The sequence below is a fragment of the Canis lupus genome, chromosome 5 (genome assembly GCF_011100685.1).
Source record: "Canis lupus familiaris isolate Mischka breed German Shepherd chromosome 5, alternate assembly UU_Cfam_GSD_1.0, whole genome shotgun sequence".
NCBI classification, from domain to species: domain Eukaryota; kingdom Metazoa; phylum Chordata; class Mammalia; order Carnivora; family Canidae; genus Canis; species Canis lupus.
The window spans coordinates 11,524,096-11,812,453 of NC_049226.1; the positions used below are offsets into that span (position 1 = coordinate 11,524,096).

General features: G+C 44.8%; 1 protein-coding gene, 1 long non-coding RNA gene and 1 pseudogene across 5 annotated transcripts; 1 reads left to right on the forward strand and 2 right to left on the reverse strand.

The window, feature by feature from the left end:
• Positions 1 to 3,093: 3,093 nt before the first annotated feature.
• UBASH3B (ubiquitin associated and SH3 domain containing B) lies at positions 3,094 to 142,660 on the reverse strand. Of its 4 annotated transcripts, none has more exons than XM_038535858.1 (14): positions 142,419 to 142,660; positions 36,979 to 37,032; positions 36,040 to 36,226; positions 34,571 to 34,769; positions 31,311 to 31,480; positions 26,850 to 27,058; positions 22,461 to 22,590; positions 21,007 to 21,127; positions 20,254 to 20,376; positions 18,683 to 18,775; positions 17,359 to 17,503; positions 10,517 to 10,605; positions 8,890 to 8,999; positions 3,094 to 7,646 (listed from the first exon to the last, which is right to left on the reverse strand). In XM_038535858.1, the coding sequence occupies exons 1-14, from the start codon at positions 142,577 to 142,579 to the stop codon at positions 7,509 to 7,511; spliced, it is 1,929 nt and encodes a 642-aa protein (XP_038391786.1). In that variant the 5' UTR covers positions 142,580 to 142,660; the 3' UTR covers positions 3,094 to 7,508. The 4 variants fall into 4 exon arrangements, with proteins under 4 accessions (XP_038391786.1, XP_038391785.1, XP_038391787.1 ...); XM_038535857.1 differs by having other exon boundaries at positions 10,499 to 10,605; XM_038535859.1 differs by lacking the exon at positions 142,419 to 142,660 and adding an exon at positions 121,576 to 121,801 and having other exon boundaries at positions 10,499 to 10,605.
• Positions 135,079 to 138,880, forward strand: LOC119871793. Its single transcript, XR_005359122.1, has 2 exons — positions 135,079 to 136,115; positions 138,615 to 138,880. It is a non-coding gene; the product is annotated as an uncharacterized LOC119871793 (long non-coding RNA).
• Positions 142,661 to 149,171: 6,511 nt separating the features above from the next.
• Positions 149,172 to 149,953, reverse strand: LOC100684228 (annotated as a pseudogene).
• Between the last annotated feature and the right edge of the window lie 138,405 nt (positions 149,954 to 288,358).

Below are 288,358 nucleotides of genomic sequence, written 5' to 3' on the forward strand. Positions count from 1 at the left end.
CACCATGACCAGCTTCTACTCAACCTTAGCTGGCAGCTTCCTTGCCAGATGCTTGGGGACACCACACCTGACCTTATGTAAAGTACACCCTGCCCCACATCCCTCCCAGAGTTACTATCGGGTAACCCAGTTTTCTTCCTAGACAACATTGATCAACCTCTGTAATTATCTTGTTTATGTATTCAGTGTCTCTCTCTTTCTACTCCATGAGAACAAGGACCTTGCTTTATTTGCTCCTGGAGCACCAGCCTGCCACCCTGCCAAGAACATCATGTTCAATCAATATTGTAGAATGATAAATGAGTCCACGCCCTCAGTCTTTTTTTTTTCTTTTGTATATTGAGTTTATAATACCTGCCCTCCTTACCTCGTAGAATGAGGATCAAAGAAAAATGTGTTTTTAAAAGGAAGGTAGTAAATCATTAAGGCAGCCTCTTAGGTAAACCCCAGAATTGGACCAACACGTTCTCTTACTGCGGACGCTAACCTAGGGAGATAATAGTAAAGTAATGCCAGTATGAATGAGGCTACTTTCATTCCTTGTCCCTGATATTTTCCACAGATAAGAAAATGGCTACATGTGTGATATTTTTACTTTGGCCTTAGCAAAAGCAATTCTTTATTTATTAGCAGGTAGTATCTTATTAGCATGTTCTATTAGGCATTTTATTTTTTTGTTTTTAAGAGAAGGAGCAAGAGAGGGTGGGGGGGCAGAGCAGAGAAAATCATTTTTTTTAAAGATTTTATTTTTTCATTCACTTTAGAGATAGAACGTGCATGAACAGGGTGGGGAGCAGACAGAAAGGGAGAGAGAGAGAATCCCAAGCAGATTCCCATGCTGAGCACAGAGTCCAACACTGGGCTTGATCCCAGGACCCTGAGATCATGACCTGAGTGGAAACCAAGAGTGGGACGCTTCACTGGCTGAGCCACCCAGACTTCCCAATTAGGCATCTTATAGTCGTTGCCCCGTATCATACAACCATGCTATTAAGACCCATGTACCCATTTTATGGGTGAAAACAGTTTAAGGCATCTACTAAGCAACTGAGCCGGGATAATAACCCAGCTCTGTCTGATGCCAGAAGTAGGGCTGCCTCTCTGGTACAGCATGAAGTTCTTCTCGAGTGACACACAGATCTTCTGGACTGCCCCATCAACGCAGTGGTACCCAGTAGCTATCTACACCTGCAGCTTCTCATGGCCAGAAGCAAGCCATCTGGGTTTATTTCTGGCAAAATGAAGTATTCCGTTTCTTCAGAAGGAAGACTGTGGTTTTTTTTTTTTTTTTTTGGTTCTCAACTTATTTAAAAAAAAAAAAAAAAAGACATTTTGCTGATTTCAGCTTAAACAAATCCAAAGCACATGAGTTCATTTTCTCTGGATGTGCAGGCCGACTTTACATACAGCACAAGAGGGCAAAAGGAGTTTGGGAATCTGTCAAGCAGAGAACTGAGTTATTCAGAATAACCGAGAACCAGCCACAAGGCTAAACGTAGCTTGGTCTTTTGTCAGATATGAGCATTAGCTGCTGTTTCCACAGGAAGTAAACTGTGCCCAGAGCTGGCTCTGTCCATGGAAACCTGTATTCGTTGGGACACGTGGGTTGCTCAGTGATGGAGCACCTGCCTTCGGCCTAGGTTGTGATCCTGGAGACCCGGGATCGGGTCCCACATCGGGCTCCCTGCATGGAGCCTGCTTCTCCCTCTGCCTGTGTCTCTGCCTCTCTCTGTGTCTCTCATGAGTAAGCAAGTAAAATCTTTTTTAAAAAAAGCCCAAAACCTGCATTCGTGTCCTGAGTATAAATTTGCATACATGGCTTATTCTAACTTCTATTAGCCTCACATACCTTACTTCAAAAATGGGATCGGGGGCACCTGGGTGCCTCAGTTGAATGTCCAACTCTTTTTTTTTTTTTACATTAAAGGTATACCTTATTAAATGTTACATGAATAGATTTATAGAGCAACTGTGTATTCAATTTCATATACAACTTTTATATACAGTGACATTTTCCTCAGGAATGGAAATTGATCTGTAAGTAATTTGTATTAAAAATGTAATTATTTACCACAGATATAGAACAGTGACTTAAATTTGTTTGAAGATTATTGTGAGGTCATTCAAAATTTACTGAGCATCAAGGGTCCACTTGCCAGTCAGCTAACCCAGAGAATTGTAGACAGTTTTTAAGGCAGTTTGAGAAGTGAGAATCTTCAGTAGTGGTTTTGAGGTGTGGAATGTTTTATTGTAATATACCAGTTGTACAACAGCGTGCAGTGTTGCTCATAGTTGAAGAAAAAATTTCCCCTTGACATCATCTATTCCTTTGAGTATAGTTTGTCTATTGATGTGTGGCTTTTCAGCTTAGGTCATGATCTCAGGGTTGTGGGATTGAGCCCTGCATCAGGCTCTGCACTCAGCAGGGAATCTGCTTGAGATGCTCTCTGCCCCTCCCCCTGCTCACACACTCTCTCTTAAAAAGAAAAAAAAAAAAAGAGGAGGTCTATTATGGCTTTTTGGTAATGTAGAACGTAGGTTGAGCTGGATTTCCCTTCTTACCCAAATTCTTTTTTTTTTTTTTTAAGATTTTTGTTTATTCATGAGAGACACAGAGAGAGAGAGGCAGAGATACAGAGGGAGAAGCAGGCTCCCTGCAGGGACCCTGATGCAGGATTCGATCCCAGGACCCCAGGATCATAGCCTAAGCCGAAGGCAGATGCTCAACCACTGAGCCACCCAGGGATCCTCCCCAAATTCTTAATCTATGAATTGTTCTTGGTACGCCTACCTCCTCCAGGTGAGCAGTGGTGAGGGATGAAGGCTCGCACATGGGCAGTGGGAGCATTTTGGAGCTTGTTTTCTCACTCCTGGGTGAGTGTCTCCTCTCCAGCCTGGGTGACTGAGAGAGAGATGCCTCATCAGAGGGGACCAGAGACCCACAGTGCTGCAGGACCATCCTTCCATTTCCATCAGCAACAAATGCCCCTCTGGCCCTCTGAGAGAGGAATCGCACTCTTAATGGACATTTATGAAATAATAATGACCACAGTAACATCTAAAAACATGATAGGAATAGAGACCACTCAGAAGTTAAGAGGAGATTGCTCTGGATTGACTGAGGACACAGTTCCTCTTTATTAAATCATCTGTGAACCACTTAAACGGAGATGCTCATGGAATGGAATGATCTAATTACAATGGTGCTAGAGCTGTATCCAGAGGAAGAGCACACAGCCAGGAAAGCGCAAATGCCACAGGTAGTTTACAAGGAATTTGGCAATACAATTCGGTGTGGTTTTCCTTTTTTATAATTACAGACCTTTTTCTTCAAATAAATACAGCTGAATCACATAGAATAAACAAAAAAGATACAATAACCTTATAAATGAGAAAGAAACCAATAATACCTCTCAAAACAGCAGGTTGAGAATGGTCTATGCATAACCAAAATGCTTTGGGATGGTGTTCCCATCTTGAGTGGCAATCAGAGAAAGAACCAGCACACATTTCCTGTTATACATATGTATCCTGTACAGAGTCCAAGAATAGTTAAACATCTGCAAAATCCTGATTTTTGTGTGGGTAATGGCAGCTAAGTGGTACTGTGTAAAACACTCCTAAGAGCTGATTGTATATTAAGTTTGACTACTCCTCACTATAATTTTAAACTTACATACACTGAACATAATATTATACGTATTTAAAGATCAAGTTATTTCCTCTGTCTTTAGCGGCATTTTCCCCCTTCCCTTGAATTTTCATTAGAGCTGGTTACTTTCCTAGGAAAATTCATTACACTGAAGTGTTAAAGAGAAGCAAATCCAATTTGAATCCTATGTTTAAACATGAAAAGCATCTGCCGTCACTGAACAAAATATCCCCCCCCACCACCACCATTACCTTTGTAAAGTGAATATTAACCTAAGTAGATGTTAAAATGCTCTTTTCTCTGCACTCCAAGGCCAGTGTCATCCCTCCTGGCAAGGCACCCCAACCTGACTAGCGCCTCTCAGTTCTCAAATGTGCTGGGACTACAATTTAAATGCAAATGACCCCGAGCCTCATTATCTGAGGAGTTCGTACAGACACAGTAGAGTTGTGACTCTGCCTGTGAAAATTAAGGGGAGGTTCATCTGTATTCGAACACACGCATTACTCAGTGTCGATTCAAGAGAGCAATTCATCACTGCTTTCAAATTTAAACACTGGAGTTGCAGAGTGCCTAGGTTACGGAGGAATGCCTCCCTTTTTGTTACTAGGGCTGCTTTTCTAGCAAGACCATGAGATAGGAACTTCTCTTCCTGTAGATCTTCAATTAGTTCCCGATGACACTAGGTAATTCAAATAGAAGACCTCCTTTAACACGAACACAGCTAGTTGAGTGGAAAAGATACATTTATGGTAATGCTAAGCACAGTTGGATGACAGTGTATATGCATCCAAATACCACTGACAGGGAAATGACATCAGCCTAAAATGCAAGAAAATTATCCACAGTGATTTACCAAACTGACATGACTCCAGGAAGTAGTATTTTTTTTTATTTTTTATTTTTTGCAAAATCATCTTTTAAATATAAGGTTATTTTAAAATAATTCTTTGGTTAAAGTATAATTCAAATAAAAAGTAGAAACTCCTTCAAGCCTTTCACTACAGGGTGAAAAATACCCCCCTCTTTCAGCCATCAGATGGCCATTTAATCAGCCATTCAGATTCTGTGAATCTAAATGTAATGGAAAACACTGTATTCTAACTCCACACTGGGGCAAAGCAATGAGCTCCTAGCTACCGATGCAGTGATGGAGAAGAGGGCCTGGGAAAGCGAGACCCCAGCTTGTGCATTAAAATGTGCCAATTATTCTAGTCCACAAGGAATAGATGTGGCATGTTAAAATCACCAAAACCAAAGTCCTACCTATGAATAATACAGGGACATTAATGGATTGATGGGGCACACTTGTACGAGCAGCAAACTGTTTCAGAGTTTCAATCCCAGATTAAGTCCTTTACTTAATTTCATCTCCGTTTCACATAATTTTCTACATTAAAAAAAAAAATCCTCTCTGCAAGAAACATTTGGTTCTTCTTATCTTGATGTCCTTCCTTCCTTCCTTTTCTGTCTTCCCCGCCCCCAACATTTGTTCTTAATAAGCATCAGCCTCAGATCAGAAAGAACCAAGCTGAACTTCAGGTTGTGATATCAACCTAGAATTTTTGGATGAAAATGAAATCATGTAATACACTTGTGCATTCCTTTTACTACACATAGATTCAACATGATTTTCAAAGAACTCAGTTGGAGTCTTAGTTTTTTAAATAGGTATACGTGAAAAGAGAGTTTAATGTGAATTCAGATCATTCAGGCCAATTTGATAAGCAAAAGCAGAGGAATAAACCCTTTAATTCAGGGTTTTCCACCTAAATTATCCAGAAAATGATTTCAGATCTCTGCCTCCTGCTCGCATAGATGACAGCCTAAGGCTCTGACCTATTGTGCTAAGGACATGGGCCGACATCAGGGAAGGAGAGGATAACCTATCCTGAACTTTGTTCTGTTCAGGTAGAGATGCTGCCCAGAACACACTGCTACAGTTTTCAAGGAAATCAGAGGTAAGGCGTTCAAGCATTATTCTGAACATTGGAAGTCCATGAAAACTTGTGGAGAATCTAATAAACATTACAGATCTGATTAAACAGTAGATTCATTTCATTACAGATAAAAGAATGAATAGTAGTGACATTACATCAGCCTTAATGTGATTTTTCTTTTAGAATCTTTTAATGGGAATATTTCCCCCATTTTAAGGTTAAAGCATTTCTATTACTCAATAGTATCAGCACAGAGTATTTTTATACCCAGTAGCTGGATGAACGTTTGTGCAATGCTAGAATAAATCGTGCTGGTGTCTTAAAATCTAAAATTCATGATCTATTTGTCTAACTGGCCTGAAAAACCCCCAACTGTAACCCTCTTGTTAACATACATAACCAGCATCCTTTCACTTCCCCTTCTTTTTAGAGATCCTCAAATTCCAGTTTCAAATAGCATAAATCTCTTTTGATATACCAGGTTTTATATGTTTTTGGGTTTTGAAGCTTAGTCAGTGCTACCACGTATATTGATTTGTTTTACACTGTTTAAGTGTCTGGGATTTTATTTGCACATACATAGTGAACTATACCGCACCAGGCCATTGTCTGCTGCCAACAGTCAGCTAGTCACACAATTAAATACACATTGATAACTGATGTTTTAGTTTGATTGTCATTTATTTTTCTTTTAAATAAACTCCCTCTGAATTTGGGAAGCAGGTGTGCTGAGAAACCACAGGATACGGCTCTCCCACCTTTTCTTAAGTAGCCCTACCTACATATTTTAAGTTATAGAAAAACAAACAAACAAAAACGACAGCACAGACAGCAAACGTGGCTGTCATCCTTTAAATTAGTTCCCTGACTTCTTTATACATCCCTGGTATAACTGATGCATTGGTGGATGTTCTGATTGACAGGTACTCTAAGTGTACAATGACCTGACCCTTGGTATGGTTTGTAAAGATGTCCATATTGCACAGGAATGAGCTTTTTGCTGACTCAAATAATGGAGCGAACGTACATGCTTTCAAATTCCCAACATCCTTAACCAGTTACCACAGGCTAGACTCTAGGGGCAAAGACAAGCAAATCATGGTGATTTGGAAGTGCTGTAAAACACGGATAATTCCAGGTCACTTTATATTTTGCAAGTCCTTTGCTCCTGCAATTGAATACTTCACACATTTATCTTCCTCCTGAGTATCCAAAAGTGCTTCGTCTCCCCGTTTCACAGATAGAAGCAAAGGGGAAGGGTCGTAGCAAAAAGCTGTAGCCAGCTGCTCTAGAGAAAATGTGGCAGTAACGGGGTAGCTGTGGGTCCTCAAGCAGGCATCTTGAGCCAGCAGCACTGGTGTGTGGGTCATATGGAGGGTAGAGTTTGATGTGTAATCTAAGAACAACTCTCGGCAGGGGCATGTTCTCTAATAACCTTAAAAGAATTCCTCAGCTTGGCTTTGCCTAACTGGAACATGGAGATAAAAAGAAAATCCCATCAGCAAACTGGCAGCTCAGTGTCTCTCCAGCTGCATTCTGGACACACTCCCTCCTCTTGCATTCTTCCTTAGAGCAGGCTGTGCTCCCTTTGAGAGCACTCCGACTCCTTAGCCATGCACTGAAGGAAGAATACGTCCTCTGCTGTAGCAGGTGCCTTGATTTATGAAGACAATTCTCGAAAGCCTTGTTAGCTAGGTAAGCATCCAGAGACAATGAATTTTATCCCTGAATCAAGTCCTTGTCTCATTGACACAGTCTCACCATCAGAGCTTTAAAGCACGAAAGGAAATCTGCTAAATTATTCTGAGCTGTCCACTTAGAAGGTGGTGTAGACTTTGCCACGGTTACTAAACACACAGAAACACACTGCTCCCGAAGGCTTTCTAGAGCCTTTTCTTCCCGTTCACTGGTGTGGTTTATTCTTGTAGCAAGGTTTCTCTCCAGTTGAAGCCCCCAGTTGGTCCATGGGTAAGAGGAAGGATAGGTGGGTCTGTCAGCTGCCATATTCCAGTTTCTCCTAGTTCTTCACAGGAACAAAACCCCAAATATGGGATCTGAAGTCAGAGTAGTACAAAAAGGGGAAATAGAAAACAAAAACAAAAACAAAAAAAAACAGGTTTAGTGCTTTCACTTTGACCTACCCACAAAGATCTTCGGGTAGCCCTTGGGAATAAGGAAGAGTCCTAGGAATTGATAGGGGCTTCGTAGATCTGCATCTCTTCCAAAAATCGATAAAGAAAAATGAAATGGATAAAATTGACAAATTAGAGGGAAGCGTATTTATATTGCAAGGGGATTCATCAGAAAGATTCATTAAACAGCACCTCTAGTGTAAATAAGTAATTGTTTATAGCTTGCTTCTTGATAGTGTGGGAAGAGAGAGGACAATCCTATAGAAAGCTAAAATGCTCAGAGTTAATTCCTAATTGCGAATTGAGTTAAAAATGCAGCTCAGACATTTCAGAAATTCTATTTGGACAATGGGAGAGATTATTCTATTTTAAAAAATGTTTCATCCAGTTTCGTCTTTTTTTTTCCCCCTTTTTGGCATGGGTCTTGGTAACATTTGATGCTGAAGGTGTGCCCTTTCCTGAGGTCAGTAGCCTTGGCATCTCTAAACATATTTTTGTGCATGGGACTGGAGCTGCAGTTATAGACAAGACAAAAGTCTCTGCCCTCAAGCAGCTTATAGAGTAATGGGTAGGCACAGATGCATAAATAAGCTTTAAAAAACAACGAGAAGAGTATCCTAATCGCATTTGAATCAGGTTCTCTGGGGGCAGATACAGGAAGCATGTAAGTCAGCCTGGAGGGAAGTGTGTGGGAGGGCTGATGGGAAAGTCTCTTCCCACAGGCATGAAAAGGAAGAAACCAGATGTGTTGGTCAATCTCATGGGTTTTGTCTTATGGCCTTGTTCCTGGTTTGCCTTTTAGCCTGATCGTTTTAAACCACCGCCTCCTTTGGCTTACCAGCCAGGCCCTCATTTCTAGATGCTCTGTGTGGGTCCACTCAGCCCTCTTCATCTAATCCATGGCCCCTCAGGGAAATCCAGGCAATTTGCTTACAGTTCTTAGCTACTTCCTAAATTTGTGCTCTTAGAAACCAAAACTAGCTCAAACACATCTTCTTCTCTTACACAAGGCCTACTAAAGTGCCTTACACAGAGCACCACTCAGTACAGCTTGGTTGAGTGAATCAATAAATGCATCTTCTCAGCTCAGAGAAAACACATACTTCAAGCAACTGGTCTAAAATTGCTTGGCACCACGGGACTCTGAGATATAAATATGAATTACCTTTCGGACCATTTGTACAAAGTCCTTGGAGTTCTGGGGTGACAGACCTTGAAGTTGGCAGGTACACGCTTCTAGGGAAGACGCATGAGCCACAATCAGGATGTTATTTCCTGGGGGGAGAAGAGCAAGGATTGGGAAGACCTTTTTTTAAGATGCATTTATTTGTTTGAGAGAGGTAGTGGTGAGGGGCAGAGGAAGAGAATCTTCAAGCAGACTCCCCACTGATTGCAGAGCCCAACATGGGATGCTTTACCGACTACGTCACCCAGGTGCTCCTGGTAAGACCATTTCTATAAAGACGTGTGTGAACTTTGTAAACACTGGAGGCCAAATGTTCCAGAGAGGGACAAACATTCTCAAGAATGAGACAATTTGTCTAAGTAATATTTTGAAATGCTTTGTGTTGTTAAGGCAGCCTAATATCATTAAAAAAAAAACCCTTTTAATATTAAAATAATTATAGATGCGTATATAATATGTGACTATATACAATGTGTAAAATTATGTATCTGTACACAATTATAGATTTATGACCTATATATTGTGTAATTTGTATACACACATATAGATGCACATATTATGTGTGTGTGTATAGCATATAGCATATGTATAGTTTAGTATATAGTATATATACGCATATGAACATGAGGGAGGTCCCACATACCAGGCTGGATCTCTAGCCTCCTCCAGTGGGCGCACCTTGCCTAGCTATGGGACCCTAGCAAAATCAGGAAATGGGTGCTGGTGCAACCCACAGTTTATTTAGATTCCACCAGGTTCATCTAACTATTGCATGTGTAACTCTTCGTAAACACCACAATCAAGATACAACACTATTCTATGCCTACAGGGCTTCCTGCAACTTCTAGAGTTTTCAATGTTGCCACTGTAGACTGTGAGCACTTGATACCTTCTGGTGGATAGAATATGCTGATGAGTATCTTTACAGTGGGGAGAATAATGAAATGAGTGGTTCATGGATACTGAGAGGTGGGAATCAACCACGACACTGCTGACCAGGGCTATCCACTGTTAACATTTTGGTGCATAGAATTCCAGTTTTTGCTCTATGATGATAACTTAAAAAGCCATGGAAAGGTGCATATACTTTTGTAATCTCTCCTCTAAAAATTGATAATGAATAATCTTATGTATCATTAAATATTTGAGTTCAGTGTCTATCAAATTCAGTAACAGGACTTGAGTCTTCCAGAACCCTGCCCTTGGTTCATGGTAGCAGTTGACAGTGTGTTGGTGAAGGTGTGCTTGTGTGTGGGTGTCCATGCTTCTGGATCAAATCATAGGCAACCATAGTGTTATGCTAAAAAACTTCTGGAAGTTGTCATAGAGTGCAAGATAAATAGGTGTAATGCAGAGTTCGAAGTTATTTCATGTAGTAACTAGGTCTGGAATATTCCCATGGCATTTTAGGTACTTGAGAGAATATTATAAATTCAACATGAACATGTCTATAAGAAAGTTGGGAAAGACTTTTCTTTCTTACTAAGCAGGTCTGCTAAAGCAAGTTGAAATATCTTGAATAGCTTATAGACCATGATGGAGGAATGATCACATATTTAAATATAGAGTCCAAAATGATATCACCTACCTTTACTTTTACACTCACTTATTATTTCTTTTGTTACTTGGAAACTTCTACTAATGTAAGTGTCATAGGATTCTGAAACCACTAATTTGCTGACTGGAATGTGAGGTCTGTAAGAGAAAAAATGAACAAAGGAAATGAAAACATTTTGATCCCAAGACAAAGCAATTGATAGGATTCTAAATGTATATTTCAAGACCTTCCTAGAGCTTCCCATGTTTCTGTTTATCCATTTCCCTAGAAAGGATGGAGGTAGAGGAAGAGGGTTTCATTTGATGGAAGTGGGGTCGAAATGCACAGAATGTGCAGAAATAAAGGCTGTGCATGCCAGGTGTCAGAGTGACCAGTGGAAATGTGAAACATTCAGTGCCTGCACCACCTGCAGGATGACTCATAAGTAGTTTGACTACTATCACTGACCATCAGTGCAAGGGCACACAGCAAACAGGAAGCAAAGCGGAGGTTAGATCTCTTTCTCTCTGTAGATCACTGGAGATTTCCCAACCCCCTCTTTTATAGCCTTATATACAATAAACTGTAAGGATTGGTTTTATTTAAAGATTTTTTCTCCAGTTTTATTGGGATAGAATTGGCACTTAACATTGTTTAAGTTTAAGGTGTAAAGGTGTTCATTGGCTGCATCTATACGTTACAGAATGATTTCCACCAGACTGTTAGCCAACACCTCCATCGCGTCACATAATCACCATTTCCTTTTTGTGGTGAGAACATTTAAGATCGACCCTCTTGGCAACTTTCAAGTATATAATACCATATTATCAAGTGTAATCACCACACTGTGCATTAGATCCCCAGAATTTGGAACTAGAAGTTTGTATCCTTTGACCAACATCTCCCCATCTTGCCCATCCCCTGGGTCACTGGAAATCACCATTCTGCTGTTTCTCGGAGTTTGGCGTTTTAGATTTCACATATATCATGTACAGGTATCTCTTTGAGCTCCTATATTTGTTTTCTTTGACTATATACCCAGAAGTGGCATTGCTGGATCCTATGGTAGCTCTATTTTTAATTTTTAAAGGAATCTCCATATTGATTTCCATAGTGGCTGCACCAGTATACACCCTCACCAACGCTGGATAGCTCTTGTCTTTTTGATGACAGCCATTGTAACAGGTGCGAGGTCGTATCTCATTGTGGTTTTAAATTGCATTTCCCTGATGACTAGTAATGTTGACATCTTTTCTTGTACTTGTTGGCCATTTATATGTTATCTTTGGAAAAATACCCATTAAGTTCTTCTGCCTATTTTTAAATCAGATTGGTTTTTTACTATCGAGTTGTGGGAGTGCTTCATGTTTAGGTATTAACCCCTTGCCAGATATATGATTTGCAAATATGCTCTCCTGTTTTATAGGTTGCTTTTTATTTTTATTCTCTTGTTTCATTTTTGCCTTGCAGCTTTTTAGTTTGATGGAGTCTCACTTATTAATTTTGGCTGTTAGTTGGGCTTTGGTCACATCTAAAAAATTGTTGCCAAGATCAACACCCAAGGAGCTTTGTCCCTGTGTTTTTTCTGGGGGTTTTATGATTTCAGTTCTTATATTTAAGTCTTTAATCCATTTTTTAGTTAATTTTTGTGACTGGTATATCTGCATGCTATTATCCAATTTTCCTACCACCATTTATTATCCTTTCCCCACTGAGTATTCTCAGCAACCTTGTCAAATGTTAGTTGAATGTATATTTGGTGGTTTATTTTTGGGCTGTCAATTCTGTTCCATTGGTCTGTAACTATTTTTATGCTAGTACCATACTGTTTCGATTAGTATAGATTTGTAGTATAGTTTGAAGTCAGGAAGTGTGATATTTCCAGCTTTGTTGTTCTTTGCTGGGTTTACTTTGGCAATTTAAGGATCATTTATAGTGCTATACAAATTTTAGGATTGTTTTTCTATTTATATGGAAAACACCAGTGGGGGTTTGATAGGAACTGCATTTAATCTCTAGATAGTTTTGAGGTAGTATGGACACTTTAATCCATGACCATGGGATATCTTTCCATTTGTGTCTTTTTCCATTTTTTTAATCAGTCTTGTATATTTCAGTGTATAGATCTTTCACCTCTTTTGTTAATTTTATTCCTAATTATTTTATTATGTTTAATGCTATTGAGAATAGGATTGCTTTATTTCTCCTTCAGATGTGTTGTTAGATTATTTCTGTATGTTGATTTTTAATATCCTGCAACTTTACTGAGTTTGTTTAGTTCTCACAGTCCTATGGCAGAGTCTAGGATTTTCTATGTATAAAATCGTATTACCTACAAAGACATTTATACTTCTTTCTTTCCAATTTGGATGCCTTTTATTTCTTTTTCTTGCCTAATTGCTCTGGATAGCCCTCTCAGTACTTTGTTGAAGGTGAGTGGTAAGATTGGGCCTTCTTCCTGATGTTAGAGGAAATGTTTTCAATCTTTCACCACAAATTTGATGTTAGCTGTGGGCTTGTCATATATGGCCTTTATTATCTTGTGGTATATTCCTTTTATACCCAATTTGTTGAGCATTTTTATTGTTAAAATATGGGATATTCCATCAAATGATTTCTCTTCATGAGTTGAGCATATGACTTTTAACTTTCATTCTACAAATGCAGTACATCATATATTGATTTGTGTATGTTGAACCATCCTGGCATCTGAGAGATAAATCCCATTTGATCATGATGTAGGATTCTTTTAATGTGCTGTTAAATTTGGTTCACTAATATTTTGTTGACAATTCTTACATCTATATTTATTAGAAATATTGGACTGTAGTTCTCTTTGCTTACAGTATCGTTTTCTGGCTTTGCTATCAGGATAATGCTGCCCTTGTGAAAGGAGTGGGGGAATTGTAAGGATAGATTTTAAAAGCAGATAATATGTCTGTTGGATCTGTGAACTTATAGAATCTTCATCAGTCTTTACCCTTTTCTTTCTTATTTTGAACACAGACCATACACCTGGAAATAGGAAAAGCTCAGGGAACATAGAGATGAAGAGAACCCAGCTTCTGTGCTTGAAAGGAGCTCTCAGTGTGTGATTGGAGCATATAGGCTATTGATGCAAATGATAATTATGCACATCATACAAAGGAGTATAAGAGGATGATCTATTCAGGGCCCTCTCATCTTGGTGACCCTTGCATTTATTCAAAGATTTTTTTTTTTTTTTCATTTGAATGGGAGAAAGCATGCACGAACAAGAGCAGAAGGGAGGGTTAGAGAGAGAGAGAGTGAGAAGCAGACTCCCCACTGAGCAGGGAGCCCGATGCGGGGTTGGATCCCAAGACCCCGGGATCATGACCTGAGCCAAAGGCAGATGCTTAACTGACTGAGCCACCCAGGCACCCCACCCATCTCAGCCACTTCTGTCTGCTTGCATCTCCCTTTACTACTTAGAGTTACTAATCTAGGAGATGTGGATCTTGTTTTTGAGTACAACTATGTCATTTTCTGTATTTTGTCTTTCCTTGTTGATGTTTAGTGGATGGTCAATGGAGGTGGTAGTGAGTTCTCAAAGTGAATTCACGGGGCATCTTGATCACATTACTGCTGCTGCTACTACTACTACAAAGATTTACTGAGAGGTTCCCATGTGCCAGGCCCTGTGCAAAGTGCCTTACTTGCATTCTCTGAATGTAGCCCTTCTAACAACCCTTTTGCAAATGCTGTTCATGGTTGACAAACTGAGGCTCAGGAAGGCTAGAGATGATATGCCTATACTTATACCGTTAGCAACTCTTCGGCCCTGGATTTGAATCTGGGTCTAAGATCGCTACCTGGAAACCTGGAGGCATTGTGGATGGCTTTTGACAGCATGTCCCCTCAAGGATGCCATTCTGTGTACTTGGGTTTACAGTCTAGAAAAGAAGAATGGCATTCTCAAAGCCATCGTCATCCATCTGAAGGAAACCCACCCTCATCAAAATCACATCCCCTCAGCAAGCATACTTCTCCTAGGAAACAACCTTCTGAGTCTCAGAACACCCTGGCGGAGAGAGGGAGGCATGAATCACCACTTTTAGGGACATCCTTCATTGTTCTGGAGCAAACTCTTCTATCCCCACCTCTCATCTAGTTCCATTACCCCTTACATCACTTGGTCTCCCAGGAGCTCTACACGGTGACAAAAGGCGACTTTGTATGGCTCAGGGAGTCATTTCCATGGTGAGACCACATCATATTGTCTGAGATGCAGGTAGATGCTGGGGTCCAGTCTCTCTTGGTTAGCTCTTGCCTTTGGCAGTTCTTGTCTTGAAGTCCAACCTATGAAAGGTTTCCATGGTTGAACTAGTTCTGACAGTGGGAGGACAGAGTCTAGGCTTCCTAGACTCCCTAGGCTTCTTTCCAGCATGAACCATGTTTCTAGCCATAGCTGTAGGACTCATGTACTGTACTCAGAGTCAGGTAGGCCTCCAACCACCAACTAGACCTGGAATCCAGAGCACTGGGTGCTCAGATCGCATTCCTGGAATAGTATCCTCCCTAGGTACATGCTCTACTCCCTATTCTTCTTTGATCTAAGCTATAGTGCAGGCTTCTGCCTTGAGACCTACACCAAAGTATGATTCGTTGCCCCTCTGACATTCTGGACTCATGCCCCATCTGCATGCCATTCCCCTATCACCCTTAGAGCTTGTTCTGAAGCCCTATCCAGCTGGTGTATGTTTTATTTTTTTCTATCTTAATCCTTCTGGCCCAGCTCCCAAAGACTGGGACTGCTTTTTACACCCAGCCCCCAGGCTGGGTCTTGGTGCCTGTGGATGACGCTTGGGTATTAGTCACCAGGCTCATTTTCCTTAACCGGCTTCCATCCCACCTCCTTCTTGTTCCAAGGTCACAGGGCTCTTCAAGCGGTGCTTGCTTGACTTCTAATACTGCCAGTCCTTGTCCCTCTGCTCACCATATTTATTCAATCACTTGGGCATCACTACTTGCTTCAAAAGGTCTGCTCATTTGGCATAATTAATTTCAGAGGGGCTGTGCCTCTCACGTGCTTTATTGTCGATGTTCACAATTGATTTATAGAATTAGGCTTTATCCTTTTCTCCTCCTCGGGTGCAAAGTGGTTGAAATGAATTTTGATTTTCTGTAGAAGAAAATCTGGAATAAGAACCATGTCCTGGCCCTCGAGTTCCTGATGTTCATTCTTCTGCTTGTATGACCGTTGGTGCGTGTGTCTGCATATGCATTGAAAGGCCCAGACAGAATGATTCTAGATAATCTTGTAAATGAGCTTGGGAAGACTTGCAGGATGCAAACTGAAGACGTGGTTGGCCCAGGTTGGCTGGGAGGGGCTGAGTGGCGAGTGAGGAAAGTCATTTTGCCAATGTTGGCAATAACTCATCGTCTTTCCAGTCCAGAGGAATGAGAGCTGTTGGCATGGGGACAATTTATTGCCATTTTCCCCAAAGGGCAGAAAAAACAATTGCCATCGGGTAGATCGGGCAAAATGTGAAGTATGGTTGAGCCTTGAGCAACATGGGTTTGAACTGTGTGGGCCCATTTATATGTGGAATTAAAAAATAAATAAATATAGTACTGTAAGTTTATTTTATGGTTTTCTTAACATTTTCTTTTGTCTAGCTTACTTTATTGTAAGACTACAGTAGAATACATAAAACATACAAAATACGTATTAATTGACTATTCATTGGTAATAATTCTGGTCAACAGTAGGCAATTAGTAGTTGAGGTTTTGGGAAATATAAAGTTATATGTGAATTTGACTGTGTGTGGGTCAGCACCCTTTATCCCCTGAGTTGTTCAAGGGTCAACTGAATTATTAGTAGGGGATCTGATTGATTGGTTTGATTTTATTTTTGAAGAATGCTAATTCCTTTAAGCAAGTAGCACACATTTGGATATGGAGTTATCCGAAGTTTTATTTATAGAAGAGGAAAAGGAATATGGAAGAAAGATATTTTCTCCTATCTTGGCCAGAAGCTCACATTCCTTCATTTATGGTTTGGGTAGGTATTTGAAATGAAAGGTCACAGGATATCATAAAGAGGAAATTGCTGTTTATATTGGTCACTTGGTTCATATTCTGCCTTGAGAAATATGAACTTAATTCCCCGCTATAATGGGCATGAATATCCCTTCTCAGGGACATTTTATAAACACCTGAGTGGAGTCTTGATAGGTTAAGAATTAACCAATAATAATATAGTTACGTTAATTGCTTACATGTGGATTATTCATTTACAGTCTGTCTACAAACACTTCCTTTTACTCCCAGTACAGTCTAGTCTAATGGAAAAAGCAAAGGACTAGGGATGTGGAGACAGTAAAGCAGATTACAGAGTGCAACCTGACATGCAGAAAATGATCAATAGGGGTTAGTGGTTGTTGCCATCATTGTTTTGTGTGGTCACTAAATGTATGACTTTAATATACGAGAGAGTACAAGTGGCTTTCCCAAAGTGGCTTGCCTATATTCTGGGGTTACAGCCAATAACAAATGAAGATAAAGATAATTAAAAATGCTTTGAAAAATGACAGTCCAAGGCAAGGCCTTGTCATTTCCCTTATTCCCCAACAAGCTTCTGGAACAGCACTATCCTTAGCTGGTACATAATCCTGGAATGCAAAGTGGTTTTATCATTCACTGAAAGAGATATAATAAAGTCAAGAAAGCCCAATGTGTGTGCAGGGAGATATAACCCACACTCACACTAAATACAAGGGAATGCTGGCTTTCTCCGGTTGTGGTTTTTCAGATCATAACTTGACGCCCACCAATATGGACAACTGCCCATGGCCTAGGTCTGGTCCTTCATCTCCTTAGTCAGCCTGACCTGGTGTAGAAAAGTACTTCCACATTGACTCTGGGAGACAGCAGCTCAGACGGTTACCTGTAGGTTGTATCAACACTCAGGTTGGCGGCAGCTAACTCTGATGGAGGTATCCACGCAGGTAATGTGTTCCCAGCAACCCATTTTGTCCACTCAAATAAGCCAGGCTCGACACGGATCTTCAAGTGATTTTCTTGTTGTAAACCTTAGAGGTAAAATAAAACAAAGATGAAGGAATGGGCACTGTGTTTCAGAGGCCAAACTGTTATAAAAATTCTATTCTCTTTTCTACCAGTCGCTATAGATGGTTAAAGGAAAGTGGAAGAATGTGGGTTTGGTCAAGGGGTTTTAATTTCCGTGTGTGACAAACATACAAGTTTAATACTCTGGCCACACCAACAGGATGTATGCTGGCTCTAAGTGGTCTCTGACTTTGAGAAAAAACCACAAGTCATTACCCATATAATGTATACACTTCTGTGACTGCTAGATTTTCTTTTTCTAAGGTTAAGTCCCAAGACTGCCTCACCAAGAGACTTCAGAAATTCTCTCAGCATCCACTACTCCAGAATAGCTTATACTGTTTTTGAGTTATCACGTAAATTATTCATTTTCTCCAGCAGAAAATCCAATTTTGAATATTTGCAAGTGCCAGTGCACAAGTCTGGTGTTTTATGGAAGTGTAATCACACTCGACTAGTCCCTGTTTGGCTTTCTTTATATTGCTTTAGCCCAGTTTTTTAATACATAAATGCATTCTGGTTTACTTAAGAAATAGAAGCCTCCAAGGTAGTATAAATTCTTCATTGGCTTGGCTATTTCTGGCTCATTCATTTGTTTTGTACAAGCGAACAGTTCTACTCTGTTTCTATTAGTTTTCCTTCCTGTGAAATGAGGATGGAGATCCCTATAGGGTGAAAGTTGAGGATCTTTATAGCAACGGTGCTTTTAAAGTCATCCAATTAACTAAAGAAACAGGGATGATTAAGATTTGTAGATACTTAGGAGCACCGTTGCTACTGTAAACAAGAAGCAAACAGAGCAGAGTGGGAGGAAATGATTTCACTGTTTCACTGCAAAAAAAGGATCACACTCTGTAGGCTCCAAATTATTGCCAGACAACGATATTTCACAAGCTTACCATTCATCCAAGAGGGCTTTACATTTTCAAGAGAAAAATTCTCTCTCTACCTCCTTTTGTCTCATTTATGCCACCAGAGTATGATTTGGGGACTCTTGCACAGACGCCTTCCAAAAGAATCATTGCTAAAAATTCCAAATGTGAAGCTTTCAATTGGTGCATGTTCCCCAAGTCTAGGATAATCTAGGCGTAGTGCTGTCTAGAGGCAGAAGGATAGTCCCGTGGGCCTTTATCAAGTCTAACCTTTCAAGATGTTGTATGCGGTCTGAACGCAGCGCAGCGATGGGGAGCAGTAGACATGGTCAATAATAGTGTTGCTCTCCAATAAGGCTTCCCCTGCAAAGGAAGGCAGAGGAGAATCAGCTTGCTGGATTTATGCAGCCTCTGCTGGAGCTTAACGTGGGAGCGGGTGGCAGGCAGACCCTGCACACCTCTTTTTTTCAATGGAGGCTCACAGACTCCAACAGTTTGAGCCTTGTTTCCAGCCCATCCCCTCATCAGCATTTCTGTGAAAGAGTCCAAAGGGAAGACCCCTCTTGTCTTTTTCTTTCCTTCTCTCTGAAGCTAACAAGCAGGAAAATATCCATCTAGGAGAGATCCAGAAACATGAGAATGCTCTGATTTCACACTTGTGATATAAACGAGATGGTTCATATTGTGACAGTTAGATCTTGTTTTACTTTTATCCTGCGCTAAACAAGATCTCAACCTGTCATCTTCTTAGATAACAGAGGTAAATCCCAACACCCGATACTTCAACACTTTCTTCACGGAACATGCTTCTTTTCTCTACTGGATAACCATGCGGGGCAAGGTCTTCTGTGAACTTGTTCTTTATCCAGCTCACCAGCCTTATCTCGTGTGGCTCACAAGCCATGGTCTAGAAGGAAAGAGCTTTTCTCTAACTACTTTCGATGTTACTTCCCACGTCTATGACTTTTTATGGTTCTCCCCACCAGACACACACTTCCCACCCTGCTGCTCCTTCTCTGTCCAGGTGACTTCTCTTCCCCTCTTCTGTGTGTGTGTGTGTTTTATGTTCCCATAATACTCTGCACACAGTTCTATTCAAGATGTATGATATTTATTCACTTTTAAGCTGTTTCTCTGAGGGTAGGGGCTCTCACTTGGATCCCCAACACCTAGCATGGGACCTTGCACAAAGTAAACGATCAGTGAATGTGTTAGAGGATTGAACAGGACAGGGCTGCTGTCTCCACCTGGTATGTATGGAATAGACCTGCAAGAACTGACCATTTTCTTTCTTTTCCTCATCTTTTGAAGATTTTATTTATTCATTTGAGAGACAGAGAGTGAGCAAGCAAGCATGGGGAAGGGCAGAGGCAGAAGGAGAAGCAGACTCTCCCCTCTGAGCAGGGAGCCTAATGCAGAGCTCAATTCCAGGACCCTGTGATCATGACCTGAGCCGAAGACAGACACCCAACCAACTGGGCCACCCAGGCACCCCAGAACTGACTATTTTCAAAGGATCAATTGGCTTCCCTACATCTAGCCGTTCCAGGCTTCTCTCCTCTCCTCCTCACCCCTGCACTAGAAGCTGACCTTGCCCCATCACTGGGCCATACAGCCCTCAAGGGATCATACCTCATTCACTGTGGTAAACTAGCCCAGTGCCAAGCACAGTGTTCGGAACTTCATGGTTGTGTAATAAATAAATCGCTTTTGAATCGGGGAAATAAACTACTTGTAGGAAACTTGTAGAGAGCTGTAGAAAGTGTCCTGGCATACCCACTGGAACCAGTCTTTTGTAGACGTAGCCAGGAAAGGCTGTGCAATCACTCCAGGACACTTACCCACCAGTCTTGCTTGCATACATCCAAACACGGTGATCGGAGCATCTTTCTCATAATCCCGGAAACCACCACTCCGCTGAGGTAAGCTATGAGGCATGTTCAGGTTGGTGCGTATGTAGCGGCCTGGAAAAAAAAAAAAAAAAGTAAAAGGATGACTTTGTTTTCCTTAGGACTTCTGTTGTTGATCCTGATGGCCCTCCGTTTTCCATTCCTTTTTGGCCAAAGAAAGGGAACTGAACTTTTCTAGAAAATATTGAAGCTGACACGTTTCCTTTGGTAGAGTCTGGGAATCCACTCCTGCATTCTGGTTGACAAAAGTGATAAGAGATAGTTTTTAGGTGAAAGTAACAACCACACATCCTAAAGCAGGAAGATTCTGAGAGATGAAAACCTCCCAGTCTTAAGACATGCCACTCAAATGAAATTGGAACCAAAATTATCCAGGGTGACTTAATGGAGGAAATTCTGGCCACAGAATCAGGACACCTGTCTAGGCCTCTGCCAAATGACCATGGGCAAGACATTTGCCTTCTTTGGTCCCCGGTGTCCCAGTTAATAGAATGGGGACAAGGACACTTTCCCCTTCAGGTAACATTCAAGACCATTAGGAAGGACTTACATTGTGGCAGATTATAGGCATTTCCTATAGCTCAGAGACCATAAAGGACTCCATCTAGACAAATGTAGCTGGACTGTGCCCCCCAGAGGCCATAATAGGTATGCCAATGCTAAGCAGGTCAACTAACCACTCACCTTTGGCATCAAAGCACTGGGATAGCCAGTACTTCCCGAACACAACATCCATCCTCTCACCATGCCGACACACAAAGAGGCATCTCTTTTGAGGGCCGGGCTGGCTACTGACCCTCAGAGGCTGCAGGGAAAGAAAGGCTATTAGTGGGGGAAGCACATAAGAAAGTGAACATGTCCTGGAGCCAGGTGCCAGATGAACAGAGCTGAGCTCTAGAACAAATTCTACCAGTGTAGAACAAGGGCAAATCCCATAACTACCTCGGATTTAGGTTGGCCTGTCTGTAAAATGGGGGCAGTAAGACTCATCCTACAGACCTCACAAGTTATTCTGAGGCTCGAATGAGATGAATTGCAGCTGTTTTGCAAAACCAGAGGGTTGCAAAGACCGTCTCACCCTTGCTGTTGCTGTGGTGGTTAGAAGGAGTAGCATTTGGCCAGTACTAAAACGTGAAGACCACTTGAGTTATGGCCCAGAGGGAAAACTAGCCAGTATGTACAGCCAGCCATCTAGTCCTCCCCTAAAGGGATACTTCATCAACAACTTCAGGGAGCAAGGACTTTTATCACAAAACGGTCTGCCTCACCTCTAACACATGGTGGTTAGACCATCTGGCCCCATGGTCTCCCCGAGCTTTGAGTATCCTGATCTCACTTTTGGCGCTGTCGTCTGACTACATGCGTTGTTGGTGTTCCCAGAAATGGTTCAGGAGGACAGTTGCTCCCTCTGAGTGATGAAATAGGCCTGTCTAGTCAAAGGCATGTCCAAATGACTTTGGATTCTATCACTGCTGGGTGGATCCTTATAGATGTTTCTATGTTCCTTCTTTCCGATAGTTGGCTATTCCCAGTCTCGCTAGTGTGGCCAGCACTTTACATTTGTGGCCGGTTAGTTGCCCTGACAGGGTTAATATGTGGGATAGAGGGATGATCTTTCCTGCTTCTTTTCCCATTCTCCTCTGATTCAAGCCCTGGGCTCCAAGCCAACGTGATCTAGTCTCTTGATCCTTAACTTTCCTTTGTCTTGGTTGTTCAGAACGATCCCCACCCCCACTCCTCCCTTCTGTAATGCTCCTGGCATATATCGAGCCCTCAGACATACGTGAGCACTCACCATGTGCCAGGCACTGTGCAAAGGGCCTTTTTTTTTTTTTTTTTTAATCTCACACTGACCTCTGAGATAGAACCATTATGACTTTACAGATAACACATCCTCCTCTTTGCAGAGCCACCTTCTCTACCAGCCTAGACCCACACGTGGTAGATGCTGCCAGGACCACCTACATGGCTCTTCCTAGCCTTGAATTCCTATGTATCTTTTATGATTTTGTGCCCCTTTCTCCCCCAAGAGATCGGGGACCCTTTGGGGCAGCCAGGGCAAGCCCTCCTGCTTAGCAAGTAAGTGCCCAGTGAATCCTGAGTAGAGTTGAGGATGTGACCCCGCTGGTCAGTGTTACCTGCGTGGGCTGGCAGATGATAGTCAGGGGCGCCGTCTCCCCCAGAACCTGGTCCTCATACTGCCGCCTCTCCAACATGCCATCACCAAATGAGAGAGCGTTAGATGCTGTGTTTAAGATCGAGTAAGAACTGCAGGAGAAGATAAGAAAGATGGTGTCTGTTTTAGGTGGAAGTCATCAGCAAGTCACCCTCGAGGTCCATGGGACTGCAGGCGGTAGCAGGACCCAGGCCCTGGGCAGGGCAGCTGAGCAGAGGACACCCCGTTTCTGGAGAGGAACATCTTGTTTCATACTGCAGCCTTGCACTCACTAAATGAGGGGTGGATGGATTTCTGTACTTGGAACAGATGTGTTCGTCTCTCTGGGCGGGGAAGGGACCCTGATTTTGTGCCAATCAGCATGCCACAGGCGTGCCTGGCGCCGAGGCATGTTAAAGAATAATGAGTTATCAATTTTGTACCATTGTTTCCAGCTACTCCTCTGGCTCAAAAGAAAAAAAAAACAACAACCACCCAATCCCTGTTGCCTTTAATTTGTCCATGGTGACTTCCATCGGAACTGACAAATTAGAGGATTTTTACTATCGCTACCACTTGGCCTGCGGGTCCTAATGATCAGGGAAGCCTTGTGGCCACTCTCCCCCATTCCTCTGTCTTCACTCGCCCTGCCCTTCTCCCCATCGTAATAATACCTCCAACCAGACGATTAAGTACAGAATTATTTCAGAGGAGGCCATTCTCACCAGATGTAGAGAGCTGTGAGCCAAGAACTCTCATCTCTGGGTGTAACACTAACTACAGAAGCCCCAAAGAGGTCTCGCTGACAGGCAGCAAATTATGCCATGTTTAAATTACTTTGATTAACAGGGCCTCCAAAAGGCTTTATCTAATAAACACTGCAATTTAAATATGGTCATGAGGCAAATCCAATGAACATCTCCTTCTGCATCACCGAGCAGTGTTCAAAGGAGAGCATTTACATTTTAGATTTCCTGCTTCTTTAGAACTAGGGGAGCCATTCATTCCAGTTGGCTCAGCCCAGTCCTGGCTTGTACCTGTTGACCTCATCTGTTCAGGTATATTTAATTTTAACACGGTAGTAGTCCTTGAAATTCAGCTTGGAAAACAACTTTTTATATTCAATATAATAAAGCTAAGTGGTTGTCAGGAAAACATCTTTTTAAATGCTATGATTTTTAATAACTTGGGGACTCTGAAGTGTCCCCCTCTGTAACTGTATACAGACTCATCCTACTTAGACACGAAGGTTTCAGAAGCCTCCTGCCCTGAAAACGAGACATTTCAGCCCTTGCGCGCATCAGAGTCACCGGGGAAGCCTGGGCCCGACTTGTCACAGATTGTGATTCAGCAGATCTGGGGTGGGACCTGGGAAGCAGCAGCCTAACAAAGCTGCGTCAGCAAGTGTGATGTGCAGCCCAGGAGACCTGCTGAAAAAATTAAGCAACTGTAGACCAAGAAAATCTAGTGCCATTTGCACAGTCTGATAGACAGGCGTTCTCTTTGCAAACATCACCATTAAGGAAAATTCAGTTTCACTGTCTGATTCATCAAAGCCTCAGGACCTGAAATGTCTGGATAGATGGAGTAGTCTTGACATCTTGCTTGTACACGTCCCTTAATTTCATTGCTTTGTTATAGCTGTGAAGACACTGAAGAATCCCTTCTGTCTCTCTCCCTCTCCCTCTTCTTCCACTCGGTTGGCAAGGAGAATGCCAACCTCCTTCTCGACTGTCATCGTAATCAAAGGACCTGACTCACTCTGAGACAGTTGGGTGCTGTCAGTTCCAATAAGACAATAGTCAGAGGCTTTATGTTGAGAGTAGCATAGGGAGGAAGCCGATGCCTGATACCCAGAATATCTCAAGTACAAGGGGGGACGCTGGCACCTCCCTAGGACACATCAGTCCTGTATAGATAGCCCAGAAGGGTGGCCAGCCGCCCACACCTGCACTTCAAAGGACATGATGGGGCTTCACCAACTGACAAGTACCTAGAGACACTTGGAACTGGGCAAGATGCCCTAATAAGGGTGGTAGGAAAAACTTTCCTTAGGAGGGACTTAGAAGAAGAACAGGGCAGAAAGAAAGGGTTGTGAAGGGCAACTGACCCTACGTCCCTACTTGTTGCTTGGATCCCCTCGGCAACTTCCCATCAAGGCAGCCAGGTGATTTGAGCATCTCGTGGGGCTCTACCCCCACCCCCCTCAAGGCTAACTTTGGTTAGGGGAGAGAGAAGATCTTAGAGGGAGCCTCCTTAAGTCATTTCTGCTTCTGGGGTTATATAGGAAAGTGCAGTTCTTCTGTAGGGTCACCTCTGTAGAAGAGATGTTTGATTCGACAAGCATGTAGGAGAGGACTGGAAAACACAAGTTGGAGAGAAAAGAAAAGCTGACGGCTCTTTAGACTCAGTGCTGTTGCACCTGTGGCACTGATCAATGTAAAGTCCTTTCTTGCAGTCTTCATAACACCCCTGTGAGGCAAATGCAATTGTTATCGCCATCTGATAATAATGAACAGGAGCTCAGACGGGTGATGTAACTTGGCCAACGTCACACAGCTTTTAAGTAGGAGTGTTAGGAATTGAACCCGAAACTACTGGAATAAACACTCAAAGTCTTAATTAAGGTGTCCTAAAGCCTAGTTAGTACTTCCCCACTCTGACCAGCACTGAATGTGACAGCTGAGAGTTTAATTTCAGACATGGTGGGGCATCTGGGAGGCTCAGTGGTTGGGCACCTGCCTTCAGCTCTGGTCATGATCCTGGGGTCCTGGGATCGAGTCCCACATCTGGTTCCCCGCGGGGAGCCTGCTTCTCCCTCTGCCTGTGTCTCTGCCTCTCTCTGTGTGTCTCTCACGAATAAATAAAATCTTAAAAAAATAATTTCAGACATGGTTCCCAGGTCAATATCATCGCTAGTAATCTCTTCAACTAAAAGGAGAGGACATGAGAACCTCCCTGTGGTCCATGAACCAGTGTTCCCATGTTTTGGCCTGAGCTCCAGTTTGGATGGGAGTGGATCTGGAAACACTGACCTGATAGGGGTCAGGAGGGCTTCTATCCCTTTTCTCCCACTTAGAAGCTGACTATAAAAAGTGATGTGAGAGCTGTGCATCACCAGACAAATCATCTTCCTCGTCTTGTATTCACGTATTACGCTTCACTTGTTTTCATGGGGATAAAATGTTGACCTTGGAAAACCAACTTAGATGTTCAGAAACCTTTCCAAACAACCAACGTTTAGGGGAACATGAAGCAGCTTTGACCTCCCAATGGTGCCACAGAATGCTCCTGGGCGGGGATGGGGGAGGGCTGGAAGGAAGAGGCAGGGATTGAGGGGCAGGAGATCATTAAGGAAGATGTTCTTTCCCATCTCTGGGTTTGTGGTTTGTCTGCTTGCCACTAACTGGGGTAGAGAACCTCTTTTTCTTTTCTCCCTCCAGGCAAAACACTCACGAAAATTGCCCCTCTCTGCTTCTCTTTTATGGCAGTAATAACAATGTTCGACACACCACGCAGCTGGTGCTCAGAGCTTCCGGCTCTCAGCCGCGTTGGCACATGGCAAGAACAAGAGGGAGGAAAAACAAACCAGCGTGCACGCCCTGGCCAGATGCCCGAGTATGCCAGGGAAGGGCTGGCTTTGCGCTGCTCCGATGAAGAATGAGAAGGTGCCTCTCGTTCCTGATTTATCTATCCAGACAAAGCTGGCCATATGACACAGGCCGCTCTGAACATGGGACTAGTTTGGTTTGGCGGGTAAAACAGTAGTGAGAGGTGGGTGCAAAGTTATGACTCTAAAGAGGACTAGGGCCACCGTGTGTCACCTTAAGGTTCTGGCAGTTGCCCATTTCCTTAGACGGTCCCTCTCATCTCGGCATTTATGTGCCAAGTCTGGGGACTTGCTCAGGGTTGCCCAACAGGCGAGGGGCAGGTAGGTCCCCTGAGCCTTGCAAACCCTCTCACTACTGGTCCGGCTGGCATCATGGGAACCTGCCCAGCTGTTCTGGGGAGTCAGACCACTCTTGAGCAATAACCCAGGACGAAGGATCCAGAAGCCCAACAGCCATGAAGTCTCAGCACTGGGATGCCCCACAGTTCAGCCAGAGAGATGGACCCTAACGAGCAGCTTCTAGGTAGTCTCTGATCAGGAACTCAGCAGACAGCAGGAGAGTGGATCCATCCATCATTTTTCCCATGCCCCCCCACCAGCCCTATCCCGAATGCCCTGAACCTACAGCTTTCTTCCCCATGAACTTCTGTTTCCTGTTCCTGCTGCCACGTGTGGCCAGACTCACGTCTGCTTCCCCACCACCTCCTCCCAGGCTGCAGTGTTCTTCCCAAAGCAGCGGGCAAAGACCTTGAGTCTGCTCACCCATGAAATATCCAGGTGCTGCACTCGTCAGCCTTGGTGATGTAATTCTCGGGCAGGAGCCCGGAGCAGCCTGTGGTTAAGGAGGTGCCATAGATCCAGCCCTCGCTGGTGCTGGTCTGCTCCATGGGAGACATAAAGATGAAGTCCCCCGGGGTCAGCTCCAGCTCATCATCATTTTGTGGGGTGTAGGGGTAGATCACCTGTAATGTCTGAAAGAGGAAGAGAGGGAAGAGTAAGGCCCACATCCCACCCAGTGTGAGTGCCTTCAGGGCACATCTGTGTGTCCCACTTTAACGGCGCGCACATCCAGATGCTGACATTTACAGGCGCCCCGGGGGTCTGCAGACTTGGAATAGATTTGGACTCAGATCAGAAAACATGTCTTTTTTTTTTTTTTTTCACCCTTTTTTTCCCAGGGTATGATGGGCATGTGCCTGGTGCTACTAGATGGCTCCAGACTTTCCTTCGGGCATGTCTTTCTTCCTGTCAGGATTCACATACAGTTTTGGGGAGTTCATCTGCAAGCCCGTAGGCGCTCTATTAAGCTGCTGTACATATGGGGTTGGACCTGGTCTCCCCTTCTCCATGTGCTGGGGTCGGCACCATAATAGACACTTGAAATTCTGCTTATGGAAAGTCAGTCTTCCATCTGGGGGTTACAGATGGGCTGGGTGGGGACACTCTTCTGTAGGCAGGCGTGGGGACCGATGCATTTCCCTTTATGTGTATCTCAGAGGCTTCAACAAGACAGTCTCTGCCTTCAAGGAGCTTTCTTTAAACCTACATTTCTCACAAAGACCTTGAAAGAAAAATATCTTTCACAGCCATCGGTGTGTTTGTCCATGTAACCAGCTTTCACCAGCGAACAGATGGAGACCACGTGTTTCCTTCTTTGGGCTCCAAAAGAGCCTTCAGAGCCAACCATTGGCCACGCTGTTTGGCTGCCTTATTTGATTTTTTGCCTCCTTTCTCGATATATATATAAATGGCATCAGCATGAAGATGCTTTAGAAAACATTTTCCTGTTTTTTCATTTATAGCAAGGGCCCTCCATAGTAAGGAAAATACTTCCTTTCCTATTTATTTCACAATGAACACAATGACGGAGGGAGATGCTTGAACAGTCTTTCCCACAGTCCTGAAGTCCTTAGTGGCAGGCTAACTCTTCTGGTTCCACCTTCAGGTTTTTAACCCTGTTTGGCTTCCCTTTTCTCATCTGGAAAATAATGCCTGGACTATAAAAGTTAATAAGACAATCTAAGGAAAAACTCTATAGGTCAGAGCCTGTACACAGAAGGTGCATAATTATGTCTATTGAACCATGACGCCTGATTTTTCCTTCTAGCCTGACCCCTGGACTCTGTGCTTGTGGGCTAACCAGCTCGCCGGTATCTGTCAAGGAGACACATCAGAACATGTTATAACGGATTTCCTTCTGGAATTCTCTAAGGAGGGCATTGGCAAAAAGAGGTGATCTTTTTTTTTTTTTTTTTCCCCTCGGAGAATGGAAGTGAAAACACACAGATCTTTCAGCTCCAGATCTTTGTCCCTGTTCCCCTCCCACTACTTCCCTTGTTTTTCCGACACATTCGTGCTCAAACCGCCGTTCCGAACTAGCCAGGGAGGTTTTCTGCTGGGCTGTGAAAACAGCTTAGGAAAGAAAAAAACCCAACTCTCTAAGCTAGGTATGTGATGATGCACCCAAAGGAACCCTCCCTTTCCTGGAACAGGGTGGAGAGGGGTACCAAGTCATAGGGGGAACAAGTCGAAACTCATGTCTCTTAGATACTCAAGAACAGCATAGTTTTGACTAATTATGCCTTTGGCCAAGAACTTTCTTTTCCATTGAGAAACTCAAAGTGACTTCGGATGAGAACACCTTCCTCCTATCGCTTGGTGGGGGTGAGTTTTCTATCTCTAGGTTGCATCCCGGGAAACAGAGGCACAACAAAGGAGCGTTAGGGGGCCGTGTGTCCTAAGCAGAGGGTAGCTCTAATTTACTGGATAAACAATAAAATAAGACATAGCAGCAAATCTCAAATTATAACTGGTGCCCGTGTCCCCGCAGCCCATTCCGCTCACCAGAAGCACATGCGAAAAGTCAACCTACGTTCGAGAGTTGGCAGGACACAGGCCGCGTTCTGCACCGCATTATACCTCTTTATGTTTAGTGTTTACCTGTAAGAATGGTTGACTCTAGTTTTTCTCCCTTTGTACGGGCAGCAGCAGCCCTTTGTGATTGTAGGAACCTAACCTCCTTGACTTCGAAGCTTCTCGTAGCAACGGCAATTCTGTTGCTGCAGCCACGCTGTGCTGCCTCTACCAGGACCCTTCCGTCATCTTCTCGTGGAGCCCACACGACAGCAACAGTCCAGCAAAATACTCTCGCCACTGTACCGTGACACAACAACCAAGGATGGGAGTGTTCTAGGAGCTGCAGAAGCGAGCCTAACGACCGCCACACGGATGGAGCCGGGATCTGGAGCCATGGGTGCTTTTTGTGTATTGCTGTCCTCCTTCAGATTTCTATCACTTGGCATAGAAAACCGGCGTGGCCTCACGTCATCACGAACAGGGAAGACTACACAACGTACAGAGAGACATTTGCGAGCCCAAAACCAAAGTGGGCGGCGGCAGAGGGCTGAGCCCTGGATGCGCTCCTAAGCGTGGCCTGCTGAGTGCCCTTGTCCAAACCGCTGTCCGTCTCTGGACGTCTGCTGGCCTCCCTGGCACGATCCATCCAACCTCCCTCCCGGGGGACAGAAGAAGGCAGACAAGGGGAAGGTTTTTATATGCAAGGGGGGCTCAGGTAGAGCCAGATGACCTCGGAGAGCCAGCCGTATCAGGAAGGAAGGGTAATAAATGAGCTTTTACAAATACGAGATAAAAGAGGCCAAGTTATTTTTAGAAAATACTTCGCGTGGGCGCCTGCTGCCTCTTTACCTCCATGCCAATTGAGCGGAATGTGGGTCAGGCTGAAAAGCAATTACCCTCTGAGTTAACTGGAGGGCAGTGTTGATTAGAAGATACTCCTGGAAAATTCCATTGCCACCTTCCTTCTCCTAGAAAGGTGACTTCCCTCCGTCCATCTACACCCAACCCTTGACTTTTCCCCCACCCCCGCTCTGTCCTTGTAAGGAACCTAGTCAGCCACACCTCCCCTGTTATATTTAGGACTCCTCCTAAGCAATTCCGGGAGCTGTCACAATTCTTAAGTCAGATCCAGCCCGTCTCCTTGTTGTGTCTTTCCAGAAACTTCCGTCAAATGAACTTGGAAGGAGGACACGACATTCCCGTCAGCAGGGTCTGACAGAGCTGCATGTCCCTGACACTCACAGGCCCTTGGTTCATGGGTTGGCTCCTTTCAACACTCCCACTCTCTAGACCCTGAGACCCTGAGACTCCAACTGTTTTTCATATATTTTTAATGTCTAACAGAGATTTTTTTTTTTTAAAAGCTAGGTAAACTAACAACGTCAGTCCTTTTGCTGTTGAAAAATTGGGAAGCAAATCAAATACTGTTTCATAAATGTAATTAAATTGGATGACAAATTTTTCATCAAACTGTGGGTTTTTTGTTTTTTGTTTTTTGTTTTTTTAAAGATGTGTTGCTTGTCTTTATTGCTCAGGATCCCTGGGTTCTGGCTTCAGCTCTGGCCCTAAATTGCTAGTTTGCTATGGACCAGCCAGTTATTCTCTTTGGATCTCAGCTTCTCCTTCAGAAAAATAAAGGGCAATATTACTGTTCAGAGTGGCACGTGGGCTTGTTTTGGAAATCAATACCGATTCTCTCCAAAGGAGGATGCTGGGGTTATGCCAACCTTTCCACATGCACTGGGAGCCAGTGGTCCCACTCTTGGCTCCCACGAGGGAAGCACACAGACTGTCACAACATGTGGTCTCTGTTTTTATTTTGTGTGTCTCTTCCCTCTCCCCTACTAGACTCAAACTCCTTGAGGACAAGACCATGTTTTAAAAATCTCGTATGTTCCATGGTAACTTACATGCCATCGATACTTAGCAAGTATCTGTTAATTATGTGATCACAGATTCCCCCCCCCCCCCCCCCCGGTATTTCTGCATTCTCCTCACCTAAAATCTGGCTGAGGTCTTTCATGGACCCCATGAATTTATAGAATTAAAATTTTTCCTACATACTTTTCTATCCTCCCATTTCATTTCTGCATCAGCCCAGTGAGGTTGGCAGGGCAGACAAAGCAATGGGAGCAGTACACCGAGGAGTCACTTGGGACCCAGGGAGGAAGGGTGCCAGCTCCAAGCTTCCCGGGGGAGGCAGGGAGATCCCGGAGAAAATTGTGGGCCGACTGACTCCTGGTCTGGTGCTCACTTCGCTGCTTTCCTTTGGCACCAATCTCTCTACAGCAGTGAGCTGCAAGTGCTTTTGATTGTGTCTGCGCCCCTGCACCTCCAGTGGCGTCAGAAGCCACGGTGAGACGTTACCTCATGGTTAGCGAACCGGATATCTCGTGAGAATATGGTGGCCACCCAGTCGCAGCCAAGTTTGACATCAATGTTCTGAGCTAGTTTCTCCAGGGTGGGTAGGTGGCTAGCTTGGAAGTGGTAAGCGAGGGTTACATGAAGCTGCTTCTTATGAGGTTCCACATGGACTTCTAGAAGGAAGGAAGGAAACGGTTATTAGAAGGTGGTCATCATAGCGATGGCGGAGACTCAAGGAGCACAGAAGGGTGCCCTTGTAAATTCTCCCAAGTGACAAAGGAGGGAGTCCCTTGGCCAGACAAAACCCATTTCCCTCCTTCACAGCAGCAGAATAAGGGGAGAGGAGGGGGTAAAGGATCCTGAATGAACCTACAATCTGAGAGGTTAAGAGCTATACAACCTGGCTCTTCCGTAGGAGCTGCGGATCAGCAGAAGGCTCATCGTTTGGGTTGGCTTTTCCTCCCAACACACTATCACCAGCCCACCATTCAGATGAGGAAACCAAGACATGGAAGGGTGAGCTAATTTATGTAGAAATAAAGAAGTTTTGTCATTATGTGAGTGCCAAAGCTATATTGCCTTCACTTTGAGACCAGGTCTCTTAGCGTCTGGGTGACTCTGATGGAGGAACCAGGGAATAAGATGGAATATTTTCAAAATTCACAACAGGGTTTCCCAGCAGCACTTGGGTAGATAATTCTTCATTGGGGGGGTGGGGTGGGGTGTGTCTTTACCCACATCCCTGGTCCCTCCCTACTAGATTCGGGTAGCACCCACCCTGAGCTGTGGCAACCAAAAATGACTCCAGACATTGCCACATGTCCCCTGGGAGGTATCACCTCCCTGATTGAAAACCACTGGTTTAGGGGCAGCCCGGGGGGCTCAATGGTTTAGCGCCACCTTTGGCCCAGGGCCTGATCCTGGAGACCCAGGATCGAGTCCCAAGTTGGGCTCCCTGCAAGGAGCCTGCTTCTCCCTCTGCCTGTGTCTCTGCCTCTCTGTGTGTCTCTCATGAATAGATAAATAAAATCTTTAAACCAGTGGTTTCCTCCCCCCCCCCTTTTTTTTTTTAAGTATACAGACTATTCCTCTAAGACCCTGTAAGTAGTAAAAAAAGAAACCAATCTCCCTACATAGACAATTGGATTTTATTTCTCTTTTGTACATTCTTGCACGGGGGAGATCCATCTACTGTCCAAGAAGATACAACCAGAGGGAAGATAGGGAACTTGAGAAATTAAGCGGCTTGCTCATGTCACAGGGAGATAGAAGTAGCAGCTGGCTCTCTTTCTGTTATACTGGAGTGTATTTCTGTGGTGTGAGTCCCCATGAGGCAAGGGCTTTCTGGGTCCTGTTAGCAACATATCAGGGTTCCGAACATTATAGGCTTTTAGTATTCGGTAGATGATTGAATACACATGCATGAATCTCCCTAAACCACCTATGATGGGCACTGAATCTACTTGCAGAAGGAATCGGATCTGCCCAAAACTCTAGAATAACAAGGCTTGAGTTCTAGGGCCAAGATGGGATGGCCAGCTCTGCACACAAGAAGGCAAGGAGCTGCAGCAGCCACCCAGTTGTCCCAGTCACCACCAGGGGGCCGCACAGGGGCAGGGAACCCAGCTGGCTGGGCTCCTCAAGAGAGTGGCCCCAGGTCTTGGAGAGGACTGGCCCTACCTCTCCCTGCAAGGAAAGGAAGCAAGGGCCTCTGGCCTCTCGCTCATCATGGGCCATCAGAATTGGCCATAGTCCTGGCTGAGACCTGCTCTATGCATTTGTGAGGGATTTGGGTTTTGTGGCTAGACACCAGATTTGGGTCTTGTGGGAGTTTTCGTGGTTTTAGTAATAGCTACTGTGGGATGAAAAAGAGCCATTTCCCTGAGTTAGAGGGATAGGAACAGGAAATAATTTGCCTATTATGTTATTTCTCTGAATTATTAAGCTAAGAAATGGTGGGCTCCAGGGCCGTCAGAGAGCAGAGCCTGGTCCCTGGGGAAGAAGGCGTGCCTGGGCAGGGGCTCTGAGGAGGCCCCGCTCCCCCACATAGAACAGGTACCTTCAGGGCTGGAGCCCCTCTGAGAGTGGAGCCCTCCCTGCCCTCCTGCTTGGTGATGCTGAGCCTTCATCACGCTCTTTCTAGAATCCTGAGCCCTGTTGGGGGCTTTTCTGGTAAAGAGCCCTGAGCAAAATAGCAGGTGCCACCCGCAGGGCCCTTCCTCCATGGTAGGGACCCCCGTCATCCAGTGTGCATTTCCTTTTTTTCCCTGACGGTGGAACCACTCTGCTCTGGGGTGGCCTTTCTCATCTCAGAGCTCCGTTATCACCTGTACTTGAACCTGCACCTCTGGCCAGGAGAAACCACTTCTTCTGTTGCACGCTTCACGGATAAACACATAGTGGATCCCTAATAAATACCCACCACTTGTGATTTCTCTCTGTGGGGGTCACCCAAACCTCCCCCTGCCAACTCTTCCCTCCCTCCACCGCCACTTTCTGCCCCCCTGCAGGAGGCAAGGCTCTCCTTGACCTTCGTGAGCCCGTCTGAACCGGGAGGCAGACAGGAAAGCCCTAGCAACTTCTCCCATTTGTTCCCTTTCTGTGCTTCCCGCCTACGTCAACATACATCCTGAGTTTCTCTCTACGCTAATTCCTTTGCTGGGAAATCTCAGTTGGCTTGAACTAAGATCTGCCATGGAAGGAGCAAGGAACATCTTGAAAGAGTGACATTTTTGTACTGTTGAGGCTTTAGGGACCCATCTGATGGGTTTCAGTGAGTGTGGGACGTTGGCTCAATGGATGTATGATTTGATACTAAGCGGTTCCACTCTACTCTGTGTTGGATCACCACCCCGGGCACAGCCCTGGGTCCTCACAGAGTGAGCTGTGAGACCCAGACCAATGCCTGCACGGCGGGGAAGTGGTGGGGGAAGCAAGATTCTTTAACTCTGCATCGGAAAGACGGCAGAGCTACAAAGGATGCTCTCATGGTTCAGTGTGGAACAGCCATGTGCGTGCCTTCAGCTCGGGCCTGGGGGCAGGCAACGGATGTTCTCGCAGGAGGCTGAGCAAAATGGCAGTTGCCGTGTTAAAAAGGGAGCAAAGGGGTGAAGGAAAGGGTGGGATCCCTTGTCATGTTCTGTGTGTTCCTGCAGGACCTCCTGCCCCATCCCTCCACCTGGCCCCAGCCCACTCCTCCATACCCGCTTACCCCTTCCCTCCCCAGATTTTTGATTAACGGGGCCCAGTAGCCATCAGCTCACCTGTTTTGGATGCAGCCTCTGCAGCAAAGTCGGCGGCAAACTTCTTGAGGACCTCGGCGCTGTCTTCCTTCACGAAGAGGCCAATGAAGTTGGAGGATGTGTAGAGCTCCAGGGGCAGCGGGGCTGAGAACTTGCATTTCCAGCGACTGACGGTGGTCTGCAGGGCTTCCCCCAGGGCGTCCACCTTGCTGTCCTCACACTGGCGGGGAAAGCAAATGCTTCATTCAGAGGGGGGTGGGGGTGGAGGTCTACCTACTGGGGCTGAGCATGTGGCATCCTCCACGGTCAGAGCTGGAGGCTGACGATGCCATTACTAAACCATCACGTCTGCTCGTGAGGAGGGAGAGGACCTGCAGGCTCCAGTGATCTGGAAGTGGCTTAACTAACTGGTAGATCAAACGAGGGCCAGGGACCAACTCTTCTGTCCCACCCTGCCCTGCTGTGCTTCTGAGCCCAGCCAGGAGGCGGGACTGGTCCAGTGGAAGGGAGGAGTGGAGGAATGAATGTTCCCGAAGAGCACAGCATCCAGGGTGACGGGCGTGCTCTCCATCTCCTCCCACCATCTGTGCCGTGCCTATTCCCCTTAGATGATCAGAAGTTGACTTGACTGCCAGTCCCATGATAGTTGGGAAGAATGGGGCTCAGCTGTGATGTCATCCTCCCACCCTCTTTGGAGCACTGGAGAGAGAGAGAAAAAAAAAAAAGAGTGTCTCTAGAACTCTGAATGCTTTTGAGAAAGATCCTGGGATGACTAAGAGGAAGTGGTAATCATTTTAATTTTCCAAGTGAACGGTAGAAAGAAAGTGTTAGCAACACATTTTTACCTTAAAGAGACAGAGAAAATCTGGAAAAAAATATCTCAAAATAATCTTAAAGTCTGCTTCTTCTTGAATATGCCTGGATAAGCCACCTCTGCTCCTCCTCCACAGAGGACTGAAGTAGATGAGATGTATTGATATTTATTATAGGAGGGGAATTAATTTGGTCATTAAGGAAGCTCTGTGATGGCTAGGATGATGGATTAGGTAACCAGGGCAGGTCACAGGTCATCTTTGTTGTCTCCAGAAAGACCTGGTGAGACAGACCTGCGGACAATGTCCATGAGGCAAAGGTCACCTCCTCCCACCTATGGGCCACATTTCTTGGTCCCAGCCAATTTCCCCCCCTACAACAGACAAGTTCAGACACTGCATTAGTTTCACTGCTGCGGCTGCCCGTGCAGATCCTCACTCAGGGGGTCAGGCTTGTCCCTAGAGTCCTGAGGAACAGCCGTCATCATGATGGCACGTCACACCTGTGTGCTCTGGGCCTTACTCATTCCTCGAAGGCCCATCCAAGCCTAGGAGCCTGTGGCTCTTTCTGCCAGCTGCCTGGGAGGCTCTGCACTGTGATTCCAGGTCACAAGGACCTGGCTGGCGTATGGCAGCCAGGCTCCCCTGGGCAGGGGCTGGGGAGGGTCCGTGGCTCACCATGAAGAACTGGCAGAGGGTGATGTGGGGGAAGATGTTGTGTGCCTTGTTCTTCCCACAGATCTGCTTCGACTGCTGCCAAAAGTCGGAGAGCTTCTGTGCTAAGGGGCCAGTGGGTCGGAGGTAGAGGACGTACTCCCGGGGCAGGGGGTCATCCAGGAAAGGGTCGCCGACGTGAGAGAACAACCTGCCAGAGACAAGGGAGCCAAGCAGGCCTCGCTGGAGACCAATGGAAAGGAAGGAAGACCCGAAAGAGACAGATCCACCCTCCAAATGCTCCATACCCCAGGCCTTGCCAAGGGATGGGTTTTCATTTTTGTGCTTTAAAGAAGTCCATCCCTCAAAGCTCATACTGCATAACCAGCTCTCAGAAGCACCAACTTCTCTTGTCTATCATGCTGCATACCCACATCCCACAACTCCATAAAAAATCCTAAAGCCACTCCGGATAAACTCCAGATATCCTCAGATAAACCCCAAATCCCTTTCCAGCCCATCAGCACTGTTCCAACCCTGCCTGTCCCTACAGTTCAGCCTATAGTTAAACCCACATGCCCCCAAACATCAGGAGAGCTTCAGGAGCATAGCCTTGTGGGGTCTGCTCTGGGGAGTGATGTCATGCAAAGCAGATAGGATTTTTTTTTTTTTTTAAAGCTGATTCACCTAGCACTCACATACCTAAGGTGTATCTTTAAGTGATGAACAGGGACAGATATTGTGATAAGGGCTCTACCTTGGACACACTTTGAATTTTTTCAAACAGCTAGGGCCCGGACAGAGGAGGCAACTGGCTTGATACATGGGCTTCTGGCTCATACCACCAGCACCCCCCCCCCACCCCGCCCAGCCCATTAGAGAAAGGCTGCACATCCCTGCTCATCCACATACACTCAGAGTTAATTATATGCTATTTTCTCTATTTATTTATTTCATACCAACCAGTCACATGCTGCCTGAACACTTCTTCCTCCTGTGGATGCCAAGGCCTTTTGTCTGGAAGAAGAAATCAAATTTCTATTGTTAGTATTTTTAGCCTCCTATCAGCTTTTTTTCACTATCGTGGCAGGAGTGTGAAGTAGGCGACATCACAGCCGCCTCGCCTCGGTGGTGTGGGGGAGACACCTGCGGCAGGATCCCCACCCCCACCCCAGCCCCTAGGGTCATAGCAAGGCATATGGAAATTAGGACTTTGTAATTAATTTCCATGTAATTAGCACTCGATTTGCATGCAGCCTGACAGCCATGCAATCTATTTTGAGCAGTTTCCACATTAGAATTTTATTTTTGCTTCCCTAAAGGTTGTCATGTCTTGGTCTGTCCTCTTTCCTTTTCACCCACTCCTACTGACCCAGATCCCCTGCTGAGCAGTTTTTAAAATTTGCAGCCCCTTTGGCAAAGCACGTTAGAAAGTGGGGCTAATGCCCACAAGGACATTTACTTTGGTGCAATTCAGTGACTCCTCCCACCCACCGCCAACCGCCACCAACAGCCTCAGGCCTGGATCCATAGTCTTCCCAACTATTTTAGACCTCCCTGGGGACAAGTAGCACAGGTTGTTTAGGGCCAGAGTTGGGCCGCCATCACTCCCCCTGCTGGGGAAACGAATCAAAGCCCTATATTTACAGGAGGGGCTTTGTCATAGGAAGGTGACAGCAGTGAGGCCCTGTGCACAAGCATGCAAGTAGAGCATCTGAAATCTGGTGTCCCAGATCCAGACAGTTCTGGGTTTGCATGCAGCTCTGCTATTCATCCACTGGTTCTGCATTCATGCTTACGTTTGCTCAACGACTACTTACTGAACTACTATTTTGTCAGCACTGTGCTAGGCTCTAGGAATATAGTAGAAAATGAGACTTCTATGGTCCTGGCCCTTCTGAAATTTTTGCTCGAGCTGACATGAAAGCATTGATTATACGGATAATGACATTGGTGGCGAGTGCAATGAAGAGAAAGCAGAGGGAACCATAAGAACATAGGACAGAGACATCGAGCTTGGGTTGAGGGGTCAGGGAAGGTTTCACTGGGGGGTGACATTTTGAGTGAGATCTGAGGAGTGTAGACTCCCCTGGGCAGGGGTGGGCAGGGTGGTGGTTGTGGTGTCAGACACTCAGTATGTCTACTCCGTAGTGAGGGGTGGGCATAAGGAGCCTTGAACTCTTGCCTGACACCATGGAGGTGACCAACAAATGGCCATTCTCATCCCTTCCACCCTACAGCTTCAGGCTCCTTGGAAGAGAGGGGCGAGGGGGATGGAATTCTTTCAGTTGCTGTTGACACTCTCCGAGCACCCTTTTTTCAATGGGCTGCTGAACCCAGCTCCCCTATCTTCTGGGCCCTCTATGGAGCAACAAGAAGGGCTGGCTGGGAATCCTAGGGGTCAGATGGGCAGGACCGTCAGATCATCTGTGAGCTCAGCTTCTTCACTTTGCACAGGGGGATCTCAGGTGAAGGAAGCAAACTAACGTGCTCTAAACAGCCTGGCCGCGGTCATGGCTCTGTGACTCTGTTCCACGGCCCAAGACCAGTTAAATACCCTTTCCCCCATGAAACTCTGAGCACAAACACCAAACGATCAGGATCAAGAAATCTACACAGCATTACAGAACTAGTAAAACAGCATTACGGAAGCAAGGCTGCTGGCAGTAAGCTGACGTTATGGAGAAGCAAGACAGACGCATCTAAGCCACTCAGAACAAAAGCTGGTACAGAGGGACGGACACCTGGGTGGCTCAGTGGTTGAGCGTCTGCCTTTGACTCAGGGTGTGATCCCAGGGTCCTGGGATGGAGCCCTGTGGGGAGCCTGCTTCTCCCCCTGCCTGTGTCTCTGCCTCTCTCTGTGTCTCTCATTAATAAATAAATACAATCTTAAAAAAGAAAAAAAAAAAAAAAGCTGGTACAGAAAAGACTGGAAATCCAGGGACATCTTCCCCCAACCACTACACGCAAGCACGCACACACACACATTGATCCCACACCTGAATAAGATGTTTAATTGCTGCCACGTTGCCAGCAGTGTTTCCTTTACCACTTACTAGACAGAGGCACACATCTTAACGCTCTTTTTGAATCCAGAAGCCACCTACCCACAAAAGAATGCAAATTATGGCCTTTTAGATTAGGATCTCTGTGGAATTAAATTCAGCCCCCCCCCCCTCCAAAGGATCCATTGTTTCAAAAATTGGGAAAAGAAAAACTCATTTGTGATATAATGGGCTATTTATATATAGGATCCAATTTCTTTCTTTTTTTCCTAGGCCCTTCCTCCAGTGAAATATATCTGACTGAAATTTAATTCATTTTTTTTCCTTAAGCACTAGGAGTATCCTCTGGAAATGAAAGATCTAATTAAGTTATGGTTCCTGTAACTCAAAAGACAGGTTCTGGAGAGGGTTCAAAGATATAATTGAGAAAGATAATGAAAGGTTTGGGTGATAAGGCTCTGGTGAAAGATTAAGAAAACCCAAATTCTTCTTCCTGAAGAAGACAAGTCTGAGAAAGCTTCGATTTTACAGAAGGTTCTCGTATCTGATGTATGAGGTACGAGAGGGTCAGCCAAAGTAAAATAAGCTTTGGCTATAGCACAAAGGGCTCAAGGTAGGTACCAGAAAGAACTTTCCCACAGGAAGGTACTATAAAAATTATAGGGTATTCTTTTCTTTTCCTCTTTTAGGGGAGAAAGTTTCTAGAAAGCCATTAGTGACCTGCCTCGGAGGTATGGGATTCTCTAGGCAGGCTGGTGGGAGGAGGAATAAAATCACCACTTCTCCAGGGTCACAAGCCACAGGCAGAGCTCTGCTGCTCCTCCCCGCACCGCCAGGCTGACAGTGATTTGGGGGGAGTTTGTTCCCAGAACTCTGCCCACAGAACAGACTGAACAGGGGCAGCCGCAGAACACATCTCCCCCCTCCACCCCGTGGAAGGAAGACTGTTGCCATAGTGCTCCCACCTCCACGGGCCCATCGATGGGGCCAATGCCAAGAACAGCGGGGTTGGGGGAGTGGACCCCAAACACCAGGCTGAGCCTGAGCATCTGCTACCCTCAGAGTGACTCAGAAGTCGGCCGACCTCTAGCAAATAAAGGCAGAGTGTCCCTTTAAGCTCAAAGGCCAGTGGTCCAGCCACCATAGCAGCTGATTAGTCAGATGGGACCTTCGTGGCTAGAGACCCTGGGGCACCTGGGCTGCTACAGCTGTTACTAGGGGACCCACATTTAATCTCTGACCTTGCTCCTGACCTTCCCAATTACGTCTAGGGTTCATTCTTGACAGAAGGTGGGAGAAGAAGAAGAAGAAGAAAAAAAAAAACAATGCAAAATCTGATGTCCTGCTAATGGTGGGGAAAGAACAGCACCAGTGAGATCAAAGCAACAGCTCCTTGAAAACTCAGGCAAGCAGCTGGGTGACATTAGCCCAGGTGGGAGAAACCAGCAGCACCCACCGATGGCTTTGCTTCCCTCGCTCTGCCTGGGTTCCCTCCCACTGGCTGCTCTTAGCTCTGCTGAATTTTAGGTTCCAGGTTGCTCTGGCCCATCACGAGGGTCACAGAGATGCCCTCAAGTCTGAACAAGGGCTGGAAAGGAAAAATCTCATCCCCATTTGCCTAAGACAGAGGGCATTCTTTCCTCCCTCCTTCACTTCCACCCCAGGAACTCTTACTGGGAAACCAAATGAAAACCATAAACACAACCAAGGATTGAGATCAGAAAGCTACAGTCAATGAAGTTTGACTGGTGGGTGTCCTTTTGGAGACCATCACCTCTGGGGTCCCATGGTTGGGTTTGGCCCCATACCGAGCCCAGCAGGATCCCTGCTCCCTCCCAGATTCACAGGTTTTGAGCTTGACTGGGATGTTCTGTTTAATTGTCATGCAGGCTGGTTTTCTCTGCAACCCCTCTGGCTCTCTGGGGGTTCCACTGTGCCCTCTGACCCCCTGGGTAGTTCGGGTTCCTCTCAGCCAAACACCAGCTGTATATCAGGCACTGTATTGGCACTGGACATATGAAGAAGAGGAAAGGGGGTTTCCGGGGCTGAGGTTCTTAAATTGTATCCCGAGCTACCCTAGGTTGGGACCCTACAGCAAACTGCAAGAGGTGCCATGGAATATTCTCAATTTTTGAGGGAAATCTAGCAAACTTCATCATCTGTCATCCCATAAGCTTGAGAGTTAGTTTCACTATTAGCTTGTGTTGCATTCTTTCCTAGTAAAACTGGGATTTTGCAAACCGCCAGAATAAAAAGTGCCCAGAGAAAACCAAGGTGGAACAGGAGAGGAGAGTGCAGTGCCCAACCTGATTCTAGGGTTTGAACAGTTGTACAGTACCCGACAGACACACACATCCCATTAATAAGTAGTTGTGGTTATTTAAGAGTGAAATAAAAAATTATTTTTCTTTCAATGTTGTGTATTTTTCACATGCCCTTAAGCTAGAAAGGGGTAAATACTCATTAAGTTGTTTGGATCTAACTGCTAAATAAACCGAACTTTTAGGTATTTATGTTGCCTACGTGCTCAATATAAAAATGACCGAGCTGCTGAAGGTGTTGTAAACTGAGAAAATGTGGGAATCTGTCCTAGAAGAAATGACGTTGGCCAGGATCTTAAAAGCGCTCTAATGCTCTAAGGCGGGGGGGGGGGGGGGGGGGAGGGAGAAGGTGCTCTAAGAGCTGGCTAGAGGGGAAAAAAGGGCAGTGGAAGTGGAGCAAATAGCAGGAGCTAAGACAAGAAGACAGGGAACTCAGGGAAATTAATTTGGTGATGCTAGAAAAAAATGGTAGACCTAGAAGAAGTTTAAAGAAGCTTAAAAAGTAGGTAGGGGAACAGCTCACAGGCATCTGTGCTGCTTGAAAGAGCCTGGATCTACCCATTGGGAAATGATGGGAGGGCAGTTGAAGAGGCAAGATCAGATCTGCATGTGAGGGGTGGCTCTAAGGGAGGTGAAAGTATACCCCTAAGGCTGTGTGGAAGGCCTTGGCAAGGATCGGAAGGGGGACGTTGAGAGGTTGAACCAGAATGATTAACGGGAATAGTAGGAAAATGTTTGGATCGCTGATTGAACAAAGCTTGAATGTCTGTGTGGGATGAGTGAGCGTACAGTACAGACAGGTCTGGGCTGGGGTGAGCATCAGCAATTTCCGTTACCATTCTATGCTGATAGCTAGACCCCGTATCATTGCCAGACACCGCTTCTAGTTGTGGGAACCAGGCTCCAGAAGCTTCTTCTGTTACCTAACCTATGATTCCTCGTCTCTTTCTGTTTGTAAGCCAGACATTTCTTTTAGGCTATGCAGTGAGTCCCTATTTGCTGTCTAAGGAGTACCTTCAGCTCCCAAATCACCCAGTACTGACATCAGTAAATACTCAAGGCATGCCTGGCTCAGATAGACCAGTTGGCCCAGACTCCCAGGTTCTCCAGGGTGGCTCATCTCTATGTGCCTTCGGAAGACAGTCCTCCCCCTATTTTCTTACACTTGACAGAACTCAAATATCTGACACCTGAATCAAAAAACAACAAGCAACATATATACTAAGAGAAAAGGAAACATACTCCATCAAAGCAATAAGACCTTGATTCAGTTAAGTCGAGCATGCCAATCACTTGAAGTTGTTCTGTCCTTGACTTTGGATTGTTGACCAGCACATACCTGTGGCCTCCAGAGTGTGTTTGCCCTATGCTTTGGTTCTCTGTGACCAAAAACTTAATTGTATCAGAAAAGAGAAGATGAGAGGTCAAGTCTGCAATCCTTCAAGTGGATGAAACTCCCCATGCAATGAAAATTAGATCTTTCATGTAGCTAAGACGATCGCAAATATTAGCGACATTTAATGCTCACTGTAGGACTTTAAAAAAAAAAATGTTCTCAACCTCCAGGATACCAGTTGTTAAATTTTCTACATCTAATACTTTGAATTCAATTAAAAGATGACCTAATTAATCAGATTCCTCATTCTCTTTCCTCAGAGTTAGTTTAATGATCTACACCAGACTGGGGAGTGCACATAACTTAGGTAGAACCCAACTTCTATTTTTCTTGGTTGGAGAGTCCAGTCATATCAAGGGGCCACCGGTCCCATTAAACGGAGTTGAGGGATTCTTCTAGGGTGTTGAGAAATAGACATCGTTTTGTGACGTGGTTTTAGGTAGAAATATCAGAGGCTTTTATTGTGTTCTATGGAGAATTGCCGGCTCAGCACAGACCTTCTTCACAGGAGGATTTGAGGTGGGTTAACGGCCTGCCTGAGGCTGACAGCTCTCCTGAGAACACAGGCAAGCAGGTGATCCTGTATCTCTTTCTCCAGTAGAAAGGAGAAATTCATTAAGTCAATAATGATTGGAGGCCTTCCATGCACCAGGTACTTCACAGACTTAAACCTTCATGAAAAACGGTGAAACTGGTATCGGTAAGAAGCCTCCCTGGCCTGGGCAGCTCTTGCCTGATGGGTCAGCTGTCTGGTCATCTCTGCAGTTGTCCCAATCCAGGGGCTGGTTCTGGAGGCTGTGGCTAAGTTCTGAATCAGTGAAAGGAGTATACTAAATAGTTAAAGCTTTGAGCCTATAGCCCTGGGAAGCATTTCTGCCAACTGCCTCCAAGCTTCTTTTCTCTAGAAACCCAGGATGAAGTGGCCCCTACCCCTCTTGTTGGATATGATCATGGAGATCTGTTCCCACCTATGGGTACCTTCCAGGTTGGAATGGGCTTTCTTGGCAGAAAAGGGAGTTGGAGATGTTGAGAATATTAGCGTCTGCCTTCCTGTGCATTTACCTCAGGTCAATCAGCAGAGACCTTCCTTCTTTTCCTTCAAATAAAAGTGAGTAAAACGGAATCCATTCTCTGAAGAAGAAAATCTAGACAGGAAGAAAACTTTAATGACTAAAAAACAAAATCCAAAAAATCCCTGCTAATTTAAAAAGGAGAAGCTCCCCCTATTATCATTCCTCTATGTATCAGAAATGATTTGCTTCTTGGGCTTTTGCTTAATACCCATTCCTCTTGGATTCTAACTTTCTCCTCTGGTGAAGGTTTGGTCAACTGTAACCAGCCTGCTTCCTCTTTCTCTCCTGTTGGGTTGGGTTGTTCCAGGGATGGAGTGTCGCCTATGCGCAGGGCAGTAGGATGTGAGGATGGAATGGACACAGAATACGGAGCTGACATGAGTTGAGGCCAAGGACGGGAGATGCTTACAGACCACCCAACTTGATCCCCTGAATTCACATACAGCTCTTTTCATCCATCACTGACCATTAATCAAGACTTCACTTTCTGCCATAGTTACCCTCTCAGCTACTAGTGGCCTATAAGATCCATATAGATCTAGTCCCACCTTTAACTGATGGTCAGAAGAAAAATGAATATTGGGGAACATTTGAGGAATAGCTAAGAGCCACACAAGCTAAGGTACAACAGAGGTGGTATTTTAGCCAAACCTTCTTGGCAGAAGTAAAATCAAGGACTGGTCAAATGCTGTGGCCCTAGTGGGTCCCTGCAGGAGCTGAGACATGGGCATGGGTTTTCAGGTGCTCTTTCCTCAAAGGAAGTGATTTCCCAATTTGATGTTTTAGTTTTTCGTCTTCAAAGAGAAAGTGATGAGCGCCCATGCAGGGAGGTTAGAAAAGAAAGATGGGACATCTATAGAGTGTTGTGAGGTCCTTGGCAGCAACCATAAGTAATAAACAGGGGTTCTGTGCTTGCAAAGGATCTAGATTCCTCCTTATGACCAGATAAGGCTGTACTACTTTGAGGATGTACCCTTGAAGGAATCTTAGAGACCTTACAGACCGTAAGGGGAATCCTACTGTGTTTCTGGATGACCTAATGGACCATGTGCTCCAAAATTTCTTCCATGTATCTGGATTTTTTCCAACTGGGCCCAAATTCATGCCACCTTTTCTGTACTTGGTAGAGTTGGCCACTCTTTCCTACACAGCAAAATAACATATTCCATCACTTTCACACAAGCAATCCCAGTTCCTTTTTTTTTTAATTTAAAAAATTTTTTTTAGTCACCGAGGCCAGCGAGATAGGTTTGCAAGAGGCCAGGTGGTTCAGTTTAACCTCATCTCTGAGGTCTCTGCCTCCTGTGGCCTCCTCCCCATGAAGCTGAGAAGGCCAGTGGAGAGGCCCGTCAATAAACATAAACCATAATGGCCCTCCCCATTTCCTTTGGAGGAAATGAACCTAATGGAGAAAGATATATTGATCATAAAGACCGAATTTCAGAACCAGTCTCCTGGCGGTGAACCCTTTCAGCGAGCAGGGGCTAATGGCCTATGCTTTCAGCTGCTGGGGCCTGTTGCAGAGCTGCACATCTAACAATCAATGGCATATCAAGCCTACCAGGGGGGCTGGGGACGCTACCACCAAAAGGCTGGCCAACAGGAAGGAAAATGCTGTGGGCTTTTTTTTTTTTTTTTTTTTTTTAATAAAGCTAATCAGAGAAGGGGGGAAAAAGTGCTTGAGCTATTTGGGGGCTTTGAGAAGGCTTTCCAGTTGAAGAAATCCAACCTGTGGTGACGCCCGTCTCTCTCTTCTCTCAACAAGACTATGTTCCAACCCATAAAGAGCCTATTAAGCAGCCCTCCTCGGGGGGTGGTTAGCAGGGAAAATGCTGTGTAGGTTCCCCGATGTTTTTATGTGGCAGGGCCCAGCAGCCCATATGGAGAGACCTTGTTTTGTTCTTTCTAAAAAGGGGCTGGAGCTCTGGCCTCTGCTGCAGGGAGGCAGCAGTTTGTAATTGGGAAACCAGCCATTAGACCATGGGTGGTGACATAATAAAACACATTTCTTTCTGCTTCTGTTATAAGTCTCCCTAGGATCTAGACAATATCTTTCCACCCCCCTCCCCCACCAAAATCAATGAGCTTTTGCACAGAGACACATGTAGAGTGTGTGTAGTGTAAAAGGCATACATTTTTGGGAGCCAAACCCTTACTAGTTATGAGACTATGGACAAGTTAATTATCTTAAGACTCATTTTCCCAGTCTCTTAAATGCAGGTAACAGTACCTAATTCATAAGGTAAGATGGTTCTGATTAACATCCCTATCAGATAATTTGAAGAGCTCTGTGCAGCATACGGCATATAGTAGGCACTTAAAAATTACACTGCACACATGCCTATGTGTGTTATCTAACGATCTTTGCAATTTTCCTAGAACAGACAGATGTATGTTCCATGCTAATAGGTATATCCCAAGACTGGGCATCAGAAAACCCAGATTCGTTCTCTGCTAAAACCATCGAAAACCACACAGCACGGTCTTGAGGAGTGTATGGGATTTGCAGCAGGAGGGAAGATTTCCTCCAGATAAAAACACAAGAAAAGGCGCAGAGGGGAAATCAGCTAGTGACGTGTGACTATTGTAAAGGAAGTATGCAGGAGAGAGGGACACCACCCAGATGGTCAGGAGGTGGCCAGGGGAGTTCAGGTTAGATCAGGAGGGAAGGTGGAAGCACCTGGGTGGCTCAGTGCATGATCCGGGTCCCTGGGATCAAGTCCCACATCGGGCTCCCCACAAGGAGCCTGCTTCTCCCTCTGCCTATGTCTCTGCCTCTGTGTGTCTCTCATGAATAAATACAAATCTTAAAAAAAAAAAAAAAAAAAAAAAAAAAGATCAGGAGGGAAGGTGAGAGTCAGCTCTGAGCACCAGAGGGACAGCCCAGAGCAGGGGGTCAACAGTTGTCATGCCATGCACTGTGGGGAGGCTGGCCAGGGTTCCCCGTTTTCCTCGAAGATCCTAAGTTACCAGTGCTGTCCTTGGGGTTGCTGAGTGGTACTCATCCCTCCCTGCCTAAAGTACTTCCCAAGGGAATAGAATAACAGTTCCAAAAGTTCAATCCCTCATACCTGCTGAACTAGGGCTATTCCCCAAGAGACAGGCTCAGAAGAAGTTACCTTTGTTTTGCCCAAGGACAACACAGTAAGCCAGGGACACGAGGCTCCCAGACCCAGAGCAAATGAAAATATGAATGTTATAGTAAACAGTTGGCACAGTCCACTGACATAATAGGTGCTCAGTAAATATGGCCAGGATTCATATTTTTAGGACTATCTCCCTCTCCAGGAACTTTACCATTTTTGCCTGATTTCACACACTTTTCCTCCCCTAAGAGATACCTGACAATGGAGCGTGGGTTGGTGCCTCACCTAGCCACTTGGTTCAGCTCCACAGTTAAGGCAGCAAGGCTCAGGCTGTGCTCAGCCCAGAAGATTCTGTTTTTAGATTATGGGTTCTATAGAAAACCATGGAAATCAGGCACCCCTGGCAGGCAGTGTCTGTTGTGCAGAGTCTCTGAGTCCCTGCAGAGGAAAGTCCAGCTGGTTGAGGGCAAAGATGTCACCAGATAAAAGAGGGTGTGTCCCCATGGGGCACTGGAGAAGGCGGGGGGGTTAATACAGAACCACAGTGAGCCCCCAGATGCCTTTCTGGCTGGCAGGTGGGTGCAGAAGTGTTTCAACATGCACGGAAGGCAGGAAAGCTTTTGCAGGAAGGTCCAGAGCAGCAAGAAGGCAGTGACTGCCCTCAGGGAGGCAGGACATGCCCAGGAAAAGGATGGAGCTCACTGATAAAAATGGTGTGTAGTACCAGCATCACCATAGTGAAGAAGCTTTTAAGACTTCTATGTAATCACTCCTGGATCCTCCTAACAGCCCTGAGAGGCAGGCAGATTATTGTTGTTGTTTTTCTGTCATAGAAGAGGAAAAGGAGACAACAGAGGGGTGAAGAGATACATTCAGCTGTGTAGGGCGGAACTGGGACTGCGGCTCGGGCCTACTGCTCCTGGTCTGGAGCTCTGAGGTATACCCGGGCCTCAGGGGGCAGAGGAGTGGGAAGGGTCTGTGCTCTACCAATGAGCAGGTGGGATTTCAAACAGAGAGGGTGTAGCCCCGCTCCCCACCTCCCACCAAAGGGATCTGGGAAAAATAGATGAACATGAGGAGTCAGGGCACCTGGGTGGCTCAGTGGTTAAGCATCTGCCTTCGGCTCAGGGCGTGATCCTGGGATCCCAGGATTGAGTCCCGCAGGGAGTCTGCTTCTCCCTCTGCCTATGTCTCTGCCTCTCTCTCTGTGTCTCTCATGAATAAATAAATAAAATCTTTAATAAAAAAAAAGAAAGAAAATGAGGAGTAATTTCAGGTGTAAAAGTCATTTGTTTTCTTCTCCTATTTCCACTTCCCTCCTCTTTAAAGTACTAGAATTGCCTACAAATACTTAAACATGGATGATTTTTAGTGCTTCAAAATTGTTTCAGCTCGAAGCTGCAGAAGAGGCTCTGACTCAACACTGGTGGATCAGAGGAAAGAGCACAGACCAAACAGAGCCATTGTCATCATTTTGAACCTCTTCCCGTAAGTGCTGTACTTGCTAACAGGTACTGAGTTTACTAGGAAGCAAGTGCTGCACTAAATATTTTAAATATAAATGATCTCATTGGCTCCTTACTCAACCCTGTGAGGCTGGAGCCATTATTTCCCTCACTGAACAAGGCTTAGCGAGATTGTAGAACTTGGTCCAGGTCCATCAGCTGAAAAGAGTAAGGTGTGTTGTTCAAGTGTGTGCTCAGGCCACTGGGTCACATGTCCTCCCAAGCGGATGGAGGTTGGCACCAGTGGTGGCTGCTGTTTCTGGATCATGGTAAGGTGAAACACGGTGACATTTCTGTAAAACCCAACACCTAGGGTGCCTGCGTGGCTCAGTCAGTTTAAGCATCTGACTCTTGATTTCGGCTCAGGTCTTAATCTCAGGGTCATGGGATTGCCATGGGATTGCCACACTCAGCAAGGAGTCTGCTTGAAGATTCTCTCCCTCTCTTTCTCTCTGTGCCCCCCAAAATAAACAAATCTTTTTTTTTTTTTTAATAAATCTTAAAAGTACCTATTATGTGCTGTGCAATTTACAGGGATCTTATTTCATCCTTAAACCAGTTTGGTGAGGTCAGTATTATTGTCTCCATGTTATACATGATGAAACACTGATGTAAAAAGATTAAGAACATCGTTCAAGGCATACAGTTAGTGACAGTCCTGGGATCAAAACAGATCTTATTTAATTTTTTATGAGAACATGATATTTAATTTCTTTTGTAGACTAGCTTCCTTGTACGTACTTAGGCTAACACTAAGTGAATTGCTATTCTCTACACATTCACATTTCCTGGAAGAAAGAAGCCATAAATGTTGTCACTTAGTGGCAGAGGCAGGGCTAAGAATAAATAGCCTAGACAGAAAATCCAGAATATAATATAGTTATCAAGAATAGAGACTCTGGTTTTCTGTTTCTGAGATTTTTTTCCCCCTAAAGGCCTTAGCTGAATCCACAGGGTTTGATATTGACAGATGTTCATGAAATAAATGATTATACATATGATTACAATTGCCAGTTGGCACAGCCACATATGCAAAACTGATGCCCAGTAAGTTTCATCAACTATTAAGTTATTTCACAATGATGTGATCAAACCTCTTTATGGCAGGTTCTGATCAATATGTGGTTCACGGTCGCTCAGCACATCAGTGACAAAGCCCAAACTGAACTCCCTCTTCTGACTTCATGTGAGCTTTGTTTCCAACAAATTGTACTGAAATAAGGTCAGAACAGGCCCTATTTTCAAACTCATATGCTAGTCCCCCCCACCCCCTAACTGCCCCTCATCTCTCCCTCCATCGAATGAGGTCAGTTTCAAAAGGAGTCTATGTGGGTAAACAACACTGAGCCCTGAATTTGAAGAACACGAGGGTTTCCTACCAGGAGGGTGAGTTATTATCATGGGATTCTTGGGTAGACTTTGAAGCAGAATATAAGGCAGAGGGGCACCACTGAGTCTTACAAGTGTCCCAAACTCCACCAGAGCAAATCTCTCCCAGATCAGATCCCATTTTGCTGACTGCTTCTTTCAAGAGATTCGTGGAGATTAAAATGCAAACTAGAAAAAGAAGTGGACAGTCTCAGAGTTTGCCGAATGAAGTGATGGCCAATATAGTTATATATGTGACGTAAAGGGGCAAAAAGAGGAGTCAGTAAGGGTTATAGGGATTTAGAGCAAAGGCGATTGGCTACTGTAGACACCTGCTGCCATCCAGGGTCCAATATAGAACATCCCCATCTGATTTGTAAAGATCTTCATCTCCAAGAACACGTATAAACTCCCTACCATGCATGCCAAGCCCTCCATGGACTCCGCTTCACTCTCAAGTACTTTATTCTCTGACTCCTGTCTCACACTTAAACCTTTTTTTTTTAAATTTTTTAAAATTTATTTATGATAGTCACAGAGAGAGAGAGAGAGAGAGAGAGAGAGAGAGAGAGAGGCAGAGACACAGGCAGAGGGAGAAGCAGGCTCCATGTACCGGGAGCCCAACGTGGGATTCGATCCCGGGTCTCCAGGACCGTGCCCTGGGCCAAAGGCAGGCGCTAAACTGCTGTGCCACCCAGGGATCCCACACTTAAACCTTTCTCCTGTTTGTTCCTTTTTCTACAAGGCCCATTCTACCGTCAGTTATCTGGCGCCTGCCTCCTATCCTTCACCTACTCCATGTATGGTTTATATCCTCCGGGAAGTGGCCCTCAGACTGGTCTGGCCCCAAACACTCTGTATGCAACTGTATCATTGCACATTCCACATTTGATTTAAGTGATTCCACATTTGATTTAAGCGATTCCACACTTAAGTCTTCCACAATAGACTGTGAGCTACTTGAAGAAGAGACCATTACTTGTTTTCCTTGTAGCCCCAATAGTTGACATGGAATTTGGCATATAGTAGGTTTTATTAAAAAAAGATTTATTTATTTATTTGAGAGAGAGAAAGAGAGAGCACGTAAGAGCGTGGGGGGTGGGGGGAGCAGAGGGAGAGGAACAAGCAGATTCCAAGTGTAGCATGGAACCAGGCGTGGGGCTCGATCCCAGGACCCTGAGATCATGACTTGAGCTGAAATCAAGAATCTGACGCCTGACTGAGCCACCCAGGTGCCCCACAGAGTGGGTCCTAAATAAATTTTTTAAAAAGCGTGAACTTCATGAAGACGTTGAAGGCAGAGGGGCTCTAAGGTGACACCCTAGTAATAATCCTGCCTTCTACTATTCACTCTTTTGTGCACTCGTGTGCAGATGAGACCCAAGACTTAGAACAGGCAAAGGGGATGGTGCCACTCCCGTGATTGCACCATGATACTCATAGAAGACTCTACGTGACTTGCTCCCTGGCCTTGACGAAGCAGCGTGCTATGAACCACTTATGGAGGGAGGAAGGTGGTCCCTAAGACCGGAGAGCACCTTCCAGCCAATATCCAGCAAAAAAAAAAAGCTGGGACACTCAGTCCTACAACCAAAAAGAAACAAACTCTGTCAGCAACCTGAGTGAAGGGGGAGGAGCATCCTGGTGAAGCTTCCCAAGGAGGACCCGGCCTGCCCAACAGCTTAATTGCAACCAGACTCTGAACAGAGAACTCAGCCAAGCCCGGGCTCCTGGTGGAGAGAACCGGTGAGAAAGATAAATGTGTGTGTTTCAAGCCACTAAGTTGCTAGTGCAGAGTAATAGAAAACTCCTGGATGCCCAGCTTTTCAGGAAAGGGGAAATAGGAAGCAAAGCAACACCCACCCCTGGAGCCTCTGCCCTGGATCTAAGTTTTTAGCGACACCCGTTTCCTTGGCCTCTTTATGCAGGAATCACTCCTGGACAAAAGAAGACCGGGCACCTATTTGGAAGTGTGGCTTCGAGTGCCTGGCCTCTCAAAGGTGTGTGGGTGTCCAACTGAGTCTTGGTGTCTTGGCCTAAGAACACCGATTGAGCGCTGGCTGCTGCGAGCTGGTGAGAGCAGCCTCAGCATCCGGGAGCGATGCAGGCATCCAACCAATGCAGGAGGGAGGGCTCAATCCCAGAACTAACTGACCTGATTCCTTCCCCTTAAATACTCCTCATCTCATTCCTGCCACCGCTTACACCTGATTTAGATCATTACATGGTCTTGTCTGTGATAAGAGTCACAGACTGGTACATAAGGGAGACGGTAAACTGAATTGGCCTGGACACAGACTCGGAGTTAGACAGAGTGGGGGTGGGACCTGCAGCCGCTGCTCGACGGATGTGAGACTCTGGGGGAAACGACCTAACGTCTCCCTCAGCTCAGCCCCCTAAGGTCCCCAGAGACTCAATATCGAGCCATTATGGTCATGGGAATGGCAGAAAGTGGCTAGCTCGAGGTCTGTGTTCCCTGGCACTGGCTCCCCTGTGACCCCGCTGACTGCCTTCTCCAGCTTTCCATGCTAAGAGGGTAAGCGGGCTTTGGGATTCTCCTGGATGGTGTCCTTCCCTAAGACGAGAGTCCCTGGCTGGTGCCTCAGAGGTTTGTACTGTGGCTAAGATCCTAGGAAATTCCACCTGCCTGTGTCAACACTGCTGAAAAATTAGGCTGAATTTCCTCAATGACTTAGTCCTCCCCCTTCCATGCGGGTGCTCTCTAGGGCCCAAACGGGACTTTACCAAACTCTCCAGCCACCCATCTCTGTCCCCCCGCTCTACCCCAGGCCCCAGGCCCCCTTGCCACTCGGTCCTGCCTCCTGGGCCTCAGCTCTGGGAGCTCAGAGAACCTAGTATCACAACGAGCTTTGGAGAGCAGTAAACACCCTGCCACCTTTGCTTGTCCGGGGACCCTGAGAAGTCTCATTCAAAGGAGTGGCTGAGTATGGTTTTTGGGGGTGGTTTTTTTTTTTTTTTTTTTTTAAATAAGATCTCAGGGCACCTGCATGGCTCAGTTGGTTAAGCATCTGCCTTCGGCTTAGGTCATGATCTCAGGGTTCTGGGATAGAGCCCCTCATCGGGCTCCCTGCTCAGCTGGGACTCTGCTTCTCTCTCTCCTCCCTGCTCCTGCTTTGTCTCGCGCTATCTCTGTCGCTGTCTTCTTTCTCTCAAATAAATAAAATCTCTTTCAAAAATCTAAAAAATAAAAGTAAGATCTCTTACTTCCCATGGGGCTTCTGAGAGCTTAGAGCCCTTATGCCTCCTGAGCCTTTGGAGAGAAGGAAAGAGGGACCTAAAGGCAATTGTTAATTTTACATCATGGATAGAGACCATGCAGCGAATTCATCGAGTATCCCACAGCTTGGACTATCCAGATTCACCAGATGTCCACTCACGCTCAGGGGGACTGACACGACCCTGAGCATGACCACGCATGTGTGTATCAGCGACTTTGCGATACGCTAATAGCTTATGCGTTAAGATACAATATTTAAGGGGGCACCTGGGTGGCTCAGGGGATGAGCGTCTGCCTTCAGCTCAGGTCATGATCCCAGGGTCCAGGGATCGAGTCCCATGTCAGGCTCCCTGCAGGGAGGCTGCTTCTCCTTCTTCCTACATCTCTGCCTGCCTCTCTCTCTCTCTCTCTCTCTCTCCCTCTCTCTGTCTCTCATGAATAAATAAATAAAATCTTAGAACAAATATACAACATTTAGGCTGGTCAGAGAATTTCAGGGTTTTAAGATTGGATCACTTCTTCCAACCATCTCGTGTTACAGAGAAGGAATGAGGGTCCCTCGAAGTAAGTGACTTGATAGGCACAGGAAGCTGGGTTTCCTAAGGCCCCACATTGTGCTCTTTGCACCTTACACTGCTGTGTCTTTGCCTTTTTTTGCATAGATTGTGATGATTAATTTCCTTTGATCTAGTGCCACTTCCTGAGCAGGTGCTAATTTGTCGAGAGCCTTCCCCGCCCCCCCCCCCCACCCCTTCACAGGGAGCTGGGTCAAGAGACCACCTGTTGGCCTGCCTTGGGCTCCACAGCAGGTCGCTGCCCGGACCTCCTGACCTCTTGACTTCTGCACCCTGGTCACCCCAGGCCCTACCCCGGCCCTCCACACTGGGGCACTGCAGCCTTGGAGAACCACCGTTGATGTGAAGGCCGGAGTGTGCAAAGAGCTAGCTGAACATGCCCCCTTCCGTGGGCTCGGGGGACGAGATGCGGGAGATAAATGGTGTGCCGTGGGGATGAGGCAGGAGAAGGAAGCACTGCAAGGCCTTGTCTGACACTGGCCTCGGCACCTTTGCTCACATTAACAGCACCTTCCTTAGCTTCAGGGAAGGTCTTCCAGGTAGGCTTTAAAGCTAAGGATGCTGAAAAGCTTGGTGAGGGAGGCAGATAAACACTAGGGTTTAGGGTTATGGACATGCAAGAATCCAGTTCAGGGGTGCCTGGGTGGCTCAGTGGTTGAGCACCTGCCTTTGGCTCAGGCCGTGATCCTGGGGTCCTGGGATCGAGTCCCACATTGGGCTTCCTGCAGGGAGCCTGTGTCTCTGCCTCTCTCTCTCTCTCTGTGTCTCTCATGAATAAATAAAATATAAAAAAAAAAATCCAGTCCAGTCCCAAGCTCCAATTGAGACATCGTCCTGTGACGATATAGACCTGACTCATCTCTGGGTAACTGCATGGGTGTTTCAAGGCCAACTGTGTGAATTTTTCACACAGTTCATTCTTCCTGCCACCTTCAAATGTCACCCCTGACTGCAGCCAGCCTTGAGCTTTCTTACGCCGACATGTGGTAGCGCTCCTGCCTAAATGTCAGGCTTGATTCCTTCTGTCTGAATTAAGCAACTCTCTTCCCTTCACCAACTCATGAATCACCCAGGGACACCTGTATCCTATGTCCAGCGTCCTCCGTGGTGACAGGGAGAGGCTCTCTGCACTGTTGGGCTACAGTGGGTTCCTGCAATTAGCTCCAAACCCAGGGAAATGACAATCAAATTAACCAATGAGCAAAAAACCAAAAGCAGTTTATAATTAACTACCTGTGTTTAGACCAGTTTTGTCTGTAACCATAGATTTACAAAAGTGCTTTTTGGTCCTTGTCCTTTTTTCTAAATATAAATCCAGTCTTAAAATCCTACTTCCTTGAGCCTAACGGCTGAATTGACCATCCCCAGCTCAGAAGAGGATCCTCAATGACTCATTTCCCCCTCCTGCCTGATAAGCCTTCCCTCCGAGTGGGAGGGAATGGTCAGGAGCTCAGGGTTGAGAACCACTTTGGCATTATTCAGCAGCAGAGGGCATGTCTTTCTCGGCAGAGAACACTAGACACTGTAAGCACTTCTGGCAAAGCCCCTGGTGCCAGACCGTCACTGCGAATGGCCACACTCTGTAACCCTAATTGCTTCCCCTCGACCCATAGCTTGATCCTCACTTTCCTTTAAAATAACAAAACGTTCAGGCCCTTTCCACAGAAGGCCAAACGTGAAAGGGTCAACTGCTATCTGAGCTTATCTGAGTGTTTTAATGGGCAATGTGTGACATCAAGAAGCTGGGAGGGGATGGGGTGCCTGGGTGGTGCAGTTAGTTGAGGAGCTGACTCTGGGTTTTGGCTCAGGTCGTGATCCTGGGGTCTTGGGATGGAGCCGGAGTCGGGCTCCCAGCTCAGCATTGAGTCAGCTTGAGATTCTCTCCCTCTCCTTCTGCCCCTACCACTGGTGCTGTCTCTTTCTCAAATAAATAAATCAATCTAAAACAAACAAGCAAAAAGCTGGAAAGGGAAGAAGCTACATGTTCTTTGTGCTTATGTATTAAACTGAACTCACAGGGTTGCAAAGAAACAGGCCTCAAATGGGGTCCCTTCCCCTAAAGCCCACCAAGACTTTCCTAATTGCAGTTCCAGCCTCTCCCGGGAGAGAAGATTTACACCCATGGTCTAGAGTACCCTGACCAGCACTAGCGAGGTAATCCGTCTGATAAAACAAGACAAACCAACCCTCTGCCTTCCCCTAAGGGAAGGTGACCTTGCCTTGAACAATCCTTTCTTGTCTTTCACTAATAAACCCCGTCCTGTTTCTGCCTAGAAAATCTTTCCACTTTTCACTTCCTTGGTGCTCCTCCCTCCTTGTCGGATGAGATGCTGCTTGGCTCACAAACTGTTGAACAAAGCCAATTAGATCTTTAAATTGACTCAGCTGGGGGTGCCTGGGTGGCTCCGTCCGTGATGCACCTGCCCTTGGCTCAGGTCATGATCTCGATTCCAGGGCCCCACATCAGGCTCCCTGCTCAGTGGAGAGTCTGGTTCTCCACCCCCGCCCACTCATGCTTCTGTGTGTGCACTTTCTCACTCTCATAAATAAAATCCTTAAAAAAATAAGTATACTGCACTGAATTTTCTTTTCTCAACAAGAGTGATGTGCAGTTTAAGGTGGCTGTGGGTATTAACTTCATTAAATGTGCTTATGAGCTTTGGGGCTCCACTCAAATATTTATCTCCACATACATTCGCTGCTGGACTGTGAAGGGGAGACGTGCAGTCTTCGTTTCCTCATTTTATAGAGCAGGGAACAGAGGCGGGGAGAGGAAATACGACTTCTTGATGGCCATGGAGAATTGGTGCAGAGCTTCTTCTTCCACCACAACCTAGACCTTCTTCCCCTACCTCTGGATTGTGTGCAGTGCCGCCCTGGGGGAAGGACCGAGCTGGTGGCAGCAGCCAGGCTTGGAGTCCTGGCTCTGTCACTGTGTGCCCCAGAGCCAGTCCTCCTCACCCTCCAAGGACTATGGGAAAATGGTGAGGGACTCTGATGGATCGCGAAGGCCCTTCCAGTTCTAACGGCTTGAGGATGCTCTTCCTCTACCCACAGGGGGAGGCAGCTGGGCTGGTTCCTTAACCTTAGAAGGAATAAGAGATGAGGCCGAGGGGCCAGGTGCAGGCTGACCATGACCAGCGATCTGCAAGGGAGGGACAGTGGGGGGTCCTGAGAGTCCTCGGTGGGAAGGGACACCAGATACCATAGCCGGAGCCACACTCATGACACCCAATACAACAAAAACTGCCATTTCAAGGTGCCTTCCTCTCTTGAGGTGGCTGCTTGGAGCCCCATTCTGCTTCATCCTCCCTCACAGGGACCATCTCCTCTGTCCAAGCCATCCTTGCTCTGTCTCACCCCTGCGCTGACTTGCCCTCCCACCTCTGGAGCTGCAGTGATGTGCTAGAAGGGCAGGCCCCATTATTCCAAGAAGAAGACTCCTTCCCCCTCTTCCCCCACCCCCAGTACTTTGGTCTTTCTTAGCAGTTGAGTGCACCACGTGGAATCCCACCCTGCCTCACGATGCTCCGCAGAACCATCCCACGCACAACCGTGCTAGTCACTAGCCAGGGCTAACTACACCTAAAAACTCGGTTCGTCACCCTCGCTGCATTTCAAGTGCCGGCAGCTACCATGTTGGCAGTGCAGGTGTGAACATTCTCATCACCCCAGGACGTTTGGCCAGACAGCGCTGCTCCAGGATGTTCTCTCCCCAAGGGCAGGGGCTTGGCCTTGTTTGCTCCTGGATCTCCAGTACCTAGGGAGTGCCTGGCACATGGTTGGCCCTCAGTTTCTCAAACGCATATACCGAATTCATGGACATGCAGGTCGGACAAGTGCAGAGAATAGGATATAGCGTCTGTACGGTTGGGCTAGTAATTCAACATTGCACAGCAGACTTCTAAGAAATGCTAGCGTTCATTCTCTAAGAGGTTTCTGGGTCCCCCCGGTGATCCCCAATGAAGGATATGCAAACCACCACCACTAAGAGAAGAGGGTGTTAAATGTAATAGAAGGAACAGAGCGTTGGGAAAGTCAAGGGCTGGGCTCCAGTCCAGACTGTGTTCAGAAGGGCAAGTGGGGGCGAGTCAGCTGTCTCTGCTGCTGTAAAATGGGCCTAACAATACTACCTCCAAGCACTGGTTTGTATGAACCAAATGAGATAACAGAGAATACTATGGAAACTGTAATAAAGAGTTGGATGTTTGTGTTATTGACCTTGCCATCAGGTTGTCTCCGAGTCCTGCTGCCTTTCACTTAATGGGATGAGCCCTGGGTGTTATACTATATGTTGGCAAATTGAATCCCCAATAAAAAAATATACAAAAAAAAATTTGCCTTCTCCAAATGCTGCCTCCCCAAGGGATCATTACTTCGATCCCTCATGCACATCTGCAAGGAAATATTTCTGCTAAAATACCATGCCTCCCAATACAAAATGGCCCCTTAGTGTCCATAAGATCAAGACCAATCTCCATCTTCTAATATTTGATACCGTCACACACTCCATTTGCTTAGGGAGCTCCTATTTCACAATTCTCAGGACTTTCCCGAAGCAGGAAAACCTTATTCCTATTACAAATGTGCTTCTGCGTCACCCATGTCTTTCCTCTTTCTACCTTTCCAAATAGCACCTGCTCCCTTCAGGTCACCCTGTCTATAACTCTGGCCCCCGGTAACTCCAGCATTCTCAGCAAGGCTCTCATTTTGCACATTATATAATATGTTCCCCCACAGGGGGTTGTTCTCTGCTTGATTCATGCGTGGCATCTCCTCCGCAACCCTGGACAATACTCAAAGAAGCAGTGTTTGGGTACCTCAGGATGGGGACAGGGTGGTTAACACTGGAGGCCTGGGTTTAGATGAGGCCAGAGGGATAGGGAACGAGGTAAGCCAAGAAGAAAATCAGGTTTGAAAAGACAGGCTTTGTACAGATGAACTCTGCCTTTCCTTATGTGGATTCCATGTTTAGTTAAACAATTCAAGTACCTTATGTTTATTAATAATTAATTCTTTCCCCCAATTGTTATACTGTAGCAATTGATGTAGTTTCAGCCCAATCAAAAGAACATAAAATTTTAGTTAGTTGAGGCTTTACTTTGGAGACCAGACTGGGGGCACCTGGGTGGCTCAGCAGTTGAGCATCTGCCGTAAGCTTAGGTCTTGATCCCGGGGTCCTGGGATCCAGTGCTGCATCAGGCCCCCTGCAGGGAGCCTCCTTCTCCCTCTGCCTATATCTCTGCCTCTCTCTGTGTGTCTCTCATGAGTAAATACATAAAATCTTTTAAAAAAGATTTTAGAGACTGGACTATTTTGGTTATAGTTATGACCTCACGCTGGATCAAACCTCTAGGACACCCACTATTCATCTAGAGACCTCTCATGTATAGCAATGACAGCTGTGATGAGGGGCTTGGTGACCTAAGATGGTATTCTAGGGAGAAGCGGAGTACGGTTATTAGCCAAGATCATCCCAGAAGAAGATTTCAGCCTCCCAATCTATTGCAGAAGGCCCAAGTGTGTGACCCCACACTTCATCCCCTTTGTAATAAATGCCTCTCCCCAGGGCAGAGCAGGATTATAGCCAGGCAGCCGCCGCCTGTGTGAGGCCTAAGCCAGCACAACAGTTCTGGCTGAGTATAAACAGAGGGCCCAATTAAAACACCTAATTACAGGGCAGGCTGGCTAGAACCAGGAGGGGGACTTTGTTGGTGGCCCTGGAGCCTGATGACAGACAGGCTGCCAGCATCTCCCAGATCAGCCACTGCTGGCCTCAGACTGGAATGAGCTTCCGCGTGGACAGATGAATAAGGCATTTTGTAGCTCCTAGGCCTGTGGAGAGAGCATTCTCCCCAGGAAACATCTAGGCAGCTTCCTGGATGATGCTCCTTGGTGCAAGACAATTAGGATTTCATATTTTTGGGACCCTGTTGTCTCATCTGTAAAATGGAATCTCTGATTCATAGAATGACTAAGAAATAAATGCTATCAGGAGTAACTTTAAAGCTCCTTGCTCTTGGCGAAAGGCTGCAAAAGATTATATGCTTTTCCCAAAAGGCCCAAAACACAGTTCTCCTCCTCCTGGCAGCAGGTGCTCATCCTCTTGCCAGGCACTGAGATACTCACTCAGCTCTACCTCGATCACGGTGCACTGTTGGTGTTTAATATGCTTTTCTCGGTGCTACTGACATACGATGAGTTTCTTTAGCATCCTAGGAACATCGGTCCGACATTCGTACGAGGCTGACAAGAGGGATAGACGTCTGTAACTTACTGGTGGAGAATGGAGGCTCTGTGTTCAGGTGACATGGCCCAGATCCCCTAGAGCTTGGAAGGGGACCGTAAAACACAAGCCTCAGGATCATCTTCTCGAAGCTGACTATGGGAACACTCTGCACATGGACCACTGAGTAATAAGCACTGGGCTGAATCCAGATGGAGCCTGGCTTCGCAGCTTCTCTGGAATCATTTCACTGGGCTCTCTGCAGGGGGTGGAGATGCTGCTTCTGGTTCTCTGCACTAGCAAAAGATGGATGGATTTGATCCCCCACTTCATGTTGGGTGATATAATCAGTCACATACCACTGGCTGAGTGCCGATCTTCGTAGCTTTTGGGGTTTAGGCCAAAACCACAGCAACAGTGTTAGGTGGGTGTAACTGAGGGTACTTTTGTGCCCGGTGAGTGGAGAAAAAATACTTTGCCCCTCCCATCCAGCCTGAGCAGTAGCCCAGAAGGGGGGGTGGTGCCTGCAAATGAACCCCATCTCAACCAGGGGCAACCACACTGGCAAGCCCGTTTCATCAGCAGCTCAGCCATTCTGATGGAGAGACGGGAGTCACGCTAATGAATATACTGAGCACGAGGTCATCAGAGGATCTGGCTTTGAGCCTTGGCTCTGTTAGTGACCAATTTAGGGGAAACCTCTTTGGGCATTGAGAGCTCAGCCAGAAAAGTGGAATGGTAATGATTACTTCACAAAGCTCCTGTTAGAGGTAAGAGACCGTGTTGCATAGTGGTCAGACCCATGGCTTCAGGAGAGAAACTTGGATTTGAATCCCGGCCCCCTACTCATGTGCTCAAATCTACTGACTGTAGCTGACCGCAGGTCTCGCCTGACACCAGAGAATGGTAATGAAACTCAGGGTGTTGTTTGGCGGCTTTCGCTGGCAGTGCCTGCTGCACAGCGGGCCCTCGGTAACCCTCCCGGTTAACGCGGCAGGCAGGAGAGGTGAAGCACAATGAGCGTGCAAACAGTTGTGATGCTTTTCTAGGCTTTGGGCAAGGGTGGCCAGTATGTGCAGCGCTTGGCATATAGTAAATGCATAATGAGTATCTGCTTCGTGTAATTACAGCATCCTCAGCAGCAGCTTCGCTCTGGAATTCGGCTCAGAGATTAGGGTCATTTGCAGTAACTACATTCCCGGCTGCCAGCCCTACCAATTAGGCCGACTAAAGACCCGCAGCCCATGATTGGGCCGTGTCTCAGGGGAGGGTTTCTGGTGACAGCGAGAGCCACAAGGGATCGGACCTCGGGACTGCCATGATGTGTCAGCAGAGGCCTTTCCTCCCACGGAGAGGGGAACACACTGCCATGTGGGGCTGGGGCACCACCCGGGGCCAGGAGAACCCGCACCTGCCCGGCTGCAAAGACTTTGTCCATTTAAGCGGGGCCGAAGCTGAGGGCTCTCCCCCCATCCCGCACTGACAGCCAAGAATTGGTAGGTGGCAAACGAGCATGAAGCTCTGGTGCGTGCCAGTGACCCCGGGACTAGGGCATGGGGGGGGCGCTGTGCAGAAGGCAGCGGCGTCTCACCTCCAAGTGCCCTCCGACCTGCAGGATGGGAGTTCGGAGCTGCCCATGGCCCCGAGAAATGAGGGTTTCTGCAGTTTCCAACCCCCGATTGAGGGTGCTCTACCTCCCCTTACTCGCCGCACGCATTCTCCCAGAGGGATCTCCAGGATCTGGGGACTCTGGGCTCAGCTACCCTCTTCCCAGTTAACGGGAAGGCTGATAGAAGCGTTTATCAGGTGTCCCTCTTCGCATGAAGCGCTTCGCCTTCCTGTGGCATTGGGTCCTCACAATGATCAGCTTGGGGCCGTCACCTCCTAGACGAATGAGGAAGCAGAGGCTCAGAGATGCTGAGTGGCTGGGCCAACAGGAGGACTTTAAATTGCAGAGTCAGGAATCGAACCCAGGAAGTTGGCCCGAGGCCCTGTCTGCCCCGGCACTGCTCCTGAGCCTGGCAGGCTCCCTTTGTTCTTCCAGACCGGGGAGCTCCAATATTTTCATCACGTCTCCAGAAAGGAACCTTTCCAACCCCTTAGTCAGCCCAGTGCCTTCTCTTGGACCTTCTCCAGCACTGGGTTTTGTTTGGTTTTGTTTTCTCTCTGAACGTGCAGGCGCCTAAACCACCCAGCAGCTGCCCCTGCTGTTTACACAGACCTCAGGCTACATCATTTCATCCTCCCAGTAGCGCTGGTGGGGGCTCAGGCTGGCCAGGTCACAGAGCCAGGGGCAGCCCAGGCCCTACGCCTCCGGTGCCCCCTCCGCCGTCCCAGCCTGGCTGCTTCTAGGTACCGGTCTCAGGACGGTCCCTGCCACAGGGTGCCCTGCGGGTCCAGAGAGAGAATAACGTTCCCTCAAGGCTACTGGCTGATGTCCAGGCCAGTTTCACCCCCAAAGTCACTCTGAGTGCATTCATTCCATTCTCGGTGGATACGCTCTCGCTTGGATGATTTATGATTTTAGAGGTTCTCTTGGCTGCTGGTTTTGCACCCCACGTCCACCTCCCAATTCCCAGCCCACCCCCACAGGGGCCAGAACAATCTTCCTAGAATATTAACCTGGATCATGTCACGGTCTTGCTGACCTCAAGCCCCCTGTGCTGGCTCCCATCAGCTTAGCTGCCTCTCCTGCCACCACCCCGCACCTGTTACCCTTCTACCACACAGCCCTGCTTCAGCCACACGACCCCCCGTAGTTGCCTGAAATATACCCTGAAGCTCCCCTGAACCGTTGCCCCCTTGGCTTTTTCTACTGGAATTGTCCATACCTCCTCTTTTCTGTCTAAAGAACTTAAAGGGGATGCCTGGGTGGCTCAGCAGTTGGGTGTCTGCCTTCGCCTCAGTGCGTGATCCTAGAGTCAGCGGATCGAGTCCCGCATCGGGCTCCCCGCATGGAGCCTGCTTCTCCCTCTGCCTGTGTCTCTGCCTCTCTCTCTCTGCCTCTCTCTCTGTGTCTCTCATGAATAAATAAATAAAATCTTAAAAAAAAAAAGAACTTAAATGATGACTTTAAGACTAAGCCAAGACTTCACTTCCTTAGAGGAATCTTTCCAGAACTTCCTTCTGAATCACACCTCTCCTTCATTGTCTCTCCCACCCTTTACTTCTCTATATCCCTCCACCGGACTGTAAGCTCCTTGGAGATAAGGCTCTACCTACATCTGTTTAACTTTGTACCTTTGAAATACAGACCGTAGTAAAAGCCTTGAAACCGAGGAATGAATGAATGAGTCCTCCCCTGCTGCCCCCAACTCCAGCAACGTAGCGATCTTCTGAGGTCTCATAGCAGTTTATAATATTCTTTTATTAGTACTTGCTGGTCCTCAACTATTTCCCTTTCTGTGTCTGTTTTCCTCACTATATTGGAAATACTCTTCATTAGACTCAGATCTTTCAAGGGTGGGAGGAATGGTCTTGAGCAAAAAGCCCAGCGCATAGTAGGTGTTTAATTAATTGAATGGCGTGACTCCCAGGTCTTTGCTCTTTCTTGCCAGTGCTAATCACAGCGAAGCATCATCTTATACCTCAGATTACCTCTGCCTCAATGCAGGGGGGCTTAAATTTGTCACACTGAAGCCCCCTTCCACTTGTCTGTCAACTCCTAGCTCAGGAGCTCCTCCGACGGTCTACCCCACTGGCATGGAGCTCTGAGTCATCCACAGATATGCAACTTTCGCTCTGAATTTCCTTTTCCAGATCATTCACAAATATGTCAGACAAGCCCAGTCATGGGAATGAAAAGTACAGCAGAGGCAACACAGTAATAATGCAGTGATAATGTCATGTGGTGACAGATGGAAACGACTACACTTACGTGGTGAGCATAATGTATAGAATTGTCAAATCATTACATTGTACGCCTGAAACCAACCTAACGCTGGATGTCGACTATACTTCAATTTTTAAAAAGGATAACTTTTCAACACCCTTAAAAAAACACAAAACAAGCTCAGTCAGCATCAGCCACTGTTCAAACTCCATCTCTTGCAAGGTCCTTAGTCTGCCCATCTCATCGTAGGCCAACGTCTCTATAGGGCCCTTCACTACATAAAGAGAGGGAATGTCATTGATCTATCCGTTCATCTATCCCACACGTGTTGAGCATCCGAGGACCGGGCTTTGTGCCAGGCCCTGGGAAATTCCACGACAGAGAAAACATAATTCCTGGCCTCAAGGAGCTTGGCCGAGATAGAAGACAATCACAATGCCCAGTGATGTGCGTCTGTGGTCATTTACAGGGTGCTGGTGGGCGACCAAGAGGGAGAGATTCACTTTGCCCACAGAGAGGGCAGGATCTGAGCTGGGTGGGCCTTGATGCATGAGTGGAATTTGCCGTCCAGACAAGAAGGGAGAAGGAACAGCAGGTGCAATGTAGGCAAGGGGAGGGGGCATGGCAGGAGAGAGAACGCTTACCCAGGTACATGTTCTCTCTGTGAGAACATTTTTGTTTCCAAAAGACTGTGAGTCAATCATATCATCTTAGTGATAACATCGACTATGAAAACGCATATTAATTATGGCCTTCCTTCTGCCACTTGCCAGAAAAAGCCAGAAGCCCAACTAAAAAGCTCAGGAAAGAAAAGGAATTTATTCTTTCACCCTACACTAGCAGCAATAACCTATTTATGTTTTCGTGGGATTGCAATGGTCTCCCCCTGGTGACCGTAAGCTACCTGAGGGCAGACACTTTGTGATGATCTGCGTGGAATCTCAGGAGCCTGCGGTTGCTCGGTACAGAGTGAGCACCCCATAAATACTTAAAGAACTCACTGGACTCCTGCCACCTGCCAGGAGCTATAGTAGGTACTTGGGGTAGAGAAATGGACCAGACACGCTGCCTGCCTTTCAAATGAGGAGGCTTGGAGTCTCACTCTCCTGTGCTCTAGAGTTCCTTAAGGAGCCAGTTTTGGACTGGAAAGAAATTATTTCTGTTTTACAGCTTAGGGGAAAAAAAGAAAAAAGATCTTCCTGCAAGCCGAGAGAGGAGTTTTTTTCCAGTTGACAGGAAAGGCCTCAGCCACCTTCCCGGGGTGCTTGCAGTCACTCCTCTTGGTGCTCCCCCCTCTTCTGCTCAGGCAGATGGGTCTGCGGGGAGGGTAAGAGCTCCCTGCAGCCTGCTCCTCGCTGGCGTCCCCTGTGACAGGGAGCCCCCCCACCTCAGGCCGTGCGGTGCAGTCATGCTCACACACAGAGACACACGTGGTCACATATACTTCACGCTCACACGCACCAACACTCACACATTTGCCCCCTTGCACATTCTCATGCACCCTCCTACTCTCACAACAAACTAGCATGCATTTACATGGTGCTCGCATGCGCATGTGCGTGTACACACACACACACACACACACACACACACACACACACTCCCAGCCGGAGCTGTTAAAGTGACAGCACTCACAGTTTCCACTTATTGGTGATTTCAAAACAGGAAGCCTCAGCGGGCAGGGGAGGTGCTGGTGTAGTGAGAGCTGCTGAAAAGGGGCCCAGGTGCCTGGGGGGACCCAGGAGGGTCATCTCGCTGACCCCCGGTCCTCCAGGGGCAGGAGAGCCCCCCAGCCCGGTCCAGCCCCTAAGTGGCATCAGTCCAGGGCCAGGCCGCAGCAGTAACGCAGCCATGCAGACCACCCAGACCAAATGGCATCTCTCCTGGGAGCTCCAGGGAGCTCCTGGGGGGGAAGGAGGGAGCCCCTGAGGCCTTCCTGGCTGCCACGGGGAGCCCCTCTCTCCTTTGGAAATCACCTCTTCTGGGAGCCCTCCAGGACTAACTCCGGGGAGCTTCTCACACCCCTCAGGCCTCTGCTACTTACTCAGCCAGGCCCCTCTGCAATGGAATAGCCTGCCCTGGGCCCTGCGCCCCCACCCCCCATTCTAACATGGAATTTACCAGGGGCCTGTTTTCTTTTACCAAATCCTTGCAGCACCTCTTATGTCCCAAAGTTTTTTCACAATGAGCATGTCCTTCAATCTTCAGGGCCACAACCCCCCCACCCCCTGCCCCGCGCTGTGAACCGTGGGCCCACTTTACAGATGCAGAGACTGACAGCGGAGAGGTGAAGCCCCATGTGCCCGCCTTCCACGAGCAGACCTTCTGACCTTGACTCTTCGTCTTCCAGAAAGTCACAGCTCCTACATCCTTCCTGGCTCTGAACCCCAGGGGTGTCTAGGAGGGCCAGGTGCGTTGGCGCAGCCGGGGCAAAACCCGGAGTAGGAAGGGCTGAGAGGCAAGAAAGCATAAGGTGCGCCCACGGGCTGGCGAGCAGCCCGGCACGGCCTGGGCGTGGACGCACCGGCTTTCCCCGTCTCTCCTACGTCTACACATGCACACACACACACACACAACACACAAAGCAAACCACACACACACGGGCACACACAAACCACACACACAGGTTTACATCCACACACACAGAGCAAACCACGCACACACGCGCACACGGACACACAGCAAACCAGACACATGCTTACACACACACACAGAGCAGACCACAGACACACACATGCACACACCCACAGCAAACCACACACACGCATACACACACACACACAGAGAAATAAATCCTAGCTGGCTTGGCACCAGGAGGGGGGCAGGTTCGTTTATACAGTTTAATTGCCCGAGGCAGTTGGGGCTGATTTCCACAGCCTAAGAAGACTGAAGGGAAGCCCTAGTGAGAGGGCCTTTCTGGGGGCCAAGGACAATTCTAGAGCTTTGCTTTCTCTTGCTGGCTGAGAGAAGGGGTTAAAGACAGTGTCTCCCCCCCCCCAGCAGTGACCTTGCAGAGGAGACTGTACCTCCTGCCGGGCGGGGGGGCGGGGTGCTGGGGTGCAGAGCGGGGCCATGTCTGCGCCCGCCCTCCCGGCCAGGCCCAGGGGAGTAAAATCTGGCGAGAGCACGCATGCGGCTGGAAGGAGACAGGAGGGCACCAAAAAACCCCAAACCCCAAAAACCAAAAACCGAGACCAGGCTGGATTTTTCCGCCAGGCTAGCAGTTCCGTCAGACCATGGCCTGCTTTCCTTGTTGCCCTTCCTTCCAGGTTTCACAGATTGCACAGCCGGGACCTATAAAACGGGACATTGGAGGTCACAGGAAAAAGGATGGGTTAGACTCAGGGGAAGCCCTGGAATTTCCTTTCCTGGAGATCTTCAGGACTGGAAGGAGAGGCTCCTGTACTCGGGAGGGTTTCTTGCTCTCTCCTTGGCTTCTCTCCCTTCCCCCGTCTGGAAAGCTGTCCAAAGCTCTCTTTCTCCATCCAAGTCCCATCCTCTTCTTAGAAGCCTCTCCTGACCCTTCCAGGCCTTGGTGCTCCCTGAGGCCAGAGACCATGACCCCAGAGTCCTGCTGACTGACAGTGAGTAAGTGGATGCCCAGAGGACCCAGCACCCCACCCAACTCTGAGCCTCCGATGTCACTGATGTCACTGTACTGTCCTTGGCAGGTCTGGGATGGGGGAGAGACGTGAGATGTTGTGCTCCAGCATCTGACAGGAGCGGTTGCGCTCCAGCCTGTGTGGGTGGTGAGTGTGGTCTGGGGTTCCAGAAGAGATCGGGGCAGGGGCGGGGAAGAGTAGTCCTAGGGAAGCTGGACAGACCAGCTCGGGTTGGGTCACACACCAAGCAATTGCTCAAGGCTGGTTTCATTGGTCAGCAAAAGGGCCCAGGAAGCAGAACCCGTGGGAGGGGAACTGGGCCGCTCACTCCAGAAACCTGGCCACCCAAGTTCAGCAAGTTCATGTTCGTGGGGCCTGGTGGGAGGAAGAGGAACAGCTGGGCTCCTCGCTATGGGTCTGTGCTTTTCCAAGCAAAGTTCACTGAGCTTCACCATCCAAGGAGGTCAGCACACCTACCAGGAGATTGACTGAGATTGCAAATCTGGAGTATTCGACTGTTGCATTAGGTCCTGGGAACTGGGAAACAGAATAGCCACTGTATGAACGGAGATAGATCCAAAAGGGAGGGACTTGAAACGAGACATATATGATCTCTAGCTACACGGGTCAGCTCCATTGTGCCGCGAACCCAATGTTTGTTTATTAGTAAACAGCCAACACGACTGTGCTACTTTTGTGGTCGATTGATAGTTTTGTTTGTTCAGGTTCATTTCTTTTTTGATGTAGGTCATGAATATATTTGTACCACGATCAAATTCATGATTCTGAAAATTCACTATGAGGAAAAACCAACCAAACACACCCAGAACATGAAAATATTCTATGAACTAGGAGTAAATTGAACAGATATTCTTTTTTTGTGCAAGTTCTTGTAGAAATCTCAATCACACCACAATGTCAGTCCTTAAACTAACTGGAGGCTAAAGTCATCTTCGTTCCTTGAATTTTTTTTTGATTGATTGATTGATTGATTGATTTTAGAGAAAGTGAGCAAGTAGGGGAAGGGCAGAGAGAGAGAGAGAGAGAGAGAATCTCAAGCAGACTCGCTGCTGAGTGTGGAGCCCAACACAGGGCTCAATCTCATGACCCTGAGGATCATGACCTGAGCTGAAACCAAGACTTGGACGTTCAACCAACTGAGCCACCCAGGTGCCCCTTTTTGTTGATTTTTTTAATTAAAAAAAAAAAAAAAACTCCATCATTTTTAAGATGAAGAGAATGAACAACTTAGAAGTACTTTTACCTTATAGGGGTTTACCTTGAAAATGAAGTGTGTCCATATGTACTTTTCAAAAAGGAGGAATCAAAATCACTAAGAACAACCGGCTCTTAAGTTAGCGATCTCATCCCAAAACTCTTATCACATTGACACAATTAACTCCCACCAAAGCAGGACTTCTGCTATAAATGGTGTCTAAATGATGGGTCCTGCTTCATTTAAAAAGTAATACAGGTACATTTAAAAAAAAAAAAAACATGCAAAGGTATATCTACGAGCCCCACTAAGTGTTCAGTACCTCAAAGCTGGCCTCATCCCCCCTCTGCCTTCTGCTTGCCGCCCCACCCCACGGGGTGACCAGCACCCAGCTCGCATGCCATGGTGCTTCAGAGTCCAGAGACCCTAGAGTAGGGTGGCTTCTGTTTGGATCCTAGCTGTGTCACTATATGATTGTGGGTACGTTACTCAACCTCTCTGAGCATCACTTAGTTCCTGTCTAAGATGGGAACAATACTGGGACCTGCCTCTTATGGTTGTTCCGTGAATCAAGTGAAACCAAAAAAACCCCCCAAAAACTCAGCACCCAGCCTGGCACATGATGAACTCTCTGTGAACATTTGCAGGCATTCAAATCCTGTGACAACAAATGATTCAAGCTTCTCAGGGCCAAACGTCCTCTTTCAAATCACATGCTGTTTCATCAGGAAACATGTCAGGAAAGCCCATCCCTATTTCTTCACCTGGGAAAACCAAGCTCACACTTCCAGAGTCAGTTCAAATACCAGCTTTGCTAAAACCCTTTCCTGCAGCTGCCTCTCCCCCACCCACTTTAAAGCTGCTTGGAAGCTCCTACATAACCTAGCCATAATCTACTGAAATTATGTTGTCGGGTCTTGCTTTTCCACAAAATCTGGGAACATTCAGAGCACAGAACTGAATATTACTCCTCTTTGCACTGCATATGCACTGCCAGGCACCTAAGCAGACACTCAATAAATATTTATTGAATGAATAAAACAAAATGGAATCAAATGGCATCTGCGTGGATGCCAGGATGTATAGAGCATATGGCTTTAGAGAAATATAATCCATATTAGATCTCTTCCAGAAATCAGTTATTTCTGGTTGGAAACGAACTTAACCAAATCAGATGTCATGAAACACAGGAGAAAAAGAGAAATTGGAGGAAAAATTAGGGAAATGGCTTCATGGTTTTGCTATCTTTCCAGGAAGGCTTGTTATCCATCTGTAGGTAAAGACCTCAGGAGTTTAATGGGAAGGGGCTATTTTTGAGTCACTGCCTAGCCCCAAACACAAACACTCTTGCATCAAGACAGCTTGGGACAAAGCAAATCAAGGATCCCCATTTGTCAAATCAGGGAGGGAGCAGGGATGACAAGTTAGTCATATTCTTGAAAGGAAACTTTTTGGAAGACAAGATTATTGTTTTATTTCAGTAAAGCACAGAATTGAGGAAAGCAAAGTGAGGTCTCTTAAAAATCAGGTGAGAGCAAGACCCGCAGGTATCTATGTTGGGGGTGGGGGGTGCAGATAGGAAGGACACCAACTCAAGAGTTCATTGCATGCCAACCACCATCCTTGATCCTTGACACAAAATATAACGCTTAAAAGAATCTCAGAGGTAAACTGTATCATTGCCACTTTACTGATGGGGAAATGGGGTCTCGGCATGGTTAAGTGACCAAGGCAAGGTCAAATGCTCACAAGTGTTTTTTTTTTTTTGCTCTGTCTTAAAGTTCGTCCATCACCAATCATAGTGTGGAGAGCTTTTATCTAAATCTTCCTCTGCTGTAATCTATCCTCCTCCCTCCTGTTAATTTTCCTAAAATAAGGTATGCTATGCGCCATCCTCCTTTAAAATGGTCAGCGGTTCCCTTAGGTTCATAGAATAAAAAAATTCTAAAACTTGTTAATGTAACATTCTCTATAGGCTCATCCTCCCTCCTGTGGCTCATCCTGCCTCTTCGCAACCATCACACTCGACCACGTTCCCTTTTCATACTGCATCAGTCCATGCCTCAGCTTCCTTGGCTTATGCCTGTCCTGCATTGTTTGCCTCATTCCCACTGAAAGCCAACGCATCTTCTGTATCTTCACCTTCTTCCTCCCTGGGAACTCCTCCTTTACATCTCGGCGATCCTTCCCAATCCTCAATCTCACTTTCCCTAGTAGCTAAAAGCTTTAGTAATCTGGTACCTCACCACTAAAAGTACTCAAGAGGTGCCTGGGTGGCTCTGTCGGTCAAAGGTCCAACTCTTGACTTTGGCTTAGGTTGTGTGATCTCAGGGTCATGAGATCAAGCCCCGTGTTGAGCTCCACACTGGGCATGAAGCCTGCTTCTCAAAATTCTTTCTTTACTTCTCCTTCCGTGCTCCCCCCACCCCAGGTCGAGGCCAACAGGTGTGTGCTCTCTCTCTCTCTCAAAAAAAAATAAAATAAAAACGAAAGTGCTCTAAGGCTCTTCATGCCAAAAATAATGTGAAAAATAATGGCCACTATTTATTGAACATTTAGATGCTGATCTGAATATGAAATAATCACTCCAATCACTCCAATTCACGGGTGTGGCTTAGTGCAAAATTCAGTGACTTGTCTCAGGTCACTTGGTAAACATATCTTAGCAGATCTGTTCCTTCCAGTTTTGCCCTTTGCAATTTATTCTTCACATATAAACAATCACACCTGCTTTAAACCTTTAAACCTCAATAGCTCCCTATATCCTTTAGGATAAAATTTCAGAACCTTAATACAGCCAGCGAGACCATATGATCTGTATTCTGGCCCCTCCCACCTTCCTTTAGGCCACTCCCCTGCTCTTACACACCAGTCACCTTAGATTTCTTTCAGTTCCTTGAACATGCTTCATTTTCCCACAACTGAGCAAGTGAACATGTGCTTCTCTCTTCAGGAACACGTCCCTCTGTCCATGACTCTCTTCACCTTCCTTATCTCAGCTTAAATCTTCTGGGTTGCTTTCCCAGATAGCTTAGACTAATTTCACAGTTATTCATTCTCACGACACGGTAAATTTCTCTTTTCCATTATTCATCCTGCTTATAATAATTTATCTGTAATATTTGACCATATATATATATATGGTAATATATATATGGTCAAATATTTTATATATATATATAAATAATTATTATTCTCAGTGCCAAGAGACATACATGACACGTGGCAGATGCTCCATAAAAATAACAGCCTAGTGCAAATCACCTATGTGAAATCCTCCTGAATTTCCCCCTGGCTTTACTCTGTGCTCCCATAGCCCTTCGGTTTTCATTCTGCCTTGGTTAATGTTTATTGTTTTACTGGCCTTTCTCCTTTTTGAGTTTATAAGCTTCTTGAGGAAGAAGACCAGGTCTCTGTCCTGCACGGTGCCAAGGATGTTACTGAATTAACAAGGGAAGAGCTAAAAGTCTAAGCCCTGTAACGTTACAAGCCCTGTGCCTTACAAAGAAGTCAGAGACCTGGAATAAGAAAGATTGTTTCCCAAAATCTCTAGAGCTGAGTTCTCCATTTCACAAAGGAGATGGAAGAGCAGAGAGAAGCAGAAGCTGTGCTTTGGCAGTAGACATCTGTAACTGCACTTTAAAGGCTGGCCATACTGGGACGCCTGGGTGGCCAGTGGTTGAGCGTCTGCCTTTGGCTCAGGTCGTGATTCCTGGGTCCCGGGGTCAAGTCCCACATTGGACTCCCTGCAGGGAGCCTGCTTCTCCCTCTGCCTATGTCTCTGCCTCTCTCGGAGTTACTCATGAATAAATAAATTAAATCTTAAAAAAGAAAAAACTGACCATACCATTGAAATAAACAGAAATTGGGAACCATCCAGGACTTTCCCATCATTCCCATGCCCACTCCTCAAATAGGTACCAGAACATCCTGAGTGTGGCTGACTGTCCGTCCTCTGCTCCGTCAGCACCTGCTCTGTCTTGGGCCAGAGTATCTTCAGCTCTTACCTGTCAAGTCCACTCTGGTTTTCCCTAGCCTTTTCTCTCTCGCATATACCATCCTCATTGCTTGCAGAGTCATTATTCTAGAACATAGATTTGACTGTATTACCTCTGCTTAATCCTTTAGACACCCTGTTAGCTACAGGATATAATCTTTTCCACATGGCATCCAAGGTGTTCCATGATGGTGCCCAAATCTACCCTTCTAGCCTCAACCATGCCCTTTCCCTTCCATACCCCTTACATTTCATCAACCCTGAACTCTCTCTCCCTCTCAATACATCATTCCTGTCCTTGTCTTTGCACATGCTGGGACACTGCTCCCCCATTTCCACATGGCAGGTCTTCCACACGATTCTCTATACCCAGACCATGTATTTCTCTGCAGTTTAGTGGAGTTAGCTGTCCTCACCAGGGGCTCACAGATCTGTCTGGGCATCTGTGAAGTTGTGTTTTCCTTTACTGAACCCAAAGAAGATAGAACAGTGTCTTTTACTTCTTTGACTCTCTGGCACCTATCATATACTGGGTGCTCAATAAAAGTCTAGGTCTTTGTGAGTCAGGTTAGTGGAAAGAGTGCTCCCTATCTGTCTAGGCTTTTTGTTTCTTAGAAAATTAGGTATTTAGCTTCTCTTCATGACAAACAGATTTTCTTTCTTTCTTTCTTTCTTTCTTTCTTTCTTTCTTTCTTTCTTTCTTTCTTTCTTTATTTATTCATGAAAGACACAGAGAGAGAGAGAGAGAGACAGAGACATAGGCAGAGGGAGCAGCAGGCTCCGTGCAGGGAACTCGATGTGGTACTTGATCCCAGGACTCTGGGATCACAACATTAAACCAAGGGCAGATGCTCAACTACTAAGCCACCCAGGGGCCCCAACAAACAGTTCTTGTTAGAGAAGACTTCTACTATTCTAGCTTTCTGATACCCATACACTGATGGGCAATCCACTGTAAATTCTGTTGCCCATCTACTATATGTTTAAGAATTGCAGATGAAAGCAGCCTCATGTTCTGAAACAAGATCTGAAGTGCATTGCAAGGGCAAATAAACAAATGAGGAATATATGCCCTTGGTATCATCTATGTGAGTGATTGCTCTAATGTCATTTTGCTGATCATTTATGCAGTTCCCCCTTCTCTACTCAACTTCTTAAGTGCAAATAATTGAGGGCTGTCAAAACATTTTAAATAGCTGCGACCTTTGTGCATACAGTGAGTAAGGAGGTGAAGAAAAAGTACTGGCCTCCAAAAAGGGGAAAAGTTCACTCCTAAATAGCTTAAGAAATGATAAAATGAGTTTATATAAAGCTTGATAGGAAACAGGAAGTTAAAAAAAAAGTGATAAGGACAGAGAAATGCTGACCCAAAAAGACTATCTGAAAATGCAGAGGGAAACTTTTTGACACAGATGCAAGATCATTCATTTCTCTGAGGTTTTGTTTTTTTGTTTGTTTCTGTTTTTTAAGATAGGGCTAAAAAAGTGAGAATTGAACTCCTCATAATTCTGTAAGACAAGCATGTCTGATGAGAGGGGAAAAAGGATTATTCACCCTACTGGAATTGCTTTAATGGAAACTTCTTGATGAGAGTTGCATCTTAAAATACTCATTCAGTGATGAGGAGTTATTTCAAGATGTGAAGTCAAGGAGGTGGCTGTAGTGAGGTTCGTATGTGAAGCACGCCATGTCTGTAGGATGTCGAATTGAGCCAGATGAGCAGCTTGCTGACAACTGTTCCCACTGGCCTTTCTGGACAGCTGGTTCCCATCCCAGTGGCATACTGGAAGCCATCAACAGCCAGTCAACCTATGAATGCTGCCCAAGCAAAAGGGTGGGGTCAGGCCTTGAACTCCTTCCTTTCTCCTTGGTAATCCCCATCTGCCAGGCAGAGTCCTTCCCTGTGGCTCAGCCAGTCCTAAACTCTTCTCAGCTCGTTCGCTCTCTCTGTCTTGCCTACAATTGATGACAAGGCCCTAGTGGACCTCCAGGCTTCCAAAGCTTTCTTTCTGTGCTCATGAAACCGAAGGCTTTTGAAATATAAATTTCAAGAGAGGAGAGGTTAAATTTTGACTCCCCCATTCAGCTGTCTCTGTTCTTGTGTATCATTCAAGACCCAAGTCAATGCTGCCTCCTCTCATACGTCATCCAGTTCTCCTAGGCAGCAAGCCACTACTCCTCCTGAGTTAATAGGTTACTATACATACCTCTATTTTTGTGTACTCCTCTATCATTACTATGATCAGCTGGTTGCATACTTTGGTGCCTTCAAGTCAAGGACTGGAAGTCTCTCTTCCGCCAATCCTCCCACAAAGCTATTCAATACATGTTTGTGGAATCAAAGTATGAATGAATGCACTTCTGAATGAAGGGCGATTGTGGGAAGTAGATTTTGTCTGTTATATACCCTTTTAAAGATTATTTATTTATTTATTTATTTATTTATTTATTTATTTGAGAGAGAGAGAGAGAACACTTAAGTGGTGGGGAGGATGACAGGGGGAGAGAGAAGCAGACTCCCCCCTTGAGCAGGAAGCCTGACGTGGGGCTCAGTCCCAGGATCCAGAGATCATGACCTGAGCAGAAGGCAGAAGCTTTATCAACTAAGCCACCCAGGTGCCCCTGTTGACACCCTTTTAGACACACAAGAGCCAAACAAGTTGAATGGCAGCTATTTCCCATGTGAGACTTGGATTTGGGCTGAGCTTTGGTGTAAGACACCCAAGCCACATAAACAAGCAGACTAGAGGGCTGGGATTTGCTTCCAGTGACTTATCAGTGACATACTTGAGGATGTTAACACTCCCCTTTCCAAAGTCAATTCTCAGTCACCACCAGACCTCTTCTCCTGAAGCACTTATTAAACTGGGCATCAGGGAGCTCCAGAAATAAAGGAGCTTGAAGAAAGCACTTTGCATCTGTGACAATTCGGATTAAAATTTAATTGGGTTTGAGATGGAGTGACTGGGAAGAAAAGGTAGGTTTTCTTGTGCAAAGGAGAGCTCATTTTCTGTGTGAAGTCACCTTTTTTATTCACCCACCCCTAAACTCACTCCCCATATCCACAGTCCTTTCTCAATTCCTATTTAGCACAAGGCTTTGGGTCCCTAAATAGAGGAAAGCCCATTAAAATAACCAATATGGGTGAGAGACATTGACCCTGATATCCCAAAGGTCTTTAAAACCTTCTGTTTGGGAGCACCTGGATGGCTCCGTGGTTGAGCGTCTGCCTTTGGCTCATGTTGTGATCCCAGGGTCCTGGGACTGAGCCCTGCATCGGGCTCCCCACAGGGATCCTGCTCCTCCCTCTGCCTATGTCTCTGCCTGTCTCTGTGTGTCTCTCATGAATAAATAAAATCTTACAAACAAACATACAAAAAAAAAAAAAAAACACTTCTGTTTGATATTATGTAAGTTAAGTGATGGGTGTACCATAGTAAGTCTGGAATTTCAATACAACTTATTGGAAGAGCTGAAAATGTTTCATTGGAGGGAGAGAGGGAGGAAAGGTGGAGTTCTAGTACTATTTGAAGAGAAAGAGTCATTTGGGGAAACTAGAATTTTAAAAATAGCTCAACTTTTTAGGCCTTATGGTTAATACCTATTGAATGGAGTCCAGAACACTGTCAGTTCCTTTGAAGGGGCATAGGAAATTTCAGGGGAAGCCTTTTATGCTAAAGTTGTTGGCATACTCAGGCAACCCTCACTCTAAGGCAATTTTAAAGTGGCTTGTTAGCTTACATAATTGAGGCTTCCTGGGAGTGGGAAGAGGGGCGGTGGGCAGACAAACCATGATTTCACCTCCATTATAAACACAGGAAATGAGTGGCGCTACAAGAGGACTTCCCCGGTTGTATTTTACAAGCTGCAGGAAATACCACGGGAGAACATAAGCCTACCTTAAGGCGAGATGAAGTCCAGCCAGGAGCAAAATTCCTGAGTCTCAGTTAGAACTTAGATACCTGAAATGTGCAGGGCCTGAGCAGGAGGAAGAAGGGAGGCCCAGCTACCCGCTGACTAAATGTTTGGAAGTAATAAATCAAGTGAACAAACTGGTAAGTTAAATAGGTCTTAGCCTCCTACTTGACAAATATCCCTTCAAAATGGCCCGGTGAGATTTCTCAGACTCCTTGGCATTCTATTCTGTGCCAGAGACCGCAGCTGACACTCCCTGATTCCTCCACCTGTGATGTGCCCCCACCCACTTTATAGTCTGCCCCTCGCTTCTTTGGCTTCCAGGAAGGGCTCCACATGCATGCGCATGGACACCCCAGGGGATGTCAAAGTTTTGTCTCTACATCCATGAATAGCTGGTCATTCTCAGGGCTGGACGTGTCTGTCCTTGGGAGGCTGGACGTGGGGAAGAAACCCCAGACACAGATTCTCAATCACTTGGGTGCCCAAAAACCCTATATGTAGTGTGTGTGTTGGGCGAGGGTGGGTGTGAGAGGGGACCTGTGGGGCACAGGCTCCAGGTAGGCAAATCTCCATGAACGTAAGGAGTCTTCACTCTGTACTCAAGGGCAAGGCCATAGGAAGCCCGGAATGGAGCCTTCTGGCCAAGAGCAGAACTAGGTACAAAAGCCTCATGAGTTACAGGAAAAAGGTGAAATTAATGAGTAATAGTGAAATCCCTACCCTGTAGAGGCTTATGGGTGACTGCAGATCCTTCTGTCGAACCATCAGGAGGTAGATGGGGTGACAGCGTCACCGTTGGGGGAGGCCGGAGAAGAAAGGGGCAGACGCGGACAAGACAGGTGAATAAGGAGTCAGAGAAGGTGTCACAGTGGACTAAGGAGGTAGGCTCTGGCGTCAGTGATGCGGTGTGTGACAGCCCAGCAAGGGAACTGCCTCAGGATGGGCCTCTCTCTAGGTGGGTCTGAGGGGCTGGCCTGCAGCAGGAATGGAAACCACCAAGGGTGGCACTGTCTTCCCCCAGCAGGCAGAGGAGCAGCTTCCAGAGTCAGGGGTGAGCTACGGGGCGCTGGGGACATGGCGCAGGACCTGGAACAAACGTGCTCAAAAGGAAGTGTTCCAGGCCTTTCCTATATCCTCTGAGATAACTGGGGACTCAGGCCACTTCCCCTGGGGCCTCTGAAGTCTCATCTTCATCTGCTCGCCACTGCAGTGCCAGCCTCCATTCTATCAGGAGTTTCACTGGTAGGCAGGGACTGCCAGGTGTAGACATCCAGACCCTAACTTTTTGTTTTGTTTTAATCCTGGAATTTTCCAGATGCATACAAAAGCAGAGAGTATGGTAATAACATCCCCCCCATCCCCACCCCGCATCCATCAACCGGCTTCAATAATTACAACGATCACCCAGCTCCAATAGCTACAATGATCAATGTTTTGCCAAACCGTTCATCTATTCCTCAACTTCTCTCGCCCTGGAATATTTTAAAGCAAACTCCAGACATCATACCATTTCACCCCAAAACACTTATTAGAAGACTTCTCCCCACCCCACCCCCAGAATATTTGAAAACAACACAAGCATCAGTATGCCTCTCTAATAACTGTTTTTTTTCTTTAACATAAATACCGTGCTGTTATCATATTTAACATTTTCTATCATTCCTTAATATCACTGAATACCAAGCCCATGTTCTTTTCCCCCGATGGCCTCAAAAAGGTCTTTTTGCATTTTGTTTGACTAAATCAGGGTCAGACAAGGTCCGGCCTTATGTTAGCCGGATGGAAAGCCCTTTTGTGTGGTTTAAGAACCATCACCTCTCCCATACCTCATCCTGAAAACCACTCAGCATCTCAGTGGAACTGAGCCACAAGGTCAAAACCAAGGAGCCTTCATTTTGGGGGTTCTGGCCTCTCCAGAACCATGTCCCGGTGGGAGCTGCAGGTGGCTGAGCCTCCACTGCCCATGAGTAGCTAGATCTGCAGTCCCAGGGTGAGAACCAATGTCCAGAGCCTCCAAATACCTACAAGGTTTGGGTCACTGAGTAACAGCAGATGTTCAGTGAAACTGGGCTCCTACGTGCTCTGGGCACTGCCTCTACTTTTCAGGATTTGATCTTTCTAGTAAAAGGCCAAAAGCAAACTGCACGGGGTGCTACAAAGAACGGAAAGCAGGGACTGTGGACAATGTGTCTCTCTACCCCATGGGACTGGACTCCGTGACCCCAAGCCTCTCACTCACCTGTTCCTTCATTCCTGAAGTGAGAGGGAGGGGCTCCGTAATCCCCAAGACCCTCCAGCTTTATCACTCTACAATTCCAAGCTAAAAAGCCACCAAGTAACCCCTACATTTCCGGCCCTGTGATAGATGTGGGGGTATGCAGATGCCTCCCCTCCTAGACTCTCAACTCTTTATGGGCAGGGGCTGTGCCTTGTTCTGGCTGCACCAGACCCCAGCACGGTGCCAAACGCAGAGTCAGCACTCAATCGATGATGTTGTTGAGTGAAAAACGATCCGACAACCAGTTATTGAATATTCATGATGAACTAGACCCTGTGTTGGGTTAGGGTTCACAAATATCTCTGATATTTCAAGACAGAGCTGTTTGGCGGAGAAGGAAAGTTCTCTAGCAGAAGTGGTTGTGGGTCTGAATAGCTCAGACCTACAATATACACATTGCCCTGGGGGCCGCAATATACGGGTTTCCTGCTTCTCACACTGAAACCCACGGAATCCAACAGGAACCCAACAGGAGTGGTCCTAGCAAACTTAAAGTGCAGAAAGCTGCCTGTGCCAATCTACAAAGGGGGACATCCCCCAAGCAGCACCCAGAGCCCTTTTAAGGGTCAGCCTTCCCAGAGGGAGGCCCATGGGAATGATGCAGATTGCTCAAAGTTCCAAAGCTCCACAAACCCAAGGACTCTCGAATCCTCCTGAAAATTGAGTACAGATTGACCCAGGACAACTGCATAGTGCCTACCATGGGCTAAAACGACAGGGCAGGAGAGGGTCCCAAGTGCGCAGATTTCCAGTGAGGCCTCAGCATCGGGAACATGTCACTGGTGGCTGTCCTGCCTGGGGGGGGAGCGTGAAGTGACTGTGCCAAGTCCCTCTGGTCCTTGGGTAGGACAAGAATTTCCTGAATTCACAAAGCTGGCACCGGCAAGGTTTTGAATCATGACCCAGAAGTAAAGCCCCTAATACCAAGTCCTCATCTGAGAGACAGTGGCTTATGCTTCACCTGAGAGCCAACATAAACATACTACTGAGAAAGGACTTCCAGGAAGCTTTCCAGGAAAACAAAACCCAAATCCCTCTCAAAACGTTAACTGGGTTCTGTGGATTCCACACAACAGCATCCACGTCCTTTCTCTCCCATCCCACCGTCCAGTAAACGTGTACTGTGCGTAACGGTTCACTCCTGGTGTTGGCACTGGCAGCCTCCAGACCATGTCATTAAAGCACAATTTTAGAACTACAGAACTCTTAGAGATCATCGAGGCTAGCCCCTCCACCACTTCACAGACAACTTCCTTTCTCTGGGTCTCCCCGGCAACCCTCGAGGATGCGAGAAATTCTCCCCAGCAAGTGAGGTGCCGTGTCTTTCTGACCAGAAGGAGTTTAAGATCCTAGCCGGTGGCTGCCAGTGCTGGCTCACTGCTGCACTGTGCTTTGTGTAACTCAGCACATGTGGTGGGGAAAATCAAGAACTTTGCAACAGATACCATGGGAAGCCCTTGAAGCTGTGTGTGTGTGTGTGTGTGTGTGTGTGTGTGCAGGCAGGACGATCCAGCAGGATGTAGCTGAAAATCAGACACACATGGTCCCAGCAGAGACCAAGGATGCCAATTAAGGCTCAGAAGTTTTGAGAGGAAGAGCTGGAGGGGAGGAAAAAAACCCTAACGACTTGTTAACAATTAGCAGTCTAAATTTAAAAAAAAAAAAAAAAAAAAAAAAAAAGGAAGGTCCTGAGACCAGAGGATGAGAGGAACTATTTCACTGAGAAATCATCAAAAGAGCACCAAGTGTAAGAATCCCTTCCACCAAAAAGCTCAAAGCCATTTATGAATGTGAAAATGCTTCTAACTTTCCCACATGGGAATCAACGCAGAATATTGTCTCTATTTTGCACAGCGGGGAGACAAAGTCACAGCAAAGCTTCCAGTCTCCTTTATTCTATTCTAGAAGGAATAATTGGAATGGTCAGAAATTCCTTAACAAGGACCATTTTTATTTTTTCAAAGAGCTTGTTGATAATTCTGCCTGAAGAGAGGGCATGTATTCTAAAAGGGCCCATATTTCCATAAGAAGAGGGGTAGAGTAAGAATCTAAATTTGGATTTGCATAAATAAATTCTAGAAGGGTACCCAAGAAAATGAGTAACAGTGGCTCGTTGGGGATGGGGATGGGGACAAAAGCGTGGATGGGTATAAGAGTAGGAGCAAGACTGTCACTTTGCTTTTTGAATCATGATGCTGCTTTCCTATTAAGTAATAAAGTCAAATGAAAATTTATTCTACATAAAGATAAAACAAGCAAGGGACCCCCAGTTTTCCTTCTGAGTAGGCTACACTTGGGGTGACCAGAGTACAGTGCACTGCCCCCACATTATCTAAAGATGAGGGGAGGACAGGAGGTAGGACCTTCTCAAGGTCACCCTGAAAGTCACAGGAGAAGGAAATCCTCCACAGCCTTGCCTGCTGGCCACAGATGGTGTTGGGCCCTCTCGGAAATGGTGGACAACCTTCAACTCACGTTTAAAGAGCGTGAGAAACTCAAGTCATCCAGATGGTTGGTTTCCTTTTGTCTTGTTCTGCGCTCCTCACAGCAACCAGAAAGATTTTGTTACAATACAAACTTGATCGTGTTGCTCAAAGGCACCAATGACTCGCTTCATCCTTTGGATGAAGTGCAAAATCCCTTGGCATTGAAGGTTCTTGCCATCAAGCCCACTGGCTCCTCCCATCTCACCTCCCACCTCCTGTTGGTGTTTCCCATTCTCTACCTCACTTCATTGCCTCACACAGCAAGAGTCATCAAGGCTCTGTGGCCCTGCTCATGTGCTCCCTCTTACTGTAATGCTTTTCCCCTTTCCTCCACCTGGTGAATTTCTCCAGACACTTTATTCGTTTTTTTAAAGTTTTTTTTTTTTTTTTTTTTTTTTAAAGTAATCTCTATACCCATCATGGGGCTTGAACTTACAACCCTTAGCCTCCTCTACTGGCTAAGGCAGCCAGGTATTGCCCTGCTGATAAATTAATTAAATAAAATTTAAAAAACAAAGTATTTATTTGAGAGACAGAGACAGAGCATGAGGGGGGGGGGGGGAGGGAGAGGGAGAGGGAGAAAGGGAGAAACAGGAAGCTGAGCAGGGAGCCCAATGCAGGGCTTGATCCCAGGACATTGAGATCACGACCTGAGCCAAAGGCAGATGCTTCACCAACTGAGCCACCCAGGTGCCCTCCTCCTGAGACTTTAAAACCAAATGCTGGCTCTGCTGAGAAGCAGCCTCTAGCTCAGCCCCTTTGTGACACACCTCTCTGAACGACCCCTATCACAGGACTTCCATCCAACTGGGCCATTTAACATGGTAATAATCCATGTCTGGGTCAGCCTCCCAATGAACTGGGAATTCCCAGTGAATTCCTGCAAGGTGGGAGTCGATGGTGGTTGTCCTTTAGGCCACACCGGTGGACACAGAATGTGACGTTTGTTGAACAGCGGAGAACCTAGCACAAGGCACCCTCTTCCCTGTGCCCACTTCCATTCCAAGCACTCCATCAACCTCCCCATTTTTACCCTTGGTGGTGGGTACTCTTGTTAGTGCAACCTTAGAGATGAGGAAACTGAGGCACAGCAACATAAATTATAAGCCCAGGAAGTGGCACAGACAGATTTTGAGTCCAGGTAATCTGCCTCGAGAGTTCTACTCTCTCCCCCCATTCCCAAGAGCCCTACTTTTAACAACGATGTCATAATACCTGTAAATAAAGAAATGAATAAAGTAGCTACAAGTCAAACACCTATTCCTAAGGCAAAGGTCCTATAGGTTCCAATCTGTGAAGTCCCAAGAACAGCAGCATATGGGGGATCTGGGCAAGGAGGACACCCGCAAAGTCAACACAAGACTTGCAACTGCAGGAGCTCAGAATGGTACGGGGCCGGCTGGAGCCTAAGAGCCCAGCTCTCTGGTTACTTTTCCACGCTGACATCTCCTTATCCACAAGCACCAGAAAACCTACTCAAAGTTTCCCATATCCACCCCCAGGGCCACCCTGCATCCTTCCCATCGTAAAGAATCTTGAGATTCTGAGGTTTCCTCCTGATGATCTAGCTCCAAATACAATGCACATGGAAAGAGGAAAGATTTACCGCCAACTCTCCATGCCAGTGGTCAGTGGTTTCTGCTCATGCACTTCAGAATTCTTTCTTGGAACTGGGCTGCAGGATCTATTTGGGCATGAAGGCCTGTCTGGGGCCCCCGCACCACTCAACTGCTGACAGGGCACCTCCCTCAGGCTGAGACTGGCCTGCCTGCCATTGCTGCCCATCCACTACTGTTGTCTCAAGTCCCAGATAATGGAGATGGGTGGAAGCCCCAAAATGCTTCCTCCGGGGCCTGTACTTCCATGGTCTTCTCCAAACCTGCTCAGAGCTGCCCTCAAGGAAGAAGAGTTGGATCTTGTGAGTGAGACTGCTAGTGAGCAGAGTAAGTGGCAAAACCAGCACCCCCCAGGGTAATGGAGAAATGGGGGAATGAGCTTCCCAAGGCAAAATGCAGTACAAGGAGACTGGGGGTCGGAGACAGAGACCTTAGGCTGCAGGCTGGGCCCCACCATTCCCTAGCGGAGAGAGGCTCGTGATAGGTTATTTACCATATTTAGGCCACATCTGCAAAAGAGGTTAACAGCTTCCTCATGTGTTGTGAGGAACAAATGAAATATTATATACAAAAGGCCTTTGTAATCTAAACAGTGGTTTCCAAGCCTCATTAATTGTCAGGATCGCCAAGGATTTTTTTTTTTCTCTCTTAAATTATAGATTTCTGGATTCTTCTCAAACCTACTGAATTAGGATCTCCAGAGGAAGCATTCAGGAATCTATATTTTCAAAGACCGCCTGGGTGCTTCTAAAGCACAGCCACAATCCTAAAGCATCATATAATGGTTAGTGTTTGTAAGTCTGTGGAGAGATACCTGGTCTGAGTACCATGCTCCCAGGGAGCCTCCTAGAGCCACCCAACTTACAAGTGGAGGATTCCTAAGGACAGGTGACTTCATGATGGATGTTCAGAGAAGTCCAACCCTCTGCTGAGCTGGAGCTCAGGAAACCTGTGAATTTGGGGAGGGCAGCTCTCCATGGAGGTATAGAGGGTTCCTCCTATCTCTGAGCAGTCTCGTATGAAAGAATAGTCTCCTGATACACAGAGAAACACAGACATCACCCCTCTGGTCTCAGAACCCGGCATGAGTCATCCATTAGGTATCCAAAGGGACTCTGACAGAAGGCAATCATCAAGTGTTTGAGGCCTCATGGCCCAGAGAACTATATGGGCAGACATACCCCAGGGGGACACCTATCCATATTGAGGAGCAGAAGCCCTGGGACTGGAGCCCACTGGGCCACCAACGAAGAGCAGCCATGAGCAAACCACTACCTTCCCTGTGCCTCTGCTTCTGTCTGTAAAACGTGGATACAGGGGCACCTGGGTGGCTCAGTGGTTGAGCATCTGCCTTTGGCTCAGAGAGTGATCCCAGGGGTCCTGGGATCGGTCCCGCATCAGGTTCCCTGCAGGGATCCTTCTACTCCCTCTCCCTGTGTCTCTGACCCTCTGTGTCGCTCAGGAGTAAACAAATAAAATCTAAGAAGAAAGAGAAGGAAAAAAAGAGAAGAAGAAAGAAGAAAAAATAAAGAAAGAAGAAGAAGAAGAAAGAAACGTGGATACAACTCGTCTGCTACAGGAAGTTGGGTGAATGAGCATCAAATGAAAAGACAGGTGGGAAGGGTTGCAGAGGATTATGAAAAGCCATGCAAATACCGTGCAACGTTTCTGTTCTTTGGAAGTATGACAACTACCGCACCCTACCACCAACATGGAACTTTCTCCAAAGAATTAAAGGTCTACGCAAAGGATTCATTCAATAAAAAAGCATCCTCTGTGTAGGTCATGCGTCGCCTCCTGAGGGGAAATAAACCTAACTGTCCTGAGAGACATCTCCCCAGGAGGGCCCGGCTGGGCCCTGGCTCTCAGTCGCTGCGGGGCGGATGCGCAAGGGAAGCACATCAAGAGATTTGCGGAGGCTCTGCGAGGTCTAAGGGGTTACGTTAGGTGACTCCAAAAAGAAGGGTTAAAAGTGAAAGAGATCCTGGAAGGCTTTTCAAAACCACTAAGTAACAAATGTAGCTCCCACCTCCCACCCACGCACCCCTGGAAATAACTTTAAATAATGCATCTGAGAATGTCTCCAGAACAGGCAGTCTGGATTAAGGACTTTTAAAGGGATGGTGTTCCAACTCGGATCCTCGCAGGGAAATCATCTTGAGAGTCACTGAATTCTCAGGCAAGTTCGTCCTGACAAGTATCTCTAGGCAAGCTTGCAGCTGGAGCTAAAGTCTTGGAATGCTAGAGCCCATCCCCCAGAAAAGGAATTTAGAGCCAGAGAGGCCTGGTGGCCCTCCCCACCACCCTGCTCCCGCCCCTACCCCAACAGCGCTGTGCACAGAATCCCATAATGAGCTTGGCTAGTCATTAGGATGTTGTAACTGAGCCACATAGTCATTTATTCTTTTAACAAATACTAACTGAGGGATGCCTGCCTGGGTGGCTCAACGGTTGAGCCTCTGCCTTTGGCTCAGGGCATGATCCCGGGGTCCTGTTATCGAGTCCCACATCAGGCCCCTGCAAGGAGCCTGCTTCTCCCTCTGCCTGTGTCTCTGCCTCTCTCTGTGTCTCAAATAAATAAATAAATAAATAAATAAATAAATAAATAAATCCTCCACAACCAAGTATTAACTGAACATCTACCTTGTGCCAGGCATCGTTCTGGCCTTGGAGATACAGCAGTAAACAAAACAGACAAAAAGTCTTCACCCTCAAACAGTTTACACTGTTGGAGAGGGACAGACAAATAAATATACACATGTGTGCATCCTAACAGCAAGTATTGGACCACAGTAAGTGGAGAAAGCGGAGGGGATCTTACGCAGGGTGGGCAAGGAAAATCCTAACTGAACCAGGGAGGGCGTGAACCACGTGGCCATCTATGTGAAGAGCATTCCCGGCAGAGGGACAGCAGGTACCAAAGGCCTGGCAGAGGCAGTGGCGAGTTCCATGCATTCGAGCCACGACAAGGAGGACCTGTGGCTCCAGCTGGATGAGCAGGGACAGTGATGGGAGACATAAGCCGCGCAGGCAGCAAAGGGCACACGGACGGTGGGGACCTGCAGGCCTCAGAACTCACTCTGATCGTGACCAAGAAAACACGGGGGCGTTTTGAGCGGTGGCTAGTACCACCTCTCCTACCTCCTGGAAGGTTCTCTGGTGGTTGTGAGGAGGTCTGACTGGCGGGGAAGCGGAAACAAAGGCAGGGGGGCCAGCTGTATGGAGGCAAATCGGAGAGAAGGGCAGTGGGAGGACAGGCTTGCGTTGAGGGCACACCTGGAGGACTGGGTGGACACACCTGGAAGACTGGGGCGGGCACACCTGGAGGACTGGGGTGGCCACACCTGGAGGACTGGGGCGGCCACACCTGGAGGACTGGGGCGGCCACACCTGGAGCGAGAATGGTGTGGGCAGAGTCGTGACTGAAAGGCCTAAGGACACCCACCAAGAGGACAGGAAACAGAGGGACCTGGGCTGGGGACCAGGAGGGGTTGGAGGGGTCGTCAGCACAGGGCTGATGTTTGAAGCTTGGAGGCTGATGAGACAGAAGAGAAGAGGTGCGTGTCTCAGCTGGAGGGCTGGGGGGGGGACCTGCGAGCTGGAGGGCTGGTGGGGACCCGTGAGCTGGAGGGCTGGGGGGGGGACCGGAGAGCTGGAGGGCTGGGGGGGACCCGCGAGCTGGAGGGCTGGGGGGGACCCGCGAGCTGGAGGGCTGGGGGGGACCCGCGAGCTGGAGGGCTGGGGGGGACCCGCGAGCTGGAGGGCTGGGGGGGACCCGCGAGCTGGAGGGCTGGGGGGACCCGCGAGCTGGAGGGCTGGGGGGACCTGTGAGCTGGAGGGCTGGAGGGGCCACGAGCTAGAGGGCTGGTGGGGGGCGAGCTGAGGGCCGCAAGCTGGGGGGCCCTCCAACTATGATAGGGAGCAGGCAGGAACCGGCACACGGCTCAGAGCCGAAGCAGCTGGGGTAGGGCCAGTAAGCGAGGATGGACCCCGGCAGCCCGGGGCTTCAGCAGGGGGAGAAGGAAGCAGGGGTCAGGTGCATCAAAGGCCACGGGCGGACTGGGGGAGGATGGAGGCTCGACCGGGGGGAGTGGGGGGGTTGGGGGGGTTGGGGGATAAGGCGCTGGCCCGGGCCGTCTGGCAGGAGGAAGGGCAGGTGCCTGAGTGCAAGGAGCGTAGGAGAGAAGAGGAGGGCAGGAAGTGGAAAGAGCCAGGGCCTATAACGCTTCGAGAAGTTTTACTCTTCAAGAAATCTGTCCTTAATGCTTTAGGTTTTGCAAGAAGAGAAACCGCGACGGTGATCCCCCTCGAGCTGCTAAGCCTGACCTAGTGGCTCTGCCCGGAGACTCCCTGGCCTACATGGCGGGACAGAGGCCCGGTTCTGCTGAGCCTCCGCTGCCACAGGTCTTTCCCTCTCGGAGGCTTACCTTGAGGAGGAGGAGGAAGGGATAAAACCCTCTTAAAGACTTGCAGGTCATTTAAAGCTCCTTTACGTGGTTTCTTTTCCATCACTAACAGACTAAAGTGACTCTAAAATGCTTACAAACTCCAGGAGGTTCCCCGGGTCAGCTTAGCACAGACGTAGAATTTTGGACACTTGTGCATATCTGAACCAAGCCCCTGATAAGGAAAATGAAGCTGAGAGAGAGAGGAAGCGACTTTCTGTCTCTCCCAATTATTAGCTGTATGGTCTCAGGCAGTTACTTTTTTAAGATTTCTTTTTTTAAAGTAATCTCTACACCCTGTGTGGGACTCAAACCCATAACCCCCAGATCAAGAATCTTATGCTCCACTGACTAAGCCAGCCAGGTGCCCCGTGGGCAGTTACTTTTAACCTCAGTGTGTTAACCCATCTGTAAAATGGGCAATTATAATAACACCCACCATCTTGGGTTATAATGAGGATTAAGAGAATCATTATAGGCAAGATTCTCAAAACAGTGGCTGGCACATGGTAAATGCTCAATAAAGTGTTATTTTATTTTTAAAGAGTTTATTTATTTATTCATGAGACAGACAGAAACACAGCAGAGGGAGAGGCAGGCTTCCTGCGGGGATAGCCCGATGTGAGACTCGATCCCAAGACCCCAGGATCATGACCTGAACCAAAGGCAGACACTCAACCACTGAGCCACCCAGGCACCCCCCAAAAAAAGCATTATTTTTAATTTCTATTGTATAAGTCACTCAGATTTGTGACAAAGTAGCAAGAAAAGATAAGACCATCCTCTTTCTACTCCAATAGGACACGAATCCTGACATTGAACATTATCCTTCCCTCCACAAAAGACACCCATGAATGAGCTTTTAATCTCTGGGCCTGTTATCCCTTTATTAGCTCTAGCCAAAAAGATTTTCTTTATTCCATGCTATTAAGAATAATTAAAAAGGACTATTACCAAGGGTCTGATGAGCGTTTTGTTAATTTGCTTCTATATATATGTATCCTATTTAATCCTCACACGATCCTCTGAGGCAACTTAACTAGCCCATTTTACAGGTCAAGAAGCTGGTGCTCAAAGGCTAAATAACGTGCCCAAGGTCATAGGGTTGAAGGTGGCAACTGATTTCAAACAAGTCCCTCGGACTCCAGAGCCTCGCTCTTTCTATGAGCCTGCCCAGCACTGAGTGGGGACACCGGTCCCAAGGTCCCAGCGATCTGCCAGCAATCTGAGGCCTCTAGGGCTTTGCTAGGTCATTTTGGAATGGGAAACATTTTTATTTTTATTTTATTCTTTTAATTTTTATTTTAAAAACTATATTTATTCATGAGAGATGCAGAGACACTGGCACATGGTAAATGCTCAACAAAGTATTAAATTGCCTGTGGCAGAGGGAGAAGCTCTCCTGCGGGGACCCCGATGCGGGACTCGATCCCAGACCCCAGGATCACGCCCTGAGCCAAAGGCAGACACTCAACCACTGAGCCACCCATATAGTTCAGGCACCCCTGAACTATATTTTAAGCATCTGACTAAGTAAGTGTGCATCTACTTTCTTGGAGAGGTTGAAGACCTAGGTGTGAAATCCTCACTTGCAGCTGAATACATTCTCACAGAACAGTTCGTGGGGGCTGGGCTGTTGGGGGGCAGGAGGGGTAGGAACAGGAAATCATTTTCTGGTGGTTGACCAGGGCCCCTATGACTTCTCAGAGGTACAGAACTGCCACCAACAGCCACAGCAGTCCTGAGAACCACCAGAATCTTGGGGTAAGCCAGAAGGCACCTGCGGTGACATCATGGGGTGTGGCAGTGGAAAATGTACGGATCTCCAAGGGGCTGTTTCCCCCTCTGTGAGCACATGAGCACTAGAGAAGCTAATTATAACCACCAGGTCCCCAGCCCCCTCCGAGGGCAATTGACATTTCTAAGTGCCTTTTCTGTTCGCAGTGCTTCTCCCTCTACTGATCTGTAGCCACAGCCGTGCCTAATACATGTATGTGGTGGAGGCCACAGGGTCCAGACGGCCTGGGTGGGGGTGAGGACACCTCACCACCCCCCAACCTTCGCTCCTGCCAAGACCTCTCTTACACTGCTGCAGGTCCTCTAGGTCCTGATGGGATTATCTTGCTGGACTCTAGGGTATGGTCACTTCTCTAGGGATAAAGGGGGTGGGGAACCTGATAGTCCCACTGTCAGCCAGTCTGGGGTACAGCAGCTTCAGGGACAGTGGTATTTGGAAGGTAGGCCCTATAAGGAAGAGGAAGAGAGAAGCTCCCTGTCTCTGGAGCTCCCCACCTTATGCTTGAGACTTCAAGGAGTCTGGCTGTATTTAAAGATTATTCTGGAACTTAGGAGACCTGGGGGACAGGGTCTCTGCCATGTGGAGGCAGCCAGGCCCAGGCCAAGAAGGAGCCACAAGGGAAGTCTGGAAGATGGGGCTGATCCTAAGAATAGCCCTGATCCCGAGCTGCTCGTGTGGTCTTGTATCACTGTGATCCTGGAGCCTTGGCTGCACTAAGGAGACTGAAGCAGGAGGGAAGGAGGAGATGAAGCTGTAAGGGCAGGACTCACAACCACACAGCTTTTTTGCCTCTGCAGAGGGCCACTGTGACAGCATCAGACCATCCCACCTCCGAGTCCCCTCTGTATGGTCCCCTTGCCTCCAAACCCAATGCCAGAAGGTGAGCGCTAGTGTGGATGAGAGGGAAGACAAACCCTTGAATCTCCTCCATCCTTGGCACATTTTCAAAAGAGAAGAAAATGTCATTTTGACTCCAATTCAAGGGGTTGAACTCCATGACTCCTAGTCTTTGAGGGAGGGGTGCCGTCTCGGTTGCAAATGGGTCCTCCAACTGGGAGGCCGTGGTGGAAGCTGAGGACCTGGCTTTGTGGTTTGCAGAACCTGGCAAGGACTAGGATGCCATATGTTGTGTTCTGAGACTCAAGCATAAACTTCTGCTGGATGTTTGGATTTGGGTTGTTTAATTATTCCCTGTTTTGGGAGAGACCGAAAAAGGGGTTGTGTGTCCACGTGTGTGCTCTGAAGGGGGCAGGGAGAGTAGACACAAGAGCAGTGGCCATTATCACTGTGGGCTTCCTGAGCAGGGTTTCTCCAGCAAGGTCTGCTGTCCCTTTTCATGACAAATGGGGTAAATGGCCCTAAAAGACAAATAGCTCAGCTGATGCTACACCACTCATGGGGGTCTACTGAATCAGACTTTCTGGATGGCCTCTGTGGAAGCATAATAAAGCAGCCCATGCCCTATGTCCTTTCTAACAGACCCTGACAGCAGGGCCATGACTGTTCCCAAACTGGCAAGGAATCAGCAAGCCTGGGTTCAGTCCTGTGCTTTCTCCACTTTATCACATTGTCTCTGGACCAAATGGCTGGAGGAAAGGGGTCTGCCTCTCAAACACATTACATATTAAAGACAGAAAAGGAAGCTCAGATTTTATTAAATGTTGCATAAATGGGTTTAGCTGGGATCTTAGAAAAGATGTGAACCTGAGGCCTGTGAGTAGCAATTTCAGGGAAGCAGATTCATGAAGAACTTTCTATTCACCAAATATGGCCCAAAAGGGCGGGGGGGTTGCCTTGTAAGGTGGACAGTTCCCCAATGATGAACAAGTTCAGGCACAACCTTGGTAAACATCTGGTGATTCTGGAGAGGAAATCTGTAGGGAACAACTGTTGTTTTGGCTCTCCAATATCTGAAAACTTTCATATGTAGGGGACATCCCAATATAAGTGAGAGAGGAGCCCCAGTAAGGAAGCTGACGGGGCAGATGTTCTCTTTCAGCTTCCTGCCAGATAACACCCAGGGGTTATGACCTAGACTTAGCCACTCAACTGCTCCCATCAAGGACATAGAATCTTAAGAGCACAGAAATGAGCACAACCGAAATGCAGTGTGGCAAGTGTCCTTGGTTCCTGTTTTCAGAGACTGGCTATCCAAGTTCCAGATCAGTTATCTGAGCTACCTAAAATCTTCTAAGTTAGCCAGAGGGGGATATAAGCATTTAATTCAAAACTGGATTAGATCAGGTCACCAAGTTGGCCACCAACCAGCAACGGGCACAGTTCAGTGAAAATACAGATTCTAAGTTCCCAAGTTCAATAGAACCTACTGAAGCAGAGCCTGCAGAGGTGTACTCAGAAAAAAATCTATGTATTTTAAAGCTCCCCAGATGATTCTGACATGTAGCCAGATTTGGAAGAGGCTGGAATAAATAATCTCTACAGTTCCCCAAATAAAATACTATGATTCTTGAAAAAACTCTTACCAAGAGCTTGGGCATGGCGCTCAGGCAAATGCAAGATGTCTATCCAGCTGATCTTTGAACGATGCAAGGGTTAGAGGCACTGACCTATGCAGTGTGGAAATTCCACATGTAACTCGGGACTCCCCCAAGCCTAACTACTATCAACTTCCTGTGGACCGGAAGCCTTACCAATAACAAACACACGTTGTGTTTATGTGTTTATGATTAACATGTGTTTTGTATGTAATGTGTATTCTATCTTGTGTTCTTACAATAAACTAAGCTAGAGAAAAGAAAACATTATTAAGACAATTGTAAGATACATCTATAGTACGGTGTCAAAAAAAATCTGTGTCTAAGAGGACCCAGAGGTGCATTGTTCAAGGGTCAACTGCGGTTACATTTGCTAACAAGAAGGCAAGCTCCTCGGACGAATGACATATACTCTCCAAAGGCTAAAGTTCTGAGATACCTACTGTTTCCACAGGATATTCCTTTCCAAGGGTTTTTGCATCTACAGATCTTTACCACAGCCTACAATAATCCTAGGCCCTCCTCAGGTAGGTGAGATCCGTGTTTTTGTGCACATTTATTTAATGCCACAATGCCAGACTAGCACAAGGCCTTTTACTTCTCAAACCAAGGAACCCCCTTCATCATGGGGTGCTGCTCTTAAGATTTCCCTTCTCTGTGCTCAAAGGAAAGCCTCAGCCCCATTCTGAGCCTTCTTTCCTGAGACAAGGAACACCAACGCCAAGCTACCTTGTGTGGTCCTACAGCACAGGAGCACAAAGGGAGGCTGAAAGGTGGACTCGTCACTACCTCTCAATTCTGGTGATGAAGGCCCAGAAAGGAGGCATCCTAGAGAAGGAAGGTGAATGTCCAACCATCTAGGGCTCACCACTGCTCATCCACTCTCAAGCAAAATCCCCATTTCTCCTGGAAACAACTGCTTTTAAGCAGCTAGGCTGGAGGCTACTAAAGCTTTATGTGTTTCATGGGTTTCTTTTGCATAGGTTTTTTGTTGGTTTCTTTAAACATCATAGGTAGGAAGGGACCCACAAAGCCCATCTACCCCTCCCCTTCCACCCCAGCACTTAGATCTAGTCAAGGTATTCCCTGGCACAGGAAATCCCCTAGCCTCCTTTGGGAGCCCTTGTGGTACTCAACAGGGCTGGAGAGTGCAAGAGACTAGCACCAAGCGCAGCACTGACCCATCACTCAGAGGCACGATGGAGGGAGACATGGGAACCTCTGAGACCATCTGGCCTGCTGAGAAAGCCCATCTCGTGGGACACCCCTGCCCCCCACCCTCTAGAGGAAGCTTCCAGGTCCATGTTGGCATGTATCTACCAAGGCAGCTCCCCAGCAAAGTTAATTAACCTCCTGCCTCCTCAACCCTAGAGCTTTAGATCAGCCACCCTCCTCGACAGGACCTTGAGGACACCTCGGCCATCTGGTTTCTGTACAATCTGCATTCATACAGCGCACATAAATTTATCTCCCAATGCCTTCAAAATGTACACAGCTGAATTCTACTGCTGACTTTGGCACTTGCTCCTGGTATCTGAGAAGAACAGATTCAATTAAAAAGGAAGTAACAGATGCTGCAAATCACTCCCTCATTTTGAGAGAAGCTTTTTTATTTTTTATTTTTTTTCCAAATGGCCTGAATTACTTGATGATGAACAGCAATGCCACAAAAAAAAAGCTGGCATGACAACTTCCAACTTGGCTTCAAGCCAAGGGGAAGCTGTGGGTTCTTCCTCCTAGGTGGTCTTTATGCCCTGGCACATTTTTTTTGGGGGGGGGGGGTGTGGTTTGGGTACTGTTGTGGAGAGAACTTGGCTGGAGGTAGAGAATGGACAAAATGAACCCAGGGCAGTTTTCAGCCTTGGCATTCTTTGCTTTTACACTCACTTGTCCTCACAGTGTCCTGGTGAGGGGTATCTGTGTTCAGCAGAGACAAAATCAGTATCCCCATTTTAGAGGTGAAAGAAGAAAGGCCCCAGGAAAGTAGAGTATTTCCCCAAACTTAAACACAGGAAATTAGTTCTGTCAGGAAACCTCCATCCTCTTTCCCACAATGCATCTGTTGCCCAGTACGCAGAATGAGGTAGTAATTGAGGCCAAGGCCAGGCTGGAGGGCCCCGGAGCATGTTCAAGAGAATCACAGACATATGGATTCCTGGCATGTATCCTCAAAAGGCACTTGAGGGTTCCTGGCGCCCAGCCTTCCTTGCCTACCCCTCAGACCTGCTCAACAATTCCACATCCTGGCCTGAGCTCAGCTCCATCCTGTGTCCTGTGAGACCACCTGGGACTCCAGGGGCCATCCTGTCATTGAGGACTTGGGCTGAGACCCATCTAGCAGGAGAGTAAGGCAAGGGAAAAGGAAAGAGGAGTTGGATTTTTGCTATTGCCTCTCTTCTCTTTTCCCTAAGTATTAAAAAACTAGAAAGATGAAGAATCCCAGGGCTTAGACAGAGGATGGGGTCCCCCACGCCCAAAACAAAAACAAAACAAAATGTCTGCCGCAGAAATTTTTGGAGCCTGGAACAGCAAGCCGGAGAAGTTTCCTTGCCAGAGATTTTTTTTTTTTTTTTTTTAAAGAGAAGCAATGGGGATCCTGCCTGGATACAGAGGCACAAAGTCAGGAGTGCTCACACTTTCCTTTCCATGAGTCTTGCTTCCAACAGTCCTCAAGTGACAGGATTCCTACACGCCCTAACCCCATGAGTTTACCGGTGACCTTATTTTCTGAGACAAGTGTCCATCAACCAGCTGGACAAGGATTTCATTTCCAGCTCTACCACTTTTCAGATGTAGGACATCAAATATAGCCTTCAACGTCTCTGGGCTGCCTTCTTGCAAAATGGGAGGAGATTGGACCCACCTAGTAGATTGATAGTGATGCAGTGACATAATGTATGCAGGGACAGCAGTGTGCCTGGTGTGGAATAAGGCTATGCAATCATCACAGCCTCCCCTCCACAGCAATCAGCACACTCTCAAACTTGCTCTTCCTCCTTTGCCTGAGTGTCTGCCCTCAACCACATTTACCTGCGTCTTCTAACTTTATTTCCGTTGGTTTCACCTTCCACCTGTGAAAGAGAGCTGGACAGCCATGCCAGGCCATTTATTATCCATTATCTTATATCCATGACTGAGAATGCACTTTCAATCCCAGGAAAATAAGGGAGTGAGTGAATGAACACAAACAAAAAAATGGCTTAGAGCGCTAGCTTCTGAGATGTTGTGATAAACTCCTCCCAGTCTCTGGCAGAACAGTGGGGACTCAAGTGCCCCATTTGCAAAAGCCTTGGACTGGACAAGTCTACCAAAGATGTCAGGTGCTTGATGATTTGAAATATTTCTGCTGATCACAGGCCCACACCTGGAAAGAGTTAACCGTCAGCTGCTGGGGATAGTTTCATGGTCTTTAATAAGGGATCAACGTAGCAGGACACACATGCACTGAATCTCTGATCCCTCCAACACCTACACATGTTCCCCTTCCTCTTCTGATTTACTGAGGTTAAAGCTCACTCATCAGGGAATACACTTGGCTTCCACTGGGGCCTTCCCATAAGTGATAAAATCCTAGTTCTTCCCCCCAAGCCATATTCTTTTACCCAAACCTTCCCTCCTGAAATTCCATCATTACCAAATTCTTCCCCTGGGATAGGTATTGGGTTTGCTTGCTTTCTGAAATCCCTTCTACAAAGAGCCTACTTTTTCCAAAGTACACATAAAGGGTTCAGTTGGCTGGTTCTTGGATGGTCATGAGAAGCGTTAAGGAGGGTGACGGGAAAGGACCATGTGTTGAACACTTATACACCAGGGACCATGCTAGATGTGTTATATACATTTGCTCCTTTCATATCTGACAATTATTACAGAGGGATTATTACAAACATTCTGCTCATTCAGGCCCAGAGTGGACTTGCCCTGTGTCACATGACTCCTGAAACATAAAGCCAGGACTCAAACATCAAACTTGAAGATGTTCTCAAACATAAGGACTCCTAACTCTGGGAAACGAACTAGGGGGATGGAAGGGATGGAGGGCGGGGGGTGGGGATGAATGGGTGACGGGCACTGAGGGGGGGCACTTGATAGGATGAGCACTGGGTGTTATTCTGTATGTTGGCAAATTGAACACCAATAAAAAAATAAATTTATTATTTAAAAAAAAAGATGTTCTCATTCTCAAACCTGTGTAGGTCTTTTGAGAGACACAAGCAAAAAAAACTGGCAATTAAAGTTGACAACAAAAAAAAATAAAATAAAATAAAGTTGACAACAAAATTTGTTGGAAGAATGAACATCTAGCTTACCAAAAATCAAAGTAAAATGATGCTTAAAATAATTTAGTGAAATCCTGCATCTCACATCTGTGGCCCTCTCTCCTCTAGAGGATGGTGAGAACCTTTAAGATAATCGCTCCCACTCCCTTTTCCTTTACAGAGAGGACAGAATTTCCAAAGGGTCCAGAGACAGAATTAGAGCCCAGGGTTTCAGATTCCTGGTCCCACCGCTTCTCCACTAGTATTATTTTATGCCCACAGAAGAGATGACCAAAAGGGGGAATCCATTACAGTAGTTCTGCTTCATAAGGATTATTATATGGGATATTAGCTCTTTATGTCTACTGAGGGAGACAAAGGAGATGATAAGTTTGAACTGCAACATGCAATTCAGGGTGCTTATTCACTCAACAAATGCATATTTAGCAGGTGTTTTGCTTAGAAATCACCAAAACAACAAAAAAAGATAAAAAGGTAAACTATCAGAGACCACATAGCTTAGTGAGAAACAGGTCCATTCAAATAACTATTGTTTATCATGGTAAGGGTTATAACAAAGTACAGACAAGGCACTTGGGCAGCCCAGAGGAGGAAGATGCAAATTAGCTCTCTTGCAAGGGATTTCTAGATGGTTTCACTGAGAGAAGGAATGAAAGCATCAGGCAGAGAAGGCATGGGCTAGCAAAAGTATACTGCTCCCAACAGGGGCAAGAAAGTATTGGAAAATGCTACAGAGGTAAGTCTTCTCTCAGGGCAGGGAGTAGAAAAGTCTTATCTGCCTGGTGGCTTACAAGAACGTGGGTAGAGCACTTGGTCCCAGATAGTGTATTATCCCTCTCCCCTTTGAGAGCAGGGGCCAGTGGGATGCAGGTGGATCGAATGGAGTTAACTTTTGATTTTCTCAATTAACAGCTTATTCTAAAATCCCCAACACCAATCATCCCCGTTAGTTCACAAAAGAAAGGATGTTTAAATACAAAAAAAAAAAAAAAAAAAAATTAGGAAGGATACAATCACAGGATAAAGGGCTCTTCTTCCTGAGGAAGACCATCTGGAAACTTTCCAGCAGTATTCTTTTTACTATACTCATTTCACTTTGGACTGATGACAAGATGGACAGGAATCGGGACCCAAGTCATGACTGAAGAATATCACCCATGAGCCCTGCTAGATTTCCATAGATTCAAGTAGAGGCAAACCAATCTACAGGTACGTGCAGTTATTTTTGTGTACGTGATTTTTGGTACCCCTTTTAGCCAAGGATCTCTAGAACCATCCATCTACATAGTGCTTCTGAAAGAACTCCACTCCTTTTAAGTTCTAGCATCAGGAGAGCAACAAGCCTAAAACTCATTATTCTGAAGACTATACTCAAACTAGCCCCTCCTCAACCCACTCAAGAGGATCAGTAACTCCTATGGGAAGCTTGTATCCAGGGTACCGGAGTAAAATGCAAAATGTACACTCTGGCCTAACAACACAAGTTGTTGGCAACAAAGCCATTCCTCCAGACCTTTATGGGAGAAACTTTCCCACAGCCAGCCAGATGTACAAACAAGACCTTTGAATGCCTTTGAGTGCAGAGACTACAGAAGCTACCAGAAGGTTGTAGCTGAGGAGAAGGTTCTCCAATCTCTTTTTTCAACTTTGTTGAGAAGGGGATGGATTCTTTCAAACACAACCCACTTTCTCAAGTCCCAAGCCCTAGATCTGAATCTGAGGATGGCATTAAGAACTAAAGCTTTTGACAAATAAGGAGGAATGTTCGTATTTTCTTCCTTCACAATGAACATTTGGCCTCCTCAGGTATGACCCCTAGGACATTTGTGCAGACTGAGGTCCAGACCCAGGTAGGTGAAGCATGTGCACTAGTGCCTCAGTGTGACTTGTGGAGACTGCCGCCATATCCGAGGTCACAGGATTCCAGCTCTTTAACAGCTTCCCTCATAAAAGGAGATTAGCCCCTGAGGGGTGAAAGGGGAGCAAGGGAAGTACAAAGTCCTGTGACCCAGCTGAGTGGAAACGATGGGAGGTCAGAGAGAACCCCTTTGCAGTTGTGTTCTTTCTCACCTCACCCACTCATAAGGCTGCTCAGCCTCCCTGCTAACTAACCACATGAGGTGGTTGGAGGTGGGGATACCCCACTGGGTTGGTGAGATTCAATGTCATTGGTGAAGAAGCCCAAGAGCACAAGCACATTTAGGGATGTTAGCTCTTTGAAAACAATCCATCTTCATTAGGAATGGAAGGCAGGCTTCACTTTCTATAGTTTCCATGAGAAATGACCATAGTACAAAAAGGGAAGGGAGGTCAATGGCCCTCAGGCAGTGGGCTGTGGGTTCTTAGACTGATTGTCATGAGTTAAGAGGATTTTAGGTTGGGCCAGCTGCAAACTCAAAGCCACTTCCCTTTGGAATTCATGAATTTGGCCAGCAGCTAGCAGGGTAGCCTGTGTCCATGGGAGCGGTTCCTCTCCCTGCAGGGCCAACGGGCTAGGATATGGCCAAACAGATCATTTTGGCCAGGTTAGTACCTGTTCTCTCTGATTATTTAAGTAACTAGGTTTGGAGCCCTGACATAAATCCTTCTTTAACCATAGATCTGGGTGATTTTTCCTTTCTCCTAACCTCCACAATGAAGAAAACAGAAGAGGGCTGATTGTTTCTACCCACCGTGCCACCTCTAGCAAGTATAGCCCTTAAAGAAACCCTGGAGTAAAGTGCTCGATTTAAAAACAAACAATTTCACCAACTCTCTTCAGAGATATCAGCCCATAATCCCCCTGGAGAAGGTGGCCTCTGAAAATCAGGTACCAGCCTTCTAATTGGACAGTGCTCTTATGATCAGCTACAACCAAAGCCTCCTCATCCCCTGTGCTCAGGTCCCCATGGAAACTATTCTCATACCCACTGGCCTGTGTGACCTTTCACAAGGTCACAAAACAATCTTCCACCAAGGCAAAGAGCAGCAGTTGTTTTCAAAGCTGAAAACTGTAAACTTCTTCCAGCCACCATCTCAAAGGAAGACACTGGGAAGTTGTGATTCAGAGGCTCCGTATTTGGCCAGATTAGAATGTTCAAGTCTCAGGTTTCAGGCTCCCCAGGACAAGGACTCAGCCTCTGTGTAAAAGGTCCACCAGCTCTGGTCTCTCTTGAGTTCACACACAGCCTACGAAGCACTTGCCACTGTTGGCAAAACTTTGCTTTGGTCTCTATGGGACGTTAAAGCCGCAGGCTCTTTGAGCAAACCAGACTGGTTTCTGGGTCCAAGTGAGTCATTCTTGAGACCATGACTGTTGGCCTGTAGGGGATGGTGGCCCCCGAGAGATCTTGTCCACCAAGATAGGGAGGAATGACCACTCAGAAGCCAGTAGGGCACATGCCAAGGATGCCAGGTTTCTAAAGTGTACCCATCAGGGCCCATGTCATTGCTAACATCTCGTCTACCCTAAAAAAATGCGCTTTTCCATCAACCTCTAAACCAGTACCAGGTCCAAGTCCTTGTTTTCACAGAACCTTAGTCACTTCCTGTGTCCTGGGAGGCAGGATGCTTGCCCTCACAAAAAGAAGGGCTCAAACCTACAATAAGATAATACATTATACTTATGCCAAAAATCCCAGAGTCTCACATGGCCCTACCTATGCACAGTGTCTAAATGTTTCTATTTAGCCATCGTCTAGACTTTTTGAGATCAATAAACCACCCAAGTTTCAAAACTTTGCCTATGACCCGCAGTGGGGCAGATTTTTCCATCTTTTTCAAGAGGATTAGCACCATTTGATGAGTGTTTTTGAAAAGGAGAAGGAAGAAATTTTGAAGTAGTAGGTGGCATGTCTGCAACCAACTCAACTCAACAACTGTATGTAGGGACCTGCTCTGGGCCAAGCTCAGGAAAAGGAGGATGAAGAAGACATTCCAAACATGAACCAGACACAGTACTCATCTTCAGGGAGTGCGGGAGGTTTTTAAAGAAGGATGGGATCCCTGGGTGGCGCAGCGGTTTGGCGCCTGCCTTTGGCCCAGGGTGTGATCCTGGAGACCTGGGATCGAATCCCACGTCGGGCTCCTGGTGCATGGAGCCTGCTTCTCTCTCTGCCTCTCTCTCTCTGTGTGACTATCATAAATAAATAAAAATTTATTTAAAATAAAAATAAAGAAGGAGTAAATGACCAAATGAATGATGAAGGAATGCAAAGTCAGGGTTAACAATAAGTTTTATAGCAATTTTTCTCCTTTATTTAATTGGATTAATACGGTCCAAAGAAGAGGAAGGAGAATATACATTTTTCCAGAGTTAAAATCTGATGGCTCTTCTTCGTAATGTTTTTTCTCTTCCCCCTCAAACCCCAAACACATCTTTCTTTGGCTTCTAGAATCTTCAGCAATTTGAGTTTCTCTGAAGTCTTAAAATCTGACCTTGAATAATGAAAGCAAGGAGTCTTCATGCCTTTGGGGGATAAAGTCCTATATTTTGTTTTATGTGATAATATTCTCTGCCTTTTTAAAAGTACTTTCAACAGATCTTTATTTTAGACTCTCCGTCTCTCTCTGTGCTGAGGTCATTAATGTTTTGGATGAAAGGTTTCCATGCACATAAATGCGTTGCGCTTGGATTCATTATTCTAGCAAACAATTCCATTTTCTAAGGAACAAGCGCCACTTCTCACAGGGTGTTTGCTGATCCCTCTGCCCAGCATACACTATAGCATTGGCAGGCCACAGGTTAGAGCAAAAGGAGACATGGCTTCTGCCCTCAAGGAGGCTGTAGTCTCCACTGGGCATCAAGGCCTCGTAAGGGAGGCCAACTTCTCTACTTACACCCTAGGATTCAGGGGAGATGGTTTACTGTTGGCAAAAGCTGCCGGGACAGGTTTTGAGACGGAGGCAGGGACCCCTCCAGTGCAAAAGGAAAGAACTGGTCCTATTCTCTGCCCTCCATCCATTCTACCCGGAACACCCTTAGTTCCTCATGAGAAGCAGTGAGCTGGCACATGGGTGCCACAGTGGTGCGTACAGATGCACCCCTGCACCTTTGGGTAAACTTCTCCCCTCTGCGTAGCTCAGGGCCTTGAGATGGGTGTCAGAGGGAAGAACACGCTTCCTCCTAAAAAGCCCACAGATGTCGGAAACTGTGAGTGTTACCCAAAAAGCAGCTTGCAAAGGCTCCCAGCCCATCGGGCGACCAGCAGAACTTGCCACTGCAAGTGCGTCGCTCCCATTAATAAGACCTCATTTTATTATTTCCATGCTATGCAATTTCTACTGCCTTTTAGACTGGAACATTTTACTTTTTGCACTTCGCGTTAATTACTCTGGGGGACTTCAGCCTACAGCACACAAGAAAAAAAGACCAATTAGAACACTTCCCACTGTCTTTTTGTTTCTTTGCAACCCAAAGATCAATCAATACTGTCCCTAGACCCTCCCAACAAACAGCCAGATTTGTGAATGCCCTCGGACAAAGAAGCCAAGAAATTCAAAGCAGATGGGGAATCGCACAACCATGTAAATTAGTACAGGCCCATGGGCTGGACAGGATTATGATGCGGGGGGCTGGGAATTAATTTTTAATATAAAACAGAGATAATCACAGCACTAGTGTTCTTTTTGTGATGAAACAAGATGGTTCTGTTTAAATGTGGAACAGAGTGCCTTTTTCTGAGCTCTGAACACACACAGACCCCGAATTTCCCAGGGCTTGCTCCCGTGGCACAAAGCTCATCCTCCGGGGCAGCGCACCGTTTACCCCGGGGATGAAGCTCTCCCTCGCCATCAGCTCTACGCTTCCAAATTACATCCCCAGCTGCTGACGTCAACATCAGAATTCAATTAAGAGAGCAAATAAGATGAACACACAAAAATCAAAATGGAAAAATGGGGAAAAAAATCAAAGAGAGAAATGTTAAGTTTATCCGCTTAACTGTAAAAGTTTAACCAGAAATCCTCACTTTGGAGAAGGATAGAAAGAAAAAAAAGTACTCACCATCCGGAACTCTGGTCAGGGCCCAAACCAAGGAAGGGACAAGGCTTCTGATGCTAAACCATCGGAAAACCACCACCCAGCACTGGGGGCTTTGCACTTAAATAAAAGCCTAGACGAGGAACGCCTGGGTGGCTCAGCGGTTGAGCGTCTGCCTTTGGCTCAGGTCGTGATCCTGGGGTCCTAGGATCGAGTCCCACATTAGGCTCCCTGATGGGAGCCTGCTTCTCCCTATGTCTCTGCCTCTCTCTCATGAATAAATAAAATCTTAAAAAAAAAAAATAAAAAGCCTAGTGGAATCGGATCTCAAACCAGATCTGTAAAGAATAACTTCTAGGCCTACCACCAAATCACCAGCGTGCTGGGCTTCCTCTAATACCCACACCTGACTGCTCATACCACACACCTGGGGCCAGGTGACTAAAGGCCCTGATTGGCCCCACCACTGGCCTGTAGGTACCAGTCAATTCATTCCTTGACTGAGTTTGAAAATTAAACAATACTGTTGATGGAGAGCTTAAGAGATCACACATCATGGAAAAACCTGTCCTCTCACAATAATCCTGGAAGGTAGACACTATTATTTACAGATCTTTCACAGAAGGAAGGCAAGGACACGCTAATCACATGCAGTCAGGAATGGGCTGGGCCAAGACTCAGACCCAGCTCTGGGACCCCACGTGCCACTCTCTTGTGGGTTGTGAGTTCTCTGAGGTCGGAGGTCATATTGTTTTCCTCTCTGTAAGATGTTGGAGGTAGGCTCTCTGCTACATCTGATGCTGGCAAAGTGGAAAGAGTATGGGCCCTGGAGGGGGAGCTGGGTCTCGATCCTGGCTCTGCCGCTTGCTAGCTGGGAAACCTTGAGCAAATTCCCTACCACTGTCAGCTCCTCGGTCTGCTCCTCTGTTAAATGGGACGAAAACCCACCTCACAGTGTTGTTGTGAGACTTGAGTGAAATAACTTGCATACAGCAGGCACCTAATAGATACCAGTTCCCTTCCAGGCAACCCCTTCACTGCCCCTGCCCAGGACCAAGAGATTGAGAACCAATCCCAGTGCCTGGTTTGCCTACATTATGTATTTATTGCACAGCTTCAGGTTAGGAGGAGCACCAACAACAGCACTGAAGCAAGGTGATTTCCAAAGGGGGTGGGTGTGGCAGGTGTAACATGAGTAGAGCACGGAGGACTGTGGGACTGGGGATGGAGTGGGTCAGCTTTAGGTTCTGGCCTTCGTAGCCTCTCCATATGGCTCCCATGGTGCCCCAGGGCCTTGTTTCTGGTGTCCTCAAAGCTGGTGCCTTCTTCACAGTGGACTCTCTCATACTGTGGGCGCTACCTATGTTGCCTTTATGCTTTCCTATTTTTCCGTAGTCTCCTAGCGGGTGGCAAGGTACGAAGAAAATGGACAAATCAAATGGTCAAATGGGGTTACTTGTGAACAACTTTTGTCAAGGCCTAGATGAGGAATGTGGAAAATTCTGGAAGGTAGAGAGCAACAGGAGGTGAAAAAAAGAATTAATGGCTGGTGTGAACTGCAAAAAAAAAAAAAAAGCTCTCATGACTCCAGGGCAGGGCACAGGTGGGGGTAGGGGAGGTCATCTGTGATGCTGATAACGTTTCATCTGATGGGACAGAGGGGAATCCCAACCCTCAGAGAGGAGGTCGCCAACTGACCTGAGCTGGGAAGAGGACCGGGATCACGTCGGAGACACCCAGCTCCGTGATTGCTGAGAGATCACAGCAGCGGCTCCACCACTCCCATTTCCTCAGAGATGGAGTGTGGGGGTTGGACTGGGCTGGCTTTGGAATCAGACCAACCTAGTCTCGAATTCAGGCCCCACCACTTACTTTGGGCAAGTATCTTTGTGTCTCTAGGCTCTAGTGCTCTCATCTGTCAGATGGGGACGAGAGGCCCTGTCTCCAGAAGCTGGCAGGAGGATCAAGGGAGAGGGTATTTCAATATATACCCTCTTGACATGACAGGTCCAGGAAGCTCACAGTCCAGCAGCTGGTTGCTCCTCAGTAAATATTAATCTCCGTCCTTACTTCTATCTCTAAATAGCTGTAAACTTATGGATTCTGGATCTGTGGCTCAATGCACTGAGTCAATTCCCAATTATCTTGCCTGGCTACCTTGCCCTCCCGGATCCTCAATCCTCAGGGCGCTGAAGTGTCTAAAGGACAGCTCAGTCTGGACAAGATGGAACCAGATGTGGGCAGCCAGGTGGAGGACAAAGGACCCACAACTGGAGGCCAGAGGGCCTGGATTTGATTTCTACCCGACCCAGTCACTAGCTATAGAACATAGGACTGTGGTCAAAATCTCCTTAACGTTTCTGAGCTTCAGTGTTGTCATCCCAACCGTATGTAAAAGTGCTCTGTGGATTGCAAAGTGCAACTGGAATCCCAGCGGTCAGTGGCATTTTAGGACTCCCGGAGACTGATGTGATGATTTGGGGTGGAAATTGTAGCTCAAGTGTTTTGGGCCCTGTACCTAGTGCCCCTGAGCAGCCAAACAAACCCTAACCTCCAACACAGAATGACTATCACGTAGATGGTGGACGTGTTCCCCAAAAGAGCTGAGTCGGTTTTTCTTTGCAATCCCCAAATCCCCCCTCCCCCCTTGCCCCATCGGAATCACCAATTCCTGGCGGCCTGAAAACTTGAAAAACAGTACGATAAACCACTCTCTTGTTTTAACAGCCAGCACAGGGCCGGGCAGGAGGAGCCCCCACCCACGCTTGTTCTGAACACACATCATGCTGCAACCGATGTGAAAACAAGATAAGGAGCAGTGTCTGTCAACAGACTCGGGCCTTCCCTAGAGCGGGGCTGCCTTCCGTGTGCTCTGCACAGAGGGGGGCCCAGAGGCCACACCTGCAGTGCTGCCCTCAGACAGGACGTGGTGGCCCAACCTGGCCTGGCCCAGGGAAGGTCAGACAGACACACACACACACACACACACACACACACACACACACACACACACGGCCAGCTCGCTCATCCTCGCCTCTCACTGCCTTTAAGCATATTCGTAGTGGCCTAGTGCCCCCAGGAGAAATAATCACATCAAGGCTCAAATCCTACCTGTAGCTCAGAACTGAGGAATTAAAAACTGTGTGGTCATCAGGCCGAGAACTGTAAGCTCAGTGTGTGTGTTCAGTAACTTCCCGAAGGCTCTACACTACGGGAAGCCCCAGGTGATGTCTTTGAAAACTTTATTTAACTTATTTAGTTTTTAATATATGCAGTGAAACCTTTTTCATATGTTCTGAACAGCTGGTCGTGCAATTAGCTTCATTCCATTATAGAAACCGAACCGTGCTCTCTTTCCTTTTCCTTTCCTTGCCAGCTTAGAAACTTCGTTTTAAACCCCTTTGACCTGGCAGGGCTGCAGGAACCGAGGCGCTAGGACAAAAGTGCTGCAAGGCAGTTCTTTTCTGTTTTTCCTGAGCATCGTGGGACCTCCAGGGAGAGAGGCACAGCGCAGATAAGGGTCCAAACAACATAGCCAAGGGCGAAGAGGACCATGATGCATAAAACATGACATGCTTACATAAAGGCTTCTAAGTCGTGAAAAAAAAATTTTTTTTTTAAAGGAACAAAAAAGAAACCCCACAAGGTCTCTTAGAGCTACTGGAATGGCAACAATATTAGTTGCTTATCAGCACCACCATCTCTGGGTGTCATGTCTCTGAAAACAATGGAGAGACCACCATGGGCTCCAAGGAGACAGTTCCCAGGAGTCATCACCACACAGTCTGGAGGACTTGACATGTTTGCAGAGGAGACCAGAGTGCACCTGCTTTCTGGCCTGCTGGTCCTCGTTCAAGAACTCCTGTCCTGCCATCGTCAGAGCTTCCAGCTCCTTCCAAGCACCCATGCAACAGAGTGATGATCAGAGTGGAAGGAATAAATGCAAGTGTTCTATTTGAATGCAGATCATTTGGGAGTGTCACGCCCTAGGATACCCCAAACTGAGCCCACGCAAAGTGCCAAGCTCTATGCTAGGAGCTGAGACCTCAACACCAATGACACACTTAACTTTGGCATCCAAGGAGCTCCCACCCAGACAAGTCTCTCTTAGCAAATCTTCCTCCCCTGTGCTTACTTACAGTGGTTTCCCGTTGGCCACAGCAGTGCCTGCTAGGCTTCAGCCATTCCCCTATCAGCTTATTAGTTTGGCTACATCTGCATCTATACTCTACTGTATTTATGTAATTTCCCTCTAAAATAACTCATTTACTTTAACTCAAATACAATTTTTATTTTATTTTATTTTATTTATTTTATTTTAGTGTTATATCTTTTTTTGATTATAAGCATTTTTAAAGATTTTATTTAAGTTCAATTAACATATAATGTATTATTATTGATTTCAGAGGTAGAAGTCAGTGATTCCTCAGTTGCATATAACGCCCAGTGCTCATTCCATCACATGCCCTCCTTAATGCCTGTTACCCAGTTACCCTGTCCCTCCACCATCCAGAGACCCTCAGTTTGTTTCCTATGATTAGGAGTCTCTTATGGGGGCACCTGGGTGGCAGCAGTTGAGTGTCTCTGCCTTTGGCTCAGGGCATGATCCCAGGGTCCTGGGATCGAGTCCTGCATTGGGCTCCCTGAAGGGAGCCTGCTTCTCCCTCTGCCTATGTCTCTGTCTCTCTCTGTGTCTCTCATGAAGAAATAATTAAAATCTTTTTAAAAAAGTCTCTTATAGTTTATCTCCCTCTCTGATTTTGTCTTGTTTTATTTTTCCCTCCCCTCCTCTATGCTCCTCCGTTTTGTTTCTGTTTTTTTTTTTTAATTTTTTATTTTTTATTTATGATAGGCACACAGTGAGAGAGAGAGAGAGAGGCAGAGACACAGGCAGAGGGAGAAGCAGGCTCCATGCACCGGGAGCCCGACGTGGGATTCGATCCCGGGTCTCCAGGATCATGCCCTGGGCCAAAGGCAGGCGCTAAACCGCTGCGCCACCCAGGGATCCCCGTTTTGTTTCTTAAATTGACATACGAGTGAGATCATAGGATAATGGTCTTTCTCTGATTGACTTGACTCAAAATACTTGTACAGAAAATTTCATAGAACCTCCAGGAAGAGAAAACAAGCACCACTTGCCAGAAACAAAAAATATCCACTAATTAAAAAACGAAAACAAAGCCCAGGAAACACAATATTTTTACTAAATTCCGGTTGCACACTCTTGCCTGCCAGTGCTCTGAGCGTAAGGCCGAGGGCTCCCTGTTAGAAAGATGGATAAGTATTCGAAAATGAATATTCAACTGACTGGCTCCGAACGGAGACTCTCCCTGCAACCTTGTAATCAGAAAAGGAGTCATTGCTCACCATGTGATTCATTGTTTCTTAATGTTATGCCTGCATATCACCCAAATCAGACCCCGTGGTCCACACATACCATCTGTGCTTCCTCCTGCACTTCAGGATTGGGTCTCTATAGCTGCATCCCCGGAGCCTCGGGAGTGATGCAGGAGCACGGAGGGCCCTGCACACATATTTGCCAAATGAATCAGGGCATGCATCTCAGCCCTCTTTCTTCCAGCCATACCTATTGGCCTGTGTGCCCTCCGGTGACCCACACCCACTCACAAACCTCCACGTCCCTTTCCATTTTGTGCCCTTTATGGAATGTTTCTCCTTCTCCCCCACTCCACCAACTGATGAACTCTACTTTCCTAGTCTTTCAGCTGTGTCATCATCCCTTCATGGTTTTTCCTTACAACTTTGGGTGGAGAGACTAGGAATCTTTTTCAGTCTCTTGATTATTGGGATTATCACATGGTAATAGGATAATCCTTGTCTATCAGTCCCTAAACTCGAGGGGAGGAAATGTTGCCTCCTATCTCTGGTGCTGAATCAAAGCCTATCAAGCTGTTTCCCTGGATGCTCTTGCTGTACCAGACAAACGCTGTCTTGCCCTTCTCTGAGCCTTTGTGCAGGCTCTGTCTTTGCCTGGAATATCTTCCATAACACGCAAACTCCCTTCCACGTTCCTGCTCTGAGGAGGCCCGTCGCCAGAGCCAGCTGTGACCTTCCTTCCTTCCCCACTGTACCACAATGCCTCCTGGTATCCCTTGTACTGTACGATTAACCCCTGGTCAGTGCAATTCTGTGTTTCTGTACAATTTGGTAAGCTCGGAGCTTCTTGATTTTGCATCCCCAAGGCCTAGAGAGTGCCTGGCATGGAGTGAGTAATCACTACATAGCTTCTGAAGGGATTAATGTCTAGTACAAAAATATTTTTCTATTTACCTCTCCTCCTATCAATTCCAAAACTCCCTAAAGTCACAGTCAGTAAAAGCATCACAATATTAAATGTATTGCTGACATTCTAGGGTGCTTCCTATTTGCCAGGTTCTTTATAAGCATTCTCTCATTTAATTATCCCAACCTTGCAAGGTTGGCATTTCTGTTGATGCCAATTTGCAGGTGAGGAAATCTGAGCTTGGGGAGATGAAGTCACTTGTCCCCGGTTATATAAGTAGCAGAGCCAAGGAATGGACCCAGGCTGGAAAGTCTCCAATGTTCTTTAACTCCCTGTCTGGCCCAGTCTGTGACCCTACTCTGTCCGACCCACTGCCCTCCTTTATGGTCAGAAGCCAAATCCTGGGCAGATGAGCCTGGGCCCATGGAGGGTAGCTTTGACTGTGTCCTTTGGGAGTACAATTGCGCCACCAAGCAGGCCCTGCCTCAAAACAGCCACCATGGCCTCTTGCCTGAGCCGTGGGACTTTGCAAAATTGCCAGCTCCACACCTACCCAGCAGAAGGCCAATCAAGGCAGCCTTTATCACTGATTCCAGAGGTGTCTCTTTTTCATTTGTAAAACAACCCACAAGTTGACATTTAGGGATTTTCCTGCAAATGGCAGTGGCTACCACAATAAGAGATGAACTGCTATATTTTAAATCTCAGTAAAACACTTCTTTTTTTTTTTTAATAGAAAGAGAGAGAGAGAGAGAGAGCAGGGTGAGGGGGACAAAAGGAGAGGGAGAGAAAGAATGTTAGGCAGGCTCCATGCCCAGCGCAGAGGCCAATGCAGGGCTCGATCTCATGACCCTGAGATCATGACCTAAGCCAAAACCAAGAGTTGGACACTCAACCAACTGAACCACCCAGGCACCCCCAAAAATACTCCCTGAAGATTGTAAACTTTAAGTTGACCAAAGAGCTAAGTGGCAGTCCAGCAGCACCCAAGGGGAAGGACGAGTCTTGGCACTGTTTCTATAACTGCATTCTCTCGGCACGAGAAGGCCAAAGCTGGTCTTCACAGTCCTGTGTCGACAACCATCTGAGGTAACAAAGGCCGGTTTCCTCCAGTTTGAGAAACGCTGCTCGGCTGCAGAAGTTTCTGTGCACAACACAGTGGCTTTATCTTAGAAAAACCAGCCTCAAACGTGGTATGAAATTTAGGAAGGGGGGAAAAGAGAGGCATCTTATAAAAGCTCCTTCCTGCTTCTTGATGATGTTAACAGATTCTTTATAGGAAAGGTCCAGCACAGGGAGAGGGCAGGACAACACAGCCATGTGGTTTCGTTTTTCTAGTGATGAACCTCTCAGGAGAAACACTCACTTTGGAAAGAGGCACACATATCTGGACGACAAGTTAACCGTGACCTCTAATCCTGGGTTTCTTTCCTTTTGTTGGAAATAAGCATGGTCCAGGGAGAAAAATCCTGGCTGGGGAGGGCTCCGGAAGACCTGGGGTTTGGTTCTGGCTTTGCCACTTATTTGTTTTATGACTTGAACAAATCATTTAAGCGCTCTGGGCTACAGTCTTTCCCAGAAGGGACGAGATCAGGCCCAATTATCAAGAAGTTTCTTTTCAGCTCTGGATGTCTCTGCTAGTAGGTAGAATGTCATACGGAGTAAGAGGACATGTGTGGCCCACTCTTAGGGCTCCCACCCTAAGGTGAGTCCTCTTCCAGTAGCAGCGATGATAATTGGTGGGCTAGTACACCATCCTGAGCCATCATTCCTCATACTTAAGGCACAAAGATGTGAAATAAGGGGACAAGGATGAGTTTTAGAGGGAGGGATGGCTTTGGGTGGCTCTCACTGGCTCTCATGGGCATATATTTAAACTTTAGCAGCCGCTGGGCCATGTAAAATATCTGTGGATTAGGAGTCCAGGTCTCAGCCAGGGATGCCGGGGACAGTGGCAGTCTGGCTGCCATGACCCCATTTGTGGGCCAATGGGTGCCTTACCTAATTGGCTTAAGCAATGGCCGAGCGGATATGACACACTGGCTTCCTGTTTCACCTGCTCTTCTTCCCAAGGACCTTCAGATAGGCTAACACAATGAAACCACATAGCCCTCAAAAACCTTGAGAGTGTAAGCCTACTTTTTTTGGCACCTACAGAAATAATAGGGTGGAAAGTAAACTAGTCTTGAGAGCTACCATTTATGGGTAGCTAACGGTGTGCAAGGCACTCTGCTAAGTACTTTATATGTGTTATTCTATATAACCTTTGTGACAGTACTTTGAAATGGTGTTATATACCTCCATTTTGCAAAAGATAAAACTAATGCCCCTAATCTCACTCCGCTATTCAGGACACAAAGATGTATGCGTGAGAATGTTCACTGCCACAAAATGGCCCAGATTTCTAAAAATAGGGGATTGATTAAATAGCTTTTCCATCTAATGGCATACTAGAAATGCATGAGAAATCATGTTAGAATAATTAGCGACAGAAAAATATGTCACAACAAATTGCTAGGTACGAGTCTCAACAGTTCATATGTAATTACATATAATATATAGAATATAGCACTTCTTCTTCTTTGTAATTTTCTCTAGTTTCCAAAATGTGCACAACACACATGTATCACTTTTTTAAATTGTGGGGCTTTTTAAAGGCCCATCAGATGTAACCAAGAGCCCATCCCCCTCCCACTTAGTGTCTGCATCCTGGAGAAGGTCCTCTCTAATGGATTCAGTTCTAGACAATAGACATTTCCTCAACCAGAACCAAGAGGCCTCCTCAGCTGCTCCCCTTATTCCAGAGATGTACAGTGCATGAGTGAGGGATTGAGTGGGAACTGAAGGCAGACGGACTGTTCTCTGTCTACGGCTGTGGCTTCTACCATACCAACCGGCCCCCATGGCTACACCCTAAAGAAGTCAAGCAGAGAATCCAAAATGAAGCCACCCAATAAAACAAAACAAAATTCACAAACACTGTCTCTGCTCAATTATTATTGTGATCATCATCATCATCATCAGTAGTAGCAGTTACTTAAATGAGGCATTAGTGTCTAGATAGGGAGATGAGACAGTACAGAGTTAGTTTAGCTTCGTGACTTGGAAAATTCTCTCAGCCTGGAGTCCTGGGAGCACCAGGAAAGTGGACATGGAGAAGTGACAAGGCTCTGATTGTGGGTAAAAGAATGTGGGCCTTGGCTTCAGGCCGACAGGAGTCGGAACCTTGATCCCATTTATCAAGTGGGTGACACTGGGCGAATTGTTAACTTTCTCATCTGTAAGATGGGCTTAAAGGGGCCATCCAAAGGAATAGAGATAGTGTGCAGAATGTACAGCGTAGCAGGAGACATGCAATTGGCTTGATCCCCCTCTCCCAGCCCTTCCTCAACCATCCTTTCCCCAGGACAACACACTTGTTCTCCACCATCTTCAAGTTCTAAACTCTTCCCCCTTGTGGGAACGTAGCACAAAGCCTCCCATTTGAAACCCGGTGTTATGAGGGGCTATCTCAAATAGAAGGTTTGAGTCGAAGGGCCAAGTCATGTAAAGTCATGTAATTAGCCATCCCTACCAGATGGGACTCAGGCAGGATCCCACAAATGGCCACTGCCATCTTATGCATACCTGGAGATGTCACAGTTTTATCCCATTTATTAGATCCTCCTAAAGCATCTAAAGTGATGGTAACAAAATCATCTACTGTTTGGGGCATCTGGGTGGCTCAGTCGGTTGGGCGTCTGCCTCTGGCTCAGGCCATGATCCCAGAGTCCCAGAATGGGGCCCAGTGTTCAGGCCCCCTGCTCTGTGGGGAGCCTCCTTCACCCTCTGCCCCTCTCCCTGCTCATGCTCTCTCTAGCATGCCTTCTCTCTCTCTCAAATAAATAAACCTTTAAAAAAAAATTAACAACTGTTTGTGTGGCTGAGGATAAACTTTCAACTTTTCATATTGTACTTCACCTCCCTGGAGGTGCAGAAAAACAGGAAACATCTTCATTTTGGGAAAACATAGAGCTCACTCAGAGATCAGTTGACTTGCCTGCAATCAGCTGGCACAGGAGAGTGGAGCTGGGTAAAGAAGGGGATCCAGGGGAAAGGTGCAAGTTAATGCCTGGGCTACTTATTCCACTGAGGACAAGGAGGGGAGATGGAATAGTCTGCCCTCTACTCTCCCCCTCAAGTCCACCACCCTGAGCTCTATTCACGTGCCCAGATGGCCTTTCCTCCAAGGCCACATTCTTTCCCTGTGCCTCACGGCCAACAGCCTACTCAGCCTGCAGAGATCTAGCCCTTAAATATGCTTTATAGTCACTTTCCCAACTTTTAAGACCACGTCAGCACCCTTTCAATGTTTCTGGTAAATCTGCCACCGCACAGCCCACAGCACCCCAAAGTGCCAGCTAAAAGCAACAGTTGCTTGCAGCTGGGAGCCCCACAGCAGGGCTCTCGGAGCTCCCTCATAGAACTGTGTGTGAGTCTCGCTGTTTCTACACCAGGACACATGGTGACCAGTTTTTTACAGACTCTTCTTCTGTGGGCATTTGTCTCTGACCTGACCTCACTCAGTCTAATGGAGAAAAAAGTCTGCTCCTCCCAGATCCACTTAGGCTTTATCTGGCAGACTTTCTGCCGGGCACTTAGGTAGCCCCGAATATTGTGTTCCCCTAAACACGCCAAACCACTTAATGCTGAAGATGGGTTCAGATTTCCCCAGAGGGCTTTCTGAGTGGCCTGGGATGAAACCTGCTTTATGTCGGTCTGTGTTTTCCATGAGCAGAGAAAGGAGCTGCGCCCACTGGTCTGGCAGCCTGGTACTGGAGAGCGTGCCCTGGCTTAGGAGTTGTCAGGCAGGCCTGGTTTCTGATGCTGCCTCACCCCTCACTGCCTCTGGATCCTTGTGCACCGCAGCCCCTCGGAGCCTTGGTTTTCTCATCCGTTAATTGCAGTGATAGTATCTGTTCAGCCATCACCTTAACACAGCTGCTGTGTACGACAATAAAATGCTGGGGATCCCTGGGTGGCTCAGCGGTTTAGCGCCTGCCTTCGGCCCAGGGCATGATCGAGTCCTGCATCGGACTCCCTACATGGAGCCTGCTTCTCCCTCTGCCTGTGTCTCTGCCTCTATCTCTCTCTCTCTCTCTCTCTCTGTATCTCTCATGAATGAATTAAAAAATCTTAAAAAAAAAAAAAAACAGAAATGCTTCATAAACTGTAATGTGCTAGAACAAGGAGAGGTGTCATCATGATCATGGAGATGTTTCTGCTTCTAACACTTTACATGTAAGAAGTCTGTTTCCACCTACACATGGGAGCACTCCCACCAGGAAACATCCAGAGGGCAAGACCACCCCTGGAAGAAGCACAGGGAGCGGACAAGGATGGACACGTTGATGAACTGTACAATATTCCAGAGCACGTGCTGTGGCAGACTGTTCTGGCAGACAGTAGGGTCAGGGTGAGAAGGGAGATAGTCAAGGACTTAGCTCTCAGGAAGCTACATTCTAGCGGGAGAGGAAGCAGAGAATAAGCAAGCAAGCAGACAAGATTAAGGTAAGTTTTCCTCCCATTACAGGTGCAAGGGGGCTTTCACCCTGCCCATCTTCTCATCCTGAGGCTGCAGGAGCGCTGGCCGCAAACTCTGCGTTAATCCCTGCCCTTGCCAGGACAAGATGCGCAGTTTCAGATCTGGGGCACATGAGGACATGTTGGTTGTCTATATTTTTGGCCCAGTGACATGATAAAACATTGATGAGCCAGAAAAGTTAAGGCATGAGAGAGCCAGACAAATGATTTCCCAGTTACGTGAGGATTTCTAACCTCAGCTTGGAATCCTTGTTGAAATCTTTATTTATTTATTTATTTCTGTTTTGTTTTTGTTTTTTTCATTGAAATCTTTAAAAAGGAATATAGGCCTACATCCTTTCACTTCTTGTTTTTCCACATCCAGGAAACTGCACAAAATACTTTCAGTTCTAAAATTGTTTGTCTCTTATCCTTCATAATGTCACCTCCTCGGGGAAGCTTCGTGTCAGCCCATGAGACTAACATCCCCCTTCTCCGCAGCTCTGGCGTCTCTAACTCCACCCAGCACTTTCATGATATGCCATCATCCCTGACTTGTCAGATTGTCCTTGGCTCGAGGAAAAGCATCCTCGGCCAGGGCTGTGCTCCATTCGATTTTGAAGCCCCAACATCTACTGTCAGATAGTAGGCACTCAATAAATGCTTGTTCACAAGATCGCTTCTCATTGGTCAATCTTGTGTCTACAGTCAACTTAGTAGATGAGCTAAACATGAACACAGACTATAGGACATACTTTGCCAGTTGGTTTAACAGGACAAATACCCTATTTTAGCTTATTCTTCAAAGACTTTCCGTTTTCTCCTGTAAGGACTTGTTCTGTACCTGGTGTCTTACCAAGAGTTCCTGGTCAGGTGAGGTTTTGATCCAAATGAAATCTACGTTAAAAACTGATAATTCTCTGATCATGATGAGTTCTGTAATGTACACCCAAAAAAAATATTTTTAAAAAACGACAACTATAAGGCAGGGTGCCTGGGTGATTCAATTGGTTGAGCATCCTACTCTTGGTTTCAGCCCAGGTTATGATCTCGGGGTTGTGGGATCAAGCTGCACGTAGGGCTCTGTGCTCAGTGCTGTCTGCTTGTCCCTCTCTCTCTGCTTCCCTCCACTTTCCCCCCTCTCTATTTCTGGAATAAATAAAGAAAAATCTTAAAAAAAAAACAAAACAAAACTATAAGGCCATAGAGGGTATGTGATCACTGACTACATACTTGACGCAATTATTTTTCAGGTATGATAATGAACCTGTGATTGTATTTTAAAAAGTTATAATCTTCAAGAGGTACATACAGGAATATTTACAGGCAAAATGATATGCTGTCTAGGATTTACTTTTCAAAAATTAGAACAGAAAAGTGGGTAGGGGAGTGCATGGTACAGATGCCCAAAGATCAAGCAGCAAGAACTCGATACACTTGTTTCCCCTATACCGTTCTTATTACTTTTATACAAGTTTGAATATTTCCATTAATAAAATAATTGGTAGTTTACAAAAGTTGTTTGTTTTTTTAGTTCATGAAAGTTTTGATCCCTATGGGGTGACTCTGATGAATTCGATGGGGCAGGGTACTCTTGTACCATGCCAATGCTGCAGGTACTCGGTGGCCACCCTCCCTGGGGGTGGGGGGGCACCTGCAGTGGCCAGAGCGGGGTTATTTCTTTAGCCCTGCTGGATACAGTGAGAGGACAGCTGGTCTCTGGAGACCTGACTACACATCTACCTCAGAGAAGCTCCCAGTTAGATAGAGATGTGTATCTCAGGCTCTGGGAACCCATGGAGGGAGAAAGAAATGTTTCTCAATTTCTCATATGGAAAAAGAAATGCTCAGGAAAGGCAGACTGGAAAGAAGACGGACTTTGGAATCAGAAGTTTTGGGTTCCCTCCTTTCCCCATGACTGGAACCAATGAACTTCTCAGTGCTTCAGTGATCTCATCCAGAAAACGGGAACCTGGCTGCCATCTGTATCCGAGATACTGGTGTGAAGATGGGATGTCACATGGGGTGGCGAGAGGCAGCGTGACACGGTGGGTCGGATACTTGGGTCTGAACTGTGGCTCCGCTGCACCATCCACACAGTCAAGTACTAAATAATGAACACCGTTACAATTAATTATTTAAGGAAAAGCAATTGGTTCGAGGCCTCAAACTGAGTCAGCAGGGTACTACTGGGGAGGAGGATTTGCACTGGGCTGTCCTCACCACTAACCTTTGAGCTTCTCTTACAGCTCAATGCAGGCAGCTGATCCACCACCAGTCGCTTTTTGCAGAGTGCAGGGAGATGGGCCATTCCTGTTCTGACAGCTGGGCCACCCCGGGTGGCAGGGATGAATCAGCCCTGCTGCCGCCACGCTCAGCACATAAGGCTTCTCAAGCGGAAGCAGAGCAGCTAGGATGCCCTGACCAAGTGGTGGTTGTATGATGGCAACAGATGACTGTCTCTTTGTGTCCCTGTGCCCCGCAGCACTCAGCCACCTCACCGGTTTCTCCAGGTTCTGAGTAGCAGCATCATGTTTTTTCCCAACCGCAGGGACCAAGCTAGGAAGAGGGACATGCGTGCATATGCGTGCATGGGTGTGTATGCATATGTGTGTGTACATACTGGAGGATGCATGTAAACCCACACCCATTAACCTCAGCGGGGCCAGGCACTATCTCAGTGCCAGAGTGGAAGAACAGGAAACAGGACACCCGAAAGACAGCTGGCAAGACCCCCACTTTCCTGGGCCCCACTTTACTTTGAGGTGTGCTCAGTCATGTTCCTGGAGGACCTCTCTGCATATGAGGTTTCAGAGTGGAGTATATTCAGCTTGAGTGATCCAGGACCATACTCTGAATGTCATCACTGTCTGAAGCACAAGAGGTTCAAGGAGGCAAGAGCTCCATTTCCTTTGTGAGTGACTGTTCCTGTTTGAGGAGTCGGGCTGGGCAGAGAGGGGTGACAGCTGGGAATGTGTATTTATGGATGTGGAATTTAGTGGTGGACTCTTAAAAAACAATTTACAACGCCTTGGATTTTGCAATAAGAATCCTTTAGGCTTGCTCCAGTGTTGTGCAAGAAAACAAGTGGGACACTCCTTTCATTCATTCTATTATGCTTGTAAATAAGGACTGTAAAGAACAAGGTAAAAATAATAGCAAATAGGTATCCATGAAATAATTTCTAGCCAAACTTCACTTCTTACGGAATAACACCTACACTGACTTTTATTTGGCTAAAAAAAAAAAAGAAAGAAAGAAAGAAAAGAAAAGAAAAGAAAAGAAAAGAAAAGAAAAGAAAAGAAAAGAAAAGAAAAGAAAAAGAGGCTTGATATCTTATTTTGGGTATGGAAAAGCCTTGGGTCTTGCCCTGCAGCATACATTTTCCCAGGATGGGCTGCTCACAGCATTTGGTTTTGACATTAAAAAGCCTGTAACTAATTGTTTGTAATTTATCAGAAAGAAAAAGGTAATTTGCCTTTTAAGCATTGCTTATTCTGCTAATGCCATGGAAAAAATAGATAAGGCTCTAGTTCTCCTTTCAAATTGGTTATACTTGGTGTAAAGAATGAACATTTGCTTGGAAGGAAGCAGGTCTGTGTTTGAGTCCTAACCAGTAAGTAGCTGTGTTACTGTGAGAAAGTCAATTTCCCAGTTGGGCCTCCATTTCCTCATCTGAAAATGAGGGTTTGCATGTCATTCCCAGTTCACTGGGTTTTCACAATACGGCATAAAGGTCAGGAGCCATCATATGAAAGCCGAAGGTCTGAATCCTACAGTCAGGAGCAAGCAAACTACAGCCTGTGGTCAAATCCAATCTCCTGCCTACAACCCACAAGAGAAGAATGAGTTTTACATTTTTAAATGGTTGAAAGAAAAAAAAAAAAAAAAACACAAGCCAAAAGAATATTGTTGTCACAGGTGAAAATAACATGAAGTTCAAATTTCATTGTCCATAAATAAACTTTTATTGGAACACAGCCATGCTCATCTGTTTACATATCATCTGCCTGCTTTTGCACGACAACGACAGTGAAGTTAAATAGTTGCCACAGAGACCATGAGGCCTGTAGAACTGAAAATATTTATTATCTGGTCCTTTATCAAGTTTACTGACCCTTATCACAGACAGTAGGTCTCCAGCATTAATGTCACACTGATTACCTAAGGATCTTATTACAATGTAGTGGGGGTACACCTGGGTGGCTCAGTGGTTGAGCGTCTGCCTTTGGTTCAGGACATGATCCTGGGGTCCTGGGATTGAATCCCCCCATCAAGCTCCCCTCAGGGAGCCTGCTTCTCCCTCTGCCTGTGTCTCTGCCTCTCTCTCTCTGTGTCTCTCATGAATAAATAAATAAAATCTAAAAAAAAAAAAAAAAAAAAGTAGTGGGTTTGGGGTGGAGCTGAGGTTCTGCATTTCTGCCAAGCTCTAGAGTGGGCCGGAGCCACTGGTCCAGGGACCACATTCTGAGTGGCAAGGCTAGGTTCTAATCAGCCAAATCTGGTTATGCCATGATTTGTTCAACATCCTCTGGTGCCTTTGCAGAGCCTTCAAATAAACTCAGACTCCTTACTACCAGGCAATTCTGTCCGGTTTCATTTGTCCCCCTGTGCATCTCACACACACATCCAGAAACACGTTCCCACACATCCACACACATGCCTTCTGCTCCCCAATGCACCGGGCTTTCACATTCACATGCCTGTGCACTCACGGGCCTTTTTGCCTAGAACATTCTCTCGTCTCCCCATCCCTCCACCCTGGACGTGTCCAACTGTCCAGCTTCTTGTCCTTTATGTTTCAGCTTAAGGGGCACCTCTTTTGAAAGGAGCCTCCCCACGGTGCCCGGGTGGCTCAGTGGTTGAGCATCTGCCTTCGGCTCAGGTCGTGATCCTGGGATCCTGGGATTGAGTCCCACATCGGGCTCCCCGCAGGGAGCCTGCTTCTCCCTCTGCCTGTGTCTCTGCCTCTCTCTGTGTCTCTCGTTTATAAATAAATAAAAGAAAAAAAGAAAGAAAGAAAGAAAGAAAGAAAGAAAGAAAGAAAGAAAGAAAGAAAGAAAGAAAGAAAGAAAGAAAGAAAGAAAGAAAGAAAGAAAGAAAAAAAGAGAGAAAGAAAAGGAAGGAGCCCTCCTGGATTCCCTGAGGCTGAGTTGAGTGGCCCTTTAGCGAGGTCCCTTAGTGCCTCCTGACCCTCTTCATGGCCTGAATCACACGCCCCAGGACCTGTGTCCTTCAAGCAGAGGCCGTGGCATGTACTCCTGCACGGCCACTAAGCAAGCAGAGCGCTCGGCACATAGCAGGGGTACAACACGCATTATTTGGAATGGAACCACAGAAATGCCCACAGACACCATGAGGCCTGTAGAACCGAGGAACCTGTAGAACCAGCACATCCAGTGAAAAGCTGGGGCCGCAGCCTGCACTGTCTGAATCCTGGTGCGTGTCTGCTTTTCCCCAAGCCAGGCCTCCGAGGTCGATGCTCTCCGTTGCAACTGACGGAGGAATTAGTTGTATCAGTGTTTCAAGGAGACGGAGAGTCAGCCTGTGCTCTGAGACTCAGAGAGCTTGGGGCTAGCAGCCTCCTCCCGGGGCTGGCCCCTTTGCGGAGTCAGAGGACTCCTGAACCGGGAGCGGCTCCTGCAAACACACCCCTGGAACTCGGAGCCTGTGGGGCCCGGTACCGGCAGCTCCGCCTGCGGCAGGGAGACCCTGGGCCTGGGCCTGACTCGGGGAGGTGCTCCCGAGAAGTGCTCCGGGAGCAGATGCCTGAGGCCGAAGGCATTTTCCTTCTCATTTCTTGTGGTTCCTCTTTCCTTGCTGGTTACCTGAAGCCAGAGGAATGTGGATCAGCCGGCCAGACGGAGGCAGAGCGCAGGCCCAGTGGACAGAAGGGCAGGCGCCACGATCCCGGCAGCCCAGCCAGTGGAGAGGGCTGGGGAAGGAGGATGGGTGCTGGGGGGGGGGGGTTGGGAGGAGTCTGTGTGGAGGGTGCTGGATGCCTGGTGTGGCATCTTCCCCACCTTTCCTCCACCTGGCCGAAAGTTCCATCCTTAACTTCCCAGAGCTGCTCTCTCCAGAAGGCCGTTGAGAGCTGCTATGGATTGGACTGAATTGTGTCCCCTCCAATCTCACACATTGAAGCCCTACCCTCCAACGTGAGCATCTGATGGTATTTGAAAATGAGGCCTCTGCGAGGCCACGAGGGTTAGATAAGCTCATGATCGGGGAGCACAGATCTGATAGGATTCGGGGTCCTTGTAAGATGAGGAACTTCTCTCCACAGGCACCTGCCCAGGGCAAGGCCATGTGAAGATGCGGGGAGGAGGGAGCCATCTGCAAGCCAGGAAGAGGGCCCTTGCCAGAACCCTAACCCTGCCAGGCCTTGATCTTGGATTTCCAGCCTGCACACCTATGAGAGAGTAACTGACGGTGGTTTAACTGCCCAGTCCGGGGGATCCCTGGGTGGCGCAGCGGTTTGGCGCCTGCCTTTGGCCCAGGGCGCGATCCTGGAGACCCGGGATCGAGTCCCACGTCGGGCTCCCGGTGCATGGAGCCTGCTTCTCCCTCTGCCTGTGTCTCTGCCTCTCTCTCTCTCTCTGTGTGATGACTATCATAAAAAAAAAAAAATTTAACTGCCCAGTCCGTGGCACTTTATCCGGGCAGCCCGGGGTGACTACACCGCAGCCTCCCTTCACAGATAATCTGATCAAGCTCCATTTCCTTTAATGAACCTTCATCATTAAGCTCATGAAGGAAGCAGGGACCAGCCCAGTTCTGCTTGCCATCGTCCCCCTGGCATGTAGTATAGAGCACACAAATAATAAATGTTGGGGCGCCTGGATGGTTTAGTCGGTTAAGCATCTAGCTCTTAGTTTGGGCTCAGGTCATGGTCTCAGGGTCATTAGATTGAGCCTGGTAAAGGGCTACACACTAAGTGGAATCTGTTTAAAGGCTCTCCCTCTGCCCCCACCCTGGTGCTCTTGATGCTTGCTCTCTCTCAAATGAATAAATATATAAAGAGAAGAAATAATAAATGTTAATAAAGGAATGAGCATACTGAGTGCTCACTAAGTACTAAGCACCATGCAAAGTACTAGGGAAACAAGAAAAACTAAGGCACCATCACTTCAAGGAGACACAGTCCAGTCTGGAGGAGACGTGTAAACCAACCATGATGATGTGACAGGCAAAGCGCTCCAAAGAGGCATGGGATGGGGCGCATCTAGCGTGCTGGGGCAGGACACACAGATGTGCATGCCCACACATATACCCACCACCTCTGTGCGCCCTCGTCCTGCCCCAGGATGGCAGTGGGGACAGCCTGACCCAGAAGTGAGAAACGAGTACTGCAATCTGAGAAACGTTCTCAAAGGGTGGCCCGTGTGAAAAGGACGTTTATGATTTCACTTGAGAAAAAAGCACACCCAGGAAGAAGGCTCCTGTTGATTCATCGATTAACACTGTGTTCAAATTGTGGGAACTTGAGCAAAGACAGCTGAGCTCTACAGAGTACGGGGGGCGGGGTGTGGGGTGCAGGGGTAGGTGAGGATGAGGGGGCTGGAAGGACAGGCAACCACCAAGTGGTCATCACCTCCTAAATGATACCTGGAAACACAGACAAGGGAGCCAAAGGGAAAGTAGCAGAAGGCCTTTCAGCAGCAGCTCAACATGGGCCTGCTGGGTACTCTTGAACCCTTAAAATGAAATCTTCAAAGAATCTTTAGGAGGTGGGAAGGGAAAGGCTCCAAAACCAGCCTGACCTGGCCATGTTGGTGTAGTCATTCACAAGTTACAAAAAGTTTTTGATTGATCTGCCTGGCATTTCTCATTTGTAAAATGGAAACACTACCTACTGGTCCCCTCAGGATGAAGAAAAGAGTAACACACACACACACAGTAGGTTCACAACAAAAGTAAGATCTTACTAGCTATCTCTAATTAAGAAGCTCCAAGAAAAAAAAAAAAAAAACAACCTGCAGTCTCAAGACGGCCCTTTGACAGCTTGGAGGAAAGCTGGCTCCCCTTGCAGCGCGTCCTACCTCCTTGTTTGGTGATTATCCACTGCTTCTGTATCTGTCTGCCCCTCTCCTAATCTCAGGGATCCACGGGGGCCAGGAATGCATCCTGTTTGTCTGCGGCTCGTCGATCTACATGACCCTGGGCGCATCCGAGGCGCTCCTGGAAACTCTGGATAATTAATTGCACAGATGGGCAAAGCAGACGTAAACCGTCTTACCCAAAGTCACAGGAAAGATCAGCCGAGGAGCACGTTCTAGAACTTTGACCTCACAGTCCATTGACTTCTTGAGACCACATGGTTACAGACCAAACAGAACAAAGCCTCTGATCTCATCCGGGGACAGACGCATTCCTCTCCAAGTCCCCACCACATGGGAACTGCCACCCAACACTGAGCAGCCCATGTCATCTTCCTCCCTCTCAGAGGTGGCATCCACACTTTCACAAGGAGAAGCAGACACAACACTCGAAACAACTCTTAAGACACCTTCCTGCGATGTGGGCTATAAACACAGGAAGCAGCAGCTGGCTGAGCTGCCAGTAACGTTTATTTGCCAGTCAGAGTGCTAGAGCTCTGTGTGTGAGCTTAAAGCTGTCATCCAGGAACAAAAATAAACCAGTAAAGCAGCAATTGAGGCACCCTGACTGAGGTCTAACGGAAAGGGCTTTGGCGTCAGAAACCCTAGGGTTAGGGATGCCTGGGGAGCTCAGTGGTTGAGCATCTGCCTTTGGCTCAGGGCATGATTCTAGAGTCCCAGGATCGAGTCCCAGGATGGGATCCCCACAGGGAACCTGCTTCTCCATCTGCCTGTGTCTCTGCCTCTCTCTGTGTGTCTCTCATAATACATAAATAAAATCTTAAAAAAAAAAAAAAAAAAAAAGAACGAAAGAAAATAAACCCCAGGGTTAGAGACCCAGCTCTGTCACATATTCATGAGGCATGGTAAATCACCTTTTGAGGCCCTATTTGCTCATTTGCAAATGGGTCTATTAATACTAACTGCATGGGTTTTCAGTGAAGAGTAACCGACATAGTGTTTGTAAGGCGCTGAGGCTAGTGACTGGCACATACGAGATGATTATAAATGGCATTTACCATCATGGTCCTTGATGTTTCCCCAAAGGAGTTGAATATACTTATGTCCACACCAAAACCTGCATGCAGATGTGTATGGCAGCTTTATTCATAACTGCCAAAACTTGAAAGCGACCAAGTTGTCCTTTATTTGGTGAATAGATAAATAAACTGTGGTCATCCAGACACTGGAATATTAATCAGTGCTCAAAAGAAATGGACTATCAAGCCATGAAGACATGGAGTGACATCAAATTATATTATCAAGTAAGAGAAGCCTATCTGGAAAGGCTGCATGGTGTAGGGTTCCAACTATATGATATATTGGAAAAGGCAAAACTATGGAGTGGCTGCAGGAGGAGGAATGCCCGGGATTGTGGGGGTAGGGGTGGGGGGATGCATAGGCAATAGGTAGGATACAGAGGCTTTTTCAGGGCAATGAAAATACTCTGTATGACACTATTAGGATGGATACGTGTCCATTTTACATTTGTCCTAACTCATAAAATATATGATGCCAACAGTGAACCCCAAGGTAAACTACAGGCTTTGGGTGATTGTCATGTGTCACTATAGATTCGTTCATTGTAACAAAGATACCACTCTGGTGAGTGGTGTTGAGGATGGGAGAGGCTGGGGCATGTGTGGGGGCAAGGGGTAATGGGAAATCTCTATATTTTGTTATTAACCTAAAACACCTTTAAAAAATAGTCTTTATTTTTTTTAAGATTTTATTTATTTATTCATGAGAGACAGAGAGAGAGAGAGACAGAGACACAGGCAGAAGGAGAAGCAGGCTCTATGCAGGGAGCCCGATGTGGGACTCGATCCTCGGACCTTGGGATCACGCCCTGTGCCAAAGGCAGGCGCTAAACTGCTGAGCCACCCAGGGATCCCCTAAAAAATAGTATTTAAAATGCACTTCACACTGTCCAGATCTTCGGAAGAACCATGGGCCTCCAGGCAGAGTGATTTGCTAGCTCCTGGGCCATTCCACAGCACAGTCTATATCTCTCTGTTTCTTGGCACATAGCAGTGTGCAATGCACTTATTTGATCACGTCTCGGTCCTCCCTAGTAGACTGAGGGCACCAAGGCAGCAGGGGCCATTCCTTATGCATCATTTTTTCTTTTGATCCTGGCAGGGTGCAAGCCTGATAATTGTGTGTTGAAAAAACAAACAAACAAAACCATCCCATGAACAGGAAATCGGTGCACGGGGGAGAAGGAGGCACCCTGGACCCTGACATACAACTCTCTGATGGTACTCCCAACATTTTGGCAGGAGTCCAGCAGTGAGCAGAGAAAGGCTAAAAAAACATGGTAGTACTTCCTCCTTCATGGTGACCTTCTTCCTTTTCGTTTAAAGGAGAAAACTCCCTTTGTAGAAAGGCAATCCCAGAGCAAAGAAAACCAAACAAGGAAATAACCTTGGATTCTTTAGCAAAACGTGTTGCCACATACGTTCTCTCCATCATCAGAAACTGCACTGACAATGGAAAGGACATCAGCCCTTCTAGAATTTTCTGTTGCAAAGAGTTCAAGGCTGACTTAAGGCTAATTCTTTTACGGCTGAAATCTCCAGCCTCCTTAATGTGTTATAAAACTCAAAGCCACCCTCCTGCCCATTCTGTCCAACTTACAAGTTCTTTCTCAGAGCCGATTCTTAGGGCGGCTGTTTTACCCTGACTTGGTTACACTGGACTTGTACATCTCCTCTGCATGCGGCTCACTGCTGCTGCTTCTCTGACCCTCTGCCCACTCCCTCCATCCCAAAGTGATCACATGCCTGGAGCTGATTCCACATCAGTGAGTACTGCCCAACAAGTGAGTGCTTGAGGCTCACCCTTCAGAGCCCCTCGTCTGACTCCCTGAGTTCAGCACTACGCATCCCTTCAACCCTTGCGTGTGAATGATCCATTTCTAACCAACCCCGCTGGGGCTGCTCCAGAAAGGATGCCTGGGAAGGGGGTGATCAGAGAATCCAGAGACTTGGCACCAAGACATTTTAAAGGGAGCAGGCTTGGAGGTCAGATCCACCCCCTCACTAGCTCTCCCTACCTCTTGGCTATCCAATATCTGTATGCTCATGATCCTGGGATTGCCTAGTTGCACCCCTTAATTGTTTTGGGTGCATTTCACTTCTGTAGGCCTTTTTTCCTATTTTATTTTATTTATTTTATTTTATTATTATTATTTAGTTTCAGAGGTGGAATTCAGTCATTCATCAAATGCATATAACACCCAGTGCTCATTCCATCAAGTCTCCTCCTTAATGCCTATCACCCAGGTACCCCATCCCTTCACCCATCCATATTTTAAATAGAGGAAATGATCAGCTATACAGTCAGAGCTGTAGAATCATGCATGTGAAAGCACCTATCCAGAAGCTTCCTCATAAAGGACACCCTCAGATTTCATATCCTTCCACACAGACCTCAGATCTCAGGCTGGCCCAGCCTACTCCCTGCAGGGACTTCAGATATGCTCTCCAACCTAGAACTCCAATCCTTCTGAGGAGGCTGAAAAGGAAGCTCAGTCACAGTCATAACTGGCAGAGAAAATACTACCTCGGGACGCAGAGTACAGCACAGTTGGGCCACTGGTTTCCAAACTGTTTTTCTGGTGAACTAGAGTCTGCCCCCACCAAACCACTCCTCTCACCCCCAGCAATGTAACTAACCCACTGAGGTCCACAAAATAAGCATCCTCTTTTCTTACGGTAGCCCTCAAGACATCAGAAGAGAGAACCTTCCTCCCTCTCTATCTTATCACATGATATTGCAGGCTTCTGCTTGCATCTATCTTACCCAAGAGCTTGAGAGCTCCTTGTGGTCAGGGACGGGGTCTTACTCATATCAGTACCTCCAACGCTCGGCACAAATCCTAGGTGCCTGGCATCAAATCGTTGCTCAGTAACTTTTTGTTGAATTATAGGATCTTCTTTCAGACTAGGGATGCTTGGGGGCTCAGTGGTTGAGCGTCTGCCTTCAGCTCAGGGTGTAATCCCGGGGCCCTGGGATCAAGTCCCACATGGGGCTCCCCGCAGGGAGCCTGCTTCTCCCTCTGCCTAGGTCTCTACCTCTCTCTCTGTGTCTTTCTTGAATCAATAAAATCTTTAAAAACAAAAAATCTTCAGACTAAACACAGTTAGCCCCACACTATCTGTTTCCTGGGTCAACTGAAAAGAGCATTGGCTAGTTCCCCACCATGCCTAAGATGGAAAGGAGAAATTAAGAAAGAAATTCAAATGAGACTCACCCCTTTATCTCTCATATCTTTCAGAGCCAGCTGTCTAGCAAGCATCAACCTTCTTTGTTTATTCAAGGTCCCCTGAGAGTCATTCGATTTGAAAGCCTCCACCAATTATGCTATGTTGCTGAAGTGGTTTCCCTGGCATCCAGCCCCTCTTCCCCCCGCTGGCCCACCTCCCCACCCTGCAGGCCCGCAGGCTGGCAGCCACAGGCCATGACAGGACAGGCGCCCTTGCCTCCTCCTTGCCATGGTTTGATGGATGAAGTGACACCCAGAGGTCTGCGGTGCCTAAAGCAGTCAGACAGCAGAGGGGTAGGCCCGTCTGTTCAGCCTTACAGTTGAGAGCCCTGTGATCTTACAGTTGGAGGAAGATAAGAACTTCAAACGTGCTCCTCCATCCTGATGCACAGAGTTGCTGAAGGTCTCGGGGAGGCTGGAGGTCCCTAAAGGCTCATCTTGATGATCTGTTGATCTATAAGCACCACCTAAAAGCTGACTCCCCGGGGTCCCCTGCCATCATCACCGCACTGCTGACGTGTCGGGAATTCTTCCTGAGAAGGAGAGTAGCTCTGTGTACTTGTGAGCCAGGAGTGGTGTGGCTGTGCGTGGAGTTCTGCACCAGGGCAAAGAGCCGTTCCATAGGCCTGGACCAACTCCTCTCATCCCCTTGCCCCTCCCCAGAACGCTTATCCAATCAATCGAATGCGACGCAAATCATCCCTAGGCCCCAGGTCTTAAGGATGTTGGGAAGAGAACTTAGGAATGCACAGATTTACAGTGGCTCGTTAACTTATACCCAGAGTCCAACTGACTGCGTCCCACATAACCCTGTGATTCCAAAGCTAGTGATCTGAACCACCATATATCTACTATTTATTGTGCACTGAAGAGTCGGCTCTGCACTATTTTGTGTGTATTATTTCATAGGCAAACCACCACATACTCTGTCCAAGGAGCCCCTCATGCAGGCCACACAACAGGAGGACGTTTCCTATTTCTACTGTGGAGGGTTCAATTTGCAACACAGGTAGCAGCCAGGAGAGGTTCTGTAAACTCCCTGAGTATAATCCTGTGCCTGTCTTCTCAAAGTCTGGAGGTGAGATGGGTAGTGTGTACACACACATACACACACACAGACACACACACGCTTTCAGAAAGGATGATATCACTGTAACTCTATAGGAAATCAGTAGACAGCCAACCACATTGCAACTATTTGGGCCCAGTAAGGGATTAAACCAATGAGCAAATCAGGTTGCCTTCCTGACCCCAGTTCTACGAATCTAAGGACACCACATTATTTCTCTGGACCTCAAGTTTGCTTCCTCCTGCTACTCTCAAACTTAACTAAACACCAGCTACACATCAACACAGTGGGTGCTGGTTAAGAACTCAGACCTGAGAATCCGACCACCTGAGGTTTGCCCCTTGGGTCTACCACTTACTAGCTGTGTGGTCTTGGGCAACTCAAAAATTTCTGTGCCTCAGTTCACTCACCTGTAAAATGGGTATGATGACAGTTCCCATCTCATGAGGTTGTTATGAAGAATCGACAAAATAATGCCCATGCAAAGCTTTAAGATCCTGCCTGGCACACAGTAGGCACTCAGCGAGGATTAGCGATGTATACTCGGTGCTGGGGTTGTAGTGATGAGGGCAACGAGACAACCAGTCAGGAGTTAGGAATAGGAAAGGCGAATGAAGAGACTTGGTGGATCTCTGTTGTGTATGAAACATCACGCACTAAGAGGACATGCAGATTGAGAGTGTCACACACACATGCTGTGTAGAACAATGGCCCCCAAAGATAGCCTCGTCCTAATCCCCAGAACCTATGAATATGTTCCCTTCTGGGGCGAAAGGGACTTTGCAGACATGGCCAAGTTCAGCATCTTGAGTTAGGGTGTTGCAGTTGTTAGGGTCTTTCTGAGGGAGACGGTGAGGCAGGAGAGGCAGAGACAGGTGGAAGCAGAAATGGGAGTGGTGCATTCTGCGGGTGGAGGAAGGGGCGATGAGCCAAGGAATGCAGATGCACTCCGGAAGCTGGCAAAGTCAAGGAAACAGGCTCCCTCCTAGAGCCTCCAGCAAGAGCACAGCTCTGTTGCCATCTTGATTTTAGGCCATGATGTCCATTTTGGATTTCTGATGTCCTGACGTTAAGAGGACAAATGTGTGTTGTTTTAAGTTAGTAAATTTTTTGCGTAGCAATAGGAAACTATACTACAGATGCTTTTGGTCACATGTACTGTATTTCACAAAACCTCTTGTTGTTCACAAAAGCCACTTGCTAACTCATTATGACTCACGTCCCTACTTCCTAAAAGGGGTGAAGTGAAAATTTAAGCTTCCAGAAGGAAGCGTTCACTTTGATGGAACTAGCCTGTCAAGTGGCTCCTCATGTTCCTCGTTCACAAAATTAGCTTCTCCGAAGCAACAGAGCTTGGTTAGGGAGGACTAGAGCAATTCACCAAATGTCACACAAAACCAACAGTTCACAGACTCTGCAAGAGCCTCAAGGTACCAGGACCCAATCACTGACAAGTAGTATCACTTTACATGTACATGACTTTTGTGATTTTTATTATACGTATATACATCACCTCATTTTGATTCATCCAACTATCGAAATGCTTGATCAAAACCGCATCCTGAAAAAGTGACAGATCCAGAATTTGAAGCCAGTCTTTTGTCTCTAAAGTCAGTCTTCTTTCGGCCATAGCAGAAGGCAACATTTGTTCTTACCCTCCTAGGCAGATGACCGAGACAACTATGGGTCCCCTCCAACACCGCCCCTACCTCTGGTGTGACACTCCCTCACCCACTCAGCCCACCCTCCTTCTCAGAGGTGACCACTCCAACTGGCCATAGACAAGTTAGCTGCCTCTTCCACAGGCTGAGATCTAAACACATGGCAGGTAAAAGGAGGGGAGCCAAAGAGAAAGAAAAGACAGAGGAACCGTGCGACAGGGTTAATCAAGATAATAGTCCAGACCATTCCTCTGGAAAACAGAGCCAAAAAGCCTTGTTAGCAATCTCCTTCTTGGAGGCAGAGCCTGGACTCAGGGAAGTAGCCTGGTGTATATAAAAAAGAAACCATGTTCTGGCCTGGGAGTCGGGAGGCCTAAGGTCTGCTTCTGTCACAGACCAGCTGTTGGTCTTGAAAAAGTCACTTCATTTGTTTGTTTCATTTTATTTCTATGTAAAAAGAGGAAGTTGGACTGGATAAGCTCCGCAGGCAATTCTAGCTATACACTTCTGAGATTTTACCTCTACTGGTCTTTTCTATGCAGGAATATTCTATTTCAAGAGAGATACTGGAACCTTCTATGAGCTTCTTATTCTAGGGCAGGACCCTTCTATGGGCTTCTTCACCCTGAAGGAAATCTTCTCGTCTGTCATTCGTAACTCTCAAGCCAGGGGCCAGTGATCTCTATCCTGCAGTTAAATACGAGGCACAGTCTGAGATGTGAATAACTAACATTTCTTAAACACCCTTATCTACTCACACTTTCTGTGATCTAGAGCTTTCACAAAGTACTGTGTTCAAGACACTGTTCATCTTCACAACCTTTGGCAACCCGTGAAGAGTCCTCACTCGCCAAATCACCCAAAGCGAAAACCAGATCTTCTGTGTCTGCATTGCCCATGTCCATCAGCTCTCAGCAATTCAATTCCCACAAACATAAAACCTACCACGTAAAGTACAACTTCCCTTTCTTTGGGGTAGATGTACCTTCTCCAGCCTTGATTCAGGTATGCTCATTTCAAGGTCTTCTGCTTGTTTCCTTCTCCCTCCGCTTTCCTCTAGCATTTCCTTCCAGAGCACCCAATAAAGCCACCGCCCATTCATATTCCACATATCCCCACTCATCTCCAGGCTGTAGGTGAGCACAGGAGACCCACGTGTGCAGGACAACTTGCAGTGACTTAGAACTAAGACTGGACAACACCTTCCCCTGGGACACAGAAGTTGCTCTGGTCCCTGGCCACTGGCCACCTTCATGAATCCTGATGTCTTACAAACAGAGCATAGATCCCGGGCATTCCTTGATGAGCTATTTCTGATGGCGAGGTGCTGGTGGTGGGAGCTTACTAAAGAGAAGAAATTGGAGAAAATGAGCTTAGAACATGGCAGGCTGAGTTGTCAGCAGCTGGGGAACCAAAGAAAGGAGGAGCTGAGAAGGTTTCTCAATGCTTGAGCCACAGCACCTAATACCTGGACTGGTATGCAGTGATCATCGGGAGAGGTTTATTGAATAAAGAAGTGAAGGAAGGGGCGCTCCAGTGAGGATGATCAGGTGATCTCAGCATGGGTTCCAGTGAGGGCAGGTAAGTTCAGATATGGCTGGGTGGAGGGGGGGGTACTGAGATACAGGAGGGGGGGCATGTAAAATCTCTAGCAGGGAGGGCATTCTAAAGGGAAGATGATTATTCCGTCAGAGATTCCAGACAATAGGTCCATTTACAGTCAGATCTCAGCTGCCTGTTTCAGAAAGAAGATTCCAGCTGTCCAAGGAGGGAGCTATGAGAGAGTGGGGCAGGATCCCAGGGTCCTGATCCTCAGGAGCTTGGGCGTGCCCAAAAGGATTACCAGAAATCCTACAGAGAGGCTTTGGAATCTTCATCTGGGAACACCTCATTCACAACCAACAACTTCACTCACTTTGGAATCGCAAAGGGAACAGAAGGTTTTGTTGACCTCAGTCTTGTTCATGAAACTCTCTTCTCCCTTGTCTTCTTCCACAACACCTGTCATTTTGTCCTTTCCCTGCCTCTTGAACCATCCCTCTTAGCTTCCTTCACCTTCTTTCTTCTCTACCCACCAGCTGGTCCCCTACAATGCTATCCTGGGGGGGTTGGCTCCTTTCCTTTTCTTTTCACTCCATTCTTTACACCTACTGCCATGCCTTCTGCTGCCATCGGTTCCTGGCCCGACCTCCCCTCTGAGCTCCGGAGCCCTATTTCCTGATCTGTGTACTCACAGAACCTATAACATGTCTCAGAGCACACTCATCACCTCATCCTCTACATCACCCAACCTCCTGGGTGTCCTAACTTGGTTAGTAACGTCTCCACCTCCACCTTTCTAGTCTCCGAGGCTTGAAACCTTGGGCTACCACTCTGCTGTCCTCTTCTTCCCACTTAGTGGCTCATAAATCCCATCAATTCAATGTCAAAAATATCTCTAGAATCTGGTCCTTGTTCCCCTTAATCCAAGTACTACTCATCTTCCACCTGAACATTCTCACCGGCTTCCATGTATGGTGGTGTTCTGCTCTGCCTCATCCTTTTTTTTTTTTTTTTTTTTTAAGATTTTATGTATTTATTCATGAGAGAGAGAGAAAGGCAGAGACACAGGCAGAGGGAGAAGCAGGCTCCCTGCGGGACCCCAAGATCACACCCTGAGCTGAAGGCAGACGCTCAACCACTGAGCCACCCAGGCATCCCTGCTCTGGCCCACTCTTTACAGACTTCTCTCTTTAAGATGTTATTTCCCACAACCTCCAGGAAGCAGTCTGGTCCTAACTAATCTCACCACCTCACCTCTCACTACTTCTCGGTCTCCTTCCCACCAACCCCAGCCCCCTGGACAGCTTGCTCTGAAGTCAAGCTCTTCCCTCGACTGGAATCCCTCCCCCTCCTCTCCTCTCCATCCAGGAAAATCCCTACTCATTACTTAAGGTCTGCCTTAATTATCACCTCCTCTTCTTTCCTCAACTCTCTCAAGTTACACTAATTGTTTTTTCTGTGATCCCACAGGGTTTTTTCCAAACCTCAACTACAGCAATAATCCTATTGTTATATCACATTTAAGATTTCTATGTCCTTCTCTCTTGAGGAAGGCTGAGCTCTCGGAGAAGAAAGATACCCTTCGCATCCCTAACAAGCTCCTGGCACAGAGGAGGCCAGGACACTCAGTAAATGTCCAGGGGAAGAGCGAACAAAGTAACGTCAATAAAGTCAGGCCCAACTATGGGCCAGCTATGTCTTTTAGTAGCCACCATGTTTCCTCTTCTTTCTAAGCTAGATGGTAACAGAAGGAGAATGTGAAGAGTGATGAGTAGAGTGAGTCAAGAGACCCAAGTTTATTTATTTATTTTTAAGATTTTATTTATTTATTCATGAGAGACACAGAGAGAGGCAGAAACACACGCAGAGGGAGAAGCAGGCTCCCTGTGGGGAGCCCGATGTGGGACTCAATCCCAGGACCCCAGGATCAAGACCTGAGCCAAGGGCAAACGCTCAACCACTGAACCACCTAGGCACCCCAAGATACCCAAGTTTAAATTGAAATCTGCTCTGTCTTCACATGTGGTATAATATGAAATCATTCAACTGGTCCACTGATCTTCCCAAACTCCCACCTCTCAAACTGCTGCCAATCTTGTTCACACCTTGAATTTCCCACAGGGCTCCCTGGTCTGCCTACAGCCCCCTCCTCCTCTCCTCACACACACACGCCCTGCTTCTATCTCTTGGAGCACACGATCACATGTTATCATAATTTTCTGCCTTCTACACTAGATTGCCAGCTTCTGAGGGCAGAGACCATATATAAGGATACTTTGTCCTCCTTCTCGCTCCCGTTGCAACAGGCTATCATAGTTGCCCATAAATATGTGGTGAAGTACGTACATATTTTTAAAAAAAATTGGCATTGTCAAGGAAACGTTTGATGGAGACATATGCCATATTGGGTTGCTGTTTTTTAAATTTTGTTGAAGTCTCGTTGACAGACAATGTTATATTAGTTCCAGGCGTACGACATAGTGATTTGGCAAGACTGTACGTGATGCTGTGCAAGTGCGGCCACCGTCAGTTATCATACAACACTACTATGTATGGTACCATTGCCTATATTCCCTGTGCTGTGCCTTTTACCCCGGTGACTTATTCATTCCCTAACTGGAGGCCTGTGCCTGTATCTCCCACTCCCCTCCACCCATTTGGCCCATCCCCTCACTTTTGGCAACCATCAATGTTGTTCTCTGTATTTATGGGCCTGTTTCTGCTTTTTGTTTGTTTGTTGATTTTCTGGTTTTGTCTTTTAGGTTCTACATATATGTAAAACCATATGGTATCCCCCTAGTTTTTTTTTTCCTTCTTCTTGTCTCATTCTTTGGATTTCATTTGTCAAGATATATCAGAAGAGGCCCCGAAGACAAAAAAAAAAAAAAAATTCACACTGGGTTGAAGTGGCTACAGACCTTGGACAAAGTATTTGGTATCCTTGCAGGCAATAGAGGGATGACTCTCTCTCTTTTCCTGCTTGCTTCATAGGGTGAAGCCTAATAAGGTTTGGGTAAGAAAGGACTAGGAAAAAAAAAAAGAGAGGAAAAAGAGGAAGGGAGGCAGGGAGGGAAACACAGGGAAAGAGAAGGCAAATGCATTGTGATTGAACTGGTTTCCCCAGGGTGGGCGAATCTGCTTAGGCAGAAAGCAGACAAATGCTGGGTCCCCCAGTCAATTGAAGGACAGGCTGGTTAAGAGATGACGTAGGGGATGCTTCTGGCTCAGGACTCCAGCAACTCTGTGCCGTTCTGAGTGCGTGGGTCCGTGTTTCAATGGACTGCACACAAAAGCAGCCGTCAGAGGCAGACTCCTTCCTTGCTCGGTGAGTGCCTCCTAGCCAAGATCAGAGAGTAAACGCTTAGAGAGTGAATGCTCACCGCAAATGTTTTTGAGTGGGGCGCAGGCCACACGGAAGCAGGATCCTAAACAAGCCTGCTACCTGATTCACAGAGAAGGTTGATCCCACAAAACCTAAAAAGAAATCTGAAATGTTCGGCTGCCTCTGGCCATCTGTGCTATCAGCTTCCCCTTGGCATTTTCCAGACTGCTGCTCGCTGCCGGTGTTTCCTCCAGCGTCCCACCGTGTGTGGCAACAGCCCTAGTCCTGGTGGAGTTCACTGCCACTGTTGCTTCATGTGCGAGAATGTTCACACTTCCACTGGGGCAACGGAACACAATGTGAATTGTTACACAAACAGCTGGTGGCTTCCAGGAGGGAAGGTGGCCCTTTCATTAAAAAGGTGTCCCTGAGGGAACCCTGGGTGGCGCAGTGGTTTAGTGCCTGCCTTTGGCCCAGGGCGCGATCCTGGAGACCCAGGATCGAATCCCATGTCGCGCTCCCGGGGAATGGAGCCTGCGTCTCCCTCTGCCTATGTCTCTGCCTCTCTCTCTCTCTCTCTCTCTGTGTGACTATCATAAATTTAAAAAAAAAAATTAAAAAAAAAAAAAAAAAAAAGGTGTCCCTGAGAGGGGCGCCTGGGGGGCTCAGTGGTGGAGGGTCTGCCTTCGGCTCAAGGCGTGATCCTGGGGTCCTGGGATCGAGTCCCGCATCCCCCGCAGGGAGCCTGCTTCTCCCTCTGCCTGTGTCTCTGCCTCTCTCTCTGGGTCTCTCACGAATAAATATATAAAATCTTCAAAAAAAAAAAAAGAAAAACAAAAATGGTGCCCATGAGCAATTTATGTCCCCCCAGGGGTGGGGCTCAAGGCACTAACCTCTTCTTTCATTTAACTAGCACTTTGGTTGTTTTATTTCAAGAAAGCACATTATGTACCAATTTGAAAATTATACTATTGTATACTACTTAAATGACCCCCCCATTGTAATTGGCTCCTATCGTTCTTTCTGTTTATTTACTCTCTAGAGTAAATAATAATAAATAATCAGTCCTGAAGAGTTCTCTTTAAAGGGAGGAGAAAAGAATTTGACGGTAAAGCACTTGGGGAAAATAAAACAAAAACTGAAAAGCTAAATGCTCTGGAACTGAAAAACCTACGAGAAGCAGTGGAAACCTCCTGTGCTGTCCAAAAACACTTGTCCGTGTCACCTCAAGTCCCCAGAATGCCTGGGATGCGATTGACTTCGATCCCTTTTAGAGTTGGGAAGACTGAGGCCTGGGGAAGGGCAAAGATGGGGGTAAACCCACTTTCAGAGTTGGGAAGACTGAGGCCTGGGGAAGGACAAAGATGGGGGTAAACCTGCTTTTAGAGTTGGGAAGACTGAGGCCTGGGGAAGGGCAAAGACGGGGGTAAACCCAAACAGCCAGTAAGGGAGGGCAGAGCAAGAACGCAAAGCCGGGGTCTGAAAGAAAGGCAAACTAAATTTGCTTTCCGTTACCACTGGGCTGCTGGTGGGGTGTGAGCTGAGTGCAGAGGCTTCACACTATCGGTAAAGTGTTGTTCACCCAGGCCTAGAGAAAGCACACCTGCTCCTCAAGGGTCACTGTGGGGGATGCGCAGCCAGCTAGAGAGAGTGCCAGGCTGCCTCTGACAGCTGACTTCAGAGCGCCAGGTGGTGAAACTTGGCACTCATCTTTTCCTCCTGAGAAGCACACAGAATTTAGTAGGATACCGGGCACATAGTAAGAGCTCGGGCAATTTCCGGATGTTCATCTGAGGCAGTCACAAGAGGCCGCATCCCCATAGACAGTAGGTGGCAAAGAGCATGCGGGCAAAGCATCATCAGGAAAATGGGGATGTTGGCGAGAGGGGCCAACAAGAAAGGTCTCCTATCCCAAAACCCTGAGCACCTGACGGAAGGCCTGGAGGCCTGAGGCCAGCGCTCCATCTGTCCATCCCTCCTCCAGGGACTTCTTCCATAAGCCTCTGAGGGACACCCAGAGGTGGCCCCTGAGAAAATCCTCCAAAGAAGAAGACAAGAGCTTCCAGCCCTGATGGGGACCACAAGCATCTTCACTCTCCAGCAGCCACTCGGTCCTGCTGGGACTGTGCCCATCACAGTGCAGGGAAGCCATTCTTGAATGAGATTTTTTTTTTTTTTCCCCTCCCTCTCCAGGGCTGGAGTCTGATTCCATTTGAGACTAATCAGAAGACGACCAGATGGCACTCCCGCAAATCCCCAACCCAGGCCATTTATTATAATCAGCAGCTTGGGCGGCACTGACTGTGCCGTGGGCCTGCTTCTACTCAGCCTAGCACCCCTCAGGGGCGCTCTGCAGACCTGGGTGCAGGGAAACCGAACCCAAGTACCGAGGGAAGGCGCAGCCCCACCTCCTCCTCACTACCTTACGCCCACTGTGCAGTGAGGACCAGGGAGAGGACCCGCGGAGCCATCCCCAGGGACCAGATGACAAAGGAGCCTTGTCCCCGGAGTAGCAGGTACATCCAGGTGGACGTGACCGTCAGACAGTCTGTGAAAGCCACAGACTCTGGGGCTGTTTGCAGGGAATGGCATCGCTGGCCTTGACAACCATCCCTCAAGGTAAGTACTGTTATCATCAACATTTCACAGGCCAGGAAATTCAAGCACTGGCCCTGCCAGCAACTGGCCCAAAGTGTCCCCGGCTGTCAGACCAGCCACAGTCTAGACTTCTGTGTCTCAGGCAGAGAGTGGGGGGGCCTCCTCGGTTCCCCGCCGCCCAGGCAGAGGGACGCCCGGTCACACACGCAGACGCACGCGCGTAGCAGGTGCCTGCTGGGATTCCCGGTGACACTGACACCTCTGCCATGACTGTCACCGGCCGGAGGAGAGCTGGCAGGAGATGCAGATTCCCTAGGTTGGTTGCTTTTCTGAAAAGCCAAGCCGTTAGCTCTGAGAACTAATTATTGCGCACTCGGTGGAAAGCAGCTGGAGTTTGAGGCAGCTGAGGCCAGGGGCGGGGTGGTGACAAAAACCACAGGGCAGAGTCACGAAGCCCGATGCTCTTCACTGTGGCGCATAACTCTTCTGAACCTTAGTTTTCTCATGATACTATCAATGTCTGAGCCTTGATAGTAGTGATGCATACAAATCTGCTTTGTCATCTCTAAAGTGGCCTAAAAACCTAGGGTAATATTATTAGGGCATTGTGGAATTTCCATAGAAGCTCTGTGCAAGGGGTTACAATGACATTACCAACAAGTTCAGATACATAGAGATCTACTATCAATAAAAGGAGGTGAACTACCGATTCAGGCAACATCATGGAATAATCTCAAAAATACTAAGCTGAAGAGGGACACCTGAGTGGCTGGTGGCTGAGTGTCTGCCTTCGGCTCAGGGCATGATCCCGGGGTCCTGGGATCGAGTCCCGCATCGGGCTCCCCGCAAGGAGCCTGCTTCTCTCCCTGCCTGTATCTCTGCCTCTCACTCTGTGTCTCTCATGAAAAAATAAAATCTTAAAAAAAAAAAAAAAAAACTAAGCTGAAGGAAAGAGGCCAGGTGGGCATAAGAGTATGCATGGTAGGATTCCACTTACATGCAGGGCTAGAAAATGCAAATACTAATATATAGTTCCCCAGGAAGAGGGTGCAGGAGTGAAGGACTGCAAAGGGGCACAAGGAAAGTTCTAGGGGTGACAGGCAGGTGCTGGGTCTGGCGGTGGTGATTCCACAGGTGTATGCATTTGTCAACCAGGGTCAATCTGTAAATAGATTTAGTTTACGGTACATAAATGATAACTCAATAAAGCTAAAAATAAAAATGCACGTCAAAGTCTCCCCTTGTGAACCAAGGCCTCTGTACAGGCTGGGAAGTGCACTGGGCTTGCAGTTTTAGTTCAGGACTCTCATGGTGACCAGGCCCCTTGCAGGGCAAGTTCCCAAGCTCCTCCAAGCCTTAAGCCTCTTCATTTTTAAAATGAGGCTCGCAGCCAGGGTGGCTCAGCGGCTTAGGGCCGCCTTCAGCCCAGGGCCTGATCCTGGAGACCCGGGATCGAGTCCCACACCTCGGGCTCCCTGCATGGAGCCTGCTTTTCCCTCTGCCTGGGTCTCTGCCTCTCTCTCTCTCTCTCTCTCTCTCCTCTCTGTATATTCTCATGAATAAATAAATAAATAAAATATTTTTTAAAAAATGAGGCTCGCAGGATGCCTGGGTGGCTCAGCCGGTTAAGCTCTGCCTCCTTCAGTTCAGGTCATGATCCGAGGGTCCTGGGATCGAGCCCCACATTGGACTCCTACTCAGGGGGAGCCTGCTCCTCCCTCTCCCTCTGCTCCTGCTTGTGCTCTTGCTCTCTCTCAAATAAATAAATCTTAAAAAAAATAAAATAAAACAAGGCTTTCATCCTGTGCTTTACCTCACAGGACTGCAGTGCCAACAGAATGGGCTATTTGGTGCAGGTGAGAGCCATTTTCCAACTGCAAAATAACACACAGACGTAGAGGGCTATTGTGTGGGTGCATGGTGAGGCCGGGTAGCTGAGAGTTCTTTGCCCTGTCCACCTGTAAGGTCCCTTCGGCTCCAGGTGGACCACAGGTTTGCCTTCTCTCGCTACTCAAGGCCCTGGGGGAAAGTGGCTAGGCCCCAACCCAGAACCGGCCACCCCTCAGACACTGAGTGGACCAAGTACTTTGAGAGGATCCATTGTCAACCTAGCAGGTAAGCTGGAGAAGGCCTGAGAAACTGGATACTTTCATTCATGGGCCCTGCAAGGTGCCTGTCGGTTCCTCGTCCCGCCAGCTCTGAGGATGTTTCTATCTCTGGGCAGCGAGGCATAGCTAACGCCACTACTGTTCAAAGCAGTCAGTGGTGCTTGTTCCAGCACTTTCCTTCTTCCACCGTCCTGCTCTTGAACCAGGCATTGTTCAAATATTCTCCATAGGAAAGAAGGACGGCCTAATAGCACATGTAAATATTTGCTGGAGCCTACAGCCAGCAACCACCCCACCTCCTTTTCTTCCCATCCAACACAATGATACCATAATCCTATCTGTCCAGTGTCCGCATTATATTTTTAAGTATTCTAAGTCCTTTCCTGCCCATGACTCATTTTTGTCTTCACAGAGCCTCGTTGAGTTACACAGGACAGGTGTCACCGTGCACAGAAGCTGATCAGAATATTGAGGAAAACAGAAGTCCTACAAGCTTCCTCTGTCAGGAGCTGGACTAGCACTTGGGCCATGGAATCCCTGCCACCGTGTACTCTTGCAAGACTGTATCTCTCGATCATTAGCAAACCTTAGAGTCATTTGCTAGAGACAGAGTTCTAGCGTCACAGGCAGCCTCAAACAAACCCAACCAAAACAAAATAAAAGGTCAGAGGTGTATCAGCAAAGACTCCTCAAATTCACTGGTTAAGTGATGCTCCCACAGTTGGCCTCAAGCTGCAGAAGAGATCAGAGATAAGAGTCTCACTCCCCCACAAACCACAGAGGCCAGTAGGGGAAGGTGTGGAAACAGGTAGCAAAGCAACAATCCCCATGACAGTTCCCCTCCTGCCTCCTCTCCTGACCCCCGGGCATCCTCCTCCCTGAGGCCTTTGCTCTGCACACGGTTCCTTTTCCTTCCGACCAATCTCCCTCCGGTCTTGACCAAGCTAGATCTTTATTTTTAGAACTTTCGGAACAGGAACTTTTAGAAGAGCTGATAGGTATAGAAAAAAAAGGGGGGGGGGGGAGAGGGACAGATCATGTTGGTCCCTTGAAGGTTTCCTCCCTGAGGCTTCCCTAACACCTCCTCACCTTATGCTCACATTCACACCCTGAAAAAACCGCCACTTCTCAATCCTCCAAATGGCAGGTCTTTCTACAGCAGTGTTTTTGAACCGAAGGTAATAGGGTGGGATGGAAAAAACCTAACACAGCTCGGGGGAGTGATGAGCTAGAAGGAACATACCCTGAGGTCACCCTGCTGGCTCAGCACTCCTCTCCCTTAGCTCTGTTGAGCAGTTAATAAGCATGTACTAATTAATTCCGTTCCCCTCAGAGGGAGCCAGTGAGGCCTAGAAAGGGTAGGTGACTTATCCAAGACCACAGCCCGGGCTGGAATGGGACCTGGGCCTGGCTGGCCGGAGCTCTCTGCCCACCCCTCAGAGCCCCGTGGAAGGTCCCTTCCTGCTGCTGCAGGACACCAGACCTGGTCACACCCAAAGGGAAACCAGAGCTGTAGCCTTGGCTACTGCATCAGCCTCTCCAAAGGGCCATGTTCCAGACATCGCTCTCATCCCTTCTCAAGGCATCCCAGCCAGATCTCCCAGAACCCAGCAAACTGTCTCTGCTCCCTGCTGCTTGCAAATTTCTTCATGTGCCTTCCTCCAGGCTTAAGGCCTAAGAAAGAGGCTTCTCAGAAGCTCAGCCTGATGCCCTGGCTGTCTGTCTTTTCAAGTTGGCAGCCCTGGTGAGAGGAGAACTAGATCAGGTGACAGCCAAGGGCTCCGCCCCCTCCCAGGCAGGGGCTCTGATGGAGACCGAACAGCAAAGCCAACTTCCCTCCCGCTCAGACTGTTCCATCAGGACCCACTCGGTCACCCCTTCAGTAAAGGGAGGCAGTGCTAGTCAGAATGCTCAGAGCTGTGATAGGCTGAAAAGAGCTCCCCAAAAGTTCTCCAAGTCCTAATCCCTGGAACCGTGAACATCCCCATATGGTAAAAATAAAAAAGAGGAAAAAAAAAAAAAAAAAAAACGTTTTGTAGATGTGATAAAGGATCCTGAGATGGGAGGGCTAACCTGAATTATCTGGAGAAGCCCTAAGAGCAGTCACTCTTACAGTAAAAAGGCAGAAGGAGATCTGACGCAGACAGCTCGGCAATGGGACCGGGCGGGCAGAGATCGGAGTGAGTGATGCCACCACGAGCCAAGCAATGCCAGCCGCCGCCAAGACTTAGATGAGGCAAGGAGTGGATCTCCCCTGGAACCTCCAGAGGCAGCACAGCCATGCTGACATCTGATTTCAGCCCAGTGACCCTGATTTAGGGCTTCTCGCCTCCAGAACCAGGAGAAAATAAATCTCTGTTGTTTTAAGCCAGCCAATTTGTGGTCATTTGTTCTAGCAGCCACAGAAACGAATGCGGTAACAACTAAGGCTTAATAATCTTTCACAATGTGCCAGGCATTGCAACTAAGCATTTCGCTTACATTAACTCATTACATACTGGCTCTGGATGTGAGGTTAAGCAGACACACCGTGGATCCAAATCTCAGCCTTATTGCTTGGTGTTGTGACTCTGGGCAAGTTATATAACCTTACTAAACCTCTGTTTCCAAATGCGTAAGATGGGCATGTGTGTTAGCTTTCTCACTGTGTTGCTAGGGCACAATGGTTAATAAAGGTAAAGCACTTAGGATAGTACATCATAAATATTCAATAAATGCTAGCCATTAGGAGATCTCAGGGGTTGAGCCAGTCAAAATTAGACCATCATGCTAATCTGTGGGGACATGGACAAGGCCTCCCGGACCCAGTGCAGGAAAAAAGATGCCCCTTGAAAGCAGGTCTGAATAGCAAACATGACAGTCTGAGGAGTTCACTTAAGTATTTCTTCCCTACATTGAGCAACTTAGGTCCTTAATGTTGGCCTAGATGCCAGGGACTGTGCTAATTCTGCAGCATTACCCTGCAGACTCCCCAGGCCCCACCTCCCGTGCTTAAGGAGAGGTGTGCACGTCCATCAGCCAGAATCAGGGCATACCTTGCAGCATCCACACCTGACACAGCCCTGCAGAGCCCACCGAATTTTCCCTCCTTAATGGAAAACGAGCCCCACTGCTTGGAAGTCAACCCAAGTCAAAAGCATCGGCCTATTTCCTGACTTCCCAAGGGCCCACTTTCCTGACTGTCCCAGCCGGCTGGGTGGAAAGGTAAAACCAGGGGTGTGCTTTTGGCTCTGGGTTCACAGCCAAGTTTGCAAAGAATAGAGTAAGCGAGATTTGCCCAGAGGCTGGGGAAGGGTAACCTAGACTTACTACCTGAGAAAAAGAGGGAGAAAAAAAAAATTTTTTTTTTTTTTTCATTAACTTGGCCCTTCCTGATAAAGTTTGCCCAACTCTGCCGTTCAGGTGATGTCATTCAAAGAAGCAGCGCCCCCACCGGATCGCAGGCCTGGTGTCCCCTACCTAAGAAATCCGCACGGAGAAATTAACCAAGGGAGGAGGGCCCGGCCACCCGGCCACCGGGCCACCGGGCCACCGGGCCACCCGGCCACGGCTTCCTCCTCGGCAGGGTTCCAGCCCCACGGTCTCGGCTGACCAGCTTCGGAAGCTGGAGAAGCCTCCTGCTGCCGCTGCCTTGCGCGGGCGGCCAGGCCTCTTCCCAGCGGGCTGCAGGGACAGCCACCTGCGCTCCGGGCCCTGCCCCTCCCCACTCTCCAGGGGCAGAAGGATGCGGGACCCCAGCTCCCTTCCCTACTCTCAGGCACCCACAGATTTCCGCGCTGCCGTCACCACTGACGAGCACCCAGGTCCCCAGGAGGGATCGCGTCTCCTTCTCGTTGCATCCTCCCCATCAATGAACACGCAGCAACACCCACGCTCCCGCTCCTCCTACTCCGGAGGGGGCCCGAACCCGAGCGACATCCGGAGCTGGAAGCCGCTGCACGGAGAGCGCCGGCCCCTCCGCGCCCCTTCCCAGCCCTCGGAGGACCCTAAGGCGGCCCAGCGTCCCGCACCGGGGGGGAGGGGGGGTGCCGCCTCCCCCGGGGCGCCGGGGACCTCGGGGAGCCCGCGAGCCGCACCTGGGGACGCGCCCCGCCCCGGCAGGTGGGGGCAGCGGGGAGCGCGCCGCCCGTGCGGCGGGCGCGGGGAGGCGAGCCGGGGCGAAGCCGGGGGCCGGGGGCCGGGGGCCGGGCGCGCGGGGCGCGAGGAGGCCACTTACGCGCGGGCTCTGGGGAAGCCCATGGAGAGCAGCACGTCCAGCGCCGACCCGTGCTTGATGGTGCCCGCGCGCTGCTGGCGGCTCCTGCGCGGGGTGACTTTGCTGTACAGCTCCTCTCTCGCAGCCATGCCGAGCGGCCCGGGGGCGCCGTACTGAGCCATGGCTCAGCGGCCAGCCATGCCGGGGCCGCGCGAGCCCGAGCGTCCGGGAGGGAGCCGCGGAGGGCTCGGGGGCCGGGCGCCAGGCGGCGGCGGCGGCGGCGGGAGGCGGGAGGCGGGAGGCGGGAGGCGGGAGGCGGGAGGCGGGAGGCGGCGCTCGGAGCTTCCCCGGGGCCGAGGCGGACGCTTCCTGGTGAGGCCCCCGGCTGCACGGGCCGGGCCGGCCGTCAGCTGCTCGCGCCCCCCGGGGCCCCCGCGCGGCGCCCGCAGCAGCCCTCGGCCCGCCGCCCCTTCCCTCTCCGCTCCCGGCGGTCCGGGAATTTGCAATGAGTAATTTTTGAATGGATCAAAAAGGAAAAGGAGCCCGGTGGGCCGGCCCTGCCTCGCCGTCCCGGGCCCCGCCCCTCTCTTAAAGCGACCGCGCGGCCGAGCGCGCCCCGGGGCCGGGCAGGGCGGGCGCGGCGGGGCTGCGGCGCGGAGGGTCCCCACCGCCGGGGCCGGGGAGCCGCGCCCGGGCCCCGCCTTCGCCGCCGCCCGCGCCTTCAGCCCGCGGGGCCCCCGGACGCCGCCTCCAGCCGCGCCAAGTTTCGTGTGGTTCCTGCGGTTCCAGACGGGTTAATCATGGAAATTGGGCGAACTGACGGATGGCATTAATGAACCAGAAGGCCGAGCCCAGATAAAAGGTTTTGCTTCCGAAAGACCCTGCGACCTCCGGACCGCGGTCGTGGCCGTGGGCGCCAGAGCTCGGGTCAGCGGGCCAGCGGGCCGCCCCAGAGACCTCCCAGGCTGTCCCGGGCTGGGATAGCGACTTCGGGACAAAGATAGGGAACTCTCGGGCTCTCTGGCCTGGGAGGGGGAAGGAAGGAGAGAGAGAGGGCAGGGTGGAAAAAAAAAAAAAAGAGAAGAGAAAGGGGAAGATGCAAGGAGGAAGGAGGAGGACAGGGAAAGTGGGAAGTGGAAGGAGGGGGCGGAAGAAGGAACAGAGAAAGAACACTTTCTAATTTTAAAAGGTGTTCAAAAGGGAAGGGGTTGGTTTTCGTTAGGGAGTGAGCACCCCGTCAATGAAGGATTCAAGGAAAGACTAGATCGTCTTTGCTCCGTGGTGACGTCAGTGAATTTGCATCGTAGGTTGAACAAAACTACTCCCACCCCAAAGAAGGCGGGAGTCTGAACCACACTCACCCCCCCACACCCCCCATAACCACACACCATGAACTGGGCTTAGGGGTCTTTATGCTCTTTCATTTGGAGACAAACTTAATTGTCCTCAGTCAAGGACAAGGGCTTGGTTTCATGGAAAAGAGGAAGAGTAAACCTTCGCTGCTCTTTTTCAGGTAATAATAATAATGCTACCTAACGTTTATTGGACTCTGGTGCCAGTCATGGTGCTAAGCATAGTAAATGAATTGACTCATTGAAAGTTTATGACTCTTATGGGGTGTGCACAATTACCCCGGTTTACAGATGGCAAAACTCAGCTCAGAAAGGTTGAGGAAGATCATAGAGAGCTGGTAAGTGTACGTAAGGAAAGATTTTATCCACTGTGGTGCCCCGATAAGTTGCTTCTCTGTCCTCTACAGCCCCATGCCCTCAACTGTGTGCAGCATAGTAACTAGCTCACGCACGTGGGGTTCTCCAAAAGAGTCAACTCCTTTCCCTGCCTGGAGCGTGGGGAAGGGATGGTGACCAGAACTCACAGAACAGTTTTGGGTTTTTTTTGTTTTTTTTTTTTGATGCTGGTTTGTAAGGCATCTAAAAGGTTTTACCAGGGGAAATGACACAGCTTAAATCTCTTGGGCTAGCATCGCTTTTCTAAAGAACGTCCAGTGATGTTAAAAATGGGGAGATAAGGGCTACCAGGGATTAAGCAACAATGTGCATAATTTTCCCTTCTGCTTGTATAAGGGATGAGGGAAAGTTCATGCTTCCTGGGTGAGGGCTTCTGCCAGAGTTGAGGAAGCTGCCTGGAGCCTTGCAGAGTGCTTTTCCAGATCATGAAGCAGAAACACAGTACTGGGCTGAGGAAACCATACCTAGTAGACTGGCCTCCGGGGAGCGTGTTCAGTAAAGGATGCTGGACCTTTCCCAATATTCTGAATTTCTTCCAAATGCCTGGGCTGAGAGTCAAACGATCTGGAGGCTAGTCAGGAGGTAATAATGTCTGTGGAAGCATTTTGTGGAAGTACAAAACAAATAATATCGAGGACTTACTATATGCTGGTGGTGTTCTTAGCTTCTTATATATATATAACTCATTTAATCCCTTGACAAGACACTGAAGTAGGTACTGCCATTTTGTCACTTGGCCACTTTACCAGCGAGGATATTGAAGAAGACAGAGGTCAAGCATCTTGTCCAAGGTCAAAGTGCTAGTAAATGGTAGAGCCAGGTTTTGAACTCTTAAAATGTGTCCAAACAACCACTTACCGCCACTGTTAGGATGGCGAAGAGATGTCAACCATTAAAAGAACTTGGTTACCTTTTGGACTCGTCCTACGCCCCTGGACACAAAATTGCTGAATCTCTGTTTCTCCAGAAAAATTGAATTAATGGTCTTTCTCCCTGCCTTGAGGCAAACTGTGAGAGGAAGTGATGGATATAAAAATAGTTTTAGGTAGCCTGGAAAAATCACCATGGAAAACCAGACTCCTTCAATGGGAACTGTTTGGTCTGGAGCACTTTTACAGAAATCCCAGCCTGGCTTCCTTACCTTGCTTCAGCTTGGTGTTGGCACTCCTTAGATTTAGGACTGCTGCCGTTTGTTCTGCACGGGATGGAGGGCTGGCAATTAGGATGACTTGTATTTCAATTGTACTAACTTTGAAAAGCTAGGGGAAGTTTTATACATGTCCACATCATTATATCACACAGGAAAGAGGGGTGACTGTTCACAAGACAGGATGTCTGACAGCAGTGGGGAGGAGGGAGGCAGGACAGGGGTCCCAACACATCAGCACCAAGGGAAAGCACACCGTCATGTCCCCCGGCACCAACAGGTCCTATCAGAGTCCACCCTGGCCCGTGAACTTCTTTTTTGCTCTTGTGAGCACTGTATAAGTCCACTCTGCTGTCCCCAGACACTTTCTTGGAGTGGTGCCCTCCTGGACACAGGGATGCCGAGGATGAGTCCAGTGAACCATGCTCCTAAGTTCTGAAGCCTGTCTCATGCCTTTTTCTTCTCTCTGTCTTTGAGAAAAGGTCAAGTGACTGCAAAATGTTCCCAGTCCCAAGGGTTGGGATGTTGCTTTGGCAATTGAAGGCAGTTATTGAGTCACTGGGCATGGATTTAGCCCCCAAACTTCAAGGGGATTCCTCATGACCAGAAGATTTTGAAAGTGTGTGGGAAGGAAAAGAAAGGACAGGCATGAGAAGACTCCAGAACTAGGAATTGGGATGTCGAGGTGTTGGCTGTGACTTGGTTATGTTCTCTGCCCATTTCTGGGCTTCCACTTCCTCACCTGCCAAATGAGGGTGTTGGTTTAGGATGGGGAGCCCGTGGACTGTGCCAATGGATGCTCAGGGACCCTTCATAGACAGGGGTTGTTGGGGCCGGGACACCTGCACCCCGATGTTTAGCAGCAATGTCCACAATAGCCAAACTGTGGAAGGAGCCTCGGTGTCCATCGAAAGATGAATGGATAAAGAAGATGTGGTTTATGTATACAATGGAATATTCCTCAGCCATTAGAAACGACAAATACCCACCATTTGCTTCCACGTGGATGGAACTGGAAGGTATTATGCTGAGTGAAGTAAGTCAATCGGAGAAGGACAAACATTATCTGGTCTCATTCATTTGGGGAATATAAATAATAGTGAAAGGGAAAAGCAGAAAAAATGAGTGGAAATATCAGAAAGGCAGACAGGATCCTAACAGATCCAAGGACCCAGAGATTGGTGACTATTTCAGTGTTATATTCGTCCTTAGGACTTAGTACAGGCACATAGTAAGTCTGCAGTAGTGTTTCTACAATTACCGATGAGTCGTTTAATCTGTGAAGCCATGTCACACAGTTGGAAAAACTAAGACAGAAACACAGTTTGGAGCATCACTCCAAACCAACAAAAACCTATATTTTTCTCACACATTGGAAAAATTAAGATCCCTCCTTCCATTGCAAAAGGAAGCGGGGTGGGGGATGAGGAAGGGAGCATAATTAATTAATCAATTAATTTACTTTTGCCCATCTCTGAGCAAAAATCCCAGTGTGTCATTCTGGAATCCTTGTAGGGGACACTCCATTGTCCCTGTTTTCTCTTGGCAAAGGCCTCATCCCAAATGTCATTGCCCTAGGGTTTGTGTTTCTGACTTGCTGCAGAACAATAGAAGTATTGTGAAATATGGTACAAGCACAAAAAAAAAAAAAAAAAAAAAAAGGTTTTCCCTCTTCTCACACAACTTCCTTTCTGTAAAAGCAGCAAAAGGGAAATTTTATTTCTAAGAAATAGAATAAAATTAAATAGCGAGGTATGCGGCAAACAAACAGACAAACCTTCCCCTTGATTTAAAAGAATGGAGAAGCTTCTGGCTGGCTCCGTAGATAGAGCATGCCACTTTTTTCCACTGGTTGTAGGTTCCACCCCCTGTTGGTTTAGAGACTACTTAAAAAGAAAATATTACAAAAGTAAAAAAAAAATAATAATAAAAGAGTGGAAACAATAGTCATGGACCAAGATAGTTGGAAAAATAATTTTCAACCTTTAAAAATTCAGTGCCTAGGTGCCTAGGTGGCTTAGTCAGTTCAGTGCCAGACTCTTGATTTCAGCCCAGGTCTTGATCTCAGGGTCATGAGTTCAAGACCTGAGTTGGGCTCCATCCTGGGTATGGACCCTACTTAAGAAAATAAAAAATAAATGAATAAAATGAAAAATAAAAATGCAGTGATCTCAGGGGTTGCAAGATATAATTTTTGAATATTTGTTTTTAAAAATGTAAGTTTATTTTAAAATTCTGTAAAAGACATTTTAGTGAATCTTTGTGGGCTTGTGTACATTGCTTTAGATATGTTTCATATCTAATTCATGCATAATATATTGTTAAAAAGAAACAACGGGCCTCAGATGGAGTCACTTTTGCTAAACCCCACCAAGATTAACGTAACTGCAATTTCAGCCTCTCTCAGGAGTGGAATTTTAAACCAATCAGTCCAGAATATGCTGATCAGCACTAGTGAAGTAATCTACCTAAGACCCCTGCCTTCCCCCTAAGGGAAGGTGACCTTGCCTTGAACAATCCTTGCTTTTCTTTTGCTAATTAACCCCCTGGTCGCTTCCTGGTTCTGCCTAGAAAAATCCATCCATTTAGCACAGCTTCTGGGTGTCCCTCTCTCCGTGCTAAATGGGATGCTGCCCAATTCATAAATTGTTGAATAAACCCAATCTGACCTTCACTTTTACTCAGTTTAATTTTGTTTCTAAATAATATAAACATAAATAACTTACGAGCTATACAAATAGGGAAAATTTTGTTTAAGCCAAACCATAGGTAGAATGACACTCTGGCTAGTGATATCGATGAGGTTTTGGAATATAGATGAGGCTTGGTGGGGTGAGGTCCAGAGCCGACGACCAAGAAAGAATTCTTGAGATGTTTTTGGTGTAAAATGGTGGTTTTATTAAAGCATGGAGACAGGATCCGTGGGCAGGAAGAGATGCTGCCCAGGGCCGGTGAGGGGTAGCTGATTATATACCTGGGAGTTGGGAGGAGCCTGGGGATTGCATACTCTCTAAGGAATTTTGGAAACAAGGTTTCCAGGACCTTGAGGGGGCTAACTAATGTTGGGAAAAGGTCATTTATTACCATCTAATAAGACGTTAGTCATGAGACCCTTCAGATGTCTATTGGTGGGCCATGTGCTTGGGGGATGATTGTCAACATGTATCTTGGGGGCTTTAGAGATAAAGGAAATTTCTAAAGGAATTTTTATATGTTAAAGTAGACTTCCAGAATCTTGGGGGTTGAGCTAAGATTGCCTTTTGCCCTTAGCAAAGTATGGCAAGGCAGCTGAGTCCCTAGAGGAATGTCACTCTGCGTATTTCAAGGATTTGTAAGTGTGTTTTGTCCTCAACTAGTCCTCTGTTCCCCCATCAACATATCTTACATCTTCATTCTAGGGATGAAAATATTAAAAACACCTCCCTCACAATGAAACTGTTTTCTCCCTATGTACGACTCCCCCTTCCCATTCTCATGACATGTAGTTTCTTTGTTTAATTAGATTTTAGGACTGCAGAATTAAATTAATCCCAATCCATGGCCCATAGGGCTCAACTTTAGCTGTTTAGCTAGTTTCTGTTATCAGTTCATTTTTATTTTTATTTTATTTTATTTTTTTCAAATCCTGTGTCTTTATTAAAGAGAGTTAGAAGGAGACTATACCTGGCAACTAAGGAGTAAGGTATTAGGCAGAAAGGTGGGGTGGGCTCAGGCCCTGGGAGTTCAAGGGCAAACCAATGGCCCCTGGAGGGGCCCAGGAGACCAGTTCCTGGCAGCACCTGAAGAGATACCCAAAGGTGAGCTTTCAGGCACCCAGGCAACCAGCTGGTTTTGCAGGGGGTGCAGGGTGAGCTGGGCTCGGCCACTTGCCTTGTCTACCTAGATCATCCACTGGTCCTAATCCTGTTCATTGCCTCCCTTGTCCACCTCACTGACCTCTCCAACTTTGGGTGACTCCATGTAGTCATTCATCTCATCCCTGTCCTGCATATCCTCATTGTCTTCTGAGTCCTCTTTATTATCCTCATCATCCTCTTCCTCCTCCTCCTTCTGGTCGTGATAGTGCTCTTAGGCCAGCTTGCCAATAGATACCAGGTTGTGGTCTCTGTGATATTCTAGAGCCAGGCCCAATGGACTTGTTCTTGCTTTTGCTGTGGCTCCATCTCATCCACACAGAGTTGATCCAGATTAAACCACAGTGTCTCAGTCATACAGGGGAAGGGTGAGGGAAAAAAAGTGGGCATGGCTTCTAAATGGAGGTAAAGGGTCAGGTGAATCCAGTTTTCAGATGTATTTAGTTTGGGTTTTTATTTGGTTACAGTATGATTTGGGGATGGGGTGGAGTTGAAGGTAGCAGAGAAGTAACTCTTCCCTGTGGGCGTCAGACAGACCTGGGTTTGAGTCCTAGCTCCACCACAACCAGCTGGTAGCTGGTTGACCTTGGCCAAGTCACTGAACTCCTCTGAACCTCGGTTTCCTTATGCAGAAGGGCAACAGCCAGCTATCAGTTTATTCTTAAAAAGACAATAATCACCTGCAAACCCTTCGTCTAAGCAAAGGTTAGGACCTTGACAATAATCTACATGTTACCAGATACCACTCTCTCCCCCAAGGAGCCCATCCCCTGCCTTCCTTATGCCCCAGGATCTTTATCCTGTGTTTCATAGTCATCATTTTCTTGTTTTCCTTTTCATTTAACTTTAGTGAATCTGTAAGTATTCTTAAAAAGGATATTTAAAATTTTTTAGATATTTTTAATATCACAGAAAGATATAATGCTGTTTGAAGTCTTTTGGGGTTTCCTGTCTTTTGTTCAGTAGCGTATGGCCAAAGTGTAGCCAGACTGGTGAATGTGGGGTAGTTCATTGACACGGTTGCTGTATGATTGTCCACTCTCCTTCTCATTCATGTTTGGATTATTTATAAATTTTTGCTTGCTTGATTCTGCCATAATGAACACTGTTCACTGCCTCCAGCCATATGCGTATAAGAATTACTCTTGGGTATATTCCTAGAAGAAGTCATCTTCAACTTAGAAGGTAGGCAAAATGTTCTCCAAAGTTGTTATAAAATGAAATTGCAGGAGTCCATAAAAATCTGCACTTTATTCCTTTTCTTGTTTCTATTCTTGCTGGGACCTGCACCCCCTACTTTATACATGTGTCATAATGCAAATAATGTTGTCCTCCTTGTAAGGGACAAGGAGTGAATGAGTTCTCTAGAACAGATAACATCTAAGGAAGGACCAGGTGAGAATGACAAGGTGAAGCCATCATATGCATCTTCCAGACCACCAGCATGGACATCTTCATGCCAAGGACTCTCTAGCTCCAAGGAATAACACTTGTGCCCTCATCTTTGTTCTATTTCTGAATGCCAGAGAGGACACATATTCTAGACTGTCATCCTCAGTAAAAACCCCAGACCCTGAACATAGGCAAGACCCCCTGCTTTCCTTTCTGAGTCTCCTGGACACTCATTACTGGCACTCTCTCCAGACCTTCAGTAAAGTCTGCTTTCGCCTCCTGCTGGCTCCCATTTGATTTCTATCCTGTGCACAGCCAGAGACCTTCTCAGCTGGTCCTGCAGGACCCCTGTTCAGTCCTTGGACTGCTCTGCCAGCATCAGTTACACCGATTTACATTCCCACCAGCAGCACGTAAGAGATCTCTTTGCACTGTAGTTTCCTGTAGCTAGGTAATTATTCTATGTTCTAGACTGTTCTACAAGCCACTTGAGGATGAGGTAATATTGTTAGAGAGACCAAGAATATGGGGTCTAGGGGCACCTAGGGTTGAGTGTCTGCCTTTGGCTCAGGTCATGATCCCGTGGTCCTGGGATTGAGTCCCGTATCAGGCTCCCTGCGAGGAGCTTGCTTCTCCCTCTGCTTATGTCTCTGCCTCTCTCTCTGTGTCTCTCATGATTAAACAAACAAAATTTTTTAAAGAAAAAAAAGAAGAAGAATATGGGGCCTATGTTTGACTTCTGTTTTCTTCCTTATTAGCCATGTGACCCTTGAACAAATTCATCCATTCAACAATTATTCACTGAACATCTACTGTGTGCTAGAGACACAGAAATAAACAAGATAAGGTCCCTGTTCCCCTGGAGTCTCCATTGCTAGGCAGGGGAAGACAATAATGAGTAAATAGACATTCCATACAGTGGTATGTGCTATGAAGAAAGGAAAGCCATGATGTGCTAAAGAGTGACTGAGGGTGGAGCTACTTTAGCCCATTTAGGTAGGGAGGGTCACTTGTGTGGAGGGAACCTCAGAGCTCAGATCTGAATGATAAGAAGGAGAGGTCAACGAAGATGTGGATGGTGGGAGCTGGAGGCAGAGGGCACAGCAAATGTGGAAGCTCTCAGGTGAGACTGTTCAAAGGCAAGGATGCAGAGAAAGGGGTATCTTCTTACACTGTTGGTGAGAACACAAACTGATGCAGCCACTCTAGAAAATGGTGTGGAGCGTCCTCAAAAAGTTAAAAATAGAGCAACCCTATGAACCAGTAATTGCACTAGTAGGTTCTTACCCAAAAGATATAAACATAGTGATCTGAAGGGGCACCTGCACCCCAATGTTTATAGTAGCAATGTCCACAATAGCCAAACTATGGAAAGAGCCCAGATGCCCATCAACAGATGAATGGATAAAGATGTGGTATCTATATACAATGGAATATTACTCAGCCATCAGAAAGAAAGAAATCTTGCCATTTACACTGATGTGGATGGAACTAGAGGTTATTATGCTAAGAGAAATAAGTCAGAGAAAGACAAATACCCTATGATTTCACTCACATGTGGAATTTAAGAATCAGATGAACAGAGGGGAAGGGAAGGAAAAACAAAATAAGATGAAAACAGAGAGGGAGACAAACTATAAGAGACTCTTAATTCTAGGAAACAAACTGAGGGTTGCTGGAGGGGAGCGGGCAGGAGGGACAGGGTAACTGGGTGATGGGCATTAAGGAGGGCACGTGATGGAATGATCACCGGGTGTTATATGCAACTGATGAATCACTAAATTCCATCCCTGAACTAATAATACAGCATATGCTAATTAAATTGAATTAAATAAAAAATGTAAAAACCAAAAAAGGAACATAAGGAAAGGCACGGAGTTGGGAGCGCGTGGTGTCTGGAGAGTTAAGGCAGATAGCAGGTGTGTCAGAGCCCCCTGTCAAATCCCCGGGAGTACCTGGAGCCAGTGGTGGAACCATTAGCCGCTGGAATTCAGCCACAGTGGGAATATCTACACAACTACCTGGCAAGTGCTTCTTTGGGGCTGCTCCCCACCGGCCCGGAGGGTGAGTCTGTGAACAGATGCAGTTAAAAAGTGAGTCCCAGTTACTTAACCTCTCAGAATGTAACCTCCAGGGGTTGCTGTGGGAATTAAATGAGCTGGTATGCATAAAGCCCAGAGCACATGCCGAGTGTGATGAAAATGATGAAAGAGACTTGGCCTGTTTCTGCCAATTTTCGAGCTCCTTCCGCAGCCTCGTGTCCCTCTGACACTCTGTTCGCGGTAAGAACCGAGGAAGAAGAACAAACAAATGCTGAGTGGTTGCTTTAGGCTCAGACTCTCACATATCATTGCTTCATACCTTCAGCAACTGTGTCAGGCAGATATCCATACGGGCAGTTTACTGACCCACCTGGTAAGGTTCAGAGAGGTTATCTTACTTGCCCAAGGTCACACAGCCGCTAAGTGTTGGAACCGCATGAAAAACTAAGACATCTAAATCTGACATCAGGATCTATTACAATTAGCCTTGGTGAAATTAATATCAATCAAAATATTTTAATTGGCCACTCATTTCAGTGGGTAATGTAGTTCAGTGAACCACATGACTGCTTGAACCCACAGGTCAAGACTATTTGGTGAAGATAACGTGAGTCAAAGTGGATGCAGCAAATCTGGTATCAAAGTAACCTTTACTAAACTCATCAGGTCTTCAGGTGACTAACAAGTAGGTGACCAAATTCTTCCCTCTGCCTTCTTTCTTCCCTTCTACAGTAATTGGATACATACTCCGTCTGGACACTGGGCTCCAAGAGAGTGTTGGCCTCAAGGGGCCCCAAGTTTACAGGGAGAGTGGCACGACCAAGCCTTGACCACACAGGATGATTGAGAGACATAGATGTTTGCCTTAGGTTGGCCCTGGGGCAAAATGTTGGGACAAAGGCCTAGAGAGCTCTCCCAGGGAAGGTGACACCCAGCTGGACATTGGGAGCTGAATAGAAGTTAACGAGATAAAGACTGGCATGGTAGGGGTAAGGTGAGGCTGGGTAGAAAGAGATGAAAGGAAGGATGTTCCCTGGCAGGAAATATACCACACACTAAAAAGGCCAGAGATGGGAGGGATCAGGTTATCTGTGAAGACATACATGGCAGAAACATAGGATTTGGAGGGAATGAAGGAAATTCAGATATTGGCACAGGGTTGGAGAATTTAGGTTACTACAGAACCAGAGTCCTATTTTTAAAATATATATATTTATTTATTTTAGACAGAGAAAGAGCAAGCACAGGGAGAAGCAGAGTGGGGGGTGGGGTGGGGGAGAGAGAATCCCAAGTAGACTTCTCGATGAGCTTGGGGCCCAACACAGGGCTCCACCTCAGGACTCTGAGATCATGACCTGACTTGAAACCAAGAGTCGGATGCTTAACGCACTGTGCCACAAAGTCTGTGCCACCAGACTTCTTTACAGGTAATATTTCCCTAGCTGATGTCTACTTGGCTTTGACACCCTATTGAGAAATCCATCATTACCTGGTGACTAGTAGCAATCCGAAGCCACTTAGAATCCAAGCTGCTATGGTCTGAATGTTTGTCTCTTCACCAAATTAGTATGTTGAAATCCTAAGCCCCAGTGTGCTGGTAGTAGAAGGTGGGGCTGGTGGGTGGGGTGTGTGGGTGGGTGATAGGTCATGAGGGTACAGCACCCATGAATGGGATTAGTGAGCGTCCTTATAAATGAAGCCCCAGAGAGCTGCCTCTCCCCTTCCACCACGTGAGGGCATAGGGAGAAGCCTGCAACACCAAAGAGGGCCCTCCTCACCTGAGCACGCTGGCACCCTGGTCTCAGATTTTTAGCCTCTGGAACTGTGAGAAATAAACTTCTGTTGTTTATTAGCCACTCAGTCTGTGGTATTTTGTTACAGCAGCTAAACAGACTAAGACACAAGTGCAAATCAAAGTTCAATCTCAAAATACTGCTCATTCTTCAAGGTTCAACTGAAGTCCTAAAATTTCTGGGAAGGTTTTCCCAAGGCCCATTTACTAAGAACTCTCAGAGTACTTTATATATATATTTTTTTCAAAGATTTTATTTATTTATTCATGAGAGACAGAGAGAGAGAGGTGGAGACATAGGCAGATGGAGAAGCAGGCTCCTTGTGGGGAACCTGATGAGGGACTCGATCCCAGGATCGTGCCCTGAGCCAAAGGCAGAAGCTCAACCACTGAGCCACCCAGGTGCTCCTCAGAGTACTTTTTAAACCCTAAGATCTTGGGCAGCCTGGTGGCTCAAGTGGTTTAGTGCTGCCTTCAGCCCAGGGCCTGATCCTGGAGACCCGGGATCGAGTTCCATGTCAGGCACCTTGCATGGCACCTTCTTCTCCCTCTGCCTGTGTCTCTGCTTCTCTCTCTCCTCTCTGTGTATTCTCAGAAAGAAATAAATAAAATCTTTAAAAAATATTTATAAAAAATAAATAAACCCTAAGATCTTGTAGATAATGTATAATATACTGCCTTTTTCTTCTCTTTACTTCTTCATTCTCTCATTTAAATGTAAATACTTTAAAGATATAAATATATATGCAATATATATGTATATATATGTAAGCAATACAATAAGGCATTTATTTATCATAAAGTTAATGTCCAAAAAAAAGGAAAAATCACTTCAAGTAGAAGTGATCCAAGGAAACATTTTAACACATTTCCTTCTATTGTTTTTAGTAAAATTGATAATCAATGGTCTGGTCTACTTAAATCACCTCTAAATGACTCGAGAGTAGAGATCACACACTCTCACTGTAGCACATTTTACCTTTCACGTGAACCCCTTAAATACTTGTCATTGATGGAGACAGTGCTCAATGGATTATGAGCTCCCAGCTTGGAACTAGGGCAAGTGGCCGAAGGGCGTGGTAATGTAGATTTGCTTACATTTTTGTGCCCCGAGTGGGTAGTGTGAAAAGCCCAGAAGAGAAGAGGACATAGCCTTGTCATCTTCAAAAGTACAGGACTGTCTTTACACAAGTGTGTTTCTTTAGAATGGAAACCCCCAGTGTTGTCTAATATCCCAGAGGGACGCTGGATCCACCTCTGGCGTGGGTGGCCAGACTACCACTTGAAAAATAAAGAGCAAAATTAATAAAGCAAACAACAGATTAACCTCTCCCTCTCTCCTATCCCTCTTTCTTTCAAAAGACCGGGCAAAATTGATGCTTGATCTCTGTAGGAATCTGTTGTTTCCTGTGGCTGCTATAACAAATCGTCACAAATTGTGTGGTTTCGAACAACAGAAATCTATTCTCTCTCAGTCCTGCAGGCCAGAGCCCTAAATCAGCGTCACTGGGCTGAAATCAAGCTGGCAGCGGGGCTGTACAGCTGCTGGAGGTTCTAGGGGAGAATCCACTTCCTGCCTCCCCTCTTCTGGTGGCTGCTGGTGTTCATGGCTTGTGGCCATGTCACTCCATTCTTCAAGGCGGCATCTGCAAATCTCTCTCTGCTCCATCTTCACGTCACCTTCTCCTCTGTGTGCGTCTGTCTGAAATCTCCTTTTGCCTCTTCCTTGTGGGAACCCTGTGATTGCATTTGGGCCCACCCGGATAATCCAGGGGAATGTCTCTGTCTCGAAACTCTTAATTTCATTACATCTGCAAGAACCCTGTTTTCTTTATAAAGAAATGTTTACACTCCCCAGAGATGGGGACCTGCTATCTGTGGGCGGATATTCTTTCGCCTACTGTACTAGTATTCCTTACAGCAGTTAATTTGGAGGCTGGATGGACTTCATGGCTCAGAAGAAGCTTCTTGGAGCTCATGATTTGGTTAAAGGGGTGGAGATAGATCATGGAGAGGGGCAGGAAATGAGTAAGTAACTCATACTTTCCCGGTCCTTCTAGAAAAAGCTGCCTTCTTCAATTTATCCTGTTCCCTCTGTCTAAAACCCTTCCTTCCCTTGACCTCCTCTGAGGCCTTGCCTGACCTCACCTCCCTTCCTTGCCCCTATCGCATGGGTGAAATCTATGACCCACCTGTCCTCTGTGCCCCCTTTATAACTGCACAAAGCACAGTGAAAGGCATATCATATACTTACTGCTCCCCTCCAGAGTGGAATGTAAGCTCCTTAAAATTCCTTGTGCCTTGCCCAGAGATGCACTCTCAGTAGGTGCTTAATAAATGTCTGCTGATCGGACTTGAATTGCGTTCCAGCTGAGATGAGAGGCATCCTGGCAGTACCAGTGCAATTGCATTTCCTCGCTTCTCTGATTTTGAAACCAAGGCCAAGCGACTCCCTCTGCCACCCCTCCGCCCTACCCTGGCTGGCCTGGCTCAGAGCCCTGATCAAAATCTTCATCTCCCTGCCTCAGTTTCCTCAGTGATTTAACACATCTTCATCCCTAGCTTGTGTCTCTGCTGCTGAGAATCCTGTGAACAGCCCAGAAGTCAGTGTCCTCACAGCAGTCTTTGTGGAAAGGTCCCAGGGGCACACACCGGGAGTGGTGATCCTGTGACAGGAAGCTGGTAGAGACCATAGGAGGGAAAATGACCCTTCTTGAATGGGCTGGCCTGAACCAGGAAGAGAGTGACAGTTAATCTCCAATGTCCAGGGGGAAGAATGGTTTGGGAGACATGTGTCTCTAGATGACAATGACTCTGTTGTTTCAGGCCCTAACTTTTACATTAGTCATTGTCCTCCCACCAGGCTAACTAAGTGTGGGTGCTCCTGGGGTCAAATGTCCCATGTGAGCATGAATGGAGCCTCCAGGCCACTGCTAGAATTTCCTTACAGCCTGCTCTCTGCTCCTTAGTGGGAAGCTCATACAAAGAGAAGCCAAGAGAGAAGAAGAAATACAAGTTCAAATCAGCCCCTTAGTTAAAAACTAATTACAGAGCTGGGGACTGAGTTTTTTCTTGAACTTCAATGATCTATGCTGCTTCTGCCTCCCCAAAATGTTGCACTCTTGTTCCTATTCTGTCTTTACAATTTTTAAGCACTTTCAGGCACTGTATCTTGTTTAATTATTATCCCTCTTTAGAAAACAAAACAATATGAAGAAGTTACACTAAATCCATTTTTCTTAGGGACCAAAAAAAAAGGACCCAGCTCAGAAAAATGAAGCAACAGACCCACGATACCACAGTGATGCAGGAGAGTAAGTCAGTATTTAAACTCAACTTTTTCAGAAATGAAAGCCGTTCTAGTAATGGTCCGCTCTCTTTCTTGGACTGTTTCCAAAAATGTCTTATGACTTGGTACTCTCACAAGGGTAGGGCAAGTTCCTTAAAGCACTGTAGACCAATCTCTCTGGTGAGGCCAAATGAATTCAAAATTGCAGTTGCACCTGGGTGGCTCAGTCAGTTAAGCATCTGTCTTCGGCTCAGGTCATGATTCTGGAGTCCTGGGATCGAGTCCTGTGTCGGGCTCCCTGCTCAGTGGGGAGTCTGCTTCTCCCTCTCCCTCTGCTCATCCCTCTGCTTGTACTCTTTCTCTCTCCCCCTCTCTCAAATAAATAAATAAAATCTTTAGAAAAATTGCAGCTGAGAGCACACCAGGTGCATAGATTTTGATCGCTAAGTACAATTTGCTACTAAAAAGAACCAGGGGGATCCCTGGGTGGCGCAGCGGTTTAGCGCCTGCCTTTGGCCCAGGGCATGATCCTGGAGACCCAGGATCGAATCCCACATCAGGCTCCCGGTACATGGAGCCTGCTTCTCCCTCTGCCTATGTCTCTGCCTCTCTCTCTCTCTCTGTGTGACTATCATAAATAAATTAAAAAAAAAAACTCTAAAAAAAATAAAAAATAAAAATAAAAAGAACCAGGACTCCATGGAAAGAAAAGATGTTGCTTCCAGGTCAGAGATAAGGAGAGCACAAGGTTGGCCTGGGACATCTTGTGCCATAAAGTAGGGGATTCCCCTAAGATCAGAGATCAGTGGGATTATATGAACAAGATACAGGAGCCAGCTTGAAGGAACTCCCACAGCCAAATCCATGTGGATCATTCCTCTTCCTGCCCCCAAATGATGATATTGGATTATAGTAGGCTGTAGCAGAAAAAAAATATCCCTAAGTTCATAGTGATCTCTAATAGGTAAAGAGAGAGGGAAAAGTAGGGAAATAAAGGGGAAAGCTGTTCTTTGATACTGACAGATAAATATAGAAATGTTAATATAATTAGAAAATCCCCATTTTGTAGCCCTCAGTGTAATGCCAGATTCAGTTAAGAATAACAATAGATGTTAAAATCACTGAGTAGAAGGGTTGTTAGGGAACAGGATATTCACATTGCTTCAAAGTATCATCCAATAGATGATTATTTTCCTTTCATGTATTTTAACCTTTTTCCCAAGTTTTTATTTAAATTCCAGTTAGTTAACATAGTGCAACATTAGTTTCAGCTGTACAATTTAGTGATTCATCACTTCCATACAACACCTGGTGCTCATCACCACAAATACGCTCCTCACCATAGATTATTTATTAATTACAGAGGGAGAAACAGGCCATTACAATGGAGAGATCTAGTAGTTCCCTCCTTAACCAAGAACTCAACATTGGCATTGGCAATTGTGGGGTGGCCTGACTTGTGACTCCTGAGATGAGATGCTGTGGGAGGGACTCATCACAGCCAATGAGGTGCCCTTGTCAGGATCGTCTCCCAAGGAAATAGTCATTTATCCAAAATGTGGGACCTTCTACAGGACAGGTAGCCTAGGCTCATGGAAGGACATGGTGCCAAAGACATTAGAATGAGTAGAGGACTGTTCTACACTGGGAAAGGTAGAGAGACATAACAGCCAAATGCAATGTTAGACTTTGATGTGATCCTAGATCAAAAAAAAAAAAAGAAAGAAAGAAAGAAAGAAAGAAAGAAAGAAAGAAAGAAAGAAAGAAAGAAAGAAAGAAAGAAAGAAAGAAAGAAATGCTCTAAAGGACATTTGGGGACAATTTAGGAAATGTGAGTATGGGCTCAACGTTGGATGCTATTATATTATTACCGTGGGTTTTCTTAAGGGGTGATAGTGGTGTGTGATTATATGAGAGAATATTCTTGTCCTTGGGATATGCAAGCTAAAGTTTTTTGTTTAGTTTTAAGTAGGCTCCCTGCCCAGCATGAAGCCCAACGTGGGGCTGGAACTCTTGACCCTGAGATCAAGACTTGAGCTAAGATCAAGAATTGGACACTTAACTGACTGAGCCACTCAGGTGCCCCTTTATTTTTTTTATTTATTTTAATTAATTAATTAATTAATAGTGAGGATGTACTCTGGGGAGGGGCCCAGGAAGATGGAGAGAGAAAATCCTAAGTAGGCTCCACACTCAGCATGGAGCCCAGTACAGGGCTCAATCTCACAACCCTGAGATCATGACCTGAGCTGAAATCAACAGTCAGATACTTACCTAACTGAGCCACCCAGGCATCCCAAGCTGGTTTTTAAGGGTGAAATATCGTGATTTGGGAAAGTCCGCTTTTGAACGGTTGAGATAAAGGATGGTCTATGTATCAATATGTACAGCGTGAAGTAAGATGGGTACGGCAAAAATGTGCTCATTGGTGAACCTAGGTAAAGGGACATATGGGTATTTTCTATATTATTCTTTCAACTTTCCTGTGAGTTTGAAAATTTTCAAATTAAAAAAAAAAGTAAGAAATTGCAGTTAAGCCTTGCAAATTACTTTGGGTTCTCTCTAGTAGTGGTGATGTGTTTGCAGGAAAGACGTCAAACTCCAACAGGGGATGATCTGTGGCCTTGGGGCAGAGCTAGCACAGCTAGAGATGAAATTGGAGATGTAGGTCTTCCTAGCCTAAGCAGCAAGAGCCCCAAAGCCTCAGAGCCATTCTTGCTGCTTGGCTTCTTATTCATGGACTTTTCCTCTTTCACACCACGATTCAGGCTTCTCATAAATCCACAGATCTAGTTAGCAATCACTAGTTGAGAGCATCCACATGGTCGGCCTTTGAAATCTAACTAAAGTGGTTTTTCTTCAGGATGCTCACAGTCAAAGCAAACATTTCTGTAAATAAGGACTCTTGAGACCATCTCCAGGGAAGCTCTATTCCCTGAAATGGGGCTGTCTCACTCCCACATTAGCCTTATTACACACCACCAACTCTTCCTCATCAAAGCTATTGCCTTTGAACTTTTCCCTAGAGAAAACAATGTTCTAGATATTTGTAATTCTATTTCTGGTCCCCTCTATTTTCAAGAATGTCACCATCTCTCACCTCCTGTGACTAATACATGCTTTGGTCCTCAGGCCAATCCACTTCCCCATTTAGAAAGTTGTTCCTTGGTGAAGTTGCCAAGGAGTGCTTCTTCTCTAAGCATATCTGACAAAAGTTCTGGAAAGTTGAGTGATACTTGATGGGGTTGCTGAATGGCCACTCAGTAAAGTGGTGTTAGTGTTGTGGCTTGCTTGTCTGTTGGTCTGTTTTGAAAAATAATCACTCGTTCACTTGTTCAGGATGAGTAACAATCGGTGATGGATGAATAACCACTTGTTGATTTCACTTCCTGTGAGTATCTTCTGCATAGAGTTCTGACTGGTAGAGAGAAGCATTCCAGAAATGTTCTGAGCAAACTTATCACCAACTGCACACTAGGTTGTTTAATTTAATCCTTATAACATCCCTGTAAATAAGGTTTTATTTTTTTCATCTTACAGATGAGAAAAGTAAACTCAGAGAGTTAAGGAATTTACCCAAAATGGTTAGAAAGACTGGACAGTGAAATCCATGCTCTGTCTACTGTTTCCAGTAATTTATGGTCAACACTAGTGTTTGCTTGACAGGTGATAGCCAGCAGGTTTTAAATTGCTAATTTCCTTTCACTCCCAGACACATATTTGGGCCATCTTCTTCTCAGGGCCAATCAGTGTCTGCTTCTAGTGAAATGATCTTCAGTAAAATCTGTAGGGAAGAATCAGAACATGCATTTTCAAGCCAGATATTAATGAGGCCCAGACAGCTGCTTGTCTCCATTATTCTGAAAAATCACTTGAATTACTCCGTAATTGTATCCATCAATGAAATCACTGATTTCAATAACTCTCAATCTTCCCAAAGTCGGTAGATATTAGGATGCCACCAATTTTCTTAAGAGGTGTTGTAGAAGTTGTACATTCATTCTGAAAATAACAACAGCGAACACCCCTGTTGTAAAAACAACCATATGGCATTTTCAGGGGACTGTGCAGAATTGAAAATTGTGACCTTTGCAAGCAAATATCTGAATTCTTCTTTTTAGACTAGCTCTGCTATTACTGTTTCAACTCAGAGGGGCGCCTGGGTGGCTCAGTGGTTGAGCGTCTCTGCCTTTGGCTTAGGTCATGATCCCAGGGTCCTGGAATCGAGTCCCACATCAGGCTCCCTGCAGGAAGCCTGCTTCTCCCTCTGCCTGTGTCTCTGCCTCTCTCTAATGTCTCTCATGAATAAATAAATAAAATCCTTAAAAAATATTGAAAGTAACCTAAACTCTGTAAACTTCGATTTTGCGTGGGTAACACAGAGGTAAAATTGTACTAGCTTCCTAAGTCTCTTGTGATTCTTTTATTAAAGAATGAAGGTCGAAGTCAGCACAGAGAATGGCTTACAGACTTAAAAACAACAATGATGATGTCAAATAGCAGTGGTGATGAGGTGAAGGATGTAAAACAGGTGAGTAGGAAAGAGGGTGAGATAGAGGAGGACACTTGATAGAGCAGACAGGGAAGGCTGGCACTAAAGAGGTGAAGTTGAAGCTCAAACCCAAATATTCAACAGGAGGTATAGACATGCCAGAGAATGGCAGTGGTGCTGGGCTTCAGTGGGGAAGCCTTGAGCTTGAATTCCCATTCTGCTATTTCTCACCTCGTTCATTGTAGACAAGTCTGGATCTCACATTTCCGGTCTGCAGAAAGAAATGAGTAAAAAGCTATGTAAAGGTCCTTGAAGATTAAAATTAGGCAGTGTGTACATGTGCCCTGCAGACTATAAAATCTCATAAAAGGTGAGTGAGCACACCATTCCTCTTATACTGACCAAAAAAACTATTACTTTCATTTATTCACTCACTGTTTCTTACATTTTTTTATTTCTTCATTCATGGTCCTGCTGGTTCTGGCAGCACATAGGACTCATTCATTGTTCAGGGTACTGAAGGCATTGGGACAGCTCTCATCTGTGTGTGCTTTACAGTTATCACGTTAATTACACCTGAATAATTAATTATTGCCTGGGTGGCTCAGTGGTTGAGCATCTGCCTTTGCCTCAGGTCGTGATCCGGGGTTCTGAGATCGAGTTCCACATCAGGCTCCCTGTGGGGGGCCTGCTTCTCCATCTACCTATGTCTCTACCTCCCTCTGTGTGTCTCTCTTATGAATAAATAAATAAAATATTTAAAAAGAATTACACCCCAAGAGCCTTGAGAAGTTTGCAGTACTGCTGCCATTTGACAGATGAGGACACTGGGGGATCACCTTTATGACATGCCTGAAATGACCATGCTTACATGTGAGGTACATGCCTGCCTCCACTACCAGGGGTGGCGGGGGGAGCCACTGAAGGGCAAGGCTGTCGCTCATAAGGACTTGGACTGTGGATGTTCACATAGGCGCCTTTCATCTTCTTAGCTTCTCCTCATTGCTAAGGCCCCTTTCAACTCAGGAGGCGAGAGCACACACCTCAAAAATGAAGACAAGGTGGAGGCAGCCAGGCTAGCTTTCTTCTCCAAGAAACATATGGTGGGAAATAAGCCTTGCTAGGCCCCAGGGGAAGGTATGTAGCCACCTATAAACCAGGTGATGGTATCTTCTGACCCAACATCAGCTGACATGACCTGACAATAAGACATGACACTTAAAGTCAGGCTGCCCCTAAAGGGCATCTGGTTGGCAGATGTTTGCTGTAGAGAGAGGAGTCAGGCTTTACAATGGGATTCAGTCCAGCTGACTTGCTGATGGCCAGTAATATCGGGATTAGACTGGGAGGGAGGACAGGAAAAGAGGAAACAAACAGGCTTGGGCAAAAACAGTGTCTGGGCCCATGCACCTGCAAATTCCAGAGTTTTCCTTCTCTTACTCATTAAAACCTGAGGGCGATAATTCTCTGTGTAATACTAATCCCTCTGAGTAACAACCATGGAATGAAAGCTGGTGCGGGGTTTTGCAGGAATGATGGGTCAGAAATAAAAATAAGTAAGTTTCTTGAAATGCTTGGTAACTTCAAATCTCCTGGACCCATCAGAGGGGAGAGAAGCCAGTTCCAGAAGCCCCCTGACATCCCTCACTGTGAGTCTGAGGAGTTTTAGAAGCCTTGCCGTATGTAGAAGGTAGACATGGAGGGGCTGTGTGGGGAAGAGAGAAGGAAGGAGACACAGTGGGATTGGCTACTTCAACTGCTTCCTTTTGTTGTGGTGGCTCTTGCTCTTCTAGGGCTGTGGCAGGATGTGAAGTGGGAAGTGTTTTGTGGTCATAGAACTGCAGCTGTGGGGGATGGTGTGGGCTGGTGGACACTCTGGAGAGAGAAGAGAGCTAGCAGAGCACAGGAGGAGGGTGGGAAAGAGCCACAGGGGTGGTGGCTCAAGACTATCTCCCCTCCCACCAAGGCTGCTTCCTCATGTGCGAGTCCAAGGGCTTCTGAGCAGCACCTATGGTTTGATGTCCCTCAATCACTGGGTTTAGTCTCTGGGCTTGATATTTGGTTTGGCTTCTCTTGCTTTCCTGAAGGGTGACCTTGGGTAAGTCACGTAACCACTGGGGCTCTGATTCTTCACCTGTAAAATGGAGATCATACCATTTAGAGCATAAAGTTGTTGAAAATAAATGAAATACCTTGTAACTGAAACACACACACATGTAAGCTACTCTTAGGGTTTTCTAGAAATGACTAGAAGACATGTTGTTGCAAGAGGGTTCCAGAAGAACAGCATCTGGTGCAACAACCCCAGCAAGTGCATTCTCTACAGAACACCTGCACTTTCCAGCCATTTCCCATTTATGGACACATCGAGTTCTCCACAGGGGGCACTGCTGATGCCGGCTCATGACCTGCAGGGCCACTCATGCCCCCACTTGTCCCTGCAAGCCCCCTTTTCCCACCCTCCTCTTACCTGACTGCAGAGGCACTGGATGAAAGATGCAGTGTCTGCTCTCTGATCACTTTCTTCAAGTAAGGCTAAATCGGGGGAGAAGGAAGGCGGGAGGGGAGGAAGGAACAAAGGAAGAGGGGCTGGTTTCCCATTTACTTATGCTTGCTGCAGCCTCTACTCTGCTCACCCTCATCACATGATCCCCAGCACCTTCTTGGATCATGCATTACCCCAGGGTTCTTAGTCCTCCATTTTCATCAACTCCTCAGCCTCTACCTCAGTTGCACTTGAGCTATGCAGACAGAGGGGTTGAAAAAGGAGAGATAATGGCAAGTGCATGAGCATTTGAACACCACCATTTACAGTCGTTCTGCATTCATGACACTATGTGGGACCCCAGAAAGTCTCCTACTATTGTTAGCCCCATTGGACAAGTGGGAGACTGTGGTTCTGTGAGGTGAACAGATTAACCTATAATCACGTAGCTTGTAAGTGCCAGAACTGGGGTTCCACCCCAGAGATTCTGGCTCCAAACCCTGACTTTTCCCTTCTCTTCTATGTCTGGCTCAGGAGAGAAGTGGTGAGTGTGTGTGAGGTGGAAGGAGACAATTCTCTGATGAAATTTGCACCTTAACAGACTGGAATAAGAATGATCCACAAAAGAGTGGAAATGTTCCAGACATACCACCCCTCCACTAACCCTGCCCAACCCTAAGCATTGTCTTGTTTCTCAAGGAAATTCAGAATCACACTGTTGGAAAAATCATGAGCATTTCTCAGTGCTTTGGTCAGTTAAGGAGATACCTAAAAACGTACTACCTTTTTTAAAAAAGATTTTTATGTATTCATTTGACAGAGAGAGAGAGAGAGAGAACACAAGTAGGGGGAGAAGCAGGCAGAGGGAGAGGGAGAAGCACGCTCCCTACCAGGAAGAGGGCCCAACGTGAGGCTCAATCCCAGGACCCTGGGATCATGACCTGAGCTCAAGGCAGACACTTAAATGACTGAGCCACCCAGGCACCCCCTAAAATTGTATTATCTTAGATGAATGGAAATATCTGGCTTTTCTACTTGGTCCCATCCAGAGTGTGAGGTGTGCAGAAGCCTGTGGATCCTGATGTGGTAGTGTCTTCATTTCTCCCAGATGGAAGGATAGAATTGGAAAATGCCACCATGTGACTTAGAATCCAGTAGAACAGGGATCCCTGGGTGGCGCAGTGGTTTAGCGCCTGCCTTTGGCCCAGGGCGCGATCCTGGAGACCCAGGATTGAGTCCCGCGTCGGGCTCCCAGTGCATGGAGCCTGCTTCTCCCTCTGCCTGTGTCTCTGCCTCTCTCTCTCTCTCTGTGACTATCATAAATAATAAAAAAAAAAAAAAAAAAAAAAAAAGAATCCAGTAGATCAAACATGAGCTCAGCCGTGTTTGAGCTCATCCACACATTTGTTCACTTAGAAGATTTCTTACACCTGTACTAAGATAATCAGAATTTGACCCAAATCCAAGCAAGAGCCTAGAACATGGTTAATGTTAAAAGGGCTGTCAGGGGGCACCTGGGTGGCTCAGTCCACTGGGGCACCAACTCTTGGTTTCAGCTCAGGTCATGATCGCAGCGTCATGAGATCTGGTCCTGTGTCAGGCTCTGCCCTCAGGGCGGAAGAGTCTGCTTGAGATTCTCTCCCTGTGCATGTTCTCTCTATATAAAAATAAGTAAGTAAATAAATCTATTTTTTAAAAAGTGGCTGTCATGTTATCAATTAAATTAGGAATGGAGTTGTAGATAATAGTGTATTAATTCAGGGCAGGGTGGTCTTCTAAAAGCATAAGCAAAAGGGAGCCAAAACAGTAAAAACCAGCACCACCTGAGCCTTGTTCAGAAGCCAGGACGTCTAGATCCCTAGGACAAATATTTTGAGATCAAATCTTACTCATCTGGATCTCTGTCTTAACCCAAGCAAATACCATAGACTGGGTGGCTTACAGACAAGAGATTTACTTCTCACAGTTCTGGAAGCCAGGAAGTTTAAGATTAAGGCACCAGCATATTCAGTGTCTGATGAAAGCCCAGTTCTTGGTTCCTAGATGGCTGTTTCCTTGCTGTGCCCTCACATAGCAGAAGGGGCAGGGGAGCTCTCTGGGTCTCTTTCATAGGGCACTAATCCCATTCATGAAGGCTTCACCTTTATGACCAGATCATCCCCAAGGTCCCACCCTCAGATCCTATCACAATGGGAATTAGGTTTCAACATATGAGTTTGGGGGTGGGGAGGGTGGGTAAAGAACACACTCAGTTTATAACAATCTCCAAACCTATTCTTGAGATGATATTTAAATTGTTTTCTGAAAAATAAATAAATAAATAAATAAATAAATAAATAAATAAATAAATAAATAAATTGTTTTCTGTTCCCTGAGAATAAACCCTTCAAAAGTTCCCAGGTACTCTGATCTAGGCTTTTGTGTAGCTCACATGATACTTATGCCATGAAACATTTCTAATTCCCTTCTCCTCTTGGTGGAAAAAAAAAAAAAACCTTTTTCTCTTCTCTGAAACTCAAAGTCACTTTGATTTTAATCCTCGCAGCAACCCTGCGTGGAGGTTAGGGCCACAAGTGTCTCACCCCAGGTGCCATAGCTGGCTATAATTGAAACCAAAATTAACTTCAGGTGTCCTGACTCTGGACCATGTTCTCTGCACCCTACTTCCTTATCTGGAAGAACTCTGATCCCTATAAGCACATTAGCAGATTAGTTATGTGACTGCTGTCACAGAACCAGACCCCAAAGCTCCAGGGCCAGTCAGCTTTGGGAGGGGGTTAGGGGGCTCTGGAGAGACCCAGACTGTGGAATGCCCAAGGACAGGACAAGCCTGGTGACAGTCTTGAAGGTGGAGTTAGGAAAGGAGTCAGTCTGGACTGTCATCCATCCTCTGCACTGTAGGTAAAGCACTCATTGTGAAGTCTTACCAGGAGATGCATTCCTGTCTTTCCCAAGCTAAAGAGGGTTCTTCACTGCCCTCAGGATAAAGTTGAATTCCTTGGTATGGTAGTCAAGACCCTTCTTACTACAGCCCATGTTTTCTTTCACAACACGTCATGTAACCATTACTACCAACACACATAATCTTTGCTCCAATTCAACGCAACAATGAGTGAAGCAATGACCCTGCTTTCTGGACATGCGCCAGTGCTCTTGAAGGTAGACAGGCAAACAGACAGTACCAGTGCAGAGAGATCAGTGCTCTTCTTAGTGACGTTTTGGGGTTTGCAGGAACGTAGAGGAAAGATACCCGGGCCAGACTTAGGAACTCAGGGAGGACTTCCCAAGGGGAGTGATATCTAAGTCTACAGCTAGATGATGCTACTCAATTAAGAGGGTAAGGAGAGTGTTTCAAGCACACAGAATATAATGTGTAAATGCTAGAGGCAAACGAGGGCAGGGAGCTCAGGAACCGAAGCAAGAAGGGGTGGTTGGCAGGATGGTTGGAGAGAAAGCTGGAGACAGGCAGGGAACAGATGGTGCTAAGGCCTCCTAGGCCCTGCCAAGAAGTCAGACCGTTCCCCGAAGCCTGTGGCAAACCCGCAGAAGCTTTTAAACTTAACCCAAGGTGAACAGGAAATTGAGGAGAAAGAGTAAGGGGAGATGGAGAGAAAGAGAGAATTTGAGAAAAGAGATGTCCAGCCTCTGCTAGCTCTGCTCAATCAATAAACAATCGTTACAAGAACCACACAAAGCTCTCTGCCAAGCCTAGTAGGGAATACCCAGAAAAGAACAGCCGAAGCTTTCCCCTTAAGAATCTCACAGTCTAGGAAGAGAGAAAAGATAAAAATGAAAACAAACAAACCAAAAAAAAAAAAAAAAAAAAAAAAAAAAAAACCCAGAACCAGGCAGAATTTTGAAACTGATAATTGAGGTACAATCCAATGTTAGCTGAATTCAGGAAAGAGAATATTGCAATTCAGCAGGAATGTAATTAAGGATCTCCTGCGGGAGATGCTATTTGAGGCTGTTGAAGGACAGGAAGGATTTCAATCAGCAGTGATGGGGAATGCGAGGAACCGGGGTCCAGGCTGACCGGAGGGAGGGCCGGTGCGGGAGGGACACCAGAGGGGCAGGCGACAGCCCCCTCGGACTAGTTCCTTCCAGGATGGGGAGCGGAGTGGCAAGAGAGGAGCTTGGTGGACTGAAGCCAGGGGACTGAGGGCCAAGGAATTTGGATTTAACTTAGCAAGTAATGGGGAGCACTACAAGTTTTTTTTAAAAAAGATATTTTATTTATTTATTCATGAGATACACACAGAGAGAGGCAGAGACACAGGCAGAGGGAGAAGCAGGCTCCCTGTGGGGAGCCCAGTGCAGGACTCGATCCCAGGACCCCGGGGTCACACCCTGAGCTGAAGCAGTTGCTCATCCACTGAGCCACCCAGGTGCCCCTAAATTTTTAAGATCAAAAGAATCATGGGAAGAACTTGAAGAGTCATTGGCAGGGTATCCATATATCAGTCAACTAGGGTCCGTGGACATATTCTAGGAGCTCTGAAAATTCTAGGTTCATTTTCAAAGTATGTATTTTCTCCTAATGAGAACCTTCAAGTGTTGTAATATTCTGGAGTATTTGAGCGACCACGCCACGTAACAGAATTCTTCCACGGAAGGTCAATGTCCACGCCGGCACAGGAAGTGTTGCTTGAGCACCTACTATGTGCCAGGCATCGTTCTAAGCACTGGGCGTACAGCGGTAGACAAAACAAAGGTCTCCTTCTGCAACTTTGAACACTAACTGGATATTTGTCAATATCAAGAAATTACTGGAGGTTTTTTTTTTAAGACATAGTAATGATATGTGGTTATGTTTCAAAAGTTCTTATCTTTTAGACATACTGAAATATTCATGCATGAATTTATCTGACGTCTGGGATTAGCTTCAGAAGCGTCCAGTCGGGGGATGCCTGTCCAGTGGTTAAACATCTGCCTTTGGCTCAGGGTGTGATCCCAGGTCCCAGGATTGAGTCCCATGTCGGGCTCCCTGCATGGAGCCTGCTTCTCCCTCTGCCTGTGTCTCTGCCTCTCTCTGTGTCTCTCATGAATAAATAAAATCTTAAAAAAAAAGAAGAAGTGTCCAGTGGAGCAGGGGAATGAGGGAACGTGGGTGAGGATACAGATGGAGTGAGACTGTCCAGGACTTGACCATTAGGGTAGGCGGGCAAAGGTGCAGAGAGATTCCTCACACTGTTCTCCTTACTTCTGTGCATGTTCTGCTTCTTTCCCCAAAAGAAGGGAAGAAACAATGAACACCTGCCTTTATGGAGTTTACTTTCCAGTGTATGAACTTGTGGCTAGGATGGCATTGGCACCGAGTTAAGGCAACATGATGTCAGGGCATCAGAAAAGGGCCGAAATGGTGAAGCAGATTGAATAAAAAGATTTGAGCGAGAGAACTGAGACACCTGCGGGTGTAGGGATCCTGGATCCCAAAGCACCAGCTGGATACACGGAGCCTCGTGAAAGTAGAGGTTTCCCAAGCACCCCGTGTCTGCACATTTTACCCTGCAACTGTTCATTAGCAAGTAAATAAGAAAGCGTTACAATTTTTGTTTTTGAATTATGGAGCACACTATTAAAAATCATCCAGGGACAGTTTCAGAAGGGATGATTCTTTTTATTTTTTTAAGATTATATTTATTTATTCACGAAAGACTCAGAGAGAGGCAGAGACACAGGCAGAGGGAGAAGCAGGCTCCCTGTGGGGAGCCCGATGTGGGACTCGATCCCAGACTCCAGGATCACGCCCTGGGCTGAAGGCAGGCGCTCAACCACTGAGCCACCCAGGCGTCCCAGAAGGGATGATTCTTAAACAAACAATGTGACAGGGGCCTCTGGGTGGCCCAGTGGTTGAGCGTCTGCCTTTGGCTCAGACCGTGATCCCACGATGCTGAGATCGAGTTCTGCATTGGGCTCCCCACAGGGACCCTGCTTCTCCCTCTGCTTGTGTCTTTGCCTCTCTCTGTGTCTCTCATGAATAAATAAATACAATCTTAAAAAAAAACCCAAAACAACATGACACCAAGTCCAAAAGGGACCTGCCACACTTAACAGCAAAAGAATTCAGTTGAGGGGCATCTGAGTGGCTCAGTTCGTTAAGCTTCATATGCTTGGTTTCAGCTCAGGTCATCATCTCAGGGTTGTGGGATCCAGCCCTGTGTTGGACTCCACGCTGGGTGTGAGCTTGCTTGGGATTCTCTCTCTCCTCCCCTGCCCCCTGTTGCCCCTCCCCAAATAGAAAAAAAGGGGGGAGGGAAGAATTCAGTTAATAGCAAGTGAAACACAAAAAAAATTTACCTTTCTTTTTTTTTAGATATTTTTAATTTACCTTTCAAATACTAGTTTCAGTAAAACAATAGGCTATATTATAATTAATGTATTTTAGTCTTATTAGCTTTGCATGTCTATATAATTTAATGCAAAATGTTTTAGTTATACTGTATAATAACTACAGGTAAAAACATTTATAATTTTATGTTGGCTTATATTTAAATATCATAATAAAAAATGGATTTCATCAACACTGAAAGATCGTAGGATTTTTGCTCTCTCTGATATAAACTCAGGATCATTTTCAGGGATAAAAAGAGATTGATTATAATGTTACAAAAACCCAAGTGAGAGCATTGAATTGGATGTTGGCAGTGCATTTGAAAATGAAAAACGAGATTCCAGAGATATTTTGGAGGTAAATCTACACCTTGTAGAGGATCAGAATGGCTTGGATACAGAGAGTGAATGAAAAATGTTTGAGTTTCAAGGACAAAGAAATTGCCATTCTCAGAAATTGGATCCTCGAAAAGAGAAACTTAATTGAGGGCAGGAAGAGAGGGGTTTGCAAAATTAATTTTGGACGTGTTGCATTTGAAAAGCCAGCATGGTAGCAAGCTGGAAAGATGAATTAGAACTTGAAAGACATTATTTCTCTCTTCAGAACCAGAAGACACAACACCCACACTCACTACATTTGGGACCCCGGGGTCTGTGCACTCCTCACGCTGCGGGTTGGGCTGAGTATGAACCCCACAGGCAGAGCCCAGAGCAAGGCTGATTCCCAGTCAGCCCAAAGCCCTAAACTGGAAGGCAATGGGACCAGCAGGAGCCTGTGGCCAGGACCACATGTGGGATGGGGCAAAGAGCCCCAGGGCCCCCTCTTACCCCACTCCAAGCCTGGGGGAGTTGCTGGCATGACTTCCAGCCTCCGGGTTTGTGAGTTGTCACTTGAAGGCAATGGTATTTACCTCCTGTTTTTGGTTCAGATTACAAATAGTAAACAACCAAAAAAAAAAAAAAAAAAAGTTTCGGGTTTGGAAATTGAAGGCCATCTGTTTCTCATTCTATTTTCCCTCTTCTCTGGCTTTCTTTCCTTCTCCCCTCTCCCTCACCCTAAGAACTCACAGCTCAGCTGGGAGCATAGTGACCTTATTTGACTATCTTTGCTTTAATGAGAATGTTGGGGTTTTGTCACTAGAGCATTCCTTGTTCCCACTCAAAATAGGTGTCTTGGATTGTTTACTTAAAAGATTTTTTTTCCATGAAAATGAAGTTTCTCTATTTGGTCTAAGTAATAAATGCATCTAAATAAAGTAAAATAATTATAAAATCACGACCGACGAAACCAAATGCAGTTTTGTTGAAGGCGATGCACAAACTCCTTAATGTCTTGTTAACAGACTTATTTAAATTTTACCAAAGGATAAGAGTTGACTTATAAATCAGGATAAAGGGGCACCTGGGTGGCTCAATGGTTGAGTGACTGCCTTTGGCTCAGGTCTTGATCCCGGGGTCCTGGGATCAAGTCCCACATTGAGTCCCACATTGAGTCCCGCATCGGGGCCCTGCAGGGAGCCTGCTTCTCCCTCTCTCTGTGTCTGTCTCCCTCTGTGTGTCTCTCGTGAATAAATAAATAAAATCTTAAAAAGGAAAAAGAAATCAGGATGAAAAATGAAATCTTGAACTGGCTAAATTGGAGGCAACTCCATTACCAGGATTGCTTCTCTCCCGGGATTCAAGAGTGGGCAGGCTGCTTTCAGCTGGGTCTATTTCCCTGTAGTCTGGTGTTACAGGTCCCTCTTGTGTTGGTTGTTAACATTGTCTTCTTTCCGCCTCTAGAACCTTGAGCATACAATGATTCGGTAATTCAGTTCTTCAGCTTACTGCATCCCCCGCCCGCCCTCCCCATCACCATCATCACCATCATCCTCAGCATCAGCATCAGCATAATGGGAAAACAGCGTAGGATAGTTCCAAACCAGCTTTGGAACCAGACAGATCTGAATTTGAATTCTTTTCACTGTTCCCCTGGGTGAGTCACTTCCATCTTTGTATGTCAGTTTCTGCGTTATGTAGAGGTCCTGATGACACTCATGTCATTGTTTTCAGGAGAAAAAAGGATAAAGTAGGTAAAGTGTCTGATGTCCAGGCTTAGAAAAATATTACTCCCTTTCTCATTCATTTCTTCTTTCTCTAAGGAAGACAGAAATTCTCACAAAGAAAGAATTAAGATGTAATTGAGACAAATGGGATGTAATGGGAACTTATCAAGTCATCTTTAAGCTACCTACGTAATAACAAATCAACCAAACTTGAAAAAATGAAAAACTAGTCCGTAATATTGTTTTCATTCACTGTCATGCCTAGAGGGGACCCTTTGCTCACTTCCTGTTTTCCCATCTCCCCTCCTTCACTGTCACTACTCCAGGAGGCAGAAGGACCTACCATTTCTTCTGGCTGTGGACATCTGACAAGTGCCTGTTTTTTCTGTCCTATACCTTATTCTTAGCAAGGCCTCAGATCAGAATACAAACACCTTTTCTTGAGATTAGTCAGGAGTGTGGTGTGAACCAAGTATTCACCAAGACATTACTGCTTATGCATAAATATGCTTCTGCTCAAATAAAGGATTTCTTTTTCTTCTTCTTGTTTTTTAAATTTTTTAATTTTTTTCTTCTTTTTTTAAAAGATTTATTTATTTATTTATTCATGAGAGACACACAGAGAGAGGCAGAGACACAGGCAGAGGGAGAAGCAGACTCCCTGAAGGGATCCCGATGTGGGACTGATCCCAGGACCCCAGGATCACCACCTGAGCTGAAGGCAGACGCTCAATGACTGAGCCATCCAGGAGTCCCAATTTCTCCTTCTGAATTCACGTAGACCTCTTATGAGAACCTCAGCCCTTAGCATATACCATCTTGTTGTTTTATACTGTTTATTCCTAATGTGTACATCTTCAGGATCCTTGGGGCTGTCTCAATTCCTCTGAATTTCTACCGACAAGCATGGGCCTAACCTCAAACTCAGCTCTAATAAATATTTATTTACGACATATAGTATCTTGCTTGCCTAAGGGTACTGCAAATATTTCAAAGACAGGAACTTTATCCTCTACTTCCTTGTACCCCCTTTCTTCTCCTCTTACCCCACCATGCTACTCAAAAAATGATCAATAAGAAAAATGACCAATGATATTTGATACTATTTATGATAAGCAGTAGAACAAAATGGAATCCCAACACTGCAAGGAACCTTCACAACGTCCAGTCCAGTCCTGACTTCTGTGACAACAGTCCTGCCAAAGCTCATCCCCTTTTTTTCAGAATGACTCTGGTCCCCAGGAATGTCAGAAAGAAGACTTTCTCTTTATTGAGCTACAAGTTCCCTTCCTTTAGCTTTCACCTTGGACCTAAAATCTACCCATTGAAGGAAAGCAAAACACTTTTAAGCCCCCCCTTCCACATGATGGCCCATTGCACATTCAAAGATAGCTCTTGAGTCTGTTTTTTCACTATGAAAACTTCAGCCCAGTTCTCTTTCTCTCTCTCTTAGAGAGAGAGCAATGTGGGTGGGGAGTGGCAGAGGGAGAGGAAGAGAGAATTTTAAGTAGACTCCATGCTGAGTGCAGAGTGGAGGCAGGGCTGGATCCCATGACCCTGAGATCATGACCTAAGCCGAAACCAAGAGTTGGACGCTCAACTGACTGAGCCATCCAGGCACCCCCTTCTCTCTCATTTTTCACTTGATTCTTCACTTGGCCTAGTTGCAATTATCATTATCTTTAATTGAGAATTTACTCTGTGCCAGGCATTGCAATAATTGCTTGAGAATATTGTCTCCTGTAATTCTCCCAAACTCAAGATTTAGGTATTATTACTACAGGTGAGCACCCTCAGGCTTAGTGAGGATGAGTAGCTTGCCTGAACAGTAGACAGAGGAGCTGGGTTTGGAATTCAGAAATGACTGGTTCCCAGGCCCACACCCATATGTACTATACTATCCTGCCTCCCCAGGGCAAATTGGATCAGTCTATTCAGGCTTGACTTCATTTTTCCCTGGGACTGGATCCTTTTGCTTATTTTCCCCAAATTCCACTTCTTCTCTCACTTGTACTGCTAAAGAAATCTACCTGCTTTCTAATATGGATTATTTTTTTTTCCCTCTAGATATTCTTCTTGCTCTTTCTGGTTTAAAGATGTTCCCCTTTTGTTCTTCAGTTTTAAAAAAATTCTGTTTTTAGGACTGCCCGGTGACATGTTTAGTTTATCTAAGTCGTGTTGGGACACGTTACCTGGTTTAGTCATTGTCACGTGGTATTCCAGCCAGAAACACATCCACATGCGAACTACCATGCTTTTATGTCTACACAGCAGGTACCTAAGATTGGTGGGGCTGATGTCCCGGTTACCTTGGCAACATGGCCAAAGAACTAGAAGAGGTAAGAAGGTTTCCGAAGGCTGTGGGGAATACACTGGGACACTATCCATGAGTTCCTGGTGGAACTGTAAATTCAAGGTCATGGTGGCCAAATGCTGGGGGAAAACTATGTTGTGGTGCAAAAGGCGAAACGCAAGTCAAACCAAAGCAATACCAAAGACAAAGACATAAGTGATGCCAAGTGTTATTACCCAACGATGAGGTGAGAAAGAGACTTAAGTTCTGAATTCAGGAAGATTGGGGATAATATACAGTGGGTCAGGGTGAGAGTTTCAGGGAAGAGACTGTGGACAAAGAAAGAGATTCATTTCGGGGACAGAGGGGAACTCAGTGTCAGATGAATTATCTAAAGGCATCGGGCAAGTTCAAATAGAAATAGAGGAACCAATGCTGTTTTGTTTTTATTTTTTTGACCTGCTTTTAGTCATGGATTTTTTTTTTTTTCTCCCAGAGCTATTCTAAAATGCCTACTCAAATAATTAATGTTTTCAACCAATTGATTCATTTGGCAGGAAGAGTATTTACATGTGCCAGTGTGTAGACTGAACTCTGTGGCTTACCCAGCAGGAGGAAGTGTGGTGGTTATAAAGTTCATCACTGGGTCACTACCTCCGAAACACGGGGAGGTAGTAAGCTTTGCTTTTGCTTGCTTTTCTATATAGTGACATCTCTGACCTACATCTAGTATTCTACATGACACATATGGACCAAACGTTCAAATTTAATGAAAAATTTGAGATGAGGTATAGAAAAGGGGGGCAGGGGAGAGTGGAGAGGGAGAGAGAAAGATGTTCTGATTCATAAAATGATCAAATAAGTGTCACAAAATATCCAGAACATGAAACACGCATGACATAAAAATTCAGGACATTTTTAATCTTTTTTAAAAGTGTACAGTTCGGCAACATTCAGTAGTCACACTGCTGTGCAACCACCACCACCACCTCCTCCTTGGGGATACCTTTGTCTTTCCAAATCAAACCTCTGTACCCATTAACAGTAAACAATAACTCCCCGCTCCTCCCCCCAACCCAGTCCCTGGCAACCTGGATTTGACATTCTCTGTACCTCATGTGAGTGGATCCTACCTATTTGTCTTTTTGTGACTGGTTTATTTCACTTAGCATCGTGTCCTTGAGGTTCATCCATATTAGAGCACATGTCAGGATTTCCTTCCTTTTGAAGGCTGACCAGCGTTCCATTGTGTGCAAAAAACCTCTTTTTGTTTATGCATTCACTCACAGAACCAGACCTTTAAAAAAAAAAAAGATTTTATGTATGTATATATGTATGTGGGGGAGAAGCAGAGGGGGAGGGAGAGGAGAGAAAACATATTCCTCACCCCTCATGTGGCTCCATCTCAGGACCCACAGATCATGACCTGAGCTGAAACCAAGAGTCAGAACCACACCTTTTGAGGCTTATTTTTTGAGGTTCAACGAGGGCCCTGCATCCCGGGGCTGGCTCACACTCCTGGAGGAGCCTGACTCTCCCTTCCTGAGCACGCTGCCACCAGTCTGTTGGAGGCATACATCAAAAAGAACAGTCTGTTTGCCAAGAGAATGTGTCTATGCCGAAACATATAGCTCAACACAACTGCTAATCTGGGATGAAAATCACAGCATCTGCCAACCCACGAAGGCTGCTCACAGCTTTCCCCTGCGCTCTCTTGCACTGCGGATAACAGCCCTATGGTTATTCCAACCACCGTTAAACGATTATTCTGGAAAAGAAGAGCACAGGCCTATACGAGCCATCTGATCTAAGAGCTAATTTGTACTTGAGCAGAAGATGAAAAGGACTGGTCCGATTGACCTCAGGGAGTTGAAAGCCATGGGGTGAAATTTTAATGATGTTTACATTTTCAAAGAGATTTTATCCAGAAGTTTTAACTGAGGAAATCTGTCATAAGTATAAACCCAGATAAATTAATGTTCACTGTCAGGAATACCTAATGAGGCCCAGAGCCAACACTTACTGCATATCTATTATATGCAAAGGGCTCTGCTAGATAATGTAGGAAAGGTAGAGCTACTTTTATTGGGGCCTGACTTTTCTTTTTTGGTGTCTACTGAGTTTGAAAACCAAATACTGGTGTTTCATTTGGTTCTTTATGGATCCTGGTGCTATGATCTGCTATTATGCTCAGGATAATGACCAGTTGACATGTATTGGACTTTACCTTACTTTACAAATTTATTTATGTATTTATTTACCTACTTGTATTTACTCATCAAATATACTCTGGTCTCCGGTCACAATTTTTTTTTTTTTTTATTGTGGTAAGAATATTTGACATGAGATCTTGAGATCTACCTGTTAAATTTTTAAATTTGTTTTAATTTTTAAAATTTTATTTTTTTATTTTTAAAGATTTTATGTATTTATTCGTGAGAGACACACAGAGAGAGGCAGAGACATAGGAAGAGGGAGGAGAAGCAGGCTCCCTGTAGGGAGCCCAATGGGGGACCTAATCCTGGGACTCCAGGATCACACCCCAAGCCAAAGGCAGATGCTCAACTGCTGAGCCACCCAGGCCTCCTTACCCTCTTAAATTCTTTTAAAGATTTATTTATTTAAAGAGAGAGAGAGAGAGAGAGAGAGAGAGAGAGAACAAGTGGGAGAGGCAGAGGGAGAAGGAAAGAGAATCTCAAGCAGACTCTGCTGAGCTCAGAGCCGACATAATGCTTAACCTCATGGCCCTGAGATCACAACCTGAACTGAAACCAAGAGTCTGATGCTTAATCGACTACACCACCCAGGCTCCTTACCCTCCTATTTTGTTTTTAAGATTGTATTTATTTATTTATTTATTCATGAGAGACACACAGAGAGAGGCAGAGACACAGGCAGAGGGAGAAGCACGGGACTGGATCCCAGGATCAGGGATCATGACCAGACCTGAAGACAGATGCTCAACCACTGAGCCTCCCAGGCATCCCTACCCTCTTAAAATTTTTTAAAAAATGTTTTATTTATTTATTCATGAGAGACACACACGCAGAGAGGCAGAGACACAGGCAGAGGGAGAAGCAGGCTCCATGCAGGGAGCCCGATGTGGGACTCGATTCCAGGACCCTAGTATCACACCCTGAGCTGAAGGCAGATGCTCAACACTGAGCCACCAAGGTGCCCCTGAGTTTGACCAGTTCAGATCCCTCCTGTAGGTGGAATCTTGCACCATTCCTATAGGTGGAATTGTCCTTCTTTGTCCGGTCTGTTTCATTTACAGGATATTCTCCAGAGTCATCTATGTTGTTACATATGGCAGGATTTTATCTGTGTGTCTATGTATCGATTTTAAAGTTTTTATGATAATTCCAGTTAACATATAGTGTTATAGTAGTTTCAGGTGTATGGTATGGTGATTCAACACTTCCATACGACACCTGGTGCTCGTCACGACAAGTGTGCTCCTGAATCCCCATCGCCTGTTTCATCTGCAGTGCCCTTCCCTCTGGTAACCATCAGTTGTTCTCTATAGTTGAGTCAGTTTCTTGGTTTGTCTAATTTTTTTCCCTTTGCTTGTTTCGTTTCTTAAATTCCACATATAAGTGACATGGTATAGCCTTTCTTGGACTTATTTCACTTATTTCACTATGCTGGCTAGTTCCATTCCATGTTGATACAAATGGCAAGATTTCATTTTTTTTATGGCTGAATAATAATATTCCATTATGTGTATTTTTTGTTTTTTAAATTTTAATTTAAATTCAATTAACATATACTGTATTGTTAGTTTTACGGGTAGAATTTAGTGATTCATCAGTGATTCATCATATAACACCCAGTGCTCATCACATCATATGACTTCCTTAATGCCCCTTACCTAGTTACCCTGTCCCTCCAACCCCCTCTTTTCCTATGATTAAGAATGTCTATGGTTTGTCTCCCTCTCCAATTTCATCTTGTTTTATTTTTTCCCTCCCCTCCCCTATGCTCCTCTGACTTTTTTCTTAAATTCCATATGAGTGAGATCATATAATAATTGTCTTTCTCCCACAGTTTGGCTATCGTGGCCATTGCTGGGGGTTATTCTGTATGTTAGTAAATTGAACACCAATAAAAAATAAATTAAAAAAAATTGTCTTTCTCTGACTGACTTATTTCGCTTAGTATAATACCCTCTAGTTCCATCCATGTTGTTGCAAATGGCAAGATTTCATTTTTGATGGCTGAGTAGTATTCCATTGTGTGTGTCCATTCATCTTCTCTGTCCATTCACCTGTTGATGGATGTCTAGGGCTGCTTCCATATCTTGCCTATTGTAAATAATGCTGCTATAAACATAGGGGTGCATGTGTCTCTTTGAATTAGTGTTCTTCTATTCTTGGATAAATACCCAGTAATGAGATTGCTGGATTATAGGGTAATTCTATTTTTAATTTTTTTCTTTAAGATTTTATTTATTTATTTGAGAGAGAGAGTGAGAGAGAGACAGCAGGAGCAGGGGGAGAGGGAGAAGGAGAAGCAGAGTCCCTGCCGAGCAGAGTCCAATGTGGGGCTCAATCCCAGGTGGCTGAAATCATGACCTGAGCTGAAGGCAGATGCTTAAGCCACTGAGTCATCCAGGTGCCCCGTATTTTTAACTTTTTGAGGCAGGATTTTTAAAAGCCACTGTCTTGAGATCCATTAGGGAAGCCCTATTTCATCCAGATGAGATCTCACTTCTGGCTCCTTCCTTAGCCTAATGATCTCTCTGTCACCCTGGGCTTTTGCCAGATGGGCAGCAAGTTTATGTCTGCCCAGTGTTGCCTATTCTAGGCGGAGGATGAGCTTGGGCACCACGGTTGGCAGTGGATGTTGGTGCCCAGTTCATTTTCAGTCTCTCTACCAGTGAGAAGTTTTGTAGCCCATTTCTTCACTGGTTGACCTGTCAACTAAGAGCATCCCTCCAAGACAAACCTTAGATTTTTCCTGAAGACAGTATCGTATACATCCATTCATGTGAAAAAACATTCCCTCCAGTAAGCAAGGCTCTGTGTCTGTTCTTAAACGATTGTCCGTGTTATGATGCTAAAAATATTTGGAATTTTTTCTGCTTCAATGCAAAGGCCTGGCAACATCACAGAAGGATGACACTAGCTTTTAATGGTTCTCTGTCTCTGTTTCTCAGGGAATAATCCTTAAAAAGGCCTCTGGCTTTAGTCTCACTTTGATGGAGGTGTGTGGCCGTGGGGGATGAAGCCAAGTCCTCTCCCCTCTCTCTGTTTCAGAAAGTGGTAAGAAATGGGGCAGTGGAGCAGGTTCTCTTCAAACGAGTTTTTACTAGGGATTCACTTTGGGAAGTGTTTGGAGAGAACCTGGGACTTAGAAAAGAACAAAACAAAACAAAACAAGACAGAGTAGCGTCTAGCTTCCTGCAGCCAAATAGGAATAGATGGTGTAGGATTCTGACCTGTAGGGACATGGCTGGAGACCCAGCGGGTTGAGCTCTAGGGGCTTGTCTGCATGAGGGGCTGACGAGCCTCCTGAGAAAGGACTTTCCGGGGGGAGGAATGCAGCAGTCTGGCCCGCGGAAATCAACACCACGTCCCCCGGGACAGAGAGGAGAGCATGCCACCCAAACTGTGCTCACCCTGCCCCTGGATTCTATTTCCAGGAAGGGCGGGGATGGGGGGACAGGGACTGCTGATGAAGTAACACAGAAAGAACTGTTTTATCAAAAACTCTGTAAATATCTACAGCACGAGCACCTTGGAGCCCTTGCAAAGACAGTAACCAGGCAAGCAAAGAAGTTTTCTCATCTCAGCTCATCTTCTTTCAGAATCTTCTGCCAACTGCCAAGCTAGGGGTCTTCCCATGACCCCACGCTGCCTCCGGAAAACCATCCTGAAGCCTCAGATCCTTTTTATGTTCCTCATCAATGGGACACATATGGAAGGGAAGGGCTCTTCTGCCTTCCACAATTTGTCCCCCATCTCACACCTCCACCAGGCCCTTGCCCTTGCAGCCCCGCCATCATTCTTGGGTGGGCATTCACAGGCCCCGGGGACCTACTGCAGGAGCAGCCCTCAACTCAAGAGGGCTTCAGCTCTTGCATGGGGAAATCTCATCAGCACACCTCTAGAGGGGCTGCTCCGGCCCATGACTGAGTGGCCAGGGTACTAAGGCACATGCGCTCCTGACCCACCTAGGATCCTGGCATCTGCTGACTTTGGCTCAAGAACTCCCAGATGGTCTTCAGGAAGCATCCATTAAACTTCATGGCAACTTAGGATGCCTTTTCCCAACCTGTTTTCCTCCTCTCCTTCCTGAGTCGCAGTCTATGGAGTTCCCAGCCTTCTCCAGCTACATCCCCCTTTCCTTCACAAGTGTCGGATGAACACAGTTTGTCCTACTTGGACTTGAGATCGTTAGCTTAGGTCAGCTCTGATTCGGAGACAGTAGACCAAGATCTCCATGGTTTCCTCTCTGGACCCAAGGCCTCTAATAAGGAAAAATCTCTTGGGGAGAGACAAATTATTTGCTGAGAGGAGTTCTCCACCTTATAGATACACCAGGAGTGTATGTTGAGATCATAATTTCATTTTTCCCAGAAGTGTTAACTTTCTCCATTCTAAGCAGGAAGACAAGCCTCCATATTCATTTACTGGAAGAGAGGTGGGTACTCTCTCATTCTGTCCTTTGGGAAAATCTTTTTTTTTTTCTTAGAGATTTTATTTATTTATTTGGGAGACAGAGACAGAGAGAATACAGCGGGAGAGAAGGGCAGAGGGAGAGGGAGAAACAGGCTCCTCGTGGAGCAGGGAGCCCAAGGTGGAGCTCAGTCCCAGGACCCCAGGATCATGTCCTGAGCCGAAGGCAGACACATAACCGACTGAGACTCAGGTGCTCCCTTTGGGAAAATCTTAACTCATTATGCGAAGTGTTTCTGAAGGAAAGAAGTAATATTTTGGAGAGAGGAAAGCGGGACAGACATTTCTCAAGCTCAAGGAGGGGAAAGTGGTCCACAGGTTCTGCTAGAGTAGAGACTTGATATTTGTCTTATTTGGGGAGCAGAAGGAGGTGTAAAGAACTCAAAGTTGAGTGGGGATGGCTTTTTGGGCTCTAAGAAGCACTAGGGTTCCAAGAATGGCCCTAGTTGCCCATGCCTCTTATGTGGCACGTAAGTAACAGAACCAGAAGGCTTCAAGGTACCACGTGGGTCAGGACAATAAGGAGATTAGCAGCCTTTGTTAGAAAATGAATACAAGGATTCTTTCTAGGTCCCTGTCAGCCTCAGGAATTCTTGTGCACCTTCAGGGAGACGATGAAGCCTTAATAGGTCCTGACATGGAATTTCCCACCAGCCTGGGAAGATGGGAGTTCAGGGTCAGATTTGATTTGACTTTTTTCTCACAATTTTGAGATGTAATGCATATATCACAAAAATCATGCTTTTAAAGTATATGGTTCAGTGGTTTTTTAGCATATTTACAGAGTTCTGCAATTCCAGAACATTTTCGTCATCCTAAAAAGAAAAAAAAGCTCTGTACACATCTTATCCACCACTTTCCCCCAGCCTCTGGCAATCACTAATCTATTTTCTGTTTCTATTTCCATTTTGCCTATCCTAGATATTTCAATAAAGGAATCATATAATATGTTGCCTCTGTGTCTGGTTTCTTCCACTTTGCATAAGGTTCACCAACACTGTACCATGTATCAGTATTTCATTCCTTTTTATGGCTGAATGATGGTTCATTGTGTTCATAAACCACATCTTCTTTGTCCATCATCAGTTGATGGACATTTGTGTGGTTTCTGCATTTTATAATGATGTTATGATGAACATTTCTTTTTTTTTTTAAATTTATTTATGATAGTCACAGAGAGAGAGAGAGAGAGGCAGAGACACAGGCAGAGGGAGAAGCAGGCTCCATGCACCGGGAGCCCGATGCGGGATTCCATCCCCGGTCTCCAGGATCGTGCCCTGGGCCAAAGGCAGGCGCCAAACCGCTGCGCCACCCAGGGATCCCTATGATGAACATTTCTGTACGTGTTTTTATGTGGACATATTTTTCAGTTCTTTTTTCCTGTTTTTTAAAGATTTATTTATTTATTCATGTGTGTGTGAGAGAGAGAGAGGCAGAGACATAGGCAGAGAGAGAAGCAGGCTCCCCGCAGGGAGCCCGATGTGGGACTCGATCCCCAGATCCTGGGATCATGCCCTGAGCCAAAGGCAGATGCTCCACCGCTGAGCCACCCAGGGGTCCCTATTTTTCAGTTCTTTTGAGTGTATTCCTAGAATTGCTGGGACATAGGTGACTATGTTTAGCTTTTTGAGGAATTGCAAAACTGTTTTTAAAAGAGGCTGCAACACTTTAAATTCCAACCAGGAATGGATAAGCATTTCAATTTCTCCATATCTTTGCCAGCACTTACTATCATTTGTCTTTTTTTTTTGTTTGTTTGTTTGTTTTTTTATGATAGTCACAGAGAGAGAGAGAGAGGCAGAGACACAGGCAGAGGGAGAAGCAGGCTCCATGCACCGGGAGCCCGATGTGGGATTCGATCCTGGGTCTCCAGGATCGCGCCCTGGGCCAAAGGCAGGCGCCAAACCGCTGCGCCACCCAGGGATCCCTCATTTGTCTTTTTTGATGATAACCTTCCTAGTGGGTATGAAGTTGTAGCCTATAGTATCTTGCAATTCTCTAATGACCAGTGACATTGAATATCTTTTCATGTACTTTCCGGCCAATTGCATAACTTCTCTGAAGACATGTCTTTTCAAAATTTTGGTCACCGTGATGGGCACCTGGGTGGCACAGTTGGTTAAGCATTTTACTCTTGGTTTTGGCTTGGGTCTGATCTTGGGGTTTTGGTATGCACTGAGTCTGCTTGTGTTTCTCTCTCTCTCTCCTTCTTCCCCTCCTAAAATTCTCTGAAATAAAAAAAATACATCTTCAAAAAAAACCCCCACAAAAATTTGGCCATTTTGAAAATTAAATTATTTTTTTATTGCTGAGTTGTAAGAGTTGCTTATATATTCTGGAAATTAGTCTTAATTTGGTTTTGATGAAGTAAGGAAGTCTAGAATTTCTTGTACCCTTGAGTATGTGGACCAAGAGTTATACCTATTACATTATCTAGTCCCTTATAGCACCCTTTGTGTAATGTATGTTAGAATTGTTTGCTCCATACTGGTTCTTCTACTTAGACTATAAGTTCCAGGAAGGCAGGACCTCTGTTTTGCTCTTTGATAATGATTTTCCAGCCCCATTGAATACAGTAGATCCTCAATATTTACTGACATGACTGGAAAGAAAGACTGATGAGTATTTGAATGAATGAATGAATGGATGGATGAATGAACAAATGTGCTGGATTGGGCTCTCACTATTAGTACATGACCTTCAGGGTAAGGACTTGTACTTTCCCCTCCCTTTGTTCTAGGTCCTCCAGGTAATGGCTTTTCTGCAGCATCATCCCAACCACCCCCCCCCCCCCCCATTCCCCAGAAGCAGTGCCAATCCCCCTTGCCACCCCTCTCAGAGCCTGGGAGGCTCAGCGCACATGTGCAAGGCTCTCTCTGGGAGGGACTACTGATCTGCATTCTGAAGTCAGCTGATGCCTGTGGCTCAGGCTACATAACTCAAATTTACCTTTATTTCTACCAGTTTTCTTATCTTCTGAATACATTTTAACTTTACCTCCTCCAGAGGAGTCAAAAACACTACAGACTGTAGGAAGTCCCACCCTCTTCTCACTTTCTTCCTCTCATAAATAATAAAAGCATATCATGAAAAGACATGGGTGGGTCTTCCCTCATTTATCCCTGGCCTACTACTTCTTAGAGCCAGGCACTGTTAACATTTTCTTTCCTCCCCTTTCAGAAATATCTTTTTATGAATATACATAGACTTTTTCTGTATTTTTTTCCCTTAATATTGCATCTTCAAAATCTCTCCATGGTCATACTATAGCACCACCTTATTCTTTTAAAGAGTTATAGATACTTCATTATATTGCTATATCATGGTGTATATAACTGTTTCCAGATTTTATATTACTAAAGATGCTACAATTTATATTCTTCTATATACATATCTGGGCACATATTTATCTGAGGAATCAACCCTAGGATTGAAATTGCTGTATCAGGGATATATATCTTTTAACTTTTGATAGATATTGCTAATTCTTTCCAAAGAAATTATACCACATTACATTCTCAATAACAGAGTATAGAAAAGCTCATACCTTTGCCAAAAGATGTTATCCAATTTTTAAAGTCTTTGGCAATCAGAAATAAAAAATGAAATCTGATAGCTTTAATTTGGATTTATTTTATTTGGGAAGTTAATAATAACAATAAAAACAGGGACTAGTTAAATAAGCAGTTTTTAAATACTTTGTCTACATTTAAACATCTTTTTAAATACTTAAAAGGCATTTTTATTTATTTTGTAAATTGTATTCTTGTCATCTGTCCACTTTTCTATTAAGGAAATTTGACTTTGTATATTATGTGAAATGAAAATATTTTTTCTCTGGCTGTAATTTGTTTTTCAACTTTATGGCACTTTCAAAATGCAGATTTTGCATTTATTTATTTATTGCTTTAAAAATTATTACTTAAAAAAAGGTAAGGACTGTTGGTTTCTAGTTCTCCTTGTACAAGTAAAAAGCTGAACAGACTGAAAAATCAACTTTTCCAGGTTCTGTAAGACAGATGAGGACACAGGGCAAACCATAACCCCCAAGATAGGAGAAAGTCAGATGAATACAGGGAGTCATAGCTTCCCAGAGCAAAGACTCATGAGTGGAAATTGCCCTGGAAACGAGTTCTGGGGTAAAAACAACAACAGCAGCAACAACAACAACAAACAAACAAACAAACACCCTGAGCTGTAACTGACAAACTTTGGAGGTTCAGTGTGGATGAGTTGGAGAATGAAAACTTCAGGGAGACCTAGTCATAGGGGGACTCCCATAACTTTTTGAGATTTACCTCCAAGAGCTTGATCAGGTTCCCACAGAACATTCTGGAGAAAAGTCTTTAAGTGCTTCTGACAGGGAAAGGTGAAAAAGAACCATTTTGAAATAATCCAGAGCATTATATTCTTCTTAACGATACCTGCTGGTCAGGGGAAACTCGTTAATAGGAACTTAACCTCCTGGGGTATTACCAGAGGCTAACTGACCTTGGGGAGAGAAATGTTCATTCTAGCCCACTCCAGTCATCCTCTCCCCACTAAGCAGGGAGGAGGAAAACCTTAGAAACACTTGTGAAGCTCGCAATCCTGAGGCACAGAGGCACAGGCTCACTGAAAGACTGGACTTAATCATAGGACTATAGAACACTTCTCATCCCCCCATTGCTAAAGGCTTGTCTACAGCAATACCTTTTACCTAGCATAGTATGCCCAACTATCAAGAAAAAAATCACCAGACTAACCAAAAGGCAAAACTCACAATTTTAATAGACAGAGCAAGCATCAGAACCCAGACATGGCAGAGATGTGGGAATTATCAGGCTGGAAATTTAAAACAATAATGATTAATATGTTAAGGGTTTTAATGGATAAAGTAGACAGCATGTAAGACCAACAGATGGACAAAGTAAGCAAAGAGATGGAAATCCTAAGAAATAAACAAGGAGAAATATTAGAGATCAAAAATATTGTAAGAGAAATGAAGAATGCCTTTGACTGAACCTGGATAAGGAAAGAACCTCTCAGCTTGAGGTTATCTCAATAGGATCCTCAAAAATTGAAAAACAAAGATAATAAGTACTGAAAAAAAAAACAACCCCCAAAACAAAAACCAAACCCCATAAGAGAATATCTAAGGACTATGGGACAACTACAAAAGGTATAACACGGGTTATGAGAATACCAGAGAAGAAAGAGAAAGGAACGGAAGAAATATTTGAAACAATAATGGCTGAGGATTTCCCCAAATTAATGTCAGGCACCAAACCACAAATCCAGGAATCTCAGAGAACATCAAGCGTGATAAATGCCAAAAAAAACTATAACTAAGGCATATCATTTTAGCTACAGAAAATCAAAGAGGAAGAAAATTCTGAAAGAAGAGGGGAAAAAACACCTTACCTATATAAGAACAATGATAAGAATCATATCTGACTTCTCAAAAATCTTGCAAGCAGCAAGAGAGTGGAGTGGAATAGTTCAAGTTTTGAGAGAAAAAGCCCATCAACCTAGTTTTATGGTACCTGGGTCATAAAACTGATCCTAAAAAAAACAAAACAAAACTGATCTTAACAGATTTAAAACAATAGAAATTATGCAATGTTTGCTGTCAGACCACAATGGGATTAAACTAGAAATCAGTGTCAGTTTTTCCAGTAACTGGAAAATCTCCAAATAAGTGAATATTAAACAATACCCTTATAAATAATACATGGGTCGAGAGGAACTCTCAAAAGAAACTTAAAAAATTTGTTTAAATGAAAAAAAAATTGTTTAAATGAAAATGAAAACACCACTTATCAAATTTGTGGGATGCAGCAAAAGCAGTGCGTACAGGGAAATTTATAGTATTAAATACACTTATTACAAGAGATGATCTGGGGGATCCCTGGGTGGCTCAGTGGTTTGGCGCCTGCCTTTGGCCCAGGGCGCGATCCTGGAGTCCTGGGATCGAGTCCCGCATCGGGCTCCCAGCATGGAGCCTGCTTCTCCCTCTGCCTGTGCCTCTGCCTCTCTCTCTCTCTCTCTCTCTCTCTCTGTGTGTCTATCATAAATAAGTAAATAAACCAAAAAAAAAAAAAGAGATTGATCTACTATCAATAATCTACATTTTTGGGGTACCTGGGTGGCTCAGCTGGTCAAGTGTCTGCCTTTGGCTCAGGTCATGATCTCAGGGTCTTGGGATTGAGCCCGGCATCTGGCTCCCTGCTCAACAGGCATCTGCTTCTCCCTCTTGCTTGTCCTCTGTTCTCCCTGAAAAATAAATAAATAAATAAATAAATAAATAAATAAATAAATAAATAAAATCTCAAAAACAAAACAAAACTATGTTTCCGCTTTGGGAAACTAGAAAAAGAAGAGAAAATTAAACCTGAAGTAAGTAAGTAAGTAAACCTGAAAAGAAAATAAAAACTAGAGCAAAATCAATGAAATTAAAAACAGGAAAAATAGAAAAAAATCAATGGCACTAAAAGCTGGTACCTTGAAAAGATCAATAAAATTAACAAGCCTCTAGCCAAACTGATAAAGAGAGTGTAGATGACCAATACCAGAAGTGACAGAGGATGGGCACCTGGATGGCTCATTCAATTTGAGCAGCAGACTCTTGATTTTGGTTCAGGTTACAATCTCAGGGTCATGAGATTGAGCCCGGTGTTGGGCTCCAGGGTCAGCGCAGAGTCTGCTTGTCCCTGTCCCTCCCCCTACTGCCCCTTTGTGTTCTCTCTCTCTCTTAAATAAATAAGTAAATAAAATCTAAAAAAAAAAAAAGAAAAGAAATGACAGAGGTGACATCACTATAGAACACATGGACATTAAAAGGATAATAAAGGAATACTATGAACAACTGCATGCTCACAAATTTGATAGTGTAGATGAAATGGATGAATTCTTTGAAAGACACAAGCAACCAAGACTCATACAAGAAGAAACAGACAAACTGAATAGGCATTATCTATTCAAGAAATTGAATCAATAATTAATAACTTCCCCAAACAGTAAGCACCAGGTCCAGATGAGTTCCCTTCTGAATTTTACCAAACATTTAAGGAAGAAATTATACCAGTTCTCTGTATTTTCTCCAATTATACCAATCTCTTTCAGGGAATAGAAACAGAACTCTTCTCGTTCCTAAGTCCAGCATTACCCTAATATGAAACTAGACAAAGACTTTCCAACAAAACTACAGGCCAGTATCTCTCATGGAGACAAATACAAAAATCCTTAGTAAAATATTAGCAAATCAGAACCCACAATGTATAAAAAAGATTATACACCATAACCAAGTGGGATTTATTCCAGGTATGCAAGGCTGGCTCGACATTTGAAATCAATTAATACATTCCATCACATCTACAGGTTAAAAAAGAAAGATCACACAATCCTATTGATGGATACAAGGAAAAGCATTTGACAAAACCCAAGGTCTGCCCATTCATGATAAAAACTGTCATAAACTAGGAATAGAGGGGGAACTTCCTCAACTTGATAAAGAATATCTACAAAAAACCTAGAGCTAACATCATCTTTAACAGTAAGAAGCCCAAAGTTTTTGCATTCAGGTCAGGTACAAGGCAAGGATGGCCCCTCTTAGTCCTTCCCGCGCTTGTACTGCAGGATATCTCATAACCTGGACACACAGAGATGCTCACAGGCCGACTACAGTAAGCACACAGTGTTTTCACATTTATTTTGCCATAACACTCCTCCCTGGCCCCCGCCAAGAGTGACTCAGATGTTCTTTAGCAGTACTACTCAGAGAGTATTTTGTAGGTGTTTTTAGAAGTTTTTTTTTTTTTTAAGATTTTATTTATTTATTCATGAGAGACAGAGAGAGAGAGAGAGAAAGAGAGCGAGAGAGAGAGGCAGAGACACAGGCAGAGGGAGAAGCAGGCTCCATGCAGGGAGCCCGATGTGGGACTCGATCCCGGGTCTCCAGGATCAGGCCCTGGGCTGAAGGTGGTGCTAAGCTGCTGAGCCACCCGGGCTGCCCAGAAGCTTCATTTTTTAAAAATGAATTTATTTGTTTGGGGGGAGGGGAGGTGGAGCCTGAGCTGGGGGTGGGGCAGAGGGAGAGGGAGAAGCAGGCTCCCCTCTGAGTGGGGAGAGAAGTTTCATTTTTCAAGTAAATCATTTTTAATCAGAGAGAGTGTGAGCATGAGTGGGGTCCTGTTTTAGAGAGAGAGTGGAGAGAGAAAGAGAGAGAGAGCATGAATGGGAGGTGCAGAGAGAGAGAGGGAGAGAGAGAGAATCCTCAAGCTGACTCCCCACTGAGCACCAGAGCCCTGAGATCGTGACCTGAGCTGAAATCACGAGTTGGACTTTTAATTGGCTGAGCCATCCAGGGGTCCCTCAAGTAAATCATTTTTATTGTATGTCACAAAATGTTTTGTATGTCACACAATTCTTTGTATGTTACAAAATTATCAGTCTGTCATAGGTTGGAAATTTTTAAAAATAGTGTCATTCACCAGAGTTTGAGGAACACTGTCCTGTAGCATGCTCTGTGGCATGCTGCTTGCATACACTACACATCTTTGACATCTCTTCTGATTTCTTTACTGCAACTTAAATTCTTTTTTTTTTTTTTTTTTTTTTTTTTTTTTGCAATTTAGAAGGGGGGAGGGATGCCTAGGAGGCGCAGTTTGTTAAGCCTCCAACTCTTGGTTTCAGCTCGGGTAGTGATCTCGGGGTCCTGAGATCAAGCCTCATGTGAAGCTCTGTATCCAGGACGGTGTCTCCTTCAGATTCTCTCACCTTCTCCCTCTGTACCCCCTGCTTATGTGCTCTCTTTCTCTAAAATAAATAAATCTCCCAAAAATGTGGGAGAATTAACTCCCCATGGAGTGACCTCCGACCAATGGAAGAGCCATTAGCCAATGCCCCTGCTCTCCCGTCTCCTCTACACAGCCTCCCTGGAGATATCCCACATGCCAAATAAACACACCCTCAAAGATCTGCTCTGTCTCTTTATGGTTGTCCTGAACAGTAGCCAGAATGCTAACATATTGCCTTAAAACTTTCTTGTCTTGTTTTCCTTTTACCTCCTTTTCCCTGCCCTACATTTGTATCTCACGAAGTATCAGGCTCTGTTTTCTAGAAAGCCCTAGCCAAACACTGCTAAGAATATATCAGAGTGACTAAGCAGCTTTCAGGATGATTTTCCCATATGTAAGAATAAACACAGTGCTATAAGGCCATATAAGCTTTATAAAGAGTAAATACAAAGATCTATGTCTTTAGAATCTATCAGTCTGAATTCTAGGCACCATAGCAGGATTTTTGAAGACTGGTGACTCTCATTCATTCATTAGTCATGTTTTCAGGGCCTGTCATATGCTGAGTTTGACAGGAGCTAGGAGATGATGCTGAATAAAACCTGATTTATGTGCTCAAGGAGACCACTGTGTTGTGAAGGATGCAGACAAGCATGAGGCAGGTATGTTGCAGGGAAGTATGGGTACAAGTGCACACGTATGTGAGGGGGCAACTGAGACAGGCACCAGACCCCAGGATGGGATGATGACCAGAGGGAGCCTCTCAGCACTGCCTTGTGAATGCTTTCAAGTAAGCTGCAGGGGGGCAAGGGTGCCATGGGAGATGGGGGCACTTTGGGCAAAGGGGGCACCCAGGTACTGAAGCATGGAAGCTGGCCATGTCCTGGCATGTTCAGGCAGGGACCCGAGTGTCGTTTGGCATGACTGGCGCTCAGGTGTGAGGTGGCAAGGAGGAGGGGCATTGAGTGCTGAGGCTGACAGTCCAACCAGCCAATGTCCACATCAAGAAGGGCCCTGAAAGCCTAAGGGAACTTGAATTTCTTATGAAGGCAGTGATGGACAATGGATGGATATTAAGTTTGGGATGGTGTCATAGTTTTAAAATATGTCTTCAAAGTTGATGACACCGTTGTGACTTTGTAAAATAAATACTTATTAAGTAGAGCCCCAGGATCTCGGATGGCGTGATGCAGTTCCAGAGAAGACCATAAGGGAAAGTGAAATATTTATTACTCACAGGCCCTAGAGAAAGCACATAGCATGCCTGGAGGGAGGTCAAGGCAGCGTGCAGGCAGAGAGAACAGCAGGACTGGGATGCATGCCTTTATTAAGATCTGTGAAGGGAGTGCTTTGGGGTTCCCGAGCTATGGCTGGATCGACCGGTCAATTCAAACCAAGGAAGTGTGGGGTTTTGGGAGGCTTCAGAGATGTAGATGGGGAAGGCCCTGGGCAGTGGGGGAGACTGTTGATCACAGGGCTGCTGGGCAAATCCCATCAGGAAACTCAGATGTGCCTGTGACCCCGAGGGCTGCTATCTAGGACATGCGTTTGCATGAGGGGCTCCAGTCAGTTAAAGGCCCCACAGGCCACCAGGCCAAACAAACTGGACACTGAGGTGGCAACCTCATAGAGTAGTTCAGCTCAGTTCTTGACAGATGCTCTTCCTTTCAAAAAAGATGAAGTCTAATTCTCCTCCTCTTGAATGTGGACCCGACTTAGTGACTCAGTTCTATTGAAGAGAAAGTGGTAGAAATGACAGAGAATGATTTCCAAGGCTCAGAAGGAAGAGCCAAGAGCTTCCAGTGGCTCTTGACTTTGGAGCTCTGTCCTGTCCTGCAAGAAGTCTCCCACCCTGGAGGGCCCACATGCGGAGATGGTGTGAACACAGGGAGGCCTGCTCCAGGAGCCCCAGACACTGGGGTCTTTCCAGTCTGGGGGACTAGTCATGGGAATTAGAGAGGCCTCAGGTGATCCTGGCCCCAGCTACCATCCGGCTGCAACCCTGGTGGGACCCTGAGTGAGAACCGTGGAGCTGAGCCCTGTCTGACTCCAGGAGCATGAGAAATAATAATCATGGATCATTGCTATCATTTTCATCCACTCTTTTAGGTTGTTTCTTGCCAGGGAATAGATAGTGAACACAAATGGCGTGCAGGGATTGCAGTCTAGAAACCCATTCTGGCTGTGGGGTGAAGACCAAAGGCAGAGAGAGGACAGCCGTGTGGGAGACAAATGCTGAAAATGCAGCCTGCATGCAGCTGAGCTCTGAAGGTGTCACACACAGCTCCCACCTGGGGAGGGGGGGCCCGGGGCACAGCCAGACCACAGCACTCCCTTTGGTAGCATTGGGTTTTGTGCTGGACATAGTTCTGAATGCTGTACCTGCATGGAGAGGACCAGCAGAGGCCAACGGGGTTGGTCGGCGTCCTCAGTCAGTTTGGGCTGCTGTATCAGAAGTGCTATAGTCTGGGTGACTCGAACAGAAAGCATCTCTCACAGTTCTGGAGGCTAGAAAATCCAAGATCAAGGCACCGGCACATAAGGTGTCTGGTGAGAGGTGGCTTCCGGGGTCATAGATGGCCATCTCCTCTGTGCCCTCATTTGGCAGTGGGGGCAGGGCAGCTCTCTGGGGTCTCTCTCTCCTTTTTTTTTTTTTTTTAAGATTTTATTTATTTATTCATGAGAGACACAAAGAGAGAGGAACAGACACAGCAGAGGGAGAAGCACGCTGCATGCAGGGAGCCCGATGTGGGACTCGATCCTCGGACCCTGGGATCATGCCCTGAGTCGAAGGCAGATGCTTAATTCCTGAGCCACCCAGGCATCCCTCTGGAGTCTCTTATCAGAGCACTAACCTCATTCATGAGGGCTTCACCCTCGTGATCTCATTGTCCCTGAAGTTTCCCCCTTTTAATACTATCACACTGGGGATTAGGTCTCAACATAGGAATTTTGGAAGATGCCAGCATTCAGGCTATAGCAGGCCTGGCATCCGTGTGAGCAAGCAGGCCTGAGTCAGTCTTTGCTGAGATCCTGGCTCCCGGCTGCAGCTGCTTATTCCTTCGTAGTAAAGTAACCTGCTCTTGCAAGAGCTTTTCCCTAATAAAAGAGGCCAAGGGAAATTTTCCGTGTTTACAGCGTTTTCCATTGTGAGGACTCCTAACACAGCCTCTTCCTGTGCTGGTCCCTCCGTTCACCACACCTTCCCCTTCCTATACTGTGAATCAAAATCTTTCTCATCCCTCAGGATCAAGCTCCAGTGTTACAACCTCTGTAGGACTCCTCTGGTCCCCTATTAAAAATTAGTCGTTCCTCAATACCCCATCTTGGTATGTATCCAAAATACTAGAAACCGGGATCTCATAGAGACTCATGTTTTTTGCAGCCTTTTTCAAATAGCAAGACATGGAAGCAACCCATGTGTCCAGATGGCCGAGTAAAGAAAGAGGACAGATGACCAGGTAAAGAAGATGTGGTGTCTTTATACGGTGGAATACTATTCAGCCTTGAAGATGAAACCTTGCCGTTTGTGTCACCACAGATGAACCCGGAGGACATCATGCTCAGTGAATTAAGCCAGTCATAGAAAGACAAGCACAGCATGACTCAACATATATATGAAATAGTCAAATTCTTAGAAACAGAATACAGCGGCGGCTGCCAGGGGCTGGGGTAGTGGTGGGAGGGAAATGGGTAGTTGTTCAACCACTACAGAGTTTTAGTTTTGCTAGATGATTAAGTTCTAGAGATCTGCTGTGCAACATAGCGCCTACAGCGAACACATTTGGTACTGTGCACCTCACAATTTGTTGAGAACATAGATGGTATGGGGCGCCTGCGGGGTTCAGTCGGTTAAGCATCTGACTTCAGCTCAGATCATGATCTCAGGGTCCTGGGATCGAGTTCTGTGTTGGTCTCCACGCTCAGCAGGAAGTCTGCTTCTCTCTCTCCCTCTGTCCCTCCCCCTGCTCATGCTCTGTCTCTCAAATAAATAAAATCTTTAAAAAAAAAGATTTATTTATGGGGGGGAAGACAGGGAGGTAGTGCATGGGGAGGTGCAGAGAGGGAGGGAGAAGCAGACTCTGCTAAGCATGGAGCCTGGTGCAGGACTCGATCCCAAGACCCTGAGATCACGACCTGAGCCAAAAAATCAAGTCAGATGCTTAACCAACTGAGCCACCCAGACGCCCTTCATCCTTTTCTTTTTTTTTTTTTTTTTAAGACTTGTTATCCTGGTATCTTTTTGAGGCTTCTGTGTACACTAATTTAAAACTCGTGTTGAGATCGTTCTAGTTACATTTTATTAGGATTGACCTTCTTGGTTCTTGTCTCTGTGTTAATTTTTCTCACATGCTTTGAAAAACAGCCGACAAAATCAATGTTTGGAAGCTGAATTCACTTTCAATAAAGTCTAAACAATAGAACAAGCTTAGAATGATTTGAAAATGCATCTTTCTGAGCAAGAGTTTCCCCTGCTTTCCGCGGTCACTCTTTCCTCTAGAGTAGATTTGTGATTATCTCCACCTGCTCCCTTGGAACCTCCAGTTTAGAAATTAGGTCTTATCCTAATTGCCTGGGGCTCGTCCATATTGGTGATAATGGGGAATTATTCCAGACCAGCAGATGCCTTGGCCCAGGCTTCGTGTGGGTCTCTCTCACCTCCCTCTCTTCCTGTGACCACAGGTACCTTTTACATAAGCTGTAGCCCCAGGTACCGGCCACGGCTTCTCCAGGTCCCCTTTCCTGCCCGTGAGCCTGGCTCTGGCCCTTCCCCTGCTTGTTATCCTGCAAGGATTGGAGACCCTCTGCCCTTTTCCCAGGAGAGGAGCGATGCTTGGGGCTTCAGGTCCTACTTACAGTTTTGCTTTTGGTTTTGTGCATTGTGGCACCCAATAAATATTTATTTATTTCATTTTTTATAGATTATTCATTTATTCATGAGAGACACAGGGAGAGAGGCAGAGACACAGGCAGAGGGAGAAGCAGGCTCCCTGCAGGGGAGCCCGATGTGGGACTCAATCCCAGGATCCCAGGATCACGACCTGAGCCGAAGGCAGATGCTTAACCGCTAAGCCACCCAGATGCCCCCCCATAAATATTTATTAAATGAACAAATTAATGTTTTTGATAGCAGCTATGTCTTTTTTTTTTTTTTTTTTTGCCTTTTAAGAATAATTTGTTGTTGTTGAGTTTGGCTAACAAAAGGACACATGAGGATGAATGTACCTTTTTTCCTCCCAAGATGAATGCATCTTGACAGCAGGTTGAACTTCAGTTATCTGGAACATAAGTACAAGGCTTATTTTTTGCCAACACTTGACAAGTTAACTGTTACTATACTCACGGGGTGAGGAGGGGGTGATAAGCTTTAGTAGAGGAGGACACAGAGACTCAAGAAAATGTCCCATGGTGCATCAGTCGCGTTGAAATTCATACTGAAAGTTGTAAGATCGTAAGTTGTAAAGAAACATCATTTAAGACAAACTATGATGTATCTGATGGGTGTTCATCTGGCTTTTTGAATACTTCTGGTGATGGAGAGCTTATTACCCTACAAGTTCACTCATAAACATTAGGAGCAAAAAATTTTGGAGGTTGGGTAAAAAATAAAAAAAAAATGTCTACCCATTGGCTTGCAAACAAATCCATTTCTACATGATGTCAAATACGAGCCCTTGAGTTTTCTGTTTTGGGTAAAATGTGCCCAGTTTCTTTGGCAGCATTGAGTCTTAATTTAGAGCAGGGTGCCTGCAATTAGGTTTGGGGGCAATAATTCATTTAGCCCAGCAGCTGGCAATCTTTTCCTGGGAGGGTCAGGTAGCTTTGCGACTTTGTGAGCCATGCAGTCTCTGTTGGAACTACTTGGTCCTGCACGTGTTGCCATGAAAGGAGCCACAGGCCATATGGCCATTGTTCCAATAAAACCCTCCTAACAAAAACAGGGGTGGGCTGGGGTTCGGGCAGTCATTTATTAATCCCTGCTTTAGCCAGTTCTCTCATATTTTCTAGAGCCTCCTATGTTTGATCGACTCCCTTGTCCTTCTACGCCCTTTTAAATGTGGCCTCCAGGTTTGCTGAAGACCCTCCAGATGAGGGCGACCAACACACAGTCCCAAGGCTTCTTGCCTCTCGTGCGAACCTGGATACAGGAAGATAGTAGCATGCAGTGGGTTAATGCACAGAGAATACTCTGCCACATGCTAGCTGTGTGCCCTTGAGCTAGTCTTCATTTCCTTCTGAACCTTGGCTTCTGCATCCTTAAAAAAAAAAAAATCAAGATTCTCATACCTATCCTGCAGAATTGCTTTGAGGAACTGGAGTAAAGCGTGTAACATCCGTGGCATAGTGCTGGGTACTTAGAAAGCAGCTGTAAATACTAGTTGTCATGAACGATGGTGTGCTGAGAAGTCCTATTGTGACTAAGCTTTCTCAGCCCAAACTGGGCGAAGGAGAAGGAAAGTTCCACTCTGTTTAAAATTAGGTTATGGAGTCAGCTTCTGCCCTGTTCTCTCCGCTGCCCGTTCCACCCTCTGTGCTTCCACCTGTTACCCAATTAACACCCCGTGATGCCGGACACCTGCGCGGAAGCCGTCGGCGGGCTCCCTTCCAGGGCTCTCGTTGCCGCCTCCCTACCCCGGAGCTCCTGCACCCGCCAGCGGGCCTCACAGGTGCTCACTTGCAGGAAGGCTTCGGGGTTTGCTGAGCTTTCCCTGGGACAAGAAATTAATGTGGTAATTAATAGCAAATGTCTTTGCAGCAGCTCCTCTCCCGGGTCCTCATCAGAAAGAGATGATCTTTACATTTCTTTAACTTTGAAAATAAAACTGTGTGTCTGTGCATGCGTGTGTGTGCGTGTGTGTGTTGGAGGTGGGCAGGGCGGGAGCACATCAGGTAAGGGAGGGAGGCTAGGAGAGGGCCAGTAGGAAACAGAGAAGTGACAAGGGTAGGACGGAAGGCGAAAAGTGGCTTCCTGATTCCTAGGCCAGGCCAGACGATGAGAAAGCTCAGCGATGCCAGCCTTGGGAGTCTCGCCTCTGCCCCGCTCGAGGGGCCACTGAGGAAGGCCAGCGGCCTGGAAGGTCCCGGCGCTCCCACGCAGGGAGTAACCAGCCACTTCCGAAGGGCTCCCACTGCCTTGTACAGCGCTGGGCATTCTGCGCGGAGGCAGCCTCTGTGTGGGGGCCCGTCTGTATACTCTCGGTGTCCACAACTTGCACGACTCCCCCACTAGCTGGCATGCCGGCCAAAGGCTGCTGAACGAGATGCATTCACCGGTCACTGCCTGTGCGACCTCCTGGATGGAGGGGAGCACAGGGAAGGACTTCTCAAGGGGATCCTGTGCACGACCCACCTGACGCCCCTGTTAAAACGCAGATGATGACTCAGTGCCTCTGGGCTGGACAGGAGAGTCGGCTCCAGGTGACACCGTGCTGCCGAGCCACACCTGAAGAGCGAGCATACAGAACGATGGCAACTGGAGTCAGCGTGAAGGATTACTGCTTCCAGGGCTAGAGGACCACAAAGGCCAGGGGTGCCCGGGGGGCTCAGTCGGTTAGGTGCCTGCCTTCGGCTCAGGTCATGATCCGGGGTCCTGGGATCGAGCCCCATGTCCGGCTCCCTGTTCGGCGGGCAGCCTGCTTCTCCTTCTCCCTTTGCTCCCCACACCCCCCCAACTCGTGCTCTTTCTCAATCTCTCAAATAAATAAATAACGTCTTTTGAAAAAGATCGGAATCAGGACACGGGTGGCTCAGTGGTTAAGCATCTGCCTTCAGCCCACGGTGTGATCCTGGAGTCCTGGGATCGAGTCCCGCATCGGGCTCCCTGCATGGAGCCTGCTTCTCCCTCTGCCTGTGTCTCTGCCTCTCTCTCTCTGTGTCTCTCATGAATAAATAAATAAAATCTTTAAAAAAAAAAAGGATTGGAATCAGTGGACCCAAACCGAGTTTTGAGTCCAACCTTGAGCCTTCCATACTAGTTTATAGTCATTGACTCTAAGTATGAACCAGTTTTTGACCCTTGTCTCACCTTAGTAGGTCTATTTTATATCTGACAAATCTGAGACCCCAAATCAAGTGGTAGCTAAATCTTCTAAGGGTAGAGACAGCTATTGTTCTGAATTAGAAGTGAACAGGAAATGAAGTTGAAAGACCAGAGTTGAAACAGAGACTCTCATATGAACTTAACAAAACTAGACTCTTCTTGGACCTCAGTTTTGTCATCTGTAAAACAGCATAGCATACTATATCAGCTCTCTTCAAGGGCTCATAGAGAAAGAAAACAATCCCTAAAACCATAAATGAAGATAATACATGTGAGGGAGCCCTAAAAAAAGCATCATTTTGAGATGAAATGCATGAATGTCTCATCTCTACAGAATGAAACATAATAAGAATGTACGCACTGTCCTGTGTAAGTCAAGGCTGAGGAACAGAGTGTGGGCATCCCGGGCAGCTCTGAAAGATTTATGCCAATAAGGATTGTACTCTGTGATCTGACTATCTGAGACTATCGTCTGACAAGTAAGATATATTTATGGGGACAACGGGAGAGAACAATGAACCCATAGGTGAAATGTCTTGGAAAATCTGAACTTTTGATTTGTCTATACTCACATCACCTCTCTCTGTTCACACATAGCTTTCCCTGTCATCAAATGGTGCGTAGAATCTCCACAACTTCTGAATCCCCTCCAAGAAGCTCACTCAGTCAAGGTTATGGAACTCCAGGGAGCTGCAAATTTCGGAGTCGGCCTGGCTCTGCGCGGCTGCTGTGTGAGTCAGATCACGGAATCCAGGAATCTGAGAGCTGGAAGGGTCCTTTGAGATGGGCCTGCATTTTCCAGATGAGCAGCGGGCATGGCCGGCCAAGACCACACTGCTTGCCGGGGCACAGCCAGGGCTGGGATGGGTGGCTCGGTGCCGGCTGGGTGCCCTCCTCCCCAGCGGGCTGCCAGTCAGTGTGCAGGAACTCCGGGAAGGGCCTTCGCGCTGGGTGGCGGACTGTGCACCCGAGCCAATGACCTATTGTCAGGACCACCCAGGCACTCGGGCGAGGAATGGGTCACTTTCTACTGAAAAGTTGGTGGTGTCATCAGCAGGAAGGCCAAGCGGGTGCTCTGGGGAGCGCGGTGGAGATGCAGAAGGTTAATACAAGACTCCCCTACGGCTGGGGCCACCTGCCAGCCCGCGCTGTTTTCTTGTCTGCGGGCAGCGCTGCAGCCACGTACTTTTCGCTGTAAACGTTAGTGGTTGTAACGAGTTGTTCGTGAGATAATAGTAATGCTTGGAGAGGTGTGTTGGCACTTTTTAAAAAAAGCTATTTTCCTCCCCTTTTCCTTCCTTTTTTATTTTTATTTTTTTTGAAGATTTTATTTATTTATTCATAAGAGACACACAGAGAGAAAGAGAGGCAGAGACACAGGCAGAGGGAGAAGCAAGCTCCATGCAGGGAGCCTGATGTGGGACTCGATCCCGGGACTCCGGACCATGCCCTGGGCCGAAGGCAGGCACCAAACCACTGAGCCACCCATGGATCCCTTCCTTCTCCCTTAGAGAGAGGGAGTACGTGAGCACCACCAGGGGAGGTGAGAGGGGCAGAGGGAGAGGAGGAGAATCTTTTTTTTTTTTTTTTTTTAAGATTTTATTTATTTATTCATGAGACACACACACAGAGAGAGAGAGAGAGAGAGAGAGAGAGAAGAGAGAAGCAGGGTCCCTGTTGGGGAGCCTAATGTGGGACTCGACCCCAGGACCCCGGGATCACGACTTGAGCTGAAGGTAGACCCTCAACCGCTGAGCCACCCAGGCATCTGGAGGAGGAAAATCTTAAGCAGACTCCTCATTGAGTGTGGATCCCAACTTGGGGCTCAATGTCTTGACCCCGAGACATGACCTGAGCCAAAATCAAGAATCAGATGCTCAACAGACTGAGTCACCCAGCCGTGTCTTGATGGCACTCTTAAGTTGCCTGAATATTCCAAAGGACACCTGAGTTTTTGCAGTTCCGGGTCTACTGTGAACTGACTGAATGACCCTGGTCAATGATTTCACCTGCCTGAGCTTCAAGCTTATCATTTTTATAGTGTGGACTCCACTGTTGCCTTCCAGGAGAGGAGACCCCTATAGACTCCAAATTTCTCATATCTGCCATTGAGACAGAAGGTCGTGCCTGGGATGGGCACCCAGATCTCATGCCTGAAGACAGCCCCAATGTTTACTGCTCATTAGAATCATCCTGCCCATCCCAGCTTTCAGAAATCCTGATTCCCAGTCTGCACACTGTCCCAGTAGATCAGTGTGGTTGGGCAGGAGCCCAGGCATCGATGTTCCCTGGGTGATTTCAATGCGCAGCCAGTTTGTGACTCACCAAGATGGGGAACACACCCATGTCCACAGAGTGAAACTGAGCAGGGTCTTTGGCCTTCCTTTTTGCTTCCCTTTGGATTGTTTTATTTACAGAGGATGATAAAGGGAAAAAGCTACCAAAGGTACCAGTTGGAGAAATCAGAATGAGGAAGATGGTTAGATCATAGGAGGTATAAAAGAATAGAGAAGGGAGTGGAAACAGAGGGAAGGAAAGAGAGGTTCTTATCTGTTACAAGAACCTGGATGCCACACAAGGTGGCCGGAGGGCTAGGAGAACAGTGTCACCGAGGGAGATGGAGGACTGTGGGTGTGCAGAGGACATGGCTACTGCAGCGTGGGGATCTCCTGGGGATATCGGCGCGTAGCAGAACTTCATTCTTTGTAAGGAATTAAAAAGAGGGAATCCTTTCTAAAATACTTCTTAAGTCCCCCCAAAGGAATTTATACACAGAGTAAGTGCATCCACTTACTATGAAGTAAGATGCTAAGCTTTGGGGCTGCCTAACTATGCCCTCCCTGGCAGTATTGTCCAAGCCTGGAGAGGAAGCCCTGAGCAGCCTCAAATCTTGTTGGGAACCGGCAAGAGAGGGTTATTGGCATGCGATTCTTCTGCGCCCCATTCCCTGCAAACCCACGAGTTTTCAGGGGCCCTGCTTCAGCGGGGCTTCCGAACATTTTCCTTCTAAAATTAATCACAGTGCGCACTTTTTGACTAAGCTTGTGTGTATGATCATGAGTTTTCCAAGCGTAAAGATGGGGCACGGAAGGCCAGCCATCTGCCTTGATCTTTGTGACATTCTCATGTGCTGATGAGATGCTAATTCATGTTTAAGTTTTTGTGAGCTAATACCCTTCATCCAAAAGAACCAACTTAGAAAAAGTTTTCTCTGTCAGTAGGGAGCTGTGTGAGACTGGTTCGTGGACATTATAACCTATTTATATTCGAGGTTGGCTGTTGGGCTCACTGTCACCTTGGTTCTGAAGCTCTGGTGCCTATAGCACATGAATCAGCAGCCAAACCTTCTTCCTTTTTTTTTTTTTTTTAAGATTTTTATTTTTTTATTTTTATTTGAGAGAGAGAGAGCACAAGTGGGGAAGGGACAGGAGCAGAGAGACAGGGAGAAGCAGACTCCTTGCCAAGCAGGGCACCCAACGTGGGGCTCGATCCCAGGGCCCTAGGATCAGGAACGGAGCCAAAGGCAAGTGCTCACCCGACTAAGCCACCCTGGTGCCCCAGCAGCCAAACCTTCTAAACACACTTTCTCATGCTCTTTGTCTTGCTGAAGATCCATTTCTCGGTTGTTTTAATCTTGATTTACTCTCATGTTTTCTATCAGGGAATTCACCATTCCATCCTAGCTATTTGAGGAGGGGGAATTTTTTTCTCTAAGTCTTGGACTTGGTGCCGGAAGATCTGAGTTCTAGCTCTAGGTTTGCACAAGTGGTTACCCTACAGGGATCTCAGGTCTTTCCTCCGTTCAAGGGAAAGATCGGGCTAGAATGATTGGTGTACACACTGTGCTTCATAAGACTAGTATGTTCTGTAGAACTTTCAGAGGCCTTTCTAGAGAAAACGGTGGAAGCTCAGCTCTTTGTGATAAGCAGCAGTCTTTCCTCTGCTTTACGTTTTAAGTAATGATTACTTTTCCTTTCCTTATCTCTCTTACCCTCTACGCCCTCCTTCCTTCCTTTTTTTTTTTTAATTATGAGTTTTTCAGATAAATGGAGTTTGAAAAACACTGGACTAGGAGAATCTTTGCAGTTCTAACATTCTGTGGTTCTGATCACCCCTTATATTAATTAGTGTTGAGCAATAATAAAAACCCTGAGAGATTTGACAATTCATAGAGTCTTGATAATTCATCAGAACGGGAAACGTCCACACTTTCCTACAGACCCTATTGGCTACTGAGCTCCTCCAGAAAGAAGGATATGAATGGATAGACAGTTGCATTAGAAACTTTTTATTGTTCTTCTTTTTTTAAGATTTATTTATTTATTTGAGAGAGAGAGAGTGCCTTCACTCAAGTGGGGTGGTGAGGCAGAGGGAAAGGGAGAGAGAATCCTCAAGCTGACTCCTTGCTGAGTGACAGCCCGATGCAGGGCTCCACCTCACAGCCCATGAGATCATGACCTGAGCCAAAACCAAGAGTCAATGCTTAGCTGACTGAGCCACCCAGGAGCCACTCTATTTTTTTCTTGTACATTCTCTTGTTCTTGTATATTACTTTTTCCCCTCCAATGTCATCTCTTTGAAAACAACCAACTTCACCTATAATTACATAGAGGGACTTGCTTTTATTTTTTCCTCAAAAGATGGAAATTATCGATGTCTTCATACACATTGGAAGAGCAAAGACAAGACCCCTAGACTGGAATCTGTTTCTGCCTCTTTCCTACAAGGGTTTGTGTTAGGGTCTGCTACAAGGCGGGACTCCTGTGTTGGGTCCAAATCATAACTAGATTACTTTAATCTCAATGAGATGAAAATGTCAGAACATTGAAATGTTGTGTCAAGAAATGCCTCTACATTCTGTGCACAATTCCTGCCCTCTTTCTGAAGGTGGACGTCTTTGATCACCCAAATGGCTTGGGGCCCCAGAATAGGTACAATTTACTTGGTCTTTGAAGGCAGATGACAGAGGAGATGGCTGCTGTATTTGCAGCCACGTCCCTGCCATTATAATCAGGGCTCCACCTTGAAGGAGGGAAGTGTTCTGACCCCTTTTATTGTGCTTCTCAATGCAGAAATTGTAGACTAATTGTGTTATTCAAACATAAGTCTCTTACATAATTTGAAGCAGATTTTATAGAGACATCACACCCCAAGTTACATTTAAAAATGTCATTTGGACACTGGGAGATTTTCCTTCCCTGTTCTTTCACGAAAGCTTCAGAAAACAAGTACATATAATTTCTGGGCAAAGATGTACTTTTCACAGGAAATTGGCAAACATGATGTATTCTTGTCTTTGTTGCAAATCTATAGCTTCTCTTCTGGGAAGGCATTCATAGATCCTTCTAGTACTTTATGTAAGAACAACAGACACTTCTACCATAAGAGTGAAGACCTGTCACATGATGATGTCTGTGGGTCTTCAAGTCTTCCTTATAATTGGTTTTACATGGTAATAGAGGGCATGATCAGGAAGCGTGCTGGGGAGTCCATGTAAAATCTTTTGAAAACCCTTTTATATAATTCAGATTGAAATTGAAACATTACCTAAACGGGGCACATGGGTGGCTTAGTTGATTAATTGTCTGCCTTTGGCTCAGGTCATGATCTTAGGGTTCTGGGATTGAGCCCTATATAGGGCTCCCCACTCAGTGGGGAGTCTGCTTCCCCCTCTCCCTTTGCCCCTTCCCCTGCTCATGCTCTCTCTTTCAAATAAATTAATAAAATTGTATTTTAAAAAGAAGTATTACCTAATTTCCATGATGTGTTATGTTCTCATAAATCCTCTGACCAGAATTCTCTTTTCTAAAAATATTTTATTTATTTATTCATGAGAGACAGAGAGAGAGAGAGAGAGAGAGAGAGAGAGGCAGAGACACAGGCAGAGGGAGAAGCAGGCTCCACACAGGGAGCCTGATACAGGACTCAATCCCGGGACTCCAGGATCATGCCCTGGGTTGAAGTGCTAAACTGCTGAGCCACCCAGGGATCCCTGACCAGAATTCTCATCCCAGGATTCCCTGGGAGTCAGAACTACCAAAACTTTGAGGATGGGTCCTGGTAGCCAAGATGATGGATAATATCTGTCTATTCTTTTTTTTTTTTTTTAATTTTTTTTATTTATTTATGATAGTCACAGAGAGAGAGAGAGAGAGAGAGGCAGAGACACAGGCAGAGGGAGAAGCAGGCTCCATGCACCGGGAGCCCGACGTGGGATTCGATCCTGGATCTCCAAGATCGCGCCCTGGGCCAAAGGCAGGCGCCAAACCGCTGCGCCACCCAGGGATCCCAATATCTGTCTATTCTATTTAACATAAGGTTTTTCAAGAATCTGACTTAGAGTCTCTGTTATGGGTGACTTTTGTCCCCCCAACTTCATATGTTGAAGTCCTGACCTCCAATACTTAAGAATGTGACTAAGTTGGACATAAGACCTTTCAAGAGGTAATTAAGTTAAAAATGAGGCTATTAGAGTAGTCCTTAATCCAATATGACTGATACCCTTAAAGAAGATGAAATTTTGACACAGACATGTGCATACACGGAGGAAAGACCATGTGAGGACAGCATGAAGGCAGTCGTCTGCAAGCCAAAGAGAAAGGACTTGGAAGAAACCCACCCCATGACACCTGGATCTTGGTCTTCTGGTCTCCAGAATTGTGAGAAATACTTTATTTATTTATTTATTTATTTATTTATTTATTTATTTTTGAGAAATACATTTCTGTTGTTTAAGACACTCTGTGGTATTTTGTTAATGGCAGCCCTGGCAGACCAAGACAGTCTCTAATAAGTTCTCAGTATGTTAGACTTTTTAAATTAAAGAATAAAATGATCACATAGTAAAGCGTTCAAGACCACATGGAAACAAATTTACTGGGCAGTTAAGAGCTATTCAACAAATCACAAATAAGAAAATGTTCTCAGTAGAGATGGCCTGTGTTGTAGTGATCAGAGGCAGCTCTGTGGGTAGAGTGGAAAATGCTTGGGTCTTGTAGACATGCAGATTTTTTGTCAGAATCCTGTTTCTGGGGATCCCTGGGTGGCTCAGAAGTTTGGCGCCTGCCTTTGGCCCGGGGCGTGATCCTGGAGTCCCAGGATCAGGTCCCGCATCGGGCTCCCTGCATGGAGCCTGCTTCTCCCTCTGTCTGTCTCTGCCTCTCTCTCTGTCTTTGTCTCTCATGAATAAATAGATAAAATCCTATCTATTTTTTTTTTAAAAAAGAATCCTGTTTCTGCACTTACTACCAATGTGGTTTTGGCCACATTTCTAAACCTTTCTGAATATTATGATTTTCATTTGTGTATTGGGGGAAAATAGTATTTATTTATGTGCAAAGGCACTGTGAAAATAAAGATCATATAGGTGAAACACCTCATTCTCTTTCTGGCCATGGGATGTACTCAGTAATTACTGGATGTACTCAATAATTACAGAGCAATAATTGCAAAGATAGCATGCTGAACTGATTCTGGCCAGTTGAATATCGCCTTGCCAGGATATTCACAAAGCTCTTGGTCAGGAATGACTGGGAAATGTCTGTTTTGATTATGGTCAAGGTCCTCCCATCCTCTTCCCCTTTTGTGGTCACTCTCTGATTATCCTGTGTGCCCCCAATAGTGCCCACTACACTTTTCACATCACATCTGGACATACTGATAGCAAAGAGGCGTTGGTTATTCACCCTGAAATGGCTTCAAGTTCACCACCTGGATTTGCACTGCTCTGGAAATTTCTGTTCTTCTCATTGCATCTCAACCCTCTGAGGATGTTAAGTGAGGGGATTTTTAGAATGTTTGAATTTTGGCAGGAGAAGAACAACTTCCCAGCTCAACTATTCCCCAGAGATTTCCATCCTACCACTATAAACTCTCTACCCCACCACTGCTTCCTATATCCCCCTCTTAAATATCTGTTCCTCTGAAGCAGCTGGGCTTAAGAAATTTAATTTCTTGTTACCGTGTTGTAGTTTAACTATTTCATGAGTGGATACAGGGACCTTGAATTGTGTTTCCAGGCTGCTGCGTCTTTCATGCCCTCTGCTGCAGATGCAATTATTTGTATCCTCAATATCCATTCACTTCTCCCCTGCTAATAAATCCCAGTTCTGTTCAAGGCAGAAATGTACACAGCCTCAGAGAAGATAATCACTTTTCCAGCCTCTCCTGCAGATATTAGTGGCCAGGTAACACAGTTCTGGGGAATAAAATACAAGTGGAAAGTTTTCCTATAAAGTACTCGCCTTCTGTGAGAAAAAAGGATAGACACAACTGGCAGCAGTCTGTTATTCGTCTTCTTCTTGACTTGAAAATTTCTACTGTGCTTGAAGCTGGTGTGGCGATCTTGCCACCTGGAGGCATTGAACATGAGGGAAAGAGAAGGATCTCAAAGAATTTGGCCCTGACATCACCAAGCTGCTGAACCAGTGCTAGCAGCTACTCACCTCCAGATTTTTTAAGCCAGGAAAATGAATCTGTATTTTTATTTAACTATTAAAATTTCAGTTTTCTGTTATTTGTAGATGAATGCCCAATACTTCTCCTCTCTTCTGGTTTCCAAAATGGCTAATTAATCGTAAATAATTTACAAGTTGGATATAAATGGCACATCTATATATGTATATACATATATATGTACATATATATAATTTTTTTGGCCAAATTATGTTTCTTGGAATAGCATTATATTATGCATTGTTAATAGGCATTCCATAACAAGAGTGAATCTGAGTAACACTGGGATCAAAAGGTGTAATGGGTTTTCTTTTTTTTTCTTATTTAAAGATTTTATTAATTTATTCATGAGGGACACAGAGAGAGAGGCAGAGACACAGGAAGAGGGAAAAGCAGACTTCCTCAGGGACCCTGATGCAGGACTCGATCCCTGGACTGGGATCACGCCCTGAGCCAAAGGCAGACAGTCAACCACTGAGCCACCCAGGCGTGCCCCTTAATGAGTTTTCTTGACAAAAAGTTCTCCTCCTCCTCCTCCTTTTCTTCTTCTTCTTCTTCTTCTTCTTCTTCTTCTTCTTCTTCTTTTTCTTTCTCCTTCTCCTCCTCCTCCTCCTCCTCCTCCTCCACCTTCTTCTTCTTCTTCTTCTTCTTCTTCTTCTTCTTCTTCTTCTTCTTCTTCTTCTTTTCTTTTTTAATTAACACCTCTAGGGATACCTGGGTGGCTCAGTGGTTGGGCATCTGCCTTTGGCTCAGGGTGTGATCCCCAGAGTTCCAGGATTGAGTCCCATGTTGGGCTCCTTGCATAGAGTCTACTTCGTCTGTCTCTGCTTCTCTCTCTGCCTCTGTCTGTGTCTCTCATGAATAAGTAAATAAAATCTTAAAAATAAATAAATACCTAAATAAATACCTAAATAACTTAACACCTCTATCTTTTTTGAATCTACAAAAGAGATATATAGGTTAGAACATTTCCCAAATGTACTTGCCCATGCAGCCTACTGGACCAATAGCTTACCTATTGCTGTGTGACGAATTACTCCACAACATCATAGCTAAAAGCCACAAACATTTATTCTCTCATACTTTCCATGGGACAGGAATCTGAGAATGGCTGAGTCAGGTGGTTCTGGCCCAGGAATGAATTTAACTCCTCACAGGCTGCAAACAAGGTATTGGCCAGGACTGCGGTCACCCCAGAGCTCCATCTGGGAGCATCCATGGGTAGGCTCGCTCACATGGCTGTTGACAGGCCTGTGGAGATCCACCTCTCAGCCCATTATGTGATTGCTGGCAGGCCTTGGTTTATTGCCATATGGGCCTCTCCCTAGGGCTGTCTCTCCACATAGCAGCTGGCTTCTCCCAGGGGAAGCAATGAGAATGAGAGAGACAAGGACCAAGATGGAAGACACAGTGTTTTTAAAGTTACCTTTTTATTGTGGTAAAATATACATAACATAGACTGTTTGACCATTTAATTTTATTTTACTTTATTTTTGAAAAGAGTGAGAGAGTGCAAGCAGGGGAAGGGGAGAGGGAGAAAGAATGTTAAGCAGGTTCCATGGTCAGCATAGAGCCTGACTCAGGGCTCAATCTCAGGATACTGAGATCATGACCTGGGCTGAAATCAAGAGTCTGATATTCAATGGACTGAACCACCTGGGCACCCCACTCCTTTAACCACTTTAAATGTACATTTTAGTGGCTTTAAGTACATTCACAATGTTGTGCAAGGTCACTGCCATTCATCTCCAGAATACTTCTTCCTCTTTCAAAACTGAAACTCTGTATCAGTTAGACAATAATTCCCCTTTGTCCTCTCAGCTCCTGGTAACCATTATTCTACTTTCTATCTCAATGAATTTAACTCCTCTAGGTCCTTCATATAAGTGAAATCACACATGTAGCCTTATAGTAATTTCTGAACCCAAGAAGTGTGAGTTCTCTGACTTTCTTTTCTTTTTTTTAAAGATTTATTTATTTATTTATTTATTTGAAAGCGAGAGCAAGAGAGAGAGAGAGAGCATCTCAAGCAGAGTCCCCGCGGAGTGCAGATCCTGCCATGAGACTTGATCCCAGGACCCTGAGATCATAACCTGAGCCAAAATAAAGAATTAGACATTTAAACACCTGAGCCACCCAAGTGCCCCTGACTTTGTTCTTTTTAAGACATAGTGTTTTGGGGGATCCCTGGATGGTTCACCAGTTTACCATCTGCCTTTGGCCCAGGGCATGATCCTGGAGTCCCGGGATCGAGTCCCACATCAGGCTCCCTGCATGGAGCCTGCTTCTCCCTCTGCCTGCTTCTCCTTCTGCCTGTATCTCTGCCTCTCTCTCTTTCTCTCTGTGTGTGTCTATCATCAATAAATAAAATCTAAAAAAAAAAAGACATAGTATTTTTATAACCTAACCTTTAAGTGACATCCCATATACCATATTTACTTATTAGCTGTCGATCAATGAGCCAAGCCTACACTCAGGGAGAGAGGATTACATAGGATGTGACTATCCAAGGTGGCAATCACTGGGGTCATTTTAGAGACTGCCTACCACAAGACACTTTTCTTTCGTTACAGATTTCAGGAGAGAACACTCATGATTTGAGAAACTATGAAGCAAGGACACACGCTAGGCAGCCCCAGAAGGACTGTAGCACTAGCTTTTTGGTTCACTCATTACCCTACCCAGATTAGCTATGCAGGGTGACTGGAAATGGTAGACAATAGAAGAAAAGGATGACTCATTGGCTGGAGGGACCAAATGCAGATGACATATAAGAAGCATATTGATTGGGAAAAAAGTCAATAAATATTCACCAAGTACCAGCTAGCTGTCCAGCATTTTGCCAGGTGCTAAACTTATCAAGGGCACATCAATGCATCTGTAAATAAGTCTCAATATGCTGAGAAGTACAATAAAGCAGGTGAGGCCACACAGAGGAGTCACCTTGGTAAAGTGGCTTATGAAGACTGTTATAACAGAAGGGTGGGGGGAAAAATGCTACAGGCATGGAAAGTATTTCAGCAAGAGGCATTATTCCAACACCCTGGGGTAGGAAGTAATTTCTGTGCAGAAAAGAGCCTATTAACCTGGCTGAAGCAGGGAGTCTATAAAAGAATGGAGGCTCTGTTGGGGCTGTCAAAGGGGCTTGAAAGCCCAGCACAATTGATATTCTAAGCAAAGGGAGCCAGCTCAGTCTGAGGCACTGGGGACCTGACCTCCTCAGGCATAGAGCAGGGCATCTCCTTTGGCTCCCAGAATAACAGATCACCTGAGCCACCTGTCCTGTTTCAAATGTATGCTCTGAAACATTTCATTATTTTCTATATTTAGCAAAGTTCTGTAGTTAAAATCAAATGATTCGGAAAACCTTATGTCAAAAGACCAGCTCTGACTTGAAAGAAAGAAAGAGAAAGAAAGAAAAAGAAAAAAGATGAGCTGCTCCAGACAAGCAGCTCATTGAACTCTGTCAGCTTATTCTTAGGTTATTTACATCCCTATTTCTCTTTTATTTTTATTATTTTTCAAATATTTTATTTATTTAACGTAGGAAGAGAGAGAGAGAGAGAGAGAGAGAGAGAGAGAGAGAGAGAGAGCAGGGGGAAGGGCAGAGGGAGAGGGAGAAGCAGAGTCCGGGCAGAGGAGGAGCCCAATGCAGGGCTCAATCCCAGGACCCTGAGATCATGACTGCAGTGGAAAGGCAGACGCTTAACCCTGGAATCACAACCTGAGCCAAAGGCAGATGCTCAGCCACTGAGCCACCCAGGGGTCCCTGACATGGGGGATTTTAGAGGAAGTTGACCACATACTGCCCTAGGTTGATGCTCTGGCTCTCAGTGTGCATGAATGGAACTGCAAGATGGCAAGACATTGAGTAAATCCTCACCAGCCCAGCATTCAGACAAGCCTACGACTGGATGGCCAAGGTCTACGAAGATGCTGACCACTGGGTTCAGGCCTAACACCTGCATCAGGTACTGGTGGTGATAGAAGAGTGGTGGGGGCCATGGTGACACCATCCCAAGCATAGTAGGAAGGTCTTGTTTGCATCAATCTGGAAAGAAACAGTTCAGGCCACTGGGTGGCAGTATGGCGTTCCTCTTTGTTTCTGCTAAGTGGCTGTTATTTTCCCGACCTAAGGAATTATATTCTTTACAATCCACCCAAGGGCTCTTTCCTTCCTCCCCCGTGCCTTATGTCCCTGTCCCTACACATTTTGAGCCTCAGCTGCGTGTGTGTGTTGGTCGTGGATCAGAAGCATAAACGTTTAGGATCCATCCCATCTCTCCCTGACTCACATGGTCTCTCTGTGGCTCTGCAACAGCTTCCTTAGGTCTTTGTTTTATTAAGAGAGATTTATATAATACACACACACACACACACACACACACACACAACTAGAGGACAAGCCTAAATATAATTCTGTAAGAGAAATTCATTTCTAGACTGAGATGTAAAATACTTCTGGTCAAAATATTTATTGAGGGAAAATCCTAAAAAAGAGGAAATAAGTCAGTTTTCAAAAGGTAAACTAGTGATTTTTTGCCAAGGACAAGCAGGCAGACGAGGGAAGTTAAGTGTAGAGCCGCTCTGCCATCTGGTGGACAGCCTTGCACCTGCAACTTGTGATCTTTATTCTTCAGTTCCCAGACTTTTAGATGTTTATGAATTCTAAAGCAAGAAACAAACAAACAAACAAAAAAATCAAGCAAAAAATCCTTACCCACAAAGAAATCTTGAGTAAATAAATAAAACCAATGCGTGGTTGCCGAGTTTTTATTTTGCCAAGTACTTAAAAAAAAATCTATCACCTATGGTTACTATCATCTTACTTTTAAAGGGGAATAATGCCCCCCCTCCAAGAGTATTTTCATTTTCTCAAAGAAAAAAAGACAGCCCGCTTAATTGAACATTTAGATTAATGGAAATATCATTACTTTTGTTGTTGTTTTATGATTTTGTTACAAAAGAGGTGAAAATGTTACCAAGTTTTGGCACTGGCCTAAGGATCAACATTTGAGAATCATCAGCCTAAAACAGTTCATGCAATTATTTTAGATCATTTCTAATAATATAAATATTATAATATCACTGAAACATTTTCACATAGAGACTTGGAGTTAAACCACCCTATTCAAAATTGTCTGTCATAGCTATTTTTAACCAAAAGAAGAATTGTCATTATTTCACAGTTTCTGAGTCTTAGAGATTCCTGTGGGTTTCTCACATTTGTTCCATCTTTTTGTGGTTTAGGAGTAAATTGCCTCAATCTAGTATTATCCCAGTGATTTACTGGTGGTAATGTGTTGTTTCCCTGGTGTTCTTGTCTCTAAATTTTGATTGTGAAAATCATGTTTGGGGGCTCCTGGGCGCTCAAGTTTGAACACCTACCAACTGTTACATGCATATTTACTTTATGATGTTCATAACGTGCATTATGCACAGTGTATGTTATAAAGCATATATAAGACACAGAATGTTAAAGAATGTGAAATGGAAAATAGAAGCATCCCAGCTCAGCCCCAAATCCTCCTGTGCTCCGTGCTCCCCGATAAGCTCTGTCTGCTCAGCATAGACTGTTCTCTTGTTCCTCTTCTGCTCAAAACGCATCAATGGCTTCCCTGTGTCGAGATCTAATTCTGCAACACGCATTTCAAATCGTCTACAACCTTCTCCCTAAATCCGGGTGGACCTAAATCAGTGTCTGGCCCACCTGGGGGTAGTCACATGTCCAGCCCCCTGAGGTCCTGTCCTTACCTACCTTCCCACTCACCCCCGCCCATATGGCCACCTCTTCCTTCAAGAGTCCCTTCAACTGCCCCCTCTGCTGGGGAGCAATTTCCTGAGTTCCAAAGATCTCTTTCAATGTCTCCTTTGTTTTTTGTTTTTGTTTTTTTTCCAGGAAATATTTATTTTATTTTATTATTTTTTGTCTTTTTTTTTTTTTTTACATTTATTTAACTTAACTTCAATTTGCCAACATACAGTATAACACCCGGTGCTCATTCCATCTAGTGCCCCCCTCAGTGCCCATCACCCAGTTACCGGGATTATGCTAAGTGAAATAAGTCAATCGGAGAAGGACAATCATCACATGGTTTCGATCTCTCCTTTGAATGTGGATGGGCTTTTGGGTCAACGCTGGTACTTGCGGAAAAGCAGGCAGGCGCTGAGCAGATGACGTAATGAGAAGTCTGAAGCATAAGTGCTGGAAAGGAGGTGATAAATCCCTACTGGGGTAGGACATGTTTGTTTACTTTGAAATTCTAAGAAAATTCAGAGGAAAACTGTTAAGAGATTACTAAGAACATTTAGTAAAGTGACTGTATGCTCAGTGTATATAACCCAGTGATTTTCTTATATACCCTTTGGTAATTATTTAGAAATGTAATAAAATAATCTCAATCACAATAAGTCCCCCAACTGAACTATCCCAGAACAAAATTGATTGGCGATGGGCAAGATCCATTTGAAAACAACTATAAAATGTTTACTGGAAGCGAATACTTCAAATGTGGGCTCAGTACCATATTTCTTGGGTTGGAGACCCATCTCAACCATTTACATACTATGTGACTTCAGGTAACTAATGAGTCTTTATCCACTGGTTGTACAATAAAGAATTGGACTTACTTTCATCCTTGGTTCCTGAGAAGGAAATTCTAAATCCTTGCGATTTTCTAAGTGTTGTTATTCTTGGTGGTCTGTTGGATCACATCTTAATTTATGCTAATGAGATGGCTCAGGATGGGAGCTCAGGATGGGGGCTAGTCCTTCCTGAAAGATGACCTATGTGAAATGTATCAGTCTGATTTCTTCTGGTGAGGATGGAGGGGAGGGGGTTGAAGATTTAATTTGGTCTTATCACCAATGATTCAATAAATGATGCCCAGGGAGTGAAACCCCAATAAAAAGCTCAGTAGAGTCCTCCTAGTTGGTGGACACATTGATGTGCCAGGAGGGTGATATGTCCTGACACTCCAGGGAGAGGACATGAAAGCTCTGCATTCAGGACCCTCCCAAACCTTGCCCTCTGGTCTCTTTATTCGACAGGTCCTGATCCTTTATAATGAAACTGCAATCATAAATGTAGTGCATCTCTGAGTTCTGTGAGTCCTTCAAGTGAATTATCAAGTCTGAGGAGGTCATGAGAACCCCTGCATGTATATCCAGTTGGTCGGAAGGGCAGGTGGCCTGGGGGAGGGGGTGGGGGGCAGATGCAGCAGCTGACATTTGAAGTTAGGGCAGTCTTGTTGGAGACTGGGCCCCTTATCCTGTGGAGTTTGCCAGAACTCAGGGTACGCGGTATCAGAAGAGAATGGTAGTACCTTAGCTTCCTCATTTGTGGGATGGGAATTAATGATAACACCTAATCTAACACACTTATTGGGGCATCGAATGTATTAGTACATGCCTCACGTCGCGGAAATTCAAAGTTTTGGGGTAGGCAACATTATCAAAATCACAAAGCAATCACTCTGCACTTCTGAATTTCACCTCGGAGAAAAAGTAGGAGAAAATATTGAGAAAAATTTGAAAAGCAGGACAATAAGCAAAATTCACTAGCAGGGAGTAAAGCGCCTCATGCTCCCACACTGCAAACAGGGGTGACACTAATGCCAGGATAGAACTAGTGGCCCAGAAGAGAGCGGCCAGAGACAGGCAAGCCCCTCAGGACTTGGTGGGGGTGTCAAGTCTAGATGAGATGCCGGGAGGATGGGTGGGAGGGTGGGGTGGGTCAGGAGGATGTCCCTCATGCTGCGGAGCAGGAGATTGGGGGCAGAAGCAGGAGGCAGTGTGCAGACCCAGCTGGCTGGTAGGGAAGGGTCAGGATGAAAGTGGATGGGGGAGATTCTGACTGGTGTTGCTGGAGCAGGTGGCCCCTGAACAGAAACAGGACAAGGAGGAGGCACTACCATTGGAAACAGATGAAGAGCTCCTCGTAGCTGTGATCTGAGGCACCAGAGAAGCACTCAGGTGAGTAGAATCCAAGGGCGAGCTAGAGGGGGGCTGGGGGTTGATCCGGCCCATGTCTCCAAGCTGGAGGGGGGCTGGGGGCTGATCCAGCCCATGTCTCCAAGCTGGAGGGGAGTTGGGGGCTGATCCGGCCCATGTCTCAGGGGTGTCCAGCAGAGCCTGGAAGTTTGGACAAAGCCCGATCCTGGGCACAAGAGGAGGAGGGAAACAGCTACCGACCTGGCTCACGGTGTCAGTCAGGCTCCAGCCCACCTTTTGGGAACTGTGCAGGGATTATGCTTTAGGAATATCATGAGAATCACCTGAGGCCGCAGCATGAAGTGCTTTTCACTCTGCCATATACCCAGGGGCGTCGCTTCTGTTATAGAGACCAAGTCGATGAACAAGAGCAGAATTTGTAAAAGACTCTGTGGGGAGAGGGGGCTTCCAAGGATGCCGACTGGCCACCTGTGCCTTCCGGTCGTGCAGCTCAAACTCCTGGCGAGGGGGAGGGTGGTGACATCTGGTGTCTGTGGCTGCTACATCACCCCAGCAGAAACTAGCCTTCTGGATGGTTTTCTCACTTGTTAATTAAGAGTTTCTCTTTCTTGTTCTAGAATGTTAACCCGGGATCAAGTTGAGCCCCTCTGATAGTTTGGTCTCCTGGGAGCTGTTAGAAGTAGAGAAAGCCTTGATTGACATGGTGCCCCCACAGGCAGCATCACCAGGGCCACCGAGGGGCTCCCCCTCTGGCCTGGCCGGTGCTCTATCCCACCTGTCTCCTGGAAATACCGATCAGGTGCTTGCTGTGTGCTTGGCACTGTGCTGTGCTGCATATACAAAGATGGGCAGGGCAACAAGTCCTTCCTTGTGTGGGAACTGATGGGCCAGTGACCAGGGCAGACAACCCAGTTGCTGAAACATATATGTTCCAGACCATAGTGTTCATAAAATGCTCCAAGCCCACAGAGTAGGGACTTCTAGCTTGTCCTGAGGCAGGGAAGGTGGTGACGTCTGAGGGTGGATCTTGAAGTTTGAGTTGGTGTTATCCAGTGAAGGGGGAGGTCAGCAGGAAGGCATTCCCAGCAGAGGAATAGTGTGTGTGGAAGCACAAAGGTGCAAATGACTCTGGCACACTCAGGATAGGAAGGAGCTGGGTATGGTTAACTTGTAGTGTGGTGAGGTGTGGTATGGGGGTGCAGGGGTGTATGAGGATACGCGGAGGAAGATGAAGATGGAAATGGAGTTTGAAGGAAGCATGGGAAAGTCCTCAGGATTCCATAGGTCTTAGAAACTTCTGGGAGTTTTGATTTTGAACACATTTGTTTAACATTTATATGCCGCAATCTGACTCAGAGCATGGGTATCTAGAACCTTCTATTTGCCTGAAGGAGAAGAGAGGAATCATTTGGCACAGATGCATTAAGGCTTAAAAGTAAGGTTAATTAATTCTCCAACACTGGTGGAAACAGGCAAGATATTGTCCTGTGTGGTACGCTGACACGTACGGGGTGCCCAGCGTGGTGGCAAGCCTTAAGAGGGAAGAGCCGAGGAGACCTTCTCTTGTGCATCACTCTGCTGTGTTCATATTACCTATATGAGATAATGGGGTAATGAGGCCATCAGAGTGGCCTGGGCACACGCCCAAGCTGACTGGCCACCAGGAAGGCCAGAGCAGAGAGTTCGATAAAAAGACCACACGCACAGCTTCACCCCCAGGTTCAAACTCCCTCAGGATAAACTCGCCGGTTGCAGTGAGAATGGAGCCCAGGATACAAACCCAGGTGTGCAAAGCAGATCGGATTTCTTAATTTCCTTTAAATCAAATTGCATCTGACTCAAAAGCTCCAATCACCTTGTTGGCAGGAAATGAAACCTCACTCATTATTGGAGTTCCTCTCTCCAAGAACATGCAAAGGTCCAAAGGTCAGCCAGTGCCCTGGGGAGGCCCTTCTGGTCGATGGTTGTCTGCTGAGTGGCCAGAGTGTCTGTGAGGTTGTCCTTTCCCGGCCTTTGTCCTGCTGTCACTATACTGCATCCAGAACATAGGACAAGCTTCCATGACTTCTGACTTCACTGCTTGAGTCCGACTGCTGCGGGTATCCCACAAGGGGAAGCACATTAAGAGAAGCATCCAGTACAGAGTAGGAGATCAAAGAAGGCTTCTTGGAGGAAAGGCTCTTTCTGCCAAAGCCATGCTGCCTCCTTTGTTATTCTCCTTCTTCTCATGAACTTTCTAGTTGGATAATTTTTCACTTTTCTCCTCCTCATCCTGTCACACCTGGTCTGGTCCCTCTAGAATGGCCTTGCTTGTCATCTTGATGTCTTTCTTGCAGAGACACAATAAGCACCTAAGCAATGCAAAACAATACAATTTCTAACAGTAAGAGGTGTTACAAAGGGGTTAGGAAGGAGGGTAAGTATCGATTCTTATCTTTTAGGCTCTCTGAGTACATGACCTTCTTCTTATTGGTTTTAGGTATTCATCTGCCTACAAGCAGATCAGGGTTCTTTTTTTTTTTTAAAGAGTTTGTTTGTTTGTTTATTTATTTTAGAGAGAGAGTGCGAGCAGGAGGAGGGGCAGAGGGAGAGGGAGAGAGAGAATATCAAGCAGACTCCATGCTGGACGTAGAGCCTAACTTGGGGCTCAATCCCACAACCCTGAGTTCATGACCTGAGCCAAAATTAAGAGTTGGCTACTTAACTGACTGAGTCGTCCAGTTGCCCCAGATCAGGATTCTTGTTTCCAGAACATGAGGGAGAAGAAGGGAGGGAGAGAGGAAGAAGAGAAAGACAGACTCCACCTTGCATCTTCTCCCTCCCTCCTGAGGTTGAGACATTCAGGAATCTCAGGCTTTGCTTCCACCCTGTGGTCCAGCAAGCCACTCCCTGCCTGTGTCCCCCCACCCCCTGCCCATTCATTGGGATGCCACTGCAGACCAGAGCTGGGAGGGAGGCAGGGGGCTGAGCAATCTGAGGGCTCAGGTGTTTGATTTTTCATATAGAGATAAAGTATTCCCAAGGGGGACAGTTTAGGTTACTGTACTGAGCTCCACTAAATCTAGGCAGATGCATCTTCCTTCTTGACCATTGGGTTGGGGTTGATGAGAAACACTGGACCCAGTAGGACACAAAATAAATAAGCTTCATTTTCTCTCATATGCGAGTGTATTGTGAGTAGATTTCCCACCTCGTATGCCATACAGAGGAGGGTTCTGGGATAGAGGGAGGGAATTTTAGAGACTGTAACACACAGGCAGAGACAAGAGAGTTTGGGGTATGTTTGGAGAATGGCGTGCAATCCAATTTGGCTGACACGTTGGATATAGATGGAGCAATAATGGGACGTGGATCCAGAAGGTTGGGGCTAATTTGCAAAATGGACTGAGGATTTGAAGATATATCAGTGAGCAATAAGCATTCATTATCAAGAGATTTAAAAGAGTGGGTGTTATTATGGGACAACTGCCTACCTATTAGGTTGAATATTTGGACATTTTTGACATACAAAAACAGTGTTCTTATATGGTTCTACATGACATTTAAGGCAACTATCTTGAGTTCCTGTGACATTAAGGTTAGTCTTCATTTGCTGGCTCTGGATCTACCAGCAGGAACCTCCTAATGGACCAGTCTTCCTTAAACTGACTTCTTGATTATTTGTCCCACCATTTTCTAGACCCTAGTTATCTTCCCATAGACACATATTTCTTCATTTATGTTTCTCAGCAGGATATCATTGAAAGCCATTGTCAAATGCCTTGATAAAATCTGTTTTCAGCGCAAGTATCCCATGAGTGCAAAGAACAGGGTTAATCTGACATGACACGTTCCTGGCGAACCAGTTCTATTTCTGACTAACCATCATTTCCTCCTGTCAGTATTTCTAAATATCTCTGAAAATATCCATTGTCCAGCCTTCCTTGCTCAGGTATAGCATCTAGCCAGCCTGAGTATTTTCAGGTTATATCTGGGTTTCTAAAAAATTTCCTGCTTTCTACAACAGAAATATTTCACTATGTTTAAATATATACACACATATATAACAAATAAAATGTATATGATATATAATATATATAAATATACAAAATATATATAATTGAGCCTCAAAACTTTTCGGAGTTCATGATTTCACAGTATGACTTTTGAGGAGAGCTGATATAATTCTTAGATACTCAATACAAGAGTAAAGATATGCATTATTTATTGTTTAAGCAAGAGATTTTTTTAAAGACTTTATTTATTTTTAGAGGAGGGTGCTGCATGAGGGGAGCAGCAGAGGGAGAGAGAGAAAAGCAGACTCCCTGCTGAGTTCGGAGCCGGAAGTGGGGCTCTATCTCACGACTCTGATATCATGACCTGAGCCTATGACCTGACCGAAATTAAGAGTTGATGCTTAACCCACTGAGCCAGTCAGGTGCCCCTTAAGTAAGAGATTTTTAAGTAAGGAATTGATCTTGTAGGGGCCCAGGGCAAGCTTCCCCAAAATGTACCACTTTGGCATAATGATTATTTTAAATAAAAGTTACTTAGGAAACCACCACTGTAAGGAAACTCAGACCCTCCTCTGTCCAGCCTGAAAGCTGGAAATAAATTTCCCATTTGAAAGTCACCCTCCCTGTACTAAAATAATAAGACATCCTTATCACCAGAGACAGGGACTTTAAAGCAGGGAAAGGTGTAGAAATAAACCTTGTGTCTTTTTTTCTAATTTACTGTCTCAGCCCAGATTCTACTTAAGAATTCCTTGCTAATTAAAGCTCCCAAACGCCTATTTTCTTTACCCTGCCAATTCCTCACCAATTAATTCTCTTTGTCTAAAAAAAGCATTAAAAGCTGCCTGCTTTGGTTGCTTCTTTAGGTCTCAATTTCATTATTGGGCCTCTGTGTGCACGTAATAAAACCGTTTTTTTCCCCTCCTGTTCATCTGTCTCATGTAAATTTAATTATTAGTACGCTAGAAGGCCTCACTTTAGTTGCATCCTAACCAAATATCAGAACCCTGCTATACTGTGGGCGTGTCATAATTACAATCTCTCGGTGATGAGATTGTGGAAGATCCCAAAATGCAGTGAGCATTGCAGAGTGTCATTTAAAACAGCGCCTTCTGGAGGATTACTGAGGTAGCGGGACGTGTGTTCCTGCTCTCTTGCAAGTCTCACAAGGCCCAACTTTTGACTTTAACCAATTGCATCTTGGCAGTTGCACCTCCACCACCTCCTGGAAACTAATCCGGATTCAGGCTCTGTCCTCACTTATTTCGGAGGGGAGAATTCTGGGTTCACCCATGCTGAGTGGGAGATTCTGGTTTCAGGTTCTTGGTGAGTATTCGGTTGCGGGAAATAGTTCTTCTAAGGGGACTTCTGATAGCCTCCCGCTGGAACTGCTGCAGGATTTAGGTTTGAGGAATATGGGCCTTCTTGCTGTAATGTTTTGGCCTCGTTGGACACACACGACCTGAGATGAGTTATAACTCCCACATGGGGCATTTTTGACATCCCCAAGTTAGTTTACTTGCACACATAGCTGGAAAAGGGTTGTAAGACCAAACAAAATGAGGGAGAAGCTTCTTCTAATTGGTACCCTGAGGCCTTCAAAAGAAGCACTGTTAAGTTCTGCTTTCCTTTTGGCCGTGAACCCCAAACTTAAGCAAAATGAATCAGACCTTTCCAAGAGTGTCTCAGATCTAGAAACATTGACCAATGCCTCTCAACCCTTTCCTCCTCCTTCTGCTCACCCACCCCCACCACTCCTCCTACCCCTTCCCTACCATCTCCTTCCCTGTAGCCTTCCTTCGCTGAATGCCCCTTCTCCTCCTGAGACCCTGACAGTCTGCTGATCTTACAGGATCACATTTAAGGTTCAACTTGGGGAGGCAGGAGCTGCCCAAACTTCCTTCACACCCTGGTCAAAAGCTGAACTTTGGGCCATAGCTAAACAATTTCCCAGAGCCACCAAAGACCCTTGTAAATTTGCGGAGGAATTTAACACTGTGATCCAAACCTATGACCTTGGTTTCTCTGGTTTATATCAACTAATTATAAAGCTAGTTGGTGAAGGCAGGGTGAGAAGCTGGAATGCAACTAGTTCACTAATATAACCCACTAGGAGATTTCTCCAAGCAGAAAGCAAGACAGAACAGATGCCCTTAAACTGGGAAAAAGACTGTGAAACTATTCCCAAGGCTTTCTTCCTCAAATCCTTAGATTGGGGAAAGATTCAGCAAGGTTTTCAAAGGCCTGATGAATCTGTTCTTGATTATTGTAACTGACTAGAGAGAGTCTTTGGTGAACACTCTGGCCTTTCTGCCACTGATCGAGCCAGCTATATGATGATGATGATTTTTTAAAGATTTTATTTATTTATTTATTTATTTATTTATTTATTTATTTATTTATTTAAGAGAGAGTGAGCATACAAGCAGGGGGCAGAGCAGAGGGAGAGGGAGAAGCAGACACCCCACTGCACACTAGCCCAGCGGGGCTTCAGCTCAGGACCCTTAGATCACAACCTGAGTTGAAATCAAGAGTCTACCCTCCACCGACTGAGCCACCCAGGCGCCCCAAGCCAGCTATATTATTTTTAATTCTACCCTTGCTGATGGCTTAGATGAAGAACTATTATTACTTGTTAAGTGAACCCATTTAAATTGGCAGACTATGCAAACTCCTGATCTCATTAACCTAGCTAAACAACTAATCAATGTTACAGGAGTCAGGTTCTTGGACCTGACACTAGAAACGGGGTTGGACCCAAAGGTCAAAGGCAGACTAGGCTTTACTGGGGCTGCAGGTTGAACTGAAGGGAGACATGGCACCAACAGAGCAGTTAGAGTGGCCTCCGGGAACAGAGTAGAGGCCCTGCTTATACAGACAAAGCCCCTGCTCAGATTGGCACAGAGATTTCCACTCTTCCGATATGCTAATGAGGGAAATACAAAAAAGTGCTCCATCTTGATTGGTTGATATGGAGCAACTCAGGCAGCTCATTGGTACTTTCTGGAGCTAGGGTCCTGTGTTTTAAGACCAGCTGGTAGAGGGTGCATGGTTGTTCTGCTTCCATGCGCCCTGTCTCACTAGCAGCAGATAACAAAAAAACTAAACCAACCAAACAAAAACCAAACCAAAACAAAAACCAAAAAAGGGGGCATCCGGATGGCTCAGTGGGTTAAGCATTTAACTCTTGATTTCAGCTCAGGTCATGATCTCAGGGTTGTGGGATGGAGCTGGAGTGGGGCTCTGCTCCCCATTCAGCAGTGGGGAGTCTGCTTAGGATTTTCTCTTTGCTCCTTTTGCTCTCTTTGCCCCACCCACTTGCTCTATCTCAAATAAATAGATCTTAAAAAAAAAACACAATAAAAAAGAAAGCCATGCAAACCATGAACCTTCAACTTCACCAGCTACCTGCAAATCGACACAAAACCCTATTTCAAGGCTCTGCTGCTACTCCACAGGATACTTATTATTACTGCAAAAAGGGCATTTAAAAATTTTTTTAAAGGACTGTCAAAAACTAAAAGGATGGACCCAAGGCAAGGATAGTCAGTCTCTTCAGCCTCTTTCGCAAGGGCCCCTTCCACCCATCTCCCCAGCAGGGCTGCTCCAAAGACCTAGAGGGTATTTCCTATATCTTCCAGACAGCATTTTGGGGGCAGTTGACCTAATCATAGGGGAGAGATAACTAAGGCCCCAATAGATACAAGGGCAATCTTATCAGTTCAAAACTTAACCAGTTTCTCCCATCCCCTTCCTCAGAGTACTGAAACTGTATAAATGGTTGGAGTTCTTAATGCCCTATGATGGTTTTCAGATCTTTCCCCACTCCATTCCAGTCCTAGTCAGGGACATCATCTATTTCTCCTGGTCCCTTTGGCTCCTTTGCATATGTTGAGGTCAAGATTTTCATATATATATATATATATATATATATATATATATATATATTTTAATTGAAGTTACTTTGCCAACATATATCATCCAGTGCTCATCCTGTCAAGTGCCCCCTTCAGTGCCCATCACCCAGTCACCCCATCCCCCTGGCCACCTCTCCTTCCACTACCCCTTGTTCATTACCCAGAGTTAGGAGTCTCTCATGGTTTGTCTCCCTCTCTAATTTTTTCCCACTCAGTTCCCCTCCTTTCCCCTATAATCCCTTTCACTATTTCTCATATTCTCCATATAAGTGAAACCATATAATGATTGTCCTTCTCTGATTGACTTATTTCACTCAGCATAATACCCTCCAATTCCATCCATGTTGAAGCAAATGTTGAGTTCTCATCATCTCTAAGGGCTGAGGAATATTCCATTGTATACATAGACCACATCTTCTTTATCCATTCATCTGTGGACGGACATTGTGGCTCCTTCCCTAATTTGGCTCTTGTGGACATTGCTGCTGTGAACATTGGGGTGCAGGTGTCCTGCTGTTTCACTGCGTCTGTATCTTTGGGGTAAATCCCCAGCAGTGCAATTGCTGGATCGTAGGGTAGCTCTATTTTTAACTCTTTGAGGAACCTCCACACAGTGTTCCAGAGTGGCTGTGCCAGTTCACATTCCCACCAGCAGTGCAAGAAGGTTCCCCTTTCTCCACATCCTCTCCAACATTTGTGGTTTCCTGCCTTGTTAATTTTCCCCATTCTCACTGGTGTGAGGTGGTATCTCATTGTGGTTTTGATTTGTATTTCTCTGATCGCAAGTGATGCGGAGCATTTCTTGAAGCCCATCAGGATGTTCTTCTTTTCCCAAAAGGGGTAAATATTTTTGAATATCGAACCAGCATCCCAAACTTCAAGAAAATCTTGGCACCCTAATGTCTATCCCCATTTTTTTTTCTGTAAAACTGTAACACTGAACCCCTTTTGGCTTCTATCCCTGAGACTCTTTGGTCAAAGAAATGCCACTGAAATTGGGTGTATTTTTTCTGCATCACCCATTAAAATCCAGACTGATAAAAGAAAGCCTCTGCCCAATATCAAACAATACTCTTTAAGTGCTGAAGCAATCCAAGGAATCAAACCTGTCAAGATTATTCATAAAGAATTCATTGCCCCATTTAATGCTCTCATCTCCTCATCCATGAGTCACAAGGAAGGGGGAAAATAATTTCTATAGGATCTCAGGGCAATGAATAAAACTGTATTTTCTTAAAAAGAGAGAGAGAGAGAGAGAGAGAGAGAGAGAGAGAGAGAGAGAGAACTACAAGCTTAATCACTGAGCATAGGATTATCTCCTTTGGGCTTTTATTACAGAGAAACTGAAAATGTTTGGGTCTTTTATTAAACATAGCAAACAACAGACTATGCCTTGTTGAGAAAGCATGTATTTATTTATACATTTGCCAGTCTACAATTGCTGACTTCTTAGTTTTTTGCTGGGAATTAAGGATTCTAAAGGTAAAGAATTCTAATTAATACACATAAAAATAACACAACTAGAGACAATAAGGATGAAAGGAAATGACTATATAATGAAAAGTATGCAAGGACACAGGATGTGTGTTTTTGGTAAAAGAAGATTTGAGGAATGGAAATGCATTTTTCTGGGGGGAAATGAAAGCAAGTTTGCCCTAATGTCCTATTTTGGAAATGAAAAGAACAAGGGACAAACTAAAATAGACATAGAAGTTGTAGAAAGTTTGGAGAAAGAAATTTTATGTTGCATGGTCAAAGCTGGCTAGGATTGAATTGATTTATTTATAGCTTTTGAAAAATGAAATTCAATATTATACTGATGCCAAATAAGAGTTTTTCTCTCTGTTAAAACAACAAAATGTCCTGAGATTATTGGCCTGTTCTTTTTTTTAAAAAAAATGTATTTATTTATTCATGAGAGACACAGAGAGAGAGAGGCAGAGACAGGCAGAGGGAGAAGCAGGCTCCACACAGGGAGCCTGATGGGGGACTCGATCCCAGGACCCCAGGATCACGACCTGAGAGGAAGGCAGACACTCAGCTGCTGAGCCACCGAGGCATTCCTGTTGGTCTGTTCTTAATAAGAAATAGTGAACAAAGTTTTTAAATCATTAATCTGCCTGGGAAACAAAGATCCCATGTTTTGTCTTCTGTGTTTTTGTCTTTATCATATCTTTAATTACTTGGAAAACCTGAGACCTCTTTATTCAAAAAAAGCTAAGGCTTTTGAGCTACATAATCTTCTATATTTGTTCTTGAAATCTTTTTGTCACCTTAGGTAAATAATTAAGTATTGCTTCAAAATGTTCTGTGATCTTATTTAGCCAGGCAACCAATTTGATATTTTTTTATAAACTTCTCAAAACCAAATTTTAAGTGAAGTCTTTTTGATCTGGAGGAAACTGGGATTTTTTTTTTTCCAGAGGGTCCCTGGAACATTCCAAAGGATCTATTGAACTACTTAGGCTTATTTAATATATTAAATTACATAGGGAGCATTGTCAAATAAGTAATACTGAACTTTCTTTGGGTTGTATTTACATAGGTGTATGTTAATAAAAATGTTCCAAAATTGATACGAAATTCCTAAAATCCTGATAGAAGTTCAATCTGTTCTCCTCGTGTCAGGATGTCCAACACGCCTAGCCCCTGCTTCCTTGGATTCCTTTATCCCTTGGATAAAAGGGACATACTTCAATTTTGCAAAAGCCTAATCACATCCATAGAGAGGAATCACACTTTGGTAGAACAGTCTTTCCACACTATGCTCCTGGGAAATGAAGACATCGAACATCATAGCCTTCAACCTAGAGACATGGTTTATTGGAAAAAAAAAAAGATGCCTCCGCAAGAAACTTCCTCCAGCCTCGCTGGAAGGGACTGTAACGGGTACTGCTAACCAATCCTTGCACTGCTAAACTAGAAGGCATCGACTCATGGATTCATGTTTTTTTAGAAAAGGCTCCAGGGGCACCTGGCTGGCTCAGCTGGAAGAGTGTGTGCAACTCTTGATTTCAGGGTCATGAGTTCCCTATATCAAACTTGGGTGTAGAGATGACTAAAAAAATAAAAAATAATAAAACAGGCTCCAAAAACTGAACTACTAAGCCAACTTAGACCGTAAACTGATAAAAACCTTATAAAAAAAAGGGGGGCAGACATCTGAATAGAATGCTTTCCCAAGTCAGGACCAGGCCAGTACAATAATTCGTAACTGTCGAATACTGGGGCACCTGGTGGCTCAGTCGGTTAAGCATCTGCCCTTGGCTCAGGTCATGGTCTCAGGGTCCTGGGATGGAGCCCTGCGTTGGGCTCTTGGCTCATTGAGGAGCCTGCTTCTCCTCCTTCCTGCTCTTGCTCTCTCTCTCTCTCTCTCTCTGTCTTAATCTTATTATCTCTCATAAATAAATAAAATCTTGAAAAAAATAACTCTGAAACACCCAATGGAAACTCCTAGACTCACAGAGATCTTTGCACTATTGTTTCTCCGTGTAGGAATTCTTAGGATTTTTCTATTTTATACTCAGAAGGACTTCTTCACTGGTGGTGATCAAATCTTAAAGGTTTCTATATACTTATTGTTGTCCCTTCTCTGCCTTTACATCTATCCAACATTATGAAGTTATAAAATCCTTTAGTTTTCCTCCCTGCTCTTCTCTACCCCATGAACCTGGAAGGATAATGTTCAATGTCCCAGTCCTTAGCTTCATCTGGCAACCTATCTGATCAATGGATCTACACATCATTTCCCCACTGGAACTTTAGCAAAAAATAATGACCCACAACTTGGCTTTAAAAATCTCTAATTTTTAAAATAGTCCCAACTTTATCTTTTTAAAGGAGCTTTTAAAGATTTTATTTATTCATGAGAGACACACAGAGAGAGGCAGAGACACAGGCAGAGGGAGAAGCAGGCTCCCTGTGGGCAGCCTGACACAGAATTCGATCTCAGGCCCCAGGATCATGACCTGAGCTGAAGGCAGACGCTCAACCACTGAGTCACCCAGGCGTCTCAAAATAGTCCCAACTTTACTGTAACCTTTGATAAAAGGCCTTCTGCTATTCCCTAACAAGTCCAAGTTTTCAGCCCCCAAACTCCTGTTCCATGCTTTCTCTTGATACCCTACACTGTATCCATCTTCCCCCCCCCCCATCAGACTCCTAGAAGGGGGGAATTTCCAGGCTCACTTAGACTTGCAATGTGAGTGCAGGGACCTATCTTTTCCTGAGAAGAATTCACCAGTCTGTAAGACTTTCTGATGCAGCCTGCTTCCCTTGGCTGCCTTTGGCTCAGGTCATGGTCCTGGGATGGAGCTCTGCATTGGGCCCCAAGCTCGCCAGCTTAATAAAACTTCTGGGCACCTCCCCAGATTGACCTCTGGCTTGACCTTGCTTCTTCTTCATTGCCTGCTAATGAATCTATAGTGTCAGCATGTCTGGTTTGCTCTGTGTGCCTAAAGGATGTATTTTTATTTATGGATATGATCAGCCGTCTTGGGCTTATGAATATCTTGATACTTGGAGAGGCTTGGTGCACACATGTTTTGGGGGGGGCACTTAACATCCCACTTTATTTATTCTCAAAATGGCTATAGCCAGTATTCCTGAATTTCACTTGAAAAGAAAAATGGCCTTATCAATAGTAGATGATTACCCTGGTCAGTGTCTTTCCAAATAGGAAGGCAACAGCTGTGGCTACAGTGAAGGCTGTGACCTTCCTGCCTGATACTCTGGAGGTCAGCTCAACCCAGACCTTAGAAATGGAGGTTCACAGCTTGCAGTAGGCATAGCAGGCTTAGAAGTTAGGATGGGAAATCTTACCAGAAGGGTTAACAGGATAGCTCACACCACCACCAGAGCCATCAGAAGGATCTTTCGATTCCCTAGCTCGGGTTGTTCTGGATAACAAAATTGTTGTAGATTATTCCCCTGCAGTCCAAGGAGGAGTTTGTGCCATAGTTAATATATCTTGTTGTACTTAAACACTTCACGATAGGTATGAGTAGAAACCACCAAGTTACCCAAACTAGTCAAATCCTTAAAAGGACATATGAGTTTTACCCAAGAATGGATTAATTTTAAGTTTTCTGGTATTTTTAAGCTGGCTTCCTTCAGCAACATAAGAGTTCTCATGTTCAGGTTCACAAATTATACTGTTGAATATTATTCTAATTTGTGCCCTCTGTGCTATTTTCCAATTGCTTATTCTGTGTGTGTGTGTGTGTGTGTGTGTGTGTGTGTGTGTGTTTGGTTACTCAAAATGTCACAGTGATGATTGCTCAAAGACTCGAGGCCATTTATCAGATCTACATTTTAGCTAAAAGAAATGAGAGCCTAAATGACATCTAGACCTTATTTCCCCAAACCTCTTGGTGACCCAGTGTGGCCGTAAGACTCTCACCTAGCATGCTTGTTGAACATATCAAATGTCAACTAACTATGAAACTGCCCCATCTGAGGGGCATGATGGATCCGGAGCCATGTTGCCAACTGTTCCATTATGAAATGGATACATGACCATGAAATTGATCCTGCTTTCCTGCCAGAAAGATCTTGGTCAAAAGGGGGAAATGTGAAGGAAGATTCTAAAGTGAAACAAGCATTGTTAAGAAAGTTATTCAAAATGGGATCAGAAGCATATCGAGGAAGCAGGGCCTATACCTGTCTCCGCTTCAAGTCTCAGAACTATTGTCAAATTAAAAACTTGTCAAGGCATTTCAATCACTGCCTCGAATGGGATTTTAGGCTGAAATAACGGGACACCTGGTAACTAAATAGCGAGCCTGGTATTAGGAAGTCAGGTTAACCTACAGCACCAATCATAATTCTTCCCAAACAACTTGTGTAACCTTTGGTTTTTGCCTTTATAGGCTTGCACCACCCACTTGCAATTCTAAGCATGCTTTTGATTGGTCAACTCTGTGTCTCCCAAACTGCGGCCCCAAAGACCACGCCCTCAAATGCTTTTCCTTGATTTATACCCCCATTGTCTTTGGGGTCAACAATGTATTTTTAAAATGAACTGTTACTGTTTAACATGAATCTTGGTGATGCATTTTAGTTATTCAGACAAAAACAATTATAGGACTGAAGGCTTTAAAATGCATGGAAATTTATCCTGAGTCTTGTATTACATACATTTTTAAAGTCATCAATACTTGAGGGTGTAGGTAGTTTGGGAATACACATTAAATGTCAAGGTTTGGAGTGATGGTTGGAAAATCAACCCTAAGAGAAGTTCAGGAATACTAAAGTTCAATTACACATTTATGGCTGCGAGTTATAGAGCGATAAGAACAAAAACAGCGAGATAGGGGAAAAGGGAGCTCCTTGCATAGGAGCAAATAGGTATATAATTGAATATCACCTCGTAAGTTAGTGGGGCTTAGTGCGGACAGCCCAGGCTGGGGAATCAAGTCTCAGGTTTAACCTCTGGGTCTCTTACCAGCTTAGTGTCCGTGCACAAATGATTTAATCTCTGTGTGCCATGGGTCCTCACCTATAAAATTCAGATACAGATTTTCCCCCTGCCTACCTCCCAAGCAGATGATTGTTAGTACTACATGGAATAATGTATTTTCAAGCATTTATTTATTTTTTTTAATTTTTATTTATTTATGATAGGCACACAGTGAGAGAGAGGCAGAGACATAGGCAGAGGGAGAAGCAAGCTCCATGCACCGGAAGCCCGACGTGGGATTCGATCCCGGATCTCCAGGATCGCGCCCTGGGCCAAAGGCAGGCGCCAAACCGCTGCGCCACCCAGGGATCCCGTCAAGCATTTATAAACATCTGAACGCTATTGAATAAAACGAGGCTTTATTTTTGTATTTTAAGTTACGTGTTAGAAAAAATGTCAACCAGCACTTTTCTAGGCTTTTTTCTTAGGTGCTTCTGAAACTTAAATCCAAAAGGTTGAATGTAATAGAGTTAGGAAATGAAATCTTCCAAAAAATCATGCTGTATCACAAAGTCCCATCAGTAGAACTGTGGCAGAGCACTGTGTATCACAATAGCCTCTTCTATCAATGTATACAGTTTCTCACACATTTTTCTCTTTTCTTCCAAAGCAGTGGTTCATCAAGTGTGGCCTCTGGGGTAAAAGCGTCACCTGGGGATTTGTTAGAAATGCAAATTCTTGGATCCAGACTAACCATTTTAGACATTTTGGGAGTTTCTTTCTATGCTTTTAAAAAGCTCTCTAGAAAATTCAGCTGCATGCTAAAGTTTGTGATATGGACCCCTAAATAAATGCAATCTTTAATTATCTCAAGTAAAAATAAATGTATTGATAGGGCACCTGGCTGTTTCAATCAGTTAAGCATCTGACTCTTGGTTTCTCCTAAGCTCATGATTGCAGAGTCCTGAGATCGAGCCCTGTGTGGGGTTCGGTACTCAGCTCAGTAGACTTGAGACTCTCTATCTCCCTCTGCCCCTGCCCTATCTCTAAAATAAATAAATAAATAAATCTTAAAAAAAATTAATGTGTTGACTACTAAATGCCAACCACTTTGTATCGACACTTTCTACTTAAGTTTTCTGACATGTGGATTATTACCCTCATTTTATAGATGGAGAAATTAAAGTTCAGAAATGGGAGCAGTTCTAAATCCAGGGCTCCGCCCATTATCCTAAGATTTACAAAATATAAAGAATATCTAATTAATAAAGGTCATGCCAATGTCGTTTTGCTGCTGTTTTCATATGAAGCAAACTGTATGCACTGTTGTAAATTTTGGAGTCTGTCACTATTATTGGGGTTGGTTGAGGTTTTTAATTTTTTTGGTCTTGGCTGCATAATAAGTTGACTGGTACATTTAATTAACAAAACCTGTCCTGTGAAAAGTGCAAATACAATTAAATTTGACAAGTCAATGTACTTGAATAATGGAAAGATGAATGGAAGAATAAATCTATTTCTAAAGTAGGCTCCATGCCCAACTTGGAGCTTGAACTCACAATCCTGAGATCAAGACGTGAGCTGAGACCAAGAGTTGGATGCTTGACCAACTTGAGCCACCCAGGTGCCCTAGGAAGCTCTGTTCTGACCAGTAGTTTCCTGAAAGATAATAATAGTTTTCTAGAGGTCGAAGGTGCCATTGTCAAACAAGCTTGAGAACACCTGCATTTAACAGGTGGATTTAAATCAAGTCAAACAGGTATCCTACCCTATGTTGTAAAGCTCTGATAGGAAGTTATAGTAGGGAGTTGTATTTCTCAAGTGTAAGGTCACTTTTAAGGCCAAAGACTCTGTGTTTCTCTAGCTTCTAAGATAAATTTTCCTAGATATAAGCTTACCTTTCCAATTGTAACTTTTGCTTGTTTTGACAGACCCTGCAGCATAATTTTATGATGCCGTAAGTCCTATCAAGACCCTGCTTATGAGACTGAACAGGGACCATCCCGTTTATCCTACAAAGGAGTTCAACACTGCTGATCCACAGGTATGTAAATGGAAGCACAGAGATGTTAATTAATTGGCTCAAGAGGACAAGATTATAACTGGCAGGCTTGGGTTTCAAATCCAGGCAACCTGAAGCTTTAGAGTCTGTGGCCTTACCACTATTCTATGTGCCTGTTCAGATTTGTGTGACCCCAGAGTCTTGGGTGTGTGATAACTTGTGAAGAAAAGTAAATAACAACAGTAAAAAGTAATAATAACAACAACAAATAAAAGTAAATAACAATAACAAAAGTAAATAACAACAAGGTCTTTTTCCTTTTTTTAAGACTTTACTTATTTATTCATGAGAGACAAAGAGAGAGAGGGGCAGAGACACAGGCAGAGGGAGAAGCAGGCTTCATGCAGGGAGCCCGATGCGGGACTCGATCCCAGGACTCCAGGATCACGCTCTGGGCTGAAGGCAGATGCTCAACTGCTGAGCCACCCAGGTGTCCCACAAAGGTCTTTTAAAAAAAAAAAAATTTTTTTTTATTTCTTTGAGAGCGAGCACGAGCAGGGGGAGGAGCAGACTCCCCGCTAGGCAGGGAGCCCGATGCGGGACTCAATCCCAGGACTTGAGATCATGACCTGAGCCAAAGGCAGATTCTGCTTAACCGACTGAGCCACCCACGTGCCCCCCACCTTTTTTTTTTAATGAACCAGAAGGTCTTAAGAGATTTGAAAGCATTTGATTTTTATTTAGTGTATAAATAATATTTTAAAGGTGGTATGTAATGTTTGAATAAGTTAATGTACTCATATGGTTTAAGAATCAAAACATAGGGATCCCTGGGTGGCTCAGCGGTTTGGCACCTGCCTTTGGCCCAGGGCGCGATCCTGGAGACCCTGGATCGAATCCCACGTCGGGCTCCCGGTGCATGGAGCCTGCTTCTCCCTCTGCCTGTGTCTCTGCCTCTCTCTCTCTCTCTCACTGTGTGCCTATCATAAAAAAAAAATCAAAACATAGAAAGGGGGTATTTGGGGCAAGGTCTTTCCCCACCTCTGTCCCCCAGCCATCCAGTTCCGCTTTCTGGAAGCAAACAGTGTTATTAGTCTCTTTTGTGTTGTTCCTCAAATGTTTTAGCAAATGCCTATATATGTGCGTGTTTCTATACATTTCCTCCTCCTACTTTTCTAGACAAATGGTGGAAGGCGACAAATATGTTTTGCGCCATGTGTGTTTAATTAACAATATATCTTGAAAACAATCCCACGACAATACACAAAAGGCTTCCTCACTCTCCGATGGATGTTTACTATTCTATTGGATGTGTGTATACTAATGCAACCACTTCTCTCTTGCTGGACTGGTTGTTTGCAATATTTTGCTATTTTGAAAGTACTGTAATATATAAGTTTGCATTTTGCATATTCGGAAGTGAGTATGTAGAATAAATTACATTCTTCAGGAGTGTTTTTCAGTTTTTCTCATCAGTAATACACAATTCTGGCTTCTTGGGTATTTGAGTTATGTTCTCAAGTAGCTTCTGTTGCTACTGTTTCAGTATAACCTCTAATGTTTGTGTTTCTAGGAGCTCTTCTGACCTGTTTTTATTCACAACACTTCTAACACCAAATAGGTGGGTTTTTCCCACACCAACAACCAATTGTCTAATTCTCTAGACATAACCGAGTGAATGAATGATTCAAATCAATTCTGATACCAACTGCCCTGAGTTAATGCAGACCCCAGCTGTCTTCACTCCAGATGTCAATTGCAAGTCCCAAGTTCCTCATACTTCTGGCTGACTGGCTATAAATTGGGGTTTCCCCATGACTTTCTCCTCAAGTTCCATAATTTGCTGGGACAGCTCACAGAACTCAGGGAAGACAGCTCACTTAACCATTACTGGCTCATTATGAAGCATATTACAAAGGATGGGTACATAGGGCCAGACCAAGATGAAGAGGTACCTAACACAAGGTATGGGGTGGGAGGTGTAGAGCTTCCATAACCTCTGTGGGAGCATCTCCTTTCCAGCATTTTGAGGCATTCATCAGTCTCGAAGCTCTTTAAACCTCATTGTTTAGGGATTTTTATGGAGGTTCCATTACATAGACACGATTGATTAAATCATCAGCCGTTGGTGATTAACTCAGTCTCCATCCCTTGTCCTCTCTTTGGGGCTGAAAGTTCCAACCATCTGATCACATGATTGGTTCCTCTGGCAACCAACCCCACCCCTCAAGCTATCTAGGGGCCCCCCAAGAGTCATCTCACTGGCATGAATTCAGGTATGGTTGACAGGGACTTATTATGAATAACAAAATATGTTCCCTTCACCCTTATCACTCAGGAAACTAAAAATTTTAAAAGCTCTTGTGTCAGGAAACCAGACCAAGACCATATATCTATTTCTTATATCACAGTATTATAGCAATAGATTTCTGTTCTCCAATTATGTACCCATCAGTCTTTCTGAATTTTGTTTTTGTTTACAGTTTTTCAGTGGATTCTTTTGGGTTTTTCAGATTTATAGGATACAATCTGCAAAAAATGATTTATCTCTTCCTTTTTAATATTTATACTTCTTAATTTCTTTTTCTAAATAATTGTTTGCCAGAACCTCTAAAACAGAAGTCAACAAATGATAGCCCATTGGCCAAACCCAGCTGCCACCTGTTTTTGTACATAAAATTCTAGAGAATCATAGCCATACCCATTCATTTACATATTTACCTATGGCCTTTTTTATGAGAGCTGAGTAGTTTTGACAGAGACAATCTGGCTTGAAAAGCCTTAAATATCTACTATCCAGCCTTTTATAGAAAAGATTTGCTCATCTGTTTGCTAGAACAATGTCAAATACTAAATCATAATTAACGGTGGGCATTCCTGTCTTGTTTCTGACTTTCATGGGATGCTTCAGGTGTCTCCCATTTAAGTATGATACCATGATGGCTTTTTAAATGTTTGTAAATTTTTGGCACTCTCTCATAGTGGTGGACTCTATGTCACTTCTCCTTGTGCCAGGATGGGGCTTTATGGCTATCTCAGTAGCCATAAAGTACAGCAACATTCACTCTGTTGGTTTTCCCAGCAAGGTTAAAAAGGGCCAGGCCTGTTTCTCTGTCCTGCAACACACTCACTTTAGGGACCTTCAGCTGCCACTTAAAAAAATCTAGCACCCCTGAGGTCTCTACCTGGGGGCCTGACACAGGAGAGGTGCTTAGGAACATGCCAGCTGTTTCAGTGTTCATGGCCTGAGCACCAGACATTGATGTGAAGAAGCCTTGGAGAAGGCCCAGCCCCAGACATCCCTGACCACATCCCGGATAGACTTTGGCAAGAGCTGCCTAGTTTGGCCTGGGCAACCCCTAGATTTGTGAGCAACATTAAGTAATTGTTAGGGTATTAAAGCTGCTGGTTTTGGCTGGTTTGTTCCACAGCCATAGATAACCAGAACACTGGCTTTTTAGTAAAGTTAGATGTATCTTTGTAACATGAAGGGGGGAATTTACCTATTCCTAATTGGTTTATTATTTTTTATTTAATTTATTTACATTTTTAAAGTTAAAATTTAATTTGCCAACATATAGTATAACATCTAGTGCTCATCCCACCAAGTGCCCTCCTCAGTGCCCATCACTCAGCTACCTCAATCCTCTTACCCACCTCCCCCTTTGCAACCCTTTGTTTCCCAGAGTTAGGTGTCTCTCATGGTTTGTCTCCTTTTCTGATTTTTCCCATTCAGTTCCCCTTATTTCCCTTAAACCCCTCTCTCTCTATTTCTTATATTCCATGTATGAGTGAAACCATATAATGTTTGTCCTTCTTCGATTGACCACTCAGCATCATACCTTGCAGCTCTATCTACTTCAAAGCAAATGGTGGGTATTCATCTCTTCTGATGGCTGAGTAATATTCCATTGTATACATAGACCACATCTTCTTTATCCATTCATCTTGTTGAAGGACAAGTTTGGCTCTTGCGGACATTGCTGCTATGAACATTGGGATGCAGGTGTCTCGGTGTTTCACTACATCAGTATCATTGGGGTAAATACCCAGTAGTGCAATTGCTGGGTTATAGGGTAGCTCTATTTTTAACTTCTTGGAACCTCCACATTGTCCTAATTAGTTTTTTAAATAAAAAATGAGTATTATAGGGATGCCTGGGTGACTCAGTCAGTTAAGTGTCTGCCTTTGGCTCAGGTCATGGTCTCAGGGTCCTGGGATTGAGCCCCAGGTCATGCTCCCTACTCAGCCAGGAGTCTGCTTCTCCCCCTTCCTCTCTCTCTCTCTCACTCTCAAATAAATAAATAAAATCTTTTAAAAATGAATATTATATTTTAAGTCAGCTTTTCGGTAGCTATGAAGATATATGATTTATCTTCTTAGAGATACCATAGCAATAAATTAGTAGATTCCTGATACTATACCATTCTTGTATTTCTGAATAAAACCCACTCAGTAATAGTTTTTTAAAAGATTTTATTTATTTAATCATGAGATAAACAGAGAGAGGTGGGGTAGGGGCAGAGGCACAGGCAGAGGGAGAAGCATGCTCCATGCAGGGAGCCCAACGTGGGACTCGATCCCGGGTCTCCAGGATAACACCCTGGGCTGAAGGCGGCGCTAAACCACTGAGCCACCTGTGCTGCCCCACTCAGTCATAATTTTATATATAGCTGAGTTCTGTGTGATACAATTTTATTTAAGATTATTTGTGTTGATATTCATAAGTGAAATTGTATTGTGGTCTTATTTTTGTGCTATTTTGACTGGTTGTTGATTTCAGCAGGGGTGGACTTAAGTTTTAAGAAGCCTGAAGCTTATACAATTTGGGCTGCACTCTAAAAAAAGAATATAAAATTATGAATATAAGTTTTGGGTCTAGGCTTTGGAAGGAGCCCTTGCTAGTGAGGGATTCTGAAATGTAAGCCTCTTTAGCTTCATTTAGTATCTGTCACCAGGTGTCAGTGTTATTCTTACCTTATAAAAATTTTGGAAGCGTGTCTTCTCTCTTTTTGGGCTGGAGCAGTATGAGTAATATTTTTAAATCACAAAAATAAAAACCCAAATCACTTAATATCATCATGTACAAAGCCCTTTTATCTTTCGTCTTATTACGGTCTCTGTCTTTACAGAGGCTTTAAAGAAACACAACGTAGTTCATTTATTTATTCATTCATCAACCATTTACTGAATGCTTACCATGTTAAAGACATTGCACATTGGACCAAGGATTTAGTGGCTAATGAGAGCGGATGGTGACAGATAGACATGCTCATGCTTATGACACACAGTAGGACAAGCACTACCTCCCAGGAAAGTGGAGGGCACCATGGAGGTGCATATGAGTGCACCTCAGACCAAAGGAGCAGTTGAAAGGGGAAGAAGCATTCAAAGGAGGCTTTTCAGAGGAGCCAGCATCTAAGTTAGAGCAAGGTGAAGAAGTACTTCCTTAATTTGCTTCTTCCACTGAGCTACAAATCATGGTGGACTCTGATAACATTTTAGTGATACTAGAAGTCCTTCCAGAAGACTTAGTTGGTAGCTTGTTGGAGGCCTAGAAAATATACATTAGCATGAACTGGGTTCAGAGGCAGGTCAGACAGCAGGTCACTCAATGTCATGGGTATGCTGAGAACCCAGGGGGCCAAGCCAGAGCAGAGCCAGAAACATGAAATAGTCTGGGGGCAAGGACATGACGAGTTGTGCCCAAGTCTGGAGGCCAGATATTTCCATTGCAGGTCTTCTTCTTTCTCCACAATTATAGAGATCAATACTTTGTTTTAGGTAAACATGGGATGGGTATGGGGAATAATTTCACTGGGCCAAGCTCCTCAGTGGGGGAGGATGTTACTTGGGACTGATTGAGGCCATGTAGGGTCTTCATTGAATACCTCCCTGCATTTCCTGAGGGTCCTCTGGGGTTCCTGATGACTGAATGTTGGCTTTTCCTGGTTACTTTCCTATCCTGGGATTCCATCACACCTCCACACATGGGCAGTGCTCACTAATTTGATTGGAAGCTGTCATATGAAGCAGAGGAATTTGAGTAAGGAGCTCTACAGTGCCCTGCGATGATATTACACATAATTACAACGTGATTTTAGGATCGGGTGAGAGGACACATTCTGAAACATGATATGAAGAGCCCTTATTCTTAGGGCTTAGGATTTCTCAATCATAGAGATTAGAGATATGATGGTTTAGCAGTGTTCTGAAAGTGGCGTCAAGCTTAGAGAGAGTCGTTGGCTCCCACCATCGGCCACAGGATGGAAGACTCAGGCCTTACCTTTACCAAGGCTACAAAACATGTTGGGAACGGACTCACAGACATGGGGAGGTGCAAGCAATTCTCATCATGCCCCAGACAAAGTGCATACCTTGTATTTTAGCAGACATGGCCAGTGACACTCCCACGTTCTCAGTTTAATTCAGGGAAGCGGAAGCCATGGGGAAGGCAGTTTCCAGGAGATGCCAGAGAACCAGATAACGACGAGGGTATGGAGGCAGAGTCGGCCATCAACCTGGCTGACTAAATGTCCAGTGATTGTCTAGGAACTTCTCATCTTCAATTTCCCCTGGGTTGGGTTTAGGAATCAATGCATTGGCTTTGACCCGTCATTAACACACTATTGGTGTAATAATGATCCCAAGTAGAATCCCTTCCAACTGCCAAGCACTTTAAAGTTGCCAGACTCTTAGATGTATGTTGCCTACATTATTGTGGCACTAGGTGAGGTAGGTTGAACAGGCACCTCTGTGTTCACTGGCTATGCCGCGGCTACACACATGTCTGAGAAGGAAGCAACCGTATGCCAGGCACCGCACCAGGTCCTTAGGATACCTTGTGCTCTTTAATCCTTAATAACTCCGTGAGAGAGGAATTTGATCATGGCTTGGCAGTTGGGAAACTAAAATTGCAGAAGAGATTAAGGAAGCCAAATAAAGTCACACGGCTGTCTCAAGCAAGTGGCAGATCGGCGGATGGAACGGAGGTCAGTCTTCTGACTCAAAGTCCTGTGTTATTTCCACCTTCCTCTTAAAAAAAAAAAAAAAAAAGAACTCTGTCTTACCTCCAATTGTTTCCAAATGGAAGCATATGTTTGGGTTGGTTGTTGAGTCTGAAATAAATAGCTTCTTTTAGACTGTTGAGACAGCCAAATGCTTTCAATATGCTCCCAAGGCCGGTGATTGGGGCTGAATAGAAGCCAGATGTCCTGGATTCCAGACCTATTTCCTTGCTGCACGCTTCCCGTAACCCCCAAACCCCCATTAAATGGAGGAAGGGAAGGGGAGCCCAGATTGATTTTGCTTTTCACATGTTTCTCTTTGGAAAGAAGGAGGCGAGAGAGCAGAGGAGGGGACAGTTGGGATGGAGCAGGCCTTGCACCTGGGGAGGTGGTGGGGGGATGCGGCCTGGGAGAAAAATGGCCAGAAGAATGTGCAATGGCTTCTCCGGGCCCCTGTCGAACCCCTTAGCCACCTGACCTTTCTGTACTCCTTCACAGTTGACAGCCCAGACGGGGCTTCCCGCGAGGAGGAAGTGCCCCGCCGTGGCTCTGGTGATTGCTAAAACAGAACCATCATAACACTTGTCAGCTTTGCTTCCTCCACGCACTTTGGCAGATTTTTTTCTTTTTTTCCAGTTTCTTGTTTTATTACTGTTTGTCAGCCAGGGAAGCCTTTGAAGTTCTTTACCGATCTGACTTTTATCAAAGCACATTGGAGTTGGGAGGTGGGAAGTGGGGTGGATGCGACCGTCAAAATAGTCTATTCTGCACCCAGCCAACTCACCCCCCTCTGTCTTTGTCTGAAAAGGTTTTTGACATGGTGTTTCTCTACGTGGCCTGCCTTCCAGATGAGAGAGTGACATCTATTGTCGTAATATAGGGAGGAAATTATGATTACTTAATGATAGGATGTCACAGCTTGTCACTTCTTTATTTTCCTTTTAAATACTTGCTGTCACAGCAACACACAATTGGCCTTCCATCCTGGGGCTGGGTGGGACCTTGTGTGGGACAAGGCGGTGCAAGGATGACTTATCGGGAATGAGGAGCGTCAGAGCGAACAGGGACAGATTTCTGCATGCCCGGCCTGGCTCCATGCTCTTCCTGCCCAGATCAGAGGCACAGGCTTGCTCCTCGTGTGCTGCCCCTGCAAGCACCGCAGCCAGCTTAAACACGTCCAGGACACCCTTAGTTCTCTAGGTCCGAATGATCTTTTCTTGTCTGGTTTACTTCTAGAATCCAGAAGGCATTGTTCAAGGAAACTGTAAGCAAACGGTGAATGAGCCAGGTCTCTACTGGTTGCCGTCAGCTTGTGAGTTCTCTGTCATCACTCCACTTTGCTGCCTGGCAGTAGCAATGACAAAAGTTGTTTCAATTCTTTTTTGTAATTTTTTAAAAAGACTTTATTTATTCACAAGAGATACAGAGACACAGGTGGAGGGAGAAGCAGGCTCCCCATGGGAGCCCAATGTGGAAATCGATCCCAGCACCCCGGGATCACGACCTGAGCCAAAGGCAGATGCTCAACCACTGAGCCACCCAGGTGCCCCCCTGTTTTTGATCTAACATTGATTCCCATTTGTTCAAAGAACATGATGCAAAATACTCATTCCATCGTGCAGTATCTTCCACACGCTGGCCCAGGTCAGCCCAAACCCCATTTCTCAACTACCTCCTGGCCTTTGCCCCAGCCATGGACCTTTCTTTGTTCCCTGAAGAATTAATTTTAGTCTTGAAACTTTCCAAGCATAGGAAAAAGCCAGAAAACCCATAGATACTGGTGTATTCCCCGGATATGGGTAAATGTAAAAACCATAATGTTGAGTGTAGAAAGAAGGATGAAAAATACATAACAGTAAAATATTATTTATGAAAGCCTTTAAAAAAGCCCCCAAATCCTGTTCTGTCTCCACTTGGCAAGTGTCAACTATTCTTTATGACCCAGGTGACATGCCACCCTGCACCGCCCCCCTCCGCCCCACCACGTCAAGTCTTGGACTCACTTTCTCTGTACAATCGCTCTTCCTCCTTCGTGACTTCCAGCTGCTCATTCATCCACATCCCCATTGCATGTTCATCCTCCCTGAATTATAGTTTCCTTTTTCACATTGGTCTTCCACACTGAGCTGTGAGTTCCTGAAGGACAGTAGCTCGGTTGCATTTTTCTTCTTTATACACTCGGGACATATGCTCGAAAGTTCTGTGAGGCTAAAATACAATTACGTGACACAGGAGCATGGTCTAACTGTGGGCATAATCGAGAACAATCTAAAGTGGAGCCCCTAATGTTAATAGCAAGAGCTTTTACTGTGGACAAAATGCTTTCTGGCTCATGAGTTCAGCTTCATTATAACTCTTCCTGGTAAGTAGTGCAGGCGTGATTCCTATTCAATGAAAGACAAAGCTATGTCTCAGAGAGGTTAAGTGACTTGTTTGTGGTCACACAGCTTGTTGGTGATGGGACTGGCTCTTTATGACTTCTCGAACGCGGCTAGCTCTACACGTTAATCTTCCTTCCCTTCCTCCTATCATCCTCTCTCTTTCCTTTCATTCAGTTATTCGTTTGTGTGACAGATATTAATTGTGCATCCTCTCTATGCACTGTGTTGGTCTCTGGGGATAAAATTATAAACAAAACCAGTCCTGGTCATGCCACCCATGGAGATAGCAGTCATTTGGAGAACTTGAAATCCTCTCAAGCAATATCCAGCATGCAGGCTGGTAAATGTTTGGTAACTCCTTGCAAGACTGTGTTATGCTGGAATGGTGATAGAAGATAAAATGCTTCCTGGTGCTTTGACAGAGTTCTGAGCACTTTGAGATTTTTCTGAAGCTAATTGGGAGGGGGGGGATTTAATTCACTTTGTTTAGCTCTGAAGAGCTCTTCCCTCTGTAGTGAATTGCTTAATGGTGGAGGCTTTGATGCTGGCAGGTACTTTTAGTGGAATATGACTTCTGTTGCCCTCTCTTACAACCTGCACTGTTGTGTGGGCTGAAACCAATTAGACCTAAATTAATTAGCAAGAAAATGATGGGCCCACTTGCTGAGCCATTCACAATACCATGTGAAGAAAGAGGAACAGTGTTTGAAGGATGCTGTGTGTTTCTGCTCAACCTTAATGATTGAAGTATTTCCAAATATGGAAGTAAATTTGAGCCATTTCTTGATTAAGTGGTCCACTTCTTTTAACCCATAAAAGTCCCTTATCCAAAGGCAAATTAGGAAACTAAAGAATTCCTATGGGTCCTAGGACCTTTGATGAGCTTTGGGATGAATTTAGAAGATGTGTGGAGTCATTATATAATTAGACTTCCCAAGTCCAAAGCTGATGAGGAAATTGATGGCAGAAAAATGTACGAGGATCAATATCCCAGAACACTCTCTGCTACAGGTAAGATGGCTTTCTTGTGAAGGACTGGCTCAGTTCTTCCTGCTGTCAGTTTCTTTACAGTCTCCTTTGCTGAAACCTCTTCCACTGCTTATTCCTTAAATGAGAGCAGCCCTGGGGCTCTGATTTCAACTCCTCTTCTCCCTGATGTAGCTATCTCACCTCTGCGCTGACTACTTTGAAGGCTATCCAGATGCCCTCCTCAACTCCAACTGCCCACAGTTCTTCTACTGGATATTCCACTAGCACCTTAAACGCTAGTGTTTAAGTGTTAATGTAACCTCCTCTTAGTTCTACAGGACTAGCCAACTGGCCACTCCAACTAGAAACCTGGGAGTCATCTTGATCTCTTCTTCTCCCTTATTTCCCCATCTAGGATATTGGAGAGCTCTGTTCATTTTACATGTTTTTTAAACAAGATTTATTTGAAAGAGAGAGAGAGAGAGAGGGGGGGGGGAGAGAGAGAAAAGGAGTGGGGAGGAGCAGGGGGAAAGGCGGAGGAAGAGAATCCCAAGCAGATTCTGAGCTAAGCATGAGCCCAACATGGGGCTTGATCCCATGGCCCCAAGATCATGACCTGAGCTGAAACCAAGAATTGGATGCTCAACCAACCGAGCCACCCAGGTCCCCATGTTCATGTTACATATTAAGGATAATTCTCAATTCCATTTTGTACATTTCTTTCTAACCTTGTTTGGACCAAGCCCCTGCTTCTCTGACCCCTGGCTTACTTTTCTGGACGCCCTTGATGGCTCTTAGTCCTAAACCATTCCTTAAATGTTAGTTTTTCCTAGGCATTTGCTGCCAGGATCCTTCTCTTTGAATATTGACCCATACATGAGTGACTTTAGTCATTTCATTTTCATGCTGAAGGCTCCCAAATATGTTTCTGGCTGCAAATTGTCTCCCGAGCTCCATGTCCACACATCCAGTGACAGGCCAGGCACCCCCACATTGAATTCCACAGGCATGTCAAACTAAGTGTGTCCATAGGCAAGTTCATTATCTCCCCCGCCCCGCCCCCCCAAACCTGCTCTCCTCCTGTAAAAAGCATCCCTATCCATTCATTCTACAAATTAGCAATCTAAATGCCATCAGAGACTCCGGCTCACCTCTCTCCTTCACTTCCTTTATATCCTTAGCTTTGTTTTCAAGGATAGTTGGCTCCAAATTTTAAAACTGTTAAATGTGTCCACTTCTCATCATTCCCATTGCTGCCATGTCAGTACAGGCACCACCATCTCTGCCCTGAATTACTACAAAGCTTCTTTTATGGTGATCTTGCATATTATTCTGTGATTTTTCTAGTACACCTTCCACATGGCCAGATAGATTTTTTTTTTAATTTTAAAACATTTTAAAATTTATTTATTTATGTATTTATTTATTTATTTATTTATTTATTTATTTAGTGCTGAGTGGATAATACCACTCCCAAACTTTAAAATGTTCATGGTCTGGGACATCTGGGTGGCTCAGTGGTTGAGTATCTGCTTTGGTTCAGGGTGTGATCCTAGAGTTCCGGGATCGAGTCCCACATCGGGCTCCCTGCATTAAGCCTGCTTCTCTTCCCTCTGCCTATGTCTCTGTCTCTCTGTCTCTCATGAATAAATAAGAATAAAATCTTTATAAAAAATGTTCATGGTCTGCAGCTCTGAGCATACTACCTTGATTTGTCTTTGGAAGGCCTTTCATTATCTGGCCGCCTTCTTCTCCTTCTCCTTCTCCTTCTCCTTCTCCTTCTTCTTCTCCTCCTTCTCCTCCTTCTCCTCCTTCTCTTCCTTCTCCTTCTTCTCCTCCTTCTCCTCCTTCTACTCCTTTTCCTCTTCCTCATTTTTTTTTTTTTTTTAGTTGGGAAGAGGATGAGGAGCTCCATCTTATGACCCTGAGATCATGACCTGAGCCGAAATCAAGAGCCGGACACTTAACCAACTGAGCCACCCAGGTGCCCCCACTATGTGGCCTTCTAATAGAATCCAGCTTTATCCCTTTCTATTTCACTGTTGGAACTCCATGCTCTCTGATTATATAGAATGTAGTATTTTCACAAATGTGCAGTGTTTCTGCTTGTCTCTGGTCGTAAGAACTGCCAATGCCTATTCATCTTACAGACCTTAGCTTAGAAGATCCTTCTTGGATATCAGGAAAACTTCTTGTAATTACATGTAATGCGAATCCTGGCTTTGTCTGTCTTTCTCCTTAGACTACAACTTTCTTGAAGGTTGGGACTGTGTCTTGTTCATTATTGTTCTTTTAGACATAGGTTGGCTCTCTGTCTTTGGACAAAGAAGAAAGAAGAGCCATTGATAATTGATGATTTTGAATTTGAGTGATTTTCTCCTCATAGCCTGAACCTTTTCTAATCTGTCTTCCAAAGGATGTTCTTTCTAAAATGCAATTCTGACTATGCTGCTTTCCCAAAATCCTTCAGGATTCCCTACTGCTGCTGAGAGAATATGAGTTACGCTTTTTTGTTTTTCTTATCATGGGCCCCTGTTGTTTTTGCTACAAATGATGTATTAATGCCACTTTTGGTAGAATTACAATTTCCTCTCAATCTCAGATTCTGAGGCTGGAGTAAGGTTGGCTTTATCCTAGCCTTCAGGGTAGAATATGTGATCCAGGCCTAAGATGATTGTAATGAATCATTCTCTTATACACCGTGACTGGTTTGGGAATGAGCATGTGAGTTTAGGACAATGAGAATTTTGCTAGGGGTTTTGGGAAAGTGACTCTTCCCAGATCTTTCTGTTATGTGTAGCCCAGGCCAAAGCAATGGAAAGCATAGCTCAGCTATGGAGAGAGCCTGAGTCCTGATTATTTGATTCTTGAGTCCTGTAGTAACTGAAGACAGCATAAGCCAATATGTTCCTCACTTGTTTAAGACAGGTGGGGCAAAGCTTATTCATTACACAAGTATTCAAATATTTGAGTTCTTGCATTGTTCTAAACACTATTGTCAGTGCTAGGGATATAGCAGTGAACAAGGCAGGCAGTCTCTATTTTCAAGGAGGTATCATAAGAGACTTCACTAATACTTTACAAAAGATGCCACAGCTTCCATGATCTGTTCTATGCCTCCCTTCAGCCGAAGCTAAATTCAGTCCTTTTTTTTTTTTTTCCTAAATTCAGTCCTTTTTTTTTTTTTTTTCTAAATTCAGTCTTGACCATACTGGATTTCCAATGTCCTTATTACAGTATGCCTCCATCTCTGGAATCATAAACTTTACATTCTATTCTCTAGCCACTCTTTTATCCTTTTACTTCTTGGTACCTCTATCCCCCTTCCTATCAAGACCTCTGAACTTTTTTTCTTTTTAAAGATTTTTATTTATTCATCTGAGAGAGAGAGAATGAGTGAGTGGGAGGGGCAGAGGGAGATGCATGCTTTCCACTGAGTGGGGAGCCTGACGTGGGACCCAATCCGAGGACCTTGGGATCATGACCTAAGCTGCACGCAGATGCCTAACTGACTGAGACACCCTGGTACCCAAGACCTCTGCTCTTTCATCTTCTTTTTTACCCTCTTCATCAGACACACATTGCCATCCTGTTTCTGTTTCCCCCTTGAGACCGACCAAATGCTTAGTAGATCACTCTAGCCTCAACTCCTTTGCCATGTTCATATCTCCCTGCCTGCCTTCAAAAACCATAGTGATGTGTCAACCTGACCACCCACCATCTACAGATCCACAGATGCTTTGCAGAGTGTGACCAGGGGTAGGGGAGCAACACAGAATCATGGAGATCAGTGCTATTGTACATTGGTGCTCTCCAAACTCTACTGGGTCTTCAGCATTGCCTGGAATCTTTGTTTTCTAGTCAATGACTTTCTGTATTCCTTTCAGCTGCTTTTATAATCTCTCACTTTTCTACACAAAACCTCCACATGATCCTCTGACTCTAATCTTAACTTGTTACTAAGTAAATACAGGTAGAGGACTTGCCATATATAGGCACTATGTTGGTTATTGGAGTCACACTGATGAATAGGGTGGACAGTGATTTCAGAAGCAGTGAGTGTTTGGAAGGGGAAGCAGGTGGCAAGGTGCTGTGGGGGGCACATAACTTGGAGATGTGAACTGTTGGGAGGGAGGTCAGAGATGGCTTTCCAGAGGAAGTGATGCATAATGGCAGAAGGAACATTCAGTCAAGGGAAATAGCACATATTGGAAGGCTCTGAGGTGAGGAATCAGCAAAAAATCTAGTATGGCTTGACCATAGAGCTAATGTGGGACATGGCATAAAATAAGACTGGGAAGGCCATCCCTTCATTCATTCACTGATTGAAATATTTATTCAAATGTCTATAGGGAGCTCACGATGTACCTGGCTTTATTTTCTATGTCAATGATTTGACCATGATAGTGGATGCTGTCAGCGATCCTATTCCTTTGAACCTACTATTTCTGTACACTCTGTCCCAACTTCTGCTTCCATTTGCTGCCATTTGGTTTCCCACGGACTTTCTCTGGCTTCTGGAACTGTTCTGCTTACATCTAAGGTGACCAAGAATTGCTGGGAAATGAAAGCCCTCCACTCCCAGCCCCCTGAATTCCTCAAGTAGTGACCTATAGGAGTAGATAGATAGACACCCAGTCCTCTGGGTCTGGGGTGGGAAATCTCTGATATATGTATTCCATGCAGACTGACAAAGGTTCCTGGTGGAATTACACACCAGTTGCCCATGGTAGTAACTGGTTTGAATGCTCAGTCTTTATCATCTTTCTCCACTCCCTGACCTATATTTCCTTGGATCACCGCCCAAATAAACTCCTTGCATTCCAGACCTACTTTTGTGAAACCCAAGTGAAGACAATGCTGAGCAAGCTGTACCAAGTTCCTGCTTTCATGGCACTTACATTCTGTAGAGGGTTACACACAATGGAGATGAATAAACATGGTCTTTTTAGCTAGAATGTATGTGGTGCATCAAGTAAAATAGGGCAATAGAAAGTCAGTGGCATGTCAGGGAGGCAGACGTGGTGAGAGTGGGATATGTAGATTGGGTGTTTGGGGCAGAGTGTCATTTTCTGTCATTTTCCACTTCCTGGTGCTTTTTGCCTGTGTGGCTGTGCTGTGCCAGTTCTTTCTTCTTGACGTTGCTGTGTTCTCTTGGCTCCAAAGAAACTCATCTCCAGTGGTTTTTCTTCCAACCTTTCTGGTGCTGACACTCTAAACCCCTCTATGAACTTCTCTCCATCTATCTAAAATCCTACATGTCAGATTTTTCCAGAGGCCTTTCCTGTTCCTCTTTTACTCTCCCTTTGATGGCTTCAGCCAACACCTCACAGTGATGATTCTCACATTTATATTTATTATAGACCTTTTTCCTGAATTCCAAGTCCAGATGTACAATATTTATTGCATATCTTTTCCTAGATGTTTCACAGACATCCTAAACTGAAAATATCCAAACTCAACTGAATCCTTTCTCTCCTCAAAGTAGTCTTCATCTCAAATTCCTTAAACAGTTATGTCAGGAAATGGTATCCATCAGAAGTCTTTATTCCTTGTTGACTCTTATCCCTGAATCTCCATTTCCATGACTTGTCAATGTTCAGACATCATGCAGATCTTTTTCCTGGATTACAATACCTCTGAATAAACCTCTGCCCCCACAATACACCCTCTAGGTGGTAGCCCAAATAACAGTTCTAAAATACAAATTTGCCCATGCCCTGTTATGCTTAAAGATCATCATGGGTTTGGGGCATCTAGGTGGCTCAGTTGGGCAAATGTCTGACTCTTGGTTTCAGCTCAGGTCATGATATTAGGGTCAGGGAATTGAGCCCTGTGTCAGGCTTGCACTGAGTGTGACACCTGCTTAAGATTCTCTCCCTCTCCGTCTGCCCCTGCCCTCTTGCTCTCTCTCTCTCCCCTGCTCTCTCTCTTTCAAAAAAAAATTCATCACGGACTTCTATTAACTTCAGATAAAGATTATACTCCTTAACATTACAATCAAGATGCTGTAAGATCTTACAACATTTGTCTCCTTTTCCAGCATCATCTTCAGTGGCTTTTCCCGTCACCTTCTTTTGTGCCTCTGTGTCATTGCTTATGTTGCTTCTCCCACATTTGATCCCTGGTTTATTCTCGAGCGTTCTGCAGGATTCAGCTAAAGCATCACTTCTTTTAGTAAAGATATCTTGATCATCCTGAACAGGAGGAGATTCTTCCCCTATGAATTCCCTTAGCTCCCTCTGGAGGAGATTCTCTATATATCTGTAGTGCATTGTCATGGTTTGCTCTTTGCCTACTTCTGTCACTTACCTCTGAGCTCTTTAAAAGCAAGTAATGGCTTATTTATATCTGTATCAGTGTCCAATACATGTAGATGTGCAGTCAACCTTTCTCAAATGAATTAATAGTGTAGCTTACTCCATGTGTAGGTCTGGGATAACACATGGGCTTGAAACTTTTCCCTAGACCATATTATGAAAAATTCTATTTTATATGGAAATGCAAATTGCTTATAAAGATCACTCATCCTGTTCCTTAAACCACCTAGACCTTTGCTTCCTATGACACAGTCCTTCAGGAGCAAAGATATCTTCACATTAACCAGCCCATTCCCGGCACTGACTATAGTTTATAACAGAGGGAGTGGTGTTTCAGTCTTTGAATTCCTGTTATTTTTGTTCCATTTATGTACTTACAGTCCTAGACAACAGGGTGGAGAGGATGGCATATTCACTAATTATTTGCAATGTTGTTTTTGAAATATGCTTTTGTTCTCCCTATCTCTACACAAACCAATCTTCGGAGGCAACCCATGAAAAACAAACTGAGAAAAAAAAGATTTGATAAATTTCTTTTTTTTATTTTAATTTTTTTTAGATTTGATAAATTTCTATTCAGCTTCCTATTTCACTGATTTAGGATCTATGTTGGCAAAGTCTTTCTCACCTCGCTCCCTCTCATACAAAGCATTGTTTATCTTTGCAGTCAGCCCTTCCCTTTATTTAAGCATTTACTATGTTCGAAGTGCAGAAATAAGTACCTTATTTCTATTATCTTATTTAATCTGTCCAACAAACTTATGGAGGAGTAGCATGTGGAGCCAAGAGAAAACATGATTAATTTGGGAAACCAGTAACAGTTCTGTGTTGTTTTCAGCTCCAAGGTTGTTAGGGTGGATGAGGGGAGTGAGGAGAGATGGTGAAACTGCACCGAAACAGAGGCAACATCTTGGGGTCCTTATATACCATGCCCAGAAGTCTGGGTTTTATCCCAAGAGTAATGGAGTTATTGTTGGTGTTAGCCTTATCAGATATGAGCTTTATAAAGCTAGCTCTGGCTGCAAGGGGGACAATGGACCAAAGGACCATAAAACTGAAGGGAGAGAGACCAGTCATGATAATCCAATAATCTAAGTATAGTTGATCCCCAAACAATACAGGTTGGAACTACATGGATCCACACATATGTGGATTTTTAAAAATAAATACAGTACAGTACTGTAAATTTATTTTCTCTACCTTGTGGCTTTCTCAGTAACACTTTCTTTGCTGTAGGTTACTTTATTGCAATAATATAATATATAAAAATATGACACAAAATGTGTGTTAATTGACTTTATGCTATTGGTAAGGCTTCTGATCAATAGTAGGCTATTATTCAAGTTTGGAGGGAGTTGAAAATCATACACAGATTTTCAACTGTTCACCTAGGTGGTTGGTACCCCTAAACCCCATGTTGGTCAAGGGTCAACCATAAGTCATAATGGTGGCCTGAAAAAGTGTGGTGGGATCATTGAGCCAACAGATACTAAGGGGGTAGGAATGTAGTATAGTATAATAAGCCAAACAGAAATCAATATAGCTCTCTGCCATATATTAAAATGACCTTAGGCAATTTAGGTAGCTTTGCTAAATCTATCCTCTCACATGTAAAATGGAGCTAATAGCAGTCATATCAGAGTTCTTGAGAAGATGAGATAATACATGTTGTGGTAATCAGAATACTGGCCCTAATACTCCTCCTAATTTCCAGAACCTGAGAATATGTTACTTTCTATGGCAAAAGAGGCTTTGCAGGTGTGATCAAAAGTAATAACCCTGAGATGGGGGAGATTATCTTGGATTATCCAAGTGACCTCAACCTAATCATATATGTCCTTAAAAGTAGAAAGTCTTTCCTGGCTGTCGTCAGAAAAAGGTGTGAATTGGAGATGAGTCAGAGAGATGCTACATTGGTGGCTTTGAAGATGGAGGAAGGGGCCATGAGCCAAGGAATGAGTAGCTTCTAGAAGCTGGAAAAGGCAAAGAAATGAATTCTCCCCTACAGCTTCCAGAAAGGAATACCAATGCTTTGATGGTACTCCACTGAGACTTGTGTTGGACTTTTAACCTACGGAACTATAAGATACGATGTGTGTGTCATATTAAACCTTCTGTTTTTCAGTAATCTATTACAGCACCGGTAGTAAAATAGTGTATATGCAGAGGGTTCAGCCTAATGTGCCTCTAGCAGGCACTGAAAATAGTGAGTTGGTTGGACATGGTGACAGATTAGACAATGGGGAAGAATGAAAAATCAAGAAGGGTGCTTGGGAATCCATGCTGTTGCTATGGTTTATTTTGAGAAAAGCTAAGTTTTAGAAATCTGAGAGGGGGGCGCCTGGGTGGCTCAGTTTGCTGAGCATCTGACTCTTGGTTTCAGCCGGGTCATGATCTAAGGGTTGTGCGATCGAGCCCTGAGTCAGGCTCTATACTCATTGAGGAGTCTGCTTGGGATTCTCTCTCTTCTTCTCTCCCTGCCTGCTCTTCCCTCCACTCTCTTTCTCTTAAAAAAAATCTTAAAAAAAGGAAATCTGAGAGATATCCAAGTGGACATACATGTTCATTAGGTGGTTGGATACAGAGTCTGGACCTCAGGAGAGAAGTCTGGGTTACAGATTCACATTTTAGAATTAATATCACAAAATGAATGAGATTGCTTCACTTCATCATACCCAGTAGATAGTTAGGGGAAAATGATCCTCCCCTGGTTCCTGATTTCTCAAACTGACTTCTAGGGCCTTATATAGACTCTAAATTGCCTAAGTCCATCAGCCTTCTTGGTCAGTCACTTTTGGTTGAAACCAATGTCCTAAATGTGACCATTTGACCCAGGAAGTTTCTGAAATTGCATATTACTCTCCTTGAAGCTACAAAATCCAACCGAAGGGTTATTTCCTATGTAAAAAGCAGTGCCAGGTCATGGTTTTTGGTGTTACTAATGGAAGGTAGCTCTGATAGTAGGTGGTTGCTCTGACTGATTTTAAGGTATCTCTCTCAACTACTAGCAACCTTAGCTGCGAGGTGATGTCATGATTTTTAGTAATTCTTTTTCTTGCCATCTATAGTCCTGAGAGCTAGCTAAGTACATTGGTTTGTTTTGGATGTCAGAACACCTTTGGAACCCTCATAAAGGATTCTCTGCCATGAGGATTTCAGGGCGTAGCTTCTTTCCCTCTAGCAACAACAGACTGACACAGGAGACAGTCATACTTCCATCCTGACATTATTTCACACTCAGAATAGAAGAGCTCCTATTACCATCAGGCTAGTGTACAAGCACGAATCTGTATGTCCCAAGCACATGATCATGGACACGAGCACTCTGATTGTGCCAAGAACTTCTCCACATCCTGAGGCCTACAGCAGAAGTGCTTGTTGGTAAGACTACTCACTAAGGCGTAGTTAAGGATTTGAGTCAGTTCAAGGTCTGTTGCCAGAGGGTACACCATATTATAATCATAGCAGATACCATTGGCTAGAAGTCTACTCTGCTTCACCCTGTGCTAGGGCACTCTATGTATATACAGTATATTACCTCTCACCACAGTGTAGGGAGAAGGGTATTATCATTACTACCTTTGTAGCTTCATGACCAGTTTTCCCCATTCCAGTTTTGCTTATTTTTAAATTCAAACCAGTATTTATTGAGTGCCATCTGTGCCAGGCCCTATGTTAGTTGAGGAAGATGTGTTCACTACCTTCAGAAAGCTGATTTTCTAATGGGATGAATAGAAAGTAAATAGACAGGTACTCTTGGCTGTGGTAAGTATCACAATGGAAGGAGGCAGCTCCTGGCGGGTACATGGATGGAGGTCTATGATGTCCTCTTTATCTTCATCATGTTATTTGCCTTTCCCTGGAGGGGCCTTGTTCTAGGTGGATTGTAGTCCTTCATCTGAGTGCAAGAGGTCCCCGGGATATATAAGCACAAAATACACAATCTCCCACCTCAGCAACCATAAAATCCCTGCCCTGCATGTCAAGGGACAGCTGTCCTCCCCCATTGGTGATAAAAGGGGCAGAAGGGCCACATAAACTCTGCAACAGCCAATCTCTATTACCTGGAGGCTGAAGGACAGGGCCACAGCTCTATCATCATCTCCCAGACACATACTTGAACTAGGAGCTGATATCCATTGGCCCTTTGAGGACAGACCCTCCTGAGTATCAGAACTGGACCTTTTAGAGCAGCTTCATTAGACCCTCTAGCTTGCCATTCAAGGCCCCATCCCTTTCAAAGCCACCACCATCCAGCAAAATGCTGGTCACCAGAAAGAAGTGGGACTTCTGTCTGTCTCCGCTTGGACTACCCATTCTCTGAAACCTTGACCTTGGCTCCTAGTCACAACTAGGCTTTACTTGATTGCCTTGTGCTTTAAAGTGTTCTCCTTCCCTGTCCTGTGCCTGATCTGTCCTTTTACTCACTCACTGACTTTGCTTTAGTCTCTCCGACTAGATTTGACTGACACCCATAGTGGTTCTGAGACATTGTGATCTCTTTTTGCTTGTCCTATTGGCCATGGCTAGCTTTTGCATCTGCTTGTTCTTCCCGAATGTTACTCTCATTCAGGAACCTTCAAAGATTACTCATTGCCACGCCAAATATTTTAAACCCTTGATCCTGTGTTCAGAAGCCAGTCTGCGTTTTGGCTCTATGTCCCTCTACTGTGCAATCCAGAGCCCACGCTCCAGCCGATGGGGACCACTTCCTGGCCTCAACCCATTCCTGCTTCTGTATAAGTTACTTCATGCTCCAAATATGCTTCATTCATTGTTTTTCCTTTTTAAAATTCCCACATCTGCCTGGCTGACTCCAAGACCCAGTCAAAGCTTCTCATTTTGAGGGTGGGGTCACTGAGTGCCTTTTCACAGGCTGAAGTAATGACCTCTGTTCTGAAGTCAAGTGTGTAACTTGCACTCAGCACCTGACTACACTCTATGGCAATTATTTCTCTACATGTTTCCCACCAGTCTCTAAGTTTTCTGACATCTTGCCGCTCTCATCTGTTTACCCCAAGCACCCAAGCACGACTGGCAAATTTATACAAGAGATGTTCTGTTACTGTTTCATGGATAGATAAACAGATCGATATTAGCTTTACTTGCGGTAAGTTTTGAGAACATAATTTGACAGTGGTTAGGAGACAATGAGGAAAATGTCACCAAGATGGCAATTTCTGATATGAAATCATCAAAATGAAAAGGATTTTACCAGGCAGAGAAGTGAAGAAGTTCATTTCAAGTAGAGGAAAGAGCACAGGCCATGCAGGGGCCAGGGAGAAGCTTGGTGTCTATTGAAGGTTGGAGGAGTTGTAGGAGAGGATAGGCAGTTGTTTCTGGATCCTAAAGAGCCCTGTGTGATGTACTCAAGAGTTCAAGCCTTATCCTGTGGTCAATGGAAGGGCCGTTGGCCATTTGCAATAGTCTAAGTGGCAGAGTGACATGGTTAGATGCAGTTGGTGTTTGGTACCGAGGTTGTTGGTTTGTTTTTTAAGATGTTGTGCATAGGTTTTCTGGAAAGTGGTCCCCAAAATGAGTTGTCATCCCGTATGCTAGCGTCCTGAAAGGATAGGGTTGCCCTCAGAGAACAAATGCAGGCATTTTGTCCTGGCTGAGCCAGGGGCATGCCTGCCACTGGAGGTCACTGTTGTACTATAGATGTGTATGCAAGGCGCTGTGATGCCCTTTCCAAGTTGGCATCTGCAAAGGGCGAATCCAACAGCCCCTGGGCAGGTTGGAAACTTCCTAGTGCAGACATCTTTCTATCCCGATCGAGGACTGGCCTGCTGACCTGAAAAATGTGGCTGGAGAAGAGCTGTGTCTGAGGCAAGAGGGAGAGAGGTTGGAAGACCTGGTGCAGGGAGGGCTTGCACAGTAATCAGATACGGGGAATTTCATGTGGTCTGGATTTCATTATCCGATGTCTGGCGTGGGAGGGGCTGGATGCCCCTTTGGGTCAAGGGGACTTTTCTCCTGCTGCTTTCTGGTTTGAATCTGGAGGAGGTTAGGAAAGGTTATTACTGTCCTGTGGTTCCTTAGAGGTCAGGGGACACCGAATGAGTTGGGGGATCTCAGACTCTACCCTAGGGGGTCTGGGGATGGAGTGAGCCTTCCTGATCCTTCTGGGCTATGACAACAGAGCTGCCAGGTAGAGGAGGGGAATGGAAACTGAGGCCCTACTTAAACACGCTTGCCTCCAATGGACTGACCCAGGGCTAGACTTCAACAAGGCCCTCAGGAGAACAGCAGAGAAAGGAAAAAAACAGGTGTTTTTAGTGAGAAACTCTGTGCCAGGTCTTTGTATGTAGTTTCTCACTCAATTCTTATAATAAATGTGTACACTGGGTATTATTTTGCCCATGTATTATTTGAAGAGATTGAGGTGTAGGGCCTACATGGAACCCATGTCTCTTGGAATACAAAGAGCAAGATGGGAAAGCAATTACTTGTGGACGCCCTCTGAAGATTAATCCAAGCTCAAAAGCTATGTTTGAGTCATGTAGGGAAACAGACTCTGGCTATGTAGTTTTGGTAATAACTCACTTCCACATGGGTTGAGAGTCTATTCTGCTAGGCATTGAATAACTTTCTAAGTCATCATTTTTTATAACTTTATATAGACCCCAGCACTTCTACACATGTTAACTAATTGGATCCTTATAATAAATGTCCCCATTTTTGTGGATGAAGAAACTGAAACCTGAAATCTGAGATCAGAAGGATTTGATTTGCCTGAGATCACATAGTGATAGCCATGGGATTCAAACTCAGGTCTTTTTATTCCAAAGGCAGCACTTTTTCCAGCATATTGTTATTATGCTCCTGGGTACATCTTAGATGATGTGAAAATATTGTACCATAGAAGTCCCTTACAGGTCATAGAACACAGCATTTTGTTTTTTAGAGATGAGGACATTTCAACTCAGGAAGATTAAGTTCCTTGTTCAAGTGCACATATCTCTGGGGTGAAAAATGTTGTCTTCCTAAGTTAGGATTCCCAGATTTAGCAAATAAAAATACTAAGATTCCTAGTATCATTGAGATATACTTATACTTAAAAATTATTCATTATTTATCTGAAATTCAAATTTAACTGGACATCCTGTGTTTTATCTGGCAACCTTATCCTAAGTCCAAAGAGAGAAAGATAAGCTTGCTTTGAGTTTTGGAAAGGAAAATATTTTCAAAAGAACACCCTCGGTACCCTAAAAAAGTAGGAAGGCTTTGTACGGTTGTATCCTTGCTTTGCCAACCGCAGCCTCTCTGGGCTGAACTTGTCCTACCACATTACCTAACAGGTTTATTTTTAAGGACATCTGTGAAAAAAACAATTGCAAAGCAGTTTGAAAATACAAAGGGCTTCAGGACAATTATGAAAGAAACCAGCCCAGTTAATCATACCAACTACTCAAGGGAAACCAAATCATGGAAAGAAATCCCCAAAGGGCATTGAGTAGCATACCCTTCCTATGCACACCTTTAATCAAGATTCAAAAGGAAGACGGCTCGTTCTCTTTGGAATCTATTATGTAATGAAATCAACCCTTCTTTGTACTTTCAGACTAATTACTGGATTTATTCTTCTTACTCAATTTATTTCTAGGTATTTGAATATTTTTCCTTGATATTCTTTATTTTCCTAAAACAAACAACGATAAATAGTAATAATGGTTTGACCTGATCAGATGTAAGCATGCTGATTTTAGAGCTGATGGTAGGGATTTAAATATTAAGGGAACTTCATGCCTCTTAAATATATATATTTAACTATAAAGAGATTTCCTGATCTATTGTGTATATCAATGTAGGGCTTGTAATGATCAAGCTTTGTGTCTATGGAGTGGGTGATCCTCCCTTATTCTGGACAGAGAAAAATTGTTGGTTCTTAAGGTTACATGGTGGTAGGATGGACAATAATGGACGGATGTTTCTCCTAACACTGTATAAACACTGGCAATTTAAACTTTGTTTTTCCATGTCAGAGCAGTGTCTTCTGCCTCTACCACCTTTCTCATTCATTCACCTGTATTTCCTTCTCATCACTTATAATTTCAACAAATATTTTTTGAGTGCCAACTGTGAAGAACCCACTGTGGTAGGAGCTGGGGAAGCAGGGGTGAAAGCCACAGCTCTGTCCTCCAATGCTCACAGGTTGGAGGAGGAAGAAGGGCCTGTAAACAATGAGGTTGAGCAGAGTAAATGTGAAAGCAAAGAGGAGAAGGCAGATAATTTTTCCCTCAGGGGAGGTAGGAAAGGAGCAGAAATGTCAGTTCAGGCGCAAGAACAATATTTACAAGGCGGGGGCTTTTTGAAGGACCTAACATGGTTAGTGAATGACAAGAAGTGTACAATGGAGTGGAGGAAGATAATACTGGGTGGATAATTGGGGTCTATGTCAGGAAGATCTTTGTGCATGAAATGAAGAGTTTCGATTTAGTGGGAAGTCATCAGACATGTTTAGTGGGAGGAAGAGAACAGTTTGGTTTTAAAGGAAAAGACCTGTGAGAGACAAGTCTAGGATAAATAGGAGTGGGGAAAGATCAGCAGAGAGGCCAGTTAGGATGTCACCATGTCCAAAGGGGTGATTTGGAACTGGTGAAAAGTTTGGGCTAGAGGGGTTGGAAAGGAGGAACATAGACTACCTTTGATTGTATTTTATTTCTAGTCTTTCTTTTTTTTTTTTTTTAAGATTTATTTACTTATTTTGGGGGGGAGGGGCAAAGGAAGAGGGAGAGAGAGAGAATCTGAAGCAGACTTTATGCTGAGCAAGGAGCCCAACACAGGTTCAATCTCATGACCCTGAGATCATGACCTGAGCCGAAATCAAGAGTAGGATGCTTAACCGACTGAGCCACCCAGGTGGTCCTCCATTTTTATTCTTTTGACTCTTTTCATCTTCAGTTCCCATAGCTCAAAGCAGTAGATAATGTAAGCATGTTCCAGTTAGAGGAAGTATTGCCAGAGTCGGGAAGGGTCCATAGAGAGCTCACAAGGAATGTCATTATGGGGATATTTCTGGAAAGGTTAGTCCAGGCCCAACTTCTCAATTATTTTTATTAATGATTTAAAGATATAAACTTTGATCAAATTTGTAGATGCTAGAGGGTTGAAAGGGATAGTTAATACAATGGATGAAAAAAATCAGATTCCAAACAGCTAAAATATTCAGAGATCTGCTCAATCTAATTAGATGAAATTTAATAAGGATAAATATAAGGTTCTGCAATTGGGTCAAAGAAATTAATGTAGGGATCCCTGGGTGGCGCAGCGGCTTGGCGCCTGCCTTTGGCCCAGGGCGCGATCCTGGAGACCCGGGATCGAATCCCACATCGGGCTCCCGGTGCATGGAGCCTGCTTCTCCCTCTGCCTGTGTCTCTGCGCCTCTCTCTCTCTCTGTGACTATCATAAATAAATAAAAATTAAAAAAAAAAAAAAGAAATTAATGTAAATTACAGAATGGAGAAAATCTTAGTTTATAAAGATGAGGAGACTTAGGTGACAACATGCTGATATGATGTCCCTTCTTTCAAAATTAATGGTTTCTTATGCTGTTTCTTTCTTAAAAAAAAGTTTATTTATTTGAAAGGAGGGGAGGGGCAGAGGGAGGGGGAGAGAGAGAATCTCAAGCAGACACCCTGCTGAATGCAGAGCCCAACACGGGGCTCTATCCTATGACCCTGAGATCATGACCTGCACCAAAATCAAGAGTTGGACACCCACTGACTAAGCCACCCAGGCACCTCTCTTTTATTTATTTATTTTTTTTGAGTAGGCTCCACACCAAATGTGGGGCTTGAACTCATGACCTAAGATCAGGAGTCACGTGCTCTGCCAAGTGAGCCAGCCAGGCTACCCCTCTTAATGCTATTTCAATAGGTGTATGGTATTAGGGTAATAGCTTCTGTAAAAAATAGATTCCTAAATTTCTATAATATAATTGAAATTCAGGTCTTGCTCAGTTAACTGTCCAAGTCAGATATTCTGTGTCTTGTGTGTTATTTCTTTCCATGTGGAAACCCACATCCTTGGGTTCTTCCATCTGGTAGACTCAGCAATTCTCTAAGTTTTGGTTTTACTGTAATTTGCATCTAGCCTGAAGAAGAGGAAAGAGAGAGGAGAGAGGGGACCTCTGATTCATAAAAACTTTGGTCCAAAGGTATCATAGGTCATTTCCCCTCACATTTCATCAGCTATGGAGACCAGCATATATAGTTCCTGATTGGCAACTGTTTCTAGTGACAAATCTATGTTATTAAAGTAGGAAGGCACATATTGCTGAATAGTTTACCATCTATGGCCTTTATGCCATCCAAAATAGAGATGAGATCTTTAGCTTTGGTCAGTTTCCAGTTCATGGATTAGTATCAGTTTTACAGCGTCTTATTTTAGCAGAGAAATTGGCAAAGTGAAATATTTGGAAGCAATTGAATAGAAGACATAAATGGAAAGATCTGTGAATGTTTATTGTAGAAAAGAGAAGACCCAGCAGGAACAAAATGGCGATCTCCAGCCATTGGAAATTATCTTAAATGTTATTATTCCCCAGGGTTCTGTGTTTATGCTTCTCCTTTCTGTACCTGGTTGTGTTCTGTAACTGGATGATCATACCTAGTCTTAAGCTCATACTATTCATTTAGATGCTGGGCTTATTTCTCCAATTCAGTCTTTCCTCTGGTCTGACTTGTGTCCAATTACTAACCATCTATCTTAATTGGTGTTTTAAAGTGACATCAACAAATCCAGCTCTTCAGCTCATTCTAACACCTCTAATGTGGTGTACCAACAACTGGCAGGATCAATAGCCAGTTACTCCAGTTAAAAGCCAAAGAGTCGTCTTTGAACTCCCCTTCTCTTTTACCCTCTTCATCAAATTAGTTTTCCAGGTGTGTCAATTTTATTTCATAAACATTTCTGAAATGAATCCACATTAGTACAGATCAAAATCATGTTTTCATCATTTTTCAGTTTTTCACCTGGGTAACTGAAATAACTTCTTAAATGGTTTTGCCTTTTCTGCCTTTGTTTCTCCATACCAACACCAGAATGATATAACAAAAAGGTAAATCTGGTTTTACTATTCTGTTTTAAACCATTTTTGAGGTGCTAGGTATGACATACAAGTCTCTTCATCAGATTCTTGCCTATGTCTCTAACCTCATTCTATATCACTCCTTCCTTATATCATTCCAATCATAGTTCCTTGAATATACCATCCTGTTTGTCATTTCTATACTTTTCCTGAATTTTTTCTCTTTAGAAAGTGACTTCCTTGGCTAACTCTTATTTGCCTTTACAAATTTACTTAAGACTTCGTTTAACTTCCCAAACCCGGATCAAGTACCCCTTTCTATACATCTAAACACTGAGTATACCAGTATGCATCTGTCTCCCCATTACAACAAGTATCTGTAAAGCAAGGGTCATACCTCAATTCATTCATTCGATATCTAGAACCCAGCACAATGCCTGGTACACATTCAACAAATGTCTACTGACTTGAAATGTCATGCGGAAGAGAGAACAGATTTGGTCTCATAATTTAATATTACAATGCAAAGCCACAAAGCTACATGATAGCAGATTTTGGCTTTTATTAGGTGGTAATGCGTAAAATTCGTAAGTGACTTTAGAAAGTAGTAGGTTTCCTCTCACTTGTGGTATTTGAATAGAGGCTGGAAGAACCCTAGATAAGGTTTTATAGTTGGAATGTAAGCAGCCAATGGAGGCTTAGACTTGACATCTTGTAACATCACAGTAAACTATAACATTTTATAGTTTTGATTCACATTTGACTTTTAGTAAAGCAACTATTGCAGTATTTTAATCATCTGAAGTATGCTATGGGAGGGGGGGCACAATGGTCTTAGACTGTGTTTTAAAGAGGAAACAGACATAAAGATCTGTAGGTAGAAAACCTAGTCTAAATAAAATAGTGTATATTTTAATGAGCTTTGGAAAAATAGATTTTTTTTTTTTTTGATCAGACCCCTCCACCTCACTTTTCTGATGTTCATGCATATTATAATGGCTGGGCCAAAAGGGGGGTTAAGACTTGTACTTGAGATTATGGGAAATGTATTTAATGAGCAATGATTATTCTGTTATGTTACCTTCGGTACCCCAAATATCTACATATTTAGTTTCTTACAAAGGATTTAGCAGAGAAAGTGACTAATTGCTTAAGAGTCCACAAATACATTCGCTCGAGGGCTCTGGACTTCTGTCTTGATTCTTGTACCTATTTAAAATAATTGGACCCTTACTACTGTGACCTCGAATTGCAAATCCTTTGGTCTAGCTTCTCTGGATTGCAACATTTAGAAAGGAAATAGCATTAGGCAAATAAAATAAATGTTTTCTTTTTCCAGGAAAGAGCTCTCTTTTTATCTCCTGGGCCACCTTTGCCTTCAGAAGCTGAAACTCAAGGAGAAATGTAGCTTTTCATTATCTGGCCTTTACGTCTGCCAGGAAATTTTATTCTCCAAATGTACAGGAGGCTTATTTTTCTATCAGTCTTTAAGAACGATGACCCCATTTTTCTCACAATAGGATGAGCCAGCACTTTTATATCTTCCTTGCATGAAAAAAAATGTTTTGTTTTGTTGTTTTTGACACATGTAAGCTCTTTGAGGGGAGGCATATTGTCATTATTTAAGAAAGAGCTGGGTGTGGCAAGAAGAGCACAGGATTTGGAATTAGGACTGAAGTTTTAACTCCAGGCCTGGCTATTGTTGTCTGGGAGCTCCGCCTTATTGACCTTATTGACCTTATTTGGTCATTGGACAAAATAGCCTCTAAAGCTCCCAGCTACTCTACCAACTAAAATGAAGAAAATGACCTAAAGCTGGTGTTCAAACTCAAGATCCTCAATCACATTTTACACAAAGTATAATCCTCAAGAAAGAATGATGCCATTTACCCTGGATTCCCTTTCATGGACACCCCCTACCTCCATAGGAGAACTGTTTATCAATGATTGTTAAATGTAAGCATGGGATTCTGTTTATAACAATTACTTCTGAATTTTCCCCTCTTCTGCCAGTAGCTTTCTACTCCAATTTATCCTATAAACTACCACAAATTTAATTTTCCTACTGATGTCCTTTCAGTCACCTGATCAAAAATGCATGTGAGCTCTTCATTGTTTATGGGGAAAAAAAGCCATATTCCTAGATCTGCAGTTCAAGGCTCTATACTATGACCCCAGTCTGTCTTTCCAAATTTATCACTGAACATACTCTATGCATAAAACCTCTGTTCCAAGCAGACCGAAAACTTCATTGTTGTTGTAAGGTGGGAAGATGACATCATTTCTTACCTGTGTGCCTCTGCTCTTACTAGTTCCCCTTGCTCTGACACCTCCAATCTTATTGTTTAGAAATAAATGGAAATTTCTTTAGAAATTTAGTTTAAATTAAAATCGAAATAGAAATTCTTCCCATTCTTTACAGTCATTTACTATCTATTCCACCATCTGTCCCTGATCCCCAAAGCCCACCATGATAGCTCTCAATTACTATGTAAATACTATAACTGATTCAACATCAACATTTCGCCCTGGACATGTTTTGGGTAATTATACATTTGACACTTAGTAGGAACTGCCTACCAGTGCTAAGTTGTGTTTTTCTTGTTTGTTTTTTCCCCCCCTACTGGATTAAAATCTCCTTGAAAGCAAGGATAGGGGCTTACCCATATTTGGATACTCAGTGCTTACTAGTCTATATTCTCATATTATCTTGTTCAAATTACCAATAAGGTAATGATTATATGGCTTAGTAGCTATTTATAGTTTTGTCTTCATAGATAAGTTATGAGTGTTTTGATTTAAAAGAGAAACAACACCTGGCTTTTATCCCTACTGAGGAGCTCCAGTGCCTGGCACATACATGGTAGACACTCAATAAATGTTTGTTGAAAGAATGAGTGCGCTCATATTTGACTTTGCCAGAAAGAGCTGACTCTGTAAGAAGTTGATAATTTGAACTGCTTTATGATCAGTCTAAAACATAGAAGGTGATTTCCTCAGAAAATGGGATGCATCTTTCCTTTGTTTCTTGGCATTTTTCCTATTAGGAATAGAACTTGAGCAGATTAAATAGGACTCAATCTTGAATCCACAAATGACACCAAGCCTGAAATGATGCTGAGGTTGGAAGTGATTTAGTTCACTTGAATTTTATTTGGGGGATAATGTTTTCCTTCTGGGAAGAGAAATGCTAATGAAAAAATCGCCTCCCGACTACAACTCAGAAGTATAGGAATCTGGCCAGAAATATGATCTTATGAAAATTCTCCAAGCAAAGCATCTTATACTCCTGTATATGCCTTTGGATTGACATTCTGATGTTTGCCTTTCTCTGGTTTCCAGAGCTTAGGGTAGAAAGAGGCGCCAGGGTAACAAGCCAAATAGGTCTATTATGGGATGTCATGCTCACTGGGCATGAGTGCCTGTCTCCTAGGACATTTATAGCGTTTATTACTCAGTCCAACTTTAATAACACATGGACAAGCCTGGGGCCATTTGTAAAGGATCTGAGAGTTTTTTGTTATGAAAGTCTGTATTATAGAATTAGCGGGTCTCAGGCTTGGACTGGATTGGAAAGATGATCTCATCAAAAGCCCCAGCTCTCTACTGGAGAAGAACTGCTTTCAATATTCCTGACATTCTAAATGGTCATGGGTATTGGGGGACCATTTATAAGAATAAGTTAACAGATGGTGACTGTTAAGTTGCAAGTTAGGATATAGGCAAAATGGCAAATGCTGACTCTACTTTTACCCTAGGGTGAAAAGAGCCTGTGGAGAGGTAGGACAGGCTAAGAGTGACCAGCCATCCTAATCTTTCTACTATAAACCCAAGAGAGGAGAACAGGATGAGGATCAATGACGTAAGTCAACCAAGAAAGATTCTAATATCTTCTAGATCAGTGCTCTCAAACTTTAATGTTCACCAAACCACTCACAGAACTTGAAAGAGTTCAAATTCAGATTCAAGAGACCTAGGGTAGGGGCCCGAGATTCTGTATTTTTAGCAAGGTGGTACTAATGCTGCTGATACATGAACCACATTTTGAGGTGCAAGATTCTAGAATCTACCATACTGGTCAGTCTGTTGGGAATTGAGCCCCATGTTAACTACCTTAAATAGAGAATAAACAGACTCTTACCTCATACTGAAGAAAAGATTACTGAGTTATAGGTGATCAGAATTTTAAAAAAATCTTCAAGATAATCCAGTTAATTGGTTTCCAATTTTTTACTGGTATTCCAATGTCTTTTTAATATATTTTAATTTTTAAAAGATATTATTTATTCATGAGAGAGAATGAGAGAGAGAGAGAGAGAGAGAGAGAGAGAGAGAGATAAGCAGAGGGAGAAGCAGGCTCCCTGCAAGGAGCCTGATGTGGGACTTGATCCCAGGACTCCAGGATCACACCCTAAGCCAAAGGCAGATGTTTAATCACTGAGCCACCCAGGTGTCCCCCTTCAATGTCTTTTTTAAAAGCAAAATTATATGCGGAACCTCAATGTATATAACAGCTCGAAGCTTTGGTGCTTTGATTAAGCTGGAACAGAAGCTTGGAGCCAACTCATCCTCCTGTGATTCCCCTCAAAGACTCCTAGATCATTTCCTAGGAACCCTAGGACACTGAGTAATACTGTTTGAAAACTACTGACTTTATTTAATGTATTAGGAAATACTCAAGTGGAACCCAAATCCTGATCACTAGTCTGATGTTCTTTCTAATATGCAGGGCAGCATAATTTATTACCTTGGCTTAGAAGCTAATTATCATTGATATGGGTTATCTGGGCTCTGGTGGGTCTCTGACACAATACATGGTGGTTGCTATATCCCTTGCACTCACAGCTAACCATGCGGGATGGGGAAAGTTCATAGGCTTTTGGAGCCCCATTTCCAACTTATAACATGAAAAAGAATTATGACTTCTAAATATATCACCAGCACAGAGTGTTCAGAACCTTCAGAGAACTAAATAAACATTCAGTGAATGTAAATTAAGTGAGGGCAGAAATGTACTTCTCTTATCTACCCCTCTGAATGCCTTGCATGGCGCCTGTCATAAGCAGATACTTGATAAATATTTGTTAAATAAATGAAGAATGATGATATCATGGGCAGGAAACTATTTTTTAAACTTGCAAGTGTTATAAAAATTTAAGGGATCATTAGGATTATCATCATAATCAAATAAGCTCTAGATTGTCTGTGGTGCTCTGCTGGGTGTTGACAAAAGGGAACCACATTATCTCTGTCTCTGGCATCTGGTTCCTCACAACCTCTGACAAAAAAAAACGATTGGCATATATAGGGCTCAGGGAGAGTTGGACATAAACCTAATCCTTTAAAAAGGGATTAGAAAGAAAGGTTTTACATAATATACAGATATGGAAATGCATTTTACACTGAAGAGCAAAGGCAAATATATTTGGGGTGGAAAGTAAATTTATTTACTTTTATTTACAGGTAATTTTATTTTCACACTAGGCAGTGAAGGGATTTTGTTAGCCTTCCTCTGAGAAACTGGAGAAGGCATCCTGAAAGAGGTGGAATTTTCAGAATCTTACAATTCCCAGTTCTTCTGGCAACAGGTTAAAGCATTTGTCAGAGTGGAAGTCAAACTATCATCTGGCTCGCTCCTGAGTAAAGGCCAGTATGGAAAACAATTGCACTTTTATGTAAAGAATTGCAGAGCAGACAAGTACAAACTCTACTCCTCCTCCCGGTCTTGTTTGTTTTGCTGGGGAGCGAGACTTTGGGGACACAGTGCCCAGATGAATTGGTTGGGGCTGGTCTGTGACACGGAGACTCTGCAGCAAGCATGTGCCCTTTAAACAACTGCACCAGGATTAATTTATCTTCTCTTATTTGCAAAAGCCTTGACGGAGAATATCCGCTGGTTCTGTTGGAGAAAAGAGACTTCCTGAGACATGATGTAATTTTTGCAAAGGGGAAACACATGTTGAGTCCTGCAGTACAAAACAATACTGAGGTGCTGATAGCTCTGCTGTCAGTCATGTGACAGGATACAGGGTGGGTTGGGCAAGTGCTACCCAGGAGCCTTTGGAGCATGGGTTTGGGGGAGGGGAAGGGAAACACAAAAGGCTCGGAGGCTTTTTAAATACAGGGACATCATCAGGTTTATGAGGCTCTAGAAGGAATCCTTTTCTGTCTTTAGTTAGAGTGATCTTTGTTGGGACACCTGGGTGGCTCAGTGGTTGAGCATCTGCCTTTGGCTCAGGTCGTGATCCTGGGGTCCTGGAATCAAGTCTCCCATCCGTCTTCTGCAGGGAGTCTGCTTCTCCCTCTGCTTGTGTCTTTGCCTCTCTCTCTCTGTGTGTCTCATGAATAAATAAATAAAATCTTAAAAAAAAAGATCTTTGTCTTGGGAACACAGGATTATCACACATGCACTTCTTTTTCACTCCAGATATAGTAGGTGCTTAGAGCATTTGTGTAAAGAAAACGTTTTGGTAAATCTACATTTAAAAATTCAGCAAAATAAGTGACGATTTTATCAGCAGTATCATTCTTCATGAATTTTTCATGATATTATGTAGCTCATGTAGCGCTCACAGAGCGGCAGGCTACACACTGGCACGAGGGCTTAAAGGATGCTATGGGTTTTACTTTCCCCCAACACTTCACGATTTGATAGGGATCCTTAAGTGTCAGGGAGAAGTCAGGCTTGGCCAGGAAGCAGTAGATTCCTATTTATGTCTCTCTCAATCTCTCTCTGTAGGTAGTTAGCTAGTATCAGCTAGCTGCACACCACTGTTTTAGGGGCTCCCTATTGACAAAGGTGAAAGTCACTTTTCTTTCTAATTATTGAGATGATAAGATTATAAGACGTTGCTACCCAAAAGTGGATTCTTCTCAGACCATCAGCACCGACAGCACCTGGGAGCTTGTAACACAGCAGAGCTCAGATTCCACTCCGGGTGGTTCACAAGCAGAGTAAATCTGAGAAACACTGGTATAAGTAATATATTATGGGAACAGACAAGATGAAGAAATTACTTCTGGAAGGATGATAATGGAACACTGACATACGCCTTGAAAAATGGGTAGCTGGAAATAGGCACCAAGATTTGGATTGGAGAAAACAGTGGCTTAGAGGGGATCATCCAATAGGCAGATGTGTTATGGGGAAGATGGGAAATGAGACAGATCCTTTAGGGCAGATTACCACACTAGAAGTTTGGGATTTTGCAGCATGGATATAAAAATGTGATCGCTTCATGCTTAGGTAGTAATAATTGTAAAGTAACACTAACATTACCGTATATTATTAAAATTGAAGTGATTGCATGTAAATTTCTATTGAGAGAATTTTAAAAAATAAGAGGTATTATTTCATTAAGTCCTTACAGAAACTGTGTGTGCTAGGGGTTATTACTATATTCATCGAAGGGCAGATTAGCCAAGAGGCAAAGAAAATCTTTTCTTTTTTTCCCCCAGCACTTTGAAGATAGAAGTTTCATCGTCTTCTGATTTGCATTATTTCTGGTAAGAAGTCTATGAGATATATATATATAATATATTCCAGGACATATAATGTGCATTTTTTTTCTCTGTACACTTCTAAACTTTTCTCTTTATTACTGTTTTTTTTTGCTATTTGGTTGTGATATGAATTGATGCTTTTTAGAAAATCAAATTTGGAAAAATCCAGCCATGACTTCTTTAGTTTTTCTGTCCTCCTCTCTTTCTGGGACTCTAACTACATGTGTATTAAGATGCTTAAGGTTGTTTTGTAGTCATGAAGACTGGCCATTTAACTCCCAGTTCCCTTTTTCTCTGTTATACTTTAGATTGTTCTTATTGCTGTTTTCAAGTTTACTGATATTTCTTTTAGTATGCTGTAATCCACCAGATTTTCCACTTGGCTATTGTAGTTTTCACTTCTAGAAGGTCCATATTTTGTGTGTGTGTGTGTGTGTGTGTGTGTGTGTGTATGTTTTATATCTTTTGTTTCCACATTTTATGTTTTCTTTTCTTTCTTTCTTTCTTTCTTTCTTTCTTTCTTTCTTTCTTTCTTTCTTTCTTTCTAAAATACTTTATTTATTTATTCATGAGAGGCACAGAGAGAGAGAGAGAGAGAGGGGGCAGAGACACAGGCAGAGAGAGAAGCAGGGTCCATGCAGGGAGCCTGACGTGGGACTCGATCCCGGGTCTCCAGGATCACATCCTGGGCTGAAGTCGGCGCTAAACCTCTGAGCCATCTGGGCTGTCCTATGTTTTCTTTTAAATTAAAGGTTAGTAAATTATGGCCTGTGGGCCAAATCCAACTGTTGACTTATGAGCTAAGAATGGGTTTTACATTATAAAGGGTTATTTAAAAAAGTAAAAATTCGGGTGCCTAAGTGGCTCAGTTGGTTAAGCATCTACCTTTGGGTCACATCATGATCCAATTTAAAGATTTTAAAATCTTAAAAAAATTTTAAAAAAGGGATGCCTGGGTGGTTCAGCGGTTGAACTTCTGCCTTGGCTCAGGGCTTGATCCCAGAGCCCCAGGATCGAGTCCCGTTCTGCCTCTCTCTCTCTCTCTCTCTCTCTCTGTCTCTCATGAATAAATAAATAAAATCTACAAAAATTAAAAATTAAAAAAATTTAATAGAGACCATATGTGGTCCACAGAGCTTAACATATTTGCTGTCTGGCTCTGTACAGAAGAAGTTTGCTGCTCCTGCTTTAAATCCCTGATTTATTACTCAGCCATTAGAAACGACAAATACCCACCATTTGCTTCGACGTGGATGGAACTGGAGGGTATTATGCTGAGTGAAATAAGTCAATCGGAGAAGGACAAACATTATATGGTCTCACTCATTTGGGGAATATAAAAAATAGTGAAAGGGAATAAAGGAGAAAGGAGAAAAAATGAGTGGGAAATATCAGAAAGGGAGACAGAACATGAGAGACTCCTAACTCTGGGAAACGAACAAGGGGTGGTAGGTAGGTAGGCGAGGGGTGGGGGTGACTGGGTGACGGGCACTGAGGGGGGCACTTGATGGGATGACCACTGGGTGTTATACTATATGTTGGCAAGTTGAACACCAATAAAAAATAAATAAATTACAAAAAAAAATAAATCCCTGATTTAAATTCTATAATAGCTGTATTAAAGTCCAGGTGCTAATTCTATTATTTCTATCATTTTTGAGTCTGTTTCTGTTGACTCATATTTTCCTCCTTGTGTGCTCCTTGACAAGTCTAGTAATTTTTTGTTAGATGTTGGGTATTATGATTGTTATGTGTTGAATATTTGCATTTCATTGTGTTTAAAAATGTTGAGATTCAAAAAATAAATAAAAATGCTGAGGTTAGTTTGGCAGGCTGTTAAATTCTTTATAGATCAACTTGATACCTTTGAGGCTTTGTTTTGGGACTAGTTTAGCCATGCTAACAAGGTGTCACTTTTCTGGTGTCTTTTCTCAATGCTCTGCATATTCAACAAGGTCTTACATTCTGGTTGATAGTTATTAGAAAACTAGGCATCTGTGAACTCAGGGAGTCAGTCAGCTTATAGCTCTCTGGAAGTGACAAATTTTTTTGGCCTGCCTTGTAGAGTTTCTTTCTAAACTTGCATAGATTAGTGTTTAAAGAACTGAAGAGACTATTATATAGATTTCTGGATCTTTCTTAGTATAGTTCTTTCCTTTCCCATACTCTTCCCCACAAGTCCCATTTTCCTTATTGTATCTGACTTTTGTTTTATTTTATTTTTTTTAAGTAGGCTCCATGCCCAACCTGAAGCCCAACAGGGGGCTTGAACTCACAACTCTGAGATTAAGACCTGAGCTGAGATCAAGAGTCTGACATTTAACCAAGTGGGCCATACAGGCACCCCAGAGCTCTTATTTCTGACTCTTCAGCTCAGTAAAACCCTGAGGCTATGCTTGGGTTCCCACAATGTGTATAGGGCAGCATACACATTGCATCAGAAAGAAAGATGGGGCATCATAGAGCTTACTTTGCCAGGCACCCCAGAGCTCTTATTTCTGACTCTTCAGCTCAGTAAAACCCTGAGGCTATGCTTGGGTTCCCACAATGTGTATAGGGCAGCATACACATTGCATCAGAAAGAAAGATGGGGCATCATAGAGCTTACTTTGCCATATCCCTTCTCTCCTGGATTACAGCCCTGTGCTACCCATAGTCCAGTCTCTGGGAATAGCTGTTTTGTGTATTTTATTTAGCTTCTAGCTGTTTATAGTGGGAGAGCAAGTCTTGTGCTCCTTACTCTTTCATGGGTGGAAGCCAAGAGCATGGGCATTTGAGTTAGGCACACTTGTTTTCTAGTTTTAACTCTGTACTTCCTAGCTGTGGACCATAGGCTGGTCATTAACTCCTGTGAGCATCTGATTCCTATTCGTAGAACAATAATAATAATAAGATATTTGTGAGGATTAGGTTGAGGCATTGTATGTCAAATATTAACAAAGTGCCTAGAAAATAGTAATAGAAAATAGACACATGATGTTTATTATTAGCATCTCAGTTTTTTGGTCGGGGAGAGATGATATCACTAGTTCAATATCCTACAGTGAGCAGTTGAGTTGATCTCCCTCCCAGGAACTGCAGCTCCCAAGCTGTAGTTTTATGTCAGCACTGACCATGTCTAGCTTATAAAAAAATGGTTGAGCCATAGGGACCAAAGTGTCAAAAAGCCCAAGAAATAGCCACCTTTGTGCAGAATGTCTTATATACAACGAAAGGTTTTGAATCATGATTAGGTCTGAATGGCAGCTCAGGAATGCAAGTTTGCTGCTTGCTGGGTGCAGATTCTGCATAATGGTGAAGCATATGCTAACATTTAGAATGAGTGGGTTTCTTCCTTACTGAGCATTCAGTTAGGAATTAGTCTTCTACTAATTGATTCAACCAATATGGTTCTAATTGTTCCTGCTTCCCATTCTCTTCCTCCACCCACCTTACTGGGGTGCTTCAATCAAATCAACTCTACCTTTTCCAGCTGCTTACCACCCCCAGCTCCTTATGTGAAACATCACTGTCATGCAGGGGCTTCCTACATGCCCTTACTGGGTAATCAGGCCTTGAAAAGGCCATCCAGATAGTCTAAGATATGTATGCCAGGGAGTGACAAGATGGGCCTCAGTTGTCCTGAGGCTGAAGCCATAGAGGTGGTTCTGATATATTCCAGATGCAGAGAGGATGAATCTTGGTAAAGATTTGGTTTGGATTCTGATCTCAGCTCTACCATTTATGAGCTGAGTAGCATTGGGCTTTCAGCTCCTAGTCTTTCAGAAACTAATCTGTGAAATGATGAAAATAGGTACTGGTGGGAGGGATCCTGGTGGGAGGAGAAGTGGGAGAGGGAGAGGGAGAAGCAGACTTCTCACTGAGCGTGGGGCCCAATGCAATCCTAGGACCCTGAGATCATAGCCTGAGCTGAAGTAAGATATTTAACCAACTGAGCCACCCAGGTACCCTGAAAATAGGTACTTTTTAAGATTAAATAAGATAATGTATGTAACACAGCTCAAACATAGTTAAGAATTAACAAAAATAACATTTCCCTCCAAATAGTAAAAAAGACTCTACCCACAAAATCTAACTTTTCCTCTTAGATGCCCATTTCACTTGGTTTCCTCCCAGATTCCTAGACAGCTAGAAGCTTGGAGCCTGTGTTAATATTGCTCTGATAACCAATTTTTTCATCGACACAACCCAAAACAGGGTTTATTCTGGAAAACAGAAACCATATGCATTTTTAAACATGGAGAATTTCATATTAAGAATTTGTTAAACAGTTCTTGGAAGAATGAAAAGGCAAAGAAGGAATACCGAAGGGACATGGAGTTGCCAGAAGAACCCCCTTCTTAGGACTGTTCTCCTGGAGGGACAAAGAGACATATCAGGAATGTTAGATCCCAGAGCTTTGAGGAATGACCCCATGAAGCTGAGACTGGGAGGAGAGCATTCTAACCTTGCTAGTGCCTCAGGAGCTCAGTTTGGGGCTCCTGGAGAGCTGAGAGTCAGACATCTGAAGAAGGGGTCCAGCTCAGCTGGTGCTGGTATCTCTGAGGGGACCCGTTGATAAAGGAGGGTGATAAAACTGGACCCTGAACCAATTGGTCCTGGAACTAACTGCCCCTGCTAAGATAAAACACTTGCTGGGCAGCACTTACAGAAACAGCAAGTAAACAGAAATCAAAAGCCCCATCTCCCTCCTCTGGTCTTACAGTCCATTGACAGAGCCCAACAGGGATCTGGCTGGCAAAGGAGGAGCAAGGGTTTCTGAGTCTCTGCCCAGTGTCAAGAAACAGAGTCCAGAGTAGTAGGTTTGGAGCTAAGAAACAATAGCTAAAAAACCAGCACAACTTGCTTTGTACACTGATCCCTGACCTTTTCCTGATTTCCTTGGCTCCTGGCTCCCAGATTCGCTTCCTGTTTACAAGCTTGCCTCTATGCTAGAACTTGATATTTCATTCCACTTATGCAGCTCTAATCTTTGGGATTCTCTCTTTAATTAGAATTTGCTTTAGTTAAGATTCTTTTGGGTACAAGACACAGAAGGCTAACTTGACCTAGCTTAAGCACTTTAGTTTGGGGCCATATTGGATGACATAACCAGGAAGAACAAGGTGCAGCTAGGGGCAATTCAAATAAAGACACAGCACTGCTGGTATTCCCCTGCCATCCCTGATCTGATTTTTTCCACATGTTGGCTAATTCTCTCTCCTTGTAGACAGATTTCCTCTATGGACGCTATATAGCAGCCTGTAGCTGTATAGAATGAAAAGAAAGAGTTTTCACTCTCTTGGCTCCAGAGTGAACAATTCTAGGAATTCTGATTGTCTGGCTTTGGTCTTAGGCCCTCTCCTTGGACCAGGGGAGAGGATATTAGGTTTGTAGCTTAGCTGAAGTCTTGTGTCCACCCCTGTGAATTAGTGTGACTAGAAAAAAATGAATGAGGGTATTGGGAAAGCAGGATTAGCAGTTGTCCACAATAATTTCTATTTAATTATTGACAAGAATTCTTTCATCATCCATGTAAAACAATGACAGATGGAGGTTGTGCACTGGTAGATCTGTTCTGGGCAGTATCTTGATTATATAGTCTTATCTACAGGCATCAGGTAGTCAAGAGGCTAGATGGCACTTTTGTAGGGTTTCTATGAATAATATTGTTGGATAATTGAGACACTCAATAAATAACAGCCCCCTCTAATTTTTTTAAAGCCAGAGTTCTGAAACAATTGGGTCAGACCATTGGATCCCCTTGATGTGTGACAATAAAGACATGTAATTGGTCTCATTAAGTCTTTCATTTATTACCTTCCTTAAAAGATGGGTCAAAACACTGGAAGTAAGGAAATATGTTGATACATTTGCAAGGAAAGAATCAGTGAGGCGACAAATATATATTCCAATTCAGGGATAATGTGCTAGGTATAATGGAAGATTTCAAAAGAAATATGGAACATTCAGGATTAACCCCTAGTGATGTGACTGTATAAACAGGGAGACAGGATTAAATACAGTGTATGTTTTATTTATTGGGGACTCTCCTGGTGGCTGTCTCAAATTATCCCATCTCTCTGAGCTTCTCAGTCCCTACTTCTCATTCATTCTTCTATCTCTCCTTTTTCCCTTTCCTTTCCTGCCTCCTATTTCACTGCATAAATGGAGGCTACTGTATTAGTCAGGGTTGACCAGAGAAACAGACCAGGAAGTATATATTAAGAAATTTATTGCAAGGAATTGGCGTGCGTGATTGGCGGGGCGGGGGGAGGGGGGCTTGCCAGACAAATCTGAAGTCCATAGGGCAGGCTGTGAGGGTTGTATAAAATTGAATTAATCATTTTTTCCTCATTTAATTTGCCCTCCTAATCATTTCCCCTCTTAATTATTCTTTTAGTCTTCCAAGTTTAAGGCCTGGAACTGCTCTTGATCTTTTCCACTTCCTGGTATCCTATACCACCAGTCAGTTGTTGAGGTCAGTGTTTCTTTCTTCCTGATAATTCTTACAATCATCCATCCCTTTCCATTCCTACTGCCACCTGTCTAATTGGGAGGCCTTGGTTCTCATTCCTGCACTATTTTGTTAGACTTCTGTTAAAAGATCTCTGACCTTCTTGTTCTTCAATTCTTCCCATATAACACCACCATATTATTAGTCTCAAAATATATTTTTAGTATGCCATTCCTCTAATAAAATTTTTCTTTGAGTTAGAACTAGACACAACTAGAACCAGACACACTAGAGGGATATCCATGCTAAACTGTTAGGTTAAAATGGCAAGTTGCAGAATGCTGTGCACAGTAATATACTATTTGTTGATTAATCAAAACTATATATTAGAATATATTTGTGTGTGATTGTATGAGCATAGAAAAAAGAGTGGGGGAACTGTTAACACAAATTCATTGATTATCTAGGGCAGTCATTCTTAATCATGACCTCACAGTAAAATCATCTGGGGAACTTCAAAAAATACCAAGATTTAATTAGGCTGGGGTATGATGTGGGCATCAGAATTTCTTTTAATTTACTATTTTTAATTTTTTTTAGAATTCAAGTATAATGAACACACAGTGTTATATTAGTTTCAAGTGGGCATGAGAACTTTTAAAGTTTCTTCAGGTGAGTTTAGTACGTTGAGAACCATTGATGTAGAGGATCAACCTGGCTAAAGTGAATCAAAATACTTTTCTGCACATGCAAGTACATATACTTACAACTCAGTCAAGACTTCTATAGACAAAAATGCACTCCAACCTTGCTTAGTCGCATAAGAGAAAAGGCAGGTTGGCTTAAACATATACTATAGATATCTATAAAATTGAATGAATAAAAATTACATGTACATTCTACCTATCTGTCTTACATAGCTACACACATACTTGTGTGTGTGTGTGTGTGTGTGTGTGCGTGTGTGTATTTGACATTTGATTATGGATTCCTATGAAGAGACTACATTATTATTTTGGAAACCAGTATGTTTAAATTACAAGTGTTTTTGTTTGTATTTTGTTTCTTTGCCTTTTTCAATAAGACATCAACAGCAGGAGGCAGCTTCCTGGTGCAGTTTTGGTATTTGACACCAGAGGGATCTGATAAAAAGACAGTATTTATGGAGCTTTGATGAGGAGGATGTGGGTGAATGTTATCTGATCATCACTAATTAGGATTCCAGGTTCCCTGTGATTTCCTTTTCTCAAAGCCAAACATCCTAAAATAGACACAGGACTCTAAATAGACAAAAATAAATCAAGTTTCAAAAGGGGCAGGTAAACAGATGAACTTACTAACAAACCAAGAAGTCCTTGGTCTTGCCCTAGAAACCTTGGAAACCATGGGTTAGGACCTAAGTTTGCTTCAGTCTCAAGAGCAGTTTAGGCCAGGGAACCAATGGCTTATTCCTTCCCCCATTCTAAGTTTGGCAACTTTTCTTATTATTACTTGTCTGCTTGGATCTGGATTCTGTTTAGTTAGTTTCTGATTTGGTGACCTCAAGAGTGTATGAAACACTGAGACTGGAAGCTCATATCTACACAAGATCTACACAAAAATTTGAGTGATAGGAAGTATTTGGAGAGGGCAGATGTTCTGTATGAAGGGGGGCAGGCTGGTCCCTTCAGTTTTTGGGATGCCCCTTCAACTGTCAAATTTTCAGAGCCCTTAAAGGTCTGCAGTGTCATGAATAAGTGGATGAGCAATTGGCCACCAAGCTGAGATGTATTCAGTGATGTGCTTGGGCAGCTCCCAAGAGATGATTGTTACATTTTCAAGTATTTCACTTGTTGATTGTCAAATATGGACATTCTTTTTTAATTTTTAATTTTTTTAATTTTTATTTTTAGGGGGTAGAAGTAGAGAGAGAGAGAATCTTCAGTAGGCTTGAGGCTTAGTGCAGAGCCTACTGTGGGGCTTGATCCCATAGCCCCAAGATCATGACATGAGCCAAATTCAAGAGTCCTGATGCTTAACCAACTGAACCACCGAGGCACCTCAAATGTGGGCATTCTTAAAAATTATGTAAACTTGCAATTAATTACATTGAATCATATTAAAAACAAAAATAAATACTATCACTTATCACTTCCTGATTATTTTTACTACATTTGGCTATTATCTATGCTTGTGAGATCATTCCAGATGTATTGTGTTTGCACTATACAAATACTACATAATGACATGATGCTCATCCCTTCCTAAATGCATTCAGTGACATCACACTGGTAGCTTGAAACTGGCCACTCTGGGCCACAAGACGACAGGAAGGCCCACCTGCAGTCTATGCAAGCCAATCCCCCCATAGTCATACTATGGTCATCTTCACCCACTTAATTGCCTATGTGCCTAGCTGGAAGAATGGCTCAGCATCAGGAGATGGCTAGGTCATACAATTTGGCATACACAACAAGGACATTCAGGAATGCTGGAGCCCAGAATGGACCTCTCCTAACAGCTATGGATACAAGAGTTTAGTAAATGTCAATGAAAGCATACTGAGAAGCAATTAATCACATGGGATTTATGATAGAGTATTAGGTATTTTATCATTATTTGTAAATTGTATGCTACAATCCTTTGTATCTATTAAATTTTAATAACCATCACGCAACATACACATATACCCATTTATTTTTTTTAGAGAGCTGTTAAGAGTTACTAGCATACTACTAGTTGCCTTCCATGATAGAGTTTCTTGTTAACAACATAACCTGGGTTTAGAGGTAAGGGTGCAGGAACAAAAGGGGAAGAGGGAATTTCTCAGTGCTTTCTGGATTATAAACCTTGATGAACTAAGAAGAAAAAGGTCTCCATATGTGAGGCAGGAGCCCAATACTTATAGACAACATAAGACCCTATTATTATATAGGGAGGTATTCTGAGATGTGTAAATTTCCCATCTTTGATATTCCAAAACAGATGGGAGTCTGTTGGAGACATTAACATAGATACCACTCTGAAGGCCTGAGTTGCCTTCAGTAGCAGCCACAGGGAGAAGCAGGGGGCTGGAAGAAAGAAAGTGGAGTCTCTCTTAATTTTTCCCCCCTTTCCTTTCCTGCAAAATATCTAATTTACTTGTTAAAGCCAACTTCACATTGTTTATCCAGGCTGTCTATTTTTTGGTCCTAATTGATACTAATTAAAATCAAAATAAAATTACAACTGCAAAACTTGGCTGGGGTTTTGATTCACTGCCAGCATGCCCACAACCAATGAGACTTACTACATAAACACTCTCATTTTGAAACACCAGGTATTTTCATAGTGAATGACTGTGAAAAAAAGAAAAAAATGGTACGCTCATTCTAAAATTTCTTTCCAGCTTCTATTATAGAACATAACAAAACAGGAGCTCATTCTTTATTGAGACTGAGGATCTTCCATTAACAATTAAAAAATTAGCCTGGTATACGTGAATAAACACTGATACGGTTAAAACAATTGTTTAGCATTTGATGCTAATAAGGCTAGACTCCTGGGTTCTGTCCCCCTATAGGCTGGTTATCTTTACCTGGAGGAAAACTCTGATCCACAATTAGGAAGGCAATCCAACTGGCAGAGTGATCTTGCAGGTGCAATAATTGGTCATTTGGGGACTGGGCAAGAGTTTATGAATGGTTCAAGGCAAATCAACCACTACCACTCCTAGAAAATAATTTAGAAGTTCACCTTTTACTGAAAATAGGTTATTAAACACCTCCTCCAGTTTGCTATAATACACCCGATGATAGCACTAAATTGAGCAAAAAGCTAAGTCTTAAATCTTATCCAAAGGAGATTGTTGGAAGTATCAAAAGTTCATGAGGTGTAGTAGAAAGAACGTACTACTTTGATTTAGATGTGGGGCTTCTGCCAGTGATAAGAATTAGTATTTGTTACTGTATGCTAGACATAATACTAAGCTCCTTACATTTTCTCATTTAATGCTCTTAAAAATCCTGTGAGGCAAGTGCTTCTGCAACTCAATTTCCTAGATAAGAAGTTAAGTAACTCACCTGATATCACACAGGTGAGCGAGTGGGCTGGCATTTGAACTCAAGTCTGTACAGCTTCAAAACCCAGAGGTTTAACTACTCTGCGATGCTATTTCCACACCAGCTACCTTGTGTTTAAGGGAGAGTTGATTAACGTCTCCAGGTCTTGGTTTTCTTTCTTTTATGAAGGTGATAACAGATGTCTGTTGTTCCCACTGAAAGGGTGCTGGGATCATGAGATAATGTAGGTGCCTTGTGAAAGCTTGTACAAATATAAAGTATTATAATTCTGACGTTGGCATGAATCCTTAAAAACACATTATATAGCAAGACTAATATTTAAATGCAATGTAAGTATTTGTCAACATTTATCCTTGGCCAATGTTTCTGATTTATCCAATTATTCATTTTTTAGAACAGATGTTAATTGAGCCACTAACTATTAGAAAGAAGACTTGGCTTTGGGGTAGATCAATTTGGAAATTCTGGGGATCAACTCTTAATTGTCTCTTGGTTGCTGTCAGAACTTGTCAGACAAATTACTCAACCCTTCAGAGCCTTTATGACAGCAGCTACTTCAGAGGGCTGTGGCCAGAATTAACCAAGATGATCTAGGTGTCCCATAAATGTAAGCTTCTTTGCCAGCCCTAACTCTTGCTAGGTGAGGGTAATAAGTGTACAAGATAAATAAAAGACAAATACCAATATAATTTTAGAACTAGAGGAGCATTAGAGCTCATCTAGTCCAGAGTTCTCTTTTTGCCAATGCAGAAGATGAGGTCAAGAGTTTGATTCAAGATTACACAGCCAGTCAGCAACAGAAATAGAATTGGAACCCATGCCTTCAAACTCCTTTTAGTTGAGTAAAAATACACTGGCTGGCTCCTGAGTGTCTGTAAATAATGACCATATGCCATCTTCACGTCCGAGTGTTAGAGGAACAGACACCTAGCAGTTTTAGAAATGTAGTTTGGAGATGCAGTTGTGAACCAAGCTTTCCTGAGTCTGCACAGAGGACTTCACAATGATTCTTCCATTTTATAGTTCACATGTCCCACATGAGCCATTCCCCTTGCAAAATATCCTCCTATTTATAGTATCAGCACTCAAAATCTCAACATGGCTTTTTGTCCTCAAAGAGCTTCCTCCAGACTTGTGGACATAAGATGTAGACATATAAAAAAGTTGAGGAAGACAGAAACATAACCTAGAATTACTGCCCGGTGAATGATATAGAGAATTGATAAAAGAATTTCAAAGGAAAAGCTGTTTTTGTCAGAAGTATCTTAGGGAGGTTGTAAATGTCCACCTTAGTCTTTTGGGATTTGTGATAATAGAATATAATGAAAAGGAAGGATATTCTAGGCAGAGATCAAAACGTGAGCAAAGGTCTTGGTGGAAGAATCTGCACAGTGCATTTAATTAGTAATTAGTCTAGTGGAGTGCTGGGGACATGTTGGGGACCACTGGGAAGATAGATTGGGACAGCGTAGAAGGTCTTGAGTGTTATATTAAAGAGTTTGCATTTTATCCTGCAGAGGATTGTGACCAGCTGAAACACTGGCAGCGGGGGAGGGCCATGAATATAGAGGGAAGATTTATCTGGTGGTATGGTGATAGCTAGGAGAAAGGCTGGAGCCAGAACACTGGCTAGAAGTTTATTTCAACAAGCTGATAGGATGATGGCCAAAAGGACACACATCAGAGATATTAAAGAGAGAAAATAGAGAGTCTTGGTGAGTTAGAGACAGGGAAAACTCAAAGATGATTTTTCAAGTAGGTAACAGATTAGTGATAATATGACAAGAAGGGAATAATAATGAGGTGGAATTTGGGGAGTGAAGTAGAAGGGTACTTGAGATAGTAAACTTGCTTCTGGACTTAAGATTTTTGATGTAATGGTGAAGTATACAGGTAGAGATATCCAGGAGTGAAATACGTATAAGGGTGGTAAAAACAGAAATTTGAATTATCATGGTGCTGAAACCCTTGCGTGCCAGCTTGAAACTGTGTAGCTAAGAGATCTTGAATAATTTAGACCCCAAACACTCTAAAATATAAAATCTAGCCTGTCACTAAATTATTCAGATTTGATTTTATTCTCTTAATGACCTGGAAAGAATTTACTGTCCCATGTATTTTGACAAGTAAGGAAGAATAATTGTTTTTAAAAATCACTGATGACCTCTGAACTTACCTGGTAGGATTTTTTTAAGACTGAAGAATAAGTCACATACTGTAAAAATCTAATGATGAATTTTTGCACACGCACACACCACCACCACCATCACCACCAAGATCAAAATAGAACATTTCCAGCATCACAAAAAACACTCAAGAAAGCTTTCTTCCAGACCACATCCAAGGATGACCACTGTCTTCACCAATATTTACATAGATTATTTTTACCGGTTTTGAACTTCGTATTAATTGGATCATACTCTATCTAAAGATCCTATTTTTAACCAATCTCTACATCCAAGGAGTGGCTTGAACTCATAACCCTGAAATCAAGGGCCACATGCTCCACTAACTGAGCCAGCCAGGCACTATATATATACATATATATATATATATATATATATATATATATATACACACACACACACATATCTGTATATATATATATAACACACATCTATTTATATATAAATATAAATGTATATTTACACATTTTTGTTTATACATATTTTATATTTACTATATACATATTTTTCTTTTGGTTGAAATGTATTTTTTCCAACATTTTATTAATGGAAAATTTTAAACATGTGCCAAGGTGGAAATAGTTTTTCAATGTACACCCAATATTCACACCCAGATTCTACCATTAACATTTTATCATAGTGTATACTCTTTGAGGTTTAAACACATCATCTTGCTTTTTATTCTCTATTCATGCCATTCTTCTTCCATACTTTCCCCCTTTTATTTGGTCTTCCTTTTGATTACTTTTTATGATTTTATTTTACATTTTATTTCTATTATTGACTTAGCATCTATGCTTCCTATTCTCGTAGTTTTTCTACAGTGTATTTTAATATTTAATTTACCAAGTCTACTTCTAAATAACATTAAACTACTTCATGTATACTATAAAACCCTTAGTACAGCATACTTCAACTTCTCCTGTTCTTTGTGCTATTTTACTTCTGAAAATATTTTTTTTACTTCTGAAAATATTATAAACCCCATAATATAGTTATTATTTTTACTTAGAGTCAGTTATCTTTATAGATATTTAGAAAACAATTTTAAAAATGTGTTCTATTTTTTCTCTTTTTCTCTTAGAGCAAAGCATGTGCATGCATGTGCAAGTAGAGGGGGAGGGCAGAGGGAGAGGGTGAGAGAGAATCGTAAGCAGACTTGACTCCCATTTGCCTGCCCTCATCCCAGTCCCTGACAATCACCCTTCTACTTTCTATTTTTATAAATTTGACTACTCTGAGTATCTCATATAAGTGGAGTTTGATTTTTTGTGACTGGCTTATCTTACTTAACGTCCTCAAAGTTCATTTGTGGTGTATAATTTTTTTTTCATTTTAAGGCTGAATAATATTCCATTGTATGTATATATACTAAATTTTATTTTTTCATTCACCCATTGATGGACAATTGTGTTACTTCCACCTTTAAGCTATTGTTAATGCTGCTGCAAATGTGAGTGAACGCTGCATGCTTGGTCATTTTGATTGAATGCCACTACTCATTGAAGATTTTACCTTGCCGCCTGCTGGATTTTGTTATATTCCTTTAAAGATCAAAGCTTTGTTCTAAGATGTATACAAGTTACTTGGAATCAAGTAGGATGGATTTTAACTGTTGTTAGGGCAAGTTCTAGGTCGTCTTATGTTTCAGGCTAATTTGACTCCACTACTGAGGCAACACACTTTTGAGGATTTTACTTGTTGCTTTTAGGAGGTCTTTTCACTTGTACTAGTTGGAAGTTAACTATTCCCAGTCTCATGTGAGCTTTAAGAATTGTTCTGCCTACTGATTTCTGGTTCTTCACTTGGCCTCAGGCAGCCTCCTCCCTCACATTTACAGATCAGTGCTCAAAGACTTGAGGGTACTCCTCTGCAGGTCTTTGACAATTTCTCTCTATGATGTATCCTCCTCTCTACTATTTTGTCTCACACATTCTAGCTTCCTTGCTGTCCCTCAATTCTGAATTCTATCTCTCTCCTCAGTTCAGTGAGTTGCAGTTTGGAAAATGTCTCTCCAGGTAGTTAGCAGGGGCAATTATAGGGCTCACTTTGTTTCTCTTCTTCCAGTGATCACCAGTCATTTCTCTAATTGTTTAAGGTGGGAGGGTAAATGTAGTCTCTATCATTCCGTCACAGCCTTTACCTGTAGTATATCCTCTTTAGGTCTCATTGTTTTCACTTAATATCATGTCTGTGAGATTCTTTTCTTCTTATTTTTTTAAATTCTAAAGAACTTTTATGTTTTATCTTTATTATTTTTATTTTTTGACTATAGTCGACACATGGTATTACATTAGTTTCAGGTGTACAACTTGGTCAATATTACATTAGTTTCAGGTGTACAACTTGGTGGTTTGACAAGTTTATGCATTATGCTGTGTTCACAAGTATAGCTACCATCTGTCCTGTTATGTTGCTATTATAATACCATTGACTGTATTCCTTATGCTGTGACTTTTATTCCCATGACTTTCTCATTCCATAACTGGAAGCCTATATCTCCCTCTTTCCTTTACCTATTTTGCTCAACCTTTCACCCCACCCACCCATTCTCTTGGTAACCACTAGTTTGTCCTCTCTATTTATAGTTCTGATTCTGCTTTTTTTTTGTTTATTTGTTTTAGAGTATAATTATGAGTGGAATCATATGGCATTTGTCTTTGCCTGACTTATTTCTTTTCTTTTCTTTTTTTTTTTTGCCTGACTTATTTCACTTAGCATAATACCTTCTAGGTCCATTCATATTATCACAAATGGCATGATCCCATCCTTTTTAATGGCTGCAATGGTAATATTCTATTTTATGTGTATACCACATCTTCTTTATCCATTTGTCTATTGACAGACTCCAGGGTTGCTTCTATGTCTTGGCTATTGTAAATAAAGCTGCAATAAACATTGGGGTGCATATATCTTTTTGAATTACTGTTTTTGTTTTCTTTGGGTAAATACCCAATAGTGGAATTATTAGATCATATGGTATTTATATTTTTAGCTTTTTGAGGTAGCTCCATTTTGTTTTCCCACAGTGGTGGTACCAATTTACATTCTCACCAATGGTGAAGAAGGGTCCCTTTTTCTTCACATCCTCACCAACACTTGTTATTTCATGTCACTTTGATTTTAGCCATTCTAATGGGTATAAGATGATATCTCATTGTGGTTTTGATTTGCATTTCCCTGATGATTAATGATGATGAGCATCTCTTTATGTGTTTGTTGGCTGTGAGATTCATTTTTATTATTGGATTTATCAGTAGGTTTTTAAATACTATGTGGTATTTCATTGTACAAATAACCCACACTTTTAATTTTCTTTTTTCCCTCCATTGTTGATGGATATTTGTGTTGTTTCCAGGTCTCAACTATTACAGACAAATCTGTTGTAAGCATTCTTTAAAAAAAAAAAAAAGATTTGTTTATTTGAGAAAGAGAGAAGGTGGAGGGAGGAGCAGAGGGAAAGAACTTCAAGCACATTTCCCACTGAACAGTGTTCATCAAATATTTTCATGTATGATGTACCAGAATGACTGTGTATTTGTATAATACCATCCTTAAAGCTTAAAGGTATACAATTAAAGATAAGGTCTTTACCCACCTTATTTTGAAAATTACACAAACACACACATATCATCCCAAAGTAAAGCACACATTCTCAGGATCCATGCAGAGACACAGAATGCTATATATAATAGCATAACTTTGATATGATTAAGATTTGCTATTGAATCCTTATTCTGGATCTTTCTAGGTATTTGTCCTTAAACAGAAGACTCAACTACTTGCTTTAGTTTTCTTAAGTAGAGAATAGTGAGGTTCTTACACATTTATAGGTGTGAAGATTGGATGAGATAGTGGATGTCAAGTACCCAGAACAGTGACTTTTCTTGGGGGACTTGCTAAGTTCTATAAGGAAGGTCAGCACACAAAGACGATAGAGGAGAAAGGAAGCATTCTTCCTGAGGAGTGTGTATAAGCAAAAGCATGGAAATGGCAATTTATTTGACACCTTCCTAAATGGTGAATTGCAAAGTTTGGCTAGGGTGGTATGTTTATGAGAAGCAGTAGTTATCGAAAGATTTGGGTGGAGAGGCAGGTTAAGAGCAGATTTAAATGTTTCTACATGTCGGGATGAATGGTTCAACTTTACCCTGCAGGGAAGTTTTTTTGTTTTGTTTTGTTTTGTTTTGTTTTGTTTTGTTTTGGTTTAGTTTGTAGGGAAGGAAAATGCCCATGTGTTTGGGGTGTGTGTGTATGGGGGGGGGGGCGAGGGGAAGTATCGTGGCCATATTGAGAAGTTTGAAAAGAGAGGAGGTAGGAGGCATAGAAAATCTGTGCTTTTCATGGATGAATGGACTCTGTGGGACACTGCTACATTTTCCAAGAGAAGATTGTTGAACCAGTCAGGCAGACCTGTTCACTGTTCTCTTCTTGGTCCCTTGCTTCAGATGATTTCTTTCCCTTTACTCTCTGCCAACTCATGTTCCAGTCTTCCTTCAGAATTTGGCTCAAGGTTCATCTCTGCCAAGAGACCTATTTGGTGTCTGGTCTATAACTGATTTTTAATTTGGGTCAATGATCCATTAAAGAAAAATGGTTCCCTATTCTGAACTCTAGGACCAACTGCTGACAGATATGCCAAAGTTTAGTAGACAGTGTTGAGAAACTGTACCAGTAGGAGTCAGTCAGCCACTCGGTGCAAGCCATCAGATAGTGGATCTGTTGGAAATGAAGCAAACTCTTCATTATATTTTCCACTTTGTGTACTTTTCCTGGGATGATGCCCAAGTCTCGGAAGAGGAGAATGAATATAGCTCTGAATGGGTTAGCTGTGAGTAAGCATCTGTGTTCTTGGATCTCTTAGCCTAGGGAGCGGAAGGAGGTCAGCATGCCTGTAAAAGGGAATGGAAGGATTTTAATTAATGCACAGATATGCCCAGCATGCAGGTCTATGGAAAGTGGAAAATTTTACAACAAATTAATTTATGAAAAATGTGTGAGATTGATCTTGTACTTGCTCTTATTTTGTGATCACAGACTAAAAAGAAATAGGGCTTTAACAGTATGTAAGTTTGCATTTGGCTCAAATATATTTTCAGTGTATTTGTCAATTTCATTGAAGTGTAATTTACATAAAATAAAATTCATTCTTTTTAAGTATACAGCTAAATGAGTTTTGACACATGTTTACAGTCATGTAACCATCATCACAGTCAAGATATAGAACATTTCCAAATTCCCAATCCAAAGCTCCCTTATTCTCCTTTGCAGTAAATCTTCTGCTTTCAAGTCCCCAGTCAGTGACCTCATTTCTATCATTTTAGTTTTGTCTTTTCCAGAATGTTATATAAATAATATCTGGCTTCTTTCACTGAATCTGTGCTTTTGAGATTTATCCATATTGTTTCATATATGGGTAATTTGCTCTTTTTTTTTAATTGCTGAGCAGTATTCCATCGTATGGAAGTGCAATACAGTTGACCCTTGAACAATCTGGGGACTAAGGGGTGCCAGCTCCCTGCAAAAATCTGTGTATAACTTTGACTCCCCCAAAACCTTAACTACTAATAACCTACCATTGACCAGAAGCCTTACCAATAACATACACAGTCAATTTACACATATTTTGTATGCCCTATATATTATATACTATATTATTACAATAAAGTAAGCTAGATAAAAAGCATTGTTAAGAAATCATAAGAGAAAATACATTTCTACTACTAACTGTATTTATTGAAAAAGTCCATGTATAAGTGGATCCATGAAGTTCAAACTTCCATTGTTCAAGGGTTAGCTGTAATTTTTCAATTCACTAGTTGATGGACATGTGGGTTGTTTCCAGGTTTTGTTCATGAAGAAACTGATGCTGTAAATATTTGCATGCAGGTCTTTGCATAGATGCATATTTTTATTTTGTAGGGTAAATACCCAGCAACAGGATGGCTGGATCATATGGAAAGTATATGTTGAGTTTTATAAGAAACTGCCAATCTATTTTCCAAAGTGGCCATATCATTTTGCATTCCCATCAGCAAAGTATAAGAATTCCAATTGTTCTGTATCCTTGCCGTTACTTGATATTGCCAATCTTTTAAGTTTTAGCCATTTAGTTGTTGTATTATGGTATCTTATTGTGGCTTTTATTTGCATTTTCCTAGTGATTAAAAATATTGAGACTCTTTCCATGTGCTTATTGATATCTATTTTCTTTGACGAAATATTTTGCCCTTTTAATTCATGGATTGGGGCACCTGGGTGGCTCAGTGGTTGAGCGTCTGCCTTCTGCTCAGGGCGTGATCCCAGAGTCCCAGGATGGAGTCCCACATTGGGCTCCCTGCAGGAAGCCTGCTTCTCCCTCTGCCCGTTTCTGCCTCTCTCTCTTTTTGTCTCTTAATAATAAATAAATAAAATCTTAAAAAAATTAATGGATTGTCTTATTATTGAATTTTGAGACTTCTTTATATATTGTGAATGTAAGTTCTTTATCATATGCAAGTTTTGCAAATATTTTCTCCCAGGGTGTATGTTAGCCATTAATATTTAGTTGTTTTTTTTTTTTTTTGAAAAGCAGAAGTTTTAAATTTTGATGAATTTCAAGTTACCAATATTTCTCTTATATGGTTCATGGGTTTTTTTTGTCCTATATACATAATCTTTGCCTGACTCAAGACCACAAAGATTTTGTCCTGTTTTATTTTAGATATTTTATAGTTTTTAGCTCTTATATTTATGTGTCTGATACATTTGAAGTTAAATTTTGTGTATAGTACAGTTAATTTGGTGTGTATGGATGTCCAATTGTTTTAGCACTCTTTGACTTTAAAAGGATGTCCCTATTTACAAGGCTTTTGGTCCCTTTCAGTGAAAATCAATTGGTCATTTGTTAGGACTAGTTCCTGTTGCATTGATCTATATGACTATCCTTATGCCAATACTATGCCAATTAATTACTGTAACTTTGTAGTAAATTTTGAAATTAATGTAATTCCTCCACATTATTTTTCTTTTTCAAAATTGCTCAGCTTATCTTAGGTTCTTTGTATTTGTAGAACTTTTAGAGTCAGCCTGTAAATTTCTAAAAGCTTGCTGGGATTTTGCAGGGGATTGCATTAAATCTACAGATCAATTTGTAGAGAATTGCCACCTTAACAATACGGGGCCTTCTAATCCATGTGCACAGAATGTTTCTCCATTGATCTCGATCCTCTTTAAGACCTTTTAGTAATGTTTTGTAGTTTTCAATGTATGAATTTTGCACAGTCTTTGTTGGATTTATCCGTCAATATTTCATATTTTTGAGACTATTTTAAATGGTGTTCAAAAGAGTTTAGTTTCCATTTGATCATTGCTACTTTTCAGAAATACAAATAGTTTTTGCATACTGACCCTGTGTATTAGTTTTCTAGAGCTGTTGTAACAAACTACCATGAATCCGGTGGCTTAAAACAAGAAAAATTTATCCCCTCACATTTTCAAAGGCTAGGCATCCCAAATATCAATCTACAAAATAAAAAAAAAGAATATACTAGAACTAGTAAATAGATTCAGCAAGGTTGCAGGACACAGGGCATCATGGGTTGAACGGTGTCCCCTAAAAATATGTTCTGTTACTATGAATATGACCTTAATTGGAAATAGTCTTTGCAGATATAATTAAGTTCAAATGAGGCCATATAAGATCAGGTTTACTTACTAGTTCTAGGTTTCTTTTTTTTTACTTTGTAGATTTTTTTTTTTTTTGGTTTCCTATTAGATGCTAAGTCAGCAGAGCAACATCCAGACAAAAGTCCCTTATGTTAACCACTGCTCTGATATAACCACTTATGGGATTAAAGGTTTTTTCTCCCTTTTTGAACTGTTTCTGTGAGTTGCATTCTTGACTAATAAACCTTAAGCTGACCTCACCAAGTTTTTTCAAGATTCTTGTATGAAGACACAAGGTATTATTCAAATCACCACATGCTTTTCTAGGGGTGAAGTGTGTGTTGCACTTGCTTCAGGTGCAAAATTTCAGGAGGCACCCAAAACACCAGTAGTCAAGATAAATGATATCTTGATGTAATATTTTTAAAATAAGAACACAAAAATTAACAGTGAGCTAAACATCAAAATTTCAAACAGAGGATCCTGCCCTGCACTTGCATGACCTTGCCTCATTCACCTCACCCTAATCCTGGCCCAGCTATTTAGATGGCCATAAACTCGTCTTCCCCAAGATGGACAATTATGGGGGGACCAGTTATACATAACTACTCTAGCTTCAGGAGCCAACTTTGCCAAACTTAATACATGTCTGTTTTCTCTTCCTACTTTCACTTGATTTCGTTTTGTAGCCCAATTGCTTTTTGGTCTTCTGTTCTTTAAGGATATTATGCCTATTGTGATAGGCACAAAACTGGCTTTACGTCAACTGCAGTCTTCTGGTCATCTTGAGGGTGTATGTCCAATAAAGAAGCCACTTCCTCGTCTCACTTCTACCCTCCAAGTGCCCTGTCTCCCAGCCATGTGATTGTGCCACACGTGGACAGCTGATTCAAAGTGAGCCAGCTTTCTTTATGGTCTTCCCGTTTGGAATCTGATTTCATAAACAGTGTGTTAAATGCTGTATGAAGCAGGAACCGTGGCATGTGAACTCTTATGCACTTATGTTTTAGCATGTGGCCTGAGACACAGAGAAAGTTGGCTAGCAAAGAGAAAAGTTTTAAGTAGATAGGCAGGGCTGAAACAGAGAGGGAGAGGCAGGCATGGGTTTCTAAGAGCTTTTCAGTTCAGGCTTTCAGTCCCTTCCTTAGACCCAACTCTATCCTTGTTTTTGAATCCTATTACCACCATATCATTCATATAACAAATACTCCTGATCCTTCTTTTTTTTTTCTCAAGGTACCTCCAATTTGTTTCTGTTAGCTGTAGTTGGAGAATGTTGGCTAATAAGCTCTTTCCAGTTTCCCAA

Excerpts from the sequence above, each read along its gene's own strand:
- UBASH3B (XM_038535857.1), bottom strand. The coding sequence starts at position 142,579 with ATGGCTCAGTACGGCGCCCCCGGGCCGCTCGGCATGGCTGCGAGAGAG. Across the intron at positions 37,033-142,418 it reads GGCTTCCCCAGAGCCCGCGC|ACAAAAGGCCTTGGCATCCA; the intron begins GTAAGTGGCCTC and ends TTCTTCTTCCAG. Across the intron at positions 9,000-10,498 it reads AAGTGAGTGTAAAAGTAAAG|GAAATAACATCCTGATTGTG; the intron begins GTAGGTGATATC and ends TTCTCCCCCCAG.